Genomic DNA, 288,358 nt, shown 5'->3' with positions numbered 1-288,358 from the left:
ATTGTTTCATCCTGCCCCGAGAAGCTTTAGGAATTTGTGTTGTATCCTGTGGAAATGGCAACACCCTCCAAGCATAACCTGCTGTGTGTTTTATCCTCCATCTTGCCCACCATGCATCCTTCAAGCATGTGCTTGTGTGGAGGAAGAGATCTGCGTTTAGGATGGCATGGCTTGGAGCTCAGCAGTGTGGCCTCGGGTAGCACGCCCTCTTCTACTCTAAAATCGATAAGCCAGAAAAATCCACTTCAGTGTTTCACAGCATCAGCGTGGACTTCTGACTGATGAGAGCCTGGATCTCACAGGTGTGTTACAACCTCAGAGCTGGTACCTCCAGTGGGATGCACAGCCTTTCAGGTGGACATCTCAGGATGTGTATACTGAAAAGTCCATTTTGTGCTGAACAGAGCTTATATATGTTGGCAGGTTGGGCCTTAGGAACGTTAGTATGAGGGTTTCAAACCTTACTCACACAAGAGGCAGAGAAATTTGGTTGGGGGGGTGGGGGGGTGGGCGCGGCGCTGTGGAGTCAGGAGAGGAAAGTGGCTCAGTGTTGAGCACAAAGCAGAAACAGTCTGGGAGACAACCAGTGTGGTCTGGGGACCTCCACCTGTCTGGGTGACAGCTACTTCCCGCTAGTTGTACCTACTGGTTTATTCTTAACAGTGTCATTCACTGGAGACCACTGCTTTCCAAACAGGCTGCTCTCTTTAAAAAGCCTGTCTTATTTCCTTTGTGCTACTGTAACAAAACACCTAAGACTTGGTAGGTACGAATAGTGGCTTGATCCTCTCTTTCCTAGAGGCTGCGACAGCTGGATGAAGTCATTCCTGTAATCAATATCTGGGAAGGGCTGCTCTCCAGGATGGTGTCTTCTGACAGTGTCCTCACCGGGAGGAAGGAGCAGGAATTGCCGAAGTCACACGTTCCCCTCTCGGGCCATTTCTGAAGAACGTCAGTGCTGTGGGTGAGGTCTCTGCACTGAAGGCTTAATCATCTCCTGGGTGCTCGCCTCGGAATATTACCACGTGGGATCTTGGCGTGAATTGAAGCGGGGCAATGTATATTCAAACCACAGAGGTGGCCATGCTCAGAATTATAAAACCTCTATCTATTACAAGTTGTCGAGGAATTTTGTATTGAATCTTAGAGAAAGCACCTCAGTAAGCTACTGTGAGTCTTGGTATTTTTGCTGTTTGGAATGAGAATTCTGGGCTGAGTTTACCATAGCACATTGTTTTAGTACAAAAGGTTTTAAAACACACACACACACACACACACACACACACACACACACACACACGTTTATGAACCCTGTTTTTCAGAACAGGAGTCATGTTCATTCATATGGTGGCTGAAGGGAAAAATATGCCCCCACAGTATCTGGCAGCATTTGCTTAGTGGTAGCTGAGTGTTTTCTTCGTAAACATGGTGCAAATACCTCTCTGCTGGATACAGTTTTTCCTTTGCTGTCAGTGTGCCTCTGCTCTGAGTCAGTTAAACCCTAGCAGGTTCATTTGCATCAGTAAGTGCAGCTACACCTGCAGGAGTGCCTCAGCCCTTATAGTCTGTCTCTCTACCACAGCTCTCCATCCTAGCTCCCAGCTTCCAGCATCTACACATGCCCAACAAATGCATGGACCGAGCTCACATTGGTTGAGCAGTCACCCCAGTGCAGGACCAGCCCTAGGAGGCAAGAGGATAACTGCCCGACAACAGCCTCTCTTTCCTTTCATGCCCTTCCCAAACTGGCATTCCAGCCCAGCCCAGCTGTTTCCTAGTCCAGGGTTAAGGTCAGGGGTGTCAGAATACTGTGTGGGAATTCGGCAGTTATGCTAACCAAGGAGAAAAGCGTCTGCACATGTCTCTGAGGGATCATCTACATAAGGTTAATTGAGGCGGGAAGGCCCACCCCAACTGCCCAACTGCGAACACACACACACACACACACACACACACACACACACGACAAATAAAAAGAAGTGATCTCCCATTGCATCCTTTCCCCTTCTTGATGGTCTGTACTCTCAAACTGTGAGCCAAACCTTCCTCCCTTAAGCTGCTTTTGTCAGATTATCTGTTGCAGAAACAACAAAAATTACCTGATAAAGAGCCTGTGAGCCCTGTCACAATTCTAGCCAGCTTGACTTAAGCCTGGGCATCCTAGGCAAGGAGGGATATCAACTCAAGAACTGCTTCCATCAGATTGGCCAAAGGGCATGGCTGTGGGACAGTTGATCAATTGCTAATTAATTAAGGCAGGAATAAAGTACTATAAAGACATAAAAGTGTTGGGAGCTGGAGAGACAGATGACTCAGGAGCTCAGAGCACTCGCTGCTCTTCCAGAGGACCTGAGCTTGGTGTCCACTCCCATGTAAGATGGCTCATACCTGCTGCATATAATTCCAGCTCTAGGGGAATCAGACACTTTTCCTACAGGTATATAACACACAGAGAGACACAACACACAGAGAGAGAGAGACACAGCACACACACATAACACACACACACAGAGACACAACACACACACATACACACACACACACACACACACACACACACACACACACACACGGCAGGTAAGGTATTTTTTTTTTCTATTAAGCCCCTCCAGAGTGCTGGCTCTTCACCCACTCCTGGCTCCCAGTGTTCCCAGACTCTCTCTTCAAGGCCTGCTGCAGCTACTGTTGCACACCTGCCCTCTCACTGGCCACTGACACACTTGTCAGTGACCTTGCATTCTCAGCCCTGGGATTCCCCTTTGTGGGGATGTCAAGCAGTTAATCCAAGATACCTGGTACTGCCATCCAAGACGCTCCAGACACTGCCATATGCCTCTCTGAGATGTGGGGGCTGTGCTCCCCGTCTGATGTTCTTTGCCCATATTTATAATGGCACACAGATGTGCTGGCTCAGTCATCCCTGCCTCCGTTTGAGTATCCCGCCAAATCAGAGTAAAACGGTCCCATGCAGTTATTGGGAGAACCGAGTAATTAGGCAAACAAAGGCACGCTTGCAGTAGTCTCTAGCGCACAGTTCGTGTGAGGCCCGCGCATTTTGCCCCATTGATCATTTACTTATTGGTCCTGAAGCTTTAGGTTCTGAAGCTCCAGTAAATGCTCTCCTGCTGAGATAAGCCCATCCCCCACATGCCCTTGTATTTTCACCCCTAACACTTGGAGTCCCATTATAGGTCTAAGGGTCCCCAGATGTCTGGGCCTTAGATGGCAAGCGTGCTGAGTAAACCAAGCTGTGGGAGGTAGTCACTACACTCACAGGAATCATAGCCTCTCTGGGGAGGTGACCAGAGACAAACTCCTAGAGGGGGAAGATTGGCGTTCCACATGCTACCCAAACAGGGACTCTGGGCGCTCAAAGCAGCAAGAAGCCAAGGTCCACCGGAGAGATGCCTCCAGTGACGGAGGGATTTCTTGTACGATAATATGTTGGTCTGGAACGATGGCTCAGAGGGCTCTAATTCCCAACACCTGCGTGATATCCCAGTGTGGCCGTTCATGTCTCTAACCTCGGTTGATGGTGGAGTCAGGTGGGTCCAGGGAGCTCACAGGAAAGGTGAGCTGCTGCCGGTCGAGCGAGAGAAGCCCACATCAAGGGAACTAGACAGAGAGCAACAGAGAAAGATGAGCAAGCCACGTCTTCCCCTGGCCTCAGCATAGATGCACACCACCACCACCACCTACTACTACTACACACACACACACACACACACACACACACACACACACTCATATGCATGTACCATCTACCACAGACGCACATGCACACACATGTACCACCTACTATACATACACACTCACATGCATGTACCATCTACCACACACACACACACACACACACACACACACACACACACACGCATGAACCACCTACTATTACACACACTCATGTACATATGCCACCTACTACACAGAGAGAAATAAAATTATGATTCTCTTAAGATACTAGCATATATCAAATATTTTATTTCACTTACTAATTACTCATGTAATCACTAAAACAATTAACCTTATGAAGGCACGAAGAACATACACATACCGACAATAAGTTTGCTAGCGTGTGTAAAACTGGCTTGTTCTCCAGGTGAGACTCCACTTGACTGCCTCTCTAGGATGTTCAGGAACAAAACTTGTTAGAATTACTATTTTTGTTATTGGTGTTTTGTTGGGTGTTTCTGTTTGTTGGCTCTTCCATCTGATGGTGTTATAAGTGACCTTTGTCAGGATGATGATGGAAACACAGACACAACAGGACAAGCTAACCTCGGAGTGTTGTTATAGCCAAGGAAAGGCTACTTAGCAACTTGTTTGGAATGTGTCCCCTTTGAGAGCTATTGAGAGGCAGGGTTTCAGAGACCTGATTAGGTCAAGAGGCCTCTGCCCCCAGAACCAGTTACTTATTCATAGACTAACAGACATGACTAAAGCCTCTTTCAGGAATGAGTTGGCTACAAAAGCCAAACTGGCTCTGTGTCTTCTGTGCAAGGACCCTTGCCATAGGACAACCTGTGTCCCCTCATGAATCCTTGTGGTTCTCACCCACAGAAAGCCCTTCCCAGATGCTTTACTTTGTATCCTAAATGTGCGCAGAGATCCATATGTCAAAGCCTCAAGTGATGACACTGGAAAGTGATAGGGATGTCAAGAGGCGTGGCTTTGTGGAAATAGGAGGTCTTTGTGTGAGTGAGGGGCTGTCTTTAAAGGGGCTAGTGAGGCTCTGATTTCTTTCTCTTTCTCTCTATCCCTTCCAAACCATGAGATGAATGGCCTTGCTCTATCATGGTCTTCAATTATTCTAATGAGCATAGTTTTTTTTTTAAAAGCCTTTTAGACATGTAGAAATACTTAGTCAGGATCCCCACTACACCCAAGGCTGAACCCAAAAACCTTACTCAAGCTAACCACACACACAACTGGAACCCCATGATGCCCACCGGACAGTGTATAAGCAGAGACCACACGCGATGCTCTGCTCTGCATGTCTAGAGAGACACCACCTTGATCTGCCCCATGGCCCCAGGATCCTGACCCTCGAATCAGAGACTTCTGTTAGAGACTGGAGCTGACCTCCAGCTAAGCTCCGTCACCCAGGTGATCAGTACTGGGGCTGTAGGCTTAGGACCATAGTTAGGAACTTAGAGTGTGAACACTGTATGAACCTCAGCATAAAACACAACGTTTTCCATACTAACTGTGCACATTCACCCTCTCGCTCCCAGCAGTCAGGATGGACTGTCATCAGAGGCACCAGAGTTGTACCTGATAATGGACCAGGATCTCAAAAACTGAGAGCAGAGTGCGTCTTTTTCTTACATCAATTGCCTTTGCAGCATTCTGTTACAGTAACAGAAGATTAAGGGCTCACACAATGCTCTCTCCAACATTCACGGAGTTTCTAACCTGCAGAACCACGAAAATGCCTTTTCTTTATAGGGTAAACATTTTGCCGAGCCATGAAGAACAGCCCATGCCACCTGACCACCTTCTGTGCACACTTAAAGTCTTGCACACTTTGTCAGAGCACCTGCAATAGGATCAGTGGGGCTGAAAAAAAGGCAGATGCAGAGGGCTTGTCATCAGGGCAGGGAGGAAGAGGGGGGCTCAGAGGTGGGGTAGGCCTCTTGCTAGCCTGTGTCTCAGTTACCAACTCCTATCAGGGGCCCAAGGCAGCTCAGGCCATTTTTTTCTAGGGCTTCAAGTAAAGAAAGCCAAATTTCCTGTTAAGAGGTCCAACCGGCCTTGGACTATTTAAACACATTAAGCTTTATCACTGTTCGCACCTTGCTCGAGGTCAAACAGACTATGGGGTACTTTTATCAAAGCCATTTCCTATTTAATAATAGCTCAACGTGAGACAATGAAAGGGGAGTGCCTAACTGATGGGGGAGGGGAGGTGCTGCTGGGGATTTACCCACAAGACCATGGGGAATTCTCCCTCTGTGGCTCTAGTGGCTGCAGCAGCCCTGCAGCACTAGGACACTGACTCTCTGTTTGTAGAGGAGGAAACTGAGAGACTGAAGTCATTTTCTCCAGGATAGGGAGTGGAGAGGCAGGAACTGACCTCTGGGACCATGTTGAGTCTTGGGCTAAGTACTATAGGGCTTTGGGGATGGAGATGGAGAAAGAAGAGGCCAGCTGACAAGCTGGAGACGGTACATCTGACCTCGGCTTTTAAGTGAGGACCCGTGTGGGTGGCAGAGCGAGTCAGAAGGCCCGGGACCCATTCTCAACCCTTCCTGCCTACAGGCACAGGGTAGTGGTCAAGTGTGTTGAACATCCGATATCTTCTCTACGGAGTGAGGGTGTAGAAACAAATGAGGCGGCTGTTCCACAGTACAGTTAAGGGGAGGTTTTTATTGTAGACATGAGGGAGAAAACAGCCAAAGGCATCCGGAAGAGCCCAGAGCAGAGACAGAAAGAAGTCAACTGAACATGGCCAGCAGACTGGACCTGGCCAGGGCTGTCTGCAAGAGATGAGAGAAATGAGAGAAGAGCAATGGATGGAGAACAGAGGGAACATAGATAATCAGGAGCAGAGAAAGAGACAGAGAGACAGACAGAGAGAGACGGAGACACAAACAGACAGAGACACAGAGAGGGAGAGACAGAGACACAGAGACAGAAAAAGACAGAGACAGAGAGAGACAAACAGTCAGAGAGACAGACAGAGACAGAGATGGAGATGGAGAGAGACAGAGACAGGGACAGACAGAGAGACAGAGACAGACAGACAGAGACAGAGACAGAATATCGGGATTATAGGAGAATGCGTAGCTAGGGGAAACAAAGCCCGTGAGCTGGAGGGAGCTTAGGGTAGGAAAGTGGGTAAGAAGAACCGGATGCCAGCATGGACTTTGAAATGTGTAACAGGTCCTTGTGATGCTGAAGGAGACCAGAGTCCAGCATGTAGCCGTACGTCCCCTTTGCCAAAGACTGATGCCTTTGGTAGACGGGATCCAGTTTCCCCAGTGCCTGAGGAATGAGTGCTGGCCTTTATGTAAGCACCAGAACTTTCTTCTATAGTTCAGGCTTAGCTCACTGGACTGCCTTTTGGCATTGGAGGAACCTGACCTTCCTTCGCACCTAACTGGGGACTCAGGCAAGGATCCTGCCCACTGTGGGACAACTGCTGACATAAGCAGTAAGTCTAAGAAACACAAAGTAGTCGAGGACAGCGATATGTGTGTAAAACTAGCTTCTCAGAAGCACAGTGTGAGAACCTGGGAGCAAACCCCACCCAGAGAGGGAGTCAGTTCAAACTGGGAAAGTCTATGAAGGTCTGGCCAAACACATTCTTTCTCTGGACCCATGTCTGCTGTTCAGATAACATCAGAGGCTGCATCCTTTTTAGATACCACTCTCCCTTGAGACTTCTAGGGACATTGTTGATGTTGGTCATTGTGTGAGTGAAAAGCAAAATGGTTATGTATGCCCTGGTCCTGTGGATGCCATAGATATAATGGTTATTTTTTTTTTCTTGCTGTCTCCTCTGGCACTTGGGACCCCCTCTCACAGCCTTAGCATCACTTGTCTTTCACAGTCACTGTATGGACTAAGACTTTTGACGTTTTTTTATTGTCCATTGTGTAGCCTCAGCTGGAGGCTGCTAGATGCAAACTTTCAGCTAAACATGAAGAGAAAAGTCAACTGGGACCTGAGGGGAGTGCTTCAGAACATGGGGGCACTCAGACAGATGTGTAGCTCCGAACTAGACGCCTGAGAGGAAACCTTACCAAGCCACCCTGACCAGGGTCACACAGCATCCATGTCACAGCTTAAGGGAAGAAATGAGTTACATAAATCTAGGCAGGGAGGTCATGGGCAGCCAGAGCAAAAACCTTGGGAGGCCTGCGTTTTCCATCTATGGGACAGAACAGCTAAAGTGTGGCGGTTAAGCGGGTAGTAGAAGCTGAGGTGGGATCTGCTGAAGCTGAGAGAACCTGACGCTTGCACATCTCAAGAGTCTACTGACGTCATTGGTCCAGCTGAAACAGGACCAGCCACCACCCGTGGGCACAGCTCCCATGGTGCAAAATTCACCAGAGGGAGAACCCCAGCACAGGATGCCAGGTTGCATCTGTGTCCAGGAAGCTGCTGCGTACGCCTCGACTTGTATGCTGTTTGCTAACCCATGCACCTAGCAGGGAGCCTGTCTTTTTCTAACTGTGGTAAAGTCATCCAGTAGGCCTGTAGTCCCCATGTCTATAGTTTTCACTTTGCTCCAGCATGCTTTGGGATTTCTGCTCTAAGAGACTCACAATTTTACTGAGCACATTTGAGTGGGAGGGCAGGCATTAAGGGAGGGATTTAGGAAGCTGTATTTTAACCGCAGCAGCACATGGATGAAGTGGGCTCACTCAGTGTCTGGCTGAGCATTTGGAGGAGGGATGCTTGGCTCAGAGCCGGAAACCAAGGAAGATGATCTCTTGGAGTTTGAGGCCGTGGCAGCTTCATGGCTTCCTTCCTGGTTCCTGTCCTTGGGAGGCTGAGAGTCAGGGAAGGAAGTCCATGCTGCAGACCATCAGTTGTCAGGCTCAGACAGCAATGCAAGAGGGGCACACCATGAATGTGTCCCTCAGACCTGGACTGGAAGGGGAAGCTGCAGAGAACTGGACCAGTTGAGGTAAGAGGGAGGGCCACAACACATAGTGAACTCTATGAAGCTCAGGGCCCAAGGAGTTGGCTCACGGTAGATGCCCGTTAGTTACCTGTCAGGTGAAGGTGTGTGTGAAATTGTCAGTGAGTGAGTGAGTGAGCAAGTGAGCAAGCGAGTGAGTGAGTGAGCAAGGGAGTGAGTGAGTGAGTGAGCAAGTGAGTGAACAAGTGAGTGAGTGAGTGTGTGTGTGAGTGATTCAGTAAGTGAGTGAGTGAGTGAGTGAGTGAGTGAGTGAGTGAGCATGTATGTGTGAGTGAGTGAGTGAGTGAGTGAGCGAGCATGTATGTGTGAGTGAGTGAGTGGCTCGGTCACTGAGTACAGAGGGCAGAGCTTACTAAATGAACAAATGACTGACTCATCAAATAAGCAGCTGGGCTGTGGAGCAGATAAGGAAGTTCCCCAGGGAAGTCTGAGCCCCAGAGCTAACAGGAGGAAGCCTGGGTTGGCCTGAGGAGGGGATGGCTGCTCAGGAGAGAACTCTGTAGGCAGAACTGGCTTTTGTTGTCCCTGTTGTCCCCTTTCCCCCCATTCTGGGTGCTGTTGCCTGGAAAGCAGTTATTACACTGATAGCTAGCAAATAATTAAATGGTTTGAGGCTTTAAAAGTTTGTGCTCCAACTAATTAAACTTTATGTATCTGGCTGTTCACTGAGCATTATTTTAACATTGCTCCGCAGCAAGGCGGGCTGCAAACCTCTGGCTCCATTCGAATGGTGTCAGTGCCCGCTGAGGGACATTTCACGGTGTGTGTGTGTGGGTAGATTCCCAAGACGAATGACATACGTGAGCATCCCACAAAGCAAGCACACGACGCTTTCGTTATGCAGAGGTTTCACACGCACAATTAAAACACTAATACCTTGTCCAACACATAAAGCTAGATAAACAGTTTATAAAAATCTAGCATCAGATATACTAGAAAAGAAAGAGAATTAAATATACAGTGTGTGACAGTTGAAAGCACAGAGTCCTCACAGCTCCAGCTATGAAGTACCCTTCAGCTGAAATCTGGGACAGTCCTGGAAATCTCAAGTGTCAGTTTGTCAGTGTCATTTAAGAAGGAGTCTGAGAATTCACATTGATTTAGAGAACAGATAATCAGCATAAAATGTGGGGGAGTCATGATAATTCTATTAAAAGAAAGTGCGTCGCCTCCTGTCAAATATTAAGCACATAGTATGAAACAGAATAGTGCCCATACAAATGTGTCACGGTGAAAAAACACCCAAGCAAATCAGCCTGGGGGATGAACATTTGCTTTTGTTTTGAGTTTTGAAAGTGTCCGCCCATGATCACTGATCTGCTGCGTTAGGTCTGCGTCGATGGTTATAGGGGCTCATGGCAGGAACACATGGCAGAGGGGGTGCTTGTCTCGTGCATGCAGGAAGCAGAGAAACACACAGAAAGTGTCTAGGGTCTCAACCATCAATGGCACACCTCGGTGACCTGCTTCCTCCTGCTAGGCCTCGCCATCTTCTTGCCGGATCATAGGCTGAGGACAAGTCTATTAGCACATGGACATTTGGGGGGCAGTCACTCAAGCCATGACAATAAAGTATGAACCAAAGGCCTGCACCTTCAGGACGTGCTGAGAGCACCGTCTTCCTTCTCTGTTAAAGATGGCAGAGCCTAGAAGCTTCCTTCTTCCAAACACTCGTGTGGCTCACTTGTGGCAGGTCACTAAAGAGGAGGCTTGTAAAATGCTCCACAGGTACTCTCAGCTCTTTTCAGCCCTGGCCCCCTGTTCCATTCGGGTAGAAGATTCACCAGTTGTTTTTTTTCTATCCCACTAAATTTACTGCTCTAGGTTATTGGACATTTCAAAGTGGCTATTTTCATACGGGCTAAGGTTACCATGAAACTTCATACAACCACATAATGTATAAAAGTAAGGTAAAAGCATAGGTGCCAAACACAAATTACAATATTTTCCAGGGGAAAAAAATTAGTTTGAAATTAAAGAGGCATCCTTGGGATGGTTTAATCACCCCTGAGAGTGGAGGAGCTACCACGGAAGGTGGGTGGCACGCAGGGAGAGGGGCAGGTGTGGGATGTGGTTTGCTCGCCCAGGCTCCCTCGCCTTCTCCAGTGGCAGGAACTCTGCAGAGTGGCTATCGATCCTCTGAGAGTAAGATTTAATTCTCAGATTGTCAGGCCTTCGTTTGGAAAGCATCATTGGGACAAAATAAATTATAATGCTTGGTAGTTTGAGCTGGCTAAAGATGCTGCCAGCCATATTCTATTTAAAAAGCCATTTTGGAAGTAACAACTAACAAAAAAACAAAACAAAACAAAAACAAAAAAAAACCATGAGCAACACCCAGTAAACATAGCACGCAAAAACCTAGGTGGCTGACTTTCTGTGAAGCACAGGAAGTTTCCTCTGAGTCACACAGTGTGCCCTTAATCCGCAGCTGCAGCTAAGCCAGTCTTTTGAAACAGCTGGCAGTTTTCAACTAAGTTATCGTCATTACTTTCCAATGAAGGATTAGCAATGTCCTTCGTGACCAGGCCTGCAGCACATTACAGTGGACACCAGCTGACCCTCCTAGAAAAGCTTGGAAAAGCCAGTGCTCAGAAGAGGCACCGTGTAAAGGTAGTTACCTATACCCTCCAGAGAAAAGACCCAGCTACTGCAGACATGGTCCCGTCTCTGTTTAGCACAGCAGTGTGCTAGTTTCTGCATTGCTGTAACAAACACTTGAGGGAAACTGTCTTGGCTCATGGATTTCATTTGCTCCCTGGTGTCTGGGTGGTGGTTAGCATAACAGCTTGGAGCTCGTGATGGGAGTTATGGCTTACCTCATGGCCCCTGGCAAGCAGAAGAAAAGAGCAGGGATAAAGTGACTCCTTCAGAGACACAGCTCCACTCCTTCCTCCAGCCACGCCTTCCCTCTACCACCTCCGCCAAATCCCATCGAAGTATGAATCCATAGCGGAGTCATCGATTGGTTAAGTCAGAGGCCTCACAAGTGGATAGCCACTCACCCAATGGAGGCCAAACACATGAGAGGTTGTTTTCTTCCAAGGTAGAGGGTGTGCCCTCCATATCCAAGCTGTAACAGGTGACACACAATACACCCCTTGCATTTCTCAGGTGGTTTTGGAGGTTTTCGGCAGCTGCCTCTCTGAGCCTCTGGTGTCAGGGAAGAAATAATTTTATCATCTTTTCAACTTGGTTTATCCCATCGGGCTCAGCAAAGGGCTTCTGCAGGTAATGTGATACTTCTGTTTTTTACTGTTCATTAAGGGGACAGTGCCCACTGTAATCAAGAATTGGCTTCATTTATAAAACGGTGGTTCCCCCTATCTGTTGCTTTCTCTCATGGATATTTTGTTGCCTAAATACCACTAGGGCCCAGCCAAGTCAGGGCTCTTGTGAGGCCTTTAAGGCTGTTTTTAGGATGTTTCAGTGATTCTGATCACAACTGGGGAGATGTGTTTGGGAAAGGGAAGTCCCCCGAAAGTTGACGTATTACCAGAATGGTACCCACTGAGAAGAGGCAGTCTTGCCAGGCGCAGTCACTGATAGAGGAATGCACTTACCAAAGACCCTGCCCTCAGCCTGAAGAGATGACAGAGATGACTCTAACCCACACCCCGGTCACCAAGACAACCAGCAGCAAGCAGTGTCACACACGCCCTCCCTCTAACAGAAATACAAGAAGGAGAAGGCTACTTAAGTACCCAGCATTCCTGTGGGGCCCATGTCCTCCTCCGCTTCCCAGCTCCCACCTGGCATGGAAGCTTCCTGGCAGCCTTTTGCACAACAGCTGTTCTGCCATCTGACAGCTGAGGGCTTAGCCACCCATTGCTTGCTCCTGCTACATCCTGAGGTAACAAGGACAGCAATGGACAAGGGCCCAGCACCACATCTGAACGCAGAATGGGAAGCCACCTTAGTTATTTGTTGGGTTACATGATTGTCTGATTGCACCCAACCTGGCACATCGTAAGGGTCTTGTGGATATATCACAGTTCGTTTAACAATTATTTATTGTCTTTCCTCCTATGCTAATACTTTTAGCAGACCAGTGTCATTCTTTGTCCTGAAGAATATTCTAGTAGGTGAAAGATCCCACAAGCCAGCTGCCAGCGTAAAACAATTGCAGTCAGGGCAGTCAGGGCAGTCACAAACTGCTCAGAATCAGAGAGGAATGTGGGAATACATTTGTGGGTTTTCAGCGACAATGAAAAATTGCTGTCTGGCCGGGGTGCTTTGGCTAGGATTCTTGGAGTGCAAGGCAGTCCAGAGTTTTAATCCACGGTCTTAGGTATATTAGTCAGGATTCTCCAGAAAAAGAGATCTGTTGTATGCTATTGGCTCATACACACAGCCTGAGATGTCCCACAGTCTGCCACTAGGCAGCGAGAAGGGCAGGCCCAGAAGTTCCAAGGCCTGATAGTCAGAAGGATCAGGGATAAAGTCTAGCCTGGACCTGAAACCTGGAGAGGTAAAGACTGGAAACTCCCCTGCCGCAGCTGTGTTCAACTTCAGTCCTCAGTGGGACAGGTGATACCCATTCACACTGGGAAGGCAGTTTGCTGCAGGCTTTACCCTGCCTACCGACTTAAACACCCATCTTACAAAACAAAACAAAACACAAACAAAATCCTCGTGAACACAGAGGCACCCACAAATAATGTTGGATCGTATACATGGGCCTCTTAAGATCCAGTCAAGTTGACACACTGGGAGAACCCATGTCTTCAAGTTGTGCTCCTGTGACAAAGTAAAATAAATCAGAGACACAAAGCACCCTCCCAGCACCCACAGCCAGGAAGGCCAGGGAAGCTTCTGTAATTGCGCCAGATTTGCAATTGGAACTTACTTTAGGCTGAGTGCTGGTCAGTCTTCATTTTTAACCTGATTGGATCTAGGCTCTGTTCTGGCTGTGTCTAAGAAGGTGTCTCCTGTAAAGCTTAACCGCGGAAGGAAGAACCACCAGGAATGTCTGCCACATCATCCCACAGGCTGGAGTCCCTGAAGGAATAAAAACAAAACAAACAAAACCAAAGAGAAGCTACCGGATCACCAGCAACCCCTGCTCTGCTCCATGACCCACCTCTTCTGGCACGCCTTCCCTGCCTTGATGGGACTGTACCCTCACCCTCAAGCCATGGTAAGTCTTCCCTTCCGTTCCCCCCCCTGTCCCCCCACCCCCACCTCCATCCCAGCCAGGTTGCTTCTAGCCAGGCATTTTGTCATCTCAATAAGCCTGTCACAAACGCAGGTTGCTCTTTACAAATAGAAAAATTAAACCTAAACTCAACCAATCAGAGCCATCAATTAACATACACAACCAGGAAGTCCTCAGTAAGACAGGTCAAGTGGGGCAGCTCCAGAGACAGAATCAACTCACGTGTGCTCTTGGCTTTACCCCTGGTGCTCTTTGACAAAGCCCCTAACCACTTTCAGGTAGATGCTGTTTGGGTTATGAGTTGCTGTTAGCTCGAGTAAACTAATCAATGCTGATCGATCGTGCTGCAGATTCTCTTTTCAGGGTGGCGCTGATATTCAGTAGCTCAGCCTCGACTCCGTTCCCCGTGAAAGCATTAGACACAATAATCCTCTAGTAATCCTTTTCAGATAAAATGATTTTCCTCATATTTTGAAACTTATCTAGCATGCGCAAATGGCCTGCAAGTGGGACGACTACAGCCTGGGTCAGCTCTCTTCCTCGAGGCCTTCGAGCCACGCAGTGGCTGGTCTAGAAACAACCTCAGCCTCGAGAGCTGCTTGCTAGTTTCTGCCCATGGCTTCCTCTCTCTCTCTCTCTCTCTCTCTCTCTCTCTCTCTCTCTCTCTCTCTCTCTCTCTCTCTCTCTGCAGGAGGTTGCAGACAAATGCTCCAACAGGAAGCTTCATTTAAAAAGAATGATATGAAGAAAGCAGCGAGGCTGCTGGCTGACAGGCTGCCTGGTAAAACTTTAGAAGAGTTTGAATAAGAAATTTAAAAAAAGAAAAGATATGATCAGAGCTGGAGGAGGATTGAAGGCAGAGAGCTGGGGAGTACGTGAGTATGGGCAAGCCTCGGACAGAAACATGGTGTCGGATCTCAGTTTAGAAGCACCAAGTGACTAGGCATGATGGGACATTAGACCCATAGACCACTAGAACCAGGGAAAACATGGAGATCTGCAGCAATTGACAATATTAGAGTGATTAGAGGTGGATGTTTTTTGGAGGTTGGACTGATATATTTTGATGCTAATTACTGCTTGCTGTCTCTGTGACCCACCTTGCCTAGAGCCTAACCTATTTGACCAATAAAAGGCCATCGCAGCTGGGCGGGGCAAATGGGATAGGCGAGGCTAGGCTCCCAGGCTTGGGGAGACAGAGAAAATCTTGGGAGGAAGAGAGCCCGGAGGAGAGGAGAGGAAGAAGGAGGCTGTGCCACCGTGGGTTAGGTGGAGGAGAAGCACATGGCCGGTGTGGATGGAGGATTTGGCCCAGATGATAATAATTAGCAAGTATTTGGGATTATGGATGGGAGGTAGCTTGATAGAAGTTATTAGAAACAGATAGCATGGAATTGGGGCAAATATCCCATACCTGCTCTTCTATGGGAAGTAGTTTAGGGGATTAATATCTGCCATGCCCCAGGTTAACTAAGGCTATTTTAACATGTAACAGGTGTCTGTGTCTTGATTGATTGCTAGTAGGTTAGAAAATACTGTTGTAATAATACCTATAGGCCTAATAGTAGACACTATGAGGCCATACTGGTAAATTAACTGCAACAATGGTCAGCCCTGGGCAGGACAGGCTTGATGTGGGAGGACAGGGATGTGGGGGGACAGGGATGTGGGGGGACAGAGGCAAGGGGAGACAGACAGGGACATGGGACACCCTCTTGCTCTGGAGAATATTCCAGATGGGGTAGGTAGACCAAAGGGACACTTCTTACAAATGGATGAGAGCAGGCTTTCCTTTTCCCAGTAGTAAGTGGCAAAACCCATCCCGACTTCATGCCTATGTGATACCAGAGCTCACGGGGAAGCAGGGATTTGTCAAAGCCTGAGAGAAGCAAAAGTGTCTGTTTGGACCACATTTGGCCATTTTGATGCCACCACAATAGAGTGAGCCCACAAGAAAGACTGAAGCTCCTTGAATCCATTTTGTAGTATCTTATAAGCCCTTTCATTTCCATTGGCTATTAACTGTAATTATATGCTCTGTGACAAGTACCTCATAGCCATGGCCACTTAGGAGAAAAGCACCATCTCATGAGCTGACCGTGAGCCCAAAGGAAACCAGAAACTCATTCTAGTTTACGGTATGGCTTTTACCGAGGTGGAACCACATCCAGCAAGCTCGGCAGCACACTGGCTAGTGATGCTCATCAGAAAACAGAGAATAAAACCAAGAAAGGAAGCAGTAGTTTGTCCCTTTGTCAGACCCAAACACAGTCTGAAATTTCAGAGCAGAGACTGACAATTGTGTGGCATCCTCTCCCTCGCTAGCGATAGACAGAGGTCTGGTCTGGCACCATCTGCCCCAGTAAAGAATTTCTGGGCCTAGTCTGTTTCCCAGTGTCGGAACAAGACTCCTCACCACACAGCTTCCGGGAACAGAAGCAGATGCCGGGTCTGTGGAGAACTGAGGGAGAGCGGAGAGTATCCATCACTGTGACGTTCTTCTTCAGCGGCCCCAGACTTCCGGCAAAGCAAAGCCACACACTGTGCCATGGGCTGACTGAGAAACAGAGTCTGTGTGGTGATCCCAACCTTGCTTCCCAGGGACAGCCAACCGTGATGGAAACTTCCAGAGAGATAGACCAAATAAGCATTGTGCTCTTTATAGGTTTACTTATCTAAGGTATTTATAATAGTGGCAAAGCACAGATGCATACACCACACACACACACACACACACACACACACACACACACACACACACACACTTTGTGCCCTTAGTATCTTTGCAGGCACAAGGCCCTGCTTCAGACATGGGACAGGGAGCCCTGACAGCATCCTGTGGGAAAGAAGACAGAAGACAGAAGAACTCATTGCAGAAGAGGAGATGGAAAGGCTGTGAAAGGCAGAGAGGCTTGGGGAAATGCTGTGAGATGCCGTCTTCTGGACAGGACACAGCTGTGGCACGAATGAATTCATAACAGCTGTGGTCACCTGCACACGAGCTACACAAGCTCAGGCAGCCAAAATTCCAGCTCTCTGGCCCCACCCCCGACTGAGGGGCTGTTGGGTTGATAACTGATGGGGAGGGGGAGAAAACACTCTGCCTTAGGGATGGGTGTGGCCACTGTGTTCCATGGCTGGCTCTACAACCACACTGGGCAGCACTGGTTAAACATAGTAGGACATATATAAAGAAAAAGGTATGAAGCTGGAAGGAGGGCATGCTGGGAGGGAGTTAGAGGAGGAAAAGGCAGGCTTATGTGCTCATATTTTACTGTGTATATGTGTGAAATTATCACAGGACAACTGATATTTTTTAAATAATAAAATTTCCAATGAACTGCATTTTTTTAAAAAAAATGAGAACTCTAGTGGTTTCTCCATGTTTATTTTCAGTATAATATCTGCATTCAAAAAAAAAAAAGTCAAAGTAGACGAATTGAGTCTCCTAGAATTGATTTCATGACTCAGTTTATCCATGGTCTTAGTATATCATCTACGAAAAGATTCCATCGTTCTACGTCAAAAGATGTTAGTGGCTTTAGGTAACTGGGCCCCTTAGTCTCTTTTACAGTAAAGACAGAAGCTCATTTAATAGAGCAAGTAAAAATAACATGAATGTTACTTCGTCTGTGTCGGTCGTAAGGCTATTGTTTTGATCTCTGCGCTCTCCACACAGATAAATAATGACGTCAGGAACGTGGCTGGCAGCAACGTATTTCAAGTGCTCTCCTCAAGCTTTTCATAGGAAATGTTCAATTAGATTTCCAGAGCAAAGGAGAAAAATAGGACTCTTGCCATTCAGAAATGAAGGCTTTGAACAGTAGTTTCTTTGTTAATATTTTTTTTCAAGATAGTGTATACTTCTGTCAGAATGCCAGGAAATATGCAAACTCCCCAAGAATAAAGAGCAGAGCATAAAAAAACATCCTTGCAGACGATGGATGGCTGAGTCAGTCTGATCGGCCGTTCCCCGGGTGGCTGTGATTTAGTGGCCTTCTATGTACTTCCCTCTGTATTTCCCTCTCTGCTCTTCAACTGCTTCTCCAGTTTCCTGTGACTCGAACAGAACCACGTTCTTGAATGAGCCACTCCTTTCATTTTCTTCCTTTATGTCAGACCACCTAATTCTTCTCATGTCACTGACTTCTCCTCACCAGTGTCTCCCAGAAGCATGAACTCTCAATAAACATGCCTATAGAATTATAAGAGTGTTTGAACACAAAAATCTTCCCTGTAGGCCCGTGTGTTTGAATACTTGTCTCCCCATCTGCTGGTGCTGTTTGGGGAGGCTGTGGAAACTCTAGGAAGTGGGACCTGTCTGAGGGGTAGGCCCACAGGTTCATAGCCCGGTGGGTGTTTCTTGTCTGATCTCTGATACCTTTTCTAGTGACCTGACGTGAGGTGAGGAAGGTCATGTGAAAGCTCTATCCATCGTGGAGCTGCCTGCCGCCACGCCTGCTCTGCCATGATGAACAAGGCCCACTCACACCATGAGCCAAAAGGATTCCTTCCTCCAGTAAGGTTTTTCCCATCAGGAGTTTGGACGCAGCCACGAGGGAAATAACTACAACACACAGGTAACTTTTTTCCTCTTTTGCGCCATCTTAATGTGCATTCTCCCTGAAGTTGGCCTTGGAGCTTCAAGGACAAGTAGTTAGGTAGGCAGAAGATTCCCAGACAGTCAGAGGGAAGATGGAGAAGGAAGAAAAGGAGGTTGATGATCAGCCCTGGATGCAGCTGGAGCATTGCTCATCCCGGGGAGTCACAGAGAACAGTCGTCTAGGGGGCCGAGTAAGCTGAGGTAGTCACTCGCCAACCCCCTGGTCAGTCAGCTACTTGCTGTTAACTCCCCGGCATTTCTAGGCTGTGGGGCACAAGTGGAAAACCGGGTCCCTTTGCTGCAGAAGACTCTCAGGCAAAGAATTCCGGTCGTAGGTGGATGCCCAGCAAGTGTGCATGGAGGGTCTAAGGGCAGAAGCATGTGGGCATCACAGCATCATAGGGGCCATGGCAAGCGTCCTTTAGCACATCCCTGTTGGACAGTTCTGCCCCAAGGGCTTTGTTTATGACCAGATACTAGGGGCAAATAGACTTGACTTAGAGTGTTAATTTTAACCAGTTAATAGTGGCTTTCTTGGGAGCGATTCTGAGGTTGTATTTAAAGTCAGTGGGGCAGGGAATTTGTGGCTAATGAGCCATATCTGCTAAAAGAAAATTGGGTGGGGCTGAAGTGAGTATCTTGCCAGTCATCTGTTATTCTGAGTCCTGTTTTCAATCCTGAGGGCCTGCAAAAAATTTTTTTTAAATAAATAAATTAATAATAATAATAATAATAATAATAATAATAATAATAATAATAATAAAAATAAATGCCAAAGGGGAAGTGGTTAAGCGTCAAGGACTGTCTTAGTTTATTTAGGTTGGGGGTGACAAAAATATCACCCTGGCTGACTTTTGGGCAGGCTGATGTAGTTCTCACGGTACCAGAGGCAGAGAAGTCTATGAATAAGGTGTCAGCAGGCCTGGCATTTGATCGGGGCTTGATCCTTACTGGGGGCATCTCTGCCTTCATGTGGGACAGGAGTGAGCTAACTCTAGGTGCCTGGTTCAGGCAGACACCAATTCTTCCATGACCAAGCACTCCCTAAGAACCCCACCTCCTAATACCATCAGAGCAGTAGTTAGGGTCCCACATGTGAGCTGTGGAATGGCACAACTCTCAGGCCAAATAGTAAGGGCTCTGTGGCCCTCTCCCCTTCAAATCTCTTCCTGTTCTGCTCTCCTCCAGGGAGGTAGGGGTTGGGCTAGGGATGGCTTCATCTTGGTTTCAGTATTAATTCTTATGAGTTCCTTTACACCAGTAGGTTATAGATACCCACAGCAGGCCAAAGTGGGGAAAATTGTGTAGGTGGCAAAGAAAATTAATCAACACAAGTCATGAAAGTTTTGGCATGACTATTGAATGTTTCATGCTGTCCTTAAGAGTCTGACTGAAGTATTTAGTTAAGAAGTACTTTGTGGGGCTGGAGAGATGGCTCAGCGGTTAAGAGCACTGACTGCTCTTCCAGAGGTCCTGAGTTCAACTCCCAGCAACCACATGGTGCCTGCCTCACAACCATCTATAATGTGATTTAATGCATACTGTATACATAATAAATTAATCTTTTTAAAAAAGTACTTTGTGGACACCTGTCATAGGTCACCATTATATTCTCTTAGACAATAAAAAGAGGAAGAGGGCCTAATCTACCAAACAAGGGGCAAAGGTTAGTAAAATCTCCCAAAGGAGTGTGTCAGGCAAAGGCCAGGATGCCTCTGAGCTTGCCCGAGCCCAACTCCCACTGGCTGGGTGACCAGGAGACACTCAACCTTCTCCTGCTGGTGTTTTCATGAAGCTGTTCTGGAAATGGCATCTGCTGACACATCTGACAAGAGCCCATGCCTTGCAGTGGTGCATGATGGGATTGCAATGCTGTTTCTGCTCCTTGCCTTTTCTGTGAAGGCCCAGCTCAGGGGCATTTCCTTCCTCCAAAGAAGAGCTGCTGGGTGAAGAATGAAGAATTCTCGAAACAAAAGCCCGATGCCTCTCTGGGCAAAGAGGAAGCAGCACAGCATGTGTGGAAGAGAGGAGGGCAGTTTGGGGAGCAGCGCCCCACTGAACATGAGAGTGAAGTAAATGTCAAACTTGCCTTCTTGGGTGATGAAAAATGACCAAGTGTGCTCATCTCAGCAGTGTAAATGATCAGGGTTTTATTTTAAAATTATGACGCAGGGCTGGGGACAAGGCTGGGCAGTAAGAGCACTCACTGTACAAGCTTGAGGACCTGCGTTCAGATCTGCAGTGGCCACACAACCATTTGGGGCCTTCTTGAAGCCAGGGGAGCACCAGGCTCTGTGAGAAACCCTATTTCAGGGGAGTAAGGTGGAGAATGATACAGTAGGACACCTGGTTTTCTCCTCTGGTCTCCAAGCATATGTGTGAGCAAGCACACCCACAAACACATGTGCGCATACACTAAACACACATACACATACATGACATACACACACACATACACAGTAGAAGTATGACTCTTGCACAAGTATCAATGAGAGTGTAAGAACTTCCCTTCCCTCACTCCTTCCTCTCTTCCTAAGTTCACCAAACACACCCAGGATCTATAATAAGAATAGATCAAGTTTCCAGAGATATTCCCATCCGAATCCATGAGCAACCATCCCATAATATGTCCACCACAGCTGGAAGCCACTCTGGACTCCAGGCTAGTTGCAGCATGGAGCTCAGTCAGCCGGATGGGGCAAAATGCCACGTGCGCTGGCTCCAGTCGATGCACAGAGGAGAGCCAGCGCCTCACACAGTCAGCAGCGAGCTTCACGCCGAGGGAAGCACTGAGAAGGAACGGGCCTCGTTCTGTGCTCTGAGTAGACGTTTGCATTGCCTCTCATTTCAAAGCAGTGTTTGGGAGTCTCTGTAAAAATCAACCCATTGTTTTATGTCTTCCACCCATCACTTGCTGCTGTTGCTAAGAACAGCAGATCACACTGCTGTCAACAGAAGGCAAGTTATCGAAGGAGAGGTTGGTTCCCATCAAATGGGAGGATCTAACCTCCAAAATATGCTCTCCTGTCACTTTCCAGGTCCTGAAAAGCCATGAGAGAAAAATGCACTAGGCCACTGTAAGCCATAGAGCTTAAGTTTGGTAGGGTAGGTGGATTCCCCAAAGCAGTCGTGGAAGGTAGAGGTATCAAGCTGAAAAGGATTGGTAAATTAGCTAAGAGGGTAATACTGGGGTATGTGGGAGGGGGGTGTAGGGAGAGAGAGAAAAGAGGAGGGAAGGAAAGAGGAGAAGAGAGGAGAGGAGGGGAGGGAAAGGGAGGAGAGGAGATGTCAAGGCAGGATGGGGAGGGGAGGGGGGGAGGACAGAGAGAAGACCCCAGGCCTCCTAGAGGGGCATGCTTGAACACTCGTCAGTCTAAACCTTGCAGCATGCATAGCCTTTCATCGAGTGTCTCCCAATGGATCAGCTGACTCCTTACACCATCGGCTCCTGCTGTGATGCTTCAGGACTTTTAAAAGGCTGGGTCCATCTCAAGCTCTTCTTTAGCTGCTTCCTCCTTCTCTGGTCTAAATGCAGGGCACGTAGCCCTTGCTCCTACAGCTTTTCTGACTGGCAGTTAGAAATGGGGGGAGGACCAACACCAGTTGGGCAGCAATGACAGCGTTTTGTACACTTTTGCTAAGTTTTTCCAGTTGCACTTTATATTACCTCTATTGGTTTTACTGTACAGAAAAAAAAAAGCCCCTCAGGGCCAGAGGGCTGGATAAATTTGCCTAAGGACAAATGGCTTACAAGGAAAAGGATCAAAACTGGTCCTGAATCTGCCTAACTTACTAAGTCAGGTACTTTTCCTCCAACAAGCAGGAATTGCCTGCCAACTTAACAGCATTAGAGCCAGGCAACGAATGTCAGGCCGTAAGACAAGGAGTCAACAACAGCAAAAACAAATGCTGCAGTACACCAACCATGAATTATCCAGAGAAATAACAAACAAAAACAAACAAACAAACAAAAAGGACCCAGCGACAAAAGCAGACCAAGAGAGACGGGAAGGTTACAAAACACTGATGAAAAGAACTGAAGAGGATACGAGCAAACGGAAAATGTCTGGTGGTCATGAATCGAAAGAATTTATATTGGTAAAATGTACATGTACTCAAAATGATTGGTGGGCTTGATGGGGCCCCTATAGAAGAGTCAATGACTTTTTTTTTTCAAATAGAAATGGAGGAAGTAACCCTAAAGTTCCTTGGAAATCACTAACAAGCCTGGATAGAAAAATAAACCATAGCAAAAAGAACCAAGTCGGAGGCTTCACGCTGCCTGAGTTGAGATCTAGAAGCCTGCAGCAGCAGCAGCACATAATAGGTGATAATTAAGCATTGAGAGTTTATGTCTATGTTGCTTATTAATGAAGTGGAAACTGCTATGGAAGGACCCAGGATTTTAGTTTCAAACGCATCTCTGCTTTCTGCCTTAACCTCACTACTAGTCAGCTTTCCGCCTCTGTGACAGGGTACCTGAGCTAATGAACTTCAAAGGAAGCAAGGTTTATCTTCAGCCATGGCTTCAGAGACTTCAAGCCCGTGCTCAGCTGACCTCTCCTCGGCTAAGAGTCCATGGCAAGGATGTATGTGATGGGAAAAAGATGCTTCTCTCCTGTCAGACATTAAGCAAACAGAGAGAGGAGGAGACAAAGAGCCCAACGTCCCCTTTAAGAGCATGTCACTGATGCACAAAGGGCCTCAGGTCTTGGTCATGTCCTCCTGAGGGCCCCACTATCTCCCAACAGTGTGATGAGCTTTTGCCATATGAAGTTCTGGAGAGAGCACTTACTATCCAACACACAGCAGTTACCTCATCTTTTACAATCCCACAAACACATGATTCCATTTCTAACAACAGAATATTTAAGAAAATTGCTCTGCTTGCTCAACAGCATTAGAATCTATTTAAAATGTCGACATCAGAACTGTGTACCAAAACAGAGTAACAACAACATAGTGCGCCAAAGGGGAGGAGGTCTAAAATCATGTACACGCTATGATGGTATTCATATGAAAAATAGCTAGGAGGGGAAAGAGTAAAAAAGTGTTCATATTGGTGACTTGAAATTATGGGCAGGGTTTTCTTTCTTATTCCCACACTTCTGTTGTATGGCTTCACACCAGTATGTTCTTTAATGAAATAATTCACTCTCACAAGGCATTCCAGACACATGGAAAACCGAGCAACACACCCGCAGATCATGTGTGATCATCTTCATGTCACACATTTGTGAGAGGAACGCTCTGTGAATTAAAAGGCGATGCATGTTCAGAATCCTCACACAGAATGAACAAAGGCTTTTAGTAAAGCCCAAGTCTTCCCATAAGAAAATAATATTTTCTTAGCATCCCAAATTGGCCATCTGTGCTAAGAAAACACTGGAAGAGCCAGCAGGAAACTTGAGGCGGCTCATGCTTGCAGTGTGGAAGCGGTTCCAACAGATGGAAGCTCCCTCTCCTCCTCTCCAGGCAGACTTATAGGAACTCTGCCCAAATTGGAGCTCCAGTCCTCACAGCTGGGTCCCTCAGCAGTTACTGCCCCCAACCTGCCCGCTGCCCACACCCCTACACACACACACACACTTTTACACAAACACACATATACACACACACCCCTACATGCACACCCCTACACACACACACCCCTACACACACACACACCCCTACACACATACCCTTACACACACACACCCCTACACATACACACACACACACACACCCCTACACACATACCCTTATACACACACACACACACACACACACACACACACACACACACACACACACACACACACCAAGTCTGCAGGCTCTTGCTCCCCCTCCCACTCCTGTCTCTCTCCCTCTCAGAGTTCTCCTGACCGCAGTGGGATAGTTCATGGGACATTACTGGATACTCATTAAAAATAAATAAATAAATCACCAACCACTGTGAGGCCAACAGCAACAGAGTAACTTAAAACAATGCAGAGTATTCAATCGCCCACAGGGCTGCGCAGCTGCCAGGACTGTGGAAACCTCACTGTCTTATTTGAATTCACCGCTTTACCACTGACAGGACTGGCTTGGAGCTTGTCAGTTTAAGTAAGCCCAGCTTTGTCATCAGCAAAGCCAATATCGTACAGAGGCCCTCTAAGGATCCAATACGCTGCTGTGTAAGGATGGTGTGTTACAGCTCTGCGGAGATCAGTGGCTTCCACACGCTCACTGAAGGAGCGGTTCAGGCTTTGCCAGATGATCCCTTCTGCACTCTGTCAGTTTTCAGCCTTAGCCTCAGTTCAGCTCTGAAGGACACATATGTCCCCAAACACGTTGTTCAATTCTCTTTCCCCCTTTTTCTTTTTAAAGAGGATTGGCTTCGGCTTTACAGCACAAATGGGGTATCAGCTGAGGATGAATTAAGGGCACAGCAATAGCCCCCAAGCCTCTGTCTCTAGAATCACCCTTCCAATCTACCTTGAGCACCTAAGAGACAAGGCTCCTACTTTTCCTGTCTTTAGTATGCTGCTTTGAATGTGACTGGCCCTCTGGAGACATGGACTTGTGGAGGTTGTGTGTCACTAGGGTGGCCTTTGAGGTCTCTGACTGCTCCCAGCATCCCCAAGCTCCTGCCTCCTGCTTGCATCACTCGCTCTGGGCTGGTCCTCCTGTGCCTATGCCTTCACTCCACCATTAAGGACTCCAAGCTCTCTGCAACCAAGCATAAGCAGCGTTAAGCGATTTCTTTTATGAGCTGTTTTCTCCTGATATTTTATCACAGCAATGACTGTGATAACTCATACAGGGTATCTGAATAGCATAGTTGCCCCTGCACAAGAAGGGGAGGATGCGGAGCAAAGTGCAGCACGCGCTGCCCCTCCCGATCCACTCAGAGGAAATTACGGAAGTGCTGAGTATGAATCCCTCTGCCCATCTACGTGTTCTACAAAGATGAAATTGTCCCCGAGACCACAAAAGAAGCCAGGAAGCCATTTCTAGTAGCACCTCAAACCAGGAAGAAAAAAAGTATTAGGAAGCATTTCAACACTTCCAATTAAAACCATAGGGACCCAAATGGAGCAGAGGCCGCCCAGAAGCATGCAGGAAGAGGGAAAGCCAGTCTCTCTGGAGCAGCCCCTAAGAACAGCAGGGGCAGGCGCACTGTTTCTTTTAGCATGGTCACTAATCTCAGAAGCAAGTGCTCTGGGTAGCTCCTCTCCCCATCTTTTCATTGGGTCTCTGGCTTCTTCTTCCTTCAGATCTCCTCCCATGGGGCTGTTTCCCAGCCTCTTGGAGTCTCTCCCGTAGCTTCATCCCACAGCACATAGAAGACCAAGCCCTGGAAGTTGGTTGTTTTGGTAAAACAGAGAGAGAAAGGAACTTGTTGGTCACTTTGCAAACACAGGAAAACCTGATTCTAACTGGGACCAGCAGGATGCCTCGACTAGTTCCCAACATCTCAGCCTGTTCTCAGGACTGTTCAAGGCAGAGAATCTACTGCTCCCGAGGAGCAGGGCAGGAACTAGGGAGCTAGAAAGAGGCTGGCATGCTGAAACTCAGGAACCTTTCCTCGTGCTTTACTGGAAATGGTAGTCAGGTCCAGGCTAAACTACTTAACTCTTAGGTTCTGGGATAAACAGCTTATTTTCTTGTCACTCAAGTATCTAGACCTATGAGTAAATAAAAGAAAAGAGGGTACCAGCATGTTCAAAAATACAAACACCACATGCTTTTCACCATACAGAGAAGCTAGATTCTAAAAAAGAAATAAAAGAGAGGAAAACTGTTTGGGAAGCCAAAGACCAGCTGAAAGGGCAAGTGGGGGCCTGAGAGGGTGGCAGGGTATAAATGTGACCAAAGCTCATCATATTCGTGCAAAGCATGTTGCTTCATGTGTATAATTAATATACACACACAAAACGAAGTTTTAAAAAAGTACATTTTTAAGGAAGAAAAGGGAAGAGGCCTATAGATATAGTTATTGGTGTTTAGTTTGTGTGAGGGCAGGGCTCTGTCCCCAGGATTAGGACCAATAAAACAAACAGGTACAAACATCAGACATTTCAGTTTGTTGGGGCATCACAGAAGATTTGAACCTCCTCACTTGTGATACTGTGGAATCAAGCCCAACTCTGCTCAAAATTCAAGTGCCCAGGGCAGAGCTAGAGATAATCTGCATGTGGTTTGTTTGTTTATTTGTTTGTTTTTACAAGTTGATCACTGAATTTCAGGTGTAGAAAAGACAAGGGGTATGCCCCCAAATGATGGTGTGTGCGTCATCATCGCCTTTAGCCTCCTGAGCCCAGCCCAGGCTGCACTTTCTTCCTCCACTGGGAAACTATGATGCCAGGTTATTCTTTAGCCTAGTTCTGGTGACGGGGAGAAGGTTGTTGGTCATTGTTATGCAGCTATCTCTCTGAGACTATATATCTTAGCTGCAAAGTGAGGTCTGACTGTGTTTACAGAAGATTATAGTGAATGTTGATGTTATGGTTGGCCAAAGTTAGTTCCACTCACCAATAAACCCAGTGCCATCGAAACAAGGAGTGACCTTCACCAATGGGAAGACTCCGAGCTCTAGGGAGATGTGTGCTTTTAGAAAACAATCTTAGCAACGTGTATACTTGCTGCTCTACTTTTGCTCCACTGTCCTCTCCCCATCTGTACTCCCATGTCACAGTCTTCTGTGACTCAGAGAAATCTGCAGGACCAGCCTCTTCTCACACGTCTAAAGATGGGTAGAGGACCCCATTATAACAAGCGTTTCACCCCATGCCCTAGGCCTGTGGGTAGAGCCAAGGATTCCAGTGCATGTGCTGGGAATAGAGGCCCCCTATTATAAGTATGCAGGCCACAAGCATGACAGCGCTGTGATGAGGGACCAGAGCATCACTGTGTGTTATAAGGATACAGGCCACAGCATGACAGCGCTGTGATGAGGGGCCAGAGCATCACTGTGTTATAAGGATGCAGGCCACAAGCATGACAGCGCTGTGATGAGGGGCCAGAGCATCACTGTGCTGATGGTGATGCTCTGGAGCTGAGCTTTTCTTCTTTTCTCTTTTTCAGCATAGGAGAGTTGAGTCTTCAGGAAGGCCCACTTCCATTTTGTGGTAGCAATCACTTCTTTGAAGGTGATTTATCCTGTGGCTCATTACTAAACTAATGGAACCGGCGTGTCATTTTGCAGTTTGATTTAGGTTGGTGTCTCTGAGCCTTTTAGACTGAAGCCTCTTGGGAACCAGGCAGAGCAGCTAATGTGTATGGGTGGAGGGGTGGGGGGAGGAGGTATCGGGGGAGGGGGGAGGGGAGGGGATGGAGGGGTGGGGGGGAGGTGTCAGAGGAGGGGGGAGGGGGGAGGGGAGGGGATAGAGGGGTGAGGGGAGGAGATGTCAGGGGAGGGGTGGGGGGAGGGGAGGGGGTGCCAGGGGAGGGGGACAAGCACTGGAGGCTTTGCATCACATGCAAATAAAACCACTGAGTTTTTAATCACAAAAACATTTCGAGCTGCAAGTTATATTACACACACACACACACACACACACACACACACGCACGCACGCACACACCTATCTGTGTTTCTGAGGAACACTGATACTTTTTATCCTAAGCATCCATATCCCAGAGGTCCCACTAAGAAAAGTAAAACAGGACAGGAGTTGTAGAACTAGCCCGGGGGAGGACAAATGTCACAGAGTCTGCCTTTGCAGCTGATGTTAGACTACTGGGGAGGATAAGATTATTTTAAAGGGGGTAAGTTTTGAAGGAGCAACGTGACTAATGCCAACCGCAGTGACATCACAGGCACCGCTCAGGTCCTGTGGAATTCCCGCGTGCTCCCTCAGAAGCACTGGGGCAAATAGAATGGCTCAGATTAGTACTCTGGTTTGTCTCCTTCCCAGTCTCTCTGGGCCCCAGACCAAAGGATGAACAACATGACAAGAAAGGGTTAATCGGGGGAGCGTGACATCTGTGCTTTGGTCTCCCCTCCCCCAGCCACCAGCGACCTCTCTCCTGGACCTTTGCCACCTGGTTTCCTACTGTGTTGTTCTCACCTCTTCCCACCTTGACCTCCCAGTTCTCCTTTGTGTGTGGGTGCAGAGTGTCATCCCATGGCTAGCCAAGACCTAGGGAACAAACTGGATGTGGAAAAATAGCGTGCCATTCTAGAAGGACGCAGGAGTTTTGCCTCCGTTTAAATTGTGGAACCTTGTGTTTCAATTTTTCTGATACTGTAAGGTCTTTGGTCTGTGGCTAATGGTGTATTTGGCCTGTGGGTGGGATTTTGGTGCGGCACCTTGGTGTATTGGTGAGATGGCATGTTTGGTCTGTTGCGGATGACGTATTCGCTCTGTCCGTGATGTGATAGCATTTCTGATATCCCTGTGATAGTACACTCCAGCAGCAAATGTTAACAACTAGAAGAAGTTGTCCCCCCCGCCCCCCCTCCCGTGACTCCCACATTTTCCGCTAACTGAAGAGGAGCAGAAGGCAAACACTGAGGTGAGGAAGGGCACCGCAAGCTTAGGGAAAGATTGCCAGCTCCAGCCAGTCCAGGGAAAGCCGTGGTTTTGGTCAGAAGATTTGAAAGATTCTATATTGAGCTAAGATCCTCTACTTAAGAGGAATTAACTGTAGCTGACATTTCGAATCTGCTGTTCAAGCAAAGATAGAGGTGCCGAGGTCTCCAGGGAATGGCTGAGATAAAATGGAAAAACGTCCTAAGATTTTTGAAACATAATTTAGAAACTTGGAGCAAAAACTGTCAGATTCTTGGAGATGCTCCCTAAAGATTTTTTTTTCCTCAGTATGATATGCTTCTTGCTTCTTTTGAGAAAATTTGGAAAAAGAAAAGAGATGAAGAAAGAGTAATTTGCATAAGTGGGTGGAGTCTGGCACCAAAAAAAAGTGAAGTCCAAATGGATTAACTTTCCCTTTAGTGAAGTGGGAGGGAGCAAGGAAGAAATTTAAGAGGAATAACTTAGACATAAATTACTTTAAATCAAATCTATCCTAATTAAATTGAACCATTCTTAATCAAAGGATGCCCTCAAAGGCTTATAATGGTCAAGTAGCCATCATGAGCAAGAGACCAGCCTCCCCTCTGCCAAGATCAGAATCTTTGTCTAACTAAATCCTGAGCTAAAAAGTAAATGCTTAATTGCTGAGAGATGGAGCCCAATGTGGGAGATGGCAAGAGAGTTAGAAGAAAGACAACCTCAGCTTCTTTACTGTCTGTTTGCAGGACGGGGTGAGTGGGCACTGAGCGGCGAATCTTAAGCAAGTCACTCCCTGTCTGAATTCCTGCCAGTGCAAGGACTCCAGGGTTCCCCTCACGGGCTCTTCCTGCAAACTCTAGCACTCTGAGCACCATTTGTTTGTTTGTTTTGCCTGAGCATGTAAAGGAAATCACGGTTGGCAGTTTCTCTTCAAGTTTTCCATCTGTACAGAAGACAGGATCTGTTGGTTAGTTTTGTCCCAGAGCATATTTCTAGGATAAAACAGAGCGATGGGAGATGGAGCTGACAGGACTTTGGCTGCAGCCGTTGGGAGCAGCAGCTTTCAGGAAGCTAGTGGATGGCTTTGGGATATAGGTTTTTTTGTTTTTTTGTTTTAATCTCTTTATTGCTTTGTGACTTGGCTTCCATATGGATCTTATTAAGCTGAGAAGTGAAATGACACACAAAAAAAAGCAGGGTTAAAATAGTCCATTATCTCTTTCTAGCTTAATATTTTGATGGTGGATATCTTCAATCCTTAATGAGCCACTCAGGCCACCACATCCTCTCAAGAGGTAAGGACAGCCGCCATGTCTGTCACCACACTAGACTGTTTCTCTCTGCCATGCTCAGCATGCTCTTGCTGGTCATAAGCACACATCCACCAAGGGACATGACGTCTCTCTTTCCAGACAGGTATATAAAGATTTCATTATTTACCACCAATGTAACAGGAATCTTCAAGGAACCAGACATCTTTCTGTTGTAGAATAAATTCCCAAGGGCAAGAGAACACAGGAAGGTGAGAGTTGATGAAAAGCCTGTTTTGTCTCACTTTTCAGGCTCAGCCCACAACTTCCACCTCCACACTGCCTTTTGTTCCCACAGGCGTTTCCCGGTATTGGGCCGAACCATGACTAGAGTTATGTACTGAGGGCCTGTGCACATCAGGCCTTGCTCTGGAGCTTCTAGAACTGCCCTTCCCTGCCACAGTTGGAACAACTAGCACAGGCGACATCAATTTAGGCCCAGAGTCCAGTTATGTTCCTGGGTCAGTGTTCTTTCCCGAAGATTAACATACTTCTCAGGTATCATGTGGTATGAGCCACCAGGACTGTGAAATTTTGAATTGTACTGGGTGTCTCACAATCAAACGATTCTTCCAACAGAAGTCATCCACATAACTCCCTTTCACTAAGGAACTTTCTGGAACTACATTTTGTGAAACACGCGTGTAAAGAACAAGGGAATTATAAAAGAAGAAGCAATGTTAAAGAGAGAGGGAGAGAGAGAAAGAGAGAGAGAGAGAGAGAGAGAGAGAGAATAGACATTTAGTGCTGTGGTGGTTTGAATAAACATGGCGCCCACTCGTGAGAGTGGCACTGTTAGACGATGCATGGCTAGGAGATGAACTCTGAGGTCTCAGAAGCTCGCGCTGGTTCTCTCCTGGCCGCCTGCTGGTCAAGGTGTAGAACTCTCAGCTCCTTCTCCTGCACCATGTCTGCCTGGTACGCTGCCATGTTCCCCGCCATGACGATAATGGACTAAACCTCTGGCCCGTGGGGCAGCCTGATTGGATGGTTTCCTTTATAAGAGTTGACATGGCCATGGTGTCTCTTCACAGCCACTGCAGCCCTAACTCAGGGAAGTGGAAAGCAAGTTCAATCTTGTGGCTTAAGATCTGCAAGACAAGGAGCATTCCTGTACTGACTGTGTCCTCAGACCTACAGTCACCAACCAGCTGAGTCCATATCTCCCAACCAGCCAGTGAACCCTCTAGACAGCAAAGCAGGAAGGAAACTTTTCAAAAAGGGACAGGCAGCTTTCTCTGAAGTAGAACGCATTCACACAAGCCCCTCGTCTCAGAACGTTCCTGTTTCTTTGATATCACATTAGCTGTTGATCGGTGCTAGAGCACAGACCCTTCTGGGGCGTAGTCAGGGTCAAGCAATGACACAAGACCTGTGACCCTAACCTTCACTGCCCTGAAATGGTGGAAGACGGGAAAGCTGGCAAGAAGGAAGAAATCACATCCACAGAGATTTCAGCTGCCTCAGCGTGGCCCTGCCAGAGGCTTCAGTTTTCCAGGAGACAGGAGTAGCTAGATTCAGACACGGCTTCCGGTGTTCCAGTGGCATCAGCTCCCATCAGTAACAGCAAGAGGAGTCTGCTCGAGTCACCTGAAAGATCACAGGGGTCACTCTGTGCCCGGGGTCTCTTCACAGCATCAATTCTGAACCTCATCTGACACAGTTCAGCGGTCTGAAACAAGATGGTCCTTGGCCTAGAACATCCCATCACCTAACCACAATCTGGTGAGCAATTTGCGAATTCTAGACCGAATTCCATGTTTTCCTCGCTTATAGAAATGTTCCATTTCCATTATTTATGTGCCATGTAGCGGTCCTATTTTTAAAAAAAAGTTGTCTTTACATTTTAAGTTGGGCTTGATGGTTTTACTTTGTACCCCAGACTGAAGGCCAAGGCAGGGGGAGTAAGGGTGTAGGCTAGACAGGGCACCATATGGAGACCCTGTCTCCAAATTCTCCTCTCCAGATTTTTTATTACATGGTTATTAAAAATTGCTGACCTTGAGATCAGCCATTCACCCTTGTGTGTTGAGGAAACAGAGCCAGTGTTTGTTGTCATTTGGACAGGGTTTAGATGTCCAGTCCTATCCGGCTTGTGTGTGGTAGGCTGAGGCCCTGTTTTCTTAACCTGCGGGGGGGGGGGGGGGCAGGGGGGGGCGGGGATGTGAAACAGCATTGAAGGGTCTCAGTGGGAAAGCAAGCTCTGAGCGATGGCCACTGAAGATTAACAGCCCTTGACGCTGCTTTTCCCTCAGGCTCTGAGTCTTTTTGCTGTATTGTTTGAAAATACCTGACCCAGGCAGTAAATTGTCTTGGAAATAATGTCTGACAAATGTGTTATTAAGACGAATGTCCTTATACCAGTCCTCAGATTCTCTTGATGGTTTTAACCATTTGCATTCAAATAAGGGAGAGTGTATATGCAGGGACTATGAGAGAGAGGTAGACAAAGGGGGGGAGAGAGGGAGAAAGAGAGTGAGTCAGGGAGACACACACAGAAACACAGAGGGAGAGGGAGGGAGACAGAGACACACAAACACAGACAGGGAGACACACAGAGAGAGGAAAAGACAGAGAAACAGACAGAGGGAGAGGAGAGGGGGAGAGAGAGAGAGAGACAGAGACAGAGAGAGAGAGAGACAGAGATACAGAAAGAGTCAGGGAGATACACACAGAGGGAGAGAGGCAGACACATAAACACAGACACACAGAGAGAGGAAAAGACAGAGAGAGAGAGAGAGAGAGAGAGAGAGAGAGAGAGAGAGAGAGAGAGAGAGAGAATCTTCCATCCCAACTCACTAATCCTGGGCAGCCATGGCAGAAGCTTGACTCACACCCTTAACAAAGCTAAAACCCCCTTAAACATGCTTTTTTTTTTCTGTCATTAGTTTGACTGCAGAAAGAGAATAGCAGAGCTGAAAATATGTTGTTTAAAAAATATATCTTTTGTATCCACAACTCTGAATTGCTGCTCAGAGGGACTCAAGACTGAAGCATCAGGATCAACACATGAAAACAGCCTGTGTACAGAGTTCTCATCCAAAATCACTAAAACCCCTATTTTATTTGGTGGTAGAAGTAATTACTTCTTCCCTTAAAAGGAAAACCTAAAGAAATGCTTTGTTTTAGTTTTGGAGTCAAACTGCCCCTTCCCCCTCCCCCAAGATGGCCTAGAACTCCCAGGATCCTGCTGCCTCAGCCTCTTGAGTGTTAGATGGCAGGTACGAGGCACCACACCCAGCCAAAGCATCTGGCATCTCTAACACAGCTGCTATTCCCACTTCACCACTCCTGTAGCCGGTGACACTCCGGTAGCCCTTCCACAGAGCCGGTGAGCTACCGTCACCACCAATTTTCACATTATGAAAATGGGACAAGGTTCAGACGTCAGACTTTTGCTACCCTGTTTTCCGGCATATTGCATCTTTAAGAGAAGGGACTCAAGATTGAGGCATCGAGGTCCACACGTGAAAGCAGCCTGTTTACAGAGGAGACTGGACACCTTTCCTCCCCTGGGCTTCAGCTCACAAGCCGAGCAGAGACTCTCTCCCGGGACTGGGGGCTGTGAAAAGGTCCTATGAAGGGCTAGGCACTCGGAAGCTCAGTGTTTGGGGCGCCTCTTCTCAGCTCACTAAGGCACCCCCATTCTCAGGAGTTCTCTCCTAACATGTGGTCTCTGTTTCTAGCCACATATGCCTGGGGCAGTCCTTAGTCCTGCCACAGGAGACCGGCTGCCCTCTGATCAGACCACAGCCTGGCTTGCAGCACGGTTTCCTTTCCTTCTCTTTGTGTCTTTCTTTGGATGCTGGCCAGGCAAACGGTCTCCCTCACACTTTTCCTGACTCCCCACTCCTCTTCCGTCTACAGCTGCCTTCCAGGTCTCTGTGGCTGAACACGCCAGCTGTCTTGAAGTCAAACAGCCCTGCCTTTCCCTCTTCTTCTTCACTGTCCCAACAGCCGCCATTACTTACAACTTGTGCATCCTCAACCCGAGATACATTTGTCCTTGTGATTCTGTCTATAGTCACTCCCTTTTGTTTGTTTGTTTTCAGGGCAGGGTTTCTCTGTGTGGCCTTGGCTACCCTGTAGTCACTCTATAGACTAGCCTGGCCTTGAACTCACAGAGATCTGCCAGCCTCTGCCTCCCTGAGTGCTGGGGTTACAGTGTGCGCCATCATGCCTGGCCTGAGTCCATTCTTAAAGAGATTACAAACCCTAGAGGGAAACTCCATAGTCCCGAATCCAAAAATCACTAATTCCACTACTTTATACGTGGGAAATGGTCTGCAAGCTGAGTTCCGTCCCAGTTAGCACGGCTTCCATGAATGTTGAAGCGTTGCAAAGTATCTGCGGCAAAACTGCCCGGTCACAGAAGACTTGTGGGGTACAGCATCATCAATGATGCTGAAAATGCCGGTGGTCGTACGTGGGTGGAAATTCCATCTATCTTCAATAAGTCAAAAATGGCTCAGTGATGGTCGACAGCATCCTGTGGATGAAACCATGGCTGTTGCTGCTTCCAAATGACAAACCCAACAAACCAACAACACTGGTGAGAGCATCTCTTCCCAGATCACAGATAGCAGTATCTGAAGGCGACTGTGTGCGCTGTGCTGTGTGGGGTCCTGTCTGCTCCGGTTGCAGGGCTGGACTGAAGGGAGGAAAGGCTCTCCTGAAGCACAGGGCTCTCCGCCCAGCAAGGCTGCTCTGGGTCTCTTCATCTGCTGAGACCATACTTGGAAGCACCCTGCCGAAATGTTCTCAAGATTATGCAACAAATGCCTCAAGGTGGATACTTCAAATATGGATGTTTATTTTTGAGTAACCCTGCCTTTGTTAATTTCACCTACTAATTTCATATGAGAATAACACGTATGACATAGTGTTGGTGTTGTAATACCCGACAGCACTTTATATTAAAATAATTTGCAGACATTTCTAAATGGACATTTTTGTTAATTAAAAAAAAATTTCCCAGTGTTGTTCTATATGTAGTTAAGTTTCCCGCACCATATGAAGCCGTCATAGTTTTACAAAACAAGGTGGCCTCATTTGATGTCAGTAGCAAACCCTGGAATTCTCAGCCTCAAAACCATGCTCTTTTCCTCTTAACCCCTTAAAGGAAGTTATAAACCATTGGATAATTTTTATTGTTTTGACCAATTCTATCCTAATTTGCATTTTTATGCCGAGAGCAAATTTTTTTCATATTTTTGTTCTTTTTCTTTTTTCTATTTTCCTTTATGCTCAATGTACAATAACTATTTGTTTGAAAATGCCCTTAGGTAACACAGTACCACATACAGAGTGAGAGGTTTTTTGAATAATAAATTGTTAAGAAAAGAATTTGAAGAGAAGTTTTTTTTTAATGTGTTTAGGTATAATTTGCATTTGTTTCATTACAAGTGTTTTGCTTACAATGGTTGCTTGTTTTTTATTATGTTGTTGATTTTCTTTAATGAATTTTATCTGCTCTGGATTCCACGTTGTCCTAGTTAAAAGTTTGGTGCCAGGCTATCCTCTAATGAGGGAACTCACTCACTTTTCTGCTTACGGCTTCCATAGCTTGGGCAGCTTTGCTCATATTTGGGACTTCTGATCTGATCTATTTTGTTTTTTAATCTCTCAGAATTTTTCTAGGGTGACTTTTCATTTTTCCCCCTTTTTCCCTGCCCTTTCTTATCTGGGGGTTCTTAGCTATCTCCTCGTTTCTTTGATCAGCCCTTTTGGCTTTCATCTTTTAACACGCCTTTTATCTTCTGTTGTTTGGTTGTCATAGAAATTTCCAAATCAATAATATCCTCTTCAATTCTGTCCCGTTTATCTCACCAGGCCCTTGGATATATGAGAGCGTGTGTTATGTCTTTCTAAATACTTTAAGTTGTCAACACATTTTTACCTCCAAACCCGTTTTACTCAAACCTCTATTTAGTGAGGATCTGCTCCTAACCAACTTACCTATGGTGTTCAGATCGGTGTCCTCATTGCCCCTTAGATGGACTGCTCCCCTTTTCTTATCTCAGTCTTTATTACATAGAAACAAAAGTAAGTCACATCTCTTTGGTCCCTTCGCTTAAAATAGCCCAGTGGTTGACCGTATCATACCAGGAACAGACAGGCAGGCAAGCCAAAAGCACGCAGTCCTTATTACGGCTACAAAGTGTTACTTATCTGGACCCCCAGTGCTGCTCTCTCCATCACAGGCCACGTGCTGCTCCAGGCACGCTGTCACCTCAGGGTGTCTTGGGACACTGTTCTCTGGATGTCTGTGAGTTGTTTCCTCAGCTTGTTTACATCTCGGGAAAAGTCTTTCCTGGCACTCTGTGTGATTTCCAAGCCTCCCCATCCACTCTCTCCCTACACTCTCTACACCATCTCCCTCCATATTATTTTATTTCTGGATGACATTTGATTAGGGGGTTTGCTTGTGGTGGTTTCTGTCTAATTCCTAATGCCAAAAATAGTGCCTGGCACGTGATAGGAACTGATACACCCTTGTGAAACTGTGGAATCAACACACAGCTGAGTGATCTGCCCTCAGAATTTTACCATGACATCTTCTGGACCAGGGACAAGATCCTAGCCCATTTAGTGAACTGTTCTGTGCGTCTGAGGACAGTTTTTGGGATCAATTCTATCCCGTGCTCTCAATTTTCCTCAGGAGTCGCTCTTGGTAGTAAGTTTGGTTTTGAGTCCTCTTTGCTTCAGCCTTTTCCCATCCTGTTACAGCTCAGAAGCCACCTGCCTCCCAACGACGATGATGCCTGAAGGTGTGGTCCCCAGGCTGCAGAGTCCCCGGGGAGTAGTGACTTTAGGTCAATGAGGTGTGCCTTTGGAAGGGATGTTGGGGTTCAACTCCTTCCTTCTTTGGACTCTACTTCCTCTGCCGTGTGTTCCATCACACCCATGTTCTGGGCCAGCACAGGTGCCAAGCTACCAACCAAAGCATAAAAACCATAAAGCCCCCAAAACCCTTTCCTTCTCTAAAGTTGATGACCTCAGGGAGATTGTCACAGTGACGGAAAGTTGATTGACAGACACCCGCTTCTTCCTTATCAGTATTCTTTGTTATTTCTGGCCTACTAAAGGTGTATTTATGATTTCATGCTTTTCAAAATACCCTTGGGGCAAGTTTCAGGGAACTCAGGGCAGGAGCCGGAGACTTGGATTTCCCTTCTACCGTTTTTGATGGAAGCCTCCTATATAATAATTCTTAAATCTGATCGGCTGATGTTCAGTGCTCAGATTTGCTTGTTTGTCACTGTAGCTAAGGAAATGCTGGCTGAATGAATATTGTTAAAGGATTGTTTAGTAGACTGTGTTTCCTTCATAAATATTTTCTCTTCTTTCCTGAGGTTTTAGGGTGAAACAAAGCCTATGATTGATGGATAAACTGATGGACCGGTGGGTGGATGGATGGATGGATGGACAGGCAGAGAGATAGATATAAAGATGATAGATTAGACAGGCAGGCAGAGAGAGAAGGGGGACAAAGCAATAAAGGGCAGCATTTGTTCGCTGGGTGTCTGTTCTGAGGAATGTGTTGGCAGCTGCTGCCCTGTCACCGGGTGAACAAAGTCTTCCGCTATGAAACAGGTGGCGGCATTTTAATTTGAACTAATTGAGTGTCTTTTCCATGACTGTCTTATCTCTTCATCCTAAACATGAAAAAGACAATGGGTGACACTTGAAAAGAACCATGACCAGGATATAAAAGGAAAATGTGGCATCATTTTATGATCATTTAATCTCTATTTCCTTTTGATCATCTCGTCCTTGTTTCATCGCCTTTGAAAGTTGCATTAGCCATGTCCTCTGAACTCTTCCTCCGGTGAGCTATTTAATTAACCTGCAGTCTTTCATAGAACAACATAAATTGAAACTGAACTGGCCAATTCAAAGAGATTTTTGGTATCAACAATTTTGGCTCTGCAATTATTCTCAGTTGGCATCCCAGCTAGCGAAACCTGAAAATTAGTTATGTGAGTTTTGTAACTTTCAAAAATAACTGGGGGAAGTGTGATCCAACAAGAAACCCTAAATCTGTGCAAACAATATTTAGAGTAATTCTGTACCTCTTCTCTTGACTCTAGGCCAGAGCTGTTAGACCTTGCCCTGGTGGCACACTAGACAGCTGTAGCACAAAGAAAAGCAAGCATCATGAAGACCCCACTTTATCACCAGTAAGGCTTTTTTTTTAAATCACTATAGATGCAAATGATTGCTACATCTGGAATTAAAATGAAACTACTTTGCCTTAAGATCAAATATATAGGCACCAAGCCTCTTTATTGCTGTAAGTGCTGGTCTGATCGAGCATTCCACTGAAGAGCCACTGCAGGACCATCTCCACTTTCCTCTCCTTCATCTGTGCGAATCCCTCTTCATTCTTTTTGTGCATGAACATATTACTGCCAAATGAGGACATTACCATTTTTTCTTTCTTTTTTACCCACAGGCTGTTAAAAATCAACTAAGCTCTCAATTATTGAGCCAGAAAAAAAATACACCCTAATTGGCAAGGACCCCTCTCTCTGCAGGCAGTTTGAGAACTGCCAGCCTTATAGCTACATTTTAAAAGAGAAAGTTACCAAAAGAATCCTGAGGTGCTAATTATGCAGTCATATAATTTACATAGATTTGTGTCTCATTAACATATAAGTCTCCAGTTTTTAAAAATTGATCGAGTGAAATCGATGAGAGTAATTACTGAAGTATTTGAGGATTTCCCAACCCTATGAGCCAGCCACGCATTATTATTATTATTATTATTATTATTATTATTATTATTATTATTAACGTAATTTAGTTTGTTCTAATGGTATCTGTGTCGAAAGATGTGTCATTAGATGTTGTGCGCAGATCCACGGAATCATCCCTGAGTGGTAAGAATTGTCTGTCAGTGGCTCTGCACTTCCTTGGGAATGGAGTCATGGAGGTGGATGAGGATGTCTTTAGAAAACACGGAGGCCTGAGCAGAGCTTGCCTACCCTGAAATGTGGGCTTCATTACTCTAGGAGGGCTCTAGGCCCAGGTGTTCTTTTTTTTTTTTTTTTTTTTTGGTGGGGGGTTGAGACAGGGTTTCTCTGTGTAGCCTTGACTGTCCTGGATTCACTTTGTAGACCAGGCTAGCCTCAAACTCACAACAATCCACCTGCCTCTGCCTCCCAAGTGCTGGGATTAAAGGCATGCTACATTTTCTTTTTAAATGGCTTTTATGTCTGCTGTGCAAAAATCAAAGCAAATCCTCCATGGTCTCTGGCTGGCTAGGTGTGGTGTCGTCTTTGTAAACAGCAGGAAAGTCAGTCCGACCTTTCAGAGTCCACTCCTGGAGCCCTGGGCTGTGAGAGACTCTCTCCCATGCTTCCCTCCACTCCTGTCCTGCTGCACTGGCTCTGCAGTAGTGATGTCTGGTGTCAGCCATAATCACACACGCAATTTTCAGTAATGATATTTATTCCTATTTCCTAATGATTTCTCTCACGTTCAGGGTTTTACCTGGCTTAGTTCTTGGACATCCAGGAATTCAGAGTACTGTATCAGCCGCTTGTAGCTCTGAACACAAAATTGTGCCTATTTTCAGTTGGGTTGTGTAAATACTGACGTAGGCAGATGCAAGAAAGAAAGGGGCAGTGAGAATTTGCACTTGAGCTCTTTCTTATGAAGCATTTGTACTCAGTTAATACAACTTTATACAACCTTTACTGACTTCATATGCTGTGTGTGTTTTCCAAAGCCATTCATGGGTCTAACTAGTAGTGTAATGAGTTAACCTAAAAATTAAAAATAGAAATACATATTCGAGAGAGATGGCTCAGTAGTCAAGGGCCCTTGCTCCTCTTGTGAGGCCCAGGTTCAGTTCCCAGCACCCACATGGTGCCTCACAGCTGCCTATAACTCCGGTACCAGGGTATCCGCGCCCTCTTCTGGCCTACATAGGCATGCGCACATGCGCACACACACACACACACAAACATACACATACACACAGGCAGACAGATGCACACACATTAAGTCATGAGGCTACTTTAAGTACCTCTAAACAGGGTGACATCTCCAGCCTCTTCTGTAGAAGGAAGTGTGTGCCGTTCTCATTCAGAAAACAAAAAATTAGAGTGGAAACCATAATAATAATGATGATGATGATAATGATGATGGTAGTGGTAGTGATGATGATGGTGGTGGTGGTGATGATGATGTGATGCTAAGACAAGCACACTGCGTGGGCTGTGCTGTTAATGCTTTTAGTGTTTTGCCAATGGCTTGAAACAAGTTTCTACCATTCTTTCAGAAATTCTGAGGCAGCAAAGGATGTGGCAGGCATGCCTGTCATCCCAGGACTTGGTAGGCAGAGACGGGAGGGTAGGGAATTCAAGGCCAGCTGGGGCTACACAGCAAGACTCCATCTTTAAAGGAACAAAGAAAAATAATGTGTTAATCCCCCAAAGATTGTCATTTCAACACATTCAGCTTCTTAAACGTTTTAAATGCAGAGGAGCAAAGCCAGGGTCTTACCATTGAGATCAATATTCTTGTAGTGGTCCTTGGTTTGAGCTTAAAGTTATTCCTAGAAATGTTACCTTTTGTGTCAGGACACAGAGAGCAAACAGGCTCCACCCTCCCTCCGTAAACTGGCCAGGGAGCAGGAGCGCTTAATGGTGCCCACAGTGGTTTATCTTGCCGGTACCTGACTGCTTTTCCACAGGATCCCTTGGGCACTACACTTTGCATCTGCCAATGGACAAACTATGAATATAAATTGGAAATTTATGCTGTGCAAAATTAACACTACAAGTGGAAAGTATATTTCCATTTGAATGTGCATCCATACTTTAGGAGATAAAAAATTACCAAGTCACTATGAAATGAACATAAAGTCTATCTTAGCTCATTTTTTTTTTAATATGTGACACCAGTGCACCAGGGACATTCTGGATCCCAGAGGTGGGCGATCTAATCAACTCCTTTCATTTTCTGCAGCTTTTTTGGCATACGTCCCATGCGATCTTATAAACTCCTACACAGGAGACAAGAGAGAGAGAGAGAGAGAGAGAGAGAGAGAGAGAGAGAGAGAGAGAGAGTAAAAGAGGATTTCGTCAAGTGAACTTGGAAAACACTGTTTCAGAGCTCTCAAATACATCACTGTTTTAACTGCTCCAGGGTGCCTCTGTGAGCCTTTAAGACATCAGCAGCAGCTTGGAGTATGTTTGACATTATTGGACTCAGTGATGTGTCAGTGTCAGGCCCCGGGATATGCTCATGTGACACAGGCGCTGCGACTTCAAGGTGGTGTTCATTTTCTTCTCTACTTGGGTTTTGTTTTTGAGACAGTTTCTCTGTGTGGCCTTGGCTGTCCTGGGTTTGCTTTGTAGACCAGGCTGGCCTCGAACTCAGAGATCTTCCTGCCTCTGCCTCTGCCTCTGCCTCCCGAGTACTGGGATCAGAGGCGTGCGCCACCACCTCCGGGTTCTCTTCCCTGCTTTATCAGAGCCACAGCTTATAAGCTATGTGACAAGGGGTGTATGTTCCCCCAGGGACCCAATCCTCAACCGGTTCCCAAGAAGATAAGCAAAGATGGCTGCAGTGGTGGCAAGTAGGCTGCCGTTTCTCCATGGCTTCGCTTCTGTGTGACCCCAGGACATAGGTGTGTAAGGCAGGTCGATGAGACAGATCTCGGGGAGTCTGGGGTGCCCTGGTCTTAATATTCATCTCATTTGCATTCCTCGTCACCCGTGCCTCTTAATGTACACACTTCAGGGAACCAGCTGTGGTCATGCGCATAGGCCCCTTCGGTCGAGGTCTAGTGAGAAATTAATTTTCAGGAGCCCTTGACTAATTTCTCATTATATCAGCTAGAGGATTTTTCTGGCCTGTTAACCACTCTCATCTGCACCGCACTCTTCCGCTAAGGATGCCCTAATGGAAAACTGATGGAGCGGCTTCAACAGCAGGGATGTACTTTCCTCTGCCATAGTTACAAAGGCCAGCAGATCCAGGTGTTGGTCCAGAAAAGCATCTTCTCCTGAGCCTGGTTCCTGCTCCGTATGCACTCTCCTCCTCCTCCTCCTCCTCCTCGAGCCCCTGTGTGGCCTGCCCTCTGTATGCTCAGCTCTGGTGTTACCCCTGTGTCCAGCGCCTTCGTCCCATGAGGGCAGTAGCCATCAGGGGTGGTTTTGTTTTTTGTTTTGTTTTGTTTTGTTTTTTAAATAACAAATTACCTTCTTAAAGTCTTTGTGACCAAGCACAGCCCCGCTGACGTGTTGGGCTTTAGTGCTTCAGTATACTGCTTCACCCACCTGAGCTGGGAGGCCTCGGGACCTGGGCCAGCACGGAGATAGAGCCTGGTCACTGCCTCCAAGGGGTCCATTTCCAGAGCCAGGGTGGGCTAGCTACTGTCGTCCTTGCAGAGACAAAATCCCCTGCCCAAAGCAACCTGAGTGAGGGTCTTTCTGGGTGCACATGGCCATGCGCAGTCCATTATGCAGGGGAGGCAGGGCTGTAGGCTTCAGCCAATCCAGCGGTGCTGTCCACACCTAGGGCTGGTCTACTCACCTCAGTCCCCTGCACAGATGTTCCCAGAGGTTTGTCTCCGAGGGCTCCAGACATGGTCAGCTTGGTCGTCAATACAAGCCATCACCCTGAGCTCACCTCCAGGTCAGGAAGCCAGGCTTCGAAGCTTAGTTGGGAACTGTTAGGTTGTCTTCTTATAAAGTCCTCGAGGATTTTGTTGTTGCTATTTTGTTTTGTTTTGTTGTTTGTTTTTGAGATATCTCTCTATGTAGTCCCAGCTGTCCTAGAAGTCACTAAATAGAACAAGCTGGCCTCAGACTCACAAAGATCCACCTGGCCCTGCCTCCCAAATGCTGGAATTAAAGACGTGTGTTTCTGTGATGGGCCAGAATTCTTGAGGTTTTGTGGATGCATTCTGCTTTAGGATAATTGCTCTGTGCCTGCCTCCCCCGCCCAGACCGTAGCTGTGGGGGATTTCTGTTGCAAACAGAGCTGTTAGGCACCTTGGCATGAGCTTACTACAGTCTTCTCTCTCCAGCAACTGTTTCATGCGCACACCATGCCTTGACTGACTCCTTAGCTCTCAATTTCATCTAATCTTCAAGGTGTCTTGATGTTTAAGTGTCCTTTGTCGCTGACCGACTCTCTCTGCTCTCATCACTTACTCCTTCAGTCAAAGCAAGTTGAGAAAGAGCATAGGATCCAGGGTGCCCTTTCCTGCATTTCTCTGTTTTAGATGCTCTTATTTTTAAAATGTTAACTTAAAAAAATTGTGTATGTGTGTGTGTGTGTGTGTGTGTGTGTGTGTGTGTATAAAATGTATGTGTATTATATGAATGTGTGTATTATATGCATATACATGTATTATATGTACATGTGTGTATATTATGTATATGTGTGTTATATGTGCGTGCATGCATGTTACTTCTGTGTGCATTATATGTATGTGTGTATTACATGTATGTGTGCATGTGTGTTATGTGTATCACATGTGTGCGTGTATGACATGTATGTGCGTGTGATAGTGTATGTGTGCAGTGTGCAGTCACCCATGCAAGTACCTGTGGAGGCCAAGGTTGGCATCAGATGTCTTCCTCAATATCACCTCCGTGTTAGTCTTGGAGGCAGCATCTTGTACTGAGCCTGAAGCTCGTTGTTTGGGCTGGGTGGCTCGTGAGCCCTGGTACCCCCCATCCCTGCTCCCCACACTGCTGGAGTTATGGGTGCGCACTGTGGTGCCTGCCTTTTACATAGATGCTATGGACTGGAACTCCGGTCCTGACAGAGCAAACACTTTGCTCAGAGCCAGAGCCTTAGCCCCGATTTTAAACCTCAGAGCTTTCCTCTGGGCATCCCTGTCAATGGCCAGCCACTGACTGACACTTCGCCCTCGGCTGCCTTGCTCTCATTTCCTCTTCATTGCTTTTTGTAAGCAGCTTTGTTTCATAGCAAGTGTGGGTTCACACCACAGCTCATGAGCTTTGCTACGCTGTCCTCTCCTGGTGTAGGAACCACGTCCTCTTACATCTGGCTGTTAGCGTCTCAGACTCCATCCCTGGACAGTCTTCAGCCTGAGATGGCAAGGGCAGGAGCTGCACAGAGACAATCAGTAGAGCTAAGGATGTGTGCCCGAGGTTCCGGTGGATTTGGTCTCTTGTCCTGTTTCCCTGGCATCTCACCTGTCTTGGGACTCTCTCTGCATTGCGTTCGTCTGTCTGTCTCTCACATCACTGACGGAATGCTTAGCACACAGTAGGACCTTTGAACGGACGATTCAGTGATTTCATAATGCTCATAGAATAAAGCCCAAATGTGCCAACAGGGCATCTGACTCCTTCAGAATATGACCGAAACTTCACTTTTTAATCCTTCATACGGACTGTCGCCTCTACGCTGACGCCCCATCCATGGAGGGTGGTGTGCTGTGCTGTCTGTGACTCTCTCCTGCTCTGGCCACTCTGCCCTCTGCCTGATGAGTTCCTGTACTTCCTAAGCCTCCTTTGAATGTCGTCACTTCTCTGAGTCCTTCCAGACGACACCAAGCCAGAATCTATTGAGAAAATAAAAGCCTCCTTCTAACTCTTTGTTCTTTAATATACAGCTTGAGAAAATAAATTGTGGCCAGTCACATGTACACCCCTCTCTCCTCTGTGAGCTCCTCCTGGAGAGGGCTGCCAGATATTCAATAAATATTTGTGGAAGGTTAATACCCAGGGCATCGCTGCTTTGGGTGATGTTTGAATTCCTGTCTGCCACATCTCTCCTTGGGGCACAGGAGGTTACTTCTCCCAGGCAAGCTAATCAAAGGCAGGCATGATGCTAAGTAGGTGGTCCATGCCTGGTGGAGCCACAGATCATTAAACTTTATCCTCTGTGTTCGGCGGCTGTTTAACAAGCCAAGCTCTTGCAGGGAACCCCTCCTTTTGTTATGCTCTGTCCCTTGATGTCCAATTTCAGCCAAGGAATCTGCCACACTTCTCCTTACAAGCGGCTGGAAGCCACACATTTAACTCCTGACTTAGTCCTCCTTGGTTGTTGTTGTTGTTATTGTTGTTGTTGTTTTATGTTGCCACTTTCTCCTGTTCTTTTCATGGAAGATGACTGTGGGGACTTGATTTAAAAACTGTAGGTTACTTTGGGTAATTCCTTTCATTTTTCTGAATGAAAGCAAGCGCAAAGCGCGTGCCTACATGGCTTGAACCCTGGCTTCTCTGGCTCCTGGCCTCTGTGCATCTCCGTCTCTTTGAGAGCCTCCATTCTGCATCAAAGCACCGGTTCTCAGTGCTCAGGAACATTATCTTCTTCACGGGCCTTAGTCACATGACACAGCCTCGAAGGCCTCATTATTTTCAGATGTCTTAGACCTGATCATCAGAACCACACTTGTGCATCTACGTGCGTACGCCGAGAAGCTGCCTTCTGTGAGACACAGCGCAAGCACGCACACTTAGGCCTGACATTCTCACTTAAGCTTTTCAAAAACAATTTTGGAAATGTCAGAGCCTTCAGTGGGGAAAAGAATATTAATTTAAAGTTACTTTGCATGGTATATGTTAAATTGGGTTGGTTGTTATAAACATGAAAACACATGATAGCTCACACTAATATTCACATCATAAACTAAGGAGATGCAATGTTTGTTTCTATATCAGCTTCAGTTGTGCAAAACAGGACAAGGGTCTCATCCCACTCAGGAGCATTTGCACAAGCCCCATCGTTAACAGATAGTCACCTCACATCTGATAGTGTGTACAGTGACATATGTCTCAGCACCCAACAGTGTGCACAAGGACAGATGTCTCCCTTGCTAAGTGGTCAGGAGGTAACAAATGGTAGGTTTCTAGCATGTTGGCTGTCTACTTTTATTTAAATCCTACTTTGATACAACTATATAGATGTCATTGTTCCTATAAATCCTACTGTTATAAATGAAAAGCCAAGGTTAATGAATCTTTAAGTAATTTTCCCAGGATTATACACTGGGGGAAAAAATACATTGAAATATGATCTCAGATGTGTGTGATTCAAAACCCACATAGGCATCGACATTTCGCAATGCAAAAGCAAGTGCTGTCTTACATTTAGTGTCAGGGCAAGTCGACCGACAGAGAGGGGCTGGCTCGGCTGTGCGGCTGGCTACTCAGGAGCTCCGTGCACTTTGTAAAGCTTGTGCTGCTGTTTAATGGCGAAGCCCATTGCAATGATCTAACACGGGAATGTGTAAAAATCTATGCCTATCCGTGTCTGTGTCTAGCTCCATGTCCAGAACTCTTACTGACATCTTCTGATGGTTTTTTTCTGCGCTGTGCATCTCTGATCTGTTCTGTGGACCTCTGGGAAAGCTTCTGGCATGTTCTCTACAAAAGCCCGGAGTTGTGTGTAACAAGCTAAGAGCAGCCGGCCCTCTAGATCACTAGAGAGTTGTTTACAATACTCCCCGTGCTTCCCTCACACCATCTTAGCAAGAGGTGTGTACAGTTCACCTTTCTCCGTGTACTGTAATCACTTTAAGGACTAGGCCTTCCGTGTTGAACCCAAAGTCAGCACATGATAGATAATTGCCACATCCAGGATTTCCCTCCGGGTACGATAAAACGCGCCCTGTGGATAGATCTCCAAACAGGCTCCACTGAGCCACTCTGTGTGCTCCAGAGTAGCTCACGACGTACCGCCATCCCTGATTTGGTTCCTTGGCTCTTCTTCCCAGAAGCCTGGCTCAGCCTGCCAGCCTCTAAAATCTCCCTCTGCTTCGATGCCTTCAACACGTGACCACAAGAGCAGTCTCCAAATCCGATCTATGGCTTGGACTCAGTCGTATCTACTGTTTGTAACTTTGCAGATAACAGATTGGTTCTCTCTGTTCCAACATGGATTGTACGGCTAACACCACCCAGGTCCACCCCACTGACCACCTGCCGGGAACACACCACCAAACAGGCACGTTCTCCAGGTGCTGGAAACACACAGAGCTCACCGGCCACTGACCCTGGCTCAGTCTGCAGACAGGAGAGCACTGTCTCCCCAGACACCAGTGATGGGTGACGCCTCTGCCTCACAAAGTCAGGCTACACTAAGCTGACAGGGACACAAGAAAATATAACAAAGCATGTGCTAGAAAGATCTTCATTTGAGGCTCAGGCACAGAGTCCATTTCTAGTACAGCCAGACACAGGCAATGCCATCTGTCGAGTTTATTGTTAGTGCTGTCACATGGACCAAGGAAGACGATACGTGAGAAAGTTCTTCGGCAGTCGCAACCATCAGTGGAATATAAGATACTTCAGCGCCTCCTAGCCATGGTTTATTTTCCAGATCAGCCAAGATCTTAAAAACATGTCCATAAATAAACAATTTACAAGTTTCCAACTGGACACAGTGAAATCTTACACTGCCCTACCCAGGAGTGAGTCTCCTTTCTCCAGAGCATCCGTTCTGTAACTGCTACCCACACATCACTAACAGTAGCCATCTTGGCGATGTGGCGGCTATGGGTCTGCTGTTTCACAGTGCCTGTGTTCAGGTAATCCTTGTTTTAGTTACTAATAAGGCGAAGTGCAAGAGCGGTGGCGCTGGCACTTCACTATACTCCACTTGTGTAACTGCTCAGTCTTTTATTAAATCCTGTGGGTGTTGTGTCACTCTGGGAAATTCTTTTATTTTAATGTTTTTATTTCCTAATCCCACTCATCTCCCCTTCCCTTTGTGTTCAGCCTCTGTCCTTGGAATGCCCCACAACAACAACAACAACAACAACAACAAAATCTCATTGTGTATGCCCCCCACAACAACAACAAGGACAACAACAACAACAACAACAAAATCTCATTGTGTATGCCCCCCAAAACAACAACCAGGACAACAACAAAATCTCACTGTGTAAGATGTAGTGTCACATTGTGTCACATAGTGTACACTTTTGTCCACACATCTTTGTTTGCAAATGTTCATTGCAACGAGTCATTGGTCTGTTTCGAGGCCTCTGGCTCCTGCTACACTATCAATGCTGCATCCTCACTGGGATATTCTATTAGATATTCTATTGTTGCCCTGTGTCATGGAGACCCTACAGTTGTAAATCTGGAAGCCTTCATGCGCTCCAGTAGGTCATAGATGGGGTGGATGTTGGAGTGGGCCAGCTCCAAGCCCTGGATCTGGGCCTGGGTGGTAGCTGAGGCAACCTGCCAGTGCTTCCACATCCGTAACACCAAGACAAGCTCTCCAGCACTGCCCCAGCTAGATCACCCGATGCTTCAGCTAGCAAGGGTAGGGCCAGCTCTCCTGCACTCATGCCTTTGGGGCTGGTCCTCCACACCCTCCTTCCAGGTTCAGCTCTACTGTGCTACCCAGGCAAGATACAGCATCCACTCTCCCAAATGCTGCAGCCAATGAGGGATGGGGCCAGCTATGCACAGCCCTTGAACCTCGACATTGTCCCAGGAGGCAGCCCAGACCAGGGACTTTGCATGGCCTTTGGAGAAAATAGGAGACACAGGCATGAACACAGACCCCAGCTGCTGCATGACCACCAACACAGCCATGGCTCTCAGCAGCAGTACAGACTGTGACCTCATCATGGCCTTGGGTGGCAGCACAGGCTGGACTTCACCATGACCTTGAGTGGCAGCACAGGCTGGACCTCACCATGGCCTTGGGTGGCAGCACAGGCTGGACCTCATCATGGCCTTAGGTGGCAGCACAGGCTGGACTTCACCATGACCTTGAGTGGCAGCACAGTCTGGACCTCACCATGGCCTTGGGTGGCAGCACAGGCTGGACCTCATCATGGCCTTAGGTGGCAGCACAGGCTGGACCTCACCATGACCTTGAGTGGCAGCACAGGCTGCTCACATCAGGCTGTTCCTCTCCTCCCTCGTGTCTCTAGTTCTGCCTTTCTTCATTGTGCTCAAATCATTCCTCTTCTCTTTCTCTCCCATCTCTCCAGAACATACTTGCACATTGTGGTGGCTGGCAGGCCTCTCCTCTGTTAATTTCAATTTGTTTGTTTGTTGATTTATTCACTCAACATCCTGGTTGCATCCCCACTCCTCCTCTCCTACTAATCCCACTCTCTCTCCCTCTTCCCCATTCCTCTCCTCTATTCCTCAGAAAAGGGGAGCCCCCTTTCCCATCCACCCCAGCTCATCAAGTCACATCAGGACTGAACTTGTCCTCTTCTCCTATGGCCTGGAAAGGCAGACCAGCCCAGAGGGAGAGATCAAGAGGCAGGCAACTTGAGTCCGTGTCAGAGACAGCCCCCGCTCCCCTTACTAGAAGACCCACATAAAGCCTTAAATCTCACTGTGTTAAATTCTTAAGTCAAACTTTATCATAGATATATATGTATAGGAAATGTGTGTGTGTGATACTTCACGTGGATGAGAGTGTGGACCAGCCTGTAGTACATCCTTCCAGCTCTGGAATCCTAAGAGATCTTCTAGCACGGAGCCTTCAGTGTTGTGTATCCATAGATCCAGTAACAGAAAGAGTTGGCCAGCCTTCCCGAGGTTAGACGCCGCCACAAAACAGCAGTAACACTTTCCTCTCACTCTGCTCATGGCCTCAGACATTGCTGTTTCCCGTGTCTGCCTGGAATCACTTGTCTTTCTGGATCTTCACTGGAGCGGTGAAGTGTTCCTGCTCCTTCCCTGCAGCAGCTCACTTGGTCCCCAATTCTAAAACATGGGCGTGCCCCTTTATTGACTTCCATTCTGCCACAGTGATCTCTGACAGCAAAAGGAATGAGAGGACCAAGCTGTCTTGGCCACTGTCCCATTGCTGTGAAGAGACGCCATGACCAAGGCAACTATTATAAAAGAAAGAACGTGACTGGGGCTGGCCTGGGGTTTCAGAGGTTTAGTCCATTGTCATCATGGCGGGAAGCATACAGAGGAAGTGAGCAGACACAGTGCTGGAGAAGGAGCCGAGAGTTCCACACCCAGATCTGCAGGCAGCAGGAAGAGTGAGAGCCCCAGGGCCCAGCGTAGGCTTCTGAAACCCCAAGGAAACTCAGCCCTGTGACAAACTTCCTCTAATAAGGCCACGCCCCTGCTCCAACAAGGCTACACTTCCTAACCCTTCTATGTAGTTCCACTGCCTGAAGAGTAAGCATTCAATACATGAGCCTATGAGGGCCATTCTTATTTAAACCACCACACAAGCTGAGGCAGGAGCTTGACTGCATCTGCTTTGGTGGGGGTGGGAGCCACAGCTACTGCAGCTGCAGACTCTCCCTTGCCTAGAGTCCCTGGAGGAGCTGGCCCCTAACAGCTCCCAGGGGTACAGTATTTACATCCCAGACACACAGAGCAATTGGATCCTCCTGGCTTAGTTTTCCCCATGCACATGTTGGAAGGGGGGAGGGCTGCCCATAAGATGCCCCCCCTCCAACCATCCCTCCCCGTGCTAGCTGGAAAGGCTGCAGGGCTCATGTTGGCTGATTCCCTTCAGACAGAATCACCAGCTGCGGCTCAGTGAGAAGCCAGGCCTGTTGAGCAACGGACTCATGGGATTCACTCTCCACCTTCTCTGTCCTCCGTTCTTCTTCCTTGGGAGCGCACTCTGGGGCAGAGCTCTGGCACTGAGCACAGCCATGGCTTCCAAGGCCTGGAGAACCTTCACAAAAAGAGACACTCAGCAAAGAAGCTTCCTGCCTCACTGTGCTCTCCTCCCTGGTGGTAGGGGGAGCACATTTTCCACAAAGACAAATCTTCATTGACAGGCTGTATTTTCTTGTTCTGGGCTGCTTTAAATTTTTGCTGTTTTGTATCCAAATGCACACTGTGAACCATGTGTATGTGTGCTGCACCGCCTGTAGAGACAGTTTAATGAAAGGAAACTGGAGGGGTTTGTTGTGTCCAAAAGGTCCTGAAAAAAAAATGCAACCATTGCTTCATGTTTCTTGCAAGAGCAGTTATATTCACAAGGATAAAATAATCAAAAGGGAACATGAGACCAGGGCTCTGGAAATATGAGAAGTGCATATTTGAACTTGCATGTACTCGAGTCCATGAGTTTCTTTGAGTAGTTTTCGCTTCTCCATTAACTGCATGGTCCTTTATAAAGAATTCTTTTTTAAAAAAAATTTATCTATCTGTCTATCTATCTATTTATTCATTTTACATCCTGATCATAGCCCCCTCCCTCCTCGCCTCCTGGTCCCACCCTCCCTTCCTCTCCCCCCTGCTCCCTCTTCCCCCCTCCTCCCTCTTCCCCCTCCTCCCTTCCCCCCTCCTCCCTCTTTCCACCTCCTCCCTTCTCCCCTCCTCCCTCTTTCCCTCCCTCCTTCCTCTTCCCCCCCCCTATTCTTCAGAAAAGGGGAGGCTCCTCTCCCTCCCACCCCAGCTCATCAGGTCGCTTCAAGGCTGAGCACATCCTCTTTTTCTGTGGCCTGGCAAGGCATCCCAGCCAGAGGGAAGTGATCAAAAAGCAGACAACCAAGTCCATGTCAGAGACAGCCCCCACTCCCCCTAACTAGGGGACCCATGAGAAGCCTGAGATGTGTAGGGGGCCTTAGGTCTAATCCATGCATGGTCATTGGTTCGTCCTTCAGTCTCTACAAGCCCCTCTGGGCCCTGGTTAGTTGGCTCTGTCAGTCTTATGAGGTTCCTGTCACCTCCTGGTCCTTCTATCCATCCCCCACTTTTCTACAAGACTCCCTATGCTTTGTCCAATGTTTGGCTGTGAGACTTCACATCTGTCTGGATCTGCTGTTAGGTGGAGCCTCGCAGAGGACAGCTATGCTAGGTTCCTGTCTGCAAGCATAGCAGAGTGTTGTTAATAGTGTCAAGAGTTGGCTCTCTCCCATGGGGTGGGTCTCAGGTTAGGCCAGGCATTGGTTGGACATTCTCTCAATCTCTGCTCTATCTTTATCCTTTTTCATCTTGTAGGCAGAATATATTTTGGGTCAAAGTTTTTTGTGGGCAGTTTGATGTTCCCCTCTCATCTTACCAAAAGCAATCTACAGATTCAATTCAATCCCCATCAAAATACCAACACAGACCTTGGAAGAACAATTCTAAATTTCATATGGAAAAACAACAACAACAACAAAGCAGAATACCTAAAACAATCCTATACAATAAAAGAACTTCTGGAGACATCTCCATCCCTGACTTCAAGCTGTACTACAAAGCAATAGTAATAAAAATTATCATGGTACTGGCCCAGAAATAAGCTGGTTGATCAATGGAATCAAGTCAAAGACTCAGAAATAAACCCACACACCTATGGATACTTGATTTTTGACAAAGAAGCCAAAAACCACACAATGGGAAAAAGAAAGAATCTTTAACAAATGGTCCTAGTCTAACTGGATATCTACCTGTAGAAAAAATACAAATAGACCCTACACAAAACTCAAGAATTCTTATAAAAAGGATTTCTATGTCTGAAACCACAGGCCATTACTCAACTTGTTGTCCATCCTAGTCTAACCTAGAGTCCAGGTCTGAACGCAGACAATCCTTTGCTCAAATATCTCAGTGTTGTTAAAAAGAGAGACCTACAAGTTCTGAACAATGCAAACGTCATTTTCCTATAGAAAGACACTGAGTGGGGCTATAGGGCTGGCTCTCTAGGGAAAATGCTTGCCACATGTGTCTGGGGGTGTCTATTTCCTATCATTTATGCTTAAGCATGCAGGATGCAGCAGACAGGTCTCCGAGAAATCTACACTGACTTTCACTAAAGTCTTTAACCAAAGCACTGCCCTGACTCTTTTCTCTTAACCATGCTTCCTGACAGTGATGTGTGACCTCAGACTGCATACAGTCCCAATGAAGCCATCACTGAGCTGCTAGCCTCTATTGAGATATGGTAACTAAATGTTTAGAATACAGGATTCCTAGGCATTTCCAGTGCTTGCTTCTCTGGTCCCTATAGGTGTTATCATTTAAAAAAATAAAAAAAAATAAGATGATAAGATATTAAGATACCAGGCAGCAAATATTATATGAGGTTTATTAAGTGAGCATGGGGGGAGAAGGAAAGTAGGGAGGAATACCCCAGAGGAAGAGAGGAGAGAGAGAGAGAGAGAGAGAGGGAGGGAGGGAGAGAAAGAGAGGGAGGGAGAGAGAGAGAGAAAGAGAGAGAGGGAGAGGGAGAGAGAGAAGAAGAAGAAGAAGAAGAAGAAGAAGGGGAAGAGGAAGAAGAAGAAGAAGAGTAGAGAGAGCAGGTGGAGAGGGGGAGTAGAGAGAAAGAGTAAGAGAGAGGGGTGAGGTAGGACGATCCTTTCATATAGCCCTGGGCAGGGCCACGCCCCCGTGGCAGATGAGCAATGACATCACAGGCAGGCCGACTGAAGCAGCATGCTAACAGCAGGTGCTCTCTAACAGCTAACTGGCCTGCTCTTCACTGGGCCTTGCAATTACAGAAAGCAGCTTTCCCCAAATACATGAAAGTGTGCGATGCTGCACTCCGACACGGCGCTCTTTGTATGGCTCGTGCTCCTTGAGATTCCATGGAAGGCAACATTGTGGTTGTGTGTGTGTGTGTGTGTGTGTGTGTGTGTGTGTGTGTGTGTGTGTGTGTGTTTGCAGGTGTGTCTTGGCAAAGGCTGGCAGTAACACACACATCTGACATTCCCTTTCCTCAAATCATCTTTACCAAGTGGCGGTGTAAGGACCAAACAAACTCCATTTTGAAAAAGAAACCCCATTTCGTGTTAAACCTAGCAAAATGCTGAACCCAAATTCTAGAAAAAACACAAAACAGAAAAATATTCCCTAGCAACACAATCAGCTCACCTTGGGAAAGCCCAAATATACTCTCTCCTGCTCAAGTTGACCAGCAGGTGGACATAGCAACCACCAATTAGGAGAAGCCAGGCCAAAGTTCCTAACGCCCCCATGACTGCTTCAACTAATCTTTTCTATAGGCCAACTTGCCCCTAAACCTATAACCCAACCACAAAATGCCAAGGCTTGTAACCCTCTGCTTGCAGCTTTTCTGCCCAAGTGCCATCCAACCACGTACTGTAAAACTCATTTCTTTGTCAAAAACCTATAAAAACCCCTCTCAATTGAGACTCAAGGCTACTTCTCTGCAGCTCCTGTGTCAGTGCATAGGAGGGGTGGCCCTGGTTCGAACCTGCAATAAAGACTCCCTTGCCATTGCATTTGGACTCTGCTCTTGGGTGGTCTGTTCAGGGAGTCTCTCAGAATTAGGGCAGGACAGCGGTTCCGTATATTCCTTGGGAAATGCTGCTTTTTGTGTTTGCTTTCGCTTTTGATGAAAACCTAAGGAAACTGTAGCATAATGCAGTAATTCCTACTTCACACTCTAGATCCAAACTCAGTGTCCCATGGGAAGAGAGTGGCTTGTCATATCTCCTCGCGTCTTAGTGCCACAAAGCTGGGGACAAATTTGATGAAATGCTTTCCTTTGGCTTTGATTATTTCTCCTTAATCAAGCTTTTGTTGCACAACCCCCACCCCCCACCCCCGCTCTCACCAGCCCCCCTGTTCCCCCATCCCCCGACTCCCCCTAATCCCCCTTCCTCCATACCCCAACCCCCAACTACTCATCCTAGACACAGAGGCTTCCAGCAGACCTCGGAAAAGCTCCCAAGTCAAATAGAGTGAGCTGATGAGTGTTGGTCCCCGTACCCTGAAGAGGTCCACCCACAGCAGAAGTGACTCATGGAATACCATAACACACGAGCTTCCTCCAGGGGCTGAGGGGCAGCTACACAAAGGAAGAGTTTTCCACCCTAGGGAGGTGAGGGGTGTCTCCTGAGTCCTGAGCCTCCCTGCCTCCTCCAGGAAGGAATGTTAAGAAGCCGGATGCCAGGAGGAGATGCAGGCAGAGAATGGTGCAGATAGTGACCAGCCAGGAAGAAACAGCTGCATGGCAAAGCCTAGTGTACGTTTTAAAGCAAGCGACTTCAAGCGTGAGAGCCAATGTTATGCTTTCAGTTTAATTTACTGTGCCTCTGACCTGTAAGCCTTCGCCCAAGGACATTGACTTCCTGAAATGTTGGAGACTATTGTTTATGGGAGATAAGAAGCTGGGTGTTTTCACTTCCCTAAACAAGTTTGTTTGACCCAACTGCACTGGATGCTCTTAATCACATGTGGGCGGGAGGTACCTAGGCAGGAAGTGCACCAGGATGTATGCTCGCCCAGAATGGATTTGATGAGAAATACGGTGAATTGTGGGTTTTGCCTTGTTAAGCCCTTGCAAACTGTGACCATTTAATGGAAACCCAGAGATGGACCCGGCCAGACAGCTCATTAGCCTGCGTCATTCTCATCACTGGTACAGAGTCAGACACCCACAAGACACTCAGACATTTTTTTGGGCCCCAAACTCCTTCTTAATTGGCAAGCTGCAGTCATTCAGGACCCAGCTTTCTCATCAGGGGCCAGCCCAGAAAATAACAACAGTAGATAGTCTATATGAAATTGCTAGATTGCAAACAACATCATAACAAGTAGAGAAAAGCATTTTTTTTTAATGAGCTAGTTATTATACCATTTTGGCCGCTGCTCCTTATTATCCCAAGAAATTTCTGAACCCTTGAAAAGACACATCGTAGAAAGTGAAAACTGTAAACCTTTGTGGAAAAAGAGAAGAGGGTGTGTTTGGAATGTTGTTGCTAGTTTAAGGCTAATGCAAATGTGGACTTTAAATTCCTGCCATCTCAACAAACAGCATTAAGCCACAAAGAGTTTTAACTTTAGAATCGTGCATCCTACAGGGCCTCAGGCAGTACTCTGAGGCAGACTTCATTCTCAGGAGGACCACAGGCCCTCTGGCCCTCTTCTTCCTTCAGGTGTGTGTTACCCGGCAGCCTGGAGGCACATAACAGTCCCCAGACAGATGGGCTTCTCAGCCACGAGTTCCTCTCCATTTGGGCAGGGAAAACACAGCTGCGTGGAGCAATCTCGTATAAAAGATTTCCTAAATATTTTGCAGCTCTTCATCTGTAGTTCAGCAGGGAGTGGGAACTGGGAACAGCAGGTAGCCTGGACCATTGAGCACTGAGGTCTCTGGCTTCAATTCCTTTCCCTTCAGTAGTGTAGACACTGCCTACGAGCAGTTATGTACAGCCAGGAACTTGTTCTGTGTTGCCCAGAGCTAAGCATCACTCAGATCATGCATTGCTGAGTTCCAAGGTCAAAACGTTGGTGTTGTGATGGAGTGGGCCTGCGGCTCATGCTTGGACTCCTGGGGTCTTTTGCCTGCTTTAGTCCTTGGAGGTTGAAGCCGTTGGTTAGGTCCCCTGGTCCCATGGTGACTTTGGTATATAGTCTGACTAAGATCCTAAACCTGGGGTTGGGTAACAAGTGTCCACGTCATACTGTGTCGCCCAGGACTATCTATTTTCCTCATATTAGCTTGTTTGTTCATTTTTGTGACTTGGCTCTTAGCAATTTACCCAGGGAGGATCAAGATGGTCATTTAGATCTACTGAGCTCATTTCCAAGGCTCCCACCTTTCTCGGTCCTTTGTGGTACCCTTAGTGCTCTGTTTGTTTCCCTCAACAGTTCACATCCAAGCTCAAGATGTCACCAGAGAAAGGATTCATATTCCTGCTATGATTCAGGGAGGCAGGGTAATAATGTGGAGGGAAGACTGGGGGAAAGGAAAGCACTGATCCTAAGACTTAATGAGAACCCGCCTTGTTGGCTAACAGAGTGAGACCTGTCTGAAGCACCCCACCCGATGTCAGCAGGGTGAGGGGCGTCTGCAGCACCCTACCTGATGTCACCAGGGTGAGGGGTGTCTGTAGCATCCCACCCGATGTTAGCAGGGTGAGGGGCGTCTGCAGCACCCTACCTGATGTCACCAGGGTGAGGGGTGTCTGCAGCATCCCACCTGATGTCAGCAGGGTGAGGGGTGTCTGCAGCACCCCACCCGACGTCAGCAGGGTGAGGGGTGTCTGCAGCACCCCACCTGATGTCAGCAGAAGGAACAAGGCCTCAACATTCTTATTTCACCTGCTCAAGATACAGAAACTCACTACTTTAGCTGACGTGTCTTCATTGTGGAATACCGGCCAGTAATTAGAGCATCTTCTGCTCTACGAGGAAGGATTTGCCGAATATATTCAAGAGTCAGATTCAGCCAGGAGACTACCATTTATCTGCAAACTGTATTTTCTCTTTCTTGTCCTGAGAACCACCAAGGCAAGGATTTCAAACTACCAGAGAGGTGAGCGGAAGTGCACCACAGGACTGGGGCAGGTGCCTCCCGCTTCCTCAGATGCTGTATCTGCCCAGCAAATGGGTCAGGGTGGGAAGGCAGACTCAGTGATCTTCACAGTAGTGTGAGGAGGCTTGGTAGAGCGAGTTCACACCTCACTAAGCACAAGGCCAGATGCCAGCAGCCTCTTTAGTTAACGCTTATTATTTAAGGCAGAGGAAGAGACGAGAAAGACTTTAAAAGTCCGTGCTATTGGCTAGATTTTGCTGTTGTTTTTGGTGGTTGTTGGTGGTGGTGATGGGTTGTTTTGTTTTGTTTTGTTTTTTGTTTTGTCAGCTTTACATGAGATAGGGAGATTTGTGAAGACTGGAGGCTGAGTTGAAAAAATGCACCCACCTGGTTGGCCTGTGGGCAAGCCTGTGGTTTGATTAATGAGAGGGCCCTGGATCTCTGGCCACCCCTGGTGGGCATCTCAGGCTGGTGCCACCCCTGGTCTGGTTGTATAAGAAAGCAGGCTGAATAACTATGTGGAGAAAACCAATCAGCAGGGCGCCTCTGTGACCTCTGCAACCAACGTAACCTGCCTGCAGGTCCTGCCCTGACTTCCCTCAGATCGTGACGGTGGAACTGTGAGGTGAAATAAACAGTTTCCTCCCACGTTGCTTTGGGGCATGGTGTTTTATCTCAGCAATGGGAGCACGAGTCAGGCAGCTACATCCAAGCTGACTTCACTGGTCGCCCCACCTTGCCAGCACATCTCTCTTCTTCCCTGGAAGCCACGTCCGCTGCTCCAGCCTCAGATCCACTACACACATCCTGTCACAGCTGTGGCATCGTCTGTACGACTTCGCTAGGAGTGTCTGTGGCTCTGTCCCCACTTTACTTCCTTCTACATACTGTTTATCAGACAGAGGTTTGGACATTTCTTACGTGGCTCTGAGAGGCTTCGTTCTATGAACTCCCTCCCCACGTTATGGCTCTGGCTGGTGAGAGCTCATCTTTTGTAAGGGTCTTGTCCTACTGCACAGTAGTACCTAAGTGACTAGTCATTTTTCTAGAGGAAGTCTTCAGATGTTCTTTTTCTTAATTTCCTAAGACTTATTACTTTTATCCAAGCAAGTCTTTCTTCCTTCCTTCTTTCCTTCTCTTCTTCCTTCCTTTCTTTTCAGACAAGGTCTCACTGTGTAACCTTGGCTGTCCTGGAACTCACTAAATAAACCAAGCTGGCCTCAAACTAATAGAGATCCTCTGCCTCTGCCTCCAGATTGCTGAGATTAAAAGAGTGTGCCATCAAGCCCAGATTAAACAAATTTTCAAGTATGTTTTGAAACTTAGCCTAGACCTACACCCTGGTGATGTGAACCAACAATAGTAAAATCTAAGCCACTAATTATGGTTTAGTTAAACTAATTCTAATTTTTATCAGCATATAAGTACATATTTCGGTGTGTATTTTAATACAGGCACATAGTAGGTATACAATCATTGAATCTACTTTCCCTTTAGATGAAGGGACCTTGTAATTATGGTCTACATTTTACTAACTTTTTCTGTATTTTGTTCTTAGAGCTTGGCTTCTTTCACTTAGCACCATGTCTCTGGCTCCACCTCCTTTGCTAGAGGTGGGGTTTTTCTTCTTCTTTACAGCTGAATGTATTCCACCATGTATACATAATATGGCATTTTCTTTATCCATTCATCTGGGCATCTGGATGACGCCAGATCTTAGCTGTGCTAAATGCTGGCACATTTCTTTTTAATTTACTGAACTCTTTATATAGATATGCAAAGTGAAATAGCAGAACTATATGGCAGGCCTGTTTTTAACTTTGAAAGGGACCTCCACCTTCTCTACGTAAAGGCAGCTTTGACTGTGTAGGTGTCATTTCTTAGAGCAGTTGTGGCTTCATAGCAATATCACAAAGAGGTGCTTGAGAGGCAGGGACACCTGCACAAGCACCCGTGCACCTGCCTTACATCCCGTGCACCTGCCTCACCTCCACATATGCACAGCTTCTCCCGACACTGTAGAAGTGGGGTGCATGAGTGGCCGTGCCACTACTCCCCAGTCCACAGCTCATGTAAGTGTGCACGCTTGGTGTTGCACACCTGCAGACTGAGGCAGTGGATAGTGACATGTATCCACTTTATAGTAGCCTCCAGGGCGTCTTCAGTGGCTGGAATTCCTAGGTGCTTCCTCACTCACATAAGCATCATTCTTTCACTTTTCCCACAGATTATCTGTGTCTTATACAGTACAGAGGATGGAACTGAGTGGTTGGGACTCACTTAACATGCTTGAGATCCAAGGTTCGAAGTCCAGCACCATAAACAAACAAATTAATAAAGTGCTGTGTACTTGGAGCCCTGCAGGATACAGTATGTCTTTTCTGCCTTTTCAGATTGGCTTTTTTTTTTTCACCTAGAAATAAGCATTTAACTGAGCTCCTGTTTTGTGGCTTAATAACTGACTTCTTTCATTCTATCATATTCCATTGGATAAGCTAATTTCCCCACTGACTGACTGAAAACTATGTGGACTGTTTTCAAGTTATTGCAATTATATATCAAGATGTAGTGATTGAAACATGAGTCAATCTGTTTATTTAATTAGTCAGATTTTTTCTATAAATAAAGAAATAAATGTTTAATTTCTGTGTATTTGTAGAGGCTCTGATCATTTTACGAGCTTCATTCGATTATAAACTTTTGGTAGCTTATTTACCAGCCTGTAAGAGTAGCAATATCTCTCTACAACCCACTGCAGGTGAAAAAATAAATAATCAGGAATTACCAGGAAGTTGGTATGTTTGAAGCTGATTCCCATAGACATTTTTTCCTTTTTTAAATTGAAAATAATATTTAACTATAATACATCCTGATCAGTTTCCCCTCCCTATCTCTCTCCTCCCACATTTTCTTCACCTCCCTACCCATCTTAACTCCATGTCTTTCTCTTTCACTTTCTCTTTAGAAAAAAAAGCAGGTAAATTAAACAAACAAAAATAAAAGAAGGAAGGAAGGAAGAAAGAAAGGAAAAATCAGAAGACACACAGACACAAAAACAAAATTCATGGAAACATAAAATCAGGAGCCATAACATACAACAAAGACCAGTAAGATTAAAGAGTGAACAAACAAAGCAATATAAGACACACACACACACACCCCTGAGACTGTTTTGTGTTGACCAACTGCTGCCACTGTGTGCAGAGTCTACACTTCAATGTGATTAATATGCCCAGTGAGACACCAGTGAAGAAAACAAAACTGAATTATGCTCTGTAAGCAGTTGTCTATTGGAGATGGCTTCTGGTTTGAATGTCCACTTCCCCCTCACAGCACTGGGACTGGTTCTGGCTTGGATATTTGCAGGCCCTGTGCAAGCTGCCACCGTCTGTGAGTTCGTGTGTGTGTGTGTGTGTGTGTGTGTGTGTGTGTGTGTGTGTGTGTGTGAGTCATGTAGTGTGGTGACTGGAAGACACTGCTTCCTGGGTGTCATCCAGCCCCCTCTGGCTCTCACAGGCTTTTCACCATCTCCTCCACATAGCTCCCGGAGCCCTGAGGGTAGGAATTTGATAAAGATATCCCAATCGAGGACTAAGTGTTCCAACACCTCTCACTCTGCACATTATCCGGTTGAGAGTCTCTGTATTGATTTCCATTAATACAAATGAAAGCTTCTCTGATGATGGCTGAGCAAGACACTGACTTACAGGTGTAGCTGAGTGTTGTTAAGCACCATTTTATTAGTATGCTCCTTTAAGAGAATAACAGCATTTGGTGATTCCCTGGGCACATGACCTGTCTGGTCTCAGATTCTTGATCACTGGAGTGGTCATGCATGGCTTCCATTTCATGAAATGGGTCTTAAATCCGATCAGATCGTGGTTGGTTATTCTCACAATGTTTGTGCCACTATTGGACCAGCACATCATGCAGGCAGGAAACTGGTGTATATAAAAGATGTGTAGCTGGTTAGGTATTTAGCTTTCTCCTCTGATGGTGTAAAGAGTACCTTCCAGTACCGGGAAGCCTGTTCAGGGGCGGTGAAGGCCCCAGTTAGGCACCTGCTAGGGTTTTTCATGTTCAATGAGATAAGAAATTGCCTTGCCATCAGTGTATGGAGAGCAATCAATAGCCTTGGCAAAAGCCTCCGATTTTAGAGGTTTCCATGGGGTCCCTCTGACCAGTAACTCGATAAAATGTAACCCATTCCTGCACTGGAAGTTTCAGTCACTGACAAAAGATATTTGTCTGCGGTTTTGTCTACCTGTTATTAGATGATTGCATTTAAATCTCTTCCACATATGTCCATATTTTAAGAAACTTCTACTGTAGTGGGTTTCCATATGACTTCTCAAATGGTCTTAGTGCTAACTGTCCATCTCCATATTTCCTCATGTGCCCAGCTCTTCCCAAGCACTCTCCAGATAATCCTCCCTCCCATAATAAAATATATTTCCCATTTGTTAGGAGATTCTCCCCTCCCTCCTAGTCACTTCCTCTATACTTAAACGCTTTGGTTATATAGATTGTAGCAATCTTACAGAAGGCTTAAAAACTAACATCTGTATAACACACACACACACACACACACACACACACACACACACACACACACACATAATGTTTGCCTTTTTGGGTCTGGCATACCTCACTCAGGTTGATTTTTTTTTCTGGCTCCACACATTTCCTGTGAATTTTGTAATTTCATTTAAAAGCTGAATAAAATTCCATTGTCTAAATGTACTACATTTTTTATTATCCATTCATCTGTTGATGAACATCTAGTCTGTTTCCAGTTTCTAGCCATTATGAATAAAGCAGTAATGAAAATGGATAAACACTTGCCTCTGTAGTAGGATGTATATACCCAAGAGTGATCGGCATAGCTGGGTCATGAGGTAGACCTAGTCCCAGCTTCCTGAGGAACCGCCACACCCCTTCCCATAGCAGCCGAATCATTTGTGCCCCTCCTCCCCTCCCCCCTCCACCACCACCAATGGACGCCTGCTCCCCTTGCTCCACATCCTCACCAGCATGAGCTGCCATTCGTGTTATTGATTTTGGCCATTCTGACAGGTGTAAGATGAACTCTCAAAGTAGTTTAGATTTGCATTTACCTCATGGCTAAGGACACAGATTGTTTCTGAAAGTATGTCTGCTTTTATATGGAGCTGAAAATTGTCTTTTCAATTCCTGTGAAGAATTGTGTGGGGATTTTGATGGGAATTGCATTGAATCTGTAGATTGTTTTTGGTAAGATGGCCATTTCCACTGTACTAATCCTCCTGTTCTGTGCGCACGGAGCACATCTCCAGCCTCTGTTAGCTTCCAGTTCTTTCTTCAATGTCTTAAATTTTTGTTATAAAAGCCTTTCACTTGCTTGGTTAGAGTTATATGCTTTGGATATTATTGTTGGTGTGTGTATGTGTGTGTGTGTGTGTGTGTGTGTGTGTGTGTGTACGTGTGTGTGTATCCAATCTTAGACTAGTCTAAGATAAAATCTCAAAGTAGTTTAGATTTTACTTAAATTTACCTGATGGCTAAGGATGTTAAATATTCCCTTAAGAGTATGTGTATTTATATGGAGCTAAAAATTGTCTTTTCAATTTCCATGAATCATTATTTTGGAATTTTAATGGGGAATGCATTGCATATATATGTATATATATACACATATATATATATATGAATTATAGTTGCTTAAAAATATTTTACCTTTCAGTAGGCTGCTACACTGTCCAAATGATGGTGTCCTTTGCCTAACAGAAGCTTTTCAGTTTCATGAGGTCTTATTTATTAATTGATGGTCTTAGTACCTGCGCTACTGGTGTTCTGTTCAAAAAGTCATCACCTGTGACAGTGTGTTCAAGCCTATTCCCACTTCCACTTCTGTCAGGCTCTCTGTATCTAGTTTTATGTTGAGGACTTTGATCCATTTGATCTTGAGTTTTGTGCAGGATGATAAGTATGAATCTATATTGCATTATTCTACATGCAGGTGTCCAGCTTGTCCAGCACCATTTGTTGAAGGTGCTGTCTTTTTTCCAAAATCAGGTGTCCACGCATATGTGGATCTATAGCTGTGTCTTCAATTCAGCTCAATTGATCAAAATGTCTGTTTTTATGCCAATGCCATGCTAACTTTTATTACTGTATCTCTTTATTATAAATTAAAATCAGGAGTGATGAGACTTGCAGAAGTTATTTTATTGTTTAGGATTGTTTTCAATATCCTAGGTTTTTGTTTTTCCATATGAAGTTGAGAATTATCCTCTGAAAGTCTGTAAAGAATTGTGTTGGAATTTTGATGGGAATTGCATTGAATCTGTAGATTGCTTTTGGTAAAACAGCCATCTTTACTATGTTAATCCTACAGATCCATGTGCATTGGAGATCTTTCCATCTCCTGATATCTTTTTCAATTTCCTTCTTCGGATACTTGAAGTTTTATCATACAAGTCCTTCACTTGCTTGGTTAGAAGTGCTCCAAGATATTTATATTATTTGAGGCTATGTGAAAGGTATTGTTTCCATGATTTCTTTCTCAGTCCATTTGTTTTTTGTATAAGGAGGGATACTGTTTGTTTTTTGTTTTGGTTAATTTGTATCTCATTACTTTGCTGAAAGTGATTATCAGGTGGAAAAGTTCCCTGGTAGAATTGTTACAGTCACTTATATATTCTATCATATAATCTGAAAAGAGTGAAACTTTGACTTCTTCCGTTCTAATTTGTATCCCCTTGATCTTATTCAGTCCTCTTATTGCTCTGGATAAGGCTTCAAGTACTATACTGAATAACTATGGAGAGAGTGGACAGCCTTGTCTTGTCCTTAATGTTAGTGGAATTGCTTGGGGTTTCTTTCCATTTAATTTGATGTTGTCTATAGGCTTGCTATAAATTGCATTTATTATGTTTAGGTGTGTCCCTTGTATCCTTGCTCTCTCTGGGACTTTTATCATGAAGGGGCGTTGGATTTTGTGAAAGGCTTTTTCTTCATCTAATGAGATGATGGTGTGGTTTTTCTTTTCGTCTGTTTGTATAGTGGATTCCATTCATTGATGTATATATGTTTAATTATCCTTGTATCTCTGGGATAAAGCCAATGTGATCATGATGGATAATATTTTTTATGTGTTCTTGGATTCAGTTAGCAAGTATTTTATTGAGAAACTTTGCATCTATGTCATAAAGGATCTTAGTCTATAATTCTTTCTTTGCTGTATCTTTGATGCAAGTATTTCACCAGCAAGAGCAATCATTTCACCAACAGAATACAAGAGATGGAAAAGAGAATGCTAAATGTTAGATTTTAAATTTTTCTGACAGGAAACAGCCAAGAAATGGACACTATGAAAAGACAAAATATAAAAATAATATGAATAGAGGAAGGAGAAGAATTCCAGCTTAAAGGCCCAAAAAACTATTTGCCACAAAAATCACAGAAAAAATTCTAACTTAAAGAAGGAGATGCCTATAAAGGAACAAGAGTCTTAGGGAACACCAGATAGATTGGACCAGAAAAGAATGTCTCCTTGCCACATTAATAATCATAACACTAAACCCACAGAAGAAAGAAATAATATGAAAGCTACAAGGAAAAAAGACTAAGTAACATAGGAAAGCAGACCTAGTAGAATTATACCTGACTTCCCAATGAAGACTTTGAAAGCCATGGTGGCCTGGACCCATGTGCATCAGACTTTAAGGGAGCAGATGCCAATACAGACTACTGTACACAGCAAATTTTTCAATCACCATAGGTAAAGAAAATGAGATATTCCATGATAAAGTCAATTGTAGACAATATTTATCTACACATCTAGCCCTATAGAAGGTGCTATAAGGAAAACTATAACCTAAGGGTTAACTGTACCCATGAAAACACAGGAAATAAGTTGTCAGAGACCAGTAAGACCAAAAGAAAGCAAACACACACTGCCACCACCACTACCACCACCACCAAACAACAAAATAACAGGACTCAATTATCATTGGTCATGGATATTTCTCAATACCAATGTTCTTAATTCCCCATTTAAAAAGACACAGACTAACAGAATGGATATGAAAATAGGACCCACCCTTCTGCTGCCTCCAAGAGAGACACATCAAGATCAAGGATAGACATTACCTCAGGTTAAAGGGTTGAAAAAAAGATATTCCAAAAAATGAGCCTATAAAACAAACTGGTGTAGCCATTTTAATATCTAAAAAATAATATCGAAAACTAATAAAAAAAAGATAAAGAGGCACACTACATTCTCATCAAAGGAAAAAAATCTACCAAGATGACATTTAATTTCTTATTATTTATGCCCCAAATGCAAGGGTACCCATTTTGTAAAAGGAAAGCTGCTACAACTTAAATCAAATATTGCCTATCATATAGATAGCAGGAGACTTGAATATGCCACTTTCACCAATGAACAGGTCATCCAAACAAAAACTAAACTGGTGCTAACAAATGTTATAAACCAAATGGACCTAACAGACTTTTATAGAACATTCCACCCAAGGAGAAAAAAATACACCTTCCTCTCTGTACTTCATGGAACTTTTTCAAAATAGCCACATACTTGGGTGAAAAGCAAGTCTCATCAGAGACAAGAAAATTAAAATAACTATCTGCATTCTGTCATATCACAACAAATTAAAGCTGGACATAAACAGCAGAAAGCTCACAAACCCAAGAAAACTGAACAATTCTATACTGGATAAAAATTAGTCAAGACAGAAATAAAGCAAAAACTAAAAACTTTCTGGAATTCAATGAAAATTAAACAAAGAGAATGATACAAAGAATAAACAAAGAGTTCAGTTAGTTTGTTTTTTGTTTTGAGAAAATCAATAATTAACAAACCCTTATCCAGGCTAACTAAAAGTCCCAGAGAGAATATCCAAATTAACAAGAAAGAAAGAGGGGACACAACAAGAGACACTGAGGAAATTCAGATAATCATAAGAACATATTCCACCAAACTGGAAAATCTAAAATAAAGGGATAATTTTATCAGGAGGTACCACTTACCAAATCAAGACCACACAAATTAGATAGATCTATCATGCCTAGTGAAACAGTTGTTAAATGTCTCCCAACAACAACCATAACAACAAAAAGCCCAAGGCCAGATTGTTTTAGCCCAAAATTGAACCAGACCTTCAAAGAAGAGTTAACGTCAATACTCCTCAAATTATTCCACAGAAAAGAACCAGAAGGAACATTGCCCAATTAATTTTATGATGCCATAGTTACCCTGATACTCGAAGCACATAAAGACTGACATAGGAAGACCCTGTCTCAAAAAGAGGAGGTACAGGCTAGGAAGATGGCTCAGTGGGCACAGAGCTTGCCACACAGCCATGAGAATCCTAGCATACTCCCCAGAGCGTATGTAAAGATCAGCACAGTAGCATGAGTCTGTGATCCAAATGCTCCTAGCCCAGGCCCATACAGCTGAGACCTGCAAACAGACTCTGTCAGCATGGTAGGACGTGAGGTCTCACACCTGAGGTTGCTTTCCTACCTGTACACACGCACCGGGGCATTCATGTACCTGTGTTTACACAATGATTGTGCACTGGTGGCATGATTCCCCGTGATATGCCCCTAGCACATATGCCCCTTAGGCACATGTGGCTTCAGATAAGGTTCCAAACATGCACAGCAAAGACTTCAAGAATGCATGGAAACGAACCTTACAGAGATCAGAGGGCAGATCGATGAGGTTGCAAATCTCCCCACAACAGCAGGAGAAATGGCAGCGGTGAATACACCCTAGTACAGGGAACTGCTCCACAAGAACTCTCCCTAGGAACAGACACAGGAAGAAAATAGAGGATGTATTTGCCAAAATTTAGGAGATTTGCAATGTTACTGTTTCCTTCATTAAGGTATGTGGTTCAGGAATGCTGGGGTTGCATTTGGTGTTGGTTTCTGGCTTATTGGGTGTGCTTATCCAGTTCATTCCAACAAAATCTGGCAATTTAAAAATGCTGGCACTATTTTGGAACCATGAAATCCAAAAAGATAAAGATTTGGTATAAATTCAAGCAATTATTACAATAACTATTTCATTGTGATTTTTGAAGATTATTATCCAGGGATATAATGCAGTAGTTATGGCCTTACAGGATGTTTATATTAGCCTAATTTTGAAATGTCCCTAGTGTTAATTTTATTGACATAACTGCAATCATTTGAAAGATGTTCTAAGCAGGTAGTTTAGAGCTGGGAGCTAAATAGCACTTCCTGGCGTTATACCATCCGAGCTTGGACAGACGGATCCTGGGGATTCCCTTTGTCCCTCGAGCATGGCAGCCTGGCCGCTCACTGGCAGCTCGCCTGCCGTTTTGTTTTGTTTTGTCTTTTCCCAAGGTACAGTCTAGGTAGGTACACTTTGCCTTTCCAATGGCGGACTCTTCTGTAAGAAAAGAACAACACCACTGACAGGCCGAACCCTAGCCTGGGATGCAGCTGCCCCAGCCAGATCACTTGCAGTCAGTTTGCTGAAGGAAATGCTGATGCAAATCATCCTCAGAGAAAGTCTCTCGTTGCCTCACTCACGCGTCTTTTCACGCTTTCCTTATTCACGTGATGTTTACTGACATCCAATATACGTCAGCTGTAGACTCTGAGCTTCAACCACATTTCTAAAGAGCAAGAAGAGGGAGAAAGAAGAGAGGGAGGAGGAGGAGGAGGAGGAGGAGGAGGAGGAGGAGATTAGCATGTGAGCCACGGCACTCAGGCGCTTGGGTCTAGGACACACAGGTGTTCTGCTAGGCTTACAGTCTCACTGACCCCTGTGTGCTCCTTGAAGTAAATACCATTGTTTTCTCCCACCTTTCAGATGAAAAAGAATCTGAATTCTTTTTCACGGTGAATAATTGAAAGACTGGCCAGTGGCAGACTTTGTTCTACTACTAAATCTAGTAAGTGGCTGTGGTTTCTACAAACAATGGCCAGAGCTCATTTCTGGATCGTCTCCAATTTCTGCTTTTATAGACAGTCAGATGAGTGACTCTGTGTGATGTGTCAGAGTTACACGTGGCTCATAGGATGACCCCCTCCCCCCTCCCCCTGCCAAGAGAATTTTATTATTCCAAAGTTTCTGCACACAGTCCTCACCTTTCTGTCCTCCTGGACTCATAGGATCAAGTCCCCTGGTCGAGGCATATGACAGTGTACTGGGGCGGGCAGCAGTGAGATGTGCAGATTGCTGAGGGGGAGCCCCAAATTCAGACATGGAGGAAATGGAACCTCAGCAGGAAGGCTGGGAGAAGGAGGAAGAGGCAAGTGGTTGGAGTGTACGTTCAGGCAAGGCTAATAGTTTCTTAGAAACATAAGCTAAAAATATTTAATCCAGAAAAAGAACGTAGGTATTAACAAATGTTTCCTTGACTCCTGAAGCAGGAAAGAGTGAAGTTGACAATACCACCGAATACGTGCCTGTTGAATTTGGGATGAATTGAAAACATCAACCGTCTGTAAAGGAACTTTGCTTATAGCCACATTACTCGTTACTCTGAATGGCTACCCTTCCGGGTGCACAGAGAGGCAGCTTTCTCCTTCTGTGGCCTTCTGTCATTTTTTTCACTAACCCTGTCCTCTGTGATCCACCTGCTCAGCTCCCAGAGGTAGAATTCATACCTGGAGTAAATGTCTGTTTTTAACTTCCTAGTCCTCTCTGGGTCTATGTGCATCAGTGATGGCTCTCTCGGGAGAGAAGGCTTCAGACGTGGAAGGGAAGAGGTACACTTCAGTTTTCCTCCAGGGCACCACAACATCGGAAAGGCTTAGTCACCACCCTGCTGGAGATTGCACATCTCATTTTATGACCTGCTGTAAAACTGTCTTCATGTTCAGGGTATTTCGTGTTTTCATCCAAAACAATGTCAACAGTGAAAATACCATCTCAAGACCTTACAAACTCCAGCCTGTCCTAGGGACACAATTTCGGTGTTGGGGGCCCATGGCTCCCCTCTTAGCAAGAGAGGCCACATGTATACTCACTTGAATTAAGAGCAATCCAGAGCCACAGGAAAGAGAAGAAAAAGGTAAACGCTGGATGTTTCTAATATAAAACCTCCAACTTACAGATACGTTCTAACTCAAATTTTATATTTTTCCTGCAAATAAATAAATAAATAAAAAGGCTTTTTCACTTAAAAACAACTCAAGGACAAATGTCTTTGGTGAGTGCCGGCTGATTTTCTGTTAAGTTTTCTTTACTGATTCCAGTGGGTTCCGCTTCACTATCTGTGGGTGATGTGAAGGGCGGAGGGGACAGCTCATATGCACAGCAGAGTGTCTGATATTGAGGAGGCCAAGGAGAGGGCATGCTCACAGACTGTAGCTCCGTCTGTGGTTTCCAAATAGGAAGCCTTGCTTTAAAAGTCCAAACTGGATTCCTGCTTCATTTTCTGGCCTTTTGTAGCTGTGTTGATTAGGAAGCAAACGCACCCCACTGTGTCTCCCTGATGGTGAGCACACAAAACCAGGGTGCCCTTTTGTGCGCTGCATTTAAACCTAGCTATGTGAACTTTCCTTCCATGAGAGAATGTTAGAATGTCTTACAATATAAATAAGCAAATACTTCAGGCAGAATAGAAAGTGAGAGACTTGAGCAGCTCCAAAATTCAGGATATTTTTGGTGCGTGATGGCAAAAGTAGAAAATTCCCTATCTGACCTCTGGGACAGATAGCTGTTCACCTTCCAAGGTGCCCGGGCACTAACTTTCCTCAGGACTATGTATAGGTATGATATAAAACATGAGTGAATTCAGACTGGGTCTCATCCCACACATATCTCACCACATACATGTGGTCACTTCATCACCCAGAGTGCTCCACAATCTATAGCACTTTGTCCTGACATTCCAGACGAAGGATGCCTATCCTAAAGTTGCTTGAGCCGTGTTTTCACGTTTAATCATTGTGTACGGGAGCTGTGTTCATGATATTTCCATCCTACAGATTCATATAAAAACCCAGCAGCAGACCAGTATCAGAATAAATGCTGGTAAATTATCCCCCTCCCCCCTCCTTCCCTCTCTCCCTCCCTTCCTTCCTCCCTCCCTCCCTTCCTCCCTTCCTCTCCCTCCCTATCCCCCTTGTGTGTATCTGTGTGTGTATGTGTATGTATGTGTATATGTTTGTGTATGTGTATATGTGTGTATGTGTGTGTGTGTATATGTATATGTATATGTGTATATGGGTGCGCATGTATGTGTGCGTGTTGCATGCATGTGCAATGGTGTACACATTGAGATCAGAGAACAACTTCAGGTTTCAGCCCTCAATCTGCCCCTTGCTGGAGACGGGATCTCTCATAGTCTCCCCTCCATGCCAGGCTACATGGCCTGTGAGCTTCCTACAAGTCTCATCCGCCTCCATCTCCCAGTGAAGACATGGTGATCTGGTCCAGCTTGCTTGTGTGTCCTGAGAGTCTGAACCCAGACCATGAGGCTCACTTCTGCAAGCTTTCTACCCACTAAGCCATCTCACTGGCTCTCAGAGTCTTGCCTTCGCATCGGGGTCTATAGACTCCCAAGTGGCCAGCCAGGGCAACCTGATGGAACACTGTGGGCAGGGCAGGAGGACACTGATCTTACGTGACGGGCCTCAGACCCCAGTGCTTTTTGTGAAACCTGCAGTATAGCCCTGTGGTACAGCTGTGCCCAGCTCAACTCTTAAGAGCCCTTTCTGTATTTGTGGCTCTAAATCCAATAGGCTTCTACGAGACGGGCTGTTGGGCCAAGGGCCATGCCCTGTATTTCAGTGTTTGGGAGCCTCTTTTCGCTTTGTTCCTTGATTTTTCAGGAGTGATCTGGAGAGCTAAGGTTTTTCAGATAAATGAGAGGGTAGCTGTATGAGACTACAGAGTCTGAAATGGAAACTTGGTGTCTGAGAGTATTTCTAAACGTGAAACGTGTTTTCAATTAGGATAATCTGGCTGCCTGTCTCCCAGGCATTCCAAGGTTGAAATGAATTCCAATTCTTCTTTGACATGGATTTGACCAAAATCAAATGTTCTTACTATGAAAACATACCCCATTATAGATTTCTTCTCACTCTGTGCCAGATGATTACTAACTTATTGCTACAGTCGTTTACAGACTCACATCATAGCAGCACGCCTATGAAAATATACAGCTCTTCATTTTTCAGCGCATATGAACCTGATTTTAGCTAAAACTCAAGGCACATATTTCCAGCTAATGAACAAAACACTGAAGCGCAGACAAAGAACTCTTAAGCCATCACAGTTGTTCAATCAGCTTGTGATTACGGCAAACTATTTCCAGCCCGAAGCATTTGCTGAACATGTGCCTGGCAGCCTCCCAAGTAGAGCTGACGAACAGCAAAAGGACAAGATGGCCGAGCTCCTTGACATGCTAACCCTCTTCTGCCACCACTGTAGTGTAGAAGCAGCAGGGGAGTGAGCTATCCCGTGGACACGTTTAGCTGTTACAGGCAATGTGAATTTTGGAACGTTTGGTAGGAACGGCCAGATCAGAATCTGCTGTCAGTTTTCCCGGGAAAACGAGATGTTGTGCATAGCTCTCACTGAAGGCAGCCCCTTCCACGGAGCTTTCCACTGTATTCTCCAGCCTGTTGAAGCAAAAAGGATGTGCTCAAATGCCCACATCATTCTTTCCTAAAATAAGGGTAATTTTAGTATTTCAATACAGTGTGTGCTTAATTCAAGCAGTATGGAAAATTCTGTATGGATTAATGTTGATTAAATCCACATCACAAAACACTTTCGTGAAGTTAACCCTAGAGGTGGGTAATAGTCCGAAGGAAGCAAACTTTATTGCTACCCTGAGCACTTACGTGAGCCGTCCTGGACATTTGGGGGAGCACCTCTCTATCATCTCTCTGTGTTCTTACGTACACGGAGGCACCCCGAGTCGAGTGATAGAACTGTACATTTTACTTCATAATCTCTGTGTTTAACTCATTATGTAACGCAGAGCTGTCTGTTTCCCAGGCTTTCAGAAAGCCCCAAAGTACAGATGTCTAACCCTGACTTGTGATAACTCAATTTAATGAATTTTTTAAATTATTATAAGACAAGGGGTGGGGTGAGGCCATGGTTAAATAGGCAACAGAGTGTTTCCTGTGAATGCAGGAGGACCGAACCTCAAATCCTCAGCACCCACATAAAAACCAGGCATGGCCGTGTGTGCCGTGACCCTGTGATGCTGGGCCGAGACAACAGATCTCCTGGGAGCTCACTAGCCAGGCAGCTAGCCCAAATGCCTCGCATCAGTGAAGATTCCATCTCAAAATGACCAGAGGACACACACTGTCCTTCTCTGCCTTCTGCGTGCTGCACCCACTGATTTATAAGTCCATAAATGACCCCCAGTGCACTCAAACAAATTACATGGTACAAAAGGGCACCGCACAGCAATCTGGCTTCCACTTTCAGTACCAAGCCCAGTAACGGACCTGAGCTCTCAGCACTTCATTGGAAAACAAGGGACTTCATCGGTGTTAGGTGATAGTTCCAGCAGGCTGACTTAAGCGTGCGTGTGTTTAAGGTGGGCACTGCTGAGCTGTGAGGTCTGTCAAGCTGGGTGTAGTGACTGCATTGCCAACATGAAGATGACATAGGACACAACCCAACTTGAGGCCAAGGAACATGTGCACTATACGATACCCCCAGGTTAGTCTGCGTAAATACTTCTGTATGGGGTGGACTTTGACATTAGTGATGTCTACCATCCCAGCAGACAGGATGCTGAGGCAACAGTGTTGGAGGTTCAAGACCAGCCTGGGCTACAGAATGAAATTCTGTCTCAAAAATAAGTTAATATTTTCTAGAATTTGTTATTTTAACAAAGATATTATGGTGCGCATTCTTGGACCTTTGCACGTCTGACTTACTTTGCAGGGAACTGAAGAAAGTCCTTAAGCAGGCTGGAAGACCTTGGGCATGCTGAGACAATGGGTCCCTCTCTCTACTGCAGAGTAGAACTGACATGCATTGACTCTTGTCTATGATCTGACATGACTACAGCAATGACAGGCTGTGCCCTTCCCAGAGTAGGGAACGTGTGTTCGTGTGTTCAGCAACAGCGTCTGTTCTCTCACTGTCTGCTGGCACGGTAGACATGCAGTACTACACTTCACTGATTTAAAAATCTACCCAATACAGAAGTATTTATGCAAATTAACCTGGGCCCCTTCCCATGTATGTGGGCCTAGTTTCCTCTGGTGCATGCTGTGATGTGACGTTGATCTTGGAAAGAAGAAATGCGTTTTATGGGACACAGTTCAGCCACGCAATGGCGGCTTTGCGTTGCCTCCTCTCCGAGCAAACATACCCAGACATAGTTTAAGGGATTGTGTTTAAAGTACTAGAGCTGTTGTTGGTATCTAGGACCTTTCTCTTGTGAAGGCAGCCAACCCCCACCCCCCACACACAAATTCTTGTTAAGAAAAAGAAATTAGGAATGTGTATCGTTTGGTTTTACTTGTTTAAAAAAATATAGACAAACAAAACATCTTAAAAAATGTTTCTAAGATCACAGAGTGGTCTTTAAGCATGGAGCGGAGGCGTTCTGATAATGGCGTACACGGACATACAGAGACGTTCAGGGACGCAACTGTGCTGGTTCCTTTAGAGAAGCCGCAGTAGGAAGAGAAGGACGAATTTGAGGCTGCTGTACGGCACTCACAGGAAACATGGACAACCCCAAGGAGCAAAGGGGTCCTTGTTTACGACCGAAGCTAAGTTCCCCTACTGATGGGCTGTCTGATGCTGCCCACCCTGGGTGGACTGAGCCGGGAAGCCCTGTGACTCCAGCAGGGAGAGAGGGGCAGGAGGGCATGAGTGACTCAGGCGCACGGATTCAGGCGGCGAGGGTGTCCCCAAACCCCCATTGTGAGCGTCTTAATTGGGTTTCTATTGCTGCAATGAAACACACCTTGAACAAAAGGCAAGTTAGGGAGGAAAGGGTGTATTTGTCTCACACTTCCACATTGCTGTTCATCAACAAAGGAAGTGAGGACAGGAACTCAAACTGGACAGGAACCTGGAGGCAGGAGCTGATGCAGAGGCCATGGACGGGTGCTGCTTACTGGCTTGTATGCATGGCTTGCTCAGCCTGCTTTCTTATAGAACTCAGGACCACCAGCCCAGGCATGGCTCCACCCACAATGGGCTGGACCCCCCCTCTCCCCCACCCCCTTTGATCACTAACAGCTGGATCTCATGGAGGCATTCCCTCAACTGGCGCTCCTTCCCCTCTGATGACTCTAGCTGTGTCAAGTTGACCCACAAACCCAGGCAGCACAGTGGGGAGTATTTATGGGTGTTGCTGAGTGGCTGTTGACAGTTCTTTCCCTTGAGCCAGCTCAGGTTTGTCTAGAGCCCAGGGAGATCAGTGCCCTTTGATTCAGTGTTCTCCTGACGGGGTGCTCTGCATTTAATTGCTGTATTTAGTACCCAAAAGCAAGTCTTCAAGGGTGCTGGAAGTCTCCCTGACCTCCCATCCCCATAAAAGGCTGATGACATTACTGAGATCAACCTGCTACCCCAAACAACACATCAGAAGTTTTCTCCATGGAGAAATAATGGAAGGGACACACAGCACCACGGTGTTCTGTGTGACCCGGGGTTTTCCAGGCCATACCTGCGTGTCCTGGTATGGCGCTTTTTATGTTTCTGCATAGCTTTGTATGGGAGTTATTTGTCACAGTGTAGACAAAATCATTTAATTCAGCCTTCAGTCCTCAGGGAGGGAGTTTATAATCACTAAAAATATCTTTCTAAAATAATGCATAAATAGAAGTATCACTTATCTCTACTAGAAGCTAAGTAATGCATTTTCAAAACTCACTTCACTTTTGTATGTAGGATCAGTGATCCTACATGCAAAACTGAAAGACACCAGATCCAAGCTGAATCCTTTTGCATGGCATCTACAGTGGATCAGCGGGGAGAGAATCTCCATTGATTGTACTCCTCTGCTTTGTTCTGATTTCTCTCACGTAAACCGCACTAAACCCTGCACTAGGATGGCATTCTCTGAAATCTTCTTGCAAATCAAAAGTAACAGCATGTTCTTTTCTGAAATAATCACAAAGAATTTTATTTTTGTAATTATTATGTAAGAATTTTACATAATTATATAAGAATCTTATTATTGTAATTTGAAATAATTACAAAAAATAATTACAAAGAAAAGCTTGAGTTCCTACATTTAGCCAAAAAAGAACATTCACTTCAGAGAATCATTTTTATCATGAGAACAGCTTCATGCACCATGGCTTACCTTTATTGAACACCTACTGTGTGCACACATCCTACTTGGCGCTTATAAATGTTGTCTTGTCTGCTGAGTGAAAGTCAGGTTGGAGGATCAGTCAGCTCCATATTTTAGGAGAGAAAAAGAGAAGTGCTCACAGCATGTGCGTGTCTTAGTTAGTGAAAGTGCACGTGTGTGTGTGTGTGCGTGTTACCCAGTGTGTGGCAGTTACTAAGTAGGAAATCTAAGATTCTTATCTGCCTCTCTCATCCCAGAGTGGCAAACATAACACAGCACCCTGCCCCGTGCTCAGCACAGCCTGTAAGAAGACTGCCACAGGCCACAGGAAATTATATCAGATCCCCACGAAGGTTTCCAAGGGCTCCCCCAAAGAAGGTGAAACTGAAGGTAGGTTAAAGTGCTGATGTGTGGTTTGGATAGGAAGTGTCCCTCACAAAGGGCTCGGGTGTCAAGGACTTATTCACCAGCTCATGGCGTTGTCCAGAGAGCAGAGCACTCACCTCATGAATTGTTTGATCTAGCAGAGGCCCACACCCTCCTCAGAGTTATTTGGAGACGGGGCCCAGCTGGAGGCAGTGAGGCTCTGAGGACAGCTGCCTGTCTCCTGGATTTCCTCCTACAATTCTCTCCCTTTCTCCTTTCCTGCCTGTTCTCCACTTCCTGAACACCAGGAGATGGACATCACCCTTCACTGCATCCTCACCACGACTTTCTTTTCACAGAAGCCAGCTAGCACCAAAACCATCAGCTATAATACAAACCTTTCCTCCTTCTTTCTACGGGTATGATGTCACACAGTAGGAAACTGACTAACCCAAGAGGTGACTAATTAGTCTTTGTATTCAAAAGGGGATGGCACATTACACTGGATCCCAGTAAGACAAGTGGACTAGATTCCTGAGTAGTATTAAATTCCATATATCAACCAACATGTAGCTAAAACTGGTAACTTGGGTAGACACTAGATGCTGTTGACATTTTGTCTGTAGACATTAACCCATAGCTAGAGGAATGCCATAGTTTAGACCTGATGTCTCACGAAGGCCTGTGAGCTAACGGCTTGGCCAACAGCTTGAAGCTACTCAGAGGTGGTAAGAGTTGGGGGTCTAATGGGAGTCCTTAGGTCATTGGAGATATGCCCTTAAAGGGGATCATGGGATCCTAACCATCTCTCTCTCTCTCTCTCTCTCTCTCTCTCTCTCTCTCTCTCTCTCTCTCTCTCTCACTTTCCCCTTTGTATCTAGGCCACAAGAGAGGACAGGTTCCATCCACCTCATCTCATACTCCCACTATAATGTGCTGTGTTACACAACCCTAAAACATCACGATTGATCAACCGTGAACTTTTATCCCTTTTTCCAGACAAAATATCAGTGTGGCTGTGAGTTGAACATCCTTCAGCTTCGACTCTACCAACGACAGTCAACATTTGACCTTTGTGAGCTAATTTTTCTTGGGAATTCCCTGAGTGATGGAAAGCTAACAAACACAGTGAGGCTGCCACCCCTGGTGAGATCAAAGAGAAGAATACTGAGTCCTTAGTTTTTCCTTGTCTATTCGGTAGCTCATGCTGAGTGTGTTGGTGTGGGGGCACGTGTGTGATTCTGTGATGTAAGAGTATGGGAAGTGTGTAATGTCTCAACATGTATATATGTTAAAGATACCTCTGTGTCCTTCATAAAGGTCTTTACATCTGACGTTTATCTGTTTTCTCTATGAAGTATGATACTCTTTTGGCCTCTGTCTCTGTCTCCATTGCTTTCTGTCTTTGTCTCTGTCTCTCTATCTCTCTTAGCAATTTCAAGTTTTTTGGTTTTTTGTTTTTTGTAGCTTTTAATTCCAATACCAAAAGCTTTTTATTCTGACTACAAAAATCAATGCTGGATCATTGCAACGAGTCTGGAAATTATAAGGGAATGTATGTAAGAAAAAAAGACTCTTCCCACCACCCAAGCTCCTGTAGAAAAAATAATGACTGTCAACATCCTTGTAAGGACACATTTCCACTGTTTCCCAAGCAGGGATGCACGAGTGCATGTGTGTGTGTGTGTGTGTGTGTGTGTGTGTGTGTGTGTGTGTGTGTGTGTGTTAAATAGGGTTGATACTAGCTGGAGTAGCTTGCTTTCTTTTGTGTGTGTGTGTCACTTAACACTGCATGAGGGCCTTCCCTCCTTATCCTTACTGTTCAAAACCTCCTTTTTAAAAATTAATTTATTCAGATTACATCTCAGTTGCCATCCCATCACTTGTATCCTCCCATTCCTCCTTCCCTCCCACTTTCACCCTATTCCCCTCCCCTAGGTCTGAGACTGAAGGGGACCTCCTCCCCCACTATATGGTCACAGGCTATCAAGTCTCATCTTGGTAGCCTGCTTATTCTTTCTCTGAGTGCCACCAGACCTCCCCACCACGGGGAAATGGTCCAATATGGGCCACCAGAGTTCACGTCTGTGTCAGTCCCCACTCTCCACTCAGTTGTGAAAAATATCTTGTCCATTGGCTAGGTCTTAGAAGGGGTTCGATGTTTACTGCAAGTATTTTCCTTGCTTGGTGCAGTATCAAAACCTCCTTTGTTATTAGGGTGGGGCATCAAAGTATACTTCCCTTCAGTGGGATGTGTAAAAGATTAGTAATGTGATGACCAAATTTGTATGCAAACCTAAAACCACATTTCAAATTCCTTTCCTGGGAGACAGGGTGAGAGGTGGGACGTGGATTACTGAACAGAAAAGGAGATGTTATCAGTAGTCTTCTGAGAAATGAGCTGGATTTTCCTCACCTTAGATGCTGCAGGCCTGACCTTCCTTGCTTTAGTGACAGAATCCATGTGTGCTGGGGGTGGGTGGCCTAACCCATCTTTCTTCTCCTTGGAACTGAAAGGTGAGAGGCTAAGGGGATGTTTCACAGTAGCAGGAGACGTGTGTAGTGACTGTTTCTAACACAGAGTGACAGTTTCTAACTGTGAGGAGACTAGTGCTTGTACCCCTACTGAAGGAGATGCTCCACACGCGTCACTGAGGGGTAAACCTGTGGCTGGGTGTAGAGAAAACTACTCCAGGCCCTCCCCCCGAGGAAGCCACCACCTCACCCTCAGTACAGAATGATTTACACGTGGCTTTGCTTCATTCATAGGAGCCCACTAAAGTATTCAGAAGAAATTATTACTACAGGCCAGATGAGAATGTTGCCGCAGGGAACAATGGCCTAACTTCTCTTCAGAACCTACCTCGGCCTTCGTCTCAAATGTATTTTGCCTTCTGTATATCAATACACTTTGCCTTAGAGAAAACAGTTCAAACCACTTTGTGAATACAAACTGAGAAAAGAAACCAACAGGTCCTTGTTGCAACCTTTCTGAAGAAGCCGGACAGATCTAATGCACGGTGTGGAAGGGTTTGAGACAGACCTGAACATGGTCTCTCTGTAGGTAAGATTGGAAGCGATATAAAAATTATTTTCATTACCATGGGGATGTACATAATAAGAGGGAGAGATAAATATTTGTTTAAACCCTTGAAATAAAGTAGTAACTAATGGCTATAAAGCCCTGCCATCTCTAAAGTGACAGAAACGTATGTGTGTAGTGTTTATTGCTGTATGGCTGCAAAAATATATTAAACACATGGTTTCTGGTTGAGGAAAGTGTATCTCCTTGTAAAAACAGAGACACTGAACTTTAGCGTCACATGATCAATTATAGTAATGAGTACAATCACTCCTGTAAAATACGGGAAAAAGGCTTTCTTTTGAAGACAGTGACAGACATACTATGTCACTGCAGCTCTTTCTGCAACTAAATTGAGGCTCTGTCACTAATCATTCGGGAACTGTTGAAAAGCTTTTTATGTCAGATTGGTACAGCACTAACCATTAGAGTTACTGTCTTGCTTCTCTCTCTCTCTCTTTTTTAACCCAGATGTTTTCAGGAAAAAAAAAAGCAGAGTAGCTTTTGATGTGAAAGGATGCATTCATCAGGCTGGTTCTGATAAAAAGCCACCCCAAGAGAGGCAGGTGCTGGCACAGAGCAGAGCTTAAAATATCTCCAGGCGAGGGAAGTGGCTTCCAAATAATGAGTACAAAGAAATAAGGAAAATTGCTCACAATTTTATCTTACTTATACTGAGTCCTGATGTGCGCCATGGTGGGCGCCACCGTAACTGTTGGCCCATGAACGCTAGCTGAGGAAGTGAGAAAGAAGGGTTAATCTGGCTTGTTTAAAGTGATATGGTCAGACCTTGGACTGGGACTCAGGGTATCTTTGGAATGCAAAGCCATGGTCCTGCAACTGCTTGTGCATGCTATAGTCATGTGAGGGTGTTAATGTACATCTGTGAGCCAGTCTTGTCATGTGATGGTGTTATGTAGATCCATGAGCTGGTCTTGTCATGTGACGGTGTTATGTACATCTGTGAGCCGGCCTTGTTGGATTTGAGCCCATACACATTTTTCTTTTTCAGACAGGGTCTCACTGTGCAGTCTCCACTGTCCTCAAATTCAAGCTCCTCCTACTTCATCTTCCTGAGGTTACGGTGTATATACAATGCCACTAGCCACCTGCCACCCCCACCCGCTACCCCCTGGCTTATAGCCATGAACTGATACCACAAATCAATTGATTCAACGCAAAGCATTCATTGACCTCAAACTTTAGACCATCATCTTCATCATATTTCTCTAAAGTTCCTTTCCATCTCAATATATCCAGAGCAATTAGACAATCGGTCAGATTATTGTTATTGTCTACCAACAGAGCAAACCAAAAGCTCAGGACACCTAAGTCACTAAAGGATGACCTGAGGCCTGGGGCAGTGGAAGTCTCCTGATGCCCTCAGTGCTCTGCACCATAACAATTAGCTTGGAGTAAAGCTGAGAAAAAATACACACAGCCAGCATTCCTTTCCACTCAGAGTCCTGCTAACCCATCCAAGTTTTCCACCTGGACTTGTGTCTGAGGTCCTGCTCAGCGAGGCCCCCTTTAGGGTCTAATACTCGGCCATTTTTCGACCACTTCTGCCTATGTTACACAACATGTGTATGCATTGACTGTTCATTTCACACAGCTCAGATGAGCATAGCTCAGCACTTCTGGATGGACTGACTCTAGAACTGAACTCCAGGTGGTCCCTAACCCCTCTAACCATCCCAAGCGAGGGCTTCTTTGAACACAGGTCATTTGCCCAGCTCTATGGCAGAAGCTTTGCGTCGTCCCTGTTGACGCCCCGTGACACTATTGTTGTCATGCTTTAGCTATGAGCTGCCTCTGTGCCCATGCGCCCTTCCTTCACTAACAAAAATTTAAGCTCTAATCCAATGTTCAGCAGTAGGGCCTTGTGAGAAATGACCTGACCTAATCCACGGGTTGGTTTACTCACAACCCGTGTCGTGACATTGTTGTGAGGATGTGGAAGAGATGAAAAACGGGGCATAGAAGGGTGAGTTAGGTTTCTGGGGCTAAGCCTTCGGAAGCTAGAGCTTGGGCCTGTCCTCTTTCGGCTTCCCAGCTACCATGAGTTGAGCTGTCTTCCCCAACTGTGTCCTTAGGCACAGCTTCTCCTTTGTCGCTAACGGCAGTGCGGTCAACTGCCTGCAGGCAGGAGCCAGAATCAAATCTTCTCTCCTCTGAAACTGGTTCTCTCAGAAAGTCAGCTAAGGCAATTGTTATTGTCTTTTGTAAATAGGTTGAGTCATCGTGTCTGCTAGGAAGGGGCAAAGCCAGCACCCACACCCCATTGTGTTACTTATATTAAGCCTGCTTTTCTCCCAGCGAGCTGTAGTCATATGCTCACCCATCTCTGCACGGTAAGGGTGTGGCTCTCCCCTCTCCTGCAGCCTCTTCCAGTTCGGCACACCCCTATCTTTTGCATCTACCCTATCTGGATAATGTTTAACCCGAGAGGTAGGACCCAGGGACAGTTCCCATCTTCAGAGAGACCTTTGTGTACTTGGTATAACATTTCCCGTGTGCAAACCGGCATCAGATAGCAGGCTCCTGAGGTTCACTTTAGCCCCCCAACGCAGGGCTGACTCTGCAGAGCAGCCTCTGCAGAGCGGCCAGTGATAAATTGCCTGTCCCTCTGGCTGCTTGTTTTAAAAGCACAGTCATCCATCCAAGTCCCCAGTTTCTGTCTCTTGGTCCAGGATGCCTGATAAAGTTTGCGATCTGATAAGGTGAAAGAGCCTCCCAGATGTCAAAACACGTACCGTGGGGGCAGCTTTCTAAACCTCGTACTGCAGAGAAGGAGTGGAACAGATCTGAACAGAGCATAGGGGAATCTGTGCTCACTCAAGCTCTAATCATCCTGAGAGTCAGCGAACTTACCAAATGGCTGCTAGGATACAGTTTTAACAGCTGCCAAACGCCCAAAGCTTTTTATGAAATTCAGGGATACCTTTCAGAGATTCTTATTTCCTTCATGTCACCCAAGTGGGATAGCTTTGTCTATTAAGAGTGGGGACACTAGCCAGGTGTGGTGGAGCGCACCTTTAATCCCAACACTCGAGAGGCAGAGGCAGGAGGATCTCTGAGTTTGATGCCAGTCTGGTCTACAAAATGAGTGCAGGACAGCCTAGGGCTGTCTCGAAAAACCAAAAAAAAAAAAAAAAAAAAAAAAGAAGAAGGAAGGAGAAAGAAAGAAAGTGTGGGGACACTAATTTGATCCCCACTACAACCATCTTTAACTCTACCTCTAAGGAATCCAATGCCCTCTTCTGGCCTACACACACACACACACACACAGAGAGAGAGAGAGAGAGAGAGAGAGAGAGAGAGAGAGAGAGAGAGAGAGAGGAGGAGGAGAAAAGATTGGTGTTTTCCTTTCTCCTAACAGCATCTTCTGGTATAATGAATAGTAGTCAGTAGGGGCAAAGGCTCTAGTTAGACACCAGCTTGGCTTTTCTGTGTTCAATGAGATATTTAGGCATCGTAACTCTAGCCAGAGAGCCTTGACATCAGTTTGTGGAGAGCGTCCAATAGCCTTGGCAATAACATGAGTTGTTGGAGGTTTCCACGGGCCCCCTTTGGCCAACAACTTAGATGTGACCCATTTCTGGCACTGCAGGTTTCACTTGGTGACAAAAAAAGACTGTGCAGACAGGATTGCTGTTCTACCACAGACTGCTTTTGGAATAGTGGGACAAAAACACTTGGTATGCCTCCAGACACTGCTCCTGGGCACTGGGTAGCCTCTGAAAGTTCCCAGTGCTCCCTAGGGTGCTGAACAGATATGTTAATATGTCCAACAGCCCTGCAGGTGTTTCTATCCCTGGCCTGAGTCTATTGTCTTTAAAACTATCATTTTGACATGCATGTTATTCTGCCTGTAGTTCTTACAATTTATTTCACCCTCTCCACACACAGTTAAGACAAAAGCATATTCCAGTTGTTCCCAGGCAAACATTCCGTGTAGCGTGGCTTTGATGATTTGATCTGTGCATGGGTTCTTGCTGTGTCTACTGAGATGAGAGAACCACAGATGGCTGGATCCATCAGGGTAGGGCCCACAGCCCTGGGATGCCCAGAGCTGGTGTCCGCTGCCAATGTGGACCCATCCGGGTCGCTATCTCACTATCCAGAGACCCAGGAAAAGCTCCAGTTCCATCAGTCTACCCAAGCTTCATCGCCATCCCCCAGACGGGCCAGGCTTCCGCCATGTTTGCTTCTGCACTGCTCTAGACCTTCCAAGAGAGTTGACAGATGCCCATGCCCACGTCTTGTCCAACAACCAGAACTGTCCTTAGGTCCACACTTCAGCAGAGGGACGATCTGAGAAACCGGCAACGAGCTAGGCAAGCTAGGTTTGGAGCGAGAATTGGCGTGTCCCTCTGATTGGAGAGAAAATGCTGAACTTTTAGTACGTTGAGTCTTCCGCACTGCAGGGGGGCATGGCGGTGAGGACAAGAAAGTGGGAATCTGTGGGTCACTGTCGAAGTTTGCTGACAGCTCCGGGAGTCTTAAGCACAGCTCAGTGGAAATTTGGGGCTCAGCACTTACGTGCTTGAAAGTTACCAAGAGCTGGGTTTCATATTCTGCCCATGTTTACTGGCTTAGAAAATGAAACAGTTGAAGACTTAAATCAGTTTTGAACCCCTTACACAAAAACATTTTAATAAAAGATAATGACTTCCAAAAGTAGAGAAAAGGCATGGTTTATATTGTTTTGTTTCATTATGTGTTTGCCTGTGCCAGGTGTCAGATGTGGATGCTCAGGTCCTCTGCAAGAGCAGTAGCGATTTTAGCGCCCCGGGCTCTGGGCATTCCTTCTCTTTTTCCTTTTAAACATTTTTTATTTTTATTTTATTTTTTATTAATTATTTATTTATTATGTATACAGTGCTCTGCCTGCATGTACACCTGCATACCAGAAGAGGGCACCAGACCTCATTATAGACGGTTGTGAGGCACCATGTGGTTGCTGGGAATTGAACTCGGGACCTCTCGAAGAGCAGTCAGTGCTCTTAACCTCTGTGCCATCTCTCCAGCCCCCTTCAAACATTTTTAAAATAATTTATTTTATATTCATTGGTGTTTTGCCTGCTTAACACGTGTTTGTCTGTGTGAAGATGTCAGATTGTGGAGTTACAGACAGTTGTGAGCTGCCACCCAGTGCTGGGAACTAAACCCAAGTCCTCCGGAAGAGCAGTCAGTGCTCTTAACCGCTGAGCCGCCTCTCATGTCATTTAACCAGAGAGAACTTGTCTAAGTCTTCCAATCTGTCATTTTGGAAGAGGTCTCCTGTCACATGTTTTCAAACTGTAGTTTTTTGATCCCCCTATAAATACACACTGCACATAACGTCCAGGGAGTTCTAGGATGACGAAATCAAGTCCCTTTGTCTCACTGCAGAATCCACTGCATTTAGCTTAGGAAAGCTAGTGTCTGCAAATGGTCACCATTTAACTTTGTCTTTACGGAATAAATGCATGCTGTCTTTTAGTACCCTCGATGGATGACATAGTCTTAGGTCATTTCATTATTTTTGTAGTTCACGGCTTATTATACAGATCCCTGGCACTCACTCGTTCTCTATAATAAAAGCCGTATCAGAAACATCTTGACACGTATCTATAAACCTTGGGTTTAAAAAAAAATGATGACGAATGATGCTCGGATAATAGGACATCTACTTACAAACATGTCAAGCTAGACCCAGACCTCATGCCCCTTCCAAAAGAGAACTCGAAACTGGTCACAGACGTGAGTATAAAGCACACAACTATAAAACTCCTGGACGAGGGCGCAGTAGAAAACATACAGGAGCTCAGGATGAACAGCGACTTTCTGGACGTGGCATTCCAGGAAAGAACTGATCCTCTGGACTGTAGCAAAACTTTTTCTTTTCTTTTCTTTTTTCTTTGTGAGCGTATTGTTGTAATGAAAAAGCAAGTCGGACTTCCTTCTTCATGTGTAAGGGACATAGCTGGTAAGATAGTAGGAGCTGCCGCGGCACACCTGTTAGAAAAAAAGGCGAACCTAAGCCACTGGCAGCACCGGATGCTGGCGTGAACGCGGAGCAACAGGAATGCTGTCTGTGAAAGGCAGCCTCAGCCTCATGGTTCCTTAAGAGAGTTCTCCCAGCATGATGCAGGATTCAGGCTCCTATGAATTTACCTGCAAAGAGCTGGAAATATCTCCACAAAAACAAGCTGCGCCAGCCGAGATGCCCTCTGCTAGTGAAGTGGGCTAACTGAGGTGCATGGGGCAGTAGGGTACCATTCGTTGACTAAAGGAGTGACCTCTCAGGCCATAAAAAAAAGTGCGGAGGACACTTGCAAGTGTATCTCTGAATGAAGGAGGCTGACCTGAAGAGGCTGTAGACCATAGCATTTTGACTCTGTGACATTGTGGGAAAAGTAAAACTACAGACACAGTTGAACAGTCTCCTGGGCTTGGGAGGCAGGTGAATACGCAGGGCACAGAGGATAGATGCCTGGTGTAGTACAGCTGTTCTGTGTGACACCATAGTGGTAGATACACATCACGTACACTGTCTAAACCTGTAAAATGTATGTCCAGTAAGAGTCCTGAGTGTAAACTGGGGACCATGAAAGGCAGTGGCGATTGATGTAGACCCATCAGCCTCCGCTGAGGTACCACGCCTGCAGCCCGCGCTTGTAATGGAGTGCTCAGCCTGTGTAAGGGTAGTAGCTGTGTGGGATGTACAGGCTGCATTTCTATTGCTGCGATAAAACACCGTGACCAGGGCATCTTATAGAAGGAAGGGTTTGTTTGGGTTTATGCCTTCAGAGGGATAAGAGTCCGCAACCGTCACCGTAGGGAAGTGTGGCAGGAGCAGCTTGAGAGCTCGCGTCTCTAGCTGCAAGCCAAGCTCAGGCAGAGAGAGCAAACTGGGGCCGACAGGGTTTGAAACCTCAAAGTCCTAGGCCAGTGACACACTGCCCCCTCCTTCCTGAGCTTCCCCCAAAACAGCGCTAGCAGCTGAGGGCTAGTCATTTAAACACCAGAGCCCATGGGGGGCATGCTCATTCTAAACACCTGGGATATCATTCCACCTTTAATGTTACAACAGGCATGAAAGCGCTTCCCTCCCCCCAAATGACTTTCTTTTTTTTAAGTAAACTTTGCAACAAACTTGAGAGTAAAAAATTTCACTAAGTCAGTTTTGACACCAAGAGTTACACTGTTTGCAAAGGCTGGTATTCCCAACAAAACGCCACTCTTGCAGAGCAGGAATCCAGCACTTCTGTCTCTAATTGTTAACTGGATAACATCAGAGGACCACTTACTGGCTTAGTAGCCTTATCTGTAAAAGGGGGAGTCATTACACACATCCCCCCCACACACACACACCAAGCAGGATTGTCACAGCCAGTTTGAAACGAATGATGTGACTTTGAACATTGTGAAACCTGAACTGTCACTGCTACTGTGGTGTCTCCCAGGCACCACTCCTGTTTCGTTGGTGGCAAGATGAAAATATTTTCCTCCCTCTAAAGCTCGCGTCCTCGTAAGGATACTCCCAGTAAGATTAGACAGCCTCAGACCTTATCGCCTGCCCGGGACCGACCTCCCCATGTGTTTACTTAGATCCGTTGCCTTTGTTCATTTGCCTCTCGCGGGAAGAAAACAACTCATGCCTTGACCTCGGATGCCCTAGAAGTAAAACGTATCCTCCTTTCTCTTTAGAGACAGAGAATCTAAAACCATGAAACTTGAGATGTTTATGATGCTGTGGGATTTGACGTGACCAATATTTTGCCTAACAGAAAACTGTGAATATGAAAATTCCTGTGTAGTGCAAGTCTTTCTGGCTTAACTACATAATACACACGTGCAGTGATTGTCATGCACCTCAGGAGAGTCTCCTCTGTAACATCACAGTATCTTCTTGTGAGCAGGAATTTTTGCCATTATTTTGCCAATATTTGCCATTAACCTCATACTTCCTGCAGTTGTTAGAGTCCAAGTGTGCACAGATGTACTGAGCCTGATGTTTGCTATCTGCCGCTGTGTAATAAGCGTGTAAGTAATTACCGTGACTATCCCATGGGATGTTTTGCAAAATAAATCAAGTAAAATGGGAAAATAATTAGCCCATAGTAAGTATTCAATATAGATTAATGTTACTAATATATCTATATTATATATTATTCATAATGTTTTTATTACAAATTTTGCATTACTAGTCATATACGATCTGCTAATTAGTGTAAGCATACCATTTCATAGTGCTACACGAGACTATAATTAATATACCTATAATACATTTTAGTGTCTTATTAAAGGTCAGTGTGCCCCTTCATTTCCCACAAGACTTATGTGATGAAGTCTCAGGCTCAGTACCTCAGCATGCTGCCTTATTTACAGATGTGGTCATTACAGAGATCACCGAATAAAAATAAGAGGCACATGGAAGCTCTGTCCCGCATCTCGGGTACTGGATGAAAGGTGCATTTTCAGAGCCTAGCGTGCACACGTGCGTGCACACACAAGCACACACACACACACACATACACACACACATACACACACACACACACACACACACACACACACACACACACACACACACGAGATTGCCCTGTGAAGATGGAGGCAGAGACAGGGAGAAGCAGTGACTTTTGGCTCCAGACTCCTACAATGTAAGTGAGGGCCTTGAGCACAGTCCCCATTGCAGATGTCAGGCGTCACCGGTTGGGCTGGCAGATTGAGCATGGACACTGTGAAATAACAGAAGGCAAAACTTTCTCTCGTTTCTGCACATTGATCTGCGGTCTGCCAGTTCCTCCTCATCCATCTTCTACAACCTTAGCTACCTGTGGTCTGGAATTATTTTATTTATTTATTTATTTTTATGTATTTATTATTTTATTGTCTTACCTATCCTGAGAGGAGGGAGCCTTTTGAGCAGTGAGGACGTAAAGTTGACTGGAAGACCAAACAAGTTGTTTTCTGGTTGAGGTTGTGGAAAGGGAACTTACAGTCTGAAGGCAGCCCGGGAATGTGCAGGAGTTTGGGCCACGGAGCCAAGCCGATGACCCCCTGAAGTGGGGGATGGGACTAGATGTTGTGAAGTTTCACCAGGCTCCAAACTGTAGCTGTAGAGGGGAGGAAGGTGTGGTGAAATTGGAATGTTCCAGAGACAGGGCTCACTGGGGGCTTCGAAAGAGAAAGGAAATGGAAGAAAGAGGAAGTGGAGAGCTGTTTATGTCCAGCACGTGGTCAAGGAAGAAGAAGTGGGACCATGACAGGACAGGGCCTATATGCCCATATATATATATGCCCTATATATATGCCCACAATAGCCAAGTTATGGCCTTGCTCTTCACCAACATACGTGCACATCTGAACACACACACACAAGCTTGTGCATATGCGGGCATATGTCTACTATACATAAAGTGCACGCTACAAAATTTAAAAATAAGAAATGGGTTCAGGGAGGTGGTTGGTAATGCACTTGCCGTAGAAGCATGGTGACTTGAGTTTGGATCCCTGTACCCACCCACAAAGCCAGGGGTGGCCAGGCATGCCTGCCTGTAGTCTCAGAGCCAGGGGTGGCCAGGCATGCCTGCCTGTAGTCCCAGAGGTGTGGATTTAGAAACAGGGAAGACCCCTGGGGCTCAGCATGCTGGTCAGGTAGTGCTGCCAAATCAGCAATGTCAATGTTCCAAACAAACAAGGTGGACAGTTAAAGAGGACAACTCTTGATGCTAACCTCTGACCTCCTGACACAGAAGCATTTACGCCACATGTATACACACAAAAAAGAAATAAAAACAAAAATACACTGCATCCATCTTTGTAAACTCCTCCTCTTGGACGATTGCCACAGCAAGCTCTTGTGTTTGGCTGGGCCATTGGCTCTACAGCTGACCTACAGCAGCAGTGGATGTTGTGCAGTCCCCTTGTGGGTGCTGCTGCACATCTGCAGTTTTGAATACGTTAGCATCAGCAGTGAAACGAAAAAGACACACACAGGACACAACTCTGTAGACAACATAAGTCACTTTAACGGATCATAAATTTGATCTGTATAGTGGAGGAACATTTTCTCATTGATCTGTTCTACTTACACTGTGATAGTTGCACAGACACTTTTAGGGTAACTCTAGCTCATGAACACACCTCTCCATCAAGTTTTTGTAAATGTAGGTAGTCATCACTTCAGTCAAGACCTCAACTATAGTGAGTACCCTGGTCACTTCTTTTGCATATATCTTAGACCTTATCAAGGCTAATCTCATGCTAGCCACAGGATGCTCCTGAACACAGCTGGGGAGAGTGAGTGAATCAGACTCCCCCACACCCTCCTTCCCCGTATCATATTTCTGTCACACAAGAACAGTGCAAATATCCATGAAGGCATAAGAAATGGCAAATGTTAAATAACTAGACAGTGCTCCTTCCTTTTCTATATGGTTATTTCTCTGTTGCCGTAAAAAAAAACACCATGACCAAGCCAACTTATAAAACAAAGTGTTAATGGCGTCTCTGTTTCCAAAGTGTTAGAGTCCATGTTGGCATAGCAAAGGCATGGTGGCAGGAACAGCTAAGAGCCCACGTCTCCGAAGATCACAGAAACTAGATGCCTCTCAGTGAGAAATCCCTTCACACACTTAGAGATGAAGGAAAGTCTCTTTAATAGTGCTCGCCCTGCCCAAGGAAGATCTGGCCTCAAACAGAAGATTTTAAAACAGAAGATTATATCTGACGTAGGCTTATGCATTCAGCAAACAGAGTCATCCTTAAGTCTCTTTGAGGTCGGATCCAGGTCACACTTCAAACTATTTAAACAGAGAAAGAGACTGCCAGTGTAGCCACTTAAGCAAAGTGGTTTGCACAACAAAGACATCAAATATTGCCAGAATTATCTTTAAATACACCAGTGTTATTCTTTTTTGAATAGCTGTTGGCTGGGATCATCTTGTCCACAAAACAATTGTGTTTTTCCTGATAAGAGCACAGGGGACTTAATGGTGGTCATGACCTGCATCACCCCCTTGAGCTGCCGGTTAGAAGTGTATCTTTGTTATGAAAATCGGGTCTAACAGCTAATGAATAAACATTACATCCTGGCATCCCAAATCTCCCTCATCTCCAGCAGGCCTGGTTAGCATGCTGCTTAGCTTCGGGACACTTTAGAGGCGCTGCTCCTTAAGATACATTCTGCTTGTGTAACTTAATGTCGCTTAGGCTAATCTCTTAATACATTCTTTATAACATTAATTTAATTGCTCTGAGTTCGTTCTGCGTCGAATCCTGCCAGAGGCGAAGAGCATAGTGAAAATAGCATGTGGCTTTTGAAGCCTCAAAGCCTGCCCTAGTGACACATCTATTCCAACGAGCCACACGTCCTAATCCTTCCCAAACAGTTCCACAAACTTGAGACCAACTTTTCAAAGTACAGAAGCCTACAAGGGCCATGCTTATTCACACCACCATAATTGCTTTTGATGTATTTAATCACAAACTGAAACCCCTCACGTTTAATAACATCTATGTTTAACACATAGCTCACAACATTCCCGGAAAGGTAATCATTGGTTCTCAGGAACCAGTGCAAACCAGCTCCTGGAGATCGCTGGCTGTGAGTACAGGGAGCTTATTTGCTGACTCACAGAGGAATACTTGAAAGCTCGCATCCCAGGCCTGGATATGAAGGGCATGAAATCCAAACCACTGTGAGATTGTATGCTCAGAAAGACAACAGTAGAGAGCAGCTTCCCGGGGAACCGTTAAGTATAGCCTTGGTAACAGAACCACCAATCACTCTGCAAGAACACCGCGCCCCCCGCGCCCCACCCCCGTACCCCACCCCACCCAACCCCCACACCCCCCTTGTACCCCCCGCACCCCACCCCACCCCACCCCACCCCACCCCCCACACCCTCCCTGTACCCCCCGTACCCCACCCCCGTACCCCACCCCACCCCACTCCCCCACACCCTCCCTGTACCCCCGCACCCCACCCCCGTACCCCACTCCACCCCACCCCCCACACCCTCCCTGTACCCCCCGCACCCCACCCCCGTACCCCACCCCACCCCACTCCCCCACACCCTCCCTGTACCCCCTGCACCCCACCCCCATACCCCACCCCACCCCCCACACCCTCCCTGTACCCCCCGCACCCCACCCCCGTACCCCACCCCATCCCACTCCCCCACACCCTCCCTGTACCCCCTGCACCCCACCCCCATACCCCACCCCACCCCCCACACCCTCCCTGTACCCCCCGCACCCCACCCCCGTACCCCACCCCACCCCACCCCCCACCCCCTCCCTGTACCCCCGCACCCCACCCCCGTACCCCACCCCACCCCACCCCCCACACCCTCCCTGTACCCCCTGCACCCCACCCCACCCCCAGCTGGAACCTTCATTCTAATAACAAGCCAGAATGCATACTGAAAGTGGTATTTAACTTGAATTTTAATGGAAGCATCAAAAGTCTAGGTCCAGAACTTCTAGACCAGCATTCTGTAATTACATCCGTGTATGACTGAGCACACAGGAAATTGGCTGTAAAGTATCTGAAGTCTATGTTGTTCAGGCTCTCACTGAGGGACCAATGACAGCACTTTACTCCGCATGACTGAACAATCTTCCAAGCTCCAACACCGTCTGCCACCATGACTGCAGTCTACTGTGCCCTGAGACGTCTGCTGATACAGTCTTGGAGATAAAGTAGGGCTTTTTTGAAAAAGAGCATTTATTTTCTTCATAATCATTACTGTTATTGTTTAAAAATATTCCCAATTATTCTGTATTGACAACACAACTGAGGTATCTGTGTTTTACATTTCAGCTATCTTAAGCTTGATTGGTAACAGTTAGCTACAGGGTGGTCCTTATTTTTTTTTTTGATACAATATGTGTGAGGGTGGTAGGGAGGGAGAGGGGGACGCATAGGGAAGGCGTGTGTGCCCGTGTGTGTGTCCAGGTCTGCTCACCCACCAAAGGGTGCGTGAAGGCCAGAGCTTGACATTGGGTACCTTCGTAAATTGTTTTTCACGTTCCTCTTGAGACAGCCTCAAAGAACTTGGAGTTTAGCATTTTGGCTGGGCAGGAGCACCGGGGTCAACCTGTGTCTGCACCCTGCCCACTCTCAGCACTGCAGTTACCGGTGCACATCAAAGACTAGGTTTTTATTACACGGATTGTAGGGATACAAACTCAGCTAACCAGCCTGTGCAGCGGGCACTTCATCCTTTAAAGGCTCTCCGAGTCCTGGCCCTCGTTGTGTCTGAGGATTAGACCGTTCAAGTCCATGCCTCTTTGAGCGGCTGCCTAAGGTCTCCTCTTGCACTGTGTTTTGGACGTGTTGTTTCACTATTAGTCTCTCTCAAGCTCCCTCTGTGAGGAAATGATACCACTGTCTTTACACACTCGTGTGCAACCCCTTCCGGTGACAGTTTAAAAGTAAATCTTCCACTTTCAGTCTTTATATGTTGGCAGCAGACATCAACGGGAAGACTTCAGAGCCTGGGTGTCTAACTGTGGTGGTTCACACGCTGGCTTTCTTGATCCTTCTTTCAGGAATGCCCTTCAAGGGCCAACTTTAGAAGTTAAGCGCTGGCCGTGGACGTAGTCTGATGAGAGTGGCAGCCCAGACTAGTGGTGGACCTTTGCGTCACATCTGTAAAAACCCTGCCTAGCACCTGAGGCATGTACATTCAGTTCCGGCCACTTGTTCATTCCACCAATTACATCTACCACCCCCCACTCCTCTACGTAAATTTTTTTAAAAGTAAGTAGGACGACGTGATTTCTATAAAATCGAACTGTGACTAGGAATGTGGTCATCTGGGAGAGTTCTCGTGCAGGCTGCAGGAGGGGCGGGGCCCTGTGTGCAGCATTGCAGGTGGCGGTGGGCTCTAGCGATCCAAGTACTTGGGAGTCAAAGCAAGAGGATGAGAAGTTCAAGGCCACCTTGGGCTACCTAGTGAGTGCAAGAACAGCTCGGGCAGCGTGGGATCCTGTCTCAGGAAAAAAAAAATGCAGTATTTATGCTTCACTGTGGTTAGGACAGTGGTACCCATGAGCATCAAGACTGCTCAAACGGCACCACTGAGACTGCGCACATGGCCCGTTTGGTGGCTTTGGAGAAGGGCTTTCTGGGCCCACTTAGGCAGTAGGTGCCAGGAAACCTGCAGGACAGAGGGACACGAAGTCTGTCTGTCTGTCGTCGTCGGCTCACAGACTTATGACTGCGCTGGGCTGATTCATTCTTTGGGGCATGACTCTGAGCATCTAAACACTGAGCTCTTTCTAGGCCATATGGTTTGAGTTGGGCAGAGCCAGGCCTCTGGCCTCGGGATTAACTGCATTCCCACAAGAGGCCTGGGCCATTTTCCTGGGTTTAGGGATGAAATTCTGGGCAAAACGGGGCTACACTGCTGGGACCTCTGTTAGATCCCCACGCCAAGACTCTCTTCTCCCCTTACACGGGAAGTGCAGACAGGGGCGATGAGTGGGCACGTTGTAATCACAGGACCTGCATGCTCTGTGTTGAGGGGGAGACGGAACAAAGCTGAGATGCTGAAGATGCCTGCTAGCAAATGTTCAGACTGTGTTTGAAGGCACGTGCCTTAGTTACTTCCTTGTACTTTCTGTTGCTGTGATAAAATACACTGACAAGTTAAGGGTTTTGGCTCAGGGTTCAAAGGTCACTCTCCTTCATGCTAGTGAAGTCAAGAAGCAGGAGCTTGAGACGGATTGAGACATTGAATCCTTGTCAGGCAGAGTCAACGAGTGGATGGTTTCAGCTCTCTTTCTCCCTTTTAAGTTGGTCAAGACTCTAGCCTAGGGCATGGCTCCACCCACAGCACGAGGCTCCTCTACCCCTCAGTTAAGCCCACCACGTAGCTCCCTGTAGCTCTCAAGATTACCACGGCAATCCCAGCGGCCCACCTCCTATGTGAGTCTAGACTTCAACTTGACTATTGAAATTAACCATCAGGATGAAGTGGACACTGTTCTTTTCTTCTTTACTTTTAATTTTTAATAGTTTCATATGCATATGCAGTGTGCTGTGTTTATAGTCACCCCTGATGCCCTCTCTTGTCCCCCTTCCTTGTCCTCTGAAGCCCTCCTTCTTGTCAACATCTCCTCCAGTGGCTACACAACTGCAGAGATACAGTGCTGCCCCTCCACAGCAGACACTAGCAGTGCTGCCCCCCCACAGCAGTCACTGGCAGGCACTAGGACCTCAGGAAGAGATGGGGGTCTCGTGGGTACCCAGGACCATTATTTTCATACTCAGTACTTTTCACAGGGGAAATGGCAGCCCAGAGAGGTTAGTTCGCCAAAAGGTGCAGACCCAAGGAGAAGCTGGGCTGGGATTTGACTCAGGTCTTCTGACACCAGGGCCCTGGAACCTAACCACGCACTATGACCTCTTAATCATTCAGGATGATCTGTCAACCTTGGTCAGGGAAATAAAAGCTTATGAGACATCAGTGTGAGGAGTAAATATCCCCACATTGGGTTCTATGGGGTCCTCAATATATAGCAGTGAGTACAGTACTTGTAATTATATCCCATTTTCTCTATTCTAACTAGGTGGGAGTAAATGAGTTTGTATTTACAGATTGCTTTGAAAGTCTGGGTGAAAGATGATCATTAAAAACCATGACAGCTTGCTCCCTAAAAGCTTGACAGTTTTTTTTTCCCTTATACAAAAAGAATGAAGCCCGATTTGGATTTGACAACTCGAGTGTGTCTCTGTCACCATCACTTGTAAGACTCAATGGTCACTTGAGATCTGGCAATTAAAAAAAAAAATTCTCCAAAGTGACTGAAAAGAGGCTTAAGATGAGGCGATATTAGAGAGAGAATTTTGGCGCCTGGCATGGAAGCACCGTGGAGATCTCGGCATCCTTTGTTCTGTCCTCACCTCAGCTGCTGAAGGGGGAAAGCGAGCATTTCCTCAATTAGAGGAAAACCTGTTACCTGCAGATTGCAAATATTGCCCAGAGAAAATAGGACTGTGAAGGTCGTTCTACTGGTGGCAATTTCCTGGGAGGAGCCATCTAGAGTCTGCCTCTATCACAAGCTTTTCTCCTGCAGCTGTCTGCTTATTGATTGGTTGATTGATTGGCAAGCCCCTGTTATATAGCCCAGGCCAACCCATAACACACAATCCCCCTGCCTCAGCTTCCCAAGTGCTGTGATTTTATATCTCTGTGCCTCCAATGGCCATGCTTGGCTGGGTCTATCCTGTTCAGACAGCAAGTCTTGACACTTCCCTCTTCTTGCATGGCTCACTTCTCTGGTTCTGATAAGGAACGGTGCACTAGGGCGTTCCTGTGTGCAGGATTTGGATGCAGCCATTGAGTGGAAAGGCTGCCTATCAACCTGTAGCATCGCGGTTGAGAGGAAATGCGTACAGCTCCGCATCGCGTTCTGATCATTTATAGACTTACTCCTGACTCACTTATCAGACATAAGTGTGCACGTTTGCATCTTGAGATCACACATGCCAAACACCACTCTGGACTGCGAGGTTGCGACTAGAGGAAGATGTACTGTGATTACTTTCTCTGCGGTAGTTTTCAACAGGGCATTACACCCAGAGTCGGAAGAAGCTTCTCCTTGCATTCTCCAGGGGAAAGTTCGAGAGCAGAGCATTTAAGAGCAAGCACCACGGGCTCACTGTCTGGCCCACAGGTACAAAGAGATTGTCCTCTCCTACACCTGAAGGTTCAGTTCTACAACTACTGCGAGGTTTAGCATGACAGCTCTGTCTTCAAAGTCACCCAAGCCAGCTGCATGCTGAGCCTGAGGGACACTCTTCACAGAGACTCACTTTCTCCAGGACTAAGGCACTGGCCACCACTGTCTGTCATGTGTGAGTCCCCATGCTCTTTGAAGCCATCACGGGGGGAGGGGGACAGGGGGGGCAGGAAGGATTGGCCCTGTGGTCTGATTTCATAGTAACCGAAGTGATGCCCTGATTTACAGACAGAGAAACGGATTCCAGTGAAAGCAGTGTTCTTTAGTCACTGGAGCGCTGTTACGTCAGTCTACTCTGCACCAGATGCTGTGCTAATTCCAGAAGTTTATAAGAACCCCAAGTGCAAATAGTGAGCCTGGAATGCCAGCATTGTAAGTGGGGTGTCTCTTCATGGCCGTGACTGTGTAGTGGCCAAGTGAGCGGGACCCAAGACAATGCGTCATAACCAGATACGCCACTGAAGTATCTCCTGAGACAGGCAAGCCTCTGTTTCCTGCTACCTCCCATGCCTGCTCTATTTCGGAATGTGGCTTCGGTTAACGCATTTCACAGTGGAAATGTTTAGTCTCTGGAGTACACTGAAATGCCCAGACTGTTGGATTCGTGGTGTTAGGTGCTTGATGAATTCCTTTGGAACACCTCTCTTAGGCATTGCTAACAAAATCAGAGTTACAGGAACAACTTCTTAGATGTACAGCTATAGAGAAAAGGAAAGTATTTGTTCAACATTTTATATATAAGGCACAAGATTAATGCTATTGTCCTGTATTACAGATAAAAGAGACAATGTCGCGAAGCAGCTGCTGAAGGCCTGGAGCTCTCTCCTCTGTCTGCCTCCTCCAAGCTCACTTCAGTCCTTCCATCAATCACGCTGTCTTAACTGCCCCTTGGAGAAACACGCTTTCAGATCATACTTTCAATTCTCCAGAGCCATGTACGTATTATTGAATGGTGCCATCTGTACCTTGCCTGAGGCCTGAGTTCGCCGACACAGAGTGGAACCCTTCTATTCTTACTTTAAAACTGCAGTCCCACCTGCTTTATAAACACTGTCAGGCACCGGTACTCCTGTCAATCAGACAAAGCGTCACTTCTTCATTGCACTTTCTGCAGCACCAATCCCTTCCCAGACCCTAGCTACCTGCCATGTCCTGAATGTCCTTGGTCAGTGCTACCAGGCTGGTCCTCACTGCCTGAAGCTTCGCCAGATGAGGCTCCAGCAAACACCAGGTCTGTGGCATCCGGTCTTGGTATCCAAAGCACACAGATGTCCCCCAACACGTGTGCGTGCTCTTGGGTCTACCTTACCTGGACAGCAAGCAAAATGTTCTGCAAAGGCCACACAGTTCTCAACTCTCAGGGATTGCTAAGTGGAGGGTAAGCATGTGGCTGAGGATGGCCAATCTGATACAGTGTTCTCATTCCTTGTATTCTGAGAAGAAGGCAGGGAAAATTAAAATTCATGAACTTTGTAAGGAGCAGCCAGCAAGATTGTGTTCTGGCATTGGGTTCTTTGCTTTTTTTTTTTTTTTCTCCCAGCACTGGCTTTCAAACCTCTGCTATTCCCTGGGTATCTCTGGGACACTCTTCCTGTCTTTTTTTTTTTTTTTTTTTTTTTTTTTTTTTTAATTTTTTTTTAAATTTTTTTTTTTAATACATTTTTATTAATTTATACATATTACATCTCAGTTGTTAGCCCATCCCATGTATCCTCCCATCCCTCCCTTCCTCCCACTTCCCCCCCCTACTCCCCTCCCCTATGTCTGTGTCTGAGGGGGATCTCCTCCCCCTGAATATGCTCATACGGTATCAAGTCTCTCCTTGGTGACCTATTATCTTTCCTCTGAGTGCCACCAGGCATCTCCATCCAAGGGACATTAGCCAGAACTTGGAAACAACCTACGTGTCCCTCAACAGAAGAATGGATAAAGAAACTGTGGTACATTTACACTATGGAATACTACTCAGCTATTAAAAACAAGGAATTTCCAAAATTTGTGGACAAATGGATTGAACTAGAAATTGTCATAATGAGTGAGTTCACACAGAAGCAAAAAGAGCTAAATGGTATATACTCACTTATATCGAGACACTAGCCCAAGGTGTACGTCCCCATGAAAAACTGTACCTACCAGAATAATGGGTAAGAGGGGAGGACATCCTATTGAATCTTTAGGTGTGAGAAGCCTGGGAGAAAGAGGAAATGGAAGGATCCAGTGGGTCCTGGAAAACTACAGGCGAGTCTGGGCCCTGGGGTCCTCCGCAAACTGTGGCAACAGCCAAGGAAAAAATAGGCAGTAAAAACCTTGAACCCCTACCCGGACTAGCCGATGGACATTCTCCACTGTTGAGTGGAGAAGAAGATCTAACTCTCACACAAACTCTGGTGCCCCACTCTTCCTGTCTTAATTAGACATGTTTCTGTGGCTGCAAACCAGGAACTCTCATAATGAGCTCTTCCTCCCTGTTGGCCAACCCGCTGGGGCTGCATCTGTCCCGAGGCTGCTGCCTCACCAGCTCCTGCACTCATATTGGATCACTTCCTAGGTCAGCATGTCTGTCACACCCAGGGCTACTGCTAACCAAGCAGGCAACTGACCTGAGAGAAGGACCACAGAGGCCCTTTTCCCAGCTCCCACTCCAGCCATCTGTGCGAATCTTTATTCACACAGTTATGGAAGTTATGTCCAACAGTTGCTCAGTGCCATCATGGTCTTCCTCTCAGGATGGTCTGCCTCCCCACATCTGGACACTGACAGTAGACTTTCTTCTTTCCCAGCATTCACTCTGCTCCAAATGAGGCTGAGGAGCACAGGAGGTGTGTGTCAGGGGAGCAAGGGCCACATACTGCCAGCTCCAGGGGTAGAGGGTCGACCAAAAGCTAGGTCTAGTCTAGTCTTGTCCAGTTTGGGACCTTTAGATTTCCTGTCTGAACTCAGGAAAAAGTTTAAAGCGCTCCCAGGGCTCAGATACACCCAGGGCTCAAAAAAAAAAAAAAAAAAAATGCCCATCTTCTTAGCCTGCTTTCTAATACTCTCTGCTCTTCAGCTTATCCAGCAAAACTGCCATTTGGATCTTTTCTGGGACTTCTTTCCAGCCTACACTGCAGTGCCTTTCTTCTAATGTCCCCAACTGCCCGTGTCTACCTGAAAATTAAACAACTGTCATTCATCTTTGAAGATGATTTTGTAAAGGTTTACTTATTTTTCGTGCATGAGTGCTTTGCCTTTCTATATGTCTGTGCACCATGTGTGTGTAGTGCCAGAAGAGGGTGTCAGATCCCCTGGAACTGGATTTCCAGATGTTTGTAAGCCACTGTGTGGGTGCTAGGGCTTTAACTGTGGTCCCATCCAAGGGCAGCCAGTGTTCTTAACTGCCAAACAATGTCTCCAGAGGAAATGCTTAAAAATTCCTCCCATGGGTGGTGGTGGTAGTCGTTGTTGTTGTTGTTGTTGTTGTTGGTGGTGGTGGTGGTGTGTGTGTGTGTATGTGTGTGTGTGTGTTTATTGTATGCATGCATACCTGTTTGTGTGCATGAGGGTGAGCATGCATATGTGTGTACATGTATGCAGGGGCCGGAGGTCAGTGCCAATCACTCTCCACTTTATGTTTTGAGACAGGGTTCCTCGCTGAACCTGGAGCTCAGTAATTCACCAAGTTAACTGGATGCAGAGCCCCAGGGACCCGCCTCCTTCTGTTGCCCCAGAACTTGGGGTAAGGAAGTCTGCCACCTCACTCAGCTCTTTACATGGATACTGGGACTCCAAAAGCAGGTCTGTCTGCTTGTGTGGTGAGCTCTCTATTTACTGTGCCATCTTTCCAGCCCCAGGAAATAAATTCTTTGATGAGCTATTTCTCTAGCCTTGTCTGTGGCTGGCTGATATTCCCTCCCCCACCCTGCCTGGGTCTATTAGCAGTGATTTATTTCCAATCAATAATGATTCAGTTTATTTGCAGAAGTCTCTTATGTGACTCAGTTATGTCCGTCACATAAATAACTCATTGTGACCTGGCTGACTGGCTCTCATGGTGATATAATCTGTGTAACCCAATTACCAGATTGATCACAGAGCCCAGAATGGCTAATGAAAAAAAATGGCTCCAATCTCTCTTTAAAAACAGACGCTGAGGAAGCAATAGAAAAAGTCAGAGTGGTCTGAGAATTCTGTGCCATTGTGAGAATATCCAGAAAAGAAAGTTACATGATTTGAGTAGTGCTGATAAATTTTAAAGATATTTAAGAGGATCAGTTTAAGATTCATTAGCTTAACAGAGGATGAAGAATTTGCACATCTTTCAGACACTTTAAGAGATACTTGTCTTGGGCCAGGATGTACATTAGATGGTAGAGTGTTGCACATCTGTGAGGTACTAGGTTTGACTCCCAGTACCATGTGGCCGAGGATGCTGGCACACGCCTGTGATTCTGGCACTGAGGAGGTGGTGACAGTAGGATCAGAAGCTCATGGTGTTGGAAGTTCAACAAAGCCAGCCCAGGATACCAGATACTGTCTCAGAAACAAAAATAAACAACAACAAGCTTGTTTTCTTAAAGCATTTCTTCTCCATCTAAGCACAGCTCTGGATGCATTCTTTTCAATCGCTCAGTCTTTCCAGAGGATCTGGGGACACAGGAAGGTGAGGTGAGCATCATCGCCAGCACCCTGGGCCTTCCTTTCCGGAAGATCAGGGCTGGGGACACTGTGGCTCCTGCCCTCTTGCAGAGGGAGCCCAGTCTGTGGCTGTGCGGCCTCCTCCCACAGCAGCAGCTGGCTCCCAGGCCTGGCTCTCAGGGTGCTTGGCCAAGCAGCGCTGTTGCCAGGTAAGCAGTAAGACCACGAGCAGCACTTTCTTCTGTCCGTGTGACGGTTGCACATACATGTCTTGTTATTTCCTGCTAGGATGGGGTACGCTGGGTTACCTCCACACTTCAGAGTTGTCAGAGCCAGGGTGCCCTGGTGTCTATTGAGGCTTTTCCAGTAGGCTTCTTCTTTCAGTAGAGGCTGTGAAATGTCCCAGGAATCTCTAATCCGGCTTGTTTACTCCTGAGGAATGAACTCCAAGGATATTTCTGGAAGGGCCGAAAGGGAGGCCCAGTGACTGGAGGAATGAAAAAGAGAGAAGGAAGCAAGCACTTAGCAAGTGTGTATGCTATTGTATAAGTCAGGGTTTGTATAAGTCTGCGACGAAACACCATGACCCAACAGGAAGTTGGAGAGGAAAGAGTTTATTTGGCCTACACTTCCACACCATTGTTCGTCATTAAAGGAAGTCAGGACAGGAACTCAAACAGAGCAGGAACCTGGAGGCAGGAGCTGATGCAGAGGCCATGGAGGGTGCTGCTTACTGGCTTGCTCAGCCTGCTTCCTTATAGAACCCAGGACACCAGCCCAGGGATGGCCCCACCCACCATGGGCTGAGCCATCAGCTGAGCCAATCGCTAATTAAGAAATGTCTTACAGCTGGGCAGTGGTGGGGCGTGCCTTTAATCCCAGCACTCGGGAGGCTGAGGCAGGTGAGTCGCTATGAGTTCGAGGCCAGCCTGGTCTACAGAGCGAGTCCAGGACAGCCAAGGCTACACAGAGAAACCCTGTCTCTAGAAAAAAAAAATGAAAAGAAATGTCCTACAGCTGGATCTTATGGGGGCATTTTCTGAATTGAGGGTCCCTCCTTTCAGATGACTCTAGTTTGTGTCAAGTTGACGAAAGACTAGTCAGCGCAGACATGTGCAGCAGTGTGTTAGATATTCTAAAAATTGCCTCTTTGCTTTCCCACCAATTCTGGGAGGATACGTGGTCAGTTCTCACATTTCAAATTAGGACATTAGAGCAGTGTATCCAGTAAGTGGCATGCCCACCATGCGGCCCCAGGCTCAGCTCTCCGGCCTGTCCATTGAGTAAATGGAGTCTTGCCACACCCCTGGCCATTCTGTGGCTGGCTGATGCCTCTTCACGCCCACCTCCTGACAGATACATAATACATACAAAAACCAAAAACCAAAACCGTTAGCCCTCAACACATTCTAAGAGCCCATAATGAAAATTAATTTTACACACACACACACACACTCACACACTCACACACACACACACACACTCACACACTCACACACTCATACACACACACACACTCACACACACACACTCACACACTCACACACACACATACACTCACACACTCACACACACACACTCACACACACACACTCACACACACTCACACACACACTCACACACAGGAATACATACTATGCACTGAAAATACATCTAATTAACCCTTCGATTGCTATTGTTCGTGGCATTTAACCCTTAACATAATAAACAGGTTTATGAAAAGTTACACCAGGAAATGCAAATCAAGTGCTACTCATCTCATTACATTAAGTAAAGAAGGATGCGTTTCACATCTCAGGAAACCTCTTCACACTTCAGAGGCTGGATTCAGGCAGCAGCCAGCCTGGCATGGCTTCCAGCCTTGTCACATGCCGGACACACGGACAAGCGGCTGTAGCCCAGATGTAACTTGGAGCTGTGAACAGTGATGTTTGTTTCAGCTGCTGAAGCCTCCGGTGGGCTGATGTTTTGGCACCTAGAATAGGACGGAATCAGACATGACGTGAGCTCCTTTCTTTTGTATGTGCAGATGCAGGTCAGCAGACCAGCACGTGGCTCAGGGGCCTGTGCTCTGCTGGTGTCAGGCTGGTCACCTGTGTCTCCTGATTCTCAGCCCAGCACTTGACATGGGAAACTCTAATTCGTTCCTGTTTGACCTTACTCCAACAGACAGAAAGTGCTATTTCAGAAAGAAAGCCCATGGTGCACTCTCCAGGCAACTTTTTCTTCCTGAGGGCCCTCATGCCCGCTTGCTCCATCACCTCCCAGCTGTCGCTGCCTTGTGACGTCACCCCTAGCCAGTGGTTCCTTACAGTTCTGGGAAAGTCAGCATGCCAATTCATTCTGTTAGATCCACGATGCCAGGTGTGTATTTTAAGATCCGAGGATGCTTCAGCCCCTTCCTCTCCCTCTTTTCTTACAATCCTGGGGAGCAATCAGTATCAAACCCAGGGTCATGAGCATATTAAGGAGGTGTCCCCACATGGAGCTATACCCAGGCCCCCAACAGCTTTTCATAGTCTATATATTGCTAAGCCTGTTTAGGGTGGAAATTATTCACTGACAAAACACCTGGATGAGCAATTCTTTCTCTGTCTTTCCTGGTAAGCATGACTATAGCACTGGGGCCACATTAGCAGCTTTGCTTTGGGTCCCAAGGCACACCCGTGTGTCCCTGGAGCACTCGGTGCCTGTGATGACAGCTGTCTGTAACATTGTGCCACGAGTAAAGGAAGAAGTACAGCGTGACTTGGGAACACTGAGCTATCGCCACTCCTAGATCTGTCTCCCAGTAGTAGTTACCAGACACACGACAGAGCAGCATAGGAGAGGGCTACCACCGGGGCCGCAGCTTCACGGCCCCCTCAACCTGCGGTGAGTGAGCCTGTGGGCTGTACATGGCCTTTCCTCCCATCCCTCCAGCTTCCTGTTGCTTCTCTTTTGGGTACAGACGATCTAGTCCAGTGGTGACACGGTGCCCAGACTATATGTAACATCAGGTCACCCAATCTGAAGGGCTAATAGAAATAGCTTGAACAACGCATTCTGCCGTAAAATATGTGCTGTGTAGCATCTTTCTGAAACCTGAAAACTCAAGGAAGCTGGCGAGTTAAGATAGTAGCGTACATAAACATTTGGAAAATGGCACCGCACACAGAACTTGTTTTTATTAGATGTTTTAGTGCTATGACGTTCTTTGAGTCATTTGTAAGAATTCCTTGGCTAGCCTGAAAGGTAAGAACCGCTACTCTGCTTCCTCAGTTCACTTGTAATCCACCCACCCATCCACCCACCTGTCCTCCAAGCCCTCTGTCTAGTTAGGGTTACATTGCTGTGATGAAGCCCCATGGCCAACAGAAACTTGGGGAGGAAAGAGTTTATTTCACTCACAGTTCCACGTAACAGCTCTTTATCAAAAGCAGTGAGGGCAGGAACTCACGCAGGGCAGGAACCTGGAGGCAGGAGCTGATGCAGAGGCCAAGGAGGGGGCTGCTTACTGGCTTGCACCTCATGACAGCTCCATCCTGCTTTCTTCTTACAGAACCCAGGACCACCAACTAAGGGACTGCACCACCCACGGGGAGCTGTGCCCTCCCCCATCCATCACTGGGGAAATGGCCTACAGGCCTGATCTTATGGAGGTATTTTCTTTCTTCTTTTCTCTTGATTTTTTTTTTTCAAGGCAGGGTTTCTCTGTGTAGTCTTGGCTGTCTTGGGCTTGCTTTGTAGACCAGGCTGGCCTCGAACTCACAGAGATCTGCCTGCCTCTGCCTCCCCAAGTGCTGAGATTAAAGGCGTGTGCCATGGAGCCTGGCTTCTGAAGGTATTTTCTTAATTGAGGTCCCCTCCTCTCAGATGGCTTTAGCTTGTATGAAGTTGATGTATTACTATGCAGGACACCTTCCTTCTAGAGTGTGGCATGTGTAGGAGGGGCTCTAGGGTGTAAAAGATGACATCAGCCCTTCCAGCAGCCTGAGGTTTAGCAGAAAGCACCGGCTTGCTGGAAAATAGGAATTTGATCTCAAGCTGGCAATGGGTTTTCCCCTTAGAGCTTTCTCGCTCCTGGGTGTTTCCTTCTGAGAGGCGTTTCCTGGCTCCAACCGGGCTTTAGGGGGCTGGGGGAGAAGACCAGGATCCATTAGCATCACTCACGTGGATACAAAGAAGCACACCGGGCATAGGAAGGGTAGACTGGTTTAATTACAGGGCAGGATGAAATTATTCCTGTAACAAAAGCAAGAGCAATTTCTAGAAAGTGGCAGGGGTGGGGGTAAGGGGTGGAGAGGGGGCTTTGATTGATGGCCGCTAAGAGGTTTCACAGGGGAAGGAATCTTTAAAGGAGTTCCAGGTGGAACCGTAACGAGGAAAATGACTATAGCGCACTTTCTGGTGTGTGTGCATGTGTGCGTGTGTGCGTGTGTGCGTGCGTGTGTGTGTGTGTGTGTGTGTCTATACTCTTCCCCTGTGTGTGTGTGTTTGTGTGTGTGTGTGTCTGTACTCTTCCCCTTAAAAAAAAGCCCCCTGAAAATACCATTCATTGAGCTCACAGGACTAGCTTTCTGACAGTCTAGAAACAGTATCAGTCAGTGTGATCAGGACTGGGTGGAGTAAGGGACTTTAAGAATGAGGTAAAGGTCTGGCTGCTGCAGTCTGGAGGGTATGGGAAGCAAGGAAGCGCTGTCTTGTGCTTGCAGAGGGACGGCTTGGCAGAGGGAAGTCAGGTTTACTGTACTAGACTAGCGAATGGCAATACAACCCAATTCTTCAGTCTCTGGTTCGGACATTTAAATGAGACTGCCACATTTCCCTCCCTTTCTTCCGCCACAGCACCCATTCCAGACCTAGCCTCTCTCTCCTTGCCTAAGGCAGGGTTTCTGTCTCACTTCTGACTGCCAGGCAGGAAATGTTCCTAGCCACGGGATAAGCCTCCCGTTTGAAGGGGCGAGGAGGAGCTTGGGAAGAGGAAAAGAGAAACAAAGGAAGAAAAACACAAACTTTACTAGAGCAGCTGGCTGGAGCCACAAGCTTCAGGCAGGTTTCCAGTTTCCTAGAAGCAAGGATCCCTGGGCGTGGCTTCCAGTGTATGCTAATCTGTCCGCTATGGGCGTGGCCCTCAGTGTATGCTAATCTGTCCGCTATGGGCGTGGCTCCCAATGTATGCTAATCTGTCCCTTGTACTGTGTGGGCGTGGCCCGTGGGTGGGTGGGCGTGGCCATAGGGCGGGCGGGCGTGGCCGTCGTGGCTGCGGATCCGTGGGGCGCCGGACGCTCTGGGCTGCTGACCCGCTCCTGGAGCCGGTCCACGTTGGTCCGCGTCTTTGTTCTGGGTCCGCACGGGGACATGCGCCGCTGAAGATGGAGGTGGAGGACTCGGGCGGCGTGGTGCTGACCGCCTACCACTCCCACGCGCGCTCGCAACCGCAGGGGGCAGAGCCACGCTGCGCGCCCCGGGCCGCCGCCAGCCACCCGCTCAGCAGGTACGGAGCCGCTCCGCGGGCTGCGCGTCGGGCGGGGCGAGGGAGGCGGGCAGCGCTCTGGCAAGTTTTTTGTGGAGTTGATAATTGAGCCTGCTCTTTGTATGGCCCTGATTGGAAATGAGAAATGGCCTGAGCAAAAAGTCTGTGTGTGGCTGGCTGAGTAGAGGCTAGCTAGCGGGGTGGGGGGCTTGTAGCCGTGATGCAACTTTATGATGAGTTAGACTCAGGCATCATCTCTCTGGAAGGTATTGGAGGAATTTTAAAATAGTATTAAAAACCAACACCAGCAGGATGAAAATAAAATAAAAAGTTCTTTCAAATACTCAGGTTAACTATTTGAAGCCAAAGTTTTCTTGTAACCGGAAACCTCCTTTGATGTAACAATTTCACTCCTAGTATAAATACTCTCAATTGTGTAAATACGATGATGTCATTATTTGATGACTGCTGGTGTCCGTTCTATGCAGCAAACGCAATTCCTGTTTATTTCTTTGGGTGGGAAGAAGTGTCTAACCTCCTGACCATGTGCACTTAGCAAACCGAGATCCGGATCACATTGCCCTGGCACTGTCCATCTGTTCCACGAAGGATGAAGGTCAGTTAGAGCCCCAATAAGTACACCAAAGACGGGTGGATAAAAACATTCTGAGTGTGAGGTGGTTTACTCTCTGGCCTATTTAGGGGAAGTTAATTTGTTTTAAGTGTCACTGTCTACTATGAATACATCAATGGATGCTTTTATTTATTTATTTTGAGCCCACACTTTGGTGTGTTTTGATTTCATCTCCTAGTGGCATTTTTATGTCACTGTTATTTTCAATTACTTGTTTTTCCTCACACTTCTAACTTTATGTGGTTATAATTACGCCTGTTTCCCAATTTAATTGATTTGTGACCATGTCATAGAGCGTGCTTTGGAAGGCATCCATAAGATGAACCAACCACACGCTTAGGAACTATGCTAGGGTTAGCTTAGCTAACAAAGAAATTATTGTTTCTTCCAAAGAGAGCAGGTTGGTTCAAATCTCATTTTTATACAGACAGTGAGAAACGGACCAGTTTCCACTGGCGGTTAAGAGACATGCACATCGTTTAGACGTTGCTTGAAGATACAAACTCTCCTTTGTATTTAGCATGCAATTCTTTTCAGAAATACCATCTTGGACCACTATGACTTGCACCGTGAGTGACTAAATAGATGGGGTTTGATGCAAAGCAAGGGCCAGTTTTGTGCATTCTCTGTGGCTTAGACATAGCTTAAGCCCTAGCAGCTGTCGGCAGGGCGGGCACCAGCCAGATAGCTGAAGGCAAAGTGGAGGGGGACTTGTCATTAGCTCAGCATGTGGTCTCCTGGAATGGTGACACCAAGGAGCTGGAGAGTCCAAATAGTCAGTCCTGTACCATAAGCCAGTGGGGTCCCAGTTGGTAATTTGGTAGTTTCCTTGCACTCTGTAGGACCCTCTGTTTCTACCCCCTCCTATGAGTGGGGGGTGGGTGGGATTGTGCAGCCCCATCCTTCCAGCCCTGGAAGAGCAGAATCCTGGGAAAATAGCTTAAGTCCTTGGTCCTCAGTAAAAGCATTGAACATAGAGGTTCCTGTGTTTACTAGGAGCCAGAGGCTGCCACATCATCAATCATTTGTCTGATAACAGAAATTATCAGACCCAGTTATTAACCTTTGGCTTACTAGCTACTGATCAATACTTCCTTTCAAGCAAGAAGCAAGATGGTATTGTTCTGCTAGAGGAGAAAGCACTCTCTCTTTAGGAACACTTTCCTTAAACTCACTTATGTACTTGGAGCCCACTTGTGCAGCAGTGAGCAGTCCGGCTCTGGCTTCCCAAGGGTCGGCATTCTTTAGCACTTGCTAAACTTTCCTTCTTCCTCCTCAGGACGCCAGGGCTCCTAGTTTATCTAGTTTTGAGTTTAGAGTCTTATTTTTCCCGCCAAAATGTAATATATGCCCTATCCCTATTTTTTTTTGTCCATTTTCCCACCATTATATTCAAATACCAAAGAAGCATCTGGAATATTGTAGTAGCCAGATAAATACTTTTTGAGGAAATTAATTGATTCCCTAATAAGATTATAAAATGGCCAAGATAAAATGCTCCCTTTCTGAGTCAAACAGGCTATTTGCACATACTGCGTTTTGGTAAAACGTCAAGCACTGGAAACTATAAAGATAAATGGGTGAAACAACAGAACTTTGGGAGGAAAGAATTTGTCACCATTTCTAATGCAAGAAGTTCCAGGTATAACTGGATTTCCAACTTCCAGTTAAGAATGTGGGGCGTAGGACCTGGGGCCCTTGCTGCTGCCTGTGAACACTGTCAGAGGGTGAGGACTAGTAATGGCTGATCCTTGTGCGGGCCTTGGGAGGCCCTGTTTGCCATGCTCTTTCTGCTGCGGTTTTTTTTTTGCCTTGACGTCAGCTGTCCACTTAAATTCCTTTGCGGCCTGCCATCAATTTATTTGTTTTAGTTAAAATAAACAATCAGCAACATGTGCCTGTCAGTTGGAGCAGTCTTGCCAGACCCTTACCGTCACCTGCATCAGTGACTGCTTCAGGCAGATTACTTGGACAGCTTAGAACACGGACCAGCTCAAGAGACATTGTCAGTGCGGCTGATGTTCTTGATGTAAAGTTCTCTGGGCTGTGAAAGGGAGCACAGTGTGGGCAGACTTGACGGTTAATTGTTCAGATCATTTTTCCTCATGTGACGTTTGTCTTCTATGGTTCTCTTGGGAATTGATTTGGAAGACTCCACAGTCTGTCTTAGTCTCTCTAGTTTCCTCAGAAGCCGCCCACCCGCCTCACCGAATCTCAGTCTGTTTTATTGCAGCTGATAGATAAGATTCTGCCAGTGTTTGGTCCATGAGAATAAGTTGTTGAAATTATCTTCAGAATCATGCTTTTTAGAAAGACCAAGTGTATACTTAGAATCCTAAGAATGTTGACAAACATCCAGAATACTTTTGCGTATAAAGTGAGAATTAGCAAAAGAGGGTGCTAGTTGCCTGATTTTCTTTTTAATCGTTTCCTTGCTTGCATGAAGTAATGATGGAAGCACTTGGGGGGGGAGGGGCAAATATAAAAGGACCATGATTGTTTCTAGTTGTACAGTAAACTTCCTGAGAAGTGACAAAAATAGAGAAGGAAATAAAGCATCTCTTCCTCAAAAACAAATGGAGCCACCAGCCAGGATTCCCCCTGGGGGTCTCCTCTGCAGCCCTGTCCCCACTTTGTGAAGGAGACACTGGATCTTAATATCACAACCATTTTTTTTTTTAATGAGAACACTTTATTGATGATGTTTAGGAAGTAAATATTTTGGGCAAAGCTAAACTTATCAACTTTTAGTGATGATCTGTTTTGGGGGAGTACTTTTTTGGGTTGAAGTTAGTTTGAAAGATATGTATGCCAACATTTGTTTAAATTGAGCATTTCTGCAAGTCCGTTTGAGCTTGTGCATAAACAAAGCACAGCAAATTCTAGGAGAGGAAGGCTGCTTGTTCTTTCTGTAAGGGTCAGAAACTGTAATGGAAATGGAGTACTTAGCTGAGCACAGGTATTTATAGGCCATTCTTATGTTGTGGTTGGAAGCAGAGCTGATGTCTCTGGTTTCCTTCACGAACTCCCTCCTAGCCGGAGGTGCCTCCATATGCAGAGCTGGTGCTGAACATCTGGCATATTTCCTTTGATCTTGTCATTTGGCTAAACATTTGGCCAGTTGCTCTATCCATTTTTAACCTGCTCAGCTCTCCCTGACCATTAGTCCCTGATGTAAACACAGACACGCAGGAGGTTTAGCCTGATCTAGGAGCATCTTTTTCCTCTTTCATTTTCATGATGTGTAGCTACTACCAAAAAAAAAAATGTAACAATAACCTTCACCCAGATTCCTTAAGTACTAACACGTTGCAAAACCAGCATTCAAAGCAGAATAAAACAACTATGGCATGCTACAGTTAACTAAACTACAGACCGTGGTCTTACTATGCCAGTTTTCTGCTAGACTGATTTTTTCCTGTTACAAAGTTGAATCCAAGCTCTCACAGCGCTCTTAAATACATCCCCCAGGCTCCACTGAGCTGGGATAATCTGTCTTTTATTACCCTGGTGCTTGCTGGGAACTTGTTGGTGATTTTATACGTAAACTGAGCTAGCCCGATGTGTTCTTTGGCCTTTGGTGAGAGTAGGAGGAAACTCCATGGCAGTGATGGTAGACAGCCCTGCCAGGTGTGTGACAGGAGGATAGCAGCTGGCTAAGATGGCCTTGCTAGGTTTCTAGACCACAAAGTCACCCTTTTCCCCTTTGCGATTAATTGCTGTCCTCCTGGAAGTACTCTGGGCCAACATCCTTTCCTCCCAAACTACTCTGTACTTTTTTTTTTTTAAGCACCTGTCTATGAATCATGGCAGCAAAATTTATTACTGTGGTGTTTTGATGATGATGACTTTTCTCAACTTCATCTTGATTTGACTTAATTTATGTACCATGAAATAATATATTCATCATTCTTTCTAAATCCATTACTTTTAATGTCCATCACTTCTACAAAGTGAACCCAATATGAATAAGCATTAGTCGTCATGTAATAAAGTGATTTGATTTTACCTAGCTTGACTTCATGAAAACTGTGAAGATAAATTTCCTACTTTGTCAAAGTTCTCTTATTTTTTTGTAGGCAAATTTTTACTGAAGCTTTTAAAAATAATGTTATGGAGTTGCTAGATTAAATCTTTGTGAGAGACCATAGTTGTCATTAAATCTCATCTCCTTTGCTTCTTAGAAGTGTCTTGCCACCTGGTGGAGCTTTCCTGAGACGCTACCTAAATGTCTGTAGGTTTATTTTAACCCAAGTGAGCATTCCAATTTACATACAGTAAAACTTTCTTTTTACTCTACCACCAAAGCAGACAGTGTTACTTGTGGAGTTGTCACCTTCTTCTCACCCACATGGACTCGAGACGTCAGCACCAGCTGGGAATAACAGGCAGCTGATAGTGCCTAAGCAGAACAGGTGAAAGTAGTGTTCCTTAGAAGGCAAGTGGTGGGTTAGAGCCCATCTGTTAAGTAGTGGACTTTGTAATGTTTTTAAATCAAGTTATGTGAAAATACAAAGTCAACAACATCCTTAAGTAGTGTAGAAAGGAACTCCCCCCCCTTTTTTGGATTGTTCTAAAAAAGAAAGAAGAAAAGAAAAATACATCATGAGGACCATGAAGATCGAGCCTGACCATGGTAAATCTGCCTGCTGCCGAGCCTGATGACTCGGTTTAGTAGCCAGGAGCCTGATGGTGAAGGAGACAACCTACAGCTGCCGGGTTGTCCTCTGACCTCTATGTGGGTGCAACGGGATGTGAATGTGTACCCGTGCGCGCACACACACAAACACACACAGTGTAAAATCAAATTAGCCAATAGGTAAATCAATGCTGCGTGAGTTAGAATGCAACAATTTAGTGAATACCTATTAGGATGCGTAAGGTACAAAAAGTGGGTAGCCTATGTTATATGTCGTTTTATTTCTTCTATAATTTAAATACTGATAATGTTAATAATTGTTGTTCTTTAAGGCAGTGTTTTCCTATGCATCTTTGGCTGACCTGGAACTCTCTGTGTAACCCAGGGTGGTTTTGAACTTGTGACCTCTGCGCAGTGCTAGAATTAATAGGCATGAACCACCACACCAGGCTGAAATTACTATTTATTGGTCTTAATTTTCCCACAAGCTGAAATGTGGTATTAGATCCATATCTCTCACTCTGCACAAAACTTTACTCAGACTGAATTAAAAAAAAAATCTTGATGCAAATTAAGAACATTGAACTTGTTACAGGAAAACATAGAGGAAACACATTAGGATAGAGTTTAAGCAAGAACCCTCCACTCTGCCCCCCCCCCCCAGCAGCACAGAAAATGGCCACAAAAATCAGTAAGAGTAGCACACGCAATTTACAAGCTTCTGCATACAAGAAGGAACTCTCAGCAGCGTGAGCAGACAGCCTGGGGGATGGGAGCAAGCCCAGCTATACTCCGGTCAGGGTTAGCATCTGCGCTACATAAAGAACTGCAGAGATTAAACTCCCAAACCCGCAGTCCACAAATGGGCCAGTGACCTGGATAGACAGTCCTCAGAAGAAGAGCCAGAAATGCCCAGTGGCTGTTTTAAGGAGTGTTCAAGATCCTCAGCTGCAGTGGAAATGAAAATTAGAGCCACTCTGAGATTCCATCTCACCGCCATTCAAATGGGTGTTGTCAATAAAGCAGATGATGCCAGATGCTGGAGACAAACCCTTACCCCAGGTTGGCAGGAGTGTGTGTGTGAATAGCTCGGAGGCTGTGGGGATCGATGTGGAGGCTTCTAAACAGAGCCATCCTACGGTGCACCTGTGTCACTCCTGGGCATGCGCCAAAAGGCCCCCATCTCCTACCACAGAGACGCGTGCACCTCTGTGTTTATCACTGTTCTTATCACAATAGCAAGAACAGGAACCCAGCCTAGGTGTCCGTCAACTGATGAGTGGATGCTGAAAATGTGGAACACAGCCATGTTGGAGTTTTCATCAGTTGTAAAGAAAAGTGAACTTAATACAATTTTCAGGAAAATGAATGTAGCTAGAAAATACCACATTCCGTGAGGTAACTGTGCTCAGAAAGGCAAAGAACAGATGTTTTCTCTCATGTGGGGATCCTAGCTTCTTGTGTGTGTGTGTGTGTGTGTGTGTGTGTGTGTGTGTGTGTGTGTGTGTGTGTGTGTGTGTGAAGTGTGGAGGTTAGGGGACTAGAAAGGTGCCTATGAGATGGGAAAAGATAAAGTAGTTTTACTGGAGGGATGGAAAGGGCACAAGAATCCACGTGGTGTGAGGATGCCACAGGAAGCCTGTGACTTTTGTATGCTGATGAAAAATTAACTTAAACGAGGGGGGATGGCACATCTTTGGGTTCTGCTACACTTCGGTGAGGACTGCTACTACAGATAAACTAACAGGTGTAGGGTGCCAGGTATTTCCAAGGGTGGGGACTGAGCATTAAGCCTCCCTTAGAGGAACAGCTGCAGTCTCATGTTACTCTGAAAAACTGACCAAGTGTGCACATTCCTGGCAACCCCTCCAATGACTGGAGGATGACTCCACACAAGCGGCTCAAAGGAAGGATAAACTGCAAACCAAGATAAAGAAGCAGAGGAATTTCAAGCTGTCAAGCAAGTAGGACTTCTCTGTGCTCTTTAGTCCTTCTGGGTCGTGGCACTGAGTTTCTTTTATGTAGAAAGATAAATCTTTGTATCTGGCATGTGAACTTTATGGGGAGTCACAAGACTTTCTTTTAATTCTTCTTTTTCTTTTTCTCCTCCTCCTCCTTCTTTTTCTTCTTCTTCCCTCTGTAATGTATAAGGACAAGAATTTGTTTAAAGTTGGTTCATTGTTATTCATTTATAAAGATCAACACAGAAAATGATGATCGATGAATTTGACTTTAAACAAATCAAACAAGCTTTAAACAAACAAATTTGACTTTAAACAGATACATTATTGTGTCTGTGTTCCCACAAATGCCACTGGTGCGGTACTGTGGTTTTCTTCCTTGTGTGCTTCCTGTCCTTCCCCTCTTCCTCCTTCTTCTCCTCCTCCTCCTCTTCCTCCTCCTCCTCCTCCTCCTTCCCCACCCTCTCCTCCTCCTCTTTTTCTTCTCTCCCCACTCCTCTTCAAGGCTAGCCTCACACTCTCAAGCCTCCTGCCTCATCCTCGCTAGTGTGAAGATTGCAGGCTTGTGCCACCATGTGAGAAATCTGACAGATGCTACAAATATTAAACTTAAGAAATGATATTACACCAGCATGGTAGCGCACGCCTTTAATCCCAGCACTCTGGAGACAGAGCAGTCTAATCTTCGAGTTCAAGGCCAGCCTGGTCTACAGAGCAAGTTCCAGGTCAATCAGGGCCACACAGTGAGACCCTCTGCAAACAACCAACCAACCAACCACAGTAACCTGTCCTCTCACATCTGCCTCACCTTCAGTGCTGTCCTTCAGATTCACATAGTCGGCCAAGTTAATGTGTTAGTAGTTGGGATTGGCACTTTATTTAAGTAGCAATGGATGCAAAGGAACTTATCTTCTGGAAGTTTCCTTGATGACAGTAATGGGAACAGTCCTACTTACAGCTACAACTTGCCACTGTAATGAGCATTCAGCAATTATGCACGCATCAGCGTCTTAGCTTTACTGAGCACTTGCTGGGGGGCAAACACTCAGCTAAGGGCTTGAGGTGCGTTTAATCCTCTTGATTTGATTAAATCCTCATTCAGTCTTCTGCCAGTCTTGTGACACCACACAACTCTTGCACAGAGGAGCCACCCAAGACCACACACACAGCAAGGCCATGAGAGCCAAGGTTCCACCTCGCTGCCAACTCATCCCTTCAACCTGCGGTTACAAGCCTGTGACACTGAGCCACACATATATTGTACACATCACTTTCTGCCTCAACTTGATGTTGGATTCACTGAGAGCAACTTAAAAATGGAATATGTAATAAATGTTCAGCTTCGATTTAAAATTTCATTTTTGCATACATTTAGTTGTGTGTGTGCGCATATATGGAATATTGGTGCATGTAGACAACGTGTCTGGGTGCACGCGCCACAGATCAATGTCAGGTGTCTTCCCTGGTGACGCTGCACCTTATATGTTGAATCAGGGTCTCTCACTGGAATCCTAGGCTTGATGATCTGACTAGCCGGCCAGCTTGCTCAGGGATCTTCTACCTTTGTCTGCTGAGCGCTGGGATTGTAGTGGGTTAACACACACACACACACACACACACACACACACACACACATACACCGCACATTCACATACACATATACTCACTCATATGCTACACACACACATACATGCACAACAGATACACTCACATACACACATACACTCACATATATACATGCACTTGCACACTCATGCTACGCGCACACATACACAACGCACACACTCACATACACATATACTCATACATATGCTATATACACACTGTACACAGCACACATATACTCACATATACACATACACTTTCATACACATCACACACACACACACACACACACACACACACACATGAGATCTGAACTACTACAGTCTTCAGGCTGGCATGGATAGCTCCTGTTTTAATTAGATGAGTGTGCAGTTAGTTACGTGTAAATGGAAGAAAGTTTTTTTATTGTGAGGTAGAGTAACAATAGTTACTCTAGTAGAGGACTTGGCCCCAACCCCTGAAAGCAAGATTGTTGGCCTTAGCATTGTCGCATTTAGTCTCTTTAGACCAAGAAAGAACTGAGCGATCAGCGACACGTGATCTTGTGGATTACCTTCCCCCTTCTCCCTAGTGGAAGGAGGGTGCGCACTCTTGGTCCTCAGTCCTTAGGCATGTGCTCAGAGACCTCAGATCTCGGGTGCCTTCTGGTCCTCAGTCCTTAGGCGTGTGCTCAGAGACCTCAGATCTCGGATGCCCTCATTTTAGTTTTTGCTGACTGATGACTACATAGCTACATGACTACACAGTAGTTTTTGTGGCTAAAATTGAAACAGTGTTCCATTTAATCTTCTCATAAAGCTTGTAAGGGATCTTGAAGTGGAGAAGCCACACTCCTGGGGTCTTCCCTTTGAACACTGAGTTGGGTTTTCTGCTCTTCCTGACCTGAAGCTATTGGGGAGCCCCCACTAACCCCTCCGCCAGATCCTCCTACCAGACCCTCTACCAGGTTCTTAAGATTTTTCCTCTCACAACCCCTTTTCCTTGTCAGAAAATTTTATACAATTCTGACTTTACTGATTGATAAAATAGGCATACCAATCAAACAGTAACTGATAATGAATCATAAAAATATATTTTAACACAAATCTGTTCCATACAAATATTACCATTATTAAAATCAAAAGTAAATTTGACTGCTAACGAGATGAGTGTGTTTATTTATTCTTATGTAAATAATAAAAAAATTGGCTGATGGACACTGCAGGATGTAGGGCACTATATTTCAGAGTCAAATAAAACTGATTTTATAGTTGTTAATTCTGACACTACCTCACTTCATAAATATGTAACACAAAGTGGCAGAACTATGCTTAGGGCTCTTTCAGGAATTGTTAGAAATTTTGCTCAATGCAAAATTTATTTACTAATATCAAATGAAATATAAATCACTAATTTAAACAATTTTATTAATTTTTAATTATTTATATAAATTTTTATATAATTAATGTATTCTAAACATACTTTGCCTTCACTCCTTCTCCTTCCAGATCCTCACCATTTCAACTCCATGCATTCTTTCTCTCTCTCTCTCTCAAGAAAACCAAAAGACAAAAAAGATGAAACAAAACAAAACAGGATAAAACAAAATCAATAAACTGACAAACAAAAAGAAAAAGAAAAAAAAGATAAGGAAGACCATGAGAAACATAGACATCTTCAGATACACACACTCACAAACAAAACCAAGAAAAACTCAAAATCATAACCCAATAGGGCCAGTTAGGTTTCCCCACAAAAATACCCCTGAGTTCATTTTGTATTGACCATCTGCCGCTGGGCACGGGCCTGCCCTGCAGCGTGGTTTGCATGACCAGCGAGATTTCCTTGGAGAAACTGCTTTTCCTCTGAGAGCGGTTGTTAATTGGAGCTGGCTTCTGGGCCGGGATGGGGACTTGTGTCTACTTTCCATCTCAAAACCGGGACCTCACCTAGGTTAGATCTGTACAAGCCCTGCAGGTGCTGCCACGGTCTTCGTGAGTTCACGCGTGCGTCAGTTCTGTTGTGTCTGGAAGGCCTTGGGTCCTCGATGTCATCCGTCCACCTCCTTTTCTGCATAGTTAGTTCCCTGAGCCCTGAAGGAACAGATTTGATGGATACATCCCGTTCAGGACTGAGTTTTCCAGGGTTTCTGACTCTCTGCTTATTGTTCAGTTATGGATCTCTGTTAGTTCCCAGAGAAAGGTTTTTTTGTTTGTTTGTTTATTTTTGTTTTTGTTTTTGTTTTTCTTTTAGTGATGGCTGAATGAGACACTGGTCTAGAGCTACAGCAGGATGTCCTTTTATTGCTGTGCTCCGTTAGCAGAACAGTACTGTTTGGTTGTCTCCTACACCCATAGCCTGTCTAGTCGTAGATTCTTAGCCACCCAAGCAGTGTCGGGCATGGGTTGCATCGCCTGGAGTGGTTGGTTACTCCCACAACTTCCGTGCCACTATTGCACCAGCATATCGTACAGACAGGTCGCCATTGTAGACTGAAGGGCTTGTAGATGGGTTGATGTTCAGCCTTCTCCTCTGGTAGTGTGCAGAGTGTCTTCCACCAAACACTAGTCAGTAGGGATGAAGGCTCCAGTTAGGCCCTAGCCTGACTCTTCTGTGTTCAGTGAGATGTTTAGGTGTTGACTTCAGCTCCAGGGTCTTAACATCGGTATGTGGAGAGCAACCAATGGCTTTGACAATAACCGAAGTTGTTTGGGGGTTTCCATAGATACCCTTTGGTCCACTACTCAATTAGATGTAGCCCATTCCTGACACTGGAGGTTTTATTCGGTCAAGATAGATTCCTATTTGCCATTGTCTCCCCTGTTATTTGGTGACTATAATATATATTTTTTTCTATATGACCCCTCAAATGGCTGTTATTTTTAGCTGTCCCTCTCCACTTGGTCCTCCCATTCCAATGTCCCCCACCCTGTCTGTCCATAACAATCTATTCTATTTTCCCTCCCCTGTAGTCCCTTACTCTACACTTAACCTCTGTGATTATACAGAATGTAGCCTGCTTATCTAGGACTTAACAGCTAACATCCATTTATAAATGAATATATACTATATTTGTCTTTTGGGTCTGAGTTATTTCACTTGGGATTATTTTTTTCTGGCTCCATCAATTTACCTGCAGATTCCATTATTTTGATTTCCTTTAACAGCTGAATAATATTCCACTGTGTAAATGTGCCAAGTTCTTCTGATCCATTCATCTGGGGTTTTGTTTTTGTTTTTTGCCTTTGTCATTTTTTTAAGTTCCCTTTGAGTTTCATGACAGGACATTAACAGTTTTGAGCCTCATGGAACAAATAAAACATTTGTCAGTTTGCTGTCGATAGGCGTCTAGGCTGTTTCTAGTTTCTGCCTATTATGAACAGAGCAGAAATGAACATAGGAGAGCAAGTGTCTGTGTGGCGGGAGCTAAGGTACTTTGGGAACGTGCTGGAGAGTGGTATCCTTGCTTCTTGAGATGGATCTGCTTCCAGCTTCCCGAGGAACCACCACACTGATCTCCGTAGTGGGTGTGTAAGTTGGCACGCCCATTGGCAGTGGGTGAGTGGTCCCCTTACTCCACATCCTCATGAGCTGCCATTTGCCTTATTGATCTTGGCTGTTCTGACTAGCATAGGATGAAATCTCAAAGTAGTTTTGATTTTCATTTCCCTAATGACTAAGAATGTTGAACATTTTTTAGTGTGTCTCAGCCATCCATGTTTCATCTCTTGAGAATTCTTTTTCTGTGTCTCATTTTTTAAATTTGGCTATTTGTTATTTATTTATTTTTTTAGTTCTCTATATGTTTTCTATATTAGTCCTCTATCTGATGTGTAATTAGTAAAGGGCTTTTCATGTTCTGAAGGTTGCTGTTTTGTCTGAATGACGGTGTCCTTTGCCAGTCGGACACTGTTCAGCTTCATGAGGTCACGTTTATTAACTGATGGTCTTAGAGCCTGTGCTAATGGTGTCTGTTGAGAAAGTCTTCTCCTGTTCCAGTGTGTTCAAGGCTATCCCCCACCCCTTCTCTTCTGTCAGGTTCAGTGCATCTGGTTTTGTGTTGAGGTCTTTGCTCCATTTGGAGTTTAGTTTTGTGCAGTGTGATAAGTGTGGATCTATTTGCATTCTACACACAGCCACCCAATTTGACCATCACCGTTTGTTGAAGATGCTCTCTTTTTCCCAGTGTGTAGTTCTGGCTTCCTTACCCAAAGTCAGGTGTCCATGGGTGTGTGGACTTATGTCTGGGTCTTCGATTCAAGTCCGTTGATCAATGTGTCTGTTTTTTATGCCAATACCATCCTGTTTTTTTTTTTTTTTATTACTTTATCTCTATAGTATAATCTGAGATCAGGATGGTGAGACCTCCAGCATTCTTTCATTATTCAGGATTCAAACGGCAGTTTTTAAAATCAAGCACTCTAAAATAATACAGGCCAAAGACTTGATGCGTGCTGGAGGATGGTAAAGGTTTTGTCTACTTAAGTCATTGCTTGTGTCTGAGCAGAAGAGGTTGTGTGTACAGTACAAGCCTTGCGGTCCCTGTTCTCAGTCTCAGGTCTGTGCCAAGGTGGTGTAGTCGGTAGCCATTGGCACTGCGTGGCCACCAACCTGAGCAGTGTCGAGGGGTACAGTCGGAGAACCCACTGCCACAAACACCCGCGACTGGCTGTGCTTTTGACTCCAAATTAGTTATTGTTCAGTGTACCCAGAACAGCTTAGCTGTTGCTGGCTTCTGACAAATCCAATTATTTGACCCCATATAGCTTGAGGATCTAGGTCTTAGGTTCTGACTTTGTGGAGCTCTGCTGTGTCCCTGTGGGTGGACATTCCGTATTATTGCATGAGGGCAGATGCCTTGAGTCCCAGATACCCAGGAAGCTGATATGGAAAAATCACCGGAACCCAAGAGTTTGAGGCCAGCGGGGCATCCCATGAATGCTTGGTTTACAACAGTGAAAGAGGAGGGTGTGGTAGTGTTTTCCTGCACCTCCTTGTGCTGTAAGCTTAAACGTAACCATTATCCATCGTCAGTTCTTAGACCTTTGAGGATGCTGGCCACAGATGGCCTTTTAAGATGCCCACTTGGAAGACTAATGCTACATGGCTTGGCCTTTCCTTAGATATTCTGGAGAGGCCAGGCTCAGCTGCCTGTGCGTTTATTTTCCAAGGCACTGACATTGATGAACTTTTGTTCTAATGACAGCGACGCCCTCATGATTGGACAGTGGTTATATGTAAATTCCATGTAGACAGTGGTATGGGCTTTCTTGCTAACTGCCAGGTCTTGGGAGGTGGCCTTCCCTGCATTTAGCCAGCCTGGGAGTGTGGAGTGTTTTGATGACAGGAAGTGAGCTTCCTGTGACCCTCAGGGGTGACTGGACTGTGGCTTACCAGAGAGCCTAAGCAGGGGAACAGGTCTGTAGTGCTCAGTCTGGCCAAGAGCAAGTTCCACAGGAGGGGAAATGGGTCCCTCCTGGGAAACACAAGGCAGTGTCAGTGACAATGCCATTTCCGTGGGTCTCTCCAACGCTGGGACAACTACCCACCCGTTATCCCCAGTGTACCTCAGAGTCATGGTGACTTTTCACTGGCATCTGAAAGAAAAACACCAACCTCAATAAAGCGAGCGAGAGAGCAAGCAAGCAATTAATGGGAAAAAGAGCTGACTGAAAATTTCCACACACGCTGTTTTGAAAACCGAAGGCCGGATGCCTGGCTCTGGAATCTTAACATAAGCCCCATTCCCTCTTCATTGCTGCGTCTCTGGAATTACAAGGTCTACTTGGCAACTATTTTCCGTCAAATCCACATTGTGCTGAGTTGCAGAAAGCCGTGCGCTGGAGGATTCCCCCCTCGTCCAGCTGCTGGCAGCGTGTAGTTGGAAGGAACTGGCCCTGCACCCTGCATCTGAAGCTGTGTCATGCTTTGAGAGGCCGTGAGTCAGTGCCAGCTAAAACAACAGGAGTCACTGCTTATGAGAAGCCCGGCTGTGGTAGAGTTTGATTAGACCCGTCCTAAACAACCGTGATACTCCCCTGATGACACTGCTCTTACTATGCAAGGTTGGGACATTAGTGCTGCTTCTCCTGGGAGTTCAGAGAAATGTTTTCGCTGCCCAAGGGCACTAACCTTCGCTTAACCAAATCCTGCCCAGGCTGTGCTCCCTTTGTCTCTTTCAAGGCCTCCCCCTACACCCTGCCCAAACCAGTTTCACTCACTGCCCTCTTAATCCTGCTTAAGAACAATTGGGCTGAAATCCATACAATTAACTTTGCAGTCTCCTGGCCTTTCACCTCCTGCATCCCAGTGACCGTCAGTCTTTTTATTCCTCTGGATTATAAAATATGATTTTTAAGGTCTTATCACGAAGAGGTGGGCAAACAGTGTAGCTGGCTAATGCGGTCATGCGGGTGGACATGACAGGCAGGTTGTGTGGATAGGAACGAAGTGGGGCGGCCATCAGCAAAGAAGCTTGCATAACTTGGTGACTGTGCCGCGAACATTAGGAAAAATGACGTACGCTCTGTCCGGAAGCATTAAGTAAGATTAGAAGTTTTGGGTGTTGAACAAATGGCAGCAGGGGCAGTGCTGGGTGCGGATACCCACAGTCGTCAGCTGTGGCTGAGTGGTTTGGAGAGTTATGGAAAGCGTTTGTTCACGGAGACTTAAGTATCAGGGTTGGCAACATCTGGACTGGACAGTCCTGGAGACATTAGTGCATAGAAACCTAAAGAGTTTTCCTTGCTAGGGGGATGGGAAGAGGTAGGCAGGGCCTGGGGACCCATGACAGTGACCAAGAGGGGAGGGACATGTGGATGACAAGGCATTGTAACCATCCCACGACAGCACCAACAGTGGTGGCGTGGTATGGGTACTTTCAGTGTGATGAGCTCAGCTGCAGGGAGTTTATAGTTTTGGAGGCAGAGGCAATTTGATTCAGGGAAAAGGGCGCCTAAGTCCATCTAGGCAGCGAGTGAGTTGACCCTGCAGAGCGTGTTCAAGAAGGAAGAGTGAGCGAGGTGGCAGAGCAAAGGGGGGAATGTTTTCACTTGTTCGTTTGTTTCTCACCACTCTTTCCTTATTCATGCGTTTGCTTTTACTGCGTTGCTGTTAGGACTCCTCCATCACACATATGAATGGGGTCCACGGTGGTGTGTTTATGCGCGTGTCTTGCATTGATCATGTCTACGTTTCAACTCTACTCTCCTTTCTGTCCTCCCATCATGCTCCTTGGTATACTTAAAGGAGGAAACTTTTAAGAAAAGAGAGAGAGAGAGAGAGCTGAAAATCTGATAAAAGTCAAGAAAGAAATCTGGCATTTTTCAAGGACATTTTCCCTCCTGTTTACCTCCCTTTGGTAACAAGTATTGTGGATTGGGTGTGGGTTGAGAGTGTGCAGCAAGGCTTGGTTGTCCACAGTGGCAGTGAAAAGAGGAGGATGTTGTAGAGGCAGGGCCTCAGGGAAGGCATTAAAGACACTGAAGCAACGTTCTCAGAGGATCGATGTGATTCCCAAAGGCCTGCCAGTCCTCTTGGGCACAGAGGGCTGCCGCCTCTGCTTGGCGCCTTCTGTAGGCAGCCACATCCCTTTGCTTGGCACTGCCATGTTGTGACGCAGCCAGCAAGCCCTCACCACGATGCTGACTCCTGGCGATTTGGACTTCCCGTCCACCAGAAGCTCGAGTCAGTCAGATCTCTTTAGTTTGTAGAGTAGCCAGTTGCATTCAGAAGCTGCGGCTCAGTTGGCGCAGTGCTGACCTAACGTGCGCGGAGCTCTGAATTGGATCCCCAGCCCTGGATAAACCCACGCGTGGTGGCTCGTGCTTGTAATCCCAGCAGCTTCTTGAGGGTAAAGGAAGGTGTTGGTAGAATGCCGCCCACAAGAGTAAACGGTAGAAATCCAAACTGGCGACAGTTGGCATAATTGTTCCTCGACCCACCAGACAGGGTGCATTGTGGATATAGCCTGTATCTGCCATTTCTTTAAACAGTAAAATTTGCCTAAGAGTCATTTCATTCAGTAAAGCAGGGAACATCTCAATTCTGATTATCACAGCAAGAGAACTAAATTTTAGAATAGTTTTGAGTTTCTGTATGTCATATGAGCTATTGGGTGCTGGCGCTACAAATCATGGTTAAAATCTGGGCTGTAAAGGAGAATGGATAAACGTGTTCAGGGTTGGTTTACTGTAGCATCCAACTCTGTCTGTAGTGTTGGGAGGTCGGCGCTGTATCCTTCATTCCAGCAATTTAAAGTGTTTGTCCCAGTGGCCCCGAGTGGACATTCACTATCTCAGCGATTGGGTGGATGAACGAGGAGACCGTGTGAGGTCCTCCGCAAGAGCAGAGACTCTGGGGCTAAGGAAGGCTCCTCAGAGGAGCTGCCACAGCAATGCCCTGAGGGAAGCGTGGGGAAGGCGTGGAGCAGGAAGAACACCACGGCAGATGCTTTGCCTTGGTGAACAGAGCCATGGTGCCTAGGAATGCTGCTTCCTGCAATCCGAGACAAGGGGCAGAGGGCGGGAGGCATTTAACCTGTGATCTGAGACAAGGGACGGAGGGAGGGAGGGACGGAGGGAGAACTTACTGCGCACTGTGGATAAAGCAGGGGTCACACCAGGGTCAGCAGCATGCCTCCTGTCTCCACCGGATAGCCAAGAGGTTCCATTAGCTGACCTCTGGGCCTCCGCTAACACGTAAATTCTGGTTCCTTATGATTAAGTTGGAAGTTAACGGTTATTAGGCAATTCTAGAATTTTAACCTAAACATGCTTTTAGACCTGCACTAATTCCGTAATAACAGCTTTCTCTCTCCAGTTTCACTTTGTCGGTTTGCTTATCTGGTCGGCCTCGCGTGTTCTCACCCACTCACTACAGCAAGTGGCTTATTATGTGCCATGACTTTAATGAAGTTCAGTTGACTTGACTTAAGCAGCTGAAGTTGGGGCTTTCTTTCAGAAAGACCAGGGGCACAAGCTTCTCCCCCAAATCACAGCCTACCCGAGAGGCAGGACTGATTCTGGTTTTGAAGACTATTGTAAGTTGAGATCTTAATAGGAGTGCTTGGTATTTTTTAATGGCATAATATATTATTATTATTATTATTATTATTATTATTATTATTGTTGCTATTATTATTGTTATTATTATTACCATTATTGATCAAGGTTAAGGAGAGAATTCACTAATAACCTCTTTTTTGAAAGATAAATTATATTAATATTGCATGTAGTAGTCTCAATACCTTATAAAGCATAATTTAATTATACTTAATCTGGTTAAAGTGATTTAATTTGCATCCTATTTTTGTGGATGAGTAGAATGAGTTTAATGCAGCTCACACCGAGACATCCAAGAACATAAGAGGACATTGTTCAGTTATGTTCTGATATTCTAATAAATACACGAATATTCAATTTATGAAAGAAATCTATTTCACTTCCCCCCATTTTCTGCTGTTTTTGTCCCCGCCCCCTCCAACCCAGTGTGCTGTGTCTTAGTGTTGATACTGACAAAATTATAAGAATACGCCCATGGAGGCAATAGGTATAGACTTGAGAGGAAGCCCCTCCCCCATGGGCCTTGCCCCCGCCCATTTCCCTTCTGACCTGGACAAGAGGAAGTCATATATTGGTCATGATCTGCACGTCGCCGGGACTTCTGAAGTAACACCTGGAAACTAAATCTTTTGTTTAGTTACACCAGTCCCTTCTTTTGAAAACTTTATTTGTTCTTTTATAATTCCACGCAGTATTATTTAGGTCGTTCCCGCCTCTCTCTTACCCTCTAACTCCTCCTGGATCCTCCCTTTGAGAGGGGGTCGGGGGCTCCATCCTCGGAGAAGTGCAGTCTGATGGTTTGGGCTCCTGCAATTACCATCCAAAACAAAACACAGACACTTTCCCGAGGCCTCCGTGTTTCTCGCGTCCCTTTCTTCCATTGTGCCCCTTGCTGTGCGGCCCCCTTCTGCTGTTTGTCACCATGCTCAGCCTGTCCCTCGAGGCTGTGCAAAGAGGCTGTTACAGAGAGCATTACTGTGTGTCTGGCTTCCTTTATTCATTCTCGAAGTCTCTGGGACCTGAACATGATGCTGTGCCAGAGGCTGGAAGCGGTCAATATCCAGAAATCATCGGCTGTTTTTACTCTAGTATTGCCCCCAACTGTCACCCAGCGAAAGAGGCGGTCAGCAAGGAAGCAGGCTTAGCATCCATGCCGGGGTCAGGGAGTGGAGCGCGCAGCTGCCTTCCGATGTCAACCGCAGGGCACAGAGCATCTTTGGTACATTTCAGAGTTGACTGATATTTTGATTTTATAATCAGCAATGCTGAGGACACTCGTTTTCATAAAAACATGACACCAATGGCAAAAGCGTGTTTAGGGCCATTTTAGAACTTGTTGGGAATCCTGTCCTAATCTTAAACCAGAATTCATTTTGCAATCTTTATGAAGCTGCAAGTTTTTATGGCCACAGACACACGCTGAATTGATACTGACACGTGGCAGAATGACGGCCTGGAAACGTCTAACAAATCTGCTTCCCATAAGCAAACCACATGTTTCTACGAGATCAGAAAATACTGTATGTGCAGTGAGAGCACTGATTCCCTGCGCTCCACGGCTGAGGCGTTTCTGAGAGTGTCCCTTGGCGTTTGGTGCGGTAACAACACACACAGTGTGGAGTGTGTGTGCAGAACCAGGCCTGCGGTGCAGCCATGCGCTACAGCACAGGCAAGCCCTGCAGCACTGCCAGAAACACCCCAGGTTCCTGGGGACTTTCATTTTCAACTAAATTTCGGGTGCTGAGAATTCAGAAGCCTTCTCCCAAGCGTTTGGTGATCTTGCGTTTCGTTCTAAGAACTCATGTGGGCTTGTGACCCACAGTTTTAAAAGGGGAGCGAGGTGTGGTGACTCACACCTATAATCCTAGCATCAGGTGGAGGCTGGGGTAGGAGGATCGCTGTGAGTTCAAGACCAGCCAGTAAGTTTTAGGTCAGCCTAAGCTAAGGCATGCAGTCCTATCTTAAACAGTGACCCCGCCCCCCCCCCCCCCCCCCCCCCCCCGCAATACAGCTGCAATATGTCCACAATTGGTGAGATTTTTTTTTTCTCTGAAAAGACTGGATATTTGGACTCTCCTGCTTTCCGGTCTCTGATGCAATCCTGACGTTAGCGGGGAAGCAGCTGCTGGTGGCAGGAACTCCGCTGGCTTCACGGTGCTCTGCTAAAACCTTTGCAGAAGTGGAGTGAGCTAGACTGGCTCATGGGCTTAGAATCCAAGCTGATTGAGGCCGCTTCCTGCGGAGCCTGCTCATGAAGCTCGTGTAGGGAGCCAGACATAGCGAGTACAAAGGATTATTGTCCAGAAAAAGGATGACTGGATGCCGAAGTGGTACCTGTTATACCTTCCCTTTTTATTTAAAAAAAAAAAAAGTAAACCCATTGCTTTTAATTTGTTACTGTGTCATCATCGTCGTTATCATTGTGTGTGAACATGTGTGTGTGCATGTGTGTGTGCATGTGGAGGTCAGGGTTCACCTTCCAGAGTTTGTTTTCTCCCTCCGCCATTGTGTGTCCCAAAGGTTAAACAGGCTATCAAGCTAGGCAGCCAGGTACTGTGGTTTCTGGAGAGCAAGTGCCTTTGACCCAGGGAAGTGACATTCCGTGGTGTGGGTGACCTTCTGTGTGATGGGCCTACAGCGTGTAGCTAGGGTGTCGGGCAGAGGAGGGACTCAGGTTGGATACGTTATGCGTGGGGAGCCGTGGAAGAGTCTGTGGGTCGCCTTGGCAAGATTTTAATTAAATACAGGATGGGGTTGGCAGAGTAGACAAAGTGTCAGAATTAAACTAAACACCCAAAAACAATCAAATAAGCTAAAAAACAAAACAAAACAAAACAAAAAACAAAAACAAAAACAAAAACAAAAAACCCTGCCTCCCTTGCAGGGGGTGGTGGCATGGTGTGTGCCTTCAATTCCTCATGATGCCATTTGGTTTTTTTGTTTTTTGTTTTTGTTTTTGTTTTTGTTTTAATTAGACTTGATTTAAAGGAATGAAAGATGAACTTTCATTTTTTTTTTTTAGAGAAACTTTGAAGAATTTGTCCTCCCCTCAACCCACTGCCACCCCCACAATTCATTGGAGTCACATGACTGGCAGCTGTGTGCCTAACTAACCCTAACCACATGCCAGAATCCTAGTGGTTCACCCAGAATCCCTGGGTCCCAACTCATAACCCGCAGCCGCAGATGTGACTCTCGATCTGCGAGTCATGCCGTTTCTGCGTTTAGCTTGGCTTGTGGTTGAGTGGCCCAGTTGGGTTTTGTGTTTGCGGAGTGTTCTGGTGCTGTACAAAAAAGGGTATGCTGAGCCTGGTGTGCCATGTGCTTCCTAAGCATTCCGGTGACTCCAGGAAGGCAAGGGGGACTGTCAGGTCACTTCACACCTGGTTATGTGCAAGGAAGCCCAGTGCCAGCTGTGTTCTGGGATGGCCCCTTACATGTGCTCCTAAAATGGTAGGACAGGTCAGTTCGAGGCTTTCTGCCTTCCTAGAATGATGCCACTCACCCCCGCATAGAATCTTCCGATTTCAAGAACTCTACTGAACTTTACATTCAGCAAGTGTCCAATCACACAAGCCTTTCATCTATTTTGAGTAAAGTATTTAACATCTGGAGTGTCCTTATATTTATAGATACCATACTCTGTACCCAGAGAGACCTCTCCCAGTTACCAAGAATGCTGCTTTAGTGCCTAGAGATTAACTTTACCCAAGTGGAAGACAGACTCAATGTAAAAATAGTGTGAGGCTAAAATAGGGCTTGGCTGCTGGCTCCTGGGCTGGAGGCTTCTGTTGAGCGCTTTCTTCCACAACCGGGGTGTTTCCGGAAAGTGAGCTTGCGGAGCGTCTTCTGTGACTGGGGCACTACTCTCTTGCCTGTGGGAAAATGCTGGAGGGCCCTGGGTAATCCCTGCATAGATGGCACGCTTCTGTTCTCTGAAGTGGAAAACGTTAATAAATGCTCAATGAGGACAGGGCGGAGATGTTTTGGTACCTAACACCTGTGTGATGCAATCTCTCAGTCAAGGGAAAGCAATGCATTGTTGGGCCATCTCATCCGTGGCCCAGACCTCTTTCTTTCTTTCTTTCTTTCTTTCTTTCTTTCTTTCTTTCTTTCTTTCTTTCTTTTTTTCTTTCTTTCTTTCTAGGCAGGGTTTCTCTGTGTAGCTCTGGCTGACCTGGACTCTTTGTAGACCAGGCTGGCCTCAAAATTCACAGTAATGTGCCTGCCTGTGCCTCACGGAGTGCTGGGATTACTGGCGTGCACCACAGTACCTGGCTTTAAAGATTTTTGGGTGTGTGTAGGTGTGGGTGGGTGATTAGGCTACACTGGCTGGCTGTCAAGCCGCAGGGGTCCGCTTGTCTCTGCCTCCTTAGTGATGATGTTACAAGCACTTCACCATTTCCTCCTCCTTCTCGTCCTCCTCTTCCTTCTCCTTCAAGAGATGTATGTATGTATGTATGTATGTATGTATGTATGTATGTATATATGTATATATGTATATATGTATATATGTATATATGTATAAGTATATGTATATGAGTGCTTTGTTTCCATGCACACCAGAAGAGGGAACCAGATTCCATTACAGATGGTCCCTAGATACCATGTGGTTGCTGGGAACTGAACTCAGGACCTCTGGAAGAGCAGTCAGTCAGTGCTCTTAACCACTGAGCCATCTCTCCAGTCCCCCAGAGCCTATTGTTAAATGGGTGTTTGCTTAGTGTTTTCAGTACTTTTTCTAGACACCCAGTCCAGTGTGTGTTCTGTATGAGATCACCTGCCTCTTCCTTGTGTGCCAGTGGGGAGGAGGAAGTTAGTGCACACACACACATACACACACACACACACACACACACACACACACACACACACGTGCGCACATGGAGCATTTCTGGGATCTAGGATAAATTTTAGCACATATCCGCCCCACGTTATGACAACATGAGGTAAAAGCATTGAACTGGAAATAAATTAGAGCACATAAGTCATGTGGCCCGTTAGCTTGCTACCTGATCAATAGGTCATGGCGCCATGAAAGTGTGGGCTGAGGAATGCCTGGCTGACGTCATCAGTAGAGGCACAAAGAAGCGCATTCTAATAAAAAGCAGGAAGCCTACAAACCCTATCAGCACTCCATAGGCATACCGTCCGGCACGTCCTGGATTCAGACGTGCGTCCTCTTTGGAGTTTCAGGTTTCATGTTCTTCTTCAATCCCAGGAGTCCTTTCCATCTGTCGTTTACAGGACAGTTGTGCCCGGAGAGTTCTTAGGAAATGTGTGGCCTGTACCCATGGGATGGGACATTTCAGCCTCTGATCAGCTGGCACCGGTCCGTTGGCCTGTGCTGAGTCAGCACAGCTTGGCTGGGTGCGCAAGGCAGAACAAAGCTGCTGCCAGGGCCAAGGCATGGAAAGGCAAGGCAAGGCCGATGTGCTGTAGTGTGTGCCCTGAGGGCAAGTTCCCAAGGAGCCTGCTAGGCTCTGTCACAAAGGTCTGTCACCTCCCAGCAGATCCAGGTCAAGGGTCAACTCTTTACCACTTGGACCTTTTGGAGACAGTGCTGATAAGAACTGGAGTGGTTTGTTGTTTGTTTGTTTGTTTGTTTGTTTTCACTGTGGCACCAGGCTTCATCATGTAGTCCTTGCTGCTTCCGGTAGGATGGGTGGCATCTGCATGTTATTGCTCCATCTGTAGTGTGTCAGGTGGCCCCTGTGTAGCCCGCACAGGCTCTTGGATTTACATGCCCACTTCCCAGGTGCTGGGAGTGCTGGCACACTCACAAAAGTCTTGTTACCCTGCCTTTTGAAAAAGGAGCATTTTGACGGAAAGCAGTATTTTGCGTTAGAAGTTAAGCCATAGCCATGCGTGTTGCTGCGTGCCTGGCTCAGGGAGGAGGATCCAGAGTGTGTGTTCAGCCTGGGCCCTCTTTCAGAAAACTAAGGGCGAGAGATCTAGATTATGGTACAAGAGCACTACGCGCTTACAGTGAGGCACAGTTCTTTTTCACTGAACTAATGATCCTCAATTAGGAGTGAAAGTGTGGGCGAGCGACTTCAGGGACACTCCATCAGCGAGCACTCCAGGGTGGAGGAGGGGCCTTCCGTGTGGCTCAGTTCTCTCCTTGGGGCTTCCTTTGTTTTATCTACTGGTTTGTTTTGAGAGAACATATACACACCACGTCTTTAAGGGCCCCTCCCATCTCTTTCCATTCTTGGTCTGTGTATGTAGCAGTGATCGCTAGGGCTTGCTGAGAGCTCCTGGCTGCCCAAGCACAGCTGCAAGTGCCTGCAGGCTTGCGTGAGGCCGAATGTAGCTAGGAGTTCACCCAACATCTGTAAACCTATCTAAAACATTATAAGCTTTTCTTTTAAACTTGACTCGTTAGCTCTTATGGATGGCGTTGGTGGCAGTATCTGAGGGCCCCGTGTGTCTGTGTGTCTGTCAGCTCTGAGCGTTCCAGCCCTACAGGCTGCTTTGCGTCTTATTCTAGAGCCTGAGCAAGGAGACACACGGTGCTTTACCTAAGGATGGCGTTCTCATTCCAAAACTCACAATGCCAGCTGCCAGTTTTTAAACACTTGTGGTACCCTGCTGTTGACGTGACAGAACGTGTGCACGTAGCCATTGTGCTGGGTCACCTTTCTATCTGTTTGCCAGTGGCCTTTACTGCTTGAGTCCCTTTGTCCCCAGGGTTTAGGCCACAGGTTATGTCGTCCAGAGTGCCTCCCCTAACGCCATCCTTCTGCAGCTGTCTCCCAGTGTGGCGCACTTCATCCTTACTGTTGCTGGCCAACCCAGCCCACTGGGCCTCAGGTCCACTGTCCCCACTGATAGCTGTGATGTGAGCTGCACTGCGCCTCCCTGAGAGCAGCTCTTAGGACTGATCTTCAGGATCTCTGTCCCTAGCAACAGGCCTGTTGTTGCTGAGACCCCGGGGGAGGGAGGCCGGTTAAATGTTATCTTATGAAACTTTCAAAAATCAGTTTTACACCGAGGAACAGAACATGAGACACTAAAGAAATAAATGCAAATGCGAGTCTGGAATCCGGCTCCTCTCAGCCAGCTGATTGTATTTACTTTGTTAGATTTTTATCTCTTATAAAGGAGGGGGAAAAATCCCTAGGAAGGGAAAGAGGAAGGGGAGATGTGTTTGTTTCTGAGGCTGACTGTGGAGTTTGGGTGACCCTCACTGTGGGGCGATCCTGCGTGGGGTTCATTGTCTCTTGCCAAACCGCAGCGTCTAATCGAGGGCTCAGTGACTCGGGGTGATTCAGAGAAAATCAGATAGTGTAATTTTAAAGACTGGAAAATGGCAGTTACGGAAGCTGCACAGAAATGAAAATTGTTAAGGTTGGAACCAGAGAGGCGCAATTCGCATGCCAGCTGAGCCAGGGGAGGAACCATCCTTCAGCTCCTGGGCAGGTGCAGACTGGTTCGTTAGGGTTGTCCAGCCTTGCAGGAACTTCAGGCCCGCCCCCTGAAGCTCTTGCTGCCCACCCACCCCCGGCAACACCCAAATCTCAGAATGAAGTAGCACCGATTCTTTGTAGTCTTGCAAATCACAATGTCTGCCCTACAATTTTCTTTTCTGATGTTAGTTTGATATTTTTGTCTTGAAGTTTCCTAAGGTTAGGAACACAACAACGGCAATTGCTAAGACAAGAAGCCAATTTTCTTTCTTTCTTTCTTTTTTATTTTTTTATATTTAAAAAAATTTTTTTTTAATGAGACAGAGTTTCTCTGTGTAGCCTTGGGTATCCTGGACTTGCTTTGTAGACCAGGCTGGCCTCAAACTCACAGCGATCCACCTGCCTCTGCCTCCCAAATGCTGGGATTAAAGATGTGCACCATCTCGCCCTGTGAAGCCAATTTTCTTATTACAAGAAATAGCAAAGCCTTTCCAGTTTTGAAGTCTTGCCTACAAAGTTAAAAAAAAAATCCAGGCATCTGGAAAAATCCAACTTTGTAAATGAGTGTTTAACTAGAGAAAGGAAGGAGCGCTGCATCTGGAAGACAGACCAATTTGATTACATTTAAGTATTAAACAGATTAATTTTCAGGGTGGCCACTCTTTATCATGTGCCTTTCGTTGACATGAGATTATATTAAGAATTTAATTTTAGCATGCTCTACAAATTGGCCACTGGCCATTCAGCCCTTGTCGACTAATAATGTTTCTCCTCAGCCATGGTCTGTGTTCTTTCTTGTTACCCCTCCTAGAGAAAGACCCTGAGGAGAGCCAGAGGGGATCCTCCCCTTCCAGGACAGGACTGAGATGGATGTGGTTGCCTCAGCAGAATGGATGGTGGCCGGTGACATCTGCAGTCTTCAAAGCCACATCCCGGCAGCCGGCAGCCGAGGGAAACCCAGCTCCCTGCCTTCTGCCCTGCAGATTCCATCTCAGCTTCTCACCGTCCACAAAGGGCTGATGCTTAACCTCACCTGCTATCTACCAGCTTGTGCTCAGCCCTGTTTGTCTCAAGCTTGGTCCTCTAAGGTTGTGCTGTCTATCACGGAGGCCATTTGTGTCCTTACGGAAACCAAGGCTCAGGCAGTGTCGCAGAGATTCGAGGCTGAGCAGAAGTGCCATTTGCTGAACCCAGCGTCACCCTCCACACAAGGAGGGTTATGGAAAGGGATTCTAGACTTAGGTTAGGTTCTAGAAATGTCTCCAGGTCAGTTCTTAGACTGGAATTACAGTGTGGTGACATGATAGGATTTTCCTCCTGAGTGTAGACACATAACAATGAAGTCCCTTGTTCCTCTTAGCACTTCACCATAGTCACGGCCCAGGAATGCAGAAGTTAAGCCTGTGAGAAATTAGGTCAGTGTCAGAGGACCAGGTGACTAAAAAAAAAAAAAATTTTTTTTTTATTGGCTCATAATCATTCTATTTATTTAGTTTGGAGCTTGTTGACAATGCTCTTTTGTTTGTTTGTTTTAAGATAGGGTCTCACCTATAACTCTGACTGGCCCGGAATTCAATAGGTAGACCAGACTGGCCCCAGCCTCACAGAGATTGGCAGCCTTTGCCTCCTAAGTGCTGAGAGTAAAGGCGTGGCGGCCGCCACGCCCCACAGCAATGCAATTGTGCTTTTCTGTGTTATAAGCAATCTCAGCAGAGATTTCAGACAATGTGAAAAACGACTTTCCAGTCTCTCATAACAGATAACAGCGTTGGTGTCTTATAGAAACGCCACTCAGTCAGTGCTCTTGAGCAAAGACTATAGATATCCAGATTGAAATGGTAAAGAGTCCTTGAGAGAGACCGTGCGTGTTCCTGCTTGCAAACGCCTTAAACGTGACCATGAGGGCCTCTCTTCTTGCCTAAAAGTAAATTCTGTGAGGCTGGCCCTTTAAAGATGGGTGGTTGTAGGCTACTGAGGGCTTCCTACTTCTGTTTCATCTAACGCACAAGCGCGGTGACACCGAGAGCCGGGTTTTGTGGGACCGGAACATAGCAACTCTGTGTTGTGTTTGTATTTGTGATTCATGCCACAACCTTGCAGTGACTGCGTAGGACTCAGCAGCAAAGTGTGACTTTCTTCCGTGGCTGACCACAACCGAACAACATGACGTCTTAACCTCAGGTGTCTGGAGTTTGCTTTGAGACCACTTTCTAAGGGTTATTCTTAATTAAGTGGATATTTTGTGCCCCCTCCCCCACCTTTAAGCACACAGTCTTACTATGTGTAGTCTATGCCGGCCTTAAGTGCATGGTCCTTCTGCCTCGGCTCCCCAAGTGCCAGGCGTTACTGAATGTGCCACTATGCCCAGAAAGAGGGTACTTTTAAAATTTTTATAAGGGAAAATATTTGGAGAAACTAGATTGGATTTGTTGGAACATCTAGTTTTATTGCTGTTTTTTAATATGTGAGTTCTGTGGTTTTCCTCACGTGTGTGTTCCCATGTGCCTGGAAGCTTCGCTACCCTTCATGCATCTCACCCCAAGCATGCTCATTTTCCACCTAACAGGTCTAGTCTGTGGCATAGGAGACAAAGAGGTTGCTGAAGGGACGGGTCTGACTGTGAGGCTGACCCACATTTTGTGACGAGGGGTTGGCCAACTTGGGGTCTGTATGAGTGGATTTGCCCTTATGCATTGCCTTGATTTTGAAGTAGGTGGGTTTTGATTAATGACTTTTGTTTTACTCTTGTCAATCTCAACATGGCAGGAAGTATGTCTTAGTAAAGTAATTGGTTTAAAACAGCTTTCATTTGATGCCAAGCACGTATGGGGCAGTCTTGCATTGTGAAGGATGACTTCTTGTAGCCTTTATTTCATCAATAATAACTTAAAATCATTCAGAGGGATAATTAGATATGTTGCCAGGATTCAGTTCATCTCAAATGTGCTCTTGTGAGCTCGCGCTCTCTCTGTCTCTCTCTCTGTCTCTCTGTCTCTCGCTGTCTCTGTCTCTCTGTCTCTCTCTGTCTGTCTCTCTCTGTCTCTCTCTCTATCTCTCCCTCTCTCCCTCCCTCCCTCCCTCTCCCTCCCTCTCTCTCCTTCTGTCCCTTTTTGGTGTGTGTGTGGCCTATACCTGTGGCTACAGAGAGCAGAGGGGGACATGAGGTGTCCTGCTCTTTGACTTTTCCTCATATTCAGGGTGTCTCGCTTAACCTGGAGCAGCCCCAGTCATCCCCAGGGATTCTCTGCTCTCTGTGGCCCACAGTGCTGTGGCTGCAGGTGTTTGCGGCATCGTCTTAGAAACCCTGTGTCCTCGGACTTTCACAGCGAGCACTCTTGCTTGTTGAACCATCTCCTCAGCTTCTCAGATCCTCTAGGGATGGTTGGTCCTCAGTCAGAAACTTGTGAGGGAGCTCTTAGGCAGAGTCAGATTAAATTGAGCTCTTTTGAAAAGAGAGGTTTAAATACAAGTAAAGAAACCCTGTTTTCCACTTAGAACAGCCAATTGCTGGCCAAGAGCAGACTCAGAGTAGATAGTACGTCTTTCATTTTGCATCTTTTCTATACTGCATCTAAACTTGGGGTGATATCTTTGTTTCCGTGGCTCACTAAATAAAATTTTTTTCCTTTACTAAATAAATTTTTAAATTGTCTCAATGCTGTGCAAAGCGTGGCTTCTTGATTAGCCTTTATTTTTATGCACATGGATATTTTGTATGCATGTATGCTTGTGTACCATGTGCAGTGCATGCAGTGCCCATGGAGGCCAGAGGGGGGCACCAGATCCTCAGGGAGTGGAGTTCTAGATAGTCATGAGCCATCAAGTGGGTGCTGGGAACAGAACTCCTGTCCTCTGGAGGAGCAGCCAGTGTCATCACTTCATTCCAGTTAGTTTATTATATGTATTAAGGGTTTTAAATAAGCAAGAAATGTTCATAGCATACCAGTTTTCAACAACTAAAACAAACTATATAATACAAACTCAGCTGAGGCAGGAGATAAATACAGAAGTTACAGTTGCAAACACAACAGGTAAAAGACATTAAAATCTGAGCACATTTGTGAACTATTTTTATCTTGAAAAAGGCAATTAAAGCAATTAGGGACTAAAGAAAAGAGTCTTTCCCAGCTGCAGAGCTCTGCTAGCACAACCTGACTCCAGGTCTCACCCCAGCTTGTCTGTGTCAGTGCTCCTCACTGTGCTGGAAGGCAGGCTGTCTGCAGAACCGTGGCCACAGGTGGTGGGCTCTTCTCTGAAAAGGCAGCGTGTTAAGACTGGAATTGGAAGTTTGTTGGTGGGAGAGTCGTGCCAATTGTTGGCGATTTTCTTGGTCAGGGGCATCAAGATGTAACTAAGAATGTTAGAGGTTTCAAAGGAGTTCCTGATTCTATGCTTGCAGGGTGAGTGCCCCACAAAGAAGGTCCTCCGGGTGGGACTGCGCCCCGACTGTGCTCACCCAGGTGAACGTAAGCTAAGCTAATGTTGTACAAAGTCTACGGGTTTGAGAGAACTGATGTGAGTAAATGTTTTCCCCTGGAGAGACTCTGGGGAAACTTCAAGTTCCTTGGCAGACAGTTTGCAAACATATTTGTTTCCACTGTCCAAACTTTAAAAGTTGAGCTCTCGTGCTGCGCTTGAAAACAAAAGTCAAATAGTTCATAAGATGGGAGGACTATTCAAGTCCTGGCTCTCCTTTCCTGCCCACCAAGGCATGCTTAGGCACAAGGAAGAAAGAAACTCAGAATTCAGATAGTAGTACCGTGTGAAGTTGCTACCACAGTAAAGTAAAAGGAAAAAAAAAAAAAGAAACAAAACAAAAATAAAAAAACCAAATTCAAAGGCATGACATCTGAGAGGAATTTCTTTTTTAAGAAAAATTTCTACTTACTTAAAAATATGTATGTATAATTGTATATATATATGTGTGTGTGTTTACACACACACACACACACACACAGACACATACACACACACCATATTAAAACCACTTTCTAAAGTCACTTTCTAAAGAAACTGTTAGGTCTTCGGGATGGAAGGGATTCCCCTCCTGGGAAGGGGACTCCTTCATAGAGCAGTAGTTAGTGATTGACAGGTCATCAGTGGGCATCGCTTCCTTATCTCAGTGCAGCTCTGGCAGCTGCATGGACGCCCAGTCCCGCTCGCTGCTGCTGTGGCTGCCGCGCTCCCTCCTAACCTTTAATTCACAGGAAGGATTTGTTACAGCAACCTGGTCGGTCACCTCCCCTCTTTAAGAGCACAGCACTGAAGTAGACCCTGGCCTTCCCCGCGGTTTCGCTTCACGTTCCTGATAGCTGTGGGGGTGTAATTCAGAATACAGATGTCCCGGGGACTTTATGTCACATTAGCGGTCCTTAGAGGGTGGGACAGTGAAACCATGGGATTACACTTAGGCCTCATCTACGACAAATAACCTTTGTACTTTCCTAGTTGCAATTCCAACCCTGAAGTGCCTGTAGACACACGTGGAAAACACATGAACAGTTACATTCCTTCTCTGTATAGAAGTTCACAGAACTATCCCATGACACCACAAGTAATGAGAGTGGTGTCCTGGGGGGAGGACCAGGGTGGGGACAAGTCAGCTTACCATCCGTAGAGGACATGGGAGAGACTTAACCGTTAGCCCTTCATATCGTCTGTCACTTCGGGGATGCTTGTTGCTGTAAAGTGATGTTTTTAAGGAATGCACATTAGTAGACAGCGTACTGTGACTCCCTTCAGGCCTTGGGTGCTGTGCAGCTGTGGGCTGGAGGCACACATTTACCATGGGGACCCGGCACTGGCTGTGGTGGCCTGAGAAAGTGGTGCGCCCTGAGAACAGTTGTCACTCCCCTTAGCCATGGCATAATTCTGGGCTTGTGCCCTGGCTCAGCCACCAACCTGCCAGCCGTGTCCTCATCTGCTAGTGTGTGCACATGAGGCTGAGGAGAGGCAGGCTGGGCCAGTCGTCAGTAGCGGGCTGGGAAGTGAAGCCAGTGGATCAGAGATTCTTACAATCTGTATGTACCTCAAGTATGTACCTCCAGTCTCCTCTCTCTAAGCCCCCAACAGGGTGGTCGTGGCTTTTACCTTGGGCTCTGCATTTAAAAGCTTGTTTCTCCTTTCCGCTTTGCCATGTATGGGCTGTGAGCCTTTGGCCAAGCTGTGTTGTCCCATTAGGGTTACCTATGCCCCTGACGTGCACACAGGGACTTCTCGAAAATTTCAGTTCGGCCATGCTGTGCGGTCATCTTTCTGCTACATGGGCCAGGGTTGACTTCGTCTCCCCCTCCCGTGTGCCCGTCTTCCAGCCCCCAGAGCATTCTTATGTCGAGACTGTGATCCCTGGTGCCTCCGCCAGGTATGCTGTATATATAGACGGGGCCTTTGGAGAACTAGCGAGGTCTCCAATAGATGGTGTCCTTAAGAGACACAAGGGTGGACTGATGTACAGACAGAAAGCCATATGGAGACAAGAGAAAATGACTTCCTTCCAACCAAAGACCAGCCGTAGGTATACCATCATCTTTGAATTCCAGCTTTCTTGAACTTTGAAACAAGTTATAGCTTAAACTGCTCAATGTGTGATTTTTTTTTCTCGTTATGTGAAATGGGCTTTTAAGCTTGAGCCCCTCTGAGACATAGACACGGACACACCACGGCGGGAAGTCACCCCTAGAACCCTCACAGAGTAAAGCCAAGAGCCCCTCTGCGTGCCAAAGGCCTCTTGCTTAGTTCACATGTTTCTACAAAGAGACAGTTCTTTCGGTCTAAATTTACTGGTTCTGAAACCAAAGGAAAGAGGCATTCCCCAAAACGTCGTCACCTACAGATGACTCCCCGCTCTTTTTAGAGTCACACCTGTTGAGAGGTGGGCTGTCCTTCCACAGGAGGTTGACTGCCAGCAGACCCCTGACTGTTGGGAGACTTGTTCGTTTTCTTCCCTGCTAGTCCCTAAGCCCCAGGAGTAAAGCCTCCACCAAGCAGTGCATGCGCTTTATTCCCTCTCACCTGTCAGCCAGCTTCCAGCACATGTGGTCCTCAAATGTTGCTGATGCTTTTTCACTCCAGTGCTGAGGCAGAGAGATTGAGGCTCTGTCAAGGGGGGGGGCATGCGGGAGAGCTGTGACCATGCGGGAGAGCTGCGACCAGGATTCCCAGCTGAGCAGCTCTGATCCATACACTCCTGCGACCCAGCATCCACGTTTCAGTATAATCAGGGATTAGAGTGGGAAAGTACTAAGCAGAGAAATAACCGTAGCAGCCAGAGTGGCCCTCTTTATGGGCTGTTATGCAGTATTATAACTTGAAAGCATCACAGATGTGGGGGCCGGCCTGATGCAGTTCGAGTCAGCACCTTTTAGGTTAAGTGGCTCATGGAAGAAGTCTTCACAGAGCCAGAGGAATAAGACAGAGTGATCTCAGCAAAATAGTCCAACTCTTGAATGGTTTGATGTTTGGGAGAGGAACAACACCTAGGATTTCCTAGGTGTCCTGTATAATGCAAGGCTCCTGGATGCATTATGGTGCATTGGCCCCATATGTATTCCAGGATCCCAGACCCCAGGGAAATCTGGGATGAGCTATGACAGGTGTAGTTGTTGACTCCTCCAACTGTGCCCCAAAATGAGCCCTTCCTTCCTTAAATTGTTTTAGTCAGAAATGAGAATAGTTAATACAGCAATCTTGAGAAGAAAGAGCGATTCTGGAGTTATCCTAATATCTGCTCTCAAATTATATCACAAAGCCATAGCTGTTGTTATCATGGAAGAAAATCCCAAGTGTTCAGTTTTACCAGTAAAGACTCAGGAGCCAGACACTGGGGTGAAAGCCTGCTAGCTCAGAGAGGCAGAGAAAGCTCCCCGCTGGTCTTCCTACTCAGCTCATGTCCCAGAAGGAAAGAGCCAAAAAGTCAAAAGCTTGCTAGCTTAGCTGATGACTCAGGAGGAAAAGGCCTCCTAGCTTACCTGACAGCCCCAGAGGAGAAATCCAAAAGCTAAAAGCCAAGGAGTTCTTTCTTCTCTGCACCATCTTAAATACCCTCTCTTAAAGTCACTCCTACTCTTTAATCCCTGACAGCTGGTTTCCTGCTTTGCCTCTTGATTTAGGGTTAGCTTTATTAAATCCTGTGTACAGAAAGCTCTTGGATTAAAGGTGTGTGCTAGGGCTAAGCCACACCACAATCACCTGTTTACAGTGTACAGAAAGCTCTTGGATTAAAGGTGTGTGCTAGGGCTGAACCATACCAAATAAGATACAGGTTTTTTTTTTTTTTTTACAGTTCACAATCTCAGATTCACAATGAGATCAAATATCCTGCAACAAGTAGTAATAAAAACTTAGTGGTCCTGACGCAAAAACAGATATGTGTACTAGTAGAATAAAACAGAGCACCTACGAATAAACCCCTATAGCTCCAGCAACCTAACTTTTGACAATTGGGTCAAAAATGTGTATTGGAAAAATCAAAGGCTGTTGAGTGTGCTGGGGAAGGCTGGATTTCCAAAGACCCTAGTATAAAACTTGAAACTCTGAAATGGGTAGAGAAGCATAGACGCGAAAGTCTTTGGGACGTAGGCGTAGGCGTAGGCAAGGACTTTCTGGAAAGGACGCCAGTATATAGGAATCAACCCCAAGGGGTGACAAATTGGATTGCATAAATAGTGGGAAAGGTATTCACCATCTTCAGTCATCAAGGAAAGCTGATTTTAGATTCCAACCCATCTCAAGGAGAATGGCTGTTTCTAAGAAAACATTAAATGATGGCGAGAATGTGGGGAAAGAGGACCTCTTACATGCTGCTTTTAGGAATGTAAATTTGCGCAGCCACTATGAAAAAAGTGGCTATTTGTACAATAGGGAGTGAACTACTGTATGGCCCAGTAATATCACCCTGCGTATATACCCCAAGGGCTCGTAAGTCAACTCACCGTAGAGATGTTCACCCACAATTATTGGTTCGTTAGTCACAGTAGCCAGGTAATAAAACCATCCAAGGTGTCCATCAACAGATGCAGAAAATGTGGCATACATGATGGAATTTTACTTAGTCATAAAGAAAGTGAAATCTTGATGTTGACAGGAAAATCATCATGTTAACCTAAACAAGCCAGATGGAAAGACAAATATCACGTTTTCTTTTCCTTTTTTTCTCTGTGTAGCCCTGGCTGTCCTAGAATTTGATCTATCTTGAACTCACAAGATCTGCCTGGCTTTAAAGGCCTGTGCCACGGCTCCCAGCTGCCGGCTACCACAGGCCACGGCTCCCAGCTGCCGGCTACCACAGGTTTTCTTGTGTGTGTAGAACCTAGGTTAGGTGATGTAGCTCGGTCGGCACAGTGCTTCTAGCACGCACAAACCCTGGGGTCTATCCCCACACAAGCTGAGTGTGGTGGCACACACCTGTGGTGGCACCATGCCTGCAGCAGCACACACCTGCAATCCCATCCTGGGTGGGTGGAGCAAGTGGATCAGAAATTCAAAACCATGTTCAATTACCTCATGAGTTTAGGGTCACCATAGGACCTTGTCTCAAAAATAAGACTAAATAAGTAAAATGAATTAACAAAATGACATGTGGGGTATGTGTGTGTGTGTGTGTGTGTGTGTGTGTGTGTGTGTGTGTGTGTAGTGTGTATGGTGTGCTGTGTGTGTAGTGTGTATGTGTGTGTGTAGTGTGTTTGTGAGTATGGTGTGTGTGTGGTGTATGAGTATGTAGTGTGTGTATGTGTGATGTGTGTATGTTGTGTGTTCATATGTGTGTATGTGGTGTGTGTATGTGTGTGTGGTGTATGAGTATGTGGTGTGTGTGTGTGTGTGACATGTGTGTGTGTGTGTATCTGTCTGTCTGTCTATGTGTCTGTGTGTGTGTGGTGTGCTGGGTCATGTGCATGTGCTGACACTGGACTAAGGATCCAGAGAGAAGAGGAGGAGTTTTTTTATTATTATTAATTTATTCTTGTTACATCTCAATGGTTATCCCATCCCTTGTATCCTCCCATTCTTCCCTCCCTCCCATTTTCCCCTTATTCCCTTCCCCTATGACTGTTCCTGAGGGGACCTCCTCCCCCTGTATATGAAGAGGAGGAGGTTTTAAGGGAGCTGGAAGTGAGGGGGCACTGGAATGCCTGGGCGTGAGAGCAGACATGGAGTTGTCGCAGGGAAAGGAAAGAGTCAGCTCAGGGCACAATGTGACTGTTTAATCAGTACTCAGTTTCCCCTATTGGTTCTGTGGGTCTTGGAAATATCATCCAGCCACGATTTTCTTTGCAGGTCTGTTTGAAGAGAATACATAAGCAGGTGTGATTTTTTTTTTCTTGTCCTAAAAAATGAGCTTAGAAGCCAAGGTTTTGCACATAACTACAGCATCATTTTCTTACTCCCACATTGTGTGTGTGTTGTGATTACTTTGAAAGTAAAATTAATTTCTTTCTCTCTAGGTGAGGGAAAGCTAGGTATCCATGCTGGCCACAGCCCTGGCTGGCTCACTGTTCACTTTCCCACCTCACAGTGCTGTTGCTATGGTGTTTGCGAACCTGCTTCTCTGCTGCTGCTGAGACTTCATCTGGCAGGGTGACCTACTGATGAGAGACTCACGAGGAACAGCAGCTTTGCGTGCTTTGTTGGTCCTGAGTTGACAAAGGCAGGAAAGCCAAGACAGGGCTGTAAACTACTCCCAGGAGGAGAAGACTAAGAGAATGTTAACTCCTGCCGTATAAAAGCAGGACCTGTGGCCAGGCCTCACTGTTCCCCGGGCTGTGTGGGGTGTGTGGGAGCTGTGCAATCCTGGACGACATCCTCAAGCTCGGGGTCTCCAGTTCCTCCATCTCACAGGGGACTGATACGCCTACTGCAGAGGAAACACTTCCAGCCGCAGTCAGCACCTAGTGGGGCCACTGGTTTGTTGCTATCACTATTCGCTGTGGTCTGCACATATGTACATGCGTGAAACATGCTTCCTGGCTGTTGGTATTATGTGGAGAAGTAGAGACTTTAGAGAAGTAGGTCGGGAGACATGTCTCTGAAAGTCACGTCTTGTCCTGGCCATTTCTTTCTTTGTTTCCTGTCCACCAAGAGGTGAAGAACCTCTCTGCCCTGCTTCCACTGCCACAGTGTCCTGCTGTGGGACCTCAGAAACCCTTAATTCAAAGTGTTTGTGTCCTGTGCTTTGTAGTGACGAAAATCGGACTATGTTATTATTCAAGACAGAGCTTGCCTTCCTCCCTTCCTCCCTTCTCTCTTCTCTCTTCCCCTCTCTCTCTTCTCTCTCTCTCTCTCTCCCCCTCTCCCTCTCTCCCTCTTCCCCTTCCCCCCTCTCTTCTCCCCCTCCCCTCCCCTCCTCTCCCTTCCCTCTCCCTCTTCCCCGAACCCCTCTCTGTCTCTCTGTCTCTGCCTCTCTGTGTCTCTGTCTCTCTCTCTTTCCCTCTCCTCTCCTCCCCCTCCCCCTCTCCCCTTTTTCTCTGATAATATATCAAGTGCTCAGGCTTTTCTGGAAGCATCTATGTAGTTAAGGTTGCCCTCCACCTCCTCAGTGCTAGAATCAAGCTTACCCCTTATGTATGCAGTGCTGGGGATGGAACCCAGGGATTCAGGCACACCAGGCTGGCGTTCTAGCAAGGGAGCAAGAGCGCAGCCTGGGCACCTTGACTGTGCACAGGCCTCTGTGTGCAAATGTAGACAGCATTATCACGAACCATAGCCTGTTCGCTAAGGTGAGGGACTTGCTTGCCTCATGGCCATGCTAGGCTTTGTTCTTTGTTCATGGATATGGATGTGGTTTTATGGTAATGGCTGCACCTGTCCTTTTCATTGTTCGTTTTTAGCCAAAACAAAAACAAAAACAAAACAAAACACAGACAGTTGCTTACCATATAAACTGTTGAAAGAAGGCAATACAACAGGTAAAAAGCAGTGTCACCCTGAGACCTCAGGCCCTCAGCAGGCCCAGTGGAGTTATAAGTTCTTGGCAGGGAGCCACCAGTACCACAGCCGGCTGCCCACAGCTCTCTGTGACCTCAGTCTTCTTGCTAGCCCACAAGCAGGGCACAGTCCCTCCTCACTGTCACTTCCACTCAGACCTGGATTGCATCCCTAGATAGGCCTAGTGTAACCATAGCCCTAGTGCTGGTGGGGCAGCTCACCGGCTAGCCTAGTCAGCGAGCTCCAGGGTCAGTGATCAGGCCGGATTTACCTTTCATACAATCCAGTTCTAGCAGTGTTGTTTCAAAATAAAACGACTTCCTTCTTCCTTAAAGTTGTGTTGCAGTCCACTGTGTACAGCTGCCTCTGTTTCTGCATCCGTCACCAGTTGGTGGACACCTGGTTGTCTCCATCTTTTGGCTCTTAGCTGCAGTGAGCATAAGGGTCATGTCTCCTTCCGTACTAATTTCACTTCCTCTGGCTGCGTGCCCAGGAGTGGGACTTCTGGGTTGTATGTTAGCGCTGTTGTTTTGAAGATGCCCCATACTGTCTTGAGTAATGACCATGCTAGTTGGCAGTGCCACCAACAGCGTGCAAGCGTCCTGTTTCCTCTACGTCCTTGCCAACACTCGTTATCCTTTAGATGGTTGCGTTGATGAGGGCGGAGAACACGCGCATCTTGGCTGCCCCCCTGCTCCATGTCACCAACACAGGCCTGGTATGGTCAGGCACTCGAAAAAATATTTGTTGCTTGAAGGAACCATGTCTTATACCTCACGCCTGGGCCAGGATGACGCGTGCTCTGTGCCGCAGAGCCTGCCTTCGTGTTGGAAGATGACCCCTCATCCAGTTTCTTCCCCTCTCTGCGTCCTCTCGTCTTTGTACTTACAGCTTAGTGAGTAAGTGTCTTGGTGGTTGTTTATGCAGCTACAAAAATGGGGGCGGTTGGGTGGGGGTGGCACAAGGAGATACCGGAATCAGATAGTCACTAGACAGTAATGCTGCGCCAGGTTACCAAGTGACCCGACTTCCCTACATTCTTGCCTCCCTTATTTCAGAAGAAAGGCATTTTTATAGATATAAGACACACTTTCTTATGTCCTTGAAGCCATCTGGGCCTTTGCTTTGTTGAACAAGGTTAGTGCATTACCTTGGTGTTGGGATCTGACCTTCTATAATGTGGAAATTGCCTCCGAAGATGAGTCGACGTTATTAGGTTACCACGATCTGAGTCGCTGCCCTTGTAGACGTCTCATTTGCATAAGGACATTTAGATCATAAACACAGTGGAGATGGTGACTGCTCCGCGCCGTGACGAGCCTTGCGGTCTGTCTCTTTCTACTGCACCTGCTGTATGGAAAGTCAAGTTGGTGGTTAGGGATTAGGTTTCTCTATCTGTTGACGGGTCTCTGAATGGTGGCCACAGGCACAGGGCAGTGCCCACGAGGACACCACATCACACGTGTGTTGGCAGCGGTTGTTAATCAGGCTCCATCAAGCTTAAGGGTGACTCAGTCTCTGGCCAGAACTCCACCTGGCTCTTCGTAAGTGTCTTTGCTGCTGTTTGGAGATATAGAGGGCTTCGTGGTTCGTGCTGAGGATAGAGGGGCAGAGAAGTGAGGTTCTCAGTGGGAAAGGTTTGGGGTAGGGAGCCAGAGGTTCTAACTGTGCAGCACGTGACGCAAACACGCCCACTGCAGATTCAGTTTGAATAAAGCGATGCCTTCACTATTTCAGTGACATTTCCGTTAAGCGAAAGGAAGGGTTGAGTACAGTTGGAAAAGGCTGTGGGTTAGGATAGGAAAGAAGTGGCCACCTGTAAAAGATGTGTCTGCCTGGGGAAACAGTTCTAGCCTGCACAGTCGGCAACCTGTAAAAGATGCGTCTGCCCGGGGAAACAGTTCTAGCCTGCACAGTCTGAGCGTTTGGATAAGTCTTCAAAATGTACACGAAGAAACTGGAGGAGAAGAAAATAAGAAAAACGTGGTGTGTACACACTTGTCTGCGTGTGTGTGTGTGTGTGTGTGTGTGTGTGTGTGTGTGTGTGTGTGGCGTGCGCACGCCACACCTATACAAATATGCATAGATCTGTTGGCTAGAATCCTTGTGTTTCCTGAGTTCCAGAGGGCTTTGCTTTGGCAGCAAACCATTCCACGCCCCTATGTCTTGGTGATGCTCCCCCAACACATGAGCCCACTGCACTTGGTTAGAATAATAAACACAGCCAAGAGAGGCTTCAAATACTGTTAAGAGTTCACAGGAAAATAATTCTTGCCTTAAAGAAGACCTCAGCCAGGCACTGATTAAGTCCAGACATTGAGCATCCTGCCTTCAAGACCTCAAGCCCACTGGACTCTTCGAGGCTGAAATCCAATGGAGAATGACTATATGTTGGCGGAGTGAGCAAGCTAAGTCTGATTCTGTTTGGAAGCTTGCCTTAGAGTTCAGATCAATAGTTACTTCTGCCTCCCATCTCTGTCTGTTCAATTCTGAGACAGTTACTGGACTTGCCGTATTATACACTGACCTGCAGCCTAGGAAAAGGCCGAGGGTTACAAGTTGTAGGGAGGTGGTATAAGGTAAGGGCACTTGCCACAAGGGCTGACAGCCTGAGTTCAATCCTCGTGAGGCACATGGTGCAAAGAGAGAAGCAGTCATGTTGTCTTCTGACCTGCACAGGCGCACCATGGCACGCTCAGCCACCACCGCAACAAAAGCAAATAGGTGAATACATGGGGAAAAGGTTTTATAAAACAGAAAGTGTAGGCGTTGGTTGGGTACCTGGTGTTTTTATCTCATCTGTCAGGTAATGTTATAGCGTCCTTAGACTGAGAAGGCCTGGACTACTGAGTTTAAGCCTCATGACCAATACAAATGTAAGTTATCTTCCACAGACAAGTTACAGTGTTCATGGGGGGAAAAACCCTCTGCCTTAACATTATTGCTGGACACAGGCTTTAGCCATCAGGACCAGCACGCCCTGCCTGCGTGTTTGTGAATGAGGCCTGTCTTCAGGTTTTCGTTCTCATAACCACTTTGTATGGTTTTACTGAGGTAAGCCTGGCTCTGTGCAATGATGCGTTCCTGTGCCGTGTCTTCTGTGCCCGTGGTATAGCATGCTTCTCAGGTGCTGGGGAGTGCATCAGCAAAGCCACCCGAGCCTAGAGTTTTCCCCGTGGGAAAGTCCTACGTTATCAGCTTCAATTGTGTTTAAAAATAGGAATAGATCCCATGTCTTCTTGTCAGTTCCTGTAATCCATCCCATTTTCCAAGGGATTCATCTCTTTCATATAAACTGTAATTTCTTGGCATAAACTATGTACCAGTTCATAATATGTCTTTGTCATCTGTTTTCCATTTGTAGGGCTTAGGGACCATATCCTCTTTTCTTTTCTGATTTTGATGGTATTTTATCTTTTCTCTACTTTTTTTTTTTTTTAATCAAGCCCCATGACTGGTCCCCATTATACCTACCTGGTCTTCTTTTGGATTACTTGAGAATATTTTTTTATTCTCTTTTATCCTTTTTCTCTTGATACATCTCTTTGTTCAGTTCTTTTATACTTTACACTACTAGATCTCAACTCTTAATATCATTTCACGAACTGTGTAAGGGCCCGGTTGGCTTTATGATTTTACTTTCCCCGTCCTGAGCTTTGGGTGCCATGTTACTCATCGCACTTGCTACATCCCTCACACAATGTGTAACGCGCCGTTACTACTTTTGTTTCAACAATCACTCTTACTTTACAGAAATAAAAAGGCAAGGAACTAGTTTCTTTCTGTGTCGTCACACCCCCGCCACCCCCATAGCTCTGATTCGCTGGGGCCATTCCAAGTCCCCATCGAGTTTCACTTGGCAAACACTTAAGAAACCGCATCCAACACGCGCTGAAGTGTGGGTTAGCTGCCTGCACACCCTGTGTGCCTCTGCGCAGGTCTAAGACACGTCTTATCCTGCCTTTATTTTGGAAGAATGGCTCCACTGCAAGTAAAGTGAGATGCTGAGTTATCTTTTTCTTCCAGCCCTCTAGAGATGTCTTCTTCTTCTGCCTCTGACAGAGCCGTGTGATCCCCCCTTTGCTCTGTCCTTGTGGGCGTAGTCTCTCTGTCTTTCCGCACTGATGCTTCTGACATTTGTCCATTACCTGGTTTTCAGTGAGGGTGTCATGGCACACCAGACTGCTGGTTTTTAGTGAGGGTGTCATGGCACACCAGACTGCTGGTTTTCAGTGAAGGTGTCATGGCACACCAGACTGCTGGTTTTCCATGAGGGTGTCATGGCACACCAGATGGCTGGTTTTCCGTGAGGGTGTCATGACACACCAGACTGCTGGTTTTCCGTGAGGGTGTCATGACACACCAGACTGCTGGTTTTCAGTGAGGGTGTCATGACACATCAGGATGCTGGTTTTCCATGAGGGTGTCATGGCACACCAGACTGCTGGTTTTCCATGAGGGTGTCATAGCACACCAGACTGCTGGTTTTCAGTGAGGGTGTCATAGCACACCAGACTGCTGGTTTTTAGTGAGGGTGTCATGGCACACCAGACTGCTGGTTTTCAGTGAGGGTGTCATAGCATACCAGACTGCTGGTTTTCTGTGAGGGTGTCATAGCACACCAGACTGCTGGTTTTCAGTGAGGGTGTCATGACACACCAGACTGCTGGTTTTCAGTGAGGGTGTCATGGCATACTAGGATGCTTGTTTTCCAAGAGGGTGTCATGACACACCAGACTGCTGTTTTCTTTGCCTTGTCTTGTTTTGGGGTTCAATGAGTTTCTTCAAGCTGTGATTTATAATTGTAAACAGGTTTTGGGGGGGTGTATTCCAACCACAGCTTTTTAAAAGTCAATTTCCTGCCCCCAGATCTTTCTAGGACTCTATTAACAACAGGTCTGTTAGATTGTTCTTCGTCCCACAGGCCACTGGGAAATTCCTCAGTTTTCCCAGTCTTTCCCCCACCTTGTCTGTGGATGTTTTTCATATTGTTCGGTCTTCAGACTTACCGGACTTGTGTCTTGTGGCTAATTAATGGTGCTGATAAGCTCATCCACTGTATCCTTCATTTCAGGCATATCTTTCATCTCCAGAGAGTCTCAAGTTTTCCTGTCTTCCATTTGTCCCCTCATACATTTCCTTTTAGAATTTTTAGTAATCTGAGCGTGTTTACACTTGTGCCTTCATTTGCTGGTGTGTGAGGTCCTCCGTCCTGCTGTGTCTAAATTCCTGTCCCTATCCCTTCTTTGCCAGCATGGGAGTTAGGTTGGCTTGCATGCTGGGCTTGTTTTCTCTTTGTTCTTGTTTAGTGCAGGATAAGTAAAGGTTTTGTTTTATTTGCATTAAAGTGTTTAGGGCAGACAGAGCTGACCTTTAAGAGATGACTGAGCTTCACCAAAGTAGACTCCTGAGGTCATGACCTAAATCCCCAGACTCTCTGACAAAAGTCTTTCTATTCCAGCTGGGCGAGACTCACACATCGGCCAGCCAAAGGGAGCTTGGGGGATTGTTTAACTTATAGAAATGTATTTGTTTCTTGTCAGACTCCATGAAGTTGACTCTGAACACGGTGACTTGATATTCAGCCACAAACCCAAGGGAATGCCATATGGATTTCTGGAGCTCTTTGTCTGCCTAGCTCCTTCCTGTCTGCCACTTGGTAGTTTTCCCTCATAGATTCTTTCTGCCTGAGCCTCCCAGAATGCTGTTGTGCACCCCCTGTCTGGAGGAGACCACGGTGTTCTTGGGTTTGCTCTGCTCTGAAGTTGGAGTCTTCCTAGCAGACAGAGAGAAAGCTGGGGTAACCTTCAGCAGTGCCTGCTGGTTCCTCCTCTGTGGGCTGCGTCCTGTACTTTCTTTGCCTGGTATCTGTAAACAGCTTCTTAGACGTAATCTAGTTTCCCAGCTGTTTACAGCTGAAAGGCTGATCTCATCGGTGTGCGGGGACAGTCTGAGTGTCTCCTAGACATTCCGGCACCCTTCGAGTCCCTCCAGAGGCGTCCTGGAGATCACTGTGTGCAAGATCAGACCCAAGGCTGTGGCAGCACGTCCCAGACAGGTAGGGGTGTGACGGTTGCGAGGTAAGGGGTGATTTGGGGCTCCCACTCTTTCTGGGACTCTTTCTGGAGTCATCTCTCGTGTTTCAGGTATGTGGTTGGGGACAGCTTGTGTGTTCAAACTCTTCCGGGTGTAAGAAGGGATCTCAGCTGGGGACTCCGAACCTCTTATTTCGTGTGTTTTAGATATCTTCCCCCATTCAGTTTTTTTTTCCTCCTTCTACATCTGAGCTGTCAATTGAGGCTGTCTGAAAGCGCGCTGTTAAGGGGTCTGCATTTATAATTTATTATCACCATGACCCAACAATGTGGATACTAGCGTCTCTGTGATCATTTTCACTCACAAAGAAAGCGCAGTTCAGAGACATTGAGACATTTGCCTGAGATCATGCAGCCGGAAGTGGTTCAGCCAGGATTTGAACCTATGCCCCTTCTCACTTGGTGCTTGGCATTCCGTTTCTGAGGCAGAGTCATGTGAATCCCAGGCTGGCCCCCAGCTCACTGTGTAGCTGAAGATGTTCTTGAACTTCTGGTACTCCTGCCTCTGCCTCCCAAGTGCAGTTGGCTGCAGTTGGCCATGAGGCCTCATTTTATGGGGTGCTGAGGACGGAACCCAGGTCTCACTACTACGAGGCAAGCAGTGTCCGGAGCCGCACCCTTAGCCTTGGCTTGGCTTCAGCATCTGAATCAGTTGAGAATATGAAGGCTGTACTTACAAATCTGCATCTCCGGAGCTGAGCAGAGCCTCCACGCAGCACGTTAGGATGGAGGGCAACAGCAAGAGATACCATAACTCTTGTTACTCACCTTGAAAAACAAGAAATGGCCCCAAATGCTTGGAATCAAAGTACAATCAAAATTTCTTCTCTATCAAGATCAACCTGTCGGTGTGCCTTTGTTTTGCCTGCTTCATTCCTTACAGAGGTTAGTTGTGGACTCAGCTAACAGGAAAGCTTTGCTCACTCTAAAGCAACAGATGAGAAGAAGGAAAAACATTTTTTTTATTGTGTTGAGAAGTGTACATACCTACTATCTGCAAACTGGCGGCCACTATGTTCTGTGATATTTGTTCCCTTTGGTCAGACCTATAAATTATCTTCTCTTACAGAACAGACTTTCTATGTCCTATTCGGTAGAAAACACTTATTTAATAGTAGCAATGTTAGATGTTGTACAGTTATTGACAAATTGCATTAAAGCAAGACATGAATAATGAGAAAAAATAACATAACTAGAGCCCCTGGGTAGATTCTTGAAGTTATGTTTTTAGCTGCCAATCAGATGTGGTACAAGTCTTGATTAAGTTTGTCAGAACAGGGCCACTAAAGCATGTCCACAGCAGCTAACTGGCCACATATCCACCTGGGGAGATGTCAGGGCCTCTGGATACTCCAGAACATGGCCAACCTTCCCACCCCACCCCCACCCCCAGCCCCGGCTGAAATTGTACCTGTTCTGGAAGGCAGGGTTAGCGCAGCTGAGTCCACAGGCTCTGGGCATTTTTCAGGCTAACTGTAAGGTAAGAAACCTAGAACTGCTAAGAATCCATTTTGGAACTCCTTAGAATCTATAGTTATTCAATTTTAAAAATGCCTCCAGTGTTTGCAATCCATCTCTGAGACTCTGAGCTCAGAGAAACAGGAGGAGAGCAGGTCTTTGTTCGTGTGTTGCTTGTTTCTTTCTCTGCTGAGGACACATCTGTTGCCTCACACTTGTGACAGGTCCTGTCCTTCCACAGTCTGTGGTGGTGCTGTTTCCCTGCCTTCCTCTGATCTTTGGAGATGCTCTATCCTAAATCTGTAGAACATTTACAATCATGTACAATACCAAGTGATTCTTTTGTATTTGGAAACTAAATTGACATCATTCCGAGGCAGCAATTAGAAATATTTATTTTCCATTATTACCACTTACACAAGAACATCTGTAGTGGGATAGGTCCCCTGGGTCAACTTTTCTTTAGTGAGTTAGCTCATATTGACTCAACGGAGCACTGAGTCCTGAAAGTGGATAGGTCTGGGCAGTACAGCAGTGAGCAAGGTAACTCTTACTCAGAAAGACACACACTGTAGGCTCTCCCTCATCCCAGACCCTAGTCTCTGCAATGCATGTGCGTGTACAGCATGTGTGTAAAGCCTCACAACATTAGGAACATTAGGAAGGACCCCAACACGGGGCAGTGATAGGAGCTGAACAAAGATGGGGTGGGCAAAGGACACATGGACCACAAGAGAGGAAAAGAGGCTGGGGGGCAGGTTAGAAGGGAGGACCGGAGGTGGGTGGGTGGGGATATGGGGCAAAGAGAGTCACTAAAAAAAAAAAAAACAAAACACAATGATATCTGAACCTCATGCCAGTTCAAATAATAAAAACAAAAATGAATATGCAGTTTTGGTTTTGCAGTTGTTCTCAGAGCTTTTTGTCCCACTTCCTCTGGGATGTTCCTCCTTAGAAGGCGCCGCGTGCAGTCACTAACCCACGGCGTGCACACCACGCAGCGCTGATCCCAGGGAAAGCGCCGCATGCAGTCACTAACCCACGGCATGCACACCATGCAGCACTGATCCCAGGCGCTTCAGATCTACTCTAAACATTTAGATGTCTACATGTAGAGAAATGCAAATAGATCCGTACTTATCAGCCTGCCCAAAACTCAAGGCTAGATGGATCAAAGACTTAATATAACACCAGATACGCTAAATCTATTAAAAGAAAAAGTGGGGGAAGACCCTCAAAATCGTTGGCACAGGAGACAACTTCCTGAACAGAACACCAACAGCTCAGGCTCTAAGATCAACAATTAATAAACAGGACTTCTTAAAACTGAAAAGTTTCTGTAAGGCAAAGGATGCTGTCAATAGAATGAAACATCAGATTTTTTTTTTTAAGGCTTTGGAGCATTTGCACTTCTCTGATAAGAAAATCTGAAACTGGAACTTCAGACTCGAAGGGTACTCAAAAAGTTTTCAAATTTTGGAACTGTTGAGATGTTGGGCTTTCAGATAGCTTTCAGAATTCACATCAGGCTTCCTGTCAGAACACTGTGCCTGTTTCTTTTTCTTTCTTTCTTTCTTTTTTTTTAAATGTACGTTTATCCTCTTATTTACTTAGCAGTTATTTCGTTTTTTGCATTATAATTTTTAAAATTCATTCATATTATATCTCAATTGTTATCCCATCCCTTGTATCCTCCCATTCCTCTCTCCCTCCCTCCTGCTTTCACCCTATTGCCCTCCTCTATGACTGTGACTGAGGGGGACCTCCTCCCTCTGAATGCTAGGATATCAAGTCTCTTCTTGGTAGCCTGCTATTCTTCCTCTGAGTGCCACTAGGCCTCCCCATCAAGGGGACGTGGTCAAATATGGGGGACTAGAGTTCGTGTGAAAGTCAGTCCCCACTCTCCACTCAGCTGTGGAGAATGTCCTGTCCCTCGGCTAGATCTGGGTAGGGGTTCAATGTTTACTGCACGTATTGTCCTTGGCTGGTGCAGTAGTTTGAGCAGAACCCCTGGGCCCAGATCGCTCATCATAGTGTTCTTCCTGTAGGTTTCTAGGACCCTGCTTAGCAATTATTTCTTTATCACTAGCTGACATGTACTTTATGTTAGCATGTGCCAAGAGCAGTCACTGGCATTGGAAATGTCAGAGCAGAGAGCAGGTGAGTTTTCTACTTCTCTCTGAACCTCTGTGCTCACAGGACAGTTGCATAGTATGTAAACAAAATACAATTTTTAATTAAAATAGTCTTTCCTGTGCTAGAGATTGAATCCAAGTCCTGGAGCATGCTAGGAAAGTGCTCTGCCACTTAGCTACAGCTACAGCCTCTAACTTTTGAAAGGAAATACGTTAGCTCTTAAAAATCTAACTACCATTGTCTGATGAGTCTCCAACAATAGCTAAGAAGTTAACTATCATGTTGCAATTACAGTATTATCGTGTGTGTGTGTGTGTGTGTGTGTGTGTGTGTGTGTGTGTGTGTATATACTGTGTGAGTGTGTGTGTTGTGTGGTGTGGGTATGTGTGTGTGGTATGTGTGTGTGCTGTTTGAGTAAATGGTGAATGTGCTGTGTGAGTGGTGTGTGAATGTGTGAATGTGTGTAGTGTGTGTGTGGTGTGTGTGTGAGTGTATGTTGTGTTAATGTGTGGTGTGTGTGCTGTGTGAATGTGTGTATAAGTGTGTGAGTGTGTGTTATGTGTGTGTGTGAGTGTTGTGTGAATATGTGTGTGATGTGTGAGTGTGTAGTATGTGAGTGTGTGTGGTATGAGTATGTGTGAGTGTGTGTGTGTGTGTGTGTGTGTGTGTGTGTGTGTGTGTTGCTAAGGATGGAACACAGAGTTTTGTGAATGCCAAGCTTAGTTTTCCACTGACCTGACTTTCACATAAGCCTAGGCTGTTTTACATTCTTTGTTTGCACTGCTCATGGTGGCTTTGCAAAGTACATGCTATTGGTCCCATTTATTCAGATGAAAAAAATTGGGGTCCCGAAGAGACAGAATTTTGTCCAGATCTTAGAACCTATCAGCGGCAAAGCCCTCTGCAATCAGACCCTTGCCTTCTGACTATAGGCACAGTTTGTGTCTGCATTATGGCTCGACACATATTGGATTAATCAGCCACAAATTCTTTCCCTTCTGCATTTCACATTAAAAGTCTGAAGAATAGAAATGCCTCTATATCACAAGAGATCCACCGTGTGCCTCTGACTCTTACAATACTTTTAACGGAGGCCCCCATCTACTTAGGGAAAACATGATTCTAGATCTCTGTCTTAATACTCTGCCGCGCTTTTCCTCACCACCCTCCTGGCTGCTAATTGCACTTTGAAAGTAAGTCTTCCTTGGGGAAATGGATAGAGGTTTGAGCTGAGACACAAACAGGAAGGCGGCAAGGCCGCGCTTGTCCGGCAGGCACCTCCTCTGTAAATAGCTGAAGCACAGAGGGATCAGTGCTTCAGGAGCCTAGGAACTCCACTGCCCTTTGTTCCTTGGCCGCGGGGCCCAGCCCTGCTTGTCCTGTGGGGGACAGGGCAGCGCGCCTGGTGTGTGGTAGAGAAGGCTGGCTGGAGATGGCTTCCCTGCCTCCAGGTCCTGAGGGCACACGGTGGCGGAGCTGCACTGTGCCTCTGTCAGAGTGTTGCCTTTAAGACTTGTGCCCTGCTGACCGGTAAGTCTCCAGGTGTTTCCTCCGTGAGCTGCTGAGGCTCTGGGGTCCTTTCTGAGGCTTTCAACTCCCTAAGTAAAGTGGCTGCAGGAGCTGTTTGTAAAATCCGGCTTTAGGCTTTCGCTGGGTGCTTTGGTGGCGCCCCTGATGATCATTTTGGTTCACTGTGTGATGATGGTAAATTCTGATCTTCTTAGTCCTTGAAAGCTGGTTGTTTCAAAATGTTATGTTACGAACTTACTAACACTTGGTACAGAAAGAAACAAAGTAAGTCTTGTTACTATTGTGAAAGACTGGTTTTTAAATGTCTTAATAGATACTTTAAGAGTGAATGTCTTTCCAGGCGTAGTGGCCCACACCTTTAATCCCAGCACTTGGGAGGCAGAGACAGGCGGATTGCTGTGAGTTTGAGGCCAGCCGGGTCTACAAAGTGAATCCAGGACAGCCAAGGCTACACAGAGAAACCCTGTCTCGAAAAACCAAAAAAGAGTGAATGTCTTAAAGGCTCTTGGTTCCAATTCCTGGGTAGAGGTGAGTTGTGGGGAAATACCTGGGCCAATCTTCCCAGGTCATCACCGAATTTTAGTAGCATCCACTGAGTAGACCCTGTAACTCGGGCCAGGTGTTTCACCCCTGAGTGGAATTATTTTTTCTTTAGTCAGGATAACAAACCTTCTTGGCTCGATTTCAGTTCTGGGACAAAGGACACCACCAGCCAGGAGTGGCCTTTGCCCTGGTCCCACAGAAGATGGGTGAGTGGCACTTCCATTCTGTGCTGCTGGGGGGTGTGGGGGGTGGGGCGCAGACTGCTGCCCCTGGGGGTTTGGATGACCAGTATCTGTTCACTACATCTGCCCTTTCCTGGCCTACTGCCTCGATTCCTGTGTGCAGACTTCTCCAGACTAATTAGCCCCCGTGCCCAGTGTGTCCTGAATCCCAGGCCTCATGAGTTCAGTCACAGGGGCTTTCCGTCCAGACACACAAATCCCGGCTCTTCTCAGCAAGGATTCCGTGTGCTGCTTAATCCCCTCACCCGACCCTGGCTGATTCTCCCTTCAATGTCACTGGCACCCCCTCCCTCTGTCCTGTCAGTATTGTGTGTAGAAAAGCACAAGAGTCAAGGGGGGCAGAACAGTGAGCATTTGAATGTTCTTTCCGTTAAATTATATTTGAATCAGATGATTGTTAAGTTTTTTTTTTAAACTTAAATATACTATATTCTAACTAGTGCATATTGTAATCTAAGAGGAAAGGTCTCTTGACCCCGTGGCACCTTCTTTTCAGAGACTTGCAGAACATGGAAAGCCGCCTCGATGAAATACCTCTTGTTTGGGTGATACACGGAGGGTGGGGTAGATTGCCTTGGTGGGTGGCTAAAACTTTTGTCTTGGATTTCAGTCATAAAGAAAAGCATCTGTGAGCTACAGCCCAGGGTACCGTACACGTCTCCCGCGTGATGCCTGGGGTGGGATACTGGCTCGACTCCGCATTTTTTAAAATAATGACCAAACTCACGGTCTGATGGCCATCACAGGAGCGCTTCCTTCTTAAGTCTGTATATAATCACCAGCGCCCTCTGGCCACCACCTCTGGACAGGTGTCTGTCCTTTGTCAAGGCTCCCGATAAATTCTAAGCCAAAGGGTTTATTGACTAGCAACTGATCTAATCAAAAGCAAAATATGACTCATGTTTAGATTTGGAAATGTAAACAAAGGACTTTGTTTTTATGATCTTAAGGGAGAGAAGAGTGGGGGAAAATAGGACAATGCTTAGCCACCGGGCAGGGGGAGGGGCGTCTTTTACAGATAAGGGACTATGAAGAAAATGGCACAATAGTGATAGGGCTCATTTACCAACTTTCTGCTTGAATTAAAAACATAAATAAATAAACGAAGCTGCCTATGGGGTGAGCTGAAAGGAAGTCAATGGCTCTCCACAGTAAGGGAGTGACTGCCAGGGTTTGCTGGAAGGCCATTGCCTGCAGGACTGCAGTTTATGCCTGATTTAAACCTAGAGGAAGCGTAGGGAACATTCTGGAAGTTGAGGGTGAAGCATTTCAGCGTTAGCAGTGCGGCTTTGTGACAGTGAGGGCACAGAACGGAAGCCCCAGCCAGGAGACGGCAGGCTGAGGTGCTCGGAGCTATGTCATGTACTGGTGCTAAGAGCTAAGAGATGGACAGCTGTATCCAGAACAATCCTCTGCTTATCTAAACAGAAGGGAGGACACACTGAGAAAGGGAGCTGGTTCTTAGGGACACAAAAGCCATAGAGTGTTTAAGGAATGTTTGTTGAGTTGATTAGATGGACACTCATTGTTAAATGACTTTGGTGACAAACAAGTCATAGGCTTGCCAAACTCATTTACCAAACAAATTCCGGGAGTGAGCAATCAAACCTGGAGCCCGTGGGGTGGGAAGATTAGCTGGACCCCTTACACTTGCCAGATGTGTTTAAGTGAACACAGCCCTTATGCATGCTCGTGGCAAAATTGGAGCCCAACAGGCAAGCGCATTTCCTCGGCTCCACTCAGATCACACCAGGGTAGAGTTGCTGAGGGCCTGAGCTTCCTAAGACAGACATGGTGATTTGGAACTCAGGCCGTCCGCTGGTTTGCTTAGCTAGAAGGCTGCTGGGCATGTTTCAGTGGCTTTGTCCAACAAAGAGATATCTGACTCTCTGAAGCCAGATAAGTGGATGGTGTAGATGTCGTGGCCCTGGATTCCTTCCTGTTCTGCTCTGGGCAGAACTCCTTCCGAGCATCATTCCCATCACCTTGGGAAGGAGAGCTGGGGCTCCAGCAGCACTACGGAAGGTGCTTTCCAGGGGCCCTGACTCCCAGGACCTACAACGATGTGGAGAGAACCCACAGTGACTCTCGAGCATTCCAGGCAGAGCCCTGTGGCAAATGGAGGCTCACCTGTCAGTGTGCCTGTAGGCCCACCTGTGGGTGCACCTGTAGGCCTACCTGTGAGTGCACCTGTAGATCCACCTGTGGGTGCACCTGTAGGCCCACCTGTGGGTGCACCTGTAGGCCCACCTGTGGGTGCACCTGTAGGCCTACCTGTGAGTGCACCTGTAGATCCACCTGTGGGTGCACCTGTAGGCCCACCTGTGGGTGCACCTGTAGGCCCACCTGTGAGTGCACCTGTGCACTTGTTTAGTATTTACCTATCCACCATTTAGTTTTTTCAGTGATTTTTCCTCTTTGTTTTCTACATTCTTCCTCTCCCCCTTCTTCCTTTCTCCCCCTCTTCCTCGCTTCCTTCCCTCTTACCATGTAGATCCTGCTGGCTTTAAACTAGCAATCCTCCTGCTTCAGTCTCCAAAGTGCTGGAGTCACAGGTGAACACTGCTATCCCTGACCTAGAAGCTTCTCTTATTGTAGTAAATGGAGTGAGTATCTACCGCACATTCTTTCATTTCAAATTTTGCTAACCGTGAATAATTCAGTAGGAATGAGTTTGCTTATATGAACTATGCTGTGTCCTCTCTGCAAGCATCTTTGAAAACAATAGCCCACCCCCTTTTAAGTTATTCTCATACCTCTAAGATCTTCTGACTTATTCCAAACTTCTTTCAAGTCCACAGAACAGAAGCAAGCAGCATCGGCATTAGGCAAGCCCATGGCAGACTATTTTGAGAAATGGTGTAAATTCCCAAGTGTTAGAGGTGCCCGGGGTTGTCAGAGTATTTTGGCAATATGTGGGGTTTGTGGGAATGATGGGGGCGGGTTTTAGATGCCAAATTGGAGACAGAAGACTTGGTACAAAGTGTTTTGGGGGTGGTTTTATTTGCTTTGTGTGCCTTAGTTTGTTCTGTTGGAAGATTGTACTGGTAGCCGAGGCTTGCTTGGAGCATAAGATAAATAGAATGCCCAGGTCATAGGCATGCGCCACCCTGCCCTGCAGTGCACACAGACTTGCTCTGGGAAGGGCTGACCTGTGAAGAGGGCAGGCTCGGAGGAGGAAAAGGAAGAGGAGCAGGAGGAGGAGGAGGAGGATCTGAGAAGCCTCTGGACTCTTCCCAAGGTCCCAGCACAGCAGAGCCCTTTGCAGTGTCTCTGCTTTTGTCCTAGCTTCTTTCCAAAAATGTGATCTGAAAATTTAAAAAAAAAAAACTACACCCACCAAGGCAAACCAGTCCCAAGCATAGGCTGCTGCTGGCACACTTTCAGCTCTCTGTGGGAGCCGAACTCTTGGCTCCTTCCTGTTTCTGATACCCCAAAATCAGCTCATTTGGGGGGCCAGTTCATAATCTACCCTACTAGATGTGCACTGAAGTGCTGCAGGTGTTTATAAACGTGGTTTCACTGATCTTCACACACCCCCTGGAGAAGCCTTAGAGATGAGGGAGCTGAGAGGTTTGGTTCAGGTTCTAGTAAGTTCTAGCATCAGGTCAAGGGGAAGGAAAAAGCTGATTTGGGGCTTGGGTGCCTTTCCACACAGGGCACTGAATGGATGGATGATCAAGTCTGTTCTGTAAGTTCTGTGGTGCAGAGGTGGGGAGACCTGGAGGTTCCCCAGGTAACAGTTGCAGGACTTTGCAATCACCCACTGAGGCTGCTTTCCTGCCTTAATGAGGCTCTGTGGACTCCATTTTCAGTCCTCGTTTTTCAGTGCTGTGGAACCCAGGGCCTCCTGTGTACTACACGTTAGGGGGTGTCCTGCTGCTGAGCCACGCCCCAGCCCCAGCCCCAGCCCATCCACCCGTCCAGGACTTCAGTTTGTGCTTTGAGACAGAGCCTGACTATGTAGCCCTACGTGAGCTCCAACTCAATTGAAAGACGTGGAAGCCCATGTTTAATTCTCCCTCCGCCCCATACTGCTCTTTTAAGGACAAGATCTATTTTTCTTTCTCTCTGACTTAAATATTGTGTCCGTGGCAGCAGCGTACGTGTGTAGGGGCATTGTTGTGAGAGAAGCCAGTGAAGGAATCACAATTTCAAGCCGTGATGTACTACAAAGAACCGTAGCTTCTTAACTTCTAAGTGGATTCACTAATCTGCTTACAGTTCTACTGTTTACTAAAGATTTGCCTCTCTGACTGCTACTTGACCCAACTGGGTTTGTCTGCTGATGCCTCTGTCAGAGTCCCACCCACCCCCTCCTCCCTAGCCTGGGCATCCGATGATGTTAATGTCCCGAAGACTGGGGTCCCTCCTACAGTTCTGTGCGTTCTCCCTCTCCTGCTCAGTGCACTGTCCTGGGTCCTGGGCTAGCCTGCTCACCTGCATAGACTTGGAAGGGCTGGCCTTCCTCTGCTGCCCCTGAGCCTTCCCCTCGGTCCTGCTCCTTAACGTGGGTCTCCACAGATGATTCTCCAAGATGTCTCATGCTTCCCCAGAGCTCCCAGATTTCTCTGGCGTTTTCAGCTTTTTTCCAGCTTGACGATGGCTCCTTCAGTCTCCAGCTGGCTGATGGGCTTTCCCAGAAGCCATCAGTCCTATTGATAACTCTCCCCAGTGGGCTTCCCAGTGTGGAATTCTAGTTCCGCCGTACTCAAGACGTTATGTCCCTGTCTGTAGGGTATCGTCAACAGCTGATGCCACTCGTCATCCATTTGCTTTCTGGGGCTTGACACCGGTTGCTGTTTGTTGGGTTTCAGAGAAAAACAAATAGCAAGCAGTTGGGTATGCCCACGCCCACGCCCACGCCCAAGAGTGGGGCTCAGTGTTGAGGTCAAAGCTGAGAGAACTCAGTAAGGTCAGTCTGGAAAACGCCCTGGGCAGAGCTGCAGGTAGGAAGACTGAGAGAGCGTGAGAAAGCCACGGATGGTGAGCTAATGGCTCGTTAGCACTGTTGCAGTGCAGTGCACTAGGATGAGGATGGCCCCCGAACCTTCACCAGAGCTATTTAAGGTGGACTTAAATAGCACCTGTCCCGAGCGTAGCACTTGAGGTCTGTTTCCACTGTCAGCATCAGAAAAGTGGGGGAGTTTGCTCTTGCTCAGCTGACTGAGTGCCCATGTGGTCTGGAGAGAGAAGCACCTCGCTTGCCAATCGTTTCTTTCTCTAGACTCCTCCGCTGTTCTTGGGAATTCCTTTTCCATACATTTGACATGCTGTCTTTTATATTATTGTCTTAAAGTAAATTGCTGCAGTAATAAAAATTCCCACAGATTGATAGCCAGCCCGTTCCTGGGCTCCGGTTTCTCATGAAGAGTTCTGCACGTTTCGCTTCCTGTGCCTTAAAATCCTGCGGGCCCCGTAATTGTATGGTGGCGCCTGCTTTCAGTAAGAAGAAATTGCTTGTATTGTTCATTCATAAGTAGATTTTTGGCAACAGTCACTGCATGAAAAATAAAAATACTGCAAGTGTTCAGTGGGGAAATGTGCAAAGCGTGGTGGAAACCGGGCCCTGGGGTCCGGCCGCCTGCTTCTGAGCCGGGCTTCTTTTCTTTATCTGGTAATATGTGCTTAGGCTCGTGGTGGACTCTCTCATTGCCCTTGTTTTTATTTCTATAAAAGAAATTACGAAAGCACCTGAAGGGTCTCTCGTGGGGTTGTTGAGGGTATCAACAAGCTCATCCATGACAGCGCACTGAAGAGCGTCAGGTGTGATTACCGGACGCTATGCGCCCTGGCTGTGGTCAGCTGCGCCATTTCATTGTTTTTGAAATGTCTTATATGACTTTCCTGAATATGGTACAAACTCTAGGTAGATAGTGCTCTATGAAAAACAGGTGTGTGTGTGTGTGTGTGTGTGTGTGTGTGTGTGTGTGTGTGTTCATATGTATGTGTGCACATGCATGTATGCATTTGGAAATGTGCAGACCAGAGGTCAACCTAGAGTGTCGTTTTTTTTTCATTGCTGTCCACCTTGTTTTCATGGCCTGGAGCTTGCCAGGTAGACCAGCTGGGCAGAGGGCCGCCTGGCTCCACTTCCCCAAGGCTGGGAGTACAAGGCTAGGCCAACATGCCTTTCTTTTGCACATGGTTTCTGGGAATCGAACTCAGCTCCTCATGCGCAGGGCAAACATTTTACTGCCTGGGGATCCCACCCCCACTTCTTGTAACTAAGGAATATTGAACTATCACAGGAGATTGCTCTACTGACTTGGGAGACTGGGATAGTGTTTCACCAGATACTAGGCTGTGCATCTTGTTTGTTTTCCAGAATTAAAATTTTTTTTTTTTTTGGTATTTGGCTCCCGAGTAGAGGTATGCCCCGATCTCCTCAGCAGGCTCTGGATGAAGTCAGTTCTCACTCCAGAGTGTAGGTCATTCCATTGCTTGCCAATTGTCAGATGAGGAAAAAAAGCACCCTCTTGTCCTTGTACAGTGTCTTAAATGTCTTCCTCTTAACCATTAAATGTTAGGGAATAGTTAAAATCGATTTTTCTAGTCTCGGCCAGGCTTCTGACAATACTTTATTGCTTCAGAACTGCTCTGACCTATGTGTGTCATTTTAAACAGCATTTTGTGTAGACATCCGGCCATCCTTGCTTTAACAAAGTGCAAGTGCAAAATAACTCAGATTGTCAGTAACGTTGCAGCGCAGGGTCCTTAGCTTATGTAACAATATTCTTGCTCAATGCTTGAGTGCTTGCTTGGCATACATGAGGCCCTGGGTTGAATCCCAGTACTGTAAAGACACAAGTATCTAGATAGATGAATGGAGGTATAGACAGACATGCAGACAGACAGACAGACAGACAGACCATTGCAGTATGACACAGGGGAGGAGAGATGAATAGAATGGAGCGTTCTTTCTGTGCCCCACAGCAGGCAGCTGAACCGAGTGTGCACGCTCTAATGTCCCTCCACCTCTCGGCCAGGCCCAGAGACTCCAGGGGTTCATGTACTTCTAGGCTGCAGCCTGGCGAGAGTGGACTGGAGCTGTGGGCCATCTCAGCACCATGTCAGCCACCAGATGAGACAATGTGGGCTATCTCAGCACCATGTCAGCCACCAGATGAGACAATGTGGGCTATCTCAGCACCATGTCATCCACCAGATGAGACAATGTGGGCTATCTCAGCACCATGTCAGCCACCAGATGAGACAATGTGGGCTATCTCAGCACCATGTCAGACACCAGATGAGACGATGTGGGCTATCTCAGCACCATGTCAGCCATCAGATGAGATAATGTGGGCTATCTCAGCACCATGTCAGCCACCAGATGAGATAATGTGGGCTATCTCAGCACCATGTCAGCCACCAGATGAGACAATGTGGGCTATCTCAGCACCATGTCAGCCACCAGATGAGACAATGTGGGCTATCTCAGCACCATGTCAGCCACCAGATGAGACAATGTGGGCTATCTCAGCACCATGTCAGCCACCAGATGAGACAATGTGGGCTATCTCAGCACCATGTCAGCCACCAGATGAGACAATGTGGGCTATCTCAGCACCATGTCAGCCATCAGATGAGACAGTGTGGGCCATCTCAGCACCATGTCAGCCACCAGATGAGATAATGTGGGCTATCTCAGCACCATGTCAGCCACCAGATGAGACAATGTGGGCTATCTCAGCACCATGTCAGACACCAGATGAGACGATGTGGGCTATCTCAGCACCATGTCAGCCATCAGATGAGATAATGTGGGCTATCTCAGCACCATGTCAGCCACCAGATGAGATAATGTGGGCTATCTCAGCACCATGTCAGCCATCAGATGAGATAATGCGTAAATCCAGACAGCTCACCAGAATTTGAGTTCTGTTCAGAAGCCAGATCACCAAGGCTGCTGCCGCTGGATAGGATTTGACCTTAACCACATATTCACTTATAACATTGAAGCAGTTCAGGCTGAGAAAAATCAACCAGTAGATCATGGAAAAATTTAATGTACCGTCAGCCACGGCCCGGCCCGGCAGTTCTATCTGATTTAGCACTTTTGACATTGACTTGGGAATATTATCAATTTCACCCATGCACCCTCCTCTCTTCTCCCTATTGTTGCTAAGTGGCAGGGCTGCTCCTTCACCTGGCTGACCTCTCTGAGGCCTGACCTAAGTGAATTGGATGCAGTGTCCGTGGGATAGAAACTGGCTGTGAGCCCGGTGCAGTGATACAAGGCTACAAGGAGAGAGAGAGAGAGAGAGAGAGAGAGAGAGAGAGAGAGAGAGAGAGAGAGAAAGAAGAAGAAGAAGAAGAAGAAGGAAGGGGAGGAGGAGGAGGAAGAGGAGGAGGAGGGGGGGAGAGAACTGTCTGTCTCAGTTCTGAACCCCTCCCTCTCCCCTCCCTCCGTCCCTCCCTCCTTCCCCCCTCCCTTCCACCCTTGCTCCCATCAGCCTTACTTAGGCAATGGAAAGACCCCTGGGGCCCACTGCTTAGCTCAAGCTGCCTCCCTCCCTTCTTCTTGCTCCTGTTACATGACCTGTCACGCATCACTGAGGTCATGACCCCTCGTCATGAAAAATGGAGGCAGCCAGCAAATGCCTTCCCAGATTTCCCTGAGCTCTTTGGGAACCAAGGACCCTAGCTCTCGCCTGGATGTAGAACATTGAACCCGTGCTCTGATTTTTCTTCTCCAGATATTTTTCTTTCTCATATTTGGGGGAGGAAGGGGTATGACAACTTGCTCTTCTCATCCTGTTCTTCCCCAACACTATTTTCATCTTCCATTTCAATTACAGCTGCAAATTTAGATTTACATTCTTTGCTTCTATCTATCTATCTATCTATCTATCTATCTATCTATCTATCATCTATATCATTATCATCCATCATCCATCTATCATCTATCTATCTATCATCTGTCTGTCATCTATCTAAATCATCTATCATCTATCTATCATCTCTCTGTCTATCTATCTATCTATCTATCATTATCTATCTATCTGATGTTCTCCTCTCACCAATTCTTCCTGAGGCAAGATGTGAAGCTCCTAGCACATGGGCTTAGAGACCCCGTGGGAGGTGAGTCCACACCAGCACTCCGCCTCGTCGCCCCAGCAGCCAGCCCCTGGTCTGACTCGGCAGCTCTCAGAGTTTGTCACTTCTCAAAGTGCTTAGCTGGCTTAACCCCTCCCCAGCTCAGCAAGGCCTCTGGGCAGGGCTCTCCCTCAATGGCGGGGAAGGTGCGTTGCTTTTTAATAATGTGTTTTAAAACACAAATAGTTTTCTTTCTTCTATTATTTTTATTGTTGTTGTTCTCCTTCAGAAGAGATCTTACCATGTTGTTTTCCATACTGACTTCAAGTTCCCAGGCTCACGTGAGCTGACGTCATGAGTGGCCAAGACTATAGGTGTGGCCCGCCATGCTGGGTTCCATGTCCATTGTGACCTGACCTCATCAGTGGCCGAGACTATAGGTGTGGCCCTGCCATGCTGGGCTTCCATGTCCATTGTGACCTGACCTCATCAGTGGCCGAGACTATAGGTGTGCCCCCGCCATGCTGGGCTTCCATGTCCATTATGACCTGACCTCAAGAGTGGCCAAGACTATAGGTGTGGCCCCGCCATGCTGGGCTTCCATGTCCAATGTATTCATAAGAACTTTGAGAATCAAAAGGAAATGTCTTCCAACTACATATGTGTGTAGGTCGGTATACAGGAATGTGTATGTTTGTGAAAGCCCATGCCAGCGGGACCTACAGACCTGTGCCCTCTCAGTCCTTCCATTCAGCCGCCTGATATTGGAGTCGCTTGGGAAACACATCGCTGTACTAAATGCACGCACATTTTTTTGTCTTGTCATTTTTCTCTCTCCCCCAAAAATACAGTTTAGCATCTGTTCACATGTGTGAACATTATAGTTATGTCCAGAGATGACTTAAGATATGCAGAGATTCTGTGGAAGTACTATGACATTCAGTGTAAGGAATTTGAACATCACGGAGATTTCATATCCACAGAAAGCCCTGGAACCAGACACTGTCATAGAGTGCATGTGTTAATTAGACACAATAATTATATGCAGGTAATATTTAATTCCATGTACACATTTTGGGATTAATTAAGCATAGAATCTACACACATTTAATTCAATATATGTGTATATAACAGTACATATATACATATATAATGTGTATGCATACTAACATTTTGTTTATTTTTTGTCCCTGTGACAAAAGGCCTGAAAAAGACAGATTTATTTTGCTGAGGGAGGGTTTCAAAGGCCCCAGACCATAGCTGGTTGATTTGTTTGCTGTGGGGCTTTAGTAAGGGACAATGTCATGGTGGTGTATGTGACAGAGAGGACTGCTCGCCTCATGGTCGTCCTTAGTGAGCAGAGTGACAGGAAAGGGTCTGGGGACAAAGTAGCCCTTTCACAAACACCCTCCCCCACCAAATGACTGGGCTACTTCCTAGTAGCTCATTCCGGTGTGAACTAGTGAACTGATCGCCCCACTGAGGAGGTGAGAGCCCTTAAAGTCAGTCATATATGACTGCGTGAGCATTTTGAGAGGACATTTCACATCCCAAACAAAACTTCTCTGGCAGGTTTCTGGGTTAGGGGCAGTCTGCTTACCCATGGTGCTCGCTGGTTTGTGTTTTCCTTGGTTCACTCTGTTTGAAGCTCCTTTCCTTAGACATGATCCATAGTGATTGCATCTAAATTCAAAAACAAACAGACAGACAAACCTAGAGGCTCCCATACAGAGTGCCTCTGAGAGCAGAGAGCAGAGTGACCCCTGGTTTCCTTGACTGTCTCCGGCCAACCTGCCACTCCTGTTTCTCCAAAAGACCCAAGGGAGGCTAACCCTCTACCACCTGGTGCTGGGCTGCTAATGGCTTCTGAGCACTTCCTGTATGCCTTTGCCTCAGGCATTCAGTGTGTTCTGTAATCTCTAGAGCTGACTTAGGCATCAGGCCCCTAGAGGTTCTTGACTCCCTCAGCACCACTGACATGGCAGAGGCACACAGACTGACTGCGCTCTCTCCTCATGCTGCTCTTTGAACCAGTGCAGATTCTCTCTGTTTGAAAGGTGCTTACCTTTAACTCAGGAAGTCCCTCTGTTGGATAGCTCCCTTTGTTTTGATTTTTTTTTTTAAGATTGATTTATTTATTATGTATACAGTGTCCTGCCTGCATATACACCTGCACACCAGAAGAGGGCACCAGATCTCATTATAGATGGTTGTGAGCCACCATGTCCTTGCTGGGAATTGAACTCAGGACCTTTGCAAGAACAGCCAGTGCTCTTAGGATCCTTTATTTTTATTTTTATTTATGTTTTGTCTTTCATTCAAATAGCCAAGCACTAAGCACGCTTCTAGCAAAATTTTCTCTGTTATCGCCCCTGAGTTTGCTGTCTGCTTCCTCTCAGGACTGAGGAATGAGTCCAAGTGGTTGCAGATGTTTAGCGTGTAGCTCCCTGGGCAGGGTCCCTGCTGCTGGAGTGTCTGGACCGCATAGCATTCTGGGAATGATCTCAGGAAGCTGGAGTCTCGCCTCATGCCCTGGACTCTTGACTCAAGAGTATGCACGGGAGTCCCAGGGTGAGTGGAGGAAGCACAGGTAGATGCTAGACCCCTTCCCTGGCACAAAACAGCAGGAACCTCACAGGATGTAAGCTGCCCTCTCGTGTGTCGAGACTTTTATTTTGGGGGACGTATTGAAACACCTGGGAAGCACTTCATGTTTCACCGGCTCTGCCTCCAATTTCTTCCCTACCCTGCACCTGGAAGTCAGGCTCAACTTCCTTTCTTCCCCTCTTTATCATTTCTGTAAACTGTACGTGCTGATATAGGTGTTAAGGATACAAAGAATAATAAAGTGGCGCATCTCTACCATTTACAGGGCAAAGTTACGTCCCACAGCCACTTTCACTACCCAAGGAGTCCATGCTGGGCAGAGGTGGGAACAAAGGCCAGAGCAACTGCTTGATGAAGGTTGAACAGTCTCTCTGTGAAAGTCCAGTTTCAGTCACATCTGAAAACTTTGAGTAAAGCTTAATTCGTGCTTCTAGTGTTATAAATGTTTTTCTAATTTTTTTGTTTGTTTTTGTTTTTGTTTTCTACAAAAGCAGCGTCTCTGCTGGGATACCTAAATCCGTGAGTCTGCGCTGTCTGTGTGAAGGCAGCTGCAGATGGTGCTGGTGGCTGCTAAAGCCCAGGGAAATGGAGGTGGGAGCTGGAGGGGGATGCCCATTTCTGCCCAAGAAGAATGCAAGAAAAAAATGAAAACAAACCGTAGCCTCATCCACTGTTTTTTGATACTGATTGCAATGCTTGTTAAATGCTTTAAATCTCCCTTCAGAAGGTCGTTCATGTGAGTCCCTAATTAGGTCCCACCTTTCATACCTGTAAGCAACACTCCCATTCAAGCCCCTGTGTGAGTCATGTAAGTGAAATTACTCAGATTCCGATACTCAAGCAGACTTCTATCACTAAGATGTTTTAAAAGGAACATTGGCTTCGGACCAGGCATGGTGCTCAAACTTTAACCCTGTCTTCCTCTTCCTGGTACCTGAGAAATGTCTGGATTCTTGAACTTTGAGCATCCTTCCTCTGTCTCTGCCCAACTCCCCCTTCCTTGGCCTGAAGCTACCTCACGCAAACTCTGGCTGCTTCCTCTTCTTCGTTCTCTGTGTTTGTTGTCAGCAAACGCTCAGACTGACTTCTGTACACATTTGCAGGCACTGATGCCCTTACCACAGCCTTGTTATTCCTAGATTCCTGGCAAGCTGTAGTCCAGGCCTGAAAAGCCTGAGAATTCCAAAGCAGAAAGGAACCAGGAAGGAAACTGGGTGCAGATGTGAGCCGGGAGTGAACGAGGGACATTGGCAGTTGTAGTACTTTTCTGGTGCCTAAATGCAGCCCAGTTCACAAGGCTGATTTTATTGTTCTCTGTTAATATTAGGGAAAATCAGAATAGAATAGTGTCTAGGTTGAAGAAGAGTGCACATAATGAGATTATTAAAGACGCTTATTTCTCACAACCATGATATATATGCAGGCTGAATATATACATTATTTCTAAATGATACATGCTGAAGTTTTTTTTTTTTTTAAGAAAAAGAACAGTTCTCTAGGAAATATACACTATTTGGAATAAGGAGAAAGTTTTGCTTGGATGAAAGAAAGCAATCAAGAGGGAAGTACATATCTTTAAACGGATGGATGAGTTGAACAAAACAGTATTTTGGCATCAAGTGTCCAAGGAAATGTCTAGAATTATTCGTGTTTACCAGCTGGATGGCACAGAGGCCCTTGTTGGCCTACAACCGTCATATTACAAAACTTCCATTTTCCTTTCTTTTTCATTTGTTTTGTTTTGAGAGCTGGGCTCCAACCCACTGTGCAGCCCAGGTTATCCTCCAACTTAGAATCCATTTTATTTTATTTTCACCTTTTTATTTGGGTGTTTTTCTTTTTTCTTATCTTACCTATGATAGAGTCCAAAGGGACTTGTGCACTTCCGGGTCAGAATAAGCCGTTGAGAGTAGAGATTACAGTGTGAGAGAAGCCAGCCTCAGCTGCACGTACCCATCTCACCCTCCAGCTCTGCCTCTACAGCCAAACCATGTTGGGCTACACTGGCCTCATCATTCTTGAGACAACTGAAAAGTTCAGTTAGGGGGTCAAAGCAGACACTCCTATCAAAAGTCGCCATCCAGCTGTTTGTCATGGATGCTGATTGACTACGTGGGAAAGAAGACCGAAGCTGAGTGAGCTCTCTCTTTTGGAGCTCACCTGCTTTCTTAGCATTAAATGTTGCGACTTCTAATTTCTTTTAGTTCAGCTGAAGATTTTTGGTATGTGTCGAAAATCCTCTTTGAGGATAGAAACAAAATCAACTGAAAGCCATTCCTGGAGTGAATAGAGGCCTTCAGGTTTTCATTTGTTTTTCATCCTGTTTGTGCTTTTTACTTTTCCAGTCTGTCAATGAAACTGAGATGTTTCCTTGGGGCTGTGGTCTACACATGGGAAATTGTCACTGGTTCTGAATGGCAGAGGGGGCACTTTACAGTTCTTGGCACTGGGACCCGCCACCCCCCTGGGATGCCCTGCCCCCTGGGATGCCCTGCCCCCTGGGATGCCCCGCCCCTGGGATGCCCCGCCCCCTGGGATGCTCCGCCCCTGGGATTCTCATGCAGCTTTTCCAGGACTTGAGTCAGGCAGATTTTTAAAATCAAGGTCTTAAGCGTTTTTGATGCACACGCAAAGTGCTTGCACCTTCACTGTCAAGCTGGTGGTGTTCCTGGCGTGTCCTCACAGGCCTTTTGTCTGACTACTTAAAAACAGCTTTAACCAAGGTCCTCATAAAGTGCTGAGAATCAAACCCAAGTCTCGTTTATTCCAAGGAAGGGTTCCCTCACCGGTTCACTTTCCCGAGTCCTCATCGCAGTTTAAGAATATTCAACACGGCCCTGAACAAGTTCTGCGTTTGTAGCAGATACTCTTACTGTAAAACCCATGGTCGCTAATGACAGTCCCATGGCCACTGAGCATTGCTGTCACTCCTCCTGAGCTGGTTTGAGCAGCTCTGCCTATGTCCTGGAGTTCTGGTTCCTTCTGGGTTTTGTCATTCAGAAACTGCTGCATGGCTTCAGTTCCTTCTGGCTTAGGGGCAGAGATAAATTTTTGCATTCTGGCTAGCATTCTCGTGGCCTTGCTAGTGTTCTCACGGCCTTGTTGTTCTCATGGCTTTGCTAGTGTTATAACTTTGCTAGTGTTCTTATGGCTGTGCTTGTGTTATCATGTATTTGCTAGTGTTCTCGTAGATTTCTCGTGTTTCTTGTGCCTTTGATAGTTTTCTTATGGTTTTCCTAGAGGTCTCATGGCTTTTCTGGGGTTTTCATGGTGTTGTCAGTGTTCTGTGGCTTGGATAGTGTTCTGTGGCTTGGATAGTGTTCTGTGGCTTTGATAGTGTTCTGTGGCTTTGTTAGTGTTCTTGTGGCTTTGATAGTGTTCTTGTGGCTTTGATAGTGTTCTTGTGGCTTTGATAGTGTTCTGTGGCTTTGATAATGTTCTTGTGGCTTTGATAGTGTTCTTTGGCTTTCAGTTGGAAACATGACGGTGTTTCTTCCAGCACCTCCGAGTGTCTACAGTTTGCCACTTTCTATTGATAGTGCAGGATACAAGGACAATAGTAGCTTTTAATGTTTTCTTTTCTGTGTATATGTGAGTACCTGCATGCATGGCTGTATCCCTTGTATGTGTCCCGAGGGACAGAAGAAGACAAGGTCAGAACTGGAGTTACAGGAGGTGTGAGCCTCCATGCGGGTGCTGGGAAATGAGCCTGTGTCCTCTGGGAGAGCATCCAGTGCTCTAACCACTGTGCCATCACTGTGTTGTGTCCTCTGGGAGAGCATCCAGTGCTCTAACCACTGTGCCATCACTGTGTTGTGTCCTCTGGGAGAGCATCCAGTGCTCTAACCACTGTGCCATCACTGTGTTGTGTCCTCTGGGAGAGCATCCAGTGCTCTAACCACTGTGCCATCACTGTGTTGCCTAGACACAGAGTTAGCCAGTTAGTGGAATTCCTGTGAGCACTTGCCTCCTTGACCAGGAGGGCAGTGTGAGAACAATTCCACAACACTGTTCCGGTGGCCGCCGGCTGTGTCAGAAGAGGCTGCAGGGTAGTGCCATTTGAACTAGGTCCTCAAGGGCAGGTCTGTTATGAGGGGGTGAGTGTTGTTATAAAAACAAATATAAAAAATGAGAATTCAGACAAAGGAGGTGTGTGGTTAGTGAGGACCTGTGCGGGGCAGGAAGCCTGGCAAGGCTGAGACACAGACTTGGAAGAGGCCTGGCCCTTCTCCTGGCATACTTCCTGGATTTCCTCAGCCTGGACAGCACAAGGAGTCGGCTCCTGGCTCCAGGAACAACTCCACAGTTTAGAAATTTAGTCCCAGGGCAGAGTGGGGGGGGGGGGTGTTAGTCTGAAGCCAAAAAGCACAGACTACAGAACACGGTGTGGGCACCACAGACAGGACTGAAAAGGAGGCTCAGGCCTGGTGTGGTGACACATGACCCGAGGGCTAGCCTGATTTGCATGCAGATTCTGAATTTTAAGGTTTTCATTTCTTGTTTCTCGTGTGTGTGTGTGTGTGTGTGTGTGTGTGTGTGTGTGTGTGTGTGTGTGTGTGTTGCACATATACCTGTGTGCCCATGCATTTGGAGGCTCAGGTTTGTCAGGTCTCATCCCGGATCATTCCTCCACCTTTCTTTGAGACAGGCTGTATCAATCAAGCCCAGATCTCACTGATGTGACTTGTCTTACTAGCCAGATTACTCTGGGGTCCATCTTCAAGGCTGGGATTACAGGCAGCCACCCATGCCCATCTGGCATTCACGTTGCTCTGGGGCTCTGAACCCCAGACCTTACGCTTGCATGACAAGTGCTCCAACTACTGCATCATCTCCGCAGCCTCCAACTTTTAATCCAGTGCTATGAAAATCATCTTTTGTAACAGTGGTTCTCTCTTTAGCATAACTCTAGTGACTTCAAAGTAATCTTTACATGGATGTACAAGAAAAATGCCAAATTCTTCCCATAAGCCGCTGTTTCTAAGTTCTATAAATAAATTTATAGTTAATTAATTTGTGTACAATTATTTAAGATTGTTTTCTCATGCTAGTTAAGTAAAATTAAAGAGTTAAGTCAAACTTGACATTCAGATCCTAAGACTATTTCCTACTGCATTGCAGTTCAGGAAATGGCCAAGCATATGCTTTTGATTTTAGGAAGATTTACACTGAGGCATAGTTAGGATGGACTTGCTAAATATTTGCTTTAGGAAAATCAAAGATAATAAATCAGGCTAAAGTGTCTCTAGTTTCCTAGGTCAGAAGACTCAGTAAATGGTATTACCACAAACCAAGGGATCAGCTTCTGCAGAGGAGGAGCTCTGCTGTGCCTGTTGCCGGGCTTGAAACATTACAGTCTGCCCAGTCCAGGCAGCGCACAGCGGAGAGGAAAGTGCACTAGGGAAGCAGGAGAGGCGAAGGTCAAGGTCTAGACTGGAGAGCAGTCAAATCAGCGTGGCACACTCTCGGATGACGCGAGTGGGTAAGACGTGAGGGATGAGAGTTCTGGAAAAACCCACACTCCTGTGGCCTGTGGAGAGATAGGCCAAGAGGAAGAGAAGGAAAAGTGAAAGCTCTGCAGCCTGGTTCTCAGCACTGCCTGACCCGTCGTCCTCTTCCATCATGCCGAAATGAAATGTATAGCTCACATAAGCTCCTAAGTCAGCATCTTATGCCTCAGTCAGTCGCATGTAATACAGAGGGTAAAACAAAAGAACGAATGTTTTACATTACGGGAATGTCAGCGTATAAACCCCGAGGCATTATGGGACTAACTTAACACTTTGAAAGAGTCAGATGGGACCTCTGAGGTGAGAGACCATCACACACGGGGGAACTCACAATGGAGATGCCCCCTGTGAGCTGCGCTGCCAGGGATCGGAGCTTCCAGGATACTGGCTGTTGATGGCCGTTCTTGGCTGTCAACCTGGCTACATCTGGAATGAACTACAATTGAGAATGGAAGGCATACCTGTGAGGTTTTTTGTTGTTGTTGCTTGGTTTGAAGTGGGTGAATCCACATGCCGTCCAGATATTTGAGGTGGGAAGACACATACTTTGATCCAGATATTGAGGCAGGAAGCCAGGCGTTTCATCTGGGCCACACCTCCTGCCGGAAGCCACACCTCCTGCCGGAAGCCTACACAGGAAGATGGAAGAACGGAGCCTTTGCTCTTTCCCTGCTTACCCTTGCCTTGGTAGCAAATCCATGCCTTACCTGGTACTAGCATATGCTTCTTGGGGATTACAGCGTCTGTGGAAGAACAGCTGAGACGTCCAGCCTCATGGACTGAGTGGGCCAGTAAGCAGCCCCCTCCATGGGCTCTGAATCAGTTCCTGCCTCCATGTTCCTTCCCTGTTTGAGTTCCTGTCCCGACTTCCCTTGATGATGAACAGGGAAATGGAAGTGTAAGGCAAATGAACCCTTTCCCCTCCAAATTGCTATTGGTTGTGGTGTTTCATCATCGCAGTAGAAGCCCTAATTAAGACAGAGATTACTGGACACAGTATGGCCTTTTTATTTATGCTGTGATTGCATGGCTGAAAATTATGACCAAACAAAACATAACATCAGTGAAACCCTTTGTGCTTATGTCTAAAGCCAAAGTCAAGGGACTGAGGAAATGGCCTAGCCAGTGAAGTGCTTGATGCACAACATGCCGACCTGATTTCAGACCCCCAGCTCCCACGTGTAAGTCCAGCTGTCGTGGCCTGTGCCTGTCATCCAGCACTCAGGTGGTAGACCCTGGAGGCTCCCTGAGCTTAGTAGCTGGGCGGACCTGCAGAATCTGTGAGCTCCCAAAAACTAAGATGGAGAACAATAGAGGAAGACAGCTGACATGGACCGATGGCCCCTACACACACGCACACGTGCTCGCTTACATGCGCCTGTATGGGCGGACACACACACACACACACACACACACACACACACACACACACGGACATTCTATCTTCTTCAGACTGTCCACCATATCTGGCCCTACTAGTTAAGCCCTTCACATCGCAGCATGCAAAAAATTCTTCCCCGCATTCCAGAGCACTCCCTGTGAGTGGCAGGTGAGGGGAGAAGCGTGAGGTCACTCTTTCAGAGGTTCCTCCTTAATTCTTTGCCTGGCATTTTGTCTACTCAGGACAGTGTAGGCCGAGCTCTGTGGAATTCCGGAGTCGTGGGCTTCCGCCCTGCCTCCACAGTGGCTCCCACCCCTCCCCTTTCAGAGCTGTGGAGTTCGCTCTGCTCAGGCAGCCCCCCCAAGCCACCCCCGCCCCAGGCCGCGCCCCCGCCCCCATCCCCCACTTTGGCACAGGCTCTGGCTTCTTCCACACTGTGGCTGAATGAAGTCTGTCATCTGAGCCTCTGTCGGCTCCTGTTTATGTCTACCTGCCTCAAACTCACCTTCCGCTTCTTCCTAATTAAACTATTTATGAGGCATTGATCAATCAAAAGCTGTAAAGTGCTGGAACTGATAGGTCCATAGTTGTGGTGGCCCATGCCTGAATGCGAGGAGGGAGGGGGAGGAAGGGGGAAGGGGAGGGGAGGGCATGCTAGGTTTAACATTGCTGTGGCCCACGGCCTACTCCTGAGTGTGGGGGAAGGTCATTCTTAGTCCATCATTGTGGTGGCCCATACCTGAGTGTGGAGGGTGGGCCATTAGGGTTTGGTGCGACTGGCTTTGCTTAAAATAAGGGGGAAAATTAGGAACATCTCTGCTCAAGGTTTTTGTTGTTATTTTCATTGTTTTTTGAGAAAGGGTCTCTCTGTATAGCCCTGGCCGGCCTGGAGCTCTCTGTGTAGACAGGACCTGGACCTCAAAGAGATCCAACTAGATGCTACTGGGATTAAAGGCGTGATCCACACGCCCAGCTGAATGGGCTAGTACCTCTTTAATGATTCCTGTGAGTTTCTGCCTTAGATGCCTTTTTCCCTTGTCCCTTTTGCCTTTGCATACCCATGAGGAATGGACAGGTTTGTGGTTGGGCCTGATTGGAAGAGAAGAACTGCAGTTCGTGGTCTGTGGGCTTTTAAAATGGCTTGCTGCTCTTCTTCCCTAAAACTTGAAGCTGAACTGGATTGTGAAATATTTTATTTCATGACATTCAGAAGACAGAGGCCAAGACCACGGTCTGCCTGGTCTCATCGGTCAGGGCGATGGTGGCCTCCAGTGAGCCAAGATTCTGTTTAGACTTGTTATTCATTCAGAGGGCCACAGATTAGGAATATAGCAAAAGGCATTAGGAAATTCACAGTAGAAATGGAAGTGTGTGTGTGTGTGTGAAAGAGAGAGAGAGAGAGAGAGAGAGAGAGAGAGAGAGAGAGAGAGAGAGAGAGAGAGTATGATCTCTTACTGGAAAGGCAGTTTAGCACTGCTTGGTACTAAGATTTTCTGTTTTTTGTCAAAAATGAGAAAAACATAAATTTCATCACTATGAAGAATTCCCAAAGCCCAGCCTTTGCATGCCTTGTGTGAATGACCTAAGGAGCCCTGGCTGGGAAACCAGATGGCTCACATATTGACAAATAAGTTAGAGTATAAATATGGCTGTCCATGGGCTGGGGCAGTGTTTCCATCTGTAACCCCAGTACTGAGGAATCGGAGACAGGAGGGTCCCTGGAGGTCACCAGCTAGTCAGTCCAGCAGAATGGGTGACCCCCAGGTTCAGTGAAAGACTATCTCAAAAGATTAATAAGGGTGACTGAGGAAGGCAGCGTATGTCAACTCTGGCCTCCGCACATCTGCTGGAATGTTCAGACAGACAGAAACACACACACACACACACACACACACACACGCACACGCACATGTGCTAGTATGTGCAAACAGACACACACGCATGTAATGTTAAGAAAATGAGAGAGGTGTGTGATTCCTAGCTTCAGGTGTTATGTCTGCAGAGTGAACCAAGTCCATTTGGGCCGCCTGCAGAGCCTCGGTGAGCACCAGGCGTCACCTCCTTAACAGACTGGCACGCTTTGCTCCTGTGTATTTCCGTGTTGCCTTTCCTTCAAAGCTGTTACGTTATACTGAGCCTTAATTTATGTCTCTGTTGGCTTCAGAACTCAAAAAAGGAAACTGTTACTTGGTAACATTGGCTTGCTGGCCTCTAGCAGAGAAATGGGGAGCGTGCCCCCACCATCCTCCACGTGTCTGCGTGGACAGAAGTCAGCCTCCATCGTTCAGGTTAGAGTGCACCGTGGGCCGTCTTCTGTGACGTGTGATGAGGAAAACTCCCACTGGTTTCCAGACTTCCTTGTGAATGCCATAGATTTGTTCTAGGGGACGGAAGGCTTTACTCAGAGCTGGCTTTCCTTCTATGTAGCAGGACTTGAGCCTCTGAAATCCAAAGTCATGTGGTCAACTTCAGTTTTCAATTGGAAACTTCCTTCGGTGTACAAAGAAAGGCTAAGCAGGTTTATACGGATTTCTGAATAAATGCACAGAGCTACCAGACTCTTATCTTCGAGGACTTTCACTGGGTAGTTTCCTGGTGCTTTGTTTGTTTAAAGACTAATTTTCTAAATCCGAGGGTGGATCGTAACTCCTTTCTCTCTCTACGCAAGTGGACCTTTGAAAAACAGATCCTGACTCAGAGCATAAAAGAACAAAAGATTTAATTAAGCCTCCTGCCCTTGCTGAGTCCAACAAAGAGGGGCACAGGATGACACAGGAGGGAATGCTTCTCAGGCAGGAGAGGCCATGTCATGCTGTAGGCACAGTTGGCCGCCTGGGCAGTCAGTTGATGGCATGGTGCTACTGTCCCTCTGCACTGAGGAAGCAGAGGCTGTGCCCTTAGCAGGCAGGTGTACAGTTGCCCTGGAGAGGGCTCGAGACTCACTCTGTGAAGAGCCACATGTTAATGCTCACAGCTTCGTTGGCTCGGGCTTTCTGCCTCTGAAAACCTGTCAGCTTTGCTCCTGCTAAGTCACTGCAGTCCCATTCTGTGCGTGGAGTGTGGAGGCAGCCGGCTGTGAGGAGAGCTGTCTTTCCAGAGCTGCGGTGCGCTGCGCTGGTCCACAGGTTAGCGTTCAGTGCTCTGGGTCTCATTCATTCCTACCATCCCTTAGGTCCTGCAGGTAAGACTGACAAGCAACGCATTTGATGACATTTCATCAGACTTTAGTCAATTGAAAAACTAAGTTGAGCATGTGTGCGCACGCACACACACTCAAACACACACGCACACACACACACATACAAACACTCATGCAAACACACACAAAAATACTCACATAAAACCGCACAACAGACACAAATGTACACTCTAAAACTTCCTCCTTAGCAAGGACAGTGGAGAATACAAAATGGGAGCCATGAGCCAGGCATGTGGAGGGCCAGCTGCCTTAAGCATGGTGACAAGGCAAGGTTGATCTAGCAGCATGGTGCAGCCGAGGGCCTGTGGGGCACACATGCGCATGTAGGCAGAAGATACGTGTTAAGAGTTACGCGGACTTGAGGGGCTAGCCGTTCACCATCTGCAGGCTTTCTGTGGTAAGGGGTAGGCAGCCTTGCACTCTGTCTTGCTGTGTGGAAGGGAGCCTTGCTTTGCTCTTCAGCATCGGTAATGCCTCTCCTGAAGCAAGAGCTCAAAAACAGAAGAAAATGCTAGAAGCCTGTGATGCTTTTCTGAGTCAGTTCCCCGTCAGTTTGAGATGGCCGTGGGCTGCTGACGTGAGTGCTCCCCTTCCAGTGTGGCTTCCATGCCCTCTGAGGCTAGAAGGACCCGCAGTTGTCTCTTAGCTAGTTGGTGCCTGGGGATGCGTTACTCTGGATCTCTGGGGTGCGCCTCTGCGCTCACCCCCACCACCTCTGCAGACTTCTGCCTTTCTGCTCTTCCATAACAACATAGCTTCCTTATCTCTCTGGAGCTGGCCCTGCCTGGAACAAATTTCTGTGATTCAGAGGCTCATGAGAGAAGGGAGACTTGACAAGGTTGGCCAAATTTAGATAAGTTTTCAAAAACAACTTGTTGTCACTTCATGAAGCTTTAAAGGAAAAAAGGATTTAGGTTTGGAAAGAGGAGAAAAATGGGTCTTTATTTGTTATGAATCTTCAGTTGTTTCAGCATCGTTTATTGAAAAAGTAGCGTGTGCCCACCCTTGACTCCCTCGCAGGTTTGTTCAAAGCTGGGCATCTCCTGCTGGCCAGTAAATCTGTCGATGGGCCACACGTGTTGCTTCTCCACGGTTTCTAGATGTTCTTTCTCCACAGCTGCTCCCACTGTCTCAGATTCTCCTTTCCTGGGAGCTGTACGGAGCACCTCGATTTCTGCAAAGAGAGGCTGCTGGGAGTTTGATAGGAGCTGCCCGGGATCAGTTCATCTATTTGGACATAACTGACGTGTTAAGATGTCCTGGCCTTCCAGCACCGAGAAACTATTTCTATCCAGCAATTCAGGCCTCTGTTTCTCTCAGTAGAATTTGTAGTTTTCAGTATGCAAGGCATTCCCGTTCTCCTAGACGTGTTCGCATAGGCAACTTGTGTTTTGCGGTGGAATTTTAAATGGTATTGTTTTCAGGTTCTGTTTTCTGGTTGCTCACCGTTTAAACAGATATCCGACTGCTTTTTACATTTTGCTCATATATCTGGGCATTTTGCTATCCTCGCTTTTCAGTTTTAGTTACCTGTTTCTGTTTTAGAGGATTTTCTACGCACTTGATCATGATGTACACATGAAGGGGGACAGCTTGCCCTTTGTTTCCAGTTGGCCATCTTTTCTTTCTTTGGATTAACTACACTGCTTAGAATTTTTAGGACATCCTGAGGGCCAGTGGTTAGAGCAGACCTCTTATCTTTCATCCATAGATACAACATGGCCGCTTTCCCAGACACCGTTCACCCACAGGTCACAGTTGCAACACTTCGCTTCTATTCTGAATTTGCCTACGAGTTGTTTTTGGAGGCGTTGCATTTTGTTAGGTACTTTTTTTCTGGGTCACTTATTTCATTCATCTGTATTCTTAATTTTTTTAACCTACTAATACGATGAGTCACCTTGATTACTATTTAAGTCAGATCTGGTGGGTTGTGTTGTATTTGTTACATGTTAACATGTAACATGATGTATTTGTTACATGCACTGTTAGCGTGTAACAATGTAGGTTTGGCTCCCTAAGATCTTACTCCGAGTAATTTCATCTTCACACACAGGGCTCCGAGTGATTTCATCTTCACACACAGGGCGCACTGATGGTGCTGTTCCTTTCTTGCAATGCCCGCCCCTCTTGTGTGGGAGTGTGAGTAATGATGCTTCTGTGACAAGGGCTCTCACTCATTTTTTGTAGGCCTGTGAGGAGCTGACGTTATTTCTTCCTTAAATGTTTGTTGGAATCCTCTAGAAAAGCCACTTGAACCTTGAATTTTCTGTAAAGGAAGGATTTTATACAAACAGAAACTTTTTATTAGATGAAGGGTTTTTTAAAAAATTATTCATCTTTTCTGCTTCTTCTAGGTTTGGTCTTTATTATTTATGCGTCAATTGTTGAACTTCCTAGCATAACAATGTCTGTAATATTTTTGTACTTTTAGTTAAAAACCTGCAAAATTATAAATTATGTTCTAGTGCCCTGTGTCACAGAAGGTTGGCTCTCTGTGTCTAAGTAGCTAGAAGGAAGGATTCTGAATAATCCAGGACACAAAAATTATGAATGTCTGGCGTGATGGGTGTGGTAGTTACTCTGATGTGATCAGTAAACATCAAATGTATCTACCAGACACTGTGCTATATGCTCTCTGCTACAGCCTACGACTGTAGCACCAGATTCTCAAAAGGCTGAGGCAGGAGAATCACTTGAGTATAGTAGGTTGAAATAGCAAGACACCTCCTCAAAACAAGCAACAAGCAAACAACAAGCAAATCGTAGCCCCAGAAGTATGTACAATGGCTCTGTCATTATGATGTCAAAGTGACTGAAAAGACTCTTACAAACCCCTACAGCAGTATACTTCGTTATCGCCCTGCAGGCCTCCCTGCTGTATCACGCTTCCTGATTATTCATCTTTAATGACCAGGAAGCCGTAAGATGTTTAAGAAAAGAAAACAAATTATTTCTGTTTAACCTCCTAGTTGCCCTTTGTTCGTTTGTATGGTCACGTCTTTCTCCCACTTGAAGAATTTCCATTCATATTTTTTATAGTGAGAATCTGTTGCTTCATAATCATTTATTATCTTTTCTATATTTAAAAAATGTATATCGCCCTAATTTTTTAAAAGTTTTCTCACTGCATACATACTTTTGAGTTGATTTTTTTTTAATACTTAAAAAATGCTGCCCCATTGTCTTTGAGATTCCTTTGTTGGTTGTTTTTTGTTTTTTGTTTTTTTTAAAACAAAAACAGCCCGAAGGCTCTGTCCTTTGTTTCCTTGGACTTACGTTTTGTGCCTTTCTTTCTTTCTTTCTTTCTTTCTTTTAAGATTTATTTATTTATTATGTATACAGATTTTGTTATAGATGGTTGTGAGCCAACATGTGGATGCTGGGAATTGAATTCATGACCTTTGGAAGAGCAGTCAGTGCTCTTACCCTCTGAGCCATCTCTTGGTGGCGTGACTTGTTATCGCTAGACCAAACAATGTGGTGGCCACTGTGGTGTTTTCTGACCCTCCTTCCATTTTTTTCCCCCGCTCCGCTGCCTCCATCAGTCAGTTCTCTGGCACCGTGTAGCCCAGCAGCCCAAGCTGGCCTGAGACCCACTGCTGTCCTTCCTGCCTCTGCCCCCATTGTGCGCCATAACACATTTTTTGTGTCTTTAAAAAAATTGATGATGATGATGATGATGATGATGATGTTTATCGAGGCAGTGTTTCTCTGTGTAACAGCCCTGGCTGTCCTAGACTTGCTCTGTACACCAGGCTGGCCTTGAACTCACAGCGATCTACTTGCCTCTGCCTCCCCAGTGCTGGGATTAAAGGCGTACCCCCACCATGCCAGGCTCAGTCTTTGTGCCTTAAGCTTTGGTATGTTGAACATCTGGATGTGGCTTTGGTTTACTTGGGATCTTAACTTTTTGTTTGGATGTTTAAGCTGTCCTTCTTCCGTCTAGCTTCTTAAGGTACAGAATGAAGTTATAAGTGATGTGAATGTCCCCGCCTGTTCTGTCATCAGGGCCAGGGTTAGGTGTGTTTGAACTACATTTTCTCCTCACTGCTCATCCTGTTTGCCTGCTTCTTTGCATGTCTGGTAGTGTTCTAAGTGACAAGTGTATTGTTAGGGCCTGAATATTTTTGTTTTTCTGTAAATATGTCTGAGTTTCATTGTGGCACTTGAAAACCGTTGGGTTTGTTCCTGGCTCAGCAGGAACGTAACCAAAACGTAAATAAGCAGCGTTTAGACTAAGCGCCTGCTCACCCTTGGCACAGCCCCCTTGGGTGCTGGTCCGCACAAGGTCCGACGAATCCTGAGCTTTGCCACTGTGATTTGTGTGCGAAGACCGTTCCCAGCTGAAGACTGCAGGTAGGGGTGACCCTCTGGGATCTCCTGAGCTGGGGTGGGGGTGGGGCGGAGGGAAGGGGTCTCTGCTCACTTCCTCCCTGCTATGAGTGCTCGGTGCTGTCCTGGCACCTAATTCCATCATCTAAGCTCAGGTTGCCCAGCAGCCTGAGCTAGCCTTCGGCTCCTGTACCCACAGCTGGCAGCTTTCGCTACACACTGAGCTGAGCCCATTACAGGACTCTCGTGTGCGTCCTATCTTTGAGAGATCACTGTTTTTAGTTTCCTGACATTCAGCAGCTTAAGAATCACTTTTGAATTTGTGCTGTGGTGTGGTGTGCATGTGTGTGTTTGTGTGTGTGTGTGTGTGAGAGAGAGACAGAGAGAGAGGGGGGGGGAGAGAGAGAGAGGGGGAGAGAGAGGGAGAGAGAGAGGGAGAGGGAGAGAGCGAGAGAGAGAGGGGGGGGGAGAGAGAGGGGGGGAGAGAGAGGGAGAGAGAGAGGGGAGAGAGAGAGAGAGAGAGAGAGAGAGAGAGAGAGAGAGAGAGAGAGAGAGAGAGAGAGACACACAGAGAGATCCAGAAAGTCTATCTGGGGTAGAAGTTGACACAGTTATTAGGCCACCTGGTATCATCCTGTTGGTCACAGAGCGTCAGCCTGTTTCTGTCACCGTTGTCGCTGGATGCTCCTAGGTAGTCCTTTCTGTTGATGTGTCTTCAGGTTCACTGACTTTGTTAATTACACCCAGAACTTGTGCTATTTCGTAATCCATGTTTATGTGTGGGAATTCCATCCTTTATAATTTCTAGTGTTTTCCTTATTATGCTTGTGCTGTGTTTTAAGTCACAGGTATCTGGGCCTTTACCCTTGGTTTTTCTAACCCATCAGCCTCTCCTGCGCTCTGGGTTCTTCTAACACGTCAGCCTCTCCCGTGCGCCGCGTCTCTCCTCCTGACCGGCTTCCCTGGGCTGCAGGTCTCATATTCTTCTTGCTGTACATCAGTCTGGTAGTAGATGTTGAAATGTGGGGATTTCAGGTCTTTCTGGGCTGGATTTTGTAGTATTTCCTGAGTATACAGCTGTATTTTCACGGATAATTAAGGATTTTTTAATGAGGTGGGTGGGTACGTTTTAGAACATACTCCAGCTGAGGCAAATTATGCCTTACTAATAATACATGAGAAGTCCCATGTTCCCACTGTGTGTCCTGGGTGTTGGGTCACATCGTTTTACAGTGTGACGTTCACATCTTAGTCATGGAAGAAAGCAGAAGCCTGCAGTACCTGACATATTGTCATGTGTACACCAATGTGGCCATCAATACACCAGTATTGTAATATATGTGCCATTTGGTAATGTATACATCATTATTGTAATATGTACAGAAATTTGGAAATATGTACTCTTATATGGTAGTATATACTACTGACACGGTAACATGTGCATCCATATGTTTATATATATGTATATATATATATGTGTGTGTGTATATATATACATATCACACACATACATACCAATATTGTGATATCCACACATGTGCACACATGTTCCTAGCCATATATACATATACCAAATTATAATATCCACACATGTACATGCATGTTCCTAGCCATATATACATATACCAATATTATAATATCCACACATGTGTGCATGCATGTTCCTAGTCATATATACATATACCAATATTGTAATATCCACACATGTGCACATGCATGTTCCAGCCCTGCATTAAGAGCTCTAGCAAGTTTTATTATTCCCAGGCTGTTTTCTCATGCAGCCCCACTAGAGTTCAGCGAGTCCACCTGCCAATCCCAAGCTGATCCTCTTTGCTGTTCCACCCTTGGCAGTGCTCTGGCCACAAATTCTTGCTGGTTTAAATTCCCCGAGATATGGTCTCTGCATCGTCGGATGCCCTTCTGTGCTCTGTATTCTAGAAATAGCCTTGAAGCAGAAAGCCACATTGCTGGAGGCTCACTCTTAAGAAGTGTACCCAGTCCTCATGAGCACTCATAAGCACCCAAGGAATAGCTCTTAGCTTCATTGCCAGCATTGCACTGTAGCCGGCAAATTCTTCTGGAACATTCCATCTCTTCGCACCTGGTCTGCAGTTCACCTTCTCTTAAGAGTCAGCTCAGATTCCCGAGCTGACTACAGAGACTAGGCAGAAATGCCATTTTGTTTTTCCTCTTTTCTACTATTAAGCTAGCTGCTTGCTGGGAAATCGGGAGCTAAGTAGACAGACTGTCTCATCCTGTATCTTTGCTTGCAATTTAAGAAGCTCACATAAAAGATTTATTTATTCATTCACTCATTTATTTGCTGGCCTTCATTGGATACCATTAAATTCACTGATAGAACTGTTTTACATTGCCATCCATGGAGCTGGAGAGATGGCTCATGGGTAAGAGCGTTTGTCCTTGCAGAGGACCCTGTCTTGGTTCCCACCATCTAGGTGATAGCTCTCGTTCATCAGTAGCTGTAGTCCCAGGGGACCTGACTTCCTCCTCTGACCTTTACAGGACCAGGCATGCATGGAATACACATACATGCATAGGTACAGGCAAAACACTCATATACATAGAATAAATAAATCTGAAACTAAAAACAAAACTTTCCACCACCCACTCACATTTAGAGGAAAGTCGGGTGAGGGTGCAGCACTTTGCTTTTGTTCTGGCCACCCTGAATTAATCTTAGTTAAGTCCTAGAGGAGGGGGAGGAAGAACCCCAAGCCCAGGAATGATCTTGGGAACAAAGGCAGCCAGGCCTCTCTCAGGGTGTGGGCCCAGGAACAATGGACCATAGTCATGAAGCCTCATTGCAGCATCCAAGGGCTGAGAGTGAGGCCCGGAACCTGAAACTGCAAAGTAGCCACTGACTGTGCTGGGGCGACTGATAGAGCAACTGAGGGGGGGTACCCTGTGGGGGGCACCAGCATGTAGGTCACCACTGACCCACCTGCATCAGGGAGACCCTTGTGCAGAAGGCAGAAGTGTGAGGACAGCGGGACATTATTAAGTAAGGGGGGTTCAGAAGGTAGACAGAGAACTGCTGCTCATCCCAGACAGAACTCTTGTGGTAGGAAACAGGTCCATCTCTCCAGATGCGACTCACAGATAGGAGTTTCTCTGAGTGGCAAGGAATGTGCCGGCTGATGAGCAGTGTGTTGAGGAAACTGGGAAAGGCAGAGGACAGGATGGGCATTCTCTTCAACTTTTCTGTATTGACATTTCAGTGAGCAGGGCTCAAGGATATACCGAGAGGTTCCCAAGGAAGTGATTTTTAAGCAATGTATATAATAAGAGCCACTCAGTAGAGTTTTAAGGCAGCTGAGTCAAATAAAACAAAGATTTTAGTCCAACTGTGCTGTCAAAGTGTCCAAGGTGTTAGAATTCTGCTTCAGTCTGCCTACCTGTGATGTCACTGCTTACCGCCCATGGGGCAGGGCCATATAAAAGGACAGACCTTCCACATGGCTCTCTTTCTACTCTGTCTCTCTCTACTCTCTCTCTCTCTCTCTCTCTCTCTCTCTCTCTCTCTCTCTCTTTCTCTCTCTCTCTCTCTCCCTCTCTCTCCCTCTCTCTCTCTCTCTCTCCTCTCTCTCTCTCTCTCTCTCTCTCTCTACTCTCTCTATCTCTCTCTGTCTCTCTGTCTCTCTCTCTCTCTCTCTGCTACCCCTTCTCCCTCCCCCCCCATGCTCATCTAATAAACTCTGTATAACTCTGTATTCTATCATCCGCCTTAATCTTTAATTTTTATATCTAGCACACAGTGCCTCGGGATGTCCCTAGATTCCGACTCTTCTTGCTGCTTCAGCCAGGTCCAGCTTGAGGAGTCGCTGTAGCCAATGCGCATTGGCTAACGGAATAAGTCATTTGAAGCCCAGTTGGCTCGAACATTGCTAAAAGCTGACTTGGGAGATGAGAGAAGAAAGGACTGAAGGGGAAGGGCAGGAGCCATCACTGAGGCAGCATTGTCACTGCTGATGTCACAGAGCTGTCCCTGCACAGGGGAGCTGGGCTGAGCTTGCTGGGGACCACTGTGATGATGCCATCTGCTGTGTCTCCATGGACTATGGCCAAATAGGCTGCCAAATACAAGAACCCAACTTGATCTCCCTGTGTCCCAGGGGCTCAAGAGTATCTGTGAGTTGGAAACATCTCTTTAGCTTTTTTTCTAGAGTTCTTAACACTGCGCATCTATTCTTTTCTGTTACATTTTATGTCCTTTATGAAAGTTACATTTTTTCTATCCATGGTAATAAAAATTTGTAAGGTTTATTTTAGATCAAGTGCACATACACGTATGTGTGCATGCGTGTGCATGCATGTGTGTATGTGTGTGTGTGTGAGAGGGGGAGAGAGGGAGAGGGAAAGAGGGAGTGAGAGGAGAGACATCTGCCGTATGTGAGTGCAGGTGCTGGTTAAGGTGTCTGGGACCTGCCATGACAGGGGTCCTCTGCAAGAGCAGTACACTGACTCATCTCTGAAGCCTCTGAGATAACAAAAAATTTTAAAGAATTAGCGAAAGAGCTAACTTCTCAAAGGGCTACTCAGATAGACATAACTAATCCAGATTTTCCAATGATTATTGATTTTGAATCAATGAGTTAGTAATATGAGTATATTTACTGAATATGAAGACTAGCACTGGTTTTCCCCACAAGGCATATGATGTTGAATTTTTTTTTGCTGGAATTCTGCAATAAAACTGAATGGAAATGATCGGTCATTTGTATGTTTTATGAAGATGAGTTCTCATGTTGGAGTCTAGGCTGTGGCTGAGCATGCTGTCTTTCTCCCTCTGGCTCTGGAACGCTTCAGTTATAGGCGTATGCGACTGCTCTGGTCCAAGTGATTTGTTTAGCAGAACTCAGGGTCCGTATGTAGCAGTGTGTGGGTTGTCTAGTGTATGAGAGGCCAGAGGGGTCTGAGGGTCATCCTTGTTCTCCTGGCCACACGTTATAGTCCCAGAGAGAAGGGTAGCCATAAGTGACGCCAGGGATCCAGTGCCCTCTTCCGGTTCCACACACACACCACAAAACACACACACACACACACACACACACACACACACACACACACACACACACCACAAAACACACAAACAATAAATAAACAAATAGATAAATATATAAATAAATAAAACCTACCATGCTTTCAAGGATCCAAAACAGCAAAGGTGTTGTGTGAGCAAGCAAGGGTTCTGTAGGATGCCGTATTACGTATCTAATGTGTTTTATTCTAAGAGTTGTACAGGAGAATGAAAGCAGAAAGAGCAAGCCTTGCAATATTTCTGGATCGTTCATCAATGTCATGCTATTGAATGGCAGCCATTGTCACATATAATTGAAAGTAGACGCAATGAAGTGTGAAATCTAACTCCTTTAATCGTTTGTTTTTAAAAGTGTAAGAAGCTCAGTGGATTGGTCACGCAGAGTCCATTCGGAAGTCGTTGATTCTCACAAGGAATTCCTGCCAGTGGCAGTGAACGACGGGGACACTGTAGAAAATGAGTGGGCAGGGGGCCGTGGAGGAAGGAAGCTTCCAGGGATGGGTTACTTCTCCTGGACAGAAAAGGCGTCAGCAGAGATGTCAGGGAAGAAGTAACTCTTGTCCTCCGTGACACGACCTATTATCGACTGGGGATTTAGAGTTTCCTGTCTGCTGCCAGGAATTAGATACTAAACCACCAAAGCTGCCCATCCTGGCCTGTGGAGGCGCCTAGGGGATTCTGGAGACACGAGCCCCCAGTGTGCTCAGTGTCAGCCAGCATGAAATTATTGATGCCACTGTCTTCTGAACTCAGAGCCCTTTGCTTTGCAAAGTCTCCCATCAACCATAGGTGTTGAGTGTGCTGGCCTGTGGCTTCCTTCATCCTGCCCCAAGAGGCGTTATAAGAACCTTAATGTGAAGTGCCCCCGTGGTTTGCTGTAGATATGAGTGGGATTCATCCATCTCCTTCAAGAGACGTTATGAGAACCCTAATGTGTCATCTAGAGTCCCAATAGAATGTCCTCCCCTCTGTCCCAGTTTCCTGGTAAGTGAAGACTTTCATGGGACATGCCCCTTGGGCTAGTGTGCAGATATAAGTGAGTATAAACCATTTGACTCTTTCTGTTTCGGGATTAACTCACTTAGGATCATTTCTAGTTCAATCCATTTGTCCACAAATTTTGGGAATTCCTTGTTTTTAATAGCTGAGTAGTACTCCATAGGGTGAACGTACCACAGTTTCTTTATCCATTTTTCTACTGAGGGACACTTAGGCTGTTTCCATGATCTGGCTATTATGAATAAGGCTGCTATGGACATGGTTGAGCAAATTTTCTTGTGTGCTGGAGCATCTTCTGGGTATATTCTAAGGAGTGGAATAGCTGGGTCTTGAGGAAGCCCTATTCCCAGTTTTCTGAATAGCACCAGATAGATTTCCAAAGTGGCTGTACTAGTTTGCATTCCCACCAGCAATGAAGGAGGGTCCTAGAAACCTACAAGTAGAACATTATGATAGGCAGATTTGGGCCCAGGGTTCCTGCTCAAACTAAAGCACCAGCCAAGGACAATACAGGCGGTAAACTTTAAACCCCTACCCAGATCTAGCCAATGGACAGGACATTCTCCACAGTTGAGTGGAGCGTGGAGTCTGACTTTCACATGTACTCTGGTGCCCCATATTTGACCATGTCCCCTGAATGGGGAGACCTGGTGGCACTCAGAGGAAGGATAGCAGGCTACCAAGAAGAGACTTGATACCCTATGAGCATATACAGGGGGAGGAAGTCCCCCTCAGTCACAGTCATAGGGGAGGGGAGTAAGGGGAAAATGGGAGGGAAGGAAGAATGGGAAGATACAAGGGATGGGATAACCATTGAGATGTAATATGAATAAATTAATAAAATAAAATTTAAAACAGAACCCTAATGTGAAATGCCCCCTGATTTGCTGTAGATATGAGTGGGGTTCATCCATCTCCTTGATATTCTGAGTGAACTGGAGAAGGTGAAAGGGGAGTGACTTCCCAGGTCCCTCAGTTGTGTCGCTGTCATTATCATTAACAAGAGAGTTTCACGTCGTTACTGTCTGCAGGGACTACCACGAGTTTGTCCCTTTGAGATCAGACACACAAACATTGTTTTTAAATGTTTTAGTGCTCTTTAGGGTTTATGTGCATCTTACATGTCTAGGGCATTTGGCCTGCTACTGTGCCGAAACATTAGATTACTTGTCAGAGCCAAAGCTTGTTCTTCTTTAATAAAAATCTTATTAATTAAAAAAAATAAGTTAAGTAATTATGTAAAATTTCATTTTAAGTTTCATTTATCTTACATGACCCTGTATTAGTTACTTGTTCATTCCTCTGGTTACACACACTGAGGAAAGCAACCGAGGGGAGAAAGGGTTTACTTTGGCTCAAGTAGGAGTCCAGTGCATCATGGCGGGGATGGTGCAGGTGCAGAGCCCACTAGTCACGCCCTTTCATCTGAACACAGAAAGTAGGAAGGGGAAAGAGCAAACAGGGTGAAGCAATAGAACCTCAAAGCCACCTGCGGTGACTACATCCTTCTCTAGGAAGGCTCCACCTTCTACAGGGTCTGCAACCTTCCCTACAGCGCCACCATCTGGGGCCCAAGTGTTCAAAAGCACGAACCTCTGTGGGACATTGCTCATTCAAACCACCACAGGTTTTTAGTATGTATGTCTAGTCTCTCCTTATCATAAAATTTGATGGAGGACATAACTCTCATTGTCTTATGATCAAAATGTAACTTCATTTTGTCGTGAGCTTTTTCAGAAACAAGCTAAGGGAACAAAGGAGACCATCCCTAATGTGCCGATGGGAAATTAGTTTTTCAGGAAAATGGATGCCAACTGTAAATACAAGTGGGCCAGGAGGCAGTCAGTCAGGGGAAACAGTAGAGCCTGTCACCAGGAGACCCTCGGTGGCAGCATTTCTCAAAGCATAATCCTGCAACCTCAAACTTGCTTTTTGCCCTACAAGGGCATCTTTTTTCTTATCTATAAAATGTTCTGGCTCACGTGAAATCTCCTGGAGTTTCCTTTCCTCCCTCTGAGTCTAGGATTACGGTTTGGTCAGGAACCCTGCTTATGGTGTGCTCCCGCTTCAGGCAGTGCGTGTGTCAGGGATAAACTGTCTCTAAATTAGCCAAAGAAAACAAGTGGAATCCAGATGCCTGTGATCCCAGAGACAATTCGGAAATAAAACTATCCTGGAGTGAGTCTGTGCATGGAAAAAGGATGCTATGAACGAGGAAAGGCTGAGCTGTTGGCACTATAGAGGTCACTCCGTTGGTGCTGGGGTTAAGTGCGCTCTTGTGAATCACCTAGTTTTAAACTGAGCTGGTGTGAGTTTCCAGTGGGAGATGACAGTTCCCTCTCTGGGAAAGTCTGCCTAGATGGATCAGAGAGCAGAGTGGTCATCTCTGTACAGGCAGAGACAAGACGCTACATCCTGGTCCTGGTGAGCTTGCTTGTGATGTGGTCCTGTCATGATCGAGTTTCTGGAGCTGAACCAGAGCAACAGACACACAGGGGGGGAAAACTAAGCAAAACAAAACAAAAACAAAAACAAACAAACAAAAAAACTAGGGCACAACCTTTTCACAAGTCACTGAGCATTAATAGTGGTGTTGATGGTTGTAAGTATAGACCACATGTGTATTAAAAGTGTCTGTGTTTCCCTAAACACATCCCAGTGCCACAGAGACAAACAGGGGGCTTGAAAATTGAGACAAACCCTTGACTGCTACCAAAATGACTTCAAAAGTCATTGGTGATGGCTGCACCAGGCCCCACAAAACCACATAATAAAAATGTACACCACAACTTGCTTCAACCCCATATAGAAAACACGTGACTTACATTTGAACTAAAAAGCAGGACTGGAGAGATGGCTCAGCAGTAAACAGTGCATACTGACTGTCAAGACCAGTGGTCCTCAGCTTTCCTAACACTGTGACCCTTTAATACACTTCTTCATGTTGTGGTGACCCCCAACCACCAAATCATTTCTTTGATACTTCATAACTGTAACTTTGGTACTGTTATGAATCATAATGTAAACGTCTGACCCTAACCCCCCCCCCCAAGGGGTCACAGCCTATAGGCTTATGACCACTTGTCCAGAGGGACCAAGTTTGGTTCCCGGAACCCATGTGGGGCTGCTCTCAGCTGTCTGTAACTCCATCTCCACAGGATAAACACAGTCTTCTGGCTCTCATCCATACCTGGACACATGTTGCCACATGTGGCAGATATGACACACACACACCCCTAAAAATTATAAGAAATAAAACTTTACGGTAAAAGGTAATCTTTTTAAAAAGTACGTATCTAGATGAACAGAGTGCAGTGTAATTTCAGAAGCGAAAACGCTGATGAGGAAGACTCAGATACCATTGAAGGTGAGGGACGGACTCAAGGGGAAGAGAAGGCTCCTTTGTACCCACATCCTGTTTTATAGGTTCTTTCCTGAGTGTCTCTTAATTGGATAAGAAAAAGTGTAGCCTTGCAGAAAATGAACTTGTGTCACCAGTGGTTCCCTGCATAGAGCGTTAATTTGTCCTAGAAGACAGTGTGACAAGAGTCGCTTGTGAGATTGAGTGAGCTTCACCAGAGTCAATACATACGCCAAGCGTACAAACTGCACATTAGTGTGAACCTGGGTGGAACAGAAAGGGTTCACACTGGGTGGCTTACTTAGCTGCAAAGCAGGCACCTTAGCCTGGCCCTGGTTTAGATGACTTCACTGAACAGGTGGGGAACCATTGGCCTTCCTTCCGACTGCTAAGGCTTCCTGCACCATCATGCCTGGCTCACTGATGGCACCTTGTGTCTGTACCATAGCGAAGTCAAAACATCATTAAATGGAGGCACCAGAAGTTGAGAGCTATCTGTATGAATTTATAGATACATGAATACTTTATCTGCATAGCCTCCTGAGGAAGGCCAGAGGGTAAACACTATGTTTGAGGCTGTGCCCAGGCTCTGTCCCAGACACCAGCACTGCCCTACCACGACCCTGCTGGGAATGGCGTTCCAGGTGCCGTCCTCAGACGGCCACATTGTGCTGCTCCTGTGTCATTCTAAGACCCCTCAACAGGCCCCGGCTGCACTCGCTTTTCATTTTCCTTAGGAAGGGGAAGACAGATGCGTGATTATGGTTCCATCTTCTGAAAACAGGGGAGTTGCTTGGTCTGGGCCAATGTGGAGCAGGAGGTTCCTGTCCACTTAGGGATGAGCGTTGACTCGGGACTCTACAGGTCAAGCCCAGACCAAGGTAAGGCCAGCAGCAGGGCGGCCCTTCCACCTGGGAACACAGCCGCAGCTCTCTTTGCTTAGCATCCAGGCCGTTACTGCTGGGGTATGCGCAGTGTGAGCCTCATCTTGCCACATCCCAAATGGCTTATTCAAGTGTTGTTTCCAATTACAGCAGCTGGAAAGAATTTTGGCCACAAATAACAATAACAAAAATAAAGTAGATTTTAAAAATAAGTGGGTTTTCTCCCCGTCCCCCATCACATTTTTGGAAGTCCACAGACCAGAAACATCTGCTGTTCTGTGTCAGCGACAGCCACTAAAATGTCTAAGCTTCCTCTCTTAGTGCTGAGATGGCTGCTGAAGCGCTGGCCTTCCTGTCCTTATCCCAAGAAGGAAGAAGGCGGGAGAGAAAGCGGGTAGCCTCCATGTCGGAATAATAGCACATTTCAACCAGACCAGGAGAGGACTAATCTTACGTGATTTGGGCCAGAAATGGGTCAGGGGGCCAGGTCTGTCCTTAGTAAATTGGGGACCAAACTCAGGGCACTATGGAACTCTGACGAAGGCAGTCTTGGTAGTTGGGTTCCTAGCGATGTGTCAGAGCAGTGTGGCATTTCAGCGCTGTAGCCTCCTCCCGAGATGCAGCTCCAAGCATGCTAGCAAGTTACGGCACTGTGATGATTACCGCAAGTGTGCGCATGCGTGCACTGTCTGGACGGCTCACCTAATCTTTCTCCTGACTTCACGTAATCCTTACAACGACTCCATAGAGACTGTGTGCTTAATACGCCCGTCTCACAGATGAGGAAAGGAAGAGCACCGTGATTCCAAAGTTCAATCCAGGTTGCAGAGCTCAGAGGCCAACAAGCCTGCATTCAAAGCCGCCTTAGTGCCCTCCCCTAAGTCACTATATGGCGTTCATTCTTTGACACGGGAATGCGAGTTGCCGCATGCAGATACCCAGTTATCTCAGGGGACTTCGGGAACTAAGAAATCGTGCTCTCAGGGACCGCTTGGACGAGAATGCAAAGGCTTGAGCTGATACCCCGCTCCTTTGTCATTACTCATCCGCTCTCGGGATTTCTGAGTCTCTACACTCTGCCAGACACCGTGGAGGTAACAGAGACAGGCAGAAAGGAGCTGGGAGAGCGTGTGTCCTCTGGGAAGAGCGAGCGTGGCTTTCCAGAGAAGCTAAGGAACATCAGTGCATCTGGTGTCAGGGTCGAGAGTGATGGGACCTGGGACTCGCTGGCCTTGAAGTCCACAGAAGAATTCCCATTCATTGTAACTGCAGCAGGCATCTCCATATTACACCTGGCTCCTGGTAACTCCCTCATCTTGTAGTGAGGTGTGTCACACTGGGCCTGGCAGAGGCTGACGTCAAGATCAAATGATGTGTGTGAGATGAAATCGTCCTATAGAAAAATATGCCGTAAAACGAGAGAACGTAAAAGCTCACAGAGTATTATATAGTGAAAATAGTTTTAAAGTCCTCTTTAAAAATTTTTACTCTACAAGTGAGTTTGGAGTTGGTAGAACAGTGCACACCGTGCATGAACAGTTATAACCTGTGAGGTGCTGGAAAGCAGCGGACACGAAGGCATGGGGAGCCGCGTTCCAAGGCGGGAGACATTCTTCCTATGTGAGCCAAACCCAGTGGTCACTGCCCTTCCTGTCATGTGTCCTTGGAGTCTGTCCTACTAGACAGAAAGTCACCTCTGCTTTAAGTCAAGGGACCTTACAGGGACCACGGGACAGCGTTGACGCTGTGCTGGCTGCCTGCCCTATTGCAACAGATTGTTGTCTCTGCGGATCTAGTTTTCTCTTGACAGTTTTCTCCATGGGTAATTTCACTGACACCTCAGCAACAGAAGAGGCTAAGGCCAAACTAGAAAGGGGGGGGGGGAGAAACAGGGAGGGAGGGAGAGGGGGAGAGGGGGGGAGAGGGAAGAGGAAAGAGACTTAAATTCCTCTGGGGAAGAGAAGCCTGCCCTGCCCACAAGTTTCCCCTTTATGCATTTGAAACCAGAGAATCAAAGCAGATGCTGATACTCCCAGCAGGTTGCAGTGAATCTTATGGAAGAGTTGAGGAAGAGAAGGACCTGGAGGGGACCGCAGCTCCACAAGGAGACCAACAGGCCCAACACACCTGGTCCCAGGGGCCCTGCAGAGACTGATGCATCAAGTAAGGTCCATGCATGGAGAGGACCTAGACCCCCTGCTCAGATGATAGGCAGGACAATCTCCATGTGGGGTCCCGTAATATGGGAAGTAGAGGCCTCCCACATGGACCCTGTTGCCCGCTCATTGATCACTTACCCCTGGTGGGGCAGCCATGCCAGCCCCCAGAGGAAGAGGATGCAGACAGTCCTGATGAGACTTGATAGGCTGGGATCAGATGTTAGGGGAGGAGGGCTCCCCTTTCTGAGCACTAAGGAACAGGGGAAGCAGGGGAGGCAGAGGGAGGAGGGTGGGACCTGGAGGAGATGAGGTAGGGGGCTACAGTCAGGATGTAAAGTGAATAAATTAAAAATAAATTTAATTTTTAAAAAACCAGAAAATTCAACTTGTCCTGGACTCAGCTCAACCCTTGACGGCACTTCAGGAATCTTCCCTCACTCCAGCTCTGGAGAGAAGTGGGATGCTTCTGCAGGGGACAGCCTCTTCTCCTCCAGCTTCCTGGGGAGCTTTAGTCAGTCTTTATCGATAGCCTTAGAATGGCTGTCAGAGCTGACTGTTTTCAGTCTGTGTTAGCAGCATGTCAACACACAGATGGCTGGCTCTTACTAAGCCACAGCAATTCCCAAATAAAAATGATAAACATGTTAGAAAGTGAAATTGTGGGTAACGTTAACAAAGAGTAGAATCCTTAGAAAAGAGGCAGTAGGATGCTTTTATCTGAAAGGTAAGAGGTAAATTGGAGCATTTGTTGGACAAATCTAACAACAGATTAGACAGAGAAGAATAAGGGAAAAAAAGACTAGAGAAGAGTAATTCCTTATGTAAGCACAGAGAAAGAGCTGGGGGCATAAAGCAAAGAAAATCACGAAGGAAATTAGGGGTAACATAAAATAGCCTAACAGTTGTGCCATTCAGAGAGAAGACAGAGTCCTGCAGAATAAACAATCAAACAAGCCCCAGTGCAGTGGTATGTGTTGTTACCCTGGTGTCCCCATATTGAGATGGGAGGCAGAGGCAGGAGAATTCTCCAGAGCTCGAAGGCTGGGGAGCCTGGCATGTGCAACAAAAAAGGAGGGACCCTGCCTCAGATGAGGCATAGGCACATTCCCCAGCACCCGGGGTCGTTCCCCGACCTTCATATTTATGCCCTAGTCTGCACATACCCGCACCAACACTCATCCTAAATAAATGAAAACAAATATTATAGTATAGAGTAGTAGAGGAAGTCATTTGGCGTCCATTTCTAGCCTCTACACGCGAGCATACACAAACATGTGAGCACGCACTTGTGCACACAAACACACAGGGCAGCCAGAAGAACACTATGTACAAAAGATTTGTGTGTTGTTAAGTATCCTCACTGGGTCTTCACCAAAGCTGGTGAAGTCCACAGATAAGGGAGCGGTTCCCTTAAAAGGTTTTAAACAATATAACCCACAAAATCCCATCAGCATTCTATACTGAGTAAAATACTTGTCAAAAATTAAAACAAGATGCATCAATGGGTAACGGCACCCACGGTGCAAGCTGATGACCTGAGTTCAATGCCAGGAGCCCAGGTAAAGGGGAGAGGAGAGAAATCAACTCCAGAAAAGACCTCAGCATGCATGCTGGGGCATGCACAACCACACACACACAGTCCATATACATGTACACAATAATAATCATACGTTTAAAGAAAGTAAACGGAGACATTCAGAGAAGAAGAGTGAGTTAATTTGCCTAGAACGCATCACGGAATCAGAAAGCATAGAGGAATTGCTCAAAGCTGACCCGATCCCCTGTGGATAGACGAATATGCAAAAAAGAATTGCCAGCACAAGAAAGGATAAATAAAAGGACTAAGTTGAAGAAAACACTGACTATTTTAAGGCAACAATAATGCAAAGAAGCCATGCATAAGAACATGAAGGTTGGAGGGAGAGGGGGAAACTGAGGCAGTATGTGTTGGGGAGGAGGAAACAGGCAGTATATGCTGAGGAGGGGGAAACTGAGGCCGGATTTTCTGGGGAGGGGGAAACAGGCAGTATATGCTGGGGAAGGGGAACTGAGGCAGTATGTGTTGGGGAGGGGGAAACTGAGGCAGTATGTGTTGGGGAGGGGGAAATGCCACTATGCATGGCTAGTAGAAATGTGTACAGCCGTAGTGACTGTCAGCAAATAATACAGACGTGAATAGAAAGACAGCAGGTGACAGAGTGGAGAATAAAATCCTCCCAGTTCTAATTTTATTTTGAATATATAGCTATTCGCATACCTTTAAGATCCACTTCTAGCCTAGCAGTGTTTTCCTAGCTAAAGTTGCTATGTGACACAATTTACGTTCTGGTTTTTGTGTAAGATTTTCCTGGCATTGTTTTTGGTCTAAAAGAAACAAAATACAAACATCTGACGAAACTTAAGCATGATTCTGCCCTAATATGGTGAGGTATGAAGCTGTGGACCACGCTCGCTCACCCCACTGCCGAGTGGGCCTGGGGGACAGCACTACGCAGTGCGTCACGAGGGGAGTTTGTGGTCTGCTCCCACCCAGGATGAGGGCCAACTGTCTGAATCCCTTCCCACAAAAGCTCTTCCAAGGCTGTTTGTCCCAAGGGTGCTCTCTGAACTTCTTGGCCAAAAATAATCGCTGCCCACTGTGGCTAATGGATTCCTTGGATGACTCTCTTAGTCAGCTGTTCGAGGCCAGTGTCACACACCTGTTGTTGTCCCTACTGCTAGCCGAGTTTCCTCAAGGTCTGCTTGAGATTCCATTAAGGAATCCTTCTAAAGAGTGGGGAGCTCTACTGTACCCCAGATAATGGTCTCTAGCCCCTGAGCTTATCTTCCCTGTGGCTTTCTTGTTGTTTTCCCAAGTATGCGATTTCAATTGTTTTCAATTCTTGTGTACACTTCCATGACTGCTTAGATTCCGAGGTGAATTTTCCTGTTGCCTGCAGCCATTGACATAGCATGCAAAAAAAAAATGTTTATGGCGTATTTTTCGAGTAGGGAAAACAAAAAATGTTAGGTAGAACCGAGGAGATGACTCAGTGCCTAGGAGCCCTGGCTGCTCTTGCAGAGGACCCAGGTTCAATTCCCAGCACCCCCATGGTGGTCACAACCATCTGTGACTCTAGTCCCAGGGGAACCAGTCACCTCTTCTGGTCTCTGGGGACACCATGCATGTAGGCAGAAATACCCACACATATAAAATAATTAATAATTAAACATTTAAAAAATTGATATATTCAGTGATACTGGTATAGTTGGAATAGGGAAAGAGCCTGCATTTTGTATTATATAATTATCATAGGGTCAAGTGCTACCTATTAAACCCAAAGTCTACTCATGCTGTGCTGAGATCCTCTATTAGGCCATCCTCCCATGCCTGGACATTCTTTTTTTTTTTTTTAATGAAACTAAACTACAGAATCCATGATTATACAACTTTTTGGATAGCCATATGCTTTTCTCTGAACAGGATACCTGGGAGAGAGTGGACTGCGGGTAATAGTGTTAGTTTCAGCCTTAGAAGAAACCTGCGTTGATTTACTAGTACTTTGTGAATTTGTTAGTGGCATTCAGAATTAATCTTGTTACTAAAGGAAAACACAACCATTAAAGTCTTAGTGGGGAACACTACTTCCTTCATAGCCTGATGATCACATCTCAGATCCTTAGGGGGAGCACTGAACTCCCTGCGAGCACGGTGATCACACGTGGGTCTCTAGCCCTTAGTGGGGAGCAACGGCTGCGCTGCTAGCGAGTCCTGCTAGTGTGTCCTGCTAGCGTGTCTTGCTAGCCTGTTGATCCCACAGGAGTCTCAGCTGCACAAATGGGTCTGCCTTTCCCAAGTGTAAGGAATTCACAGAATAATTTATCACCAAATTATCAAACGAGGATGCCTAAAATTCTTCTTTTATTACACAATACATTTTTAGAGCTGAGTATTTCATATTTTTCTTCTAAAGTGTCTTGAGTTTTAAAAAGTAAATTTTTCTGCTGCCAGTTAATGTCAGAGCTAAACTATTTGTGGTCGAGCCCCAGAAAAGGATCACAGACGCAGAAAGTAATTTTCCTTTAAAGCTGACTAAAGTCTAGAAAATATGATGAGATAAGATGTTTGGTCCTGTTAGAGCAGCGTCCCTACGTCTCTTGTGGCAGCCTCATGCGTGTGCACTAGTGAGCTTTGCTGATGCCGCAGGCCATGGCTGAGCTAGGTGGCAGCCCACTCCTCCCCTGCTTATCAAATGCAGCTGTCCTGTGAGCTTAACACCCAGAGTTGGACACTACTAAGCCTTTGCTTTCCATTATGGTGTGTGCCCTGTGAGTGTGCATGTGTGTGTGCATATGTGTCTGTAGCTGTGTGGTATGTATGTAGTCATGTGTAGTGTGTGTGTGTGTGTGTGTGTGTGTGTGTGTGTGCATGTGTGTGTATCTGCGTGTGCATGTGTCTGTGAGGTATGTATGTATGCATATATGCGTGTGTGTGTGTGTGTGTGTGTGTGTGTGTGTGTGAATATGAGGTCTGTTCACACATGATAGCTAGGAAGCCAACCTGAGAAGTCATGTTGACAATCTCCCCTTCATGAGTTTTCTCCCCGTGACAGCCATGACGTCTTATTAGCAGCCAGCTGAGGCATGGACCAACAACACAAGGGCTTTTAGGGATGCTTTCAGATCCAAACTGTAGCAAATAAGAACACAGGATTTTGTTGAGTAAAGAAAGAACTTAAGGCTTCAGGGTTGGGGATAAAGGTGTTTCTGATAAACAATCTGCTGCCAAGAAATGTAAGAATTTGTCAGTTACATATCAAAGTTTATTTTGTGTAATTCACCAGAATCTCTTAGGTGACATTTTGGCGCCCCTGGAGCTTACTGTATCTATTTTTAAAGCAAGCTTCCTTCGACTGTTTTCGTGTTCTGGATGTTTTACATGTGCAGCCAGCCCCATGAAGCCACTTAGTGCTTGACCTTAGCTCTTACACTGGAGGGACAACTGCCTGGCAGTGAGTGACCATGGGAGGAGCCACACTGCCCTGCTCAGTCATTGGACCCACACTTAGTGGGCGGAGCCACACCGCCCTGCTCAGGAATTGGACCCACACAGTGGGAGGAGGCAACTACCCTGCTCAGCCATTGGACCCACATTTAGTGTGTGTGTGTGTGTGTGTGTGTGTGTGTGTGTGCGCGCGCGCGTGTCTTCTCTTTGTTTTTACCAACATTCTCTGTGTTCTGGCTCCTTGCCCACAACCTCATCCTAACATGGGTCTCCCTATTTATTGTTACAAGTTATTTTTGTTTACTACCTTACCGTCTCATCAGCTAACCTATAAAGTTATTATAAATGGATTTTTTTGTTTTTAAAAAAGTGAGAAATAGCTGTAACACTTACCATCTTAAGCATTCATAAGCGTAGTCCAACGTCATTAAATACAGTCCTAACATGCCTCCATCACCGTCATGGATTTCTTTGCACATTTCAGAACTGGAACCCTGTCTCACTAACTGCCCACTCCCTTCTCCCAGCAACCACTCTGTGAATCTGACCACTGCACCCTCATGCTGCATATTTGGAACCACACATTATCCTTTGTGTCCCATTGCGACTAGCTCATTGCACTTAACACAGTACCTTGAAGTTTTGTGCGTGTTGAAGCTTTTTTTCCCCCCTCAAGACAGGGTTTCTCTGTGTAGCCTTGGCTGTTCTGGACTCGCTTTGTAGACCAGGATGGCCGTGAACTCACAGCGATCCACCTGCCTGTGCTTCCTGAGTGCTGGGATTAAAGGTGTGCGCCACCATGTTGGCCCCTTTCTCTTATGCTGCCCACTGCTGGGTATTGAGCCCAGAGCCTCACACACGCTAGATAAATGCTCTGCCATTGAGCCGCATCCTCTGCGATGCTCTGCTCCACATGCCTCCATGACTTTATCCATTTGCCCACAGACAGATGCCCCTTTGAGGACCAGTTTTCAGTTATTTTGAGGTATATTCCAGGAGTGGAATTGTTGGGTAATATGGTAATATAGCATCTAAAAATTACTTTTAAGGGACCATGGCCCTTTTTCTCAGAGAGGCTGAGCCGCCTGACATTTTCCATCAGTTGTGTACACAAAGGTTCCAGTCTCTCAAAACCCTGCCAGCACTCCTTCCTTACCTTATATTTTTCCCTCGGTAAATACCCTAATGAGTAGGAGCAGCTGACTCTACCTCTCTGACTCTACTTCTCTTTGCCATCATCTGAAGCACTTTATAAGCTTTCATTGTACACATTCCTGACCGATGTAACTCCCCATTTTATGTATGAAACTTATTTTTTTAATTGAATTTTAAAATCATGTTAATGATCACTACACACTACACAGACTCATTATGAAGGACGGGCCGACCCTGACGAGTGGTGTTCATTTCATCAAGCCCGTCCCTGCGGAGGAACCGTCTGTTCTCTGTTGACTTTCTACAGAGATTCCAAGATTTTGTGACTTTTCACAGGTGCCCAGTTTCATTCAGCTGTTGCTCTTTCCTCAGAAAATCCATCCCTCGCTGCCGAAGAATTAACAGGATGCTCTCCAACGAGTCCCTGCCTCCCCATGCCTTCAGTTGCTCCAACTCTCAAGCCTCCGTAGACAGCAGCGCGTCCATGGAGGAGTTCTGGCGGGAAATCGAGAGTATCAAAGAGAACAGCAGCATGGGGACCCAGGAGGGGCAGCCGCCCACCACCGAGGTCAAGCCTGTGGATGGTAAGGGGCTGGACCTGCCCTGTGGGGTTTTTTCCCTCATCCTTTGGGGGGTGGGGCGGCGAGAGGCAGAAGTCAGCCCACTAGTCCTATGACCAGTACAGGAGGGGGAGGGGTAACTGCTGCCAGGGCTGAGGGAAGGCAGACCTCAAAAATATCTGGGCAAGAGTCCTTCCGTGTCCCTGCTTGTGGGTAGCGATCCCTTGGGTTGGGCCTGCTGATGCTGTTGACATTTACATCTGTGTACTTGACATTTCAAGGAGAGGAAAACAGTGGGGTGGAAGAGGGGAGGAGGCGGGTTTCCCTTAACGAGTTTTAGAGGGGAAAATTACTTTGGAACACTTGTTGGTATTAATTTATTAGAATGCCTGGCATTCTACAAAAGAAAAATCACATTAGACGTTGAGGACTTTTAAATGGAAACAAAACCAAAATCAAACAGACAAGAGCAAATGGTTCCAAGCTCTCTGGCGTCAGGATCTTGGTCTCAAAGCACAGCTCAGCTCTTTCTGCCTCCCTTCACCTCATGGATGCATAAGACTTCCAGGAATGCTGTCATTTGTCAGCAGTTAACCTTGAGACAAAAGCCTTCCCATCCGGCGTTTTCGTGTCGTAGTCTTTTCCCACACCACAACGTGGTCACTTCTGTGTGTTCAGTTAGAATCTCACAGCACACAAGCAAGCCCTCGCTCGCAGCTCATGAGCCTCAGTTCCAGGAAGTGCTCCTCCATCAGCACAGTGAGTGCTCCCTCCTGTTGTTTCGGTCCTTGCTCTTTGCTTTTTCAGACAGACACTTGCCTCTTGCCCCACATCCCTGCTGGCGACCCAGTAACCTCCAATTCTAAGCTGAGGCCGCTGGCTTTGCTGGTGTTTTCTCCTTATAAGTACTTCCTTATATAACGAGAAACCTGACTCTTACCCCTGCCACACATTTACTTGTTTGTTCAAGCCCCGGGGATGTGGAAAATACTTCCTGCTAGCCCAAACCACTGTAGAATGTAGACTGAGAGTTACTATTTGCAGGTGTTAACTTGGAATGTTCTTGTAAAGATTTTAAATGCACAGGCCAGTGGGCTTTGACAGAGGCAAAGGCAGGCATTTCTCTCACCCCATGTGGGTCAGGATGTCACTTTGCCAGGTATAGTGTACATGTCTAAAATCCCGGCACTTAGGTGGAGGCAGAAGGATCGCTAGTTTGAGGCCAGCCTAGGCTACATAGTAAGATCTTGTCTCTCAGGGGAGGGGTGGGGGTGAGGGTGGGGGTGGAATTTCATTCAAGTAGAAGATTTCCTGTTACATCCTTGTTTGTCTCACGTCTCCCAGTGATACTGTCTAAGGCCAAAGGTAGCCAAGTTCCCATGTTTGTGTGTCATAGGGTTTATGTCACGGTGCTCAGCAGTTAGGAGATTCAGCCAGTATGTGAGAAGCTCATTGCATTTTGGTTTGGGGTAGTTGCCATTCGTTTTTATGGATCCATTAGTAAGGTACCACAAAATTGGATGGTTTCTAATGACATCAATGTGTTCTTCACAGCCTTGGAAGGTAGAAATTGAAAGCCAGCAGGGCTCTCTGAAGCTGTCAGGAGAATCCTGGGATGCTGCTGTCCTGGGCTGTGGTGAAGCTGGCCGCTGTTGGTGCCTCTTGGCTCATAGGCAGCGGATTGTGTTGTTCTCAGCGTCAAGACTGCTGCAGGTGTTTGTATCTGTGTCCTCTTTTTCAGAGATTCCAGTCGTAGTGAAGAAAGGGCTTGCTCTATCCCAATATGGCCTCATTGCAGTTTGGTTTGGCTAGAGGATTGTTTGGGGTTTTGCTTTGGTGTGCTTGGGACAGAGCCCAGGGACTTGCACGCGCTGAGAAGGTGCTCTGCCTCTGAGCTACACACCTCAGCTTGCACCTCAGTTGTTACACGTGTGTGCTTTAGAAGCTCTCCTTTTTTCCTTTTTATCTTTATTGATGTATAACGAGTAAACTGAAGTTGAACATCCTTATGTTGTACATGTGCTAACGAATGCACATAGCCTATGATTTACCTGTGAATGCCGTTTCCCAATAAGGCCGCACTCACCTTGCTGGGAGTTAAGGTTCCAGGAGATGCTGGAGGGTGGTTTAGCTCCTCCCAGTAGCTGTCCACTGAGTGAATACATCATTTTTCCTGACGTGCTAATGGAGTTGTGGATTTTCTTTATTTACAGTTTTAGCACTTATAAATGGATGAGTTTAGATTTTTTTTCCTCTCTAGTTTCTACCCATATGTGGTTCTTCTCTGATGCCTATATATAATTATTTCATGTATTTTATTTAGAGATTATAGCATAGTGCTGTTTTGGTAAAAGTTACAGCAACTCCCAATGGAAGGTTTGGTTGTCTTTTTAATATGTGTCTCTGACACACTTACTGAGAAGTCAGACTTCCGGTGTGAAATGCCACACAAGATAAGCAGGCTTGTTTTTTAAAGTTGGTGCTCTATATTTATTAATTTTATAACTTTCTAGATTAGCATTCGTAATTAGATTTTTCATTTGAAGCTTAGTTGATGAACTAATTAATTCATCAAGTGTGTGTGCCTTGCCTCAGCTAGGTACTTCACCAGGTGTTGGGGATGCAAGCCAAGGCAGAAGCCTTCCTTTTTCCCATGGACTTGAGCTGGCAGAAGAAAGGTTGCTTAGTGAAACAAGATCAAGACCTACCTGAGGGGAAATTACTTGAAGGAATAAAGAAATAGTGGAAGTGAGGTTGACAGCATTAGGACATCACCTTGCCTCCTGGGTTCAAGAGAAATGCTTCATTGAGAGAGAAACTGAGGTCTGGAAGAGCCAATAGTGACAGAGCTAAAGGAGACTGGCTTATCCACATGTACCACAGAGCTTCTGAGGGCCCCACGGGAGCCTGGTGTGGCTGTGGAACGGGGGGAGGAGAATATTGTATAAATTCACCTTAAATAACACATTGAAACCAGGGGGAGTGTCTTATATTTACTTACGAGGACTAATGTAGTGTCACTGTAGGACATGGCTTGGAAGGGGCCACAGAGCAGCTGTAGGAAGAGCTGTGGGCAGTCTGTGTGGAAGTCTAGGTGAGCTATGATGGTGGCTTTGACAACGGCCATGATAGAATACATAAAGGGGACGCGGGAGCCTGGGACTTTGGTAGCGCAGCCCTGTGGTGCGCTATACTCAAAAGGGCAGAGGTAGGAGCATAGCTAGTTCAGGGCTAGCCTAGATACAGAGCGTGTCCCCATAGCAACCAAGCTACTCAGAGCCAAATGAAGAAAGCAAGCTGGAGGAAACTGTGATGTGATGAGGAACTGATATCAGAAAGTCTTGGCAGCGCGCTGGGGTTGGTATTTCCTGGGACACTCCTCTGCCTCATTAGTTGGTGGTGGGCCTTGTATATTGAAGTGGGGGAGGCGAAGTGGGGGTAGGGGATGTAAACTACGGGCTCAGGCTTGAGTGCTGAATATAACATGGTCGGTAGAGTCAAGTCCATACTGAGCCAGCTGCTCACTGTGTGGAGCTAAAATCAGTGTGGGGCTCTGCACTGAAGATGTATGTGTGACAGCCGGAACAGAGAATGTGAGACTCAGTTCCCCCTAACTCGGCAGACGTGAGTCAGATGAGTGTCTGCAGTGGATGTATCTCACCTAGGAAAGCACTCTAGCTGTGTTTTGCCCTAGGGAAGAGAGGTTTTAGGTCATCAATACTCCTGATTTATGTTAATTCTGCTGCCCCACCCCCAACCCACTTCTATTCTTTCATTATTCCTTATGTAAGTGGAGAGAAACATAACCCAATTCTTAAAACGTTAAGGTCCATATATATTTCTAACTTCATCTTTAGACGTCATAGTCTTGCCTGAGGCTTAAGCAGAAGAAGTCCTTCCGGGTTTGAGTGTTCTGTAGCCCAAGTTTTATCACCTCACATGGAAGCTAATATCGTCAACTCACCGTTCATTTCCATTAAAGGTGCACTTTACCGAGCAAACAAGCACAACAGTAAATAAAGTATTTGCCATGTTTAGAAATGGGACGGAAGGCGCATTCCCCGTGTCTGTTGATGATGTACGGGTGATGCAACTGTGTAAGCAGAGGTCAGGGCTTCGAGACATGTTTACACAGTAGACTAATCTGCTCATCAAACAGCCCTCCCTCGTGGCAAGCCTGTTCAGCAGGGTTCCCAGAGATGCGTGTGCAGTGGACTTTCAGCATGGGAGCGTCACCCTGAGTCCCTTTAGCAGCTTCCATCCAGATGAACCTTGGGCATTGAAGTGCTTTCTGGAACGTAGATTGTCACGTGTTCAGGGTATCGATATCAGGAAGATGAACATTACTATTTTGTTCTAGGCTCTTTACCAAATTCGTAAATAGTTTCTCAAAAAAGAATCCTCATGGCTGCATACTACTTTCATCACTAACCCTACTGTGGTATATTCTGCTAATTGGGCGTTGTGTTCTCTCTCAAGATAGTGGCTATGCACTGTGGCCCGGCCCTGATGGAGCTCTGGGGAGGTGGGTGTGGCTGTTTTGGGGTGTGCCTTTCACAGGGCGCTTCTTCATCATGGTGGGTGGCATGATGGCCAAGTGTCCACTGCAAACACAAGAGTATTTGTTTCCGCTGTGCTGCGGGCTGACTGACGTCCAGCTCACTGGCCAGGGGAGGCAAAGGGGTAGCGATACCACAGACTCGTAGATCCCAAAGAGAAAAGGTCAGATATCTTCCAGGATCAAAGGGAACCTTCTACTCAACCAGTAGACAGGAATCTAGAGAGAGAGACTGTGGTGCCTGTGGGACAAAGCCTTAACTGGGCTCCAGGATTCAAGTGAGTGGGTTTAGAGCGAGCAGGTTTCCACTTCCTGGAGTGTCTGACAGAGGCAGGCCCAGCCGAGCAGCAGGGGCGCTGCACAGTGTGTGAGGACAGGCTGCTAGGTTGCTGATAGCCTTGCATGACATCGTCAGCAGGAGATGGTGTAAGAACCACACTGAGGCAGTGGGAAGACTCCAAGAGCTGAGACTCTGTCAGTGGTGACTGAGCCCCATTCTGATAGGAGAGAGTCAACCCTGGAGCAGCGTGGAAGAGGAATGCTGGGTGCTCATCTGCCGAGGGGAAGCTGAGGGCAAGAGACAACATTTGCCAGTGTCAGTCAGCTACGAAGTGGTGGATTTGAGTGACTGGGGGGAAAAAAGTGTTCTATCAAATCTTGACATTTCTCTTACAATTTCAGTCAAAATGTTCATATTTTATCTTTCCTTGAAATTGGTAGTCCCAACATGGCTTATCTTTAACCTCTGACAAGGAAAATTGCCTTTTATAGTTGTCACATAACCTTGCTCTACTAGACAGCATTTTATTATTTTACTTATTTTTTAAAAAAAGAGTAGGAACTTTTTAGTAATTATTTCATAATAACTGCTGAAAAAAAAAAGACAGTCTTCGCTGGCTGTGGTGGCACAGGAGGTGGCAGCCCCAGCATTTTGGAGGAAGAGGCAGGAAGATCATGAGTTCGAGACCTTGTCTCAAAGCAACAACAGAAGGAAAACATTGTGTGGTTCGCTGATGCTTCTGGCTGTCTGATGTAGCAATGTCACTACGTGAGTCATCAGTCCGCTAGAAAGGCTCTTAACAGCCCCTCCCCTTGCTCATGCTGTTTTCCAGAGGGAGAACTTGAAGCCGAGTGGCTACAGGATGTGGGATTGTCAACTCTGGTCTCCGGCAACGAAGAGGACGACGGGAAAGCCCTCCTGTCTACACTGACCCGGACACAAGCAGCCGCAGTGAAGAAGAGATACAACACGTATACCCAGACGCTGAGGAAAAAGAATAAGCAACCTGTCAGGGATGTCAGAGATGTCTTTGGAGTCAGCGCATCTCCTGTATGTAACAAGCATGGCTCAGAAGGCGTTTGCTTGGTCTCATGGTGGGAGGATGTGGCAGAGATGGGAAAGGCATCTCAGACAAGGCTGGTCCATTCTAAGTCTCAGAGGGAGCTAGGGCCACCGGCTCTGCAGCATCCTGCAGACTGGAGCCTGGGTAATCAGTCGTTGTCTCCATGGCTGCATTTCCCTGCAGACCAGGCTTCTTCCCTTCTGTGTTGAAGTTGGAGGTTAACTGCTGTGATTGTGGAGTGAACCTATAGGGTTGGGGCACCTTACCTGAAGCTAAGCCTTGAATGGAAATCCTGTGCATGGCCCAGAGGCCCAAGGAAATTCCCAAGGCTTCGTAAGCAAGGTCAAGTGGATTGGTTTAATGTGGTAGAGAAATGAATAGAGTATCACTGGATGATTGGATATCATTGGATGCATTTGTGTGCATGATCCCAACAGGTGTTGTTCATTGTGTGTACCATCCCAACAGGTGTTCATTGTGTGTACCATCCCAACAGGTGTTCATTGTGTGTACCATCCCAACAAGTGTTCATTGTGTGTACTATCCCAACAGGTGTTCACTGGATGAATCCTGTGTGCATGATCGCAACCAGTGTTCATTGGATGCATCCTGTGTGCACCATCCCAACAAGTGTTCATTGGATGCATCTGTGTGTATGATCCCTTACCAGATGCTATACAGAGAGGATTCATGGGACTTTGGGTTTATGAGAACACAGAATAAAAGAAATTTTGTGCTACATACACAGCAAGGAAATTTGATGCTCTGCCTGAGGACAAATCAGTTAATCCATCTGATTTAGGTTTCTCACCAGTTCCATTGCAAAGTGTAAGACATCAAAGGTGTTAGGGAGTGTCTTAGTTAGAGACACCATGACCAGGGCAACTTCTTATAAAAGAATGCATTTAATTGAGGCTTGCTTGCAGTTTCTGAAGCTTAGTCCATGGTCATCATAGCAGCACCCATGGTGCTGGGGCAGTAACTGAGGGCTACATCCTGATCTACAGGCTGAGGGAGGTTGGGGTGAGAGATAAGCTGGACCTGGCATGGGGTTTGAAATCTCAAAGACCACCCCCAGTGACACACCTACTCCAACAAGGCCACATCTACTCCAACAAGGCCACACCTCCTAATCCTTCTAATCCTTCGCAAATAGTTCCAGCCTCTGGTGACTAAGCATTCAAATATATCAGCCTGTGATGACCATTTTTATTCAAACGACTAGAGGCAGTAATTTCCATGGATGAAGTCCACAATTTGAGTCTTTTCATGTTTGTAAGTTACGTTCTTTCGTGTAGAGATATTCATCATAAAGGATCGTTGCCAGGGAGCTTACACATGCCCAGATAACATACACATGTGTGATAATACACTGTGGAATAATATTGTCTTTCAGAACTTTCTAGAATGATAGCAATGGCGTATTTCTATTCTGTCTAATATAACAGCCTCTATCACATTTGCAACGAGAGGTTTAGCTGGATTTGAAATTTTGTTTGATCTTAATTGGTCTAAGTCTAAACAGTTACATGTGACTTGTAGCTTGTGTGTTGACCAGCAGAGTCTGAGAATCCTCTGTTGTTTATCTTGATGTGCCTTGCTGTGCACAGTGAGTTCTGTGACACCTGGGACTTTCAACTTAGTTGTGTCTTTGTGGGTGGAAGGATTGTTTTCTTTCTTCAGCAGTAATTGAGCAAAGATGGCTTCTATACCAGATGTCCTGGCTAAGATGTCTACCAATGAAAGTTTTGCCCTGATAGATTTTGATTCCCTGGGTTGCTTTTCTGTTGTTTCTGGGATCGTATTACAATAGTCTTAAATATTTTTGCCTATCTACTTTCTTTGCCAAATCTCCTTCCAACTACTCCAGACAAAGGCTTGGGCTCTGCTTCAACCTGGTGACGCTCTGTTGGGAGTCCGAGGGACCTTTAGGGGATGGGGCCTGGCTGGTGGAAGTAGGAAACTAGGGTCAGGCCTTTGAAAATTACACCCACCCCTTCCTGGCTTGCCAAAGAGACAGATGAGGAACAGGTGGTAGGTCTGTTCCTACCACCTTAGCTGAGCTGTCCCACGTGCCTTTCTTTCCATGAGGGACGGAAGCCATGAGGCCAAATCAATGTTTCTTCTTTAAATGGTTTGTTAGACTGTGGCCATAGACACGGAAAGGAGCTAATGTCTTAGGACTTTGGCCTTCTAGCAACAACACAAAATAGATCCGGAGTCGTTTGTGTCCAATTCCTCCTGTGATTCGGACCCTCTCTGAAGGGACTGATAAGGTGAGCACTTGTACCCTGGGTCTTTAAGTGTGAAAAGCGGGGTCCCTCTCAGGTTCCACCGGCTGTTAACTGCCGCTTCCAGGCAGGGCAGAGGGCCTAGCTTGGCACGGGTGTAAGAGAGAATGACGTCAGAACCCTGCCTCTCTCGGCCTTATGTCTTCAGTCACAGCCCAGTTTTGGAGAGAAAAGGCAATGAGGTAAGGGTCGGGTCCTGCAGGCAAAAGAAAGATCCAAGGAGCCCAGAACTGCACATGCTGCTTTAAAACCCGAGGCTGCTGCTTGTCAGACGTATAAACCTGGCCTTCGGAAAACATCATCTTTCCATTATATATGGTCTGATGTTTTCCCTGAAGGATGTTAGCATTTTTTGTGAATAAAGAAACTAGGAGCCTTGTAAGGGATGCATTGGAACTTTTTCAACTTCCTATTTTAGTTTAACCATATAAACACCGGTCCTGTTCCCCGCCCCCTTGCTCCATGTGTGTCCTGGCTTGTTTCCCCTCCACCCCTGCCTCCCTCCCTCCCTCCCTCCCTCCCTCTCCTTGCTGCTACTGACTCTGTGTCTCCTCTTCCTCATCCTCTTCTTCCTCTGTGGTTTCTCACTTTGATCCTTTCTTCCTCTTTTCTCTCTTATCGTTGTCTTTCTTTGACATCTTTTACCAACACTGATTGAATATTTGCCTAAAATTGTCCATCTGGCTTCCTCAGTAATTTTCTTTTTAATTATATATCCTCGTGTGTGTGTGTGTGTGTGTGTGTGTGTGTGTGTGTGTGTGTGTGTGTGTGTGTATGGGCACCACTGCATGCTATACTTTTAGGGGTCAGAGCACAACTTCCGTGCTTTTTCTCCCGCCATATAGGTGCTGGGGAGTGAATCCACGTCATTGGGCTGGGCAGTAGGCACCTTTCCCTGCTGAGCTGTCTGTCTGTCCTTGAACCTCTCTGTTTCCTAAGAAGACCCTGCGCTGTTCTTGAACGCACCAGCTTTGCCAGTGCACTTAACTAGTGAGGGTATGGCGTCAATAGTTTGAAAAAATAGACGCTCAGGTTATATTCGTTTTCTTAAAGTGTTTCCACAGAAGTCCGAGCTTAAATTCGCCTTCCCTCAGGACTGCAAAGACATCTTCGGCCGCCTGCCAAACAGGTTGCCATAGGAGGGTGTCACACCTGTCAGCCCCGCTCCTTTATTGATTAGAAGTAAAAGGATTTTGATTTTGACTCTTGATTCTTGGGATTTGAAGCTCTACCAGCTCCTCCTTTTTGCAAAATTTTGAGTACTAACAAGTATTAAAACGAGTATAAACTCTTTTCACTGGTGCACACTGTCCCTAGATGCTCATTGCCGATGAGCTGGTCTTTGTGTCTCTGGAATCTTCTTTTATAATTCCCAGGTTGTTTTTACATGCATTTGTTTCCCATTCTTGGAAATCCCTTGAACATCATTTGGGAACATCAGTTATTTGGCCATGGTTGAATCTGTGCTTGGGAATTTCCCTAGTTTTCAGAATTCAATAGTTACTAGTTTATGAAGATTTTCTTTCCCTTGATTTTTTTTCTCATTAGAGTGATCTGTCCTTTGATGATTCTGGTTTTGTGTACAGGAATTAAGCTCAGGGCTCACACATGGGGGAAGCACGCCCCCGGCTCTGGCTCTCTGTTGCTCGCAGCCCTGTTTCTTGGCTTCTTAGCCACAGTAACCAGCCAGCCCTCTGAAGGCAGAGGCTCAGGCTTTGACTCCAGAGGCTGCTCCTTTCTGTGAGCTGTTTCCTTCTGGGGGGGGGGGCTGTGGGGGAGGGAGAGGGCTGCTTATTTTAGAGTCATTGTTTTCCTCTTCGCATTGTTGTTGTTAAATTGATTTCTCATCCCTGGCTGCAGATGTGTGTGTCTTCATGGTGGACGAGACTGCTTGTGGGTAGTGCAGCTCGCGACCATGTTTCTTATGGAGTTTTATGTACCAGGTTTCTCGACAAGACTCTGCTATGACAAGGGTGTTAGCCTGCCAGTGGGCAAGTGTGTTGCTGGTCACATTTTGCTTTAAGAAAGGTGACATTGATGCCAGAGGGACAAGATTCCTCAAGGACTCTATGTCCTGTACAGGCAAGGCAAACTTCCCTTTTTGTAGTCTATGTTCTTATCATCCAAAAATCCCAAGATGAAGTATAATTCAGCTGCCCTGCTGTCCGGGAGAGCCACTTCCTCATCAGAACAGACACCACACTACCAGTGAAGGCCACCATGGTACCGGGAGTTTGCTGTATGTTGTTCAGCGTTCCAGCAAGGAATGGCTTTGCTTGGGCCCCTTTACCAAGAAAAAAAAATGATTTTCCAGTTTTTCATCACTGTTTTGAACTGGGTGCATTCTGAACTTTTTAAAATGTCTGTCTGAATGCAGAGTTTTGGGGGCTGAGCATTAAATACCTGCTGATTTTGTCTCTCGTAGCTCTTTCCAGACTGAGGGTTTTCCTACCTTACCGAACCAGTTTTTCTTTTTAATCTTCCAGGAATTTCCTATGACTTCTTTCCTGCTGATGAGATGTTGAGGGCTTTCCAGATCTAAGTCTCTGAAGTGACACTGTATTCTCTGAGGCTGAGTTTGTTTGGCAGTGGAGGGAGACAGCAGTGTGTGCGTCTTGTTCTCTTGATCCAATTTTCTTGTGCAGATTCACTGGTTCCTTTAAAACTTAATGTGGTTTTCTTTTTTTCCTGCCTCGTTTCCAAAGAAATATATAATCTTCCTGGCCACAGAAAACATGGTCAGGCAGGCTGAGGAAGAACTATTTTTATGAGCCCAAATACATGCTATGATGTCACTAAATAGCCAGTAAATGAGTTTTCCAGTGGTGTGCTAGCTTGAGAGAGTAGGGTGTGTGGCTGTTGTGTTGGTATAGCCTTGGTATTCTAAGTCAGAAATGCTAAGCCAAGCTCAGGCTACTTAGCACGTTGTCTGCGCCCAGAGGCATCGCTCCACAGTTTGGGAAACTTGAATAAATGTTCGTTTCACAACACATCCAAATGGGGAAACTGTTGATTTAATTTATTCCCGAATTCATAGTTGGTAAGTATTCAGCTAAAGGCATACATAATTGATAATTGACTCTACAAACATAGTCATGCAGTGTGCTTTTCCATACTGTATTATATCTAATTTATGTGCAGCACAGGAAATGGAAAGCTGTGCCAACGGGAGGTTTTCCTCCTTGAAGGCGGAGCTCAAGGCACATGGGCCCTCTCCTCGCCAGGGACCCAGCTTCCTGTTGTGTTCCTGTGTTGTCATCCACGCACAGCCCTCATCAGTGTGCTGACAAGCTGGAGGGCTGCTGCAGGCCCCATAACCATGTTCCTGGCAGTCCCCGGAGTTGCTTCAATGTCCTTGTCCCTCCAGCCTCACTTTCCTGGAAGTCCTTCTTGGGAGAATTCCAGCTACCTCCTGCCTCAGAACTACACTGTCCTTAGCATCAAAGTAACTCAAGATGCCAGGGTTTTCTTTTAGTTAGACGTAGAACTTCTGTGGGCCGTGAGCAGGGAACCAAGATACTGTTCATGAAGACCGAAGACTGGGCAGTGGAATATAGTTGACAGTGTCTTCTAATAAGAAAAATGCACATTTTTGTCCCTAGAATTTAACCTAATCTCAATAGTGATGAGATACTGAGGGCAAAGGACTGAACGCAATAATCAGTATCTATGTGACCATAGGCACGGCTGTCCCCCAGGCTACGTGAATATATAGATATTACTCCTAACCTGTGATTGGATGCACAGTTTGAGTTGATAGCCATCTCTGTGTTAAAATGCACTTTATTTTTCACCTGTATTCAAATTATTTTTATTGTACGCCAGTTTGTTTTTATAAAAAGTTTGAGATACAAATTTGGATGCAGAAACGATGTTAGCTGTTCTCTGACAAAGATGGTCCACTAGTGAAGGAAAGGGAGCTGAGTGCAGGGAGATTTGAAGAAGTAATTTTTTAAAGCCATTCAGGCAAATTTTGGGGATAATGCTTATTTACTTTAAAACAATGGTGGGGGGGGCGGAGGCTCAAACTAGGGAATAATCTAGTAGTTTAGTCTGCACATCCCCATACAGTTGACTTCTTCAAGGCAAAGCATTTGCTGCCTTCTACAGATCACCCCATAGGAAGTCTCTTCATTAGACCTTTAGCAGATCTCTTACATCTGTAGATGTAAGTAACATGTGGGAGGCACACAGGAGTGTGTATGTACATGTGGGAGGCACACAGGAGTGTGTACGTACATGTGGGAGGCACACAGGAGTGTGTACGTACATGTGGGAGGCACACAGGAGTGTGTACGTACATGTGGGAGGCACACAGGAGTGTGTACGTACATGTGGGAGGCACACAGGAGTGTGTACGTACATGTGGGAGGCACACAGGAGTGTGTACGTACATGTGGGAGGCACACAGGAGTGTGTACGTACATGTGGGAGGCACACATGAGTGTGTACGTACATGTGGGAGGCACACATGAGTGTGTACGTACATGTGGGAGGCACACATGAGTGTGTACGTACATGTGGGAGGCACACATGAGTGTGTACGTACATGTGGGAGGCACTCCTGTTTCACTGTACATATTAGCCAAACAGTCGTGTGTGCTGAAAGGGAGGAGAAACTAATTGTTTCTTTCTGTCCCACATAGAACTAGTATTTTACTTTATTGTCCCATGTATGTCTTTCATGGAATTCCAGAGTGACCCGATAGTGTTGTCTGCTGTGGTCCTTAGGCCAGGCAGCTACCCCGAGCCCAGAACCCACCCACCCATCCCACCCCCACCCCCCAATCCCACCCCCACCTCCCATCCCACCCCCACCCCCTGGAAGTTAGCACACTGCACTTGGCCTCTCAGACACATGGCTGCAAAAGGGTCCTGTGTGGCTTCCCCTCTGAGGGAGCTTTGCAGGCCACTGTCCTGAGAATCGCTCTGTTGCCCGTTCTGTTCTTCACTCTGAGTTTGTTTACACCTCTGGTCGTGATGTTATTCTTAGGCTCACGATCTGGTTCAGTACTATGAGTTTACAAAGTTCTCAACCTAATACTGACTTCTTGATTGAATGAGAAAAAAAAAAAAAGAAACTTGCCTCTTCTTTACATGAACATATAAACCATTGTGGGATGCAGGCATAAGTCCAGTTATATTTATTTATTTATTATTTATTTATGTATACATTGAGGTTTTATTCAGCCATAAGAATGTAAAATTGTGTCCTTTACAGGAAACAGATAGAAAATGAAGATTACTGTGTTGTAGGAAATAGGCCAGATTCAGAAAGACAAACAGCACATATTTTCTGTAAACCTAGTTTTATAGCAGCATATTTTTATCAGTCAGCTACATCCTTAAAGGGTAAAGGTTTGCTTTTTGCCTAAGTGGCTCAAGGTTGAAAGGCCGAGGCTGATACAGTGGCTAAGCATGGATACAGAGGCCAAGCATGGATCTGCCAACTGTCACCTTTCTATTCTGCTTCCCTGAGCGTTGAGGTGATTGCACAGTTAACATAGGCCATGTGACATCCTAGGAAACACATCCATGTCCCCAGAGCAGCACTAGGCACCTGGGTCCGTCTGTTGCAGGAAGATGTGTTAAGCTTCCTAGACACTCCTCCGAATAAAGTGTTGATTTCTCCACGCTGGGTGTGACCATCACAGTGACACCGAGTCACGTGCAGCATCACAGTGAAATCATGACACCCCTACACTCAAGGAGGAAGATAGGGGGTAGGCAGGCAGCTAGTGGCACCTGGCTTTGAGACCAATTCTGTTGTAGTCCATGGTGTTTGGTACGATCGTAGGTGAATTGGTGAGTGCTAACCAACACAGGTAGCCAGCCGTGAACTCCGTGTGTCTGTGTGCAGTTATATAAATCACACATATGTGTGTGAGCCCCGGTGTAATGCATCACGAAACACATGGCCGTGTTTGTCGCGATGAGCTGGAGAAAAATGACTTTGATTTGTTCTCCTTAGCCAAGTGATCCATGTGACCGTGCTGCTCAGCTGGATGGTACCAAGGAGGAAAAGGAGCCGCCAGGAGTTACCAAAACAAACAGACCTCTGGTGAGTTATGGCAGGGGAAATGGGGACAAGCAGGAAGCCGTTTCTTCAAGACAGTCACACAAAACGTTAAAAGAGTGCCGTGTGATTGTGGCTTGCTTGGAGGACAGCCACCGCGTTAGCGCAGTGACTACTTTTCATCGCTTTCTGAGACATAGTCATCAGTGAATCAGACCAAAGTTAACAGGCAAATACACGACTGATGATAGAGTCTGTAAAACAGCCACGGAACCAGCAACTCAAGGCTCGAGTCTGCTTTTCTTTCCTTCTTCCCTCTCCATTGCCTGCTCCCACCTTCTGTAGCCACTGCTGTATCTCCACCCACACCCAGGAGGGACGAGTCACGTGAGACTAGGGCAGTAGGCATGTACCCCCACCCCTCCCCCCCATCACTGTAACCCTAACCCTAACCCTAACCCTAACGTCATGTGAGTCTAGGGCAGTAGCCACGCCCCCATCACTGTAAAGCTGAGACTAATGGCTCCATTTGTGGCTTCGTGGAGCTTTTCTTATGTCTGTTTCTACTTGGAGCACATTCTCAGCGTGAATAGATCTCAAACTAATACCGTGTGAAAGAAGCCAAACAAAAACATTCAATTAATGTAAAAATACAAGAAATATGAGCTACCCAACAGTGATGGAATGGTCATCTGTGACTTCCTAGCAAACTGGGATAAAGAAAGGAGGGAAGGGTAGACCCTCCCCCCCAAGGGGGCATGAGCGCATTTTGAATGCCGGTGGCGTTCATCTTCCTGACCCAGAAATGGCTAATTCCATAAGATCTAAGTTTTGATCAAAATTTACTAAATTAATTTTTATCAAACTACGTGCTTTATACACACAAGCATTGGGTTTAATTGTGCAGCTAATTATAAATCTGTTATATCTCAATCAACTGGTTTAAAAGCAAGTTCATAGTAAGTCTTACAGTTTCGTTAGTAACCCAGGTGGTTACTTTGCAGTGTACTGCTTACAGTGCATGACAGGCTGTTCATATAGTGTACATGACTCATCTTTGACTCACAAATGGCACTAAAGTTTGGGTACTTACAAAGGATTCACAGTCCAACTGCTATCATCAGATTCCTAGTCTACAAATCAGCCCTCATAGAAACAAAAGACGGCATTTTTCTTATGTTCAGTCAACATAAGTGAAATATTTATTGGAGACGTTATCCAGCTTGGGCTATTATGTGCGGTGCTGCCATGAACATTCATGGAGCTAAGAGGCATGTGTTCACATTCCTCTTGAGCAGAGAGACACAAACTCAGATTGTTCCCAAATGCTAATCATACATGCACAGCATCGGCACACACTGCTCTCTGCAGGGAATAATTTCATAGGTAAATCCAAAAGAACGAGATCCCATCTTCAAAAACACTATAGTCAGAGATAACAACCAGAGTAGGTTGTTGTTGTTATTATTATTATTATTATTATTATTATTATTATTATTATTATTACTATTACTATTATTAATGTATGTCTTGTGTGGAGGATGCTGTCAGCCAGCTCTTGGTGTATGTGGATGAGTTCACATGAGAAAAAAAAAATAATCCACTACCGTGCAAATATTTTTTTCAGTATCTTCAGTATCTACTAAGACAAAAATATTTAGTGTTTTCCCCCAAACTTTTAAAAGGAAAAAAATTTTTTTTGTGGAGAACATACTGACTTTAGGGAAGTGACACCCTCAATGTCGCAAACAGGGCATTGTCTACCACTGGGTGAGCACCCTTTGGCGAGGGAGCTGGAGCGCGCCCACTGGGTGGCAGCTAGGGTCCTCTGGCTGAGGGTGATTGCAGGGATTGGAGCATTTCTGCGACCTTGCACAGCCTGTTCTCCTCAGCCCTGTGAACCGAAAGCCTTAGCTAAGCAGAGGGAAACCACCGCACATTGTTCCCCCAGGGGTGATCTCAGAACGTACTACTCCTGTAAGGTCCTCTGCGGAGCTGGACTTTATTGATTTTTCAGTAGATTTATGCAGGATCATTGTTGTATGTTTTCTCTGTTGTTAAGAAGATTTAGTTTCTGCAGAGGCAGGAATGTTTCTGTGTTTAGGGCACTTAGTTTTAAGGAGTGTGGAGTGGGTGGGTGCAGCAGGCAAAGCCCTCCACAGTGCAGAATCAGAGAGGAGGACGCTGTCTCACTAGTGTTTTCTCCCACTGTCCATCCCCGAGGCTCCTTCTCTCATGCATGTAGCCCACTCACCCCCAAGGCACTCGGCTTAATTTATTAAGATAACATGCTTTATACTTTCTTGGGGTTGTATTGGAGGCCTGTGTGTTTACGGGAGAAGTCTGCCTAGCATCTGTGTTCATAACCATTTTTAATCATTTGCCTGCATCCGCCCCCTACTTTGTTCATTCTTTATTATTTTTCTCATTTTTTTCCCCTAGAAATTCTCCCTTATGCTACTTAATTTTTTTAAAAAATATGTGTAGGGGTGTTTGCCTGCAGTGTGTTTGTGTACCACGTGAGGGTGTCAGACTCCTTGGGACCGGAGTTACAGGTGTTGGTGAGCCACCATGCAGGTGCTGGGAGTTGAGCCGTGGCCCTCTGGTCGAACAGCTGGTACTCTTAACCACTGCTCTGTCTTTCCAGCCCTCTTATGCTACGTTGAGAGGAAGTGTTTCTCTTACTGTCTGCTTTCCATCCAGGAACTGCTGCCAGTTGTTCTACTGTGGAATTCTTTGCTGGATTCCATGGCTGTGGAAAGTTCATTCCCTTTAAAATCTGCCCATTGTAATGATCTGGGTGGGAGAAGGGGCAGACGGTTGTTAGTTCACATCGTGATTAACTTTCATCAGCCCGTTCTAGAGTTCCGTTTGTTTCTTTAAAAAGTTCTGTTTTGTCTATCCTCTATCTATCATCTACCTATCTCTTTATCTATCTATATCTATCATCTATCTATAATAACTATATATGTGTCTATCATCTATCTATAACTATATCTATATCTGTATCAATCTATCTATAACAATATATCTATCACCTATCTACAATAACTATATCATCTATCTATAATAACTATATCATCTATCTATAATAACTATATCATCTATCTATAATAACTATATCATCTATCTATAATAACTATATATCTGTATCAATCTATCTATAACAATATCTGTATCTCTATCCATCTAGCTATCATCTATCGCTGTCAATCATCTATCTTGTATCCATCATGCATCACTTATCTATCTATAATTTATCTACCCAGCCATTATGCCTCTATGTGATTTATTGATTTATGAGCAACAAGGTCTCATGTTGCCCAGACTACTGGCCTCAAGCTCTTCTGTGAGGATGAGCTTGAAGTCCTTATCCTCCTGCCTCTCCCCAGAAAGGACCAGGACTAACAGGCGAGCATCACCACACCCACCTCCTTGTTCGCTGTAGGAATTTAGAGCATCTGGAGAAAATATGGTCAAGTGAAATGACAAACGGATTTTTAAAAGACTAAATGTTTTGTTTCATGTAGTTCTCAAGTATATACGTGTATATACGTATATACTATGTCTGTGTGTGTATATATATTCTATATACAGTTTTTAAATCAGGCCTCCTGTCAGGGTCCTTTGTGCCCTGGCTGTAATCCCTCTCGCTGTCATCCTGCCCCCGTCCCTTGAGTGCTGGCATCACAACCATGCACCACCACATCTCATCCTATTGATCAGGAAACTGATCAGCCTTAGTTTCCCCGGCAACACATTGGGTAAGGTCACACTTCTACCTTGTTGCCCACATTTGTCACACAACCCCTTCTTAGCATCCCCTGAGCCCGAAAAATGGAAGGGTTTTTTTTTTAATTTGATACTTGGCTCTGTGGTAATAAGCCAAGGTCATACTAAGAGGAGCAGAGTGGGTGGCAGGCAATAGCAGGGTCTGTTGTAGAAGTCGGTATCTGCCCCAGGGCCTGGCGCCCAGGGTGTGACACTGGTCCCGCACTAATGGCCATGTGCTCCTGTCCACACCCAGACAGCCGTACCCTCGCATCTGTCACACACACCTCTCCAAAGTCAGTGGAACGCACAGACCCACAGCAGAGTAATTCTGGAGTAAGAATGGTTCTTTTGTGTTTCCATTTAGCCAGATGATGCCTCTCCCAACAGTCGCGCCCTCTCCAATGGTGCCCAGGAGGAAGAAGGTAGTTTTGTGGACCTCCAGAGTGGCTCCCTGGTAAGTCTTTGACGTCAGCACAATTGCACGTTAAGACAACAATGTCAGGAGATGAGAAGAGCAATTCCTTTGAGACAGATTATGAAAGCTTGAACTAGGATTGGAAACAAACAGCTACTGCCTACCCGCCAGCCTTCCAGCAGCTGGGAAGGGCACTTTGAACCAAGGAACGACTAGCTCTTCCTTTCCCCACGCCTGAGGCGGCAGGGCTGACCCCTCAGCTCCTTGAGAGGCTGGGGCTGGGGCTAGCACATCCAAAACCAGCCTGAGGAACTTAGACCCTCTGCCAAACATTTTACAAAGAGGCGCTGGGGAGGTGCAGACAGGGCTTGCTGTGTGAGCATCAGGATTTAAGTTTAGTACCCAGTATGCGCATAAAGTCCCAGGTGTAAGCTGGATGTGGTGGCGCACGCCTTTAACCCCAGCACTTGGAAGGCAGAGGCAGGTGGATCGCTGTGAGTTCGAGGCCACCCTGGTCTACAAAGCGAATCTAGGACAGCCAAGGCTACCCAGAGAAACCCTATCTCGAAAAAAACAAAAACAAAAAACAAAACAAAAATACCAACAAAACAAACAAACAAACAAACAAATCCCAGGTGTGGTGGCTTGCACTTGTCATCTCTGCACTAGGGAGCCAGAGACAGTCAGATACCTGGTTCTCGCTGGTCAGCCACGTTAGGCTAATCTGTAAGCCAAGGTCCCAGCCTCCAGAAACAAAGTGGATGGTTCCTGAGGAGCAGCAAGCCAAGGCTGACCTTATTCTCGCACACATCAATAGGCAGGCATGCACACCCTTGCACACTCAAAAGTCAAGAGCATTAAATATTAAAAGGAAAGTTAGGGCACGGCTCAGAGGTGGAATCTTACCTCACATCCACAAGGCCCTAAGCTCACACTCCAGTATCACAGAAACTTTAAAGGGGACCCTACTAATTAACATGATTCGTATACGGAAATCAGAGTGAGCTCTTCACAGTATCCAGTGTGGAGGGGGTTGTTAACCTTCATCTCCCTCACAGAGTTCTCACAGGTCATACTTCAGCAGCTCCCTGAGTTGGCTTCTCTTCCCCACATTAACCCAGAAGTACCTTTGTTTCCTGCATAAGTGAGAAATCTCCTCTCAGGATGCTGGAGGCTCTGGGCCTTGCCTGCCTGAATTTGTTTCCAGCGAGTACTCACCGACTCACACTTTCTCTTTGCACAAATCGCCTCCTTGGCCTCACAGAACAGTTATATGTTTCTTTGTCAAAAATGCTTGTCATCTCCCCTCCACTTACACTAGACTTGAGACTTAGACTAGACTTGAGCCTGCCCTAAGTGTCTCTGACCTGGTTCCCTGGCAGAGGCGAGATAGTGGATCTCTTAAAGAAGGCGGAGGAAGACGCCTGTTTGATGGGGTCTTGGTTCTCTGATGCTAAATTGATGGAAGGCTGAGTTATCCAAGTAGATGCTCGGAAGAGGTGGCACCTATCAGCGTTCATCCCCTGGGGCAGCAGTTTCTTAGTCATTGCCTATTTTGAGAAACAAGATAAGTGACATTCATGTATGACCCACTCCTTGGATTTGCTCATTGCTTGGACAAGCAGTGTTGTCGTCTCCGTACAAACACTTGAACATACGTGCAGTGAGAATGTTTCTAATTTAGAGATCATCCGAAATCCTTCCCCTTAAATTGGGATCTTGTTTGGAAACTTTGGTGACCACAGAAGGGGTTGCCCGCAGCAGAGCTTACACAATTGTGTCAACCCCTGTGACTTGGAAGTCCCTTTCTCACCTCCATTTACTGCCGCAGCTGGTGGTACCCAGCTGCATAAGCAGTTCCTGTGTTCAAGCCTCAACTCCTTCTGCCTTTTTCCTCCTCACACCCATCTCTGGGGCCCACGGGTGCTATGTCATGAATGGTTGTGGGCTATTCCTACCTTTGTTGCAGTTTCTTCATGTTACAGACACTCGTGGTCATCCTCCTGATGTAGTGACCGTGCAGAGAATAGTTTTACACCCTGACTGTCCACCGTTTCCACAGCTGCACACCGTGGATCCAAAGTGCACATCTTGCTTAAAGCTTTGGCGGGGCTCTCAGAAACATCCTAGTTATCAGGAGAGCGACGAACCTTAAACACCCCTCCTGCCAGTGTCTTTTACAAGCCACAGTGAAGGGTTCACCAAGCTGATGTGCAGTAGGATGGATGCCTGATTTGTTTACAGTAGGAGACGATTGGCAGGCATGCCTTGTCTTTTTTTTTTTTTTCATGGCCATTCCATGACCACAGTTCTGTGTCCATTCAGAGTGACGCATTTTTCCATTTCTTCATTCTTTGCTACTAGCTTTTCCCCTGGTTCATCTCAGGTACTGATTCAAAGAACTCCTTACTTACTGGTCATGTACTGTCGACATGAAGATTCTTAGAAAGTTGAAGAGTTGTGGGAGATGACGATGTGAGGGAACTTAGTCTTGCATGATGATTATGTGAGCTGTGCAGGATGAGTTAGTCGCTTGGGTTTCTTTTCTTTTCTTTTCTTTCTTTCTTTCTTTCTTTCTTTCTTTCTTTCTTTCTTTCTTTCTTTCTTTCTTTCTTCTTCCTGAAAATAAAATGGTGTCAATAGTGACATTCTTTATTTTAAAAAAAGAAAAAAAGCAATATTGGGTCTAAGACAATCTCCCTGGCATAGTCTTCAACTTCTCTTACTTTGGGTTGTTATCCAGAGGGTTTTTATTTAGAAGGGTTGATTAGGACGGGGGCCCCTGGGATGCCCCACATAGCCAATTGCACCTCAGTGTACTCACTCTGGAGTCACTGCAGGCATTTGCCTCGAGGTAACTGTGTTCTGAGTCTCATAGACACCAGCTGGGAGTCCCCATGTGGTGGGACTTCTGGCACTTGGGTAAGAGTGTGTTGAGGTCTCTGGCTTCCCAGAGGCTGATCTGCAGCAGCTACAAGTCTTGGGTGCCTGTAGTATTTCCTAGTGCACCACGCCCCTAAGTTTTATCTTAGGAGAGACCTTAACAACTCGTCCATTGGAATTTATTTTGTGGAGTGGGATAAAGTGACCTATGGTTAACTCTCCTGAGAGAACAGTCTTCACTCTTGCAGTACCCTTTCACCCAAGTCTTTATTGTTTTCTCTATTTGAAAAGACCACAAGTAAACCTCCACATTTCAAGTGTCTGTCTTTGAACTTTGCCAGAGTAAGTTCACCTGCAAGTGGGAGAAATCATTTCTTCCAGATATACTCAGAGAAAGGTCATGCAGTCCACAAGAAAGACTCGTTAGGACTTTTCTTCTAAGGCTTCATAGTTAAGCAGAATATTTGTTCTGGGCTTCTAAGCCTCCCAATTGCTTTATTGTGGACTGTAGGTTGGATTACATCAAATGAGCATCCAGTGTGTATTGAAATGAATCCCTTCAACCACAGACCAGCCAACTGCAGATGGAAGCTATTTTAATTGTGTCTGGAGTGAACGTGTACAGATGTTTTTTCCTTGTCTTTCTTTTCTCAGCAGTACAGTGTTCAGCCGTTCACATAGCACTTACTCGGTGAGGAGGCACCTTACACAGTGCAAGATGGTTTAAAGTACTCAGGAATGTGTGCATAGGTTACACGCAAATGCTGTACTCTAGATTTCTGCAGGAGTCCCAGGAACCAGTCCCTGCCTGATGGTCAGTGGTGGGCAGGTGGAATGGCATTATTCTTGTTCTGATTGCCCTGCCGTGGCAGGACACTGCCCCTTTTTTGTTGTTCTGTTCCACAGTCTCCTTCAAGTCCACATCCCCAAGTGACTTAAAATATCCCCCTGGGTTCCACTTGCTAAAGTGTCTACCACCTGCCAGGAGTGCCAAGTGGAAGGCCAAGACGTGGGCATTCGGAAGATATGTCATATCGAAACTAGAGCCACTGGTGGTCTACGTGATGTAGGGTTAGGTTTTCAGAGCCACCAGAAATAGGACTGACCCCGAGCTTTGTGGCCCTAGATCTCTGTCTTTTTATCTAGAAATTGCAGTGTACAGGCATCTGCATTTTGGCAGTTGGCCGCCTATTTCCATGTGATTTGTACAGTTGAAAGGTTTAAAGACTCATTTCAAATGAAATCGAGCAGGAAGCAAAAGCGAACATGAGGCTGAGAGTCCGAGGCGCCCTTGTGCAGTCTGCCACGTACAGCAGAAGAGCTTCCACGAAGCAGGTGTCCAACGATTGCTAAATAAGAGTGAGAATGAAAGACACCATATCCTGGTGCGCAGGGGGAAAGGACAGGTTTTACGTGTAAATTGCACACCAAGGCATCTTGATAGAATGGCCATTTCCTGACGCTCACCTGCCCACAGATAATAGCTCCACATTAGGGATATAGGTTTGCATGGACAGTTTTTGGTAGAATTTCTGTGTCTTTTTCTCTTGCTGGTGCCATACCAGACAGGAGCAGAAACTCACTTTGCTGGCCTCTCTAAAGAGAGATGCTCAGCTTCCGACGGAGCAAGTCGGTGGCACAGGGCTGTGGCAGGCCTCTGTGAGGAGGGGCCAGATCAAGAATGGAAACTGGATTATAGAAGATAATTTCTGGCTTCAGAGTTTTGCTGCTGTTGTTGTTTGTGTGTGTGTTTGTGTAACCTAGGCTATTTGGGAACCTACTATGTAGACGAAGCTGGCCTAGAACCCTCTATGTAGACCAGGCTGGCCCAGAAGCCTCTATGTAGACCAGGCTGGCCCAGAAGCCTCTATGTAGACCAGGCTGGCCTATAGCTTCACCTGGTGCGCTTGCCTTCTGGGTATTGGGACGATAAGCAGCTACCCACCACAGCTGGCAAGATAGGTAAGTTTTTTGTTAGTTGTTATTACTCTGTATTCAACAATGAGAGAATGTATATGTTAATATTAGCAATATAACTGCAGTCAAGACAGAGCGTATCCAGCTGAGCAGGCAGTAATTATCCAGCACACACAGCATCGAGTGTTCCAGTTTCTACATCTTAGCAGAAGCAGCTAGCTCTATGAGCCAGGAAGGCAGGGTGAGTTGTGAGCGCTTCTGCATAGTTCTTGTGAGGGGCCTGGGTAAGCCGCATCCATCTCAACTAACCGTGGAAACAGCTGCGATCTGTGCAGACCACTTGTGAGCCCAAGAACCGTGTCTGTGAAGAAGACCGGTGTGTTGCAGAATATAAGTAAATCCCACTGAGGTGAAGGGTCGGGCTGGAGAGCTGGCTCGGTCGGCCATTGAAAGCTCAGTTCACAAGCATGAGTACAAGAGCTGACGGGTCGCCGTGCCTGTGGTAAATGCTGTTCTCCCTCTCCCCTTGCTTGGCAGTCCATACTTGAGGCCCTCCCAGATATTCCTGTCCACGCCAACGGATCTGCAGACCCCGAGCAGCCAGTTCACACTGCATTGAGTGGTGAGTGGCATGTCCCCTGGCATGTCCCCTGGCATGTCCCCTGGGGAGGGTATGCTGCCTGTGCCTTCTCCCTCTGGGTCTGGCGCTCCGTGCACTTAGCAGTGAGTTTTGTTTTGAGTGTTCATTTTAATACTTCCACTTTTAACATTGACTGTGTAGCATCGTAAATATGAACATAGTCCTTACCGGTGGGGGAGTCATGTGGGGCACACAAACATTGGATAATGCCTACATTGGGCTGAACTTAACTCCTAAACGCATACCATCATTTACCAGTTCTTTGCGATGAAGGCTCTTAAATTCGTCTCCTGCGGGTTTTTGAAACGTGTAACACATTGCTGCTACGGCCACTCACCGTGCTTGACAGTGGTGCCTAGAACTGTTTAGTCTTGTCCAACCGTGCTGCTCACCCATACACCTCTCCTCCTCTCTGCCTCTACCTAGCAAGATGTGAGTTAGGATTCTGATGCTTCCTGTATTCCCTCTCTCTCTCTCTCTCTCTCTCTCTCTCTCTCTCTCTCTCTCTCCCTCCCTCCCTCCCTCCCCTCCAAACAGCCCATTTTGTCACAGCAGACAGTGTTAACCCAGCCAAGCAGGAAGCGAAGTCGGCCTTCACTTCCAACAAGTGGGGTAAGAGAGTCTCACTTGAGTGGCAGCTTTGACCTAAGCCCACCCCATCCCCCCACCCCCGTGAGTACCACGATGTGTCCCGATGTCACAGGAAGGCTAAGAACAGCCTCATCCAAGACGTGTGAAACCTGAGCGGCTTCTGACTTCCAGGCTTACAGGGCTGGCTCTCATCCGAGCCTCCACCACACCACATGAGTCTCTCAGGATGGCATCCTCCTGACCCAAGCCTGGCCCCCGAAGCCATGCCTCTGGGGTTCCTCTCTTTTGAGAAATGCACATTCTCTCCTTGGAGAGACACAGCCTATCCTTCAACCATCTTCATCCAGATGCTAAGTGGAGCTGACGAGAGAGTTCTAGAATTGATCACAGTGACAGTCACCCAGCTGTTACATACAAAGTCCACTGACTCCATGCACCAAACGATGGACTGCCTGGCATGCGAGTTGTTTTTCGATAATGTTGGTACCAAAAGCAAAATAACTCCAAGGAGAGACTTGCCAGAAATGCTTTCCCTTCAGCCTATTTACTGCCCGCGATGTGGTTGTAATCACACCGTCAGGGACAGACGCACACACAAGGTGGCCTAGTGGCTGGGAGAATCTGCCTGCTTGGTTGCTGCTCTCCAAAGACTCCAGCCTAGACCTTCAGGCAGCCCGAGCGAGCGAGTGAGCGTTGTTCCCCCACTCTCCTTCTTCTGTGCTGACTGCAAGCCTACCTCTGCAGAAGTGAAACCTCACCACACAGACACACACGCGCACACACACATACGCATGCACACTCTCTCTCTCTCTCTCTCTCTCTCTCTCACACACACACACACACACACACACACACACACACACACACACACACTGCCATTTGCTAACTCCTTGTTGCTGCTCTTCTCCATGCTCCAGCTGTTGGTCATGTTCTAAGCTGTCATGTGCTCACTTGTAAGCTGTCCACCCAAGGCTTAATGTAAAAGCAAGCAGGCCTCTTATTGGTATAATTAACCAGTAAGTGGTTAATTCTGCCTTCCGTCATTTTGATCTCCTTGACCTTTAGTTGGGGGGCGGGTGCTTAGAAGAAAATGTGTTCTGTTTGTAATTAGTTCTTTTTACACACAAAAATACTTTTGCCAGGCAGTGAAGTGAGGTATCGTCTCGAAAGGTCTTACTCGGAAGTAACAGTTTCATGTTGAGCAAACAGTGTGGGTCAAGCACCCATTTGCCTTAATTTGCAACCTTGCTTGAGAAAAACACCGCTGTGGGACTCTCCTGACACTGTCACCAGATCAGGTGCTTTTTAGTGTGCATCATGCAAGGCTAGACTAATACCAAATTATAGAAATCCAGAATAATTCCCCTGCATGCCCCGACGTGAAGTCCACATTGGATAATCTTAACAGGCAGATGTCTCCGTGCTTGGGAAAGTTGAGGGCAGTTTGGGAGATTCCCACCCATTTCCCTCTTCGCTCTTCTGGGCCTCCAAGAGGCAGCACCAGGCCTGGATGGGTTTATTTTTAGCACCAGAAAAACACAGAGAAATGCACCGTCCTGGGTGTTGCCTCTGAAAACCTCTCACAACACATGAACCATTAAAACACTAACAGTTGGATTAGCCCATTGTTTCGGACACGAGTAGAAATGCATCCATAGGGAAAGTCAGAGGGACATCGTGTCACTGCCTAAGTGAGTGCAGGGAGCCAGGCTCTGTTCCCAGACGTCAGCACCCCAGCTTGCTTTGTAAATATTTGGTAGTTTATTCTGCAGCAAATGGCATTGACTGGCTCAATGATGTATTATGTTTATTGTCTCTTGTTTTTTTTTGTTTTGTTTTGTTTTTTGTTTCTGTTTTTTTTTTAGATGATGCTTATCTAGAAAAGAACATTCCGCCAGAGGGTGAAGAGCTGTCCTTTGAGGTGTCTTACTCAGAAATGGTGACAGAGACGCCAGAGAGAAATAAATGGAAGAAATCAGACATTAAGAAAGAAGACTATGCCTTAACTGTAAGCAAACCCCTCTGTGGTCAGTCTAGTAGCTTCCAGAGACAGCTCCCGATGCCAATACGGGGATTGCTCTTCATCTCTGCATATGCATGAGGGAACAGGAGAGGCCAGGCACCAGTGCTGTGTGTCTCCCGGGTATTATTTTGTGTGTATGTACCACGTATATCCTGATTACAGGACAGGGCTATGTACAGGCCTTGTAAGGAGGCAGTTGCCCTCCCCTCTGACCCACTTTCCTGGTAGGTAAAGTTTTTCGTGGGGACATACCCCTTGGACTAGTGTCTCAATATAAGTGAGTATATACCATTTAACTCTTTTTGCTTCTGGGTGAACTCACTCATTATGATAATTTCCAGTTCAATCCATTTGTCCACAAATTTCGGAAATTCCTTGTTTTTAATAGCTGAGTAGTATTCCATAGTGTTGAGACTTTAGGTGTGAGAAGCCTGGGAAAATGAGAAAATTCAAGGATCCAGAGGGTCCTGGAAAACTACAGGCAGGTTTGGGCCCTGGGGTCCTCCTCAAACTATGGCACCAGCCAAGGAAAATATAGGCAGTAAACTTCGAACCCCTACCCAGACTAGCTGATGGACAGGACATTCTCCACCGTTAAGTGGAGAAGGAGATCTGACTTTCACACAAACTCTGGTGCCCCATATTTGACCATGTCCCTTGGATGGGGATGCCTGGTGGCACTCAGAGGAAGGATAATAGGTCACCAAGAAGAGACTCGATACCCTAAGAGCATATACAGGGGGAGGAGGGTCCCCCTCAGTCACAGACATAGGGGAGGGGAGTAAGGGGGAAGGGGGAGGGAGGGAGGAATGGGAGGATACAAGGGATATACTAACAACTGAGATGTAATATGAATAAATTAATTAAATTAAATAAATAAATAAAATAAAAATTTTAAAAATTTTAAAAAAAGAAGGCAGTTGCTGGGCTGTGGGGATGGTACAGTGGGTAAAAACACTTGCTATGAAAGCATTAAGGCCTGGGTCTGAGCCTCTCGTACCCACGTAAAGACGGGAATGATTCATCTGCAATCTCAGGATGAGAGGCAGGGTCCAGGGAATGCCTGAAAGCTTATAGGCCGCTTAGTGTCACGTTCTCAGTAGCCAACAGTAAAGAGACACTGTCTCAAGTCGGGTGAGAGGCAAGGACTGACTCCCAAGATTGTCCTCTGACTGGCACATGCCTGCTGTGGTATGCATGCCCACAATACACATATAAACATGCACATACACACAAACATAGGAAGATGGGGTGGGGGAGGCGGCGGCTGCTGCTGCCATCATAGCCACAGTCAGGCAGTGCTCACAGCCCTGGCAGCAATGCTGTCTGACAGAGGCGATGCTTTGCCTCCACTTAGCGTAGCCTCCGTCTGCTGTTTCTGTGGCCCAGGATGCTCCTCAGAGAGATGTCTCCCAGTAGGCTTTGCTGTGTAAATTTAGAGTGCCCAGATTTCATCTGATTTTAAAAAATAAATATCTTCTTCATTGGGTATTTTAGAAATTCACTGTTCAGAAAACCAGATTTGGGTTGACCGAGACAGGAGACCTGTCTGCCGAAGACATGAAGAAAATCCGCCACCTCTCTCTGATCGAATTGACAGCCTTCTTCGATGCTTTTGGAATACAGGTGAAAAGAAGCAAAACTGAGCGAGTGAAAGGCCGAGGTAACTAAGAGGTGGGGCTGCCAGCATCAACGCTGGCCCTGGGGACCCGAGGGCACTTCTGACTCTCACTTTTTCTTCCTCATTCGGGTGTGTTCGATGCAGACACCGGGGTTTTCGGGGTACCGCTGACAGTCCTCCTGGACAGCGACCGGAAGAAGGACCCTGCAGTGAAAGTTCCTCTTGTGCTACAGAAAGTGAGTTGTGTGCCAAAGACTGGGGAGACAGTGAGGTCGGCGGGTGCATTGTCACAGAGGTCCATGTGTCAGACACATGAGCCTTGAGGGACACGTCCCACCTCAGGAGCGTTTGCTGCACACTGTGGACATTTGTCAAGGGTGGACACAGTGTCCTGTCTTCCAGCTTCATTCAGTTGTGTTTTCCAGCCCTTTCTTCAGATGGAGCTGTGTATATGCACGGGTTTACATGCGTTTTCCTCCTCACTACAGGGTCTCCCTATGTTGACCTAGCTATCCTGGAGCTCACAGAGATCCTCCTGCCTCTGCCAACTGAGTGCTAGGTCATTCTGTATAAGGCATGATTATTAACAGTCTGTTTGCTGAACATACAGGTGCTTTCTGAGGTGCATCAAAAGCTAATTTTTGTGTGTGTGTGTGTGTGCAGTCATTTCTCAGACTTTTTAAGCTAAAATAAATTTAATAAAGTCAAAATTGGCTTTCTTCTAATAGGTTTTCAGGTATGACTTTACCCATGAGGTACAGTCAGGACTGAAAAAAAAATTATTCAGTGAAAAGATTTTTTAAAAGTTTTATCTCAGCTGCTATATCCAGAGGTTGCTAAATAACTGTTTTACTTTAAAAAAAAAATAAGGTCTAGGTTTGATTTTAATTATGTGTCTGTGTCCCTGCGTGAGCATGTACACGTGTGTGTGAGTGTGTGAGTGCCAGACGACATGAAAAAATGGCATATGACCCTCCAGAGCTTAGTTTGAGGCAGTGATGTGCCTCCCTGTGGGGATGTTGGGCGTCGAACCCAGGTCCTCTGTGTGGGCAGTCTGCACTCTTAGCCACTGAGCTGTCTCACCAGCCCCACAGCTAGTTTGCTTTTACATTGTGCTTTTTTTCTATTTTTTATTATTGCTTTTCTTTTGTAGTATATACCTTTACATTATTACACATAAATACAATAAGCTACAATACAGCAAGAAGAACCACAAAACTAACAGGAATTATAAAAAACCATTACTTTCATAATATTTTGGCTATTTGTATTTGGCATCCTTGAAGAAAACATCTTTCCTATCTTGGTGTGCCTAAAATTCTGAATGTAAATCAATATATCTCATCTCTATAAACTTAAAACATTTATCTAGACCTAAAAACTTCTTAACCCCTAAAAAACTAAGATTATTTGTAAAACTAAACTATTTTAAGTGTGCAGCGACTGAAACATGCTTACTTAAGAGTGACATCCGGTGGCACACTTAGAACCCCAGGCCTTTACTATCACAGACCTTGCTGGAATTTAAAATCCTTGTACGTTGTACATAAAAGCCCCGGCTGGGGGACACAGTTGCTCTGCTCACACTAACAGGCTGCGTCTGCCCCTTGCCTCAGCCTGAGCTGCGTCCTTATTCCTGGTGATTGATTAATTGGCCAGTGATGGAGCAGTGGCAGGCAGAAGATGCTGGTGCCCTCCCCAGATGTGAGAAGGCTCCCCAGGGCAAGGGCTGTACCAATGATGTCACATCCGGTGTAGTCAGCGTGGAGCAGCCCAAGGGGCAATTTTTATTTCCTCGCTGACAAGGTAACTGCAGCAGAGGAGGGTGAGATAACAGGCAGCGTGGGAAGGGAGCACAGCTCGTGCCAAGCCCAGGGTCCTCATGACAGTGCTATTCTTCTTCCTCTGAAGTCAAAGCAGGAGTGATGGCCTTTGTCCTCCAGGGAGAGGGTGGATCTTGAAGAAAACAGTCTTTACAAATCCCCGGCAAGATTTCGGCACAAGTTTATATGGCATCGGTGCAAAACCCAGAGTGGAACGTAGCAGCTAGCATTAACCACGAGGTGCTCAGTAGATGCTAAGTGAACTGTACGTCTGTGTCACATTCTCAACCCAGCAAATGGCAGCCACTCTGACTGCTGGCATGTGCCTCACTTAAGGCGATCTGAGGTGCTGTCCCTGAGCACTTTGAGATACATGCGCCTTCTTCCCCATCTCTGAAAGAGGCTTGACGCCCAAGCACTACAGTGTGCTGTTGCAGCGTCCTCTCACCTTCTGAACTTAGAAAGGTTACTTACCTTCCATGTGCCGCAGCCCCCTCAGCAGGGGAGAGATTAGTGCTGAAGACCAGGGTTGAACGAAAGAGTATGTACAAAGCATTGAGAGCAGAGTCTGATGTGCAGGAAATGCACAGGATGTGAAAACTTGTTATTAAATCTCCTCACCGCCACCACCGACACCATCACCACCATCACCACCACCACCACCACCATCACCACCACCATCATCACCATCACCATCACCACCACCATCATCACCACCACCATCACCACCACCATCACCACCATCACCACCACCATCACCACCACCATCACCACCACCACCACCACCACCATCACCACCACCATCACCACCACCACCACCACCACCACCATCACCACCATCACCACCACCACCATCACCACCACCACCATCACCACCACCACCACCACCACCACCACCATCACCACCATCACCACCACCACCACTGCCACCACCACCACTGCCACCACCATCACCACCACCATCACCACCACCACCACCATCACCACCACCACCACCACCATCACCACCACCACCACCGCCACCACCATTACCCTATCATCACCAGTGCCAGCACCATTCTGTCATCACCACCCCCATCCTCATCATTATCGTCATCCCAGCACAGCTATCATCGCCATCATGACAACTGCCAACATGAGAATTTAAGACAGCAGTTAACTCCTACATGTCCAAGTCCTTAGTTACTCCCTAGAATTCTTTAAGCTCCTAGTCTAGGGCTTTGCAACCAATGAGAGTAAACTTGGAAGAGATCAAGTGCATCACAGTAGTGTGGCTGCAGACGCATGGTTGGTTTAGTATTTTCCCTATTAGTTGGTCTGCAGAAGAGAAATAATCAGATTTGAAAGCGTCGGGTTGGCAGAGTGTCGTAGTGGATCAGAGAGTCCATGCTTTACTTAGGTTGTGATGCTGGGAAGCTGTGCAGCAGATCTAAATGGAGAATTCCCTCTCTGGAAAACTGTAGGCCATGTTGACCTTGTTGACTGGTCATTAGTTCTTCAGAAAGCATTCATATGTCAGCTATATATGCACACGTAGCAAGCAGTCTAGTGATCACTGCCCTCACCGTTTAGAATATCTGTAGCCATTTAGAGATATTTACTTTCTGTAATTTATTGTTGGTTTCTAGTTTTTTCAGAAAGTCGAGGAGTCAGGTCTGGAATCTGAAGGAATTTTTCGGCTTTCGGGATGTACCGCCAAAGTCAAGGTACCCAACTTTCTCTCCTTTCCTAAAGACATAAGCTAGTCTAAGTCAGGGCTCTGCTGCTGCGAGGAGACGCCATGACTGAGGCAACACTGAATCGGGGGCTTTTTCACAGTTTCAGAGGCGAGTTCATTATCATCATGGCAGGGACATGGTAGAGCATGACAGGAGCATGGTGGCTCTCATGACGCCGGAGCAGGATTTAAGAGCTGCATCGTAACCAGGAGGCAGAGACAGGGGAAAAATTGGGCCTAACCTGAGCGGGAAAACTCAGAACCCACCCCCAGTGGCACACTTTCTCCGTTGCGTCCATAGCTACTGCAGTAAAGCCACGGCTCCTAATCCTTCTGTCATGGCGCCACTTCCTGACCTGCGAGCCTGTGGAAGGCATTTTCACTCAAATCAGCACAGCCCAGTTCCAGGGAGCATCAGAACCTGAGTCTCTGTGGCTGTCACTGCGCCTTTGGTAGTGTCACATGGCTTGCCTTAACACTCCTCAGGCATCTGGTGACCTGCTTCTTCCATGTTTCAGTTCTTAAAACCTAAAATGACAAACCACTGCCATCAAAACTCTTGCCTGTCTGAAGCTTGAAACACCCGGCCCTGTGTGGCTAAGTCCTTGGCTGTGGAAAGTCTTGGAGCCCACAGCTCGTTGGTATTTACTTCCGTTTCTAACTGCTCTCAGCTGAGAAGAATTCCTAGGTTCTTCTTTCAGCTGGATTTCTTTTAAGAATTTGCAGCCAGTGCTCACAACCACAGGGATACTCACCCCGTTGTTCTAGAACCTAATTCCATTTATGGTAATGCCAGCATCCGTGCGTAACATCACACAGCGATGTGAGCCCGTTGGCTTTGCCTTCGTGTACCCGAACAGAGGCGAGCTCTACAGAGCAGGAGGGAGCCCTTGAAGGGAAAATATTTTTCTGGTAAACTTCTAGTCCAATATCTCTCTGTGCTTCCTGGGGGGCACACCCAAGGAAGAGTTCATGCCCACCCTTTGGTTGCCCCCAGTCTGTGGACACTCAGTGATGGGTCCTGAAAAGAAAGCTCAGGTAGCAATGAGAAAATGGATTTGATTGCGATAGCGCCATTAAGGAAAACGCACAGAGGCAGAAAGGCATCCTTCATTAAGTACGTGCTTGGGGGGGTTCTAGTCCTATGAGAAGTGTCAAGGAAGCAATGTAGAAATATGACAGAATATTTTCTGAGTGGAAAGAAAATAAGTCGGGCATGTCCATAGGGTCCTCCAGAGCAGAGATGGGTTGGCACTGGAGGAGACCAGGCATGGGTTAGGGTGCAGCCTTGCTACTTCCTTCCTCCCAACAGGGGAGCCGTACACTGGGCAGAATGGGGCAGACCTCCTTCAAAGAAAGGGCTCATGCAGGTGTTGGGGGCGACCAGCTGAGAGAATTAGCTACCTGAACCCCTTGTAAACGAGTGAGTTCTCATTTGAAGGGAGAAGGTTGGAGCTCTGACTCCTTCCAGCGAGGAGTTGGTTCAGTGCTAAGGTGGTTTCATTCGGGAGGCAGATGGCTTCCCAGCAACTGCTGAAGCGGCTTTGTCTAGATTGACCACCTTTCATTCTTAGTTATGCTCCTGGGGAAGAGCATGAAGTAATGAGAGTGAAAACCAGGGCCGCTTCGGTTGTCTTAGGTTACCAACTGAGTTAGAAAAGAGTCAGGCTCCCTCACCAGAGTCAGGCTCCATTCTCTGTGAGGAAAATCTCTCTTATGGTCCCCACGTCTGACTTTAGAGCTGAAGTTACTTTTCTCCCTCTGACTCTTCGTTTAGAAACTGCTCACCAAAGGCCGATTGCCTGTTGAGCGTGTTCACAGACACACACATTCCCAAACCACATGTAGGGCAAGGCCCTTTCCCCCTTAATGGGTTTGGTGTGTGTCAGACGATTTATTCTGCCACTTGTAAAGTCCAAAAATGCAGTCCAGATGTTTTCCCAGTTCTGGCTTCGGGAAAGCAAGCCTGGAGAAACCCGGTCAGCAGAAACAAGGACGTTCTGTGGCTAAAGAGACATCCGACACGGCGTGTTGCCTGTCCTTCACGTCTCTCTTTTATTCAGACTTTCAGTGCCTGGGCTTGTTTAGTTCTTGTTTGTTTGTTTGTTTGTTTGTGTTGTCATCCTTCAGAACATGCTTTGGTCAGGGAAAGGCATTTTTTTAAAAATCCATTTTAATCATTCTTGATCTGTGCCAGGTAAATGACACCAACCATTCGGGGGATGCTGGTAATGAATGGTCCAGCCTTGGCTTTGCATCCTAGATTATCAGTGAGATGGGCAGGAACTCGGGCCTGGGAGGAAGCTGCTCAGCCGGAGCCAGGCAAAGGCATCACTGCAAAGCCAGTCCCTGAACTTGAGGCCCACAGATCATTCGGAACCAATTTAATGCTTTGGAATGTTCAATGCTTTTCTTTTCAAAGCATAACAGAAATTTGAACCAAACACTAAAACCTTAAGATCTTATGGAAGGAGGCGGAGTGTTTGGCTTGCTAAGTTTTCTTCGCCCTGGTGTCCGTTGTTCTGGAGTGGCTGTAGATGCTTTGTTGTTATGCTACCTCGGTACCTTGCGTGTTGGTTTATCTCCCAGAGCTGGTGGCCTCAGGCTAGCTCTTTGCATTTTTGTGAAAATGCTTCAGAAATTGATGTAGTCTTTTTGTTGCTGTTGTTGTTCTCCAAGGTGACTTAAGGATGTGACTTTGACTATGCCTGTGTTCTCCTTAACAGTAAACAAAAAGTAGGTTTTTACTGCTTGAGAGATTAGATGGTCGGTTGGCTGGCTGCATCGTCAGCACTCTCCCTGAGACCCTAACTCAGCAAGCCTGGTGGATAGCTCAGTTTTTCAGGCTCCGGGAGCCGTGGAAGCCTTTGTGTCTGGCGTGTTAGTGAGCTGATCTTGATAGGATATGAACAAACAGCCTGTGGCTGTCCCTGTTCAAAGGGAAACGTGGGTTCTTCATGAGAAAAAAGCAAAAAACACAAAGTGCAAGGTTACTGGAGTCTCTAAGTATTCTCTTTAGAGCAGTGGGTGCTGGTAATGGAGGTGGCTCCTCCGGCTACCTAGTGCTTGAGGTAAACCCTGTAATTCAAGGGGGTGCTAGAAAATGAGTTCGACCTTGGTGTAAAAAATAAAAAATAAAAAGCCTTGGTGGTGGTTGCCACTGATAAACAGACGAACCAATAGTTCAGACTTTTCCAAGTAGAAACTTACTGCGAGTGGAACTTACTGAGGCCTAACGCTCTCACACAGTCGGCTTGCATGGTCCACCAGACCACAGAGAGGACTAGGCAGGCGTGCCAGCATGTGGAAGACGTGTGCACGTGCGCAGAGGAACACCATTCCCGTTCCAGGAAGGGGTCATTTTTCTGCACACTGTAGTGAAAACAGAGTTACTTCATTGGGACATTTCTCATTCCACATGTGAAAGGACAGAGGGGCACACAGAAGGAAGGGTGCCAGAAGGATTTTGACAAAAGGAAAATGGTGGTTTTGTCAAAACTGAACAGAGCAGTTATCATGTAGGGGGCTGTGGTATCCTGCCAGAACCACAGAAATGAAGCTACAGACTCGGTAGAGAGTTATATTTGTGCAGAATTGGCCGATTGGCTCAAGATTATTATTATGTTCAAGATAACCCCTGGAAATACTTTTTAAAAATCAATTCGCAAACCGGTATTTCAACTCTTAATTATGTGGAAAGGTTAGGGGCCAGCAGGCATTAGCCTCAGCCAACCAGCTGCCAAACACTGGTCTGTGTAACGATTGCGAGGAAAGAGGGCATTGAGTCCAGCATCACCCAGCACTGACCGTCCCCCTTGCTTTGCAGCAGTACCGCGAAGAACTGGACGCCAGGTTCAACGCTGATAAATTCAAGTGGGACAAAATGTGTCATAGAGAAGCTGCGGTCATGTTGAAGGCATTCTTCAGGGAGCTCCCCACCTCTCTCTTCCCCGTGGAGTATATACCCGCCTTCATCACCCTGATGGAAAGTAGGTGAAGAAGTTAAATATGATTGGACTGAGACATAGGTTGACGCAGCGCATGAGCGGCAGAGAGGCGCACAGTGAAGTGGGAATACACTGTGTTGCTTGCTGCCTCCCATAGACACCTGGGTGAAATATCATTTATACAGGTCCTGGGTTAGCATATCTAAATCCAATAGTTGTTCGGAGTTTTGTTTTGTTTTGTTTTGTTTTTTAACTTGCTGAAAAAGAAGCCTGTTGAATTTTATGGCTACTCTACTTTTTTTTTTTCCAGCTCTGGAATTTCCAGTTGGTGCCTTTAAATATTTTAATCTGCCTGTTGGCAGGCCCTGTCTTTTCATTTGTTGTACACATGTTTTCTTTCAGGCTGTTTGCGTAACTTGAGTGCCACTTTAAACCTTGTCTGCTAGTTCCAACCCCTGGGTCACCTCGAGATCTGGGTCTTCTTTGAGAAGGAATATATACACTGTTCTTTGTGTGTGACGCTAGTTTAAACTCTGCCCTGGGCATCGTGTTTGGCTGCCATGCTTAAATAGGTCATCTGCTAGGCAAAACCAAAGCTGCCGCCATTGTGGGTTCAGGGACTCAGCTAAGCACTTCATTAGCCTGTGTGTGTGTGTGTGTGTGTGTGTGTGTGTGTGTGTGTGTGTGTGTGTGTAAGTGTGCGCATGCGCAAGGCCGGGCCATTCTGAGAGCACAGATTGCTTACCATTCATATAGCTATTGGCTGTTTTCAGTCTTGGCCTCCAAATTACTGGTTCATTTAAAAGACTAGGCAGTTCTTCAATCCAGAGAAAGAAAGGTCCATAGTAGGATGCATTTAAATGAGTTAGCCGCGGACGTTTACCAAGACGGTCAGCGTCAACTTCCATCACTAGAATGAAAGTGAAAATTTGCCAAATTGGACTTTTTACAGAGGCGGGAACTTCCTAACTCTGCTGCGATTCGTACTTGCATCTGTTACAGTCTTTCTCTCCGAGGAGTTCTGGAATGATCACATCTGATGATGAAGCCTCCAATTAACGTAGAAAAAGAATGTTTCCGATGTGCTTGGTACTGGACACGCTCCTCCTAGGGCCTGGTACTTGCACATGTTCACATCCATATATGTTACTCTAGGCCTGTGGCGTGTTCTTTTTAAAAATTTGACATGGCAACCTAAAGCTCAAGTTATGCTGAGACAGTGTAACCAGAAGTGTGAATGCACCTCCCACCCTCCCACACACGGGGTGCACACTTGTCACCAGCCCAGGCCCCCGGCCCGGCCCCAGCACACACAACTTGCACCATTGGGACAGGGTCACACTGGAGCTTTGCCTCACTGTGGTGCTCAGTGCTTTAGCCGATGGCCTGCACCCAGGGACCGTGATCGACTGGAAGGGCACCCTTCACCATGGTGATCCCTAGGACTCCAGAGCGTCCTGTCCCTGCAGGCAATCTTCACCAGCAGACCAGTGTGAAGAGGGTGCAGAGAGGAAGGCGCTCAATGCACTGTGTTCAGCAGTACCCCTGTGGATGACAACCCTGAGTGTGACTGTCAACCCTCTGGCGCCATCTTGTGTCACTAGGGAATAAAATTCTCAACAATCTCTAAAAACTAGTCACCTCCCCTAAATGCCTATGCCAGATAGGGAATAAATAGTATTAGGCCATAAAACTAATGTCCCCCCCCACACACACACACACACAAAGATGACTGGTTCCAGGTACTGACTTAAACATTGTGCGCGTATTTACTTACGTAAACCTCATGCCAGCCGTGGGAGCGACATAAGATTTTATAAATGGTGAAATGAATGCAAAAAGGGTAAATGACTTAGTACTAAGTGCAGGATTTGAGCCTGGTTCCCAAACGTGCATCCTTAGTTGGTGTGGCTGCCCTGCCCTTGAGTGTGATGTTTATTCGCCCTTGGATTGAGCTTTGCCTTTTGTTGGCAGAGTAAGGCGAGGCCTGTGGCTTTGAAAAGGAAGCTGTCATATAAATCTAGAATTATTTAGAGGATCTTCTTGGCAACTTGCTTATAAGCAGGCATCATGGGATTGAAAGCGAGGTGACAGACTGGGGCTCCTGTCCAAATGAACAAATTAGCACTGTGGAGCTCTAAAGCAGAGTCCTTCCCACTTAGCTGTCAGGGCCCTCCTGCTCCGCCAGATGTTAGGGAGACTGCTGTCAGAACGCATCAGTGCGGTTTTCAAGCGTGTGATTACTTCTGTTTTCTTCGTAGGGGGTCCCGACATCAAAGTGCAGCTTCAAGCCCTGCACCTCATGGTCATGGCCCTGCCTGATGCCAACAGGGACACAGCCCAGGTAAGTGGCATGCAGCTCGCTATCTGTCACTGGGCTCATCTGGAGAAAATGCAAGAGTGACAGCTCACCGGGCCGTCTGCATGGTGCTGCCTCACTGCCTTGCATGTGCCCAGTGATGTTGCATTTAGGAAGCCACAAAGAATGGAAATTCTAGAACCCTCTTTGAAAGTTGACATTTAGTTCCCTCCGTGCAATTGAGGGGTGCCAAGTGTCTAAACAGATGTCACGATTAAATGTGCAAAACAGAAGTGATAAAGACACAACGCGTACAAAGACCAGGATCTGGAGTCAATGAAAGCACAGTTCTTTCTGTGACACGCCAGCCTGGCGTGTGTGTTGGGGGGAGTGGAGTGTAATCCTAAGGAGTCTTTGAGGAGGTCGTCTGCGGTCACTGGGCTGTGTGAGAACAGATCACTCTAGGAGTTCAGATATCTCCTGGTAGAGTCTGGGCACTTTCCAGGTTGGGAAAACAAAGCCCAGAAACCTGACATCTCTGTTCACAGGTGACCGAGGGTCTGGGCATCCATAGCTCCTCTTTCCTGGCTTTCCTTCCTTCCAAACTCATTTCTTTGTTGTATTTTAGTAAAATGTGAGAGTTTGACTTGCAGTTGTGATGACGAGCATGTTGTTAGAAATCTGGTGCACACAGAACAGGTGTTTGGACCCTTTGACAAGACAGCGAAGGATCACAAGTTGAAAGAGCGCTTGGTTTTAAGGCCATTCAGTATTTTTCCAAAAGTTACAAATCTATCATTTTGTTTTTGATGTTGCCTAGACACTGTCATTTTATTACACAACTCCACCTGATATCATATATAGTAGCTAAAATGGCAACGTTTCATATACCCTAGGATGCAACAACTGGCAAATAATTCAATATGCCTCTAGTATAAGGTCTTGGAGAAAGCCGTGGGTGATGCACACTCACATGCACACACAAGCACAGTTTTGCCATTGTGTGCCTGGAGTTAAGATCAAGGCTGCTGTCTGTAGAGAAGGCAGAAGTGCACATGGGGGGGGGGGGTTACTTCAGATCCTTGGCACCACCATTGACTGACTGAAGCTGGACAGAGCTCTTCATCCTGGCCCCACCATGATGTCCTACCTGCACAGTCTTTATAATAATATCGGCCTCTTAGCATTTAGACAGATGGCGAGTGAAAAAAATTAAGTATTAATCACTGAGAATAATATCTGAATCATAGTAAACATTCAAGTAAGTGTAAACTATTACTATTGCATGTTAAACATTTCCTAATCAGAAAGACTGTTGGTAGGGCTGGGGAGATGGCTCAGTCAATATGGCTCCTTCTGAAATCCTAAGAACCTCTGTTTCAGTCCCTACCAACTAAGAGAAAGCCATTGTGGCAGTGAGTGCCTACAGTCCCACCACTGTGGCAGTGTGCCTGTAATCCCACCACTGTGGCAGTGTGTCTGTAATCCCACCACTGTGGCAGTGTGCCTGTAATTCCACCACTGTGACAGTGTGCCTGTAATTCCACCACTGTGACAGTGTGCCTATAATTCCACCACTGTGGCAGTGTGTCTGTAATCCCACCACTGTGGCAGTGTGTCTGTAATCCCACCACTGTGGCAGTGTGCCTGTAATCCCACCACTGTGGCAGTGTGCCTGTAATCCCACCACTGTGACAGTGTGCCTGTAATCCCACCACTGTGGCAGTGTGTCTGTAATCCCACCACTGTGACAGTGTGTCTGTAATCCCACCACTGTGGCAGTGTGTCTGTAATCCCACCACTGTGGCAGTGTGCCTGTAATCCCACCACTGTGGCAGTGTGCCTGTAATCCCACCACTGTGGCAGTGTGCCTGTAATGCCACCACTGTGGCAGTGTGCCTGTAATCCCACCACTGTGGCAGTGTGTCTGTAATCCCACCACTGTGGCAGTGTGGCTGTAATCCCACCACTGTGGCAGTGTGGCTGTAATCCCACCACTGTGACAGTGTGCCTGTAATCCCACCACTGTGACAGTGTGCCTGTAATCCCACCACTGTGGCAGTGTGTCTGTAATCCCACCACTGTGGCAGTGTGGCTGTAATCCCACCACTGTGGCAGTGTGGCTGTAATCCCACCACTGTGACAGTGTGCCTGTAATCCCACCTCTGTGGCAGTGTGCCTGTAATCCCACCACTGTGGCAGTGTGCCTGTAATCCCACCACTGTGGCAGTGTGCCTGTAATCCCACCAATGTGACAGTGTGCCTGTAATCCCACCACTGTGACAGTGTGCCTGTAATCCCACCACTGTGACAGTGTGCCTGTAATCCCACCACTGTGACAGTGTACCTGTAATCCCACCACTGTGACAGTGTGCCTGTAATCCCACCACTGTGGCAGTATGTCTGTAATCCCACCACTGTGACAGTGTGCCTGTAATGCCACCACTGTGACAGTGTGCCTGTAATCTCACCACTGTGACAGTGTGCCTGTAATCCCACCACTGCGACAGTGTGCCTGTAATCCCACCACTGTGACAGTGTGCCTGTAATCCCACCACTGTGACAGTGTGCCTGTAATCCCACCACTGTGACAGTGTGCCTGTAATCCCACGACTGTGGCAGTGTGCCTGTAATCCCACCACTGTGGCAGTGTGCCTGTAATCCCACCACTGTGGCAGTGTGTCTGTAATCCCACCACTGTGACAATGTGCCTGTAATCCCACCACTGTGACAGTGTGCCTGTAATCCCACCACTGTGACAGTGTGCCTGTAATCCCACCACTGTGACAGTGTGCCTGTAATCCCACCACTGTGACAGTGTGCCTGTAATCCCACCACTGTGACAGTGTGCCTGTAATCCCACGACTGTGGCAGTGTGCCTGTAATCCCACCACTGTGGCAGTGTGCCTGTAATCCCACCACTGTGGCAGTGTGTCTGTAATCCCACCACTGTGACAGTGTGCCTGTAATCCCACCACTGTGACAGTGTGCCTGTAATCCCACCACTGTGACAGTGTGCCTGTAATCCCACCACTGTGACAGTGTGCCTGTAATCCCACCACTGTGACAGTGTGCCTGTAATCCCACCACTGTGACAGTGTGCCTGTAATCCCACCACAGTGACAGTGTGCCTGTAATCCCACCACTGTGGCAGTGTGCCTGTAATCCCACCACTGTGGCAGTAAATCTGTAATCCCACCACTGTGACAGTGTGCCTGTAATCCCACCACTGTGGCAGTGTGGCTGTAATCCCACCACTGTGACAGTGTGTCTGTAATCCCACCACTGTGGCAGTGTGTCTGTAATCCCACCACTGTGACAGTGTGCCTGTAATCCCACCACTGTGACAGTGTGTCTGTAATCCCACCACTGTGACAGTGTGCCTGTAATCCCACCACTGTGACAGTGTGTCTGTAATCCCACCACTGTGGCAGTGTGTCTGTAATCCCACCACTGTGACAGTGTGCCTGTAATCCCACCACTGTGACAGTGTGCCTGTAATCCCACCACTGTGACAGTGTGTCTGTAATCCCACCACTGTGACAGTGTGTCTGTAATCCCACCACTGTGGCAGTAAATCTGTAATCCCACCACTGTGACAGTGCGCCTGTAATCCCACCACTGTGGCAGTGTGCCTGTAATCCCACCACTGTGGCAGTAAATCTGTAATCCCACCACTGTGACAGTGTGCCTGTAATCCCACCACTGTGGCAGTGTGCCTGTAATCCCACCACTGTGGCAGTAAATCTGTAATCCCACCACTGTGACAGTGTGCCTGTAATCCCACCACTGTGACAGTGTGCCTGTAATCCCACCACTGTGGCAGTAAATCTGTAATCCCACCACTGTGACAGTGTGCCTGTAATCCCACCACTGTGACAGTGTGCCTGTAATCCCACCACTGTGGCAGTGTGCCTGTAATCCCACCACTGTGGCAGTAAATCTGTAATCCCACCACTGTGACAGTGTGCCTGTAATCCCACCACTGTGGCAGTGTGCCTGTAATCCCACCACTGTGGCAGTGTGCCTGTAATCCCACCACTGTGGCAGTGTGTCTGTAATCCCACCACTGTGACAGTGTGCCTGTAATCCCACCACTGTGGCAGTGTGCCTGTAATCCCACCACTGTGGCAGTGTGCCTGTAATCCCACCACTGTGGCAGTGTGTCTGTAATCCCACCACTGTGACAGTGTGCCTGTAATCCCACCACTGTGACAGTGTGCCTGTAATCCCACCACTGTGACAGTGTGTCTGTAATCCCACCACTGTGACAGTGTGTCTGTAATCCCACCACTGTGGCAGTAAATCTGTAATCCCACCACTGTGACAGTGCGCCTGTAATCCCACCACTGTGGCAGTGTGCCTGTAATCCCACCACTGTGGCAGTAAATCTGTAATCCCACCACTGTGACAGTGTGCCTGTAATCCCACCACTGTGGCAGTGTGCCTGTAATCCCACCACTGTGGCAGTAAATCTGTAATCCCACCACTGTGACAGTGTGCCTGTAATCCCACCACTGTGACAGTGTGCCTGTAATCCCACCACTGTGGCAGTAAATCTGTAATCCCACCACTGTGACAGTGTGCCTGTAATCCCACCACTGTGACAGTGTGCCTGTAATCCCACCACTGTGGCAGTGTGCCTGTAATCCCACCACTGTGGCAGTAAATCTGTAATCCCACCACTGTGACAGTGTGCCTGTAATCCCACCACTGTGGCAGTGTGCCTGTAATCCCACCACTGTGGCAGTGTGCCTGTAATCCCACCACTGTGGCAGTGTGTCTGTAATCCCACCACTGTGGCAGTGTGCCTGTAATGCCACCACTGTGGCAGTGTGCCTGTAATCCCACCACTGTGGCAGTGTGTCTGTAATCCCACCACTGTGGCAGTGTGTCTGTAATGCCACCACTGTGGCAGTGTGCCTGTAATCCCACCACTGTGGCAGTGTGTCTGTAATCCCACCACTGTGGCAGTAAATCTGTAATCCCACCACTGTGGCAGTGTGCCTGTAATCCCACCACTGTGGCAGTGTGCCTGTAATCCAGAGCCTTGCTGGACAGACAGTCTAATGGACTTAGCAAGCTTCTGCTTCACTGAGAGACTGTTTCAAAAAAAAAAACCTGCTAGAGTTCAATCTATCCCACAGACAGGAGAGGACAGACTGACCTACACGTGTGTGCCATGGTACATGCATGTTTATATACACACGTGCTGTGGATACACAAACACATGCATGAACATGTGTGGGCACACACACACACACACACACACACACACACACACACACACACACACACACACGCAGTAATAAGAGTCCAGACTTGAGAACTCAGAGAGCTTCCCCTGGGTTTTCCAGCCCCTTGGTGGACTGCCCAGGGCTCTCAGAAGCACCTGTATCTTGATGGTTTGGTGTAGTTTGAAACCCAAGTTTCTTTCTTTCTCTTTTAATGCTTATAAAAGCTGCACATTACCATTTGCTGTGCCAGGTGAAGATTCTATATTTAAACAGCAGTCAAAAGAGCCAGGCGTGGTGGTGCGTGTGTGTAATGCCAGCACTTGGGAAGCTGAGGCAGGGGCATCACAAGTTGGAGGCCAATATGAACAACAAAACAAGCCCATGAAAAGCTTAAGAAAGATGGTGTGTCTAAAGTAACATTTTACAACTTTTGCTGTGTTTGCATGTGGGCTGAGGGAGGAACGGCTCCTGTTGCCTAAATGGTTTTTCATTCCTCGAGGAAACAGTGAATTGGTATCGGCAGTAGGCTTTCTGTTAAGGGTGGTTTTGCTTAAAGAATTAGTTTTCTTCCTTTCCAACAACACTGCACTTCATTATGTTTGAGCTGCAGTGTTTTCTCTCCTTGGTTGATGTTTAATTTAAATATTTGTCAAGCTTGTTTAGGATAAAAAGAGTCTATTATCTGTAGACTCCATGGTAATAAACCCATAAGAAGAGGATTATTTTATGAAGCAGACAGTTGAATTAACTGCACATTTCTTTCTTCCTCTGCACAGTTTGAGGGGGCACAGGACACACTTGCTCATCCTTGCCTTCTGACACCTTACTCAATACACAAGGGATGTGGGGGATCAGTGGTCACTGTCAGGGGAGCCTGTCAGCGTGACACACACACATTAGTGTGACACACTTCTCCTGTCTCTTGTTAGGCTCTGATGACATTCTTCAATAAAGTGATCGCCAATGAATCAAAAAACCGCATGAGCCTGTGGAACATTTCCACGGTGATGGCGCCCAACCTGTTCTTCAGCAGAAGCAAGCAGTCGGACTGCGAGGAGCTGCTGCTAGCCAACACTGCGGCCCACATCATCCGCCTGATGCTGAGATACCAGAAAATTCTGTGGAAGGTAGGTATTGCCTCTATGGCTGTCCAGTGCCCTTGTGAAAGACACCGGCTGCAGGGAAGAAGCGACACGTGAGGGCAGGAGGATGAATTCTGAGAAAATAATTCACGGTTGCTTGTGGCATCCACGCACAGTCAGCCTTCCCCATCCACAGGTTCTTCAGCTCTGAGTTTAGGCAATCGTGACTCCAAACACCCTCCCCAAATTGTGTGTCTGCACTGAAGTGTCCTGTCATTAGACAGTAAATAGTACAATAGAACAATATAAAGCTATTCCTGACAGAGCAATTGCACTGGAGTAGGCACTGTGGACCATGCAAAGAGGAGGATCCGTGCAGGCTATGTGCAGGCACACGCCATGGTGGGCATCCAGGGATGTCAGGATCCCAGGAGTCCCCAGTACCAAGACTCCTTGGAGACCAAGGGACAGCAGTGCATCCCTTAAACATGCTCTAGGCATATTCTCTCTCCTGAACTGACATCCTTACCCTTTCTCTAATCTCAGTGGCAGATGGGACAGCTCCTGGTTCCAAGGTGATGAGGGGTCAAGGGAAATTCCAGAAGCAAAGGATGAATTTATTAGTGCTTTCACTCACGTGACTCTTCTCCAGGTTCCATCTTTCTTGATCATGCAAGTGAGAAGGATGAATGAAGCCACCATGTTGTTGAAGAAGCAGCTCCCGAGTGTGAAGAAGCTGCTCAGGAGGAAGACTCTGGAGCGGGAGGTGAGAGCATCAGTGGGCCAGGGAGAACCACAGCAGGGTCATAGAGGACCACAGCAGGGTTATAGAGGACCACAGCAGGGCCATAGAGGACCACAGCAGGGCCATAGAGGACCACAGCAGGGCCATAGAGGACCACAGCAGGGCCATAGAGGACCACAGCAGGGTCATAGAGGACCACAGCAGGGCCACAGAGGACCACAGCAGGGCCATAGAGGACCACAGCAGGGCCATAGAGGACCACAGCAGGGTCATAGAGGACCACAGCAGGGTCATAGAGGACCACAGCAGGGTCATAGAGGACCACAGCAGGGTCATAGAGGACCACAGCAGGGCCATAGAGGACCACAGCAGGGTTATAGAGGACCACAGCAGGGTCATAGAGGACCACACCAGGGCCATAGAGGACCACAGCAGGGCCATAGAGGACCACAGCAGGGCCATAGAGGACCACAGCAGAGTCATAGAGGACCACAGCAGGGCCATAGAGGACCACAGCAGGGCCATAGAGGACCACAGCAGGGCCATAGAGGACCACAGCAGGGCCATAGAGGACCACAGCAGGGTCATAGAGGACCACAGCAGGGTCATAGAGGACCACAGCAGAGTCATAGAGGACCACAGCAGGGCCATAGAGGACCACAGCAGGGCCATAGAGGACCACAGCAGGGCCATAGAGGACCACAGCAGGGCCATAGAGGACCACAGCAGGGTTATAGAGGACCACAGCAGGGTCATAGAGGACCACAGCAGGGTCATAGAGGACCACAGCAGGGCCATAGAGGACCACAGCAGGGCCATAGAGGACCACAGCAGGGCCATAGAGGACCACAGCAGGGCCATAGAGGACCACAGCAGGGCCATAGAGGACCACAGCAGAGTCATAGAGGACCACAGCAGAGTCATAGAGGACCACAGCAGGGTTATAGAGGACCACAGCAGAGTCATAGAGGACCACAGCAGGGCCATAGAGGACCACAGCAGGGTCATAGAGGACCACAGCAGGGCCATAGAGGACCACAGCAGGGCCATAGAGGACCACAGCAGGGTCACAGAGGACCACAGCAGGGTCATAGAGGACCACAGCAGGGCCATAGAGGACCACAGCAGGGTCATAGAGGACCACAGCAGAGTCATAGAGGACCACAGCAGGGCCATAGAGGACCACAGCAGGGTCATAGAGGACCACAGCAGAGTCATAGAGGACCACAGCAGGGTTATAGAGGACCACAGCAGGGTCATAGAGGACCACAGCAGGGTCATAGAGGACCACAGCAGGGTCATAGAGGACCACAGCAGAGTCATAGAGGACCACAGCAGGGTTATAGAGGACCACAGCAGGGCCATAGAGGACCACAGCAGGGCCATAGAGGACCACAGCAGGGTTATAGAGGACCACAGCAGAGTCATAGAGGACCACAGCAGGGTTATAGAGGACCACAGCAGGGTCATAGAGGACCACAGCAGGGCCATAGAGGACCACAGCAGGGTTATAGAGGACCACAGCAGAGTCATAGAGGACCACAGCAGAGTCATAGAGGACCACAGCAGAGTCATAGAGGACCACAGCAGAGTCATAGAGGACCACAGCAGAGTCATAGAGGACCACAGCAGAGTCATAGAGGACCACAGCAGGGTCATAGAGGACCACAGCAGGGTTATAGAGGACCACAGCAGGGTCATAGAGGACCACAGCAGGGTCATAGAGGACCGCAGCAGGGCCATAGAGGACCACAGCAGAGTCATAGAGGACCACAGCAGAGTCATAGAGGACCACAGCAGAGTCATAGAGGACCACAGCAGAGTCATAGAGGACCACAGCAGAGTCATAGAGGACCACAGCAGGGTTATAGAGGACCGCAGCAGGGCCATAGAGGACCACAGCAGAGTCATAGAGGACCACAGCAGAGTCATAGAGGACCACAGCAGGGTCATAGAGGACCACAGCAGGGCCATAGAGGACCACAGCAGGGCCATAGAGGACCACAGCAGAGTCATAGAGGACCACAGCAGAGTCATAGAGGACCACAGCAGAGTCATAGAGGACCACAGCAGGGCCATAGAGGACCACAGCAGGGCCATAGAGGACCACAGCAGGGCCATAGAGGACCACAGCAGGGCCATAGAGGACCACAGCAGGGCCATAGAGGACCACAGCAGGGCCATAGAGGACCACAGCAGGGTCATAGAGGACCACAGCAGGGCCATAGAGGACCACAGCAGGGTCATAGACGACCACAGCAGGGCCATAGAGGACCACAGCAGAGTCATAGAGGACCACAGCAGGGCCATAGAGGACCACAGCAGGGCCATAGAGGACCACAGCAGGGCCATAGAGGACCACAGCAGGGTCATAGAGGACCACAGCAGGGCCATAGAGGACCACAGCAGGGCCATAGAGGACCACAGCAGGGTCATAGAGGACCACAGCAGGGCCATAGATGACCACAGCAGGGTCATAGAGGACCACAGCAGAGTCATAGAGGACCACAGCAGGGTCATAGAGGACCACAGCAGGGCCATAGATGACCACAGCAGGGTTATAGAGGACCACAGCAGGGTCATAGAGGACCACAGCAGGGTCATAGAGGACCACAGCAGGGTCATAGAGGACCACAGCAGAGTCATAGAGGACCACAGCAGGGTCATAGAGGACCACAGCAGGGCCATAGAGGACCACAGCAGGGCCATAGAGGACCACAGCAGGGTTATAGAGGACCACAGCAGAGTCATAGAGGACCACAGCAGGGTTATAGAGGACCACAGCAGGGTCATAGAGGACCACAGCAGGGCCATAGAGGACCACAGCAGGGTCATAGAGGACCACAGCAGGGTCATAGAGGACCACAGCAGGGTTATAGAGGACCACAGCAGGGTCATAGAGGACCACAGCAGGGTCATAGAGGACCACAGCAGGGTTATAGAGGACCACAGCAGGGTTATAGAGGACCACAGCAGGGTCATAGAGGACCACAGCAGGGTCATAGAGGACCACAGCAGGGTCATAGAGGACCACAGCAGGGTTATAGAGGACCACAGCAGGGTCATAGAGGACCACAGCAGGGTCATAGAGGACCACAGCAGGGTCATAGAGGACCACAGCAGGGTCATAGAGGACCACAGCAGGGTCATAGAGGACCACAGCAGGGTCATAGAGGACCACAGCAGGGTCATAGAGGACCACAGCAGGGTTATAGAGGACCACAGCAGGGTCATAGAGGACCACAGCAGGGTCATAGAGGACCACAGCAGGGTCATAGAGGACCACAGCAGGGTCATAGAGGACCACAGCAGGGTCATAGAGGACCACAGCAGGGTCATAGAGGACCACAGCAGGGTTATAGAGGACCACAGCAGGGCCATAGAGGACCACAGCAGGGCCATAGAGGACCACAGCAGGGTCATAGAGGACCACAGCAGGGCCATAGAGGACCACAGCAGGGTCATAGAGGACCACAGCAGGGTCATAGAGGACCACAGCAGGTTATAGAGGACCACAGCAGAGTCATAGAGGACCACAGCAGGGTTATAGAGGACCACAGCAGGGCCATAGAGGACCACAGCAGGGTTATAGAGGACCACAGCAGAGTCATAGAGGACCACAGCAGGGTTATAGAGGACCACAGCAGGGCCATAGAGGACCACAGCAGGGTTATAGAGGACCACAGCAGGGTCATAGAGGACCACAGCAGGGTCATAGAGGACCACAGCAGGGCCATAGAGGACCACAGCAGGGTCATAGAGGACCACAGCAGGGCCATAGAGGACCACAGCAGGGTCATAGAGGACCACAGCAGGGTCATAGAGGACCACAGCAGGGTTATAGAGGACCACAGCAGGGCCATAGAGGACCACAGCAGGGCCATAGAGGACCACAGCAGGGTCATAGAGGACCACAGCAGGGTCATAGAGGACCACAGCAGGGCCATAGAGGACCACAGCAGGGTTATAGAGGACCGCAGCAGAGTCATAGAGGACCGCAGCAGAGTCATAGAGGACCACAGCAGGGTTATAGAGGACCACAGCAGGGTTATAGAGGACCGCAGCAGGGCCATAGAGGACCACAGCAGGGCCATAGAGGACCACAGCAGGGCCATAGAGGACCACAGCAGGGCGATAGAGGACCACAGCAGGGTCATAGAGGACCACAGCAGGGCCATAGAGGACCACAGCAGGGTCATAGAGGACCACAGCAGGGCCATAGAGGACCACAGCAGGGTCATAGAGGACCACAGCAGGGTCATAGAGGACCACAGCAGAGTCATAGAGGACCACAGCAGGGCCATAGAGGACCACAGCAGGGCCATAGAGGACCACAGCAGGGTCATAGAAGACCACAGCAGGGTCATAGAGGACCACAGCAGGGCCATAGAGGACCACAGCAGGGCCATAGAGGACCACAGCAGGGCCATAGAGGACCACAGCAGGGCCATAGAGGACCACAGCAGGGTCATAGAGGACCACAGCAGGGCCATAGAGGACCACAGCAGGGCCATAGAGGACCACAGCAGGGTCATAGAGGACCACAGCAGGGTCATAGAGGACCACAGCAGGGTTATAGAGGACCACAGCAGGGCCATAGAGGACCACAGCAGGGCCATAGAGGACCACAGCAGGGCCATAGAGGACCACAGCAGAGTCATAGAGGACCACAGCAGGGTTATAGAGGACCACAGCAGGGTCATAGAGGACCACAGCAGGGTCATAGAGGACCACAGCAGGGTCATAGAGGACCACAGCAGGGTCATAGAGGACCACAGCAGGGTTATAGAGGACCACAGCAGGGTCATAGAGGACCACAGCAGGGTCATAGAGGACCACAGCAGGGCCATAGAGGACCACAGCAGAGTCATAGAGGACCACAGCAGGGCCATAGAGGACCACAGCAGGGCCATAGAGGACCACAGCAGAGTCATAGAGGACCACAGCAGGGCCATAGAGGACCACAGCAGGGTCATAGAGGACCACAGCAGGGCCATAGAGGACCACAGCAGGGCCATAGAGGACCACAGCAGGGTCATAGAGGACCACAGCAGGGTTATAGAGGACCGCAGCAGGGTCATAGAGGACCACAGAAGGGCCATAGAGGACCACAGCAGGGTCATAGAGGACCACAGCAGGGTTATAGAGGACCACAGCAGGGCCATAGAGGACCACAGCAGGGTTATAGAGGACCACAGCAGGGCCATAGAGGACCACAGCAGGGTTATAGAGGACCACAGCAGGGTCATAGAGGACCACAGCAGAGTCATAGAGGACCACAGCAGGGTTATAGAGGACCACAGCAGGGTCATAGAGGACCACAGCAGGGCCATAGAGGACCACAGCAGGGTTATAGAGGACCACAGCAGGGCCATAGAGGACCACAGCAGGGTTATAGAGGACCACAGCAGGGTCATAGAGGACCACAGCAGAGTCATAGAGGACCACAGCAGGGTTATAGAGGACCACAGCAGGGTCATAGAGGACCACAGCAGGGCCATAGAGGACCACAGCAGGGTCATAGAGGACCACAGCAGGGTCATAGAGGACCACAGCAGGGTTATAGAGGACCACAGCAGGGCCATAGAGGACCACAGCAGGGTCATAGAGGACCACAGCAGAGTCATAGAGGACCACAGCAGGGTTATAGAGGACCACAGCAGGGTTATAGAGGACCACAGCAGGGTCATAGAGGACCACAGCAGGGCCATAGAGGACCACAGCAGGGTTATAGAGGACCACAGCAGGGTTATAGAGGACCACAGCAGGGTCATAGAGGACCACAGCAGGGCCATAGAGGACCACAGCAGGGTTATAGAGGACCACAGCAGGGCCATAGAGGACCACAGCAGGGTTATAGAGGACCACAGCAGGGCCATAGAGGACCACAGCAGGGTCATAGAGGACCACAGCAGGGTTATAGAGGACCACAGCAGGGTCATAGAGGACCACAGCAGGGTCATAGAGGACCACAGCAGGGCCATAGAGGACCACAGCAGGGTCATAGAGGACCACAGCAGGGTCATAGAGGACCACAGCAGGGTTATAGAGGACCACAGCAGGGTCATAGAGGACCGCAGCAGGGTCATAGAGGACCACAGCAGGGTCATAGAGGACCGCAGCAGGGTCATAGAGGACCACAGCAGGGCCATAGAGGACCACAGCAGGGTCATAGAGGACCACAGCAGGGTCATAGAGGACCACAGCAGGGTTATAGAGGACCACAGCAGGGTTATAGAGGACCACAGCAGGGCCATAGAGGACCACAGCAGGGCCATAGAGGACCACAGCAGGGTTATAGAGGACCACAGCAGAGTCATAGAGGACCACAGCAGGGTTATAGAGGACCACAGCAGGGCCATAGAGGACCACAGCAGGGCCATAGAGGACCACAGCAGGGCCATAGAGGACCACAGCAGGGCCATAGAGGACCACAGCAGGGTCATAGAGGACCACAGCAGGGTCATAGAGGACCACAGCAGGGTTATAGAGGACCACAGCAGGGTCATAGAGGACCACAGCAGGGCCATAGAGGACCACAGCAGGGTCATAGAGGACCACAGCAGAGTCATAGAGGACCACAGCAGAGTCATAGAGGACCACAGCAGGGCCATAGAGGACCACAGCAGGGCCATAGAGGACCACAGCAGGGCCATAGAGGACCACAGCAGGGCCATAGAGGACCACAGCAGGGCCATAGAGGACCACAGCAGGGCCATAGAGGACCACAGCAGGGCCATAGAGGACCACAGCAGAGTCATAGAGGACCACAGCAGAGTCATAGAGGACCACAGCAGAGTCATAGAGGACCACAGCAGGGCCATAGAGGACCACAGCAGAGTCATAGAGGACCACAGCAGGGCCACAGAGGACCACAGCAGGGTTATAGAGGACCACAGCAGGGTCATAGAGGACCACAGCAGGGTTATAGAGGACCACAGCAGGGCCATAGAGGACCACAGCAGGGTTATAGAGGACCACAGCAGAGTTATAGAGGACCACAGCAGGGCCATAGAGGACCACAGCAGGGTTATAGAGGACCACAGCAGAGTTATAGAGGACCACAGCAGGGCCATAGAGGACCACAGCAGGGCCATAGAGGACCACAGCAGGGCCATAGAGGACCACAGCAGGGCCATAGAGGACCACAGCAGGGCGATAGAGGACCACAGCAGGGTCATAGAGGACCACAGCAGGGCCATAGAGCACCACAGCAGAGTCATAGAGGACCACAGCAGGGCCATAGAGGACCACAGCAGGGTTATAGAGGACCACAGCAGGGCCATAGAGGACCACAGCAGGGTCATAGAGGACCACAGCAGGGCCATAGAGGACCACAGCAGGGCCATAGAGGACCACAGCAGGGTTATAGAGGACCACAGCAGGGCCATAGAGGACCACAGCAGAGTCATAGAGGACCACAGCAGGGCCATAGAGGACCACAGCAGGGCCATAGAGGACCACAGCAGGGCCATAGAGGACCACAGCAGGGTCATAGAGGACCACAGCAGGGCCATAGAGGACCACAGCAGGGTCATAGAGGACCACAGCAGGGCCATAGAGGACCACAGCAGGGTCATAGAGGACCACAGCAGGGTCATAGAGGACCACAGCAGGGCCATAGAGGACCACAGCAGGGCCATAGAGGACCACAGCAGGGCCATAGAGGACCACAGCAGGGCCATAGAGGACCACAGCAGGGTCATAGAGGACCACAGCAGGGTCATAGAGGACCACAGCAGGGCCATAGAGGACCACAGCAGAGTCATAGAGGACCACAGCAGGGCCATAGAGGACCACAGCAGAGTCATAGAGGACCACAGCAGGGTCATAGAGGACCACAGCAGGGTCATAGAGGACCACAGCAGGGTCATAGAGGACCACAGCAGGGCCATAGAGGACCACAGCAGAGTCATAGAGGACCACAGCAGGGTCATAGAGGACCACAGCAGGGCCATAGAGGACCACAGCAGGGCCATAGAGTACCACAGCAGAGTCATAGAGGACCACAGCAGGGTTATAGAGGACCACAGCAGGGTCATAGAGGACCACAGCAGGGCCATAGAGGACCACAGCAGGGCCATAGAGGACCACAGCAGAGTCATAGAGGACCACAGCAGGGTTATAGAGGACCACAGCAGAGTCATAGAGGACCACAGCAGGGTCATAGAGGACCACAGCAGGGCCATAGAGGACCACAGCAGGGCCATAGAGGACCACAGCAGGGTCATAGAGGACCACAGCAGGGTTATAGAGGACCACAGCAGGGTCATAGAGGACCACAGCAGGGCCATAGAGGACCACAGCAGGGCCATAGAGTACCACAGCAGAGTCATAGAGGACCACAGCAGGGTTATAGAGGACCACAGCAGGGTCATAGAGGACCACAGCAGGGTCATAGAGGACCACAGCAGGGCCATAGAGGACCACAGCAGGGCCATAGAGGACCACAGCAGGGTCATAGAGGACCACAGCAGGGCCATAGAGGACCACAGCAGGGCCATAGAGGACCACAGCAGGGTCATAGAGGACCACAGCAGGGTTATAGAGGACCACAGCAGGGCCATAGAGGACCACAGCAGGGCCATAGAGGACCACAGCAGGGCCATAGAGGACCACAGCAGAGTCATAGAGGACCACAGCAGGGCCATAGAGGACCACAGCAGGGCCATAGAGGACCACAGCAGAGTCATAGAGGACCACAGCAGGGTCATAGAGGACCACAGCAGGGCCATAGAGGACCACAGCAGGGTCATAGAGGACCACAGCAGGGTTATAGAGGACCACAGCAGGGTCATAGAGGACCACAGCAGGGTCATAGAGGACCACAGCAGGGCCATAGAGGACCACAGCAGGGCCATAGAGGACCACAGCAGGGTCATAGAGGACCACAGCAGGGTCATAGAGGACCACAGCAGGGCCACAGAGGACCACAGCAGGGCCATAGAGGACCACAGCAGGGTCATAGAGGACCACAGCAGGGTCATAGAGGACCACAGCAGGGCCATAGAGGACCACAGCAGGGCCATAGAGGACCACAGCAGGGCCATAGAGGACCACAGCAGGGCCATAGAGGACCACAGCAGGGTTATAGAGGACCACAGCAGGGTCATAGAGGACCACAGCAGGGCCACAGAGGACCACAGCAGGGCCATAGAGGACCACAGCAGGGTCATAGAGGACCACAGCAGGGTCATAGAGGACCACAGCAGGGCCATAGAGGACCACAGCAGGGCCATAGAGGACCACAGCAGGGCCATAGAGGACCACAGCAGGGCCATAGAGGACCACAGCAGGGCCATAGAGGACCACAGCAGGGCCATAGAGGACCACAGCAGGGCCATAGAGGACCACAGCAGGGCCATAGAGGACCACAGCAGGGTCATAGAGGACCACAGCAGGGTCATAGAGGACCACAGCAGGGCCACAGAGGACCACAGCAGGGCCACAGAGGACCACAGCAGGGTCATAGAGGACCACAGCAGGGTCATAGAGGACCACAGCAGGGTTATAGAGGACCACAGCAGGGTTATAGAGGACCACAGCAGGGCCATAGAGGACCACAGCAGGGCCATAGAGGACCACAGCAGGGTTATAGAGGACCACAGCAGTGTTATAGAGGACCACAGCAGGGCCATAGAGGACCACAGCAGGGCCATAGAGGACCACAGCAGGGCCATAGAGGACCACAGCAGAGTCATAGAGGACCACAGCAGGGCCATAGAGGACCACAGCAGGGCCATAGAGGACCACAGCAGGGCCATAGAGGACCACAGCAGGGTCATAGAGGACCACAGCAGGGTCATAGAGGACCACAGCAGGGTCATAGAGGACCACAGCAGGGCCATAGAGGACCACAGCAGGGTCATAGAGGACCACAGCAGGGCCATAGAGGACCACAGCAGGGCCATAGAGGACCACAGCAGGGCCATAGAGGACCACAGCAGGGTTATAGAGGACCACAGCAGGGTCATAGAGGACCACAGCAGGGCCATAGAGGACCACAGCAGGGCCATAGAGGACCACAGCAGGGCCATGGAGGACCACAGCAGGGCCATAGAGGACCACAGCAGGGCCATAGAGGACCACAGCAGGGTTATAGACGACCACAGCAGGGTTATAGAGGACCACAGCAGGGTTATAGAGGACCACAGCAGGGCCATAGAGGACCACAGCAGGGCCATAGAGGACCACAGCAGAGTCATAGAGGACCACAGCAGGGTCATAGAGGACCACAGCAGGGTTATAGAGGACCACAGCAGGGTTATAGAGGACCACAGCAGGGCCATAGAGGACCACAGCAGGGTCATAGAGGACCACAGCAGAGTCATAGAGGACCACAGCAGGGCCATAGAGGACCACAGCAGGGCCATAGAGGACCACAGCAGGGTCATAGAGGACCACAGCAGGGTCATAGAGGACCACAGCAGGGTCATAGAGGACCACAGCAGGGTCATAGAGGACCACAGCAGGGCCATAGAGGACCACAGCAGGGTCATAGAGGACCACAGCAGGGTCATAGAGGACCACAGCTGAGCATGGCTCTTTTCCATTTATGCTTTTACTTCTCAAAGGAGGATGAAGTTAATACACTACATAGATGTCATGGAAAGTCTCCCCTTGAGGAGGTGGAGCCTCACCAGGTGGGGTCACTGAGTGAGGGTGGCTTTTGCCCAGTCCCACCTCCTCCTGGCTCTCTGCTCCTGAGTGTGGCTACAGTGTGAACCGCCCGCCCGCCCCCTGCAGCTGCTGCCTGCCTTCCCTGCCAGGATGGATGATACCCATGGAACCATAAATCAAAATAAGCTTTTCCCCCTTGAGCTGATCTAGGCAGGACATTTTATTGCAGCAGCAAGAACAGAACCGTGACAGTGCATCAAAAAAATAGAAAAAGATTTCTCTGATGGCTGAAAAATGGAATAAATGTCAATTTAAAAAAAAATTAAGCATCTAGCATCTCCAGAGATTTTGCATTTAGTACAGTTATTTATGTTGAAATAGACATGGAAATATTTTTCAAAAAAGTTCATTTTGCTTTACCTGAAGCATGGAGGAGGCCATGCATTTCAGGCATTGACTTTACCCAACTCCGAGGATGTAGAAACTTTCAACTCATTTTGCTTTAAAAACAAACAAACAAACAAACAAACAAAAAACTCACAGCAGTTTAGGGGATAAAGGATCTAAGTGCCATGGCTAGTCAGACACGTGCAAGAGTGTGAGAGCAGCTGCACAGACAAGTGAGCCGGGGCCACTGATCCAAAGACGGTAGCAATGCCGGGTCCAGTGTGGGCATCGGAAGTGGGCTCTAAGCTATGTCTTAAAGGATGAGCAACACCGTAAAGGAAGACAGGATGAGCATCAGGGATGGTGGCGGAAGGGGCACAGTGCTTACCTTGTCCTGTCTACCTTCTGTGACCCTCCCTCAAAACAGAACAGCAGCCATAAACACCACACATCCTGCTGGTCTTGGGAAGGTGTGGCCAGTTCCATCCTCACAACCTGCTGTGCTCGAGAAGGTACAGCCAGCTCCATCTTCAGTCCTCCTTGGCAGCGCTGTTGGCCCCCAGAGCTCTGACAGGTTCACACTAACGGTTTTGGAGTTTCTTACACTTGTAGCTCTCATTCTGGAAGGGATTACTGACAGGAGTATGTCATAGCGCCGAAGCCTGGGTCAGGCTTCAGTCAGAAGAGCCTGGCCCCATTCCGTTCATACGGTGAGCCTTGGTGATTGTATCATACAAAAACCCAAGACAGTGGTATCTGTTTCACAGACTTGTCATTACGGTGGACTCTCGTGATGTGTGTCAGACCCGTTGTAAACTCTGTTTACAAGCTACAGCATCCTGGGAGTGCCAGTTGCTTTCATGTCTGGCAGGTCTACAGAGCATCAGGCTATAAGCTCTACAGAATGCTCCCACCCCATTATAATAGGCCTTTGTGCTTAATTAAATAACACGTTACAAGTTCAAAACGTTGGCAAGAGCCAGTGAGGTGTCTCAGGCAGTGAAGGTGCTTTCTGCATAGCCCCAAAGACCCAAGTTCAATCCCCGGGATCCACACAGTGGAAGGAGGGACCCAACACCACAAGCCATCCTCTGGCCTTCACAAACACATACACAACAAATAAGTAAATGAATAGATGAGACAGAAACTTGGAAAGACTATAGAATAAAATTGAGTCACTGCTGACTTCCACCCTTGGAGAAAAACAGTAGCACCATGGCCAGGTGTGTGTCCCCGGATGCTCTGTGTTCATGGAATAAGTATTAATACACCCAGCCCTCTCCGTTCGTCCACGGGCTGTACCTGGGCAGACTGGAAATGGTCTGTAAATCAGAGCCACACTGGTTCTGAAGATGCACATTTTCTTTTAGTGCTAACTTTTCTCTCAGCAACGTATGACAACTCTTTACGTAGCATTTCTGGTGTGCTAGGCACAATGAGCCAGCTAGAAATGGCAGCATTGCAGGAGGAAGTGTGCAAGGGGTGTGTACCTGGACCATTTTCCTCAGGACGCTGCTTGAGGGCCAATGGCCTTTTGCATGTGTGTGGGTTGCAGAACCAGAGCTCTCATGACCTCAGTAGTGACTGTGTGCATTCCTACTATTTCCATGACGGGCAGCATGCAGGAAACACTGTCTCTTGTTTTGCTTTTGTGGCTTAAGACACCAGAGTGTGTATCCTATAGTGGGGCTCCCACACCTCTCTGTGTCCTTTCTGAATTCATCTTTGGGTGCACAGAACCTTGTTTAGGCCGCCTAGATTGGTGAACCCCAAATTGTATCCTATCTGTTTTCCTTATGATTTGAGCTTTAGTAAGTAAAATGGTGTACGTGTCATTGTTTTCACAATTGAAATACGTTTGAAGTTGAATTTATAAATGAGGAGTTGTGGGGTCAAAGTGCACAAGCACGTTATAATTTGATAAATTCCCAATATTTTCCTCAAGGATTGTAGCAAACCAGAAGCTTATTCCCGGGGTTAACCTGAAAGACGGAATGTGTTTTCTTTAGGTCTCAAGCCCCAAGACCTCAAAGGTACCACAAAAATCACCTACTTCAAGACGAATGGTAAGAATTTTTTTCTGTGTGTGTGTGTGTGTGTGTGTGTGTGTGTGTGTGTGTGTGTATGTGTATGTGTGTGTGTATGAGTGTGTGTGTGTGTCTGTGTGTGTGTGTGTATGTGTGTGTGTGTGTGTATGTGTATGTGTGTGTGTGTATGAGTGTGTGTGTGTGTATGTGTGTGTGTGTATGTGTGTGTGTGTGTCTGTGTGTGTGTGTGTGTGTGTGTGTGTGTGTGTGTGTGTCTGTGTGTATGTAAGAAGGAGAATGTGTGTGTCAGGGAGATAATGAATGTGTACATGTAAGTGTATGTGTGTGAAAGAGAGACTGTGGTGTGTGTGTCAGAGAAAGAGTGTGTGTGTGGTGCTGGGGAGTGAACACGGGGCACTGTGTACGCCCAGCGAGCAGGGAGCCTTCTGTCACTTCTGTCACTTTTCATCTTTGAGATGGTCTCATTGTGTTAGCCTTACATAACAGCCCTTTTAACCCTATGATCTGAACACAACCATCTGAACACAGCTATCGATTCCCTGCGTAGCAAGTGTTCTGTGACCACGCCCACTACATTCTTGTCTAATTTGAGCCTTAATCCACCCTTCAAGAAGGCTCTTTCAATTTTGCGCCTGAAGCAATGGCGTAGTAACTTAGCTCATGACTCATGTATGTGGTTAGGTATCCTGTACAAGTGTATAAAGGATATTAAAATTATAAGGGACGTGAGTTTGTTCTGATAAGAGGCCCAGTGATGTCAGAATATGAGCTAATCATACAAAGACACCGGGAGCTCAGAGGAGAAGGTCCTGAGGTGATGGGAAGTGTTTTAGGAATGTGGTCTTGACTGCAGTAAGCTGTAGTCTCTGTGCATGCACCCCCAACTCCAGATCCCTGCACGTGGGTCCCCTGGCACGCTGCCTTAGTTCTTGATGGTGCTATTAGGACATAATATAAGAGCTGACCTGGTCTTAAATACTCTGTGTTGGTTTCCTACCACAACAGTGTACCATAGCTGTGATGGCTAAGACAGTCGGCATCTATGCTCTTCCGATTATGGAGCTTAAAATCCAAGTCAGAGATGTCAGTAGGGTGGGTTTCCTGTGTGCACTGTGAGGGAAAGGACTATTCCCAGCTCCTCTGCTTGCCTTTGGTGACACTAACAGTCCTTGGCATATATGTCACTCTAGTGGCCGCCACTGTCCTCCTGTGGTGTCCTCACTGTGTGTCCTGTAGCCTCCGCCACTGTCCTCCTGTGGTGTCCTCACTGTGTGTCCTGTAGCCTCCGCCACTGTCCTCCTGTGGTGTCCTCACTGTGTGCTGTAGCCTCCGCCACTGTCCTCCTGTGGTGTCCTCACTGTGTGTCCTGTAGCCTCCGCCACTGTCCTCCTGTGGTGTCTTCACTGTGTCCTGTAGCCTCCGCCACTGTCCTCCTGTGGTGCCCTCACTCTGTGTGTGCTGTAGCCTCCGCCACTGTCCTCCTGTGGTACCCTCACTGTGTGTGCTGTAGCCTCCGCCTCTGTCCTCCTGTGGTGTCCTCACTGTGTCCTGTAGCCTCCGCCACTGTCCTCCTGTGGTGTCCTCACTGTGTGTCCTGTAGCCTCCGCCACTGTCCTCCTGTGGTGTCCTCACTGTGTGCTGTAGCCTCCGCCACTGTCCTCCTGTGGTGTCCTCACTGTGTGTCCTGTAGCCTCCGCCACTGTCCTCCTGTGGTGTCTTCACTGTGTCCTGTAGCCTCCGCCACTGTCCTCCTGTGGTGCCCTCACTCTGTGTGTGCTGTAGCCTCCGCCACTGTCCTCCTGTGGTACCCTCACTGTGTGTGCTGTAGCCTCCGCCTCTGTCCTCCTGTGGTGTCCTCACTGTGTCCTGTAGCCTCCGCCACTGTCCTCCTGTGGTGTCCTCACTGTGTGTCCTGTAGCCTCCGCCACTGTCCTCCTGTGGTGTCCTCACTGTGTGTGCCCTGTAGCCTCCGCCACTGTCCTCCTGTGGTGTCCTCACTGTGTGTGTCCTGTAGCCTCCGCCACTGTCCTCCTGTGGTGTCCTCACTGTGTGTGTCCTGTAGCCTCCGCCACTGTCCTCCTGTGGTGTCCTCACTGTGTCCTGTAGCCTCCGCCACTGTCCTCCTGTGGTGTCCTCACTGTGTCCTGTAGCCTCCGCCATTGTCCTCCTGTGGTGTCCTCAACTGTGTGTGTCCTGTAGCCTCCGCCACTGTCCTCCTGTGGTGTCCTCACTGTGTGTGCTGTAGCCTCCGCCACTGTCCTCCTGTGGTGTCCTCACTGTGTGTGCTGTAGCCTCCGCCACTGTCCTCCTGTGGTGTCCTCACTGTGTGTGCTGTAGCCTCCGCCATTGTCCTCCTGTGGTGTCCTCACTGTGTCCTGTAGCCTCCGCCACTGTCCTCCTGTGGTGTCCTCACTGTGTGTCCTCTTTTCCTCTCCCTAGGACACAGGTCTTATCAGAGTAGTAGTTTTTGGCTTGACTAAGCCTTTACTATTTACTCTACATTTGAGCCTATTTCCAAATAAGGTCATATTCTGAGGTTCTAGGGGTTAAAACTTTGATGTATTATTTCAAGAGACCAGTTAGCATAGCATTCTTACTGTATACATTGTGTCAGTTCATATGCATGTGTATCGTGTGTGTATGTGTGTGTGTGTGTGTGTGTGTGTGTCTTAAAGTAGGCTTTTTACGATATTATTCACTAAAGATAGTGGTAACTATCATTAGACGTTTGTCAGAATCTACATTTTCTTCCCTATGGTCCAAAACCATTTGAGTGAGGCCTAAGTGACTATAGTGAGAGTAGGGACCCAGGTCAGGTGGAGTTTTAATCCTCTGGTAAAGAATGAAGGCATGTTCCACCCTGGTTGAGGTGTGTGTGTGTGTGTGTGTGTGTGTGTGTGTGTGTGTGTGTCTGTGTGTGTGTGTGTGTGCGCGCGCGCGCGCACACGCGCATGTGTGTTCCTCATTCTGAATGCTCCTGGTTTTCATCTCTCAGTGCAGTCATAGGCTTTCCCCCTAGCTTGACTGTGTTTCCATCTTTCCTCACTGGCAGTCTGACGTGCCGGAAGGTGTCATAAGGGTCCACGCCCCACTTCTGTCCAAAGTGTCGATGGCCATACAGCTCACCAGCCAGACCAAAGCCAAAGACATCCTGGCGAAATTTCAGTGTGAGAACAGGTGAGTGCGCCAGCCTGCAGGCTACCAGCACAGATGGCCTGTCATCAGGTGGGCACGCCACGCCGCCATAGCTGTGGCATTTGAACAATTGCAGCTTACCTCAGGATTTTACCAGTAGATTGCATTGGTTAAAATTTGAGCCTGGTTAGACAGTGGTTTTATCACCACCAGGCCGGTTTCTAAAGGAGTTGGTACCTGTGGAATTCTTTTATGGAGATTTATTTTTATATTTTGCTCATGCATCTGTGTACCTGCCACATGTGAAGGTGCCCACGGAGGCCCTGTTGCATCCCTTGGAGCTTAAGTTACAGGCAGCTGCAATCTACCTAATGTGGGTGCTGGGAATTGAACTCAGCTTACTGGAAGACAAGCAAGCCTTCTCTGTGGCTGAGTGGTTCTTCTTGTGATAATGTTATTTGATCAATATAGTTTTATCTTTCATTAAAATAAAAAAATATGGTAGTTAGTTTTGTCAATAGCTTGACCAAAATTCCAGGAGTATCATGTAGCCTTGACATCCTCATTGCTCCATCTAAAACCTGTGAGCCATCATCGTCAGTGTCTGAAGCATGTATCCCCAGAAGTGACCATAAAAGAACATTAACCGACTCTATAGGTAGGCATGCTTGCATAGAAACACCTGACACTACAGTTTGCAAATGGCAAGAAGAACCTGTTTAGATTTACTACTGGAAACATAGGTGTGGTTTGATTATTTTCAGTGAGATTTGTGCATATCCTTAAGCGTTTGGGGCCCTGCCTCCAAGAGTGTGCGTCCTGTATGATATCATTCACACAATAGTTTTGAAATGACAGGTGCCATACGTGGGGCTAAGTTACTGATTATGACTGGAGAGAGAGCCATGGCCATAGAGGAGCAGCGTAAAGGATGCCTGCGGCATTAGAACACCTGCCTGCGATGGGCGGGGTTAGCAAGCCACTGACAGTGTGTTGAACTTAATGCAATGTGAGCACAAGTGTCACCGTGTTCAGAGTATGGCAGGTAGATTTTAGTGTCCTGATTGGGGCATCGTGTTATACTTTGGCAAAAATGCCATCATTGGTGAAAATGGACACAAAGAATTTGTATTATTTTTCACAGCTATATGTAAAGCTATAATTACGTCAATGGAGACAGAAGCAGCAGAAGCCAGAGGCAGGCTGTGATGGCAGATGCTGTGATGGTAGACATCAGGCTGGTTGTCAGGGCTCCAGGGGTGGGAGGCTTTGGGACTGAGAAGGCATGCCATTGGCTGCCAGTTACTAATACTGAGGCCTGGTCACCTGTTATGTTTATTTTGCAAATCCTTCAAGTTGTATACTTGTGATTCGTGAACTTTATGTGTAGGCAAGAGCACGAGCGCGCACGCGCGCGCGCACACACACACACACACAAATTAAAGTCCAGCCAAGCAAGATGCCCAAAAGAGAGAAGGCCAAGGGAAAGAAAGTGGCCCCAGCCCCCACCTCATGAAGAAATGGCTGATCAAAAAAGTGGGGAATCCTCTTTTTTTGAACCAAGTACTAAGAACTTAAGCACTGGACAGGTCATCAGCCAAAAGACATCTCATTCTCTTCATCCAATGGCCCCACCACATCAGGCTACAGCGGCAAAGTGACATCCTGTATAAGCAGCTCAAACTACCTCCTGCCATGAACCAGCTCACCATCTTGGTCGAGAACAAGAAGGCTCAGCTGGTGGTGATTGCTCATGATGTACACCCCATTGAGCTGGTGGTCTTCCTGCCTGCCATGCGTCACAAGATGGGGTCCCCTGTTGCATCATCAAGGGAAAGACCAGGCTGGGGCGGCTGGCCCACAGGAAGACTCGCACCACTGCTGCCTTCACACAGGCTGACTCGGAAGACAAGGGTGCTCTGGCTAAGCTGCTGGAAGCTCTTAGGACCAATTACAACAACAGATATGATAAGATCCGTGGCCCCTGGGGAAGCATCGTCCTGGGTCCTAAATCTGTGGCTCGCATTGCCAAGCTGGACAAGGCAAAGGCTAAAGAACTCACCACTAAACTGGGTTAAATGGACACTGCTAGGTTTCATGTACATAAATATAATTTTTGCAATATCCTCAAAATTTTGCATCAGAAAGGAAAAGGAGAGGCTGGAGAGATGGCTCAGTGCTTAAGAGCACTGACTGCTCCTCCAGGGGACCCAGGTTCAATTCCCAGCAACCACGTAGCAGCTCACAGCTGTCTGTAACTCCAGTTCCAGGGGTTCCAACACCTCACAAAGACACATGCAGGCAAAACAGCAATGCATGTGAAACTAAATAAATAAATCATTTCAAAAAGAAAAAACAAAGGAAAAGGAAAACAGACTAGGTTGCTAGGAGTCTGAGAAGTCTTATAACTCTATTGCTGGCCCAGGCATCTCAAAATACCGTAGTTATCATACATAGGTGGCCATACCAAATACCATAGTTATCATACATAGGTGGCCATACCAAATACCGTAGTTATCATACATAGGTGGCCATACCAAATACTGTAGTTATCATACATAGGTGGCCATGCAAAATACCGTAGTTATCATACATAGGTGGCCATGCAAAATACCGTAGTTATCATACATAGGTGGCCATACCAAATACTGTAGTTATCATACATAGGTGGCCATACACAATACCATGGTTATCATACATAAGTCGCCATACACAATACCATAGTTATCATACATAGGTGGCCATGCAAAATACCGTAGTTATCATACATAGGTGGCCATGCAAAATACCGTAGTTATCATACATAGGTGGCCATGCAAAATACCGTAGTTATCATACATAGGTGGCCATGCAAAATACCGTAGTTATCATACATAGATGGCCATACACAATACCATAGTTATCATACATAGGTGGCCATACACAATACCATAGTTATCATACATAGGTGGCCATACACAATACCATAGTTATCATACATAAGTGGCCATGCAAAATACCGTAGTTATCATACATAGGTGGCCATACACAATACCATAGTTATCATACATAGGTGGCCATGCAAAATACCGTAGTTATCATACATAGGTGGCCATACACAATACCATAGTTATCATACATAGGTGGCCATGCAAAATACCGTAGTTATCATACATAGGTGGCCATACACAATACCATAGTTATCATACATAGGTGGCCATGCAAAAACTTGAAATCTCATTGCAAGTGTTGGCATCTGGTAAATTCCTAGGTTATTTAATACGTTACAAAATCCTCAATTAGACCTTTTGTAGAAAGAAAATGCTCTGACTCAGTGAGCTGCCTTAGTGGGTTAAAGGTGTTTGCTGCCAAGCTTGACACCCTGAGTTGGGTTCCCAGGGCACACATAGTAGAAAGAGACCACAGACTGCCCTCTGACTTCCGGTCATGCCCCATGGCACATGCATCCATTCCCCAAATAAACACGATATTTTATAGAGGCACTATTTGTAATAAAAATAAACTAGGCCTGGTGACTAGAGATAGATTCCACACCTCCAAGACAACCTCAGTAGGTCCATGCTGCCCAACCTCCCCGAGGAGCTCTGGTCGCCTCAGCTGTCTCACAGAGGAGACATGGGGTGGAGCAAAACTGCTCACCTCCTGACCTTGAACGGGAAAGAGGAAGTGTCTGGGGTCACACACTCTCCTCTGAGGGCATGCATCCCGTGGTCTGAACACGTATGCTACACAACCTCCCCCCACCCCACCCCCGCGTGGGGGTTTAAATGCTTCCCACATGTGGACCTTTGTGGGGTATCCCAAACTGTGGACCTTTGTGAGGCACCCCAAACCCAATCCTAGCAAAAACATACAGGTAGCATTTGACCAAAGATACAGAGATGAAGAAAAATGCTCACATGGAAAGACTTTCAGCATCACCCACGAAGGAAATGCGAATTAAAACCACATTGGCAATCACAGTGGCACATCGTGGCACACCCATGAGGCTTCTAACGCAACTCAGCAACCCCAAGTACTGCAAAGACACAGAGAGCAATATTGAGCAGTCAGCCAGCCAGTCTATCAAGTCGTCTTGCAGCTTGTTTTAAAACTACATAACAGCATGGCCTGGTATCCATACTCCCGGACGTTTGTCCCCCTGACGTGAACACGTTATCAACACAACCCAGAGCAGCTTTATTTAAACAAAGCCAGATAAACCCCAGAAATCCTCCACTGGGGATGTGACTAAACCATGCCAGATCCCAGGAAACTCTCTGCAGGGACGAAAATGGAGAAGGACTTCCCAGGGTCCCTAGGGATCGGTGCCGAGTGGGAAAAAAGCCAGTACCAAAAGCCTCCGCGCTGCTGTGCTGATTGGTTCACACTTGGGAAATCAAGAAATTATACAGATGAGGTGGCATTTGCATCGCCAGGATCGGGTGAGGGACAAGATGCTAAGCGTGGCCAGAACAGGGCAGCAGTGAGTGTCTTGGGGCGACAGCACTGGATGTCAGGGCCTAATCAGTCAGCCTCTCTCCATGAAGTTGCACTCCGGCTCCTCAGGATGCTGCTGTTAGCGAAAGTGTGAAGGATACAATGGGTCCACATGCATTATTTCTAAAAATGATAGTAAAATCTATAGCTACCTCAGAGAAAGACCACGCTGCTAAGAACAAGTAATAGAAAGGGAAGAGGAGTGAGCTTCCTTCTCAGCAGGATTGAAGACTGTCCCTGAGTCTCCGTGACTGGCACCTTCCTTTGAATCCTTTTGCCTCAGCCTTCTAAACTTGGGATAGAAAAGTTGAATTGGACAACTGCTTTCTCTATCTTCTTTTTATTATGTGGCAGAGGTGGAAATAAATCCCCTTTAGGTATTTTTGTTTGTTTGTTTGTTTTTCTTTTTTTAATTCTTTTTTTTATTAATTTATTCTTGTTACATCTTAATGGTTATCCCATCCCTTGTATCCTCCCATTCCTCCCTCCATCCCATTTTCCTCTTATTCCCCTCCCCTATGACTGTGACTGAGGGGGATTACCTCCCCCTCTGTATATGCTCATAGGGTATCAAGTCTCTTCTTGGTAACCTGCTGTCCTTCCTCTGAGTGCCACCAGGTCTCCCCCTCCAGGGGACATGGTCAAATGTGAGGCACCAGAGTATGAGAAAGTCATACTGAGCTAGAAATGATCATAATGAGTGAGTTAACCCAGAAGCAGAAAGACTCAAATGGTATATACTCACTTTTATCTGCATATTAGCCCAAAGGGCATGTCCCACAAAAGCCTTCACTTACCAGGAAACTGGGACAGAGGGGAGGACATCCTATTGGGACTCTAGATGAGAGAAGCATGGGAGAATGGCAAAGTAGAAGGATCCAGAGGGTCCTAGAAACCTACAAGTAGAACATTATGATAGGCAGATTTGGGCCCAGGGGTCCCGCTCAAACTAAAGCATCACCCAAGGACAATACAGGCGGTAAACTTTAACCCCTACCCAGATCTAGCCAATGGTCAGAACATTCTCCACAGTAGAGTGGAGAGTTTTTCTTTCTTTTAAAGCAGTAGGGAAGCCTGACACAGGCTGAAAAGGGAGTGCATTCAGAGGCAGCAAACGCAGAGGCGCACCTGGCTTCTTTTGGGCGGAGAGAATTGTGGCCAGTGACAGGGCAGTGTTAGACAGGCCACCAGGTTGGCATCACCACCCCTCTCCTCAGGTGCTGGATCCCTAGCTAGAGTTTGTTCTCTGTTACCATGGCCACTGAGCAACCTCAGCTTCTTGTTGCCGATGTCACGACTTCAGCTTTGTGGAGTGTATTTCGTCGAGACAGAATGGCTTGTCGGTATTCACCGTGGGATCCTGAAAGAACCCTAAAGCCGTTGCCTTCTCTGTTTTTCAGTCACGGTTCATCCGGATGTATTAAGATGCAGAACCAAAGGTTATACGAAGTTGGAGGGAACATAGGTAAGCAAGCATCTCCTGCAGCCTCTACCCCCACGGCCCACGATATGCTGCTCGTACCGTGGGGTGGCTTCTTGTTGTTCTTTTCTACAAGTTTTCTAGATTAAATTTTTAAAAATCAGCAGGTGTCTGCAGGTTTCATAATTCCACATAAAAGCAGTTACACGCTTTTTCTCCAATATTCTCAAAATGGAAGCAAGTTTGACAACTTTGGGGCCTTTTTCATGTGACTCCTAAAGTTCAAAGCTGTTTCCTGCTGAACTCATGAAACAACAGAGCCGAGAGCTTGCTGATCATGGCTCCCTGTTCTCACTCACGGCCCAGGTCATTCTGTTTCCTGGATGAGCGTAGGTCCACAGGCGAGTGTGCCTTTGTCTGTGTCCTCTGTGGCTGACGGGTTCTCTGCATTCTCTTTTATTTGTGGCCAGTGTCTTTCTGTTCTCCTCGGGGATTTCCTTTCCTGCCCAATCAGGGCCGGGCTCTACCTGTGCCTCAGTTTACCCCTGCACCATACCCTTCTCCCTCCCATCAGTATCAATCGCATCTAAAATAGTTCTCACAGCACCGAGGAGCCTTGGACCGTGACACCGGCTGAGGAGGGAGTGCGTTCAGTTCTCACAGAACACAGAAACAAAACCTGAATTCTTTTAAATGACGAGAACTGTGGCCAGGGACAGGGAGACGTTTAGACAGGCGGCCATGCCCGTGGTGCCACCCGCGCCTGCCACCCGCGCCTGCCACCCGCGCCTGCCACCCGCGCCTGCCACCCGCGCCTGCCACCCGCGCCTGCCACCCGCGCCTGCCACCCGCGCCTGCGGTGTACTGCTCTGCTAGCGATCTCAGCACACGGGGAGCTTAGAGCCCTGGAGGACCGTGGATTTCAGAACACCCTGGAAAATACGGTGACACTGTGTCTCAAGTACAAAAAAAAGTGATTTCTGATTTCTTTCCTCCTTAGAAAACTTTGCTGCTGCCTTCAATCCGCCCCCGTTTCTTTGCTCCACTTGGTTCCACTTCACAACACACCTTCTTCAGTCCTGCCTCCTGTACATTTCCTTCTTCCAGTTTCTTCTCTCTTGAAAGCACGCATCCTCCTCAACTCACCAAAACCACCCTCTCGTCCAGGGCACCAGAGAGCTCACACCAAAACCGCGGGCACCGCCTTCTAAGCAACTGCCTGACTTGAGTGTCCCCATCTGCTGCTGAGGGGGTTTTCCTCCTGCTCCTCCGAGTCTCTGTCACTTCCCCGCTGTTGTAGGTGTAGTCTTTGGGAGTTTGGATGAGAACACACAGCTTCCTAGGTGAACGCAATTGCCTCGTTGCTTTAAGCCCGCCTGCTTGCTAACGGTCCCCACGCTGGCCTCCCAGTCTGTCCTCCGGACTCCGCACCATGCGTCCAGTCGCCTGGCACACTGCCTGGCATTTCACACTGACTGACTTCTAGGATGCTCCTGCCCCAGCCACCTTCATCTCCTACCTGCCTCTCCGTGCCTTTGCTGACATGCCATCCTCTCAGTGGTGTCATCCTGGACCATGTACCCTCCAGCTTTGTTTTCTCCTAATATTCCTATTGCCAAGACTTATTTTCTATTGCATAGATTGACTAAGCACCCACAGGAAAAGTCTTTGAGGCTGGAATACTGCCTGTTATTTCCATAGAAAGCAATGAAGTGTCCATTCTTTTTTTTTTTTAATCTTTTTAAAAGTTAGTTTTCACTTGTGAGATTATAATTACAACACTTTTCCCTTCCCTTTCCTCCCTCCAAACCCATCCATAAGACCTCTCCTTACTCTCTTTCAAGTTGAAAGCTCTGTGGCCACTTTTTCTCACTATATGTATATACAGATATATACCTAAATATAACCTACCCAGTCTGCATAATGCATGTGTATTTTGTATATTCATCTGTATATTTTCACGGTTGCACATTCAGAGTTGGTTATCCAATGACAGCTCCTCCGTGGAGAACCTCACTTCTCTCCTTCTCAGCATTCCTGGCTTGGCTGTAATGGAGGCCTGTGCTCTTTCCCCGTGACCTTCGCAGACCTGTTCTGTTGCCTTTTGTCAACTCCTGTCTATGCAGTGAGACTTTATGGCTGTAACTTCTGACATTAGCAGGAGACACAAGTTCACAGCGCACTCGCTCCGTGACCCCCTGGCTCATAACAAGCTTTCTTCCCTCTCTTCTATGATGTTCCCCGAGCATTAGGTGTGGGAGTGTTCCTGTAGCTGTCTCCTCTGGGGCTGGGCTCCCACAACTCTGCATTTTGATTGGTTGTGGTTTTCTGCAATGGTCTCCGTCTGTTGCAAAGAGAAGTTCCCGTGGTGAAGGGTCAGGACTACATTTACCTGTGGGCATAAGGGCAGATATTGAGTGAAGTTCTGGATTGCGCTGGTTCAGTAAAATGGTGGTTGTAGCTTCTCCTCCACGCCCCGTGGCTTAACTAGCTCTCGGAACTTGCCGACATTCCCAGTTCCAAGAGTGACCTGCCACTTACTGGGCAAGTCCTAAGTCCCGTTAGGGAGCTGTTGGTCATTGCCAAGACCTGTGTGCCGCTGCGGGTTATCCTGCCGTGGTGGTCATTTTTTCTGGTCATCAATGGTGTGTTGATTTTTGGTGTTGCTGTTTGCATCCCAATGCTATTTTATGTCTTAATAATTATTGCTTCCTATTTCTTTCCATAGTCTCTGCTACACTTGTTCCTCTCTGCTTATAATCCAAAGGTTTGAGGTTTTTTGTTTTGCTTTGTTTTTGTTTTCATGATGTCACATTTCCTGATTGTTCCTTTCCTGAGTTTTTAAATATTTTATATTTCTTGCTTATTTGGTCTAGATCCTCTGCTTTATCTTGGGTTACAAGGGCACACCAACACACTAAGACTCCTGGCTCTGGCTCCTTCCTTCCTTCCTTCCTTCCTTCCTTCCTTCCTTCTTTCCTTCCTTCCTTATGTAGACTCTGGGAATAGAACTCACACTTCACTTGCTTTTTTCTTCCCTCTCTTAGGACAACACTGCTTGGATCCTGAAGCGTATATATTGGATGTGTATCGTGTAAATCCTCACGCAGAATGGGTCATTAAGCCTTAGCCAAGTCTTTAAAATACGCCCGACATGGCTCCTGCCTTGTATCATATGCCAAGAAGACCCTGCGTTTTTGTGTGGGGGAAGACACTGCCCTGAGGTATTTGCCCCTGGAACCCTGGTTCTCCGGGAGGGGCGGTGCCCTCAGCTCTGCAATATGCCCTACAGAGGAGGAGCCAATCACATCCAGCGGAACTTCCTTCTCACAGTTCCTTGGTGAGATGGTGTGACCTGAAGGAAAGGCCAGCGTTACTCACGGTGGAGCTACGTAGGCTCGTCCCTGTGCCTGGCAACAGGCAGCACTTCCGATGTGAAGCAGACAGTGTTTATGCCCTGGCTTTGCTCCTAGCGTGGAGGACGGCCTTCAGTCTACAGACAGCTGTGGCCCACGTCGGCGTGTGCATCACACTCTAAGAGGACTGGCTGCCACGCTGGTGCAAAGGAACTTTCCCAGCCACGTGTGATGAAATACTATTATGACTCCTCGTCTCACGAGCAAGCACAGAGCCTCATTGCAAATCCCAGTCGGCCAATGGGCGGCTTGTGCTTCCTCCCAGAGCGTCCTCTGTAGCCATGGTGTCCTTTCTTTCTCCTCACAGTTATGGTGCTCAGTGAATAAATTGCCTTTCATGTGTCAACATGGATTTCCTTTACAGAACAAATATGTTTGGGTCTTTTTTTTTTTTGTTTTTTGTTTTTAACATTTCACGACTATAGTTACTTCCATAGCCCCAACCCAAAACAAAAATACAGGAATGGATTTACCCATAAGTGCTGGAAAATGCCATTAGGCCTAGGATTTATAAGTTGCAGGCTTTAGTTTTGCTTTTTGATTGCTAGCCAGAGGCGTGGCTCAGCGCTGTGGATCGGCACTGGGCTGTGGAGGCTAGAGACCTTACTGTCAGCATCTTGTACAACCATCATCTAGATCTGAGTGGGGGACATAACAGTCCTTGTGTTTCTAATAGGATCACATCTAAAATGTGCCGAGGAACAGGACAGCTCTTCCTCTCGTCTCAGAGGCTGCAGTTGGAGTCCTCATTTGCCCCAGACATGTGCTCATACTGGACTGTGCAGTCTGAGAGTTGGACGGACTTGCAGCTGTCCCAGCGTTTTAAGACCCAAGTGATTATCGATGTCGATTCAAGCAAAGTCGAATCAAAAATGCGGAAGAACCAAAGCGTGCCTCAGGGACACGTGTAAGTGCATACGCAGAAGAGGCCTCCTGTGCTGGGCTACGCCTGACATGGAAACACAACAGTCTTCACCCCAGAAGTCAGCATCTTGTTGTAGAAGCGAAGCACTCTTCGAACTCAATGGGCAGATGGCTTTATTTCCAACCTTCAGGAGTTTGTTACGCTTTCCTAGAAACACAAGAACCAGTTTTGTTTGACCTATTTATGAATTCTGTTTCCTTTCTCTGAGAACCTACTAGAAGCCAAATAGACACTGCAGAGGTGTGTGCGTGTGTCCCAGCATCTCGCCGACTTCTAGGCTGACCAACGGGCCTACGAGTGTGCTCAGAAAGTACATTAGCGCTTTGCAGTGCAAGGACTGAGCGCGCCTGTCACTTGGTAGAGCTGCTGGATTCCCGGATGTCACCAGCAGGACCTGGCCGTGCCGGGAAGCCATCCCTGTAGAGCATTGTGGTTGTGTAAATGCTTGGAGATGTTCCTCTGTTTCTATGCATTAGAATCGTCCAATATTCTGTTGTATTTATATAAAAAGTGTGCTCTTTTCAAGACGTTGCATTTCATTTGGCTGAAAATATGTTAGAATCTACGCATTAACGTTAGTCGCCAGTCTTAAATAGGCAGCTAGGATATGGCATGTAGCGCACAGCAAGGCTGCATTTTGTACCCACCTTGCCTAGCTTCACATGCAAAGTCTCAGCAGCAACTTGAGAACAATCATTTCGGTTTATTCAGGAACATGACAACTTTCAAATAACTTTATCATATGGAGGGCAATGTCAGTATCAAGATCAGTGTTGGCTATAACCTTTTGTTCTGAGTCACACGGTTAATTGACGAGAGAAGTTTTAGTGGACATGCAAACTAACGCTTGTGTGGTTAAGGAGTTTTCTTTTATTGATTTTATTCTGGAAAAAAAAAAACTCCCAGGTAAATTTAAAATGCCTGTCACATAAGTGTTGAAAAGACTTTGGCCTTATTGGGAGTTGGTTTTTCAAAAGTTGAGTAGCCAGCCTGTTACAATGGAGTGTTTGCCAACAGAGGAGAGGCCAGACGCAAGGCTAGGAAAGGGGTTTCCGGCTGGCGTCTCACCTTTCCCCAGCAAGTGCTCCTGATACACAAGTAGGAAAACAGTATCATTTTAGAAAGTATTAATGGAAATGCCTTGTGGGACACTCGTCCAGGAAGATTCCTACAACTGCCTTGTTTCCTTCCCGCCATTCTTCCCAGGAGGCCTTTGTTACGCAGTTCAGCTGGGATGTGATTCTTTTAGCCAGAGCTTGGAGGAACTGGAATACGGATTCCTTACAGTGTCTCTGTGCAGTATAAACTACCTCACCAGCCTCTCTTGGGGGAGCAAATCAAATGGACTTTAACGTTTTGTTTGTTTGTTTAACTTTCTTAAGGCCGTTCTTAAGTCCCTGCAGTTAGCTCTAAGTGTGTGCGCTGATAATATGCCGCTCATGATGTAACTTAATTTTAGCAAAAGCATTAAAACAAAAATGCCCTGGAGGTGTGCCCTGCAGTGTGCTCTGAGGGGGTCTTTGTATGTCCTTTAGTGATGGTCTCATGGTTCTAACCACACGGGGACGCAGGTTGTCTGGAATGGGTGTTCATCTTTTCCTGCCCGCTGCGCTTCCCACGGCTGTCCGTGAATTTCATTCGACGGGAAAGTCAGGAGATGAAATGTCTGTGTTTTAAATCTTTTTCATGTGTGTGTCTGACTTGCCTGAAAAGACTGTACATTAGGGATTTTAATACTCCCCTTGACAGGCATTTTCAACTATTTTCCATAAATATGTCACTTAATAAAAAGTAATATGACATGGGATTAAAGTGTTTCTTTCAAATATGTTACTGTTTTATACACCTTCGTCTTGTTTGAAAATACCATCTTTCAAGCATATCCTATCTTCTAAAACTTGGAATTTTAGTTAGAAAAAAAATCTTATGTCATTGGAAATGCCAATATTGTGTGTTTTTTCCTCAAGGTTAGAATATTGAGTCTTTTGTTCTATCAGCTCTCATAGGATACAGGCGTGGCGAGAACTAAAGTTACAATTCCAGAACTTCTTACATCTGAGTGCGCAGTGGTGCTGGGAGAAGAATGGGAGTTTTAAACACGAAAGGCTTGCATCTGCCAAGCCCAGTCACTGTGGAGACAGTGGGCATCGCAGAAGCTCCTCGGCATCGCAAGGGATGGATGATCAGGTGGGCGGTAACGGGATAGTACTGAGTACTTCATAACTTTGCTTGAGTTAGTTTTCTTTTCTTGCCTAGGCAGGATTTTAATTATATATAATAAAGGTATCTTCTATATATTTATGAAATTTTCCATGAGTAGAGAAAATATTTTGACAAAGTTCAGTAAGTGTTTCTTTTTAAATATGTAACCTCTTACTGCATATCCTATGCAAAATACAAAAGCAATAAAAGTACAGAGTAGGAGAGCTGGGGCTCAGAGAGGAGAGTCCTTGCTGTGCACGCGTGTGGACCTGAGTCTGTGTCCTCAGCAGCCACATTGAAAGCTGCACAGCACCACACACGTGTGCATATACACACCAGGCAGCAACACACACATGCACATATACACACCAGACAGCAACACCCACACATGCACTTATACACACCAGGCAGCAATACACACACATGTACTTATACACACCAGGCAGCAACACACATACATGCACATATATATACCAGACAGCAACACACATGCACTTATACACACCAGACAGCACCACACACATACAGTTATACACACCAGACAGCACCACACATACATGCACTTACACACACTAGACAGCAACACACATGTGCACTTATACACACCAGACAGCAACACACACATGCACATATACATACCAGTCAGCACCACACACATGCATATACACACCAGATAGCAACACACACATGCACTTATACACACTAATCAGCACCACACACACATGCACAGAGTCACACCAGTCAGCACTGCACACACATGAACATGTATACACCAAACAGCACCACACACACATGCACATTTACACACCAAATAGCACTACACATACATGCACATATACATTAGCACTGCACACACGTGCACATGTACATATACGCACTTGAAGTCATGGAGGAAAAGGTTAGGAAACTGAAGGTGTAGGTATCAGTAGAAACGCACACACCTTCCTGCCTAGAACAAGCGAAGCCCTGCTTTTTGCAACTTATTTGATTATATTTTTGATAAAGGAAATGCTTATGCATCTTCATTCTAATGATTTAATGAAGTCATGGCGTATTAATCATTATATAAAATTAATTATTTTTTATATTTTCAGCAAACAGATTGTAAATTTAAGACTTCCTTTTTACTATAGCATCAAACAGTAAAATACTTTTGAATAGTTTTAACGTAACATATATCAAAGCTGTTTCTATAGAAATTAAAATATAAATACATGTAGACTGTGCCACAATTGGGAACAAAAGACAAGTGACATCAATTCCTCACAAAGACATCTATAAATTGTAGCATCAGTATGATTCTTGATAGAAATTGGCAAACTAAAACATTTATGTATTACTGCAAAAGATCTAGAATATGTAATCTTAACAAATAAGAAGAAAAAGACCTTGAATGAATCAATTCATTGCTTACTATAAAACTAACTCCCAAGATAATTTCCTGAAAAATAAAGCATGTTGGGGTAACAGGTAGGGAGGGTGCCACAAACATGCCACTTCATGGGTCCTAATGCAACCAAAACATTGTAACAACTAGGTATCAACATGGATTAATAAAAAAGGAACAGCAACAGAAGCAAAGCTGGACCACTTGACACTGTGGGCCAGAACTTGAACAGGAGTTACTAACCCTGCCAGCCCTGAGGCTTTCAGTGAGCACCAGGGAGAAGAGCCAGGATGGTAAGACGTATCTGAATGCCAGCCCTCAGGAGCTAAAGCAGGAGGATCCAAGGTAACAGCTGAGCCCGAGACTCCACAGCAAAGCCATCTCAAAATCACAAACACATACACAGGGTAGTTTCCTCCTTAATGAAGGTTCCTTAGGAATACACAGTACACAGTATGAGAAACAGATCCAAAATAGACATGAACAGCATTGTCAACAGCTGCTCATCAGAGAGGGTATTAAGAAGTCAAAAGAACACAACACAGATTGAGGGGAGATATAAGTGGGAATCTTACTTGAGAAAGAACTTGTATTCCAGAAGCATAAAGAATTCAGCAATTGGCTGCCAAGATTGGTCGGTGGATAAAAGTGCTTGCTCCCAAGGCTGAGTCGATTCTCAGGACCCATGTGGTGGAGGGAGGGGACAAGCTGTCCTCTGACCCCCACAAGAGCCAGCACTGCACACATGCACACACACGTACACACCAGACAGCGACACAGATGCACGCGTGCGCGCGCGCACACACACACACACACACACACACACACACACACCTGAATAAATTTAGTAAGTTGTAAAAGACAAACTAATTTTTAAATGAGTTTAAGACTTTAACATATGCAAAGATACACAGATTTCATGAACAGCAGCACAGAATCACAGCACACTCATAAAGATTCCAGTGACATTTTCCACAAAAATAGAAAAACAATTCTAAAATTCTGGTGGAAACAAAAAGTTTTCAAATATCCAGAGCAATCTTGTACAGAAAGAGCAACTCGGACAGTATCATAAAACTCAATTTCAAACCATACTATAGAACCTGAGGGTTTTTTTTTAATGGTACTAGCACAAAAACAAATGCATAGAGCTGTAGGATGCAATAGAAGACACAGAAATAAACCCACACAGTAATAGCTGCCTGAGTTTCAACAAAGGTGACAAAAATGTTCCTTGGAGAAAAGACAGCTTCTCCAACAAAGAGTGTGGAGAAAATTGGATATCCACCTGTAAAGAAATGAAACTGTGTCTGTATGTCTCATCCTGTTTGTTTTTTTTTAATCAACTAAAGACCTTAGTGTATGGCATGAAACTGTGAAAGTGCTGGAGGCAAACAGATCTCCAAATACAGACAGACAGGTAGTTTTTGAGGAGAATTCCAGTAGCCCAGGGTAAGTGGGACGGCATCAAATCGAACTGTCCCCACGATGCAGAGCAGTCTAGGACTGAAGAGACGGTCTCCAGAGTGGCAGAAGATCTTTGCGGTGTAGTCTCCTGACAGGATTAGTCTATAATGTGGAAAAGAATTCGAAAGGTCAACAAGCAAGCATTTCCTTGAGTGAAAGGGCTAGGAATTGAGCAGACACGTTGCAATGCTGAAGTATATATATGCCACTGTGCTAGCTGCATGTCTATTGCAATAAGGCGTGACTTATAAAAGAAAGTGTTAATTGGGCTGTGTGGGTCCAGAGGCTCAGAGCAAAGGCATGGTGGCAGGAGCGCCTGAGAGCTTGCATGATGCCAAACCACCAACGGGAGGCAGAGCGCTGGGAATGGCAGGAATCTTGAAATCTCAAGTATCCCCCACCCACCCTGTGATTCAACTCCTCCCTGAAGGCGGCACCCTCTAAGCCTCCCCCTACAGCTCTACCAACTGGAGACCACATCTCCAAGCATGTGAGCCCAGGGTGGCCCTTCTCACTCAAACCACTGCAGCTGATCCACCACAAAGTGCTCAGTAGCTGTAACCACTGGGAAAATGCAAATACACACCGAGTTCAGATGACTCCTCCTCACACCGGGGCGGAGCAGCTAGTGTGAAGAAAGCAAACAATGCTGCTGAGGATGCAGCTGGGGGTGCGGTGGAGGAGTAGAGGAGTGGGGAGTGGGGGGGGGGGGTAGGGAGATGCCTGTGTGGGGTTTGGGGGTAAACGTCAATTAACCCAGCACTCTGGAAGTCAGTTCCCATGTGACCCACCCATTCCACTTCTGGGTTCATGCCTCAAGAATCATAGTCACATTGCTGTGGAGATGCCTGCCCAGCCATGTTTATCCCCACATGACTCCCCGCAGCCATGTTTATCCCCACATGACTCGTAATAGCTGGATCAGAACCAGCCTGGGTATCCAGGGACAGAGTGAATAATATGGTTCATATATGCAATGCAGTTTACTGATTAACTTAGTCACAATCTGTCACCTATAGCCTGAGACAGTATTTAACAATCAAGTCAGCATCTCATGTAGGGTTCAGACAGCTTGGCAGACTTGATCCCTTTAAAAGGCCCCATACTTCTCATGTTTGGAGCTATTTTTATACCTCTATGCCAAAATCCATTCCCGTCACATAGAAACCACCTTCCATTATAGCTGCTTTGTGTTTTTAGTGCAAGTCCAAGCCTTGGAATACCCTGGAAAACTCCATCACCCACCTTCCGATGTAAGTCTGGGGTAAGACCTGCCAGCTCTGCTGTACCCAAGAGAGAACAGGTGTGCTGGATTCATTTTGAACTTCTCTAATTTCATTAACAATTGACACAGGGTGTTTAGATTCATGTACATTCACGTACATGTACTTTGTATGATGATCAGACAAGAATAACGTGTTTGTCATAATAAACATGAATATCTTTGGGTTAAGGACATTCAAGCTCAATTCTAGCTATTTTGAAATGTGCATCATTAACTTATTTCCTCCTAATCCTAACTTAGTAACCTATAGACCAACCCCATCACTCCTTCCCCCTGCCCCCCCCCCCCCCGTTTTCCAGGCCCATCAGTAGCCACAACTCAGTTCTAGGATTCTGAGATCAGCTTTTTCTGTTTTCTATGCAATTGCAATTGAGTCCTTTAGACATAGTTTTTCATCTTTAACAGTTGTTTCCAGTTTTAACGATGTTGTGCTTCCCAGAAACTGTCACCAGAGGGCAGCAGAGCCTGTTGCTTCGACACCAAAAGGGTCAGGTAAAGCCAGCATGCGCAGTTGGGCTTTTGGCAGTGAGAATTCTCCAGTGGACCAGACCAAGAGTACAAGATTCTCCAACACGCGAGACTGAGGAGCCAGGTAAGGGCCTCTAAGGCCTTCCCCTGAGCCCACCTGGCAGAGACTCAGTTCCAGCAAGTGGCAGCAGCAGTGGCATTTCCCACATTTCCTCCCTGCAGTGTATGCCCACCCTATGCCCAGGACAGGGCAAGGGCACAGAGACCACCAGTTCAGAAAACAAACAAACAAACAAACAAAACCAGGCTTGTGGAAGTCCTGGACCCAGGTAAACCAGCTGACCAAGGACAGGCCTGGAGTCCCAAAACTCAAGGTACCCAGGCTTGCAGAGCTCCACAACTAGCAATGGGAAATTGGGAAAGCTAAGGTGACCAAGGCAACGCCATCTTGTCCTGACTCGATTTCATATCAGTTTATAAACTTCTCAACCTTCACCCGCAGCCCAGCACATTTGCCTTGGTAACACATCTGGGATTAGTCACGTCCTTGACCATGATCCCAATGTACCAACCAAAATGATCATTTATCCAAACATTAAAAATAACTGGAAAAAGTGTAAATAAAAAATGTCATGTCGCCGGGCATGGTGGCACATGTCTTTAATCCCAGCACTCAGAAGGCAGAGGCTGGTAGATCATTGTGAGTTCAAGGCCAGCCTGGTCTACAAAATGAGTCCAGGATAGCCAAGGCTACACAGAGAAACCCTGTCTCAAAAAAATATGTCATGTCATGTCATGTCATATCTGAAATTATCTTCTGAAATAGATGTCGCAAGGTTACTCCGACCCTTATCTAAGACCAATGTGATTGTGCTATTTTGTCTTGAAAACACTGTGCCACCAGCTTCGGCACCAAGAGTCAGTCTGGGTGCTAGCCACAAGAAAGGACTGTAATTTAGGTTTACGTGCATGGCAGTCTGTGGCTTCCTCACCTATACTATAACAAAGCGAGGGGCAGAGAAGATGCTCAATCAAGGTGCAGCATCCAGTGATGAAGAGCCACTTGAGGGAAGGACCAGCCAGGGAATGCTGACCGTTACGCAGTGACCATCAGCACAAACACCAGCAGTCTCTCAAAGAAGAGAGACTAGTCTACCTGCTAGGGATAGAACCTGCAACCCCCAAGAGCTGCCCACGGGAGAAAGCAACTTCACAACCATCTTATAACTTAGTTCTCTCTCCAACTGGACACACCCTCAAACTGCGGGAACAGACACAGCAGGAAACAAACATTCTGATGAGCTACGACCCCAGGAGCTTCTCTCTCCTGCTATGCCCTGCCCACTGAGGATGCCTCAACAGAAATGCACTTGCCAGAAGCAGAGGTCAGGGCTTATGATGAGAAGCATGCCCAAGGAACAAGGCTTTCTAAAACAAACAAACAAACAAACAAACAAACAAATAAACCTGACTATTTGAGCAAACTGAGTCCATGTGTGCAATCTGCTGTGATAAACACCATGACCAAACCAAACCAAACAAAACAAAAAAACCTGAGAAAGAGAAGGTGTGTTTGGCCCACAAGTTACAAGCCACCATCAACAGAAGCCAGGGCACTCAGACAGGGCAGGAACTACAGGCGAGAACTGCAGCTGTGACCACGGAGGGGTTGAGACCATGGAGGGGCGCTGTTTACAGCCTTGTTTTCCATGATTGCTCAGCCTGCTTTCCTCCTCAGGGATGAAAGTGAGCTGAGGGCCCTCTCACATCAATCACTAATCAAGAAAATGCACGGCAGACGTGCCCACAGACCACCTGATGGAGGCAGTGCCAACCTCACAGGTGACCCTCCTTTGTGAACACCGACAAAAGCTAAGCAGTTCAGCCCTCCTGGAGAATGTCCGCAAACCCGCTCACCTCCACCCAAAAGTGTTCTGCCCGCGTCTGCTTTACGAAACTCATCACTGGGCCTATGTAAACTGTCATAATCTCTACCAAGGACCCTAAAATGACATTAGTCAAATCCACATGCGAAAGAAGACCAACAACCCAATATAACCTGACCTCTGTGTACTGAAAACAGGCTCTGCCACAAACTTCCTCACTGGTCTGTGGAATATGAAGAAAATGGATTTCCACCAAAGGCCTGGTGAGCATCTACCACAACAATCCCCGATGGTACTAGACAAAAGGTGAGTCTTCTAGAGCAATCCTGTGGTGCTCAACATGTTGTTTCTGGTGTGTGTGTTGGGGGGTGTGTGTGTAATTTCAGTACCTAGAGGCCTTACAGATCTCATCACTGTCTTACTGGATGCTCTAGGAAATAAAGTTAATTACTCCTTTTGGCCTAGGAGCTTTAAGTCCCAAACATGGGTTGAGGTCACAGACTTAGCTTTTTTGCTCACCACCTGCAGGTCTCTGAGGGTTGTTGGGTGTTGGCTGGGAGGGGAGGTGGGTCACAGGGGCACTGAGAATCACTAGGCACTAAGGACTTTATTAGAACAATTACTAAGGCCATGAACAGACAGCGGCAACAGCGTGGTGGGACTCCGAGAAGATTCCAGGCTCTAGTACTGGAGACAAACTGCCTGCAGTATCTGAAGCAAATCAAAGCTTATGTGGTAAAGAGGAACGCTCGCAAACTCCTTATGGTCGGGGAGAAGTCTACAGCAAGATCCTGCATCTGGCCTGATTCCCAGGCAGGAGACGAGGAAGAGGGCAGTGTAGTGTAGATTCAGAGCGTGGCTGTTCTGGCAAGAGATCACACCCAAAGACCTTCTAGGTCTGTGTGATTCAGCTGGAGTACAGACAAACACACCTTCAGGCCAGGAGACAGGGGCAAGCGGATTTGAGTTCAAGGCCAGCCTGGTATAGAACAAGTATCAGGTAAAGAAAAGCTTAGGTCCAGGCATGGTGGTACATGCTTTTAAACCCAAATGAAGGTAAAGTGAGTTTGTAGAAAGAAGCACCTGTGTTTGAAAGTGATGTTTAAATGAGCGGCAGAAAAGATTTGGCAGAATAAGATAAGCCCAACTCTCAGGAGGAGAGGAAAGGGAAGCTACCTAAGAGGCAGTTTTACGGAGAGAGGAGGCAGATTTTACCTGGACAGTAATAGAGCAATGGGTTGCAGAGAGACGGGGGGTGGGGGGGGTGGGGGGGTGGGAGTAGGGGGGGGTGGGGGGGGAGAAGGGAGGGAGACAGACAGAGAGAGAACTCAGGTGAAAATGGAACGAGGCAGAGAATAAGAAGCCAGCAGATTAGAGCAGATTGCTGAATTAGTTAGAAGCCAAACACAGTAATTCCAGGCCGAGAGAGAAGCCAGGTTAAATAAATCAGCTGGGAGAGGAGTTTAAGCCAGATCAGCTGAGTTGAACCAGGCAGCCCAGAGCTCAGTAAGACCAAGAAAAAGTGAGATTACTAAGCAGTAAGTCTCAGAGGCTAAAAACATTCTAGGGCTAGGTTAGATTTTAAGGAGGCTAGAAGCTTCCAGGACTAGGCCTAGGTTAGCAAATGAAAACCATAAGCCTCTGAGACAACAATTGAAACAAGAGAATAAAAGTTCTTTTTACATGTCAGAGAGTAAAGGTGTGCATGGTGCCAATACTTTAATATCTATACTCTTTGCTGTTAACTCAGGTCCCATGTGAGAACAGTCCAGAGCACCTGTCAGTGTCTAGGAGGGGAGGGCTCTGCAAAGCTACAGTGTATTTGTCAAATGGCTACATTGTAACCTCAAGTGGCTACATTGTGACCTCAAATGGTTACGTTGTATCATAAAATGGTTACATTGTATCATCAAATGGTTGCATTGTATCATCACAACCTTACACTGACTGCTCACCTTCTCATTTGAAGGACTTGGGGCTACATTAACACCAATTAAGGGGCTAAGGGGTGGATCTACCAAGACACAGCAAGGAAAGAGACTTCACTGTCTCTTCACTGCCACCCCCTGGCTTAAAATATGCTGTGTTATTAACTCTTAACCCTAACTGTGCCGTTTGCACTTCATTAGAGTGGGCAGCTGTGGCCTGCTCTAGGCTCAAAGTCCCCAGCTGCTTTGTTACCGGGGACGAAAAAAGTTCCCGATAAGCAGGCCTACTTTTTTAGAGTCTTTTACAAAATTATCAGTCTACAGTGGATAGGAAACTAAAACCAAACAAGCAAACTAAACCTTTCATTTGAGAAGTCCTGCTTGAAGAGGTAAATTGTTCAACTCTCACAATTTGCCTCCATTCTTGTTTGGGGAGTTTTGTCTATGTTGGAAACATTAAGACCAAGGGTTCTGCCCCCAATATGTGTGTGCAAATTCTTGCCGGGTGTCCAGAGTGGCCAGAAGAGGGCATCAGATCCCCCTGGAAGTGGAGCTATGTTAGTGAGCTACTGGGAATTGAACCTGGGTCCTCTGGAAGAGCAGCCAGTACTCTTAACCACTGAGCCATCTCTCCAGCCCCTGAGTGCTTTGGTCTCTGTCTGCACAGTGAAGATTAATACTTTCCACAAAGAGTTGGTGAGACGGTTTGATCACATGAGATTTTACATGGAAAGCCCCTGTTAGCTCTGGGCTGTGAGCAAATTCATTATCACCATTATTGTACCACATACTTCTGCATGCTACTATCATGTTCAACTTCTCCATAACTGATAACAGGGAAAATATTCTCCACAAAATACTAAGCAGAAGGAATTAAATTACCCACAAGCCGTTAGCACTCCCACTTCCTGGCAAGTGGCTGCTGGTACCAGAAGTTCAAATTTGTTATATTCTCTGAACCCAGGAGGGCGTCCTGGTCCTTTCATGCTTGAAAACTACTTGAGAAAATTGTGCCCCCTACTGCTGCCAACCACTGCGACTCCGCCTCTTATGCTGTCTTTATACCTATGACCACACCCACTCCAGGCGGACTCCCCCCGACCCTAGACCCCTTAACCTCCTACCCGCTTCTTTATAGCACTCTATACCACTCTACTCACTACAGACCTATTTGTGGACAGAGCCATAAAGGGTGGAGTCAATTCAGAGAGGGCCCAATGAGGAAGGGCGCAGGCTGGTGGTGGGCGGGGCAGGTGCTGTGGAGCAGAGCAGGCCTAAGGACTGCATCTATCTCCAGGATCTCCTTACTGGCTATGTGAATTTGCACATTCACCAACTGTATGGGAATTCCTATTTTCTCCACTTTATTAGCAGCATTGATTTTACTTGAACTAATTTGAAGGGGAGGGTTATAAGCATTGTAACTGGGCTGACATCTCCTATTGCAAGTTGGATTTATTTCTGATGGCTAATGAGACTGGTCGTTTTAAAATGGATTTGCTGGCCATATATGCCCTGTCTATTCAGATCATTTGCCCCTCCTTTTTACATTGGAGTGTTTGTTTTGTTTGTGGACCTTACATATCGATGGTAGTGATCCTTTGTTGGGTAAGTGGTTCGCAAGCACTTCCTCCTATCTGTCTCTGCCATTTGCTTTGGGAAGATTTTGGTTTTCTGTAACCACGTTTTTGCTTTTGCTTCCTGTGCACTTCAGGCTGCACTTGTCTATGCCTGTATCTTGAAGTTGTCAGGGCCTGTTCTTTGTGACATAGTTGCAAGTGACACAGCTGCAGCCACTTTTGTATTCAGCATAGTCAGCTTCCATTTTGTTCCTGAGGTGAAATGAAGTTCAAAACTTTTTAGCTCTGCTTCCCAGAAGTCATTCATAGCTGACTACACTAGCAGACCCTGCCAGAGGGACCTTAGCCTCGCATTTTATGGTGATTCACTGGCATCCTAATCCCTGCCCTGTTACCTCCACCCTGGGCTACGCTCTGTTTGCACTCTGTGTTTCTGCACCTGGCTGTGTCAGTGTACACATTCCCCAACACTGAATGGGAATTTCTATTTTCTCCACATTATTAGCAACATTTATTTTACTTAAACTCGTTTGGAGTGATTTATTTCACTTAAACTAATCTGGAAGACCCTAACCACCACCCTCACTTAACCTTACTTGAAACCAATCAGCTTAAAGTTTAGCTGGTAATAATTTATCTAGTGAGTCAAAATGAACTTAAAATGTATTACTGCCCCCAACCCCACCTCGTCTTCTGCACTTGGTTTTCCTATAAAAGGGTAGCCCTAAAAGCAGACCTGTGTCAGTTTGGTTCCTGAGTCCACTGTGTCCCTGACCATGGTCAGTCTTGGGGTGAGCGTTCAGGAAACCATCCATATCTGACTGAGACCGGATCTGAGTGGTTTGTGCGACTGTTCTAGGGCTACAGCAAAGTGTCTTCCCTACATTTTACACTGTATTTGATGTTTGGTCCATGTTGATTTTTGTACAGCATCACAGATGAGGGTCAAAGTTCTGTATTTCTCATGTGGATATACAGTTTATCAACCACTATTTATTGAAGAGTCATTTTTCCCATGTAGGTTTCTGGTACTTTTATCAAGAAGCGGTTGGCTATAGATAGGTTTGTTTCTGTCAGTGACCCTGTTTTTATGTCAGTGTTGGTGATGACAACTCTTAGCATTGCCTAATAATGACCTCAGGACTGACCTTTTTCTCAAGCCTGTGGCCCAGGAGAGATGGCTCCACAGTTAAAAGTGCTTGCTGCGCCTGCAGAGGACCCCAGCACTCACATCTCAGGGCTCTTAACAGCTTGTAATTCCAGCTCCCTGGGATCTGGTACCATCTTCTGCCTAATTCAGGCACCCGCAGACACTAACATATCAATAAAAAAGAAAAATCCCTGTACTCAGGAGGCAGAGGCAGAAGGATCTCTGTGAGTTCAAGGGCAGTCTGGTGTACAGACTGGACAACCAGGGCTGTGTTATACAGTGAAACCCCTGCCTTGAAAAACAAACAACAACAACAACAAATCTTTAAAAAGTAATTTCTTGGGCAACTTCTTTGTGCTTTTATATGCCTTTCAGAATGATTTCCTCTAGCTCTGTGAAGGATGCCATTGGTTTTATTTTTGTTTGTTTGTTTGTTTGTTTATTTTTCAAGACAAAGTCTCTCTGTGTTAGCCTTGGCCGTCCTGGACTCATTTTGTAGACCAGGCTGGCCTCGAACTCACAGCAATCCACCTGCCTCTGCCTCCCGAGTGCTGGGATTACAGGCATGCGCCACCACGCCCGGCTGCCATTGGTATTTTAATGGGGGTTGCACTGAAAGAACATTACTTTGGCTAGTGCACGGATTTTAAGAATCAATATTAATTCTTCCAATTGGCAAGCACAGACAAAGCTCCATTCCATGCTTGTGTAGGCTTCTGTGTGTGCGTAGCTCCTTCAGTTGTGTTCATGGGTGTTAGTTTACACAAAGTGTACCTGAGACCTAGATTTTTGAATTCCTCTTCTCTCCTCGGTGCTCTCTCTTTTTTCTTCCTCTTCCATCCTTCCCCTCCCCATCTCTCCTCCTCCCCTCCCTCTCTTTTTTGGTATTGTTTTCACAATTTCTTTCTCATCATCCTTGTTACATAAATGAAAAACTGCAACTGATTTTCACATGTTGGTTTTATAACTGCAAAATTACTGAATTTATCACTTTTAATAGTCTTTTGGTAGATTCTTTACATTTTTCTACAAAACAGGATAATTTGACTTTCTTTTTTTCTCTCACCTAATTGCTAGGCTAAGACTAGCACTGGTGTGTTGACTAAGAATGGTGGGAGTAGACACAGCAGCTGTCTCTCCCCGCTCTTAACCGCTGCGCCATCTCTCCATCCACCTCTCCCCTCTCTTAACCGCTGCGCCATCTCTCCATCCACCTCTCCCCTCTCTTAACCGCTGCGCCATCTCTCCATCCACCTCTCCCCGCTCTTAATCGCTGCGCCATCTCTCCATCCACCTCTTCAATCTCTTAACCGCTGCGCCATCTCTCCATCCACCTCTTCAATCTCTTAACCGCTGCGCCATCTCTCCATCCACCTCTCCCTCTCTTAACCGCTGTGCCATCTCTCCATCCACCTCTCCCTCTCTTAACCGCTGCGCCATCTCTCCATCCACCTCTCCCTCTCTTAACCACTGCGCCATCTCTCCATCCGCCTCTTCAATCTCTTAACCACTGCGCCATCTCTCCATCCACCTCTTCAATCTCTTAACCGCTGTGCCATCTCTCCATCCACCTCTTCAATCTCTTAACCGCTGCGCCATCTCTCCATCCACCTCTCCCCTCTCTTAACCACTGCGCCATCTCTCCATCCACCTCTCCCCGCTCTTAACCACTGCGCCATCTCTCCATCCACCTCTTCAGTCTCTTAACCGCTGCGCCATCTCTCCATCCACCTCTTCAATCTCTTAACCGCTGCGCCATCTCTCCATCCGCCTCTTCAATCTCTTAACCACTGCGCCATCTCTCCATCCACCTCTCCCCGCTCTTAACCGCTGCGCCATCTCTCCATCCACCTCTCCCCTCTCTTAACCACTGCGCCATCTCTCCATCCACCTCTCCCCGCTCTTAACCGCTGCGCCATCTCTCCATCCACCTCTCCCCGCTCTTAACCACTGCGCCATCTCTCCATCCATCTCTCCCCTCTCTTAACCACTGCGCCATCTCTCCATCCACCTCTCCCTCTCTTAACCACTGCGCCATCTCTCCATCCACCTCTTCAATCTCTTAACCACTGCGCCATCTCTCCATCCACCTCTCCCCGCTCTTAACCACTGCGCCATCTCTCCATCCACCTCTCCCCGCTCTTAATCGCTGCGCCATCTCTCCATCCACCTCTCCCCGCTCTTAACCGCTGCGCCATCTCTCCATCCACCTCTCCCCTCTCTTAACCACTGCGCCATCTCTCCATCCACCTCTCCCCGCTCTTAATCGCTGCGCCATCTCTCCATCCACCTCTCCCTCTCTTAACCACTGCGCCATCTCTCCATCCACCTCTCCCTCTCTTAACCACTGCGCCATCTCTCCATCCACCTCTTCAATCTCTTAACCACTGTGCCATCTCTCCATCCGCCTCTTCAATCTCTTAACCACTGCGCCATCTCTCCATCCACCTCTTCAATCTCTTAACCACTGCGCCATCTCTCCATCCACCTCTCCCCTCTCTTAACCGCTGCGCCATCTCTCCATCCACCTCTTCAATCTCTTAACCGCTGCGCCATCTCTCCATCCACCTCTTCAATCTCTTAACCGCTGCGCCATCTCTCCATCCACCTCTTCAATCTCTTAACCGCTGCGCCATCTCTCCATCCACCTCTCCCCTCTCTTAACCGCTGCGCCATCTCTCCATCCACCTCTCCCCTCTCTTAACCGCTGCGCCATCTCTCCATCCACCTCTCCCCTCTCTTAACCGCTGCGCCATCTCTCCATCCACCTCTCCCCTCTCTTAACCGCTGCGCCATCTCTCCATCCACCTCTCCCCTCTCTTAACCGCTGCGCCATCTCTCCATCCACCTCTCCCCTCTCTTAACCGCTGCGCCATCTCTCCATCCACCTCTCCCCTCTCTTAACCGCTGCGCCATCTCTCCATCCACCTCTTCAATCTCTTAACCACTGCGCCATCTTTCCATCCACCTCTCCCCGCTCTTAACCGCTGCGCCATCTCTCCATCCACCTCTCCCCTCTCTTAACCGCTGCGCCATCTCTCCATCCACCTCTTCAATCTCTTAACCGCTGCGCCATCTCTCCATCCACCTCTCCCTCTCTTAACCGCTGCGCCATCTCTCCATCCACCTCTCCCTCTCTTAACCGCTGCGCCATCTCTCCATCCATCTCTCCCTCTCTTAACCACTGCGCCATCTCTCCATCCATCTCTCCCTCTCTTAACCACTGCGCCATCTCTCCATCCACTTCTTCCAGCTCTTACAGGAGTAATTTCATCTTTCAAGT

At 47.0% G+C, this 288,358-nt stretch overlaps 1 protein-coding gene across 7 annotated transcripts; it reads left to right on the top strand.

Moving 5' to 3' along the window:
* Positions 1-105,694: 105,694 nt before the first annotated feature.
* ARHGAP28 (Rho GTPase activating protein 28) lies at positions 105,695-273,534 on the top strand. Of its 7 annotated transcripts, none has more exons than XM_084778156.1 (19): positions 105,695-105,941; positions 200,183-200,394; positions 206,041-206,258; positions 214,534-214,623; positions 218,717-218,806; positions 224,105-224,189; positions 224,745-224,819; positions 226,664-226,806; positions 228,319-228,484; positions 228,587-228,678; positions 231,894-231,971; positions 235,812-235,971; positions 238,191-238,273; positions 244,395-244,592; positions 245,200-245,313; positions 258,309-258,365; positions 261,400-261,524; positions 267,362-267,426; positions 270,429-273,534. In XM_084778156.1, exons 1-19 carry the CDS (start codon positions 105,820-105,822, stop codon positions 270,509-270,511), a joined length of 2,256 nt encoding a protein of 751 aa, XP_084634282.1. In that variant the 5' UTR covers positions 105,695-105,819; the 3' UTR covers positions 270,512-273,534. The 7 variants fall into 7 exon arrangements, with proteins under 7 accessions (XP_084634282.1, XP_084634281.1, XP_084634284.1 ...); XM_084778155.1 differs by having other exon boundaries at positions 235,809-235,971; XM_084778161.1 differs by lacking the exon at positions 105,695-105,941 and adding an exon at positions 149,094-149,189 and having other exon boundaries at positions 235,809-235,971.
* The last annotated feature ends 14,824 nt before the right edge of the window (positions 273,535-288,358 follow it).

This window comes from Acomys minous, assembly GCF_964271855.1.
Source record: "Acomys minous genome assembly, chromosome: 4".
Taxonomy (NCBI): Eukaryota; Metazoa; Chordata; class Mammalia; order Rodentia; family Muridae; genus Acomys; species Acomys minous.
This window is presented reverse-complemented; position numbering and strand designations above follow the sequence as displayed.

Bases quoted from the DNA above. Each gene is read 5' to 3' on its own strand.
- ARHGAP28 (XM_084778155.1), top strand. From the start codon at position 105,820: ATGGAGGTGGAGGACTCGGGCGGCGTGGTGCTGACCGCCTACCACTCC. The intron at 206,259-214,533 runs GTATGTAACAAG...TGTTCTCCTTAG, and splicing joins TTGGAGTCAGCGCATCTCCT to CCAAGTGATCCATGTGACCG. The intron at 231,972-235,808 runs GTACCCAACTTT...CTTGCTTTGCAG, and splicing joins GATGTACCGCCAAAGTCAAG to CAGTACCGCGAAGAACTGGA.